The 251,749-nt window shown below is 48.8% G+C and overlaps 2 protein-coding genes across 8 annotated transcripts; both read left to right on the forward strand.

Moving 5' to 3' along the window:
• The first annotated feature begins 7,287 nt into the window (after window positions 1-7,287).
• On the forward strand, window positions 7,288-94,078 carry SFSWAP (splicing factor SWAP). Of its 5 annotated transcripts, XM_077308483.1 has the most exons (20): window positions 7,506-7,665; window positions 15,272-15,408; window positions 15,798-15,920; window positions 16,599-16,733; window positions 22,357-22,445; window positions 24,542-24,767; window positions 25,770-25,885; window positions 27,225-27,360; window positions 43,057-43,300; window positions 44,226-44,357; window positions 44,766-44,859; window positions 48,625-48,796; window positions 53,659-53,892; window positions 58,058-58,248; window positions 70,006-70,277; window positions 73,096-73,251; window positions 75,303-75,422; window positions 85,331-85,498; window positions 87,413-87,485; window positions 93,707-94,078. In XM_077308483.1, the coding sequence occupies exons 3-20, from the start codon at window positions 15,803-15,805 to the stop codon at window positions 93,770-93,772; spliced, it is 2,742 nt and encodes a 913-aa protein (XP_077164598.1). In that variant the 5' UTR covers window positions 7,506-7,665; window positions 15,272-15,408; window positions 15,798-15,802; the 3' UTR covers window positions 93,773-94,078. The 5 variants fall into 5 exon arrangements, with proteins under 5 accessions (XP_077164595.1, XP_077164594.1, XP_077164596.1 ...); XM_077308480.1 differs by lacking the exon at window positions 15,272-15,408 and having other exon boundaries at window positions 7,288-7,665; window positions 15,798-15,967; window positions 48,628-48,796; XM_077308479.1 differs by lacking the exon at window positions 15,272-15,408 and having other exon boundaries at window positions 7,289-7,665; window positions 15,798-15,967.
• A 31,049-nt stretch (window positions 94,079-125,127) lies between these two features.
• On the forward strand, window positions 125,128-241,067 carry MMP17 (matrix metallopeptidase 17). 3 transcript variants are annotated; one of them, XM_077308378.1, is made up of 11 exons: window positions 125,128-125,169; window positions 136,349-136,495; window positions 215,071-215,203; window positions 219,052-219,178; window positions 227,902-228,185; window positions 230,925-231,101; window positions 231,370-231,469; window positions 233,357-233,439; window positions 236,977-237,129; window positions 239,259-239,516; window positions 240,375-241,067. In XM_077308378.1, the coding sequence occupies exons 3-11, from the start codon at window positions 215,080-215,082 to the stop codon at window positions 240,683-240,685; spliced, it is 1,617 nt and encodes a 538-aa protein (XP_077164493.1). In that variant the 5' UTR covers window positions 125,128-125,169; window positions 136,349-136,495; window positions 215,071-215,079; the 3' UTR covers window positions 240,686-241,067. The 3 variants fall into 3 exon arrangements, with proteins under 3 accessions (XP_077164493.1, XP_077164492.1, XP_077164494.1); XM_077308377.1 differs by lacking the exons at window positions 125,128-125,169; window positions 136,349-136,495 and adding an exon at window positions 141,512-142,000; XM_077308379.1 differs by lacking the exons at window positions 125,128-125,169; window positions 136,349-136,495 and adding an exon at window positions 144,676-144,789.
• Window positions 241,068-251,749: the final 10,682 nt, after the last annotated feature.

Consider the following 251,749-nt stretch of genomic DNA (forward strand, 5'->3'; position numbering starts at 1 on the left):
GTATGGGCAGCAGAAGGCTGCTCTCGGAACTCCCGATGGCAGAATATACAGCTCTCTCCTGTGATGTTTTGATTGATTTCCCTGGCAGTATGCAACCTGTGGGTTTTGCCCCTTCAGCTTCCGAAGGGGCTAATAAAGACCTGCTTTTTCCTCCTGCTTCAAACTGGGCAGTGACTTCTACATCAGAGTACAAAATCTGTTCAAGAGATCTGCCCTGCCTGCGGTGGTCCAAGATAGCTCCAGGCAAATAGTTTTCAAAAATTCAAGTTCCAGGTGACTCTTCTGCACTGACTCCCCAACAGGGGATGAGCAAACATGCCCTGTTTTTTTGTTTGTTTGATGTTTCTTCATATTTTATTGGTGGTTCTGTTTCAGTGGAGTTCACTGTTGGTTTTTCTCTGTCACTGTGTACTTACACCGTACGGAATTTATACAGGCGTTTTGGCTTATGATGTCTGTCATTTTTAATATAGCTGCAATGATTAAAGTTCAAGAATTCACCCCAGTATTTCAGTCATTGTGATGAGCTGACCTGTCGTTTCAATGGGGCAAAAGAGCAGGACCAGAATGGAATTTGGGAGCAGCCCACCAAACTATTTTTCATCAGTCACAGGAAGAAGTTGATTCTTATACGCCACTTTTCTCTACCTGGAGTCTCAAAGCAGCTTACATTCACCTTCCCTTTCCTCTCCCCACAACAGACACCCTGAGAGGGAGGGGCTGAGAGAGCCCTGAGATTACAGAAGAAGAGTTGGTTCTTATATGCCACTTTTCTCTACCCGAACGAGTCTCAAAGTGGCTTACAGTCGCCCTCCCTTTCCTCTCCCCACAACAGCCCCCCTGTGAGGTGGATGAGGCTGAAAGAGCGCTGATATTACTGCTCAATCAGAACAGTTTTATCAGTGCTGTGGCGAGCCCAAGGTCACCCAGCTGACTGCATGTGGGGGAGCAGGAAATCAAACCCAGCTCACCAGATTAGAAGTCCGTGCTCCTAACCACTACAACCAAGCTGGTGAGCATTGTCCTTCCCAAGGAAATGTGATGGAGCGCCTTGAATTTTCCACAGCTGTAACTGAGTAGATTGAAAACTTAGATAGAAAACTTAGATATTTAGTGGTATTGGTGACTCTCTCTGTAAATCTGTTGAAACAACTTGGTTATGTATTTATATTATCATATATTCTCCCTATGCGTAATTCTGCCATTCAATCAATCATCTGTCTTCCCCTCTGGGTTTATATTGTGGCACTCACTAAATCCTCCCAGCTCATCTTAGTTCAAGAGAAGATGAGTCGCTGGGCACAAGCTATTTTTTTTCCTGTAAAGTTTTCCAGCTTGGCTGGTTTCCTTCCATCAGATACAGTTACAAGGAGCCTCTGGGGTTTTCTGGAACAAGCTTTGAAATTGCCAGTCTGGTCTCTTAATCACGTTTCTTAGGAACATAGCAATTAATAATCGCTCGTTGAGAACGGGCAGGCATAAAAAGTGCTGCAACATAATAGGATCCCCAAGCATTCTTAGGGACCAGGTTGCGTTTAGATTCTCTTAAATGGTCGCTTTTCCTTTGATTGCACTGGAAGGTGTTTTGCTAGATTGGGCATAGAATTCCTTTTAAAGATGGATTTTATTTATTCAGAATAAGAGATGACATGATAAAGAATACAGAAAGACACAAGCTTCGTTTACAGAACTATAAAGAGTCAGCTGACATGTCCCACGTGGGATGGGAGAAAAGGCCACTTCTTTTACAGCCACGAAAACTAGTGGATTGCTGAAGTAGGAGTTGGTGGTACTGGTGCAATGGTTGGTTTGTCTACATCAGGGGTAGTCAAACCGGCCCTCCAGATATCCATGGACTACAATTCCCATGAGCCCCCGCCAGCGAATGCTGGCAGGGGCTCATGGGAATTGTAGTCCATGGACATCTGGAGGGCCGCAGTTTGACTACCCCTGGTCTACAGAACCCCACTCAGCCACGGGGGAAGCCAGAGCTGAAAATTGCTTCTAACCCTCGTCAAAGAGGCGGATTCAGGTCCCCTGCCTATCCGTGGGATTCACGGGATGGCCCTGGGTTGATCATGATCCCCCAAATCTCTCAAGCTTGTAGGAGCATAAAATGGAGGAAAGGAACACCCCGACCGAGCTCTGTGGAAGAAGGGTGGGGTTAGAAGTGTGAGAAACAGTGTTATTTTATTACTATTAGAGTAATAGAATCAGAGCTGGAAGGGACCTCCAGGGACATCTAGTCCAACCCCCCGCAAAATGCTCTATTAATATTATTAAACTTGGACAAAGAATGCCGGCTGCATTATCCTGAAGGTACTAAGTGACCCCTCGGATCAAACTTATGTCCGAGTCAGATGTACACATTCACAGCTTGGATAGCGTGCATGACATCCCACTGAGATCCTTCCCAGACTCCAAGAGGGGCCTGGGGGATATTTACAACTAACCTCCAGACTGATCACTTCCATGAGGGAAAATGGGTGATTTGGAAGGTGGCCCTTGTGCCTTGCATCCCATTGAGGCCCTTCACAACCTTCACCCCCAAATCTCCAGAAGTTTCTGGATCTGACCTCCCTAACGAACCGTCATTAGGCATCGATTTCAATTAGCTTCTTCCCAACACTCGTTTGGAGATTCACTTTTCTTGCCATTAGTATTGTAATGAGATTCAAGCTGCGAACCTCGCCTTGGTCGTGGGAAATGCCGTTCTTCACTTGTCAACATCTCGCCCGCCACCCGGGCACCGTCCGAGAAATGTGTCTCCTCCTTTGATGGCTCCCAAGTCTGTTTCCATCCTCCAGTCTTGTCTCACGTCCCCCAGGCCTTACTTATTATTCTCCAAAGACCAGGAGGGAAACGGATGGTCTTTTGATAAAGCTACCCCTGCTTCGCGGCCTGCCAAACATTCATTTCCCGCTGTCATTCATTCTCCTGCCCTTTAATGAGAGAGTTACTGGCAATCATAATTATTCAGTCCGACCGTTGCAGTCGTCTTGGGATTTGGCAGGGAGGGGTGCAGGGGAGGAGGAGAGAAAGTTAGAAAGGTGGGAAGCAAAAGGAAAAGGGGTCCGACTGGGTTGCATGTGCAAGAGGAGGAGGTGGAGGGAAATCTGCCTTTACAGATTCCTTCCTCTTGTAAGTTCCCAGCCATTGCCTTATCTAGGTTAACATTTAAGAGACTGAGATTAGCAAATTGGCTGTTGAAAAGGAAGGCCATGCCAAAGCACCCCTGTTTAATCACAAAACCCTTTGAGGTTGCCATAAGTTGCCTGCACTTTACACAAACAAACACACACACACACACAGAGTTAAAGAGAAGTGTTCTTTCAAGGGATCCAAACGACCCACAAATGCAGACCACCAGTTTCCTAAACTGTAAATATTCTCGTCCCCTTCCGTTTTTAATTTCATCTGGTAAATCATTCATGGGCTGGGAGGTATATCGCAACCGGCAAGTCTCCGCTCCTGTACAGCCGGGCAAAAGGGCCTTTGCCAACCGGCAGAGTTGTATTATTGGGTCAGTTAATTAGGCAGATGAATAACTGCTCACAGCCCAACTCCCCAGAGGTGCGTCAGGCAATGCAGCATATGCCACAAATTCACTCGCGTGAACGAACAAAAGAGATTTGTTTCGTTGGCCAGAAGCTGTTATTCTGAATGGAGCTGTGGAATGCAAAATTGAGCATTAAATGAACGGGTTGGCGCAAGCAACAGAGTGCCTAGACGCTGGGGATGCGAGAGCACTCAAAGTGTGCATAGGTATCTCCTTGACTGTGATGCCTCTGCCTTTACCTGGGAGCAGCTCTCTGATCCCTCCTTTCCCCCTTGCTCTCTTGATCCTCTCCCTCACTGCCCTTGGCCGTCCATGGAGATACAGGTCTCTGCAGGTTTCTCTTGTAGATGCAGTGCCTTCATACTCCCACACATGTGGCGCTGGACCAGCTGGCCTTTTGTGATAGGGAAAGTCCTCTTAAGACTTATTTATTTATATTTATTATATTTGTATACCACCCAGAGGGGTTTTATGGGGGGGGAGGGTTTACGGACTGATTGTAACCTGCCATGAGCCAGTTCTGGGAGTGGCAGGTAATAAGTTAAAAAATAAATAAATAACAAATAGGGGGGCACCCAATCAATTAATTGATCATCTATCATTGGGGTTATTGTTATTGTACTGTTATTGCTGTGTTGCCTCATGTTATCTGTATCTGTTTCCTGTAAACCGCCCTGAGCCTTTGGGGAAGGGCTGTAAATAAATAAATAAATAAATAAATAAATAAATAAATAAATAAATAAATAAATAAATAGTTGCTTTGCTTCTGTGGGTGTGGGAGGAGCTAGTATGGTTGGATTCAGTCCTTGTTCGGTTCAGTCATTTCTCAAAAGAAGGTGTCAATCATGCCAAGGAGCTGCTTACGAGGATCTCCTGCCAAAAGTCCTGCACAGGAAGGACCCAGAAGAGCCTGCCCCCTTACCCGCCTGGTGGAGTGCCAGATTGCGACTCACAGCTAGAACAGGAGACGTCATGTGGGACGTAGAAAACACATACGACAAAACCGTTTGGGAAGAGAGTGGCAAAAATGCAAAAATGACGACAAAGGGCCCTTTGATCATATGCATTCACAAACCCAAGAGGGATCTGCATTTTGGCAGGGATTTCTGGCATCTCCATGGCAACCAGAGACCATGAAAACCAAAAGACAAAAGCCTAAATTGAAAATATTTAATTACAAAGTCAGTGCTTTGTGCTGGTGTTTGCAGGGAAACAAAAATACTCCTCTTGTGTACCATTATGACCGTAAAAAGAGAAAATCACAACAGAAGACAAAAAAAATAAATAACGGATCATGTGAACGGTCCCTCATCGGATCTTTTCAACCATAACTTCATTCCCCTCCTCTGTTTCTTTGCTTCTTCCCTTCCTCAACCAGCAAGGCTTCCGTGGCAGGGCGGGGATTCGAACCTGGGTCCAACAGAGATAATACAGCAAAGTGACAAATTCTGTGCATTCTTTGCATCTATGGAAAGAGACCTTGTAATAACTTACCCCAGACATATTGCCCGGGAAAGGGGCTGATGGCATACTTCCCAAGCATAAGGCACTAATTCTTCATCACATGACAAGAGAGGAATGGGGAGCACAGCAAGGACATAGCCAGATTTATTCTTCAGTAAACACACGCTCTGACAGATGTCCTTAATGCAAAGAGGCATCGGCTCCACTGCTCTTGGCCAATGTTTGCAAATCACCTAACCGCACAATCCTTAAACAAAGAACGGAGCCCTGTAGCAACAGTTCAAGGAGCGTGAACCCAGAGGGTATCCATTAACCCGAGGATACTTCAAGGTACCCATTAACCCGAGAGGTCTTCCACCCCTCCAACGATTCTAGAAGTTGGTTCTTATCTGCTGCTTTTCTCTACCTGAAGGAGTCTCAAAGCAGCTTACAATTGCCTTCCCTTTCCTCTCCCCACAACAGATACCCTGTGAGGGAGGAGAGGCTGAGAGAGCCCTGATATTACTCAAGAAGAAGAGTTGGTTCTTATATGCCGCTTTCCTCTGCCCAAAGGAGTCTCAAAGTGGCTCACACTCACCTTCCCTTTCCTCTCCCAACCACAGACATCCTGGGAGGGAGGGGAGGCTGAGAGAGCCCTGATATCACTGCTCAGTCAGAACAGCTTTATCAAGGCTGTGGCAAGCCCAAGGTCCCCCAGCTGGCTGCATGTGGAGGAAGAGCGGGGAATCAAACCTGGCTCGCCAGATTAGAAGCCACTGCTCGTAACCGCTACACCAAGCTGGCTCTCAGCCGGGGTTCTAGAATGAAATCAGATCTGGCTTCGGAAACTGCATGAGTGGCCTCTCCCCACCCAGTCGCCTAGGCAAATTTTGAATGAGATGCAGTATTTACTTCTCCCTCTCAGACTGTCTCGGTGTGGTGTACAGCATTGGACCTGTTCCATCACATTTCACATTTAAACAATAAAAGACATAGTATTCATTAAAATGTATTAATTACAGTTTACAAGTATCAGTAGCTGGTTCATATCAATTGTTTCTCTAAGGGAGAGGGCGATTAGCTTGAGAGGCTCAGCTAGATGTCTTAGAATTTGTTTTTCTGCTGGCTTCGACTATAAGCTTGCTAGAAGAGCTCCATTTTACAGGCCCTCATTCCCTTGACACCAGGGTTCCACGACTGGGCAAAACTCTGCTCTGTTAGCCAAATAATAATAAAATCTTTCTGTGGCTTGATATAGTGGTTAGGAGTGGTGGCTTCTAATCCTGTGAGCTGAGTTTGATTCCCTGGCTCCCCACATGCAGCCAGCTGCGTGACCTTGGGCTAGTCACAATCCTGTTAGAGCTGATTTCACAGATCAGTTCTTTCAGAGCTCTCTCAGCTTCACAGGGTGCCTGTTGTGGGGAGAGGAAGGGAAGCTACTTTGGGTCTCCTTCAAGTAAAGAAGTGAGGCATATTATAACTTTCTTGTTTTCCCTTTATTAAGAAAATAAAATTGTTTTCAAATTTGGCAGAACAATATTCCAATTACTGAGGATGCATCTCAGGGGGGAATCCCAGGAAAGGTGCTCCAACCCAGGGAATTCCCAACCAGGGAAGCCTCTACGACACCATATCCTGCCAAAGTGAGGCTCCACCCACAAATCTCCAGGAAGCTCCCAATCCAGGGTTGGCAAGCTTTCCTCTCAAAGCATTAGAATGGCTTGTCAGAAACGTTACAAGCTCATGCTTTTTTCTGTATGGCGTACCACGAATCTTCACTGTCAACTGCCCTGAGCCGCACGGGAAAGCAGCATATAAATGTAAAAAACAAAAATAATTAAAAAGACATTATCTTCAAGGCCTTATTATCGCTGTTGCCATTATAATCTGCAGCAGCAATAAGAAATACACAATGTTTCCATTGCACTTCTACATTAAACAGCTTTAAAGCACAGCCTCCCTGCAGGAACCCACTCAACTAAACTCAGGATTAAGCGGCCTCCGCAGGAATTCAGCTGAACCCGACAGACCACGAAAGCGACCTTGCTATTCCCTCTCGCACTTTCGCCGCCACCTTCTCCCATCCCTCCCCTTTGTCTTCCGCGCCCCCCTAAAATCCAACACTCTCCCTTCTTCCCCCTCGCCTCCGCCACCCCTATTTATCTTTCCCCCACCCGGCACTTCCCCTCCGCGCGCCGCCCACCCGTGACGAATCTGCCGCGACGAACTGCAGCCAGCTTCCGGCGAGCCCGACTTCCTCTCGGCGGCCGGAAGCGGCGCGTCCGCCATTTTGTCTCCTGGGCCATGGCGACGCGGAGGGGAGCGAAGCGGTGAGGGACGACGCGAGGCTCCGGGACCCTTCTCGCCTTCGCCTCCATGTACGGCGGTCGCGCGGCGGCGGAGGCCGGGTCGGCGACGCCGCCTCCGCCGCCGCGGATGATGCTGGCGGGCGGTGGCGGCGGTGGTGGCGGAGCGCTGCCGGCCGCGGCCTGCTCGTCGGCCCCGGGCGGGGGCTCGTCTGGCGGCGGCGGCGGCGGCCGCGTGGAGTTGCTGGTCTTCGGCTACGCCTGCAAGCTGTTCCGCGACGACGAGAAGGCGCTGCAGCAGGAGCAAGGCCGCCAACTCATCCCGTGGATGGGCGACGCCTCCATCCTGATCGATAGGTCGGTGCCGCCAAGCCCCCCCGCCCCCCTCGCGCTCCTCTCCGGTGGGGGGGGGGATTGGGGCTGGGAGGGGGGCCAACCGCCGCGGGGCGCGCGACCCTCTGCCAGGCAGGACCCGAGGAATGGGGGAGGGGCCGCCAAATATTTGTACGCATTCAAAAGTGGGGGTGGGGGGCATTCCCGGTGGGAGCATCGCGCGGGGTGGCTTGTTTTTTCCGCCCGCGAAGGCAGAGCATCCCGCGGGTGTTGGGCAAAGAGAAGCTGTCTGTTTTAGAAGGAGGAGAGGGGGCACTTATATGCCGCTTTTTCTCAACTTGAAGTGATGGACCCATTCTGCACCCACTGGATAATGCACTTTAGAAGTCGATTATCCTGTCCCGCGTTGGAAAATCCAGCTGCCAAATCACTTTGAAAGTGCATTGCCCTGTGTTGGCGGAATGGGCCATGGAGTGGGGGGGGGTACCAATTTCTCTACTGGTTGCTCAGTTAGTTAGTAGAACCTGGATAATTGGGCTTCCAGGGTTGCTTTCTAAGCCAGAAGGCCTGGTTTGTGGGATATATGCTCTGTCTGGCTTTTGGAATACCGAGGTTCAAGTGGGTAGCCGTGTTGGTCTGAAGGAGCGCAACAAAATTAAGATTCCAGTAGCACCTTTAAGACCAATAAAGATTGTTTCAAGGCGTGAGTGAGCTTTCAAGCACAGGCACTTTCCTCAGACTGTTTTGGATAGGCTTGCGGAAGGAGGATCTGTATAGTTAGTGTTGATGTTACAGTTATGTTGAGTTGACTTAATTTCAAGGCACACTAGGCAAGCAACCCTAGAAGGCCCTGGGCCATCAGAAGGAGTCTCAAAGTGGCTTACAGTCACCTTCCATTTCCTCTCCCCACCGCAGACATCCGGTGAGGCAGAGAGAGCTCTGGCAGAACTCCTCTGTGAGAACAGCTCTAGCAGTGCTGTGACGAGACCAAGGTTGCATGTGGAGGAGCAGGGAATCAACCCCGCCTCTCCAGGTTAGAAGCTGCTGCTCTTAACCGCTATATCAAGCTGGCTTTCACCAGCAGAAGCAGATTCAAGTGGGCTGCCGTGTTGGCCTGAATTAGCAGAACAAATTTAAAGTCCAGCAGTACCTTGAAGGCTGACCAAGTTTGATTAAAGGTTCACAAAATCTCACCTTAAAGGTAACGGCGGACACTAAATTTGTTATATTAGGAGCAGTCATGCCACATACTAGGCTAGAGTTGTGAAATATTCCCCAAACCACATTCAACATACTAGGCTATAGTTCTTCAGGTGCTCGGGTGTTGCAGATGTAGATAAGGAATGGCATCCAAATAATGACAGTACATAGAAGGGGTTGCCTACATTTGCAACACCCAAGTATTTTGTCAGAAGAACTCTGATGAGTCAACTGTTTTATTATAATTACGTTAAATGTGGCTTGGGGAATTTTTCACAACTCTAACGTATTATGTGGCAGAACAAATTGAGAGTTGGTGTTAAGTTTGGATTCTTTAAGTTTGTTCTGCTGCTTCAAACAGTGCAATGACACATTTGAATATTATGTGGCATGACTGCTCCTAATATAAATCGTTCATATTTGCCCATCACACATGCTGTTTTCTGCTTTTGTGCTTTGTTTCTCCCTCCTGGCACCGAGGAACAGTTTTATGTGTGTCGCTTGTACCTAGTCTGTCAAGCTGGTGCTTTCTTTCCCCTGGTTTTGTGCAAACAGTTGTCTTTATTATTGTGTGTTGCGCGCATTCAGAACAGAGGAGCCTGGCTCTGAGCATCAGATTCAGCAGAGACAATAAAACCCAAAATCATCCACCACGAGTCTCCAGTGGGAAGAATTAAAGGGAACCGCTGCGATACATCATAAATCAGAATAGTAATAGTTAATTGCTGTAAAGCTGTTATCGTGGAATGGTTGGGGAAGAACAGCCATTCAGCAGTGTTTATCAAACAAGAGCCTGAAATGGTTTCTTGACAAAAGTGAAAAGTGAATATAAAGACATACGTTGACTTTCACAGTATCCAAGCACACTGCTGTGCTGCAAAGCCTGAGTAGCATACACGGAAAGTCCTTGAAGGAACTCTTTCAAATCTCTGGATCTTACCGTCTCGTATATTCAAAGGCACAAAAGCAGAGAGAGAACGGATCTTGGATTTGTAGGATGCCAAAGATGTGCCCGCAGACCTCACAGATTTGGTTTGTCTGTTTCGGACTTTCTGAATCTCAAAAGTTTTCAGTAAGTCGGTCTTGATTCATAAACAGACTCTGGCCTCCCAGGAGGTGTTAACATTTCAGTTTGCACGTTTCCATTGGTCTGTGAATAATTCTTAAGTGACCAGGACATCGCTTGGGTGATGAAGTTCTCGGGGCAGTTGTTCTGGCCGCCCTAATGGGCACATTCATAAACCAGCACCATTTCATCTTCGAAGGCCATGAGGCTTCTGGCAACGTACTAAAAACTTCCTTTTTGTTTTGTTCTCTTGCATATGGGGTTCAGGCAGATGGGGCTCTCTCGCTCGCAGCTAATGGCACTGCCAAGCCTTCCCGTCTGCAAAAATTTGGTCAAGCTATCCGCTATTAAAGCTTTAACAAAAGATTTTACTAAGTCTTTTTATGGTGGACTGTAAGATCCCTGTGTGTATAAACCAAACATATTGGAATGCTGGAGGTTAACCTTATGTCCTAAGGCAGAAAGTAAAAAAAAATAATTCAATCAATCATTTTTTGGGCTTTTAGGCTGCCCTTCTCCAAACAGTCTCAGGACAGCTTACAACAATTAGACAGAAAGCCATACAATATATAACCTAGCTAAAACTTTAAGATTCATCCATTTTAAGAACAACAAAAACATGCTCCATCGAACTGCCTCCCTCTACTGTGCCTGGCACCATATTATTCAGTTTATTAACCTCCCCTCTCTGCATCCAGGCTTGGGGCTGTGTACAGCATATATTTCTACAATAGGGTTACAATTGGAATATAAATACTATAACAAATGATGGAAAGAAGTTCCCAGTGCTCCCTCTCAGTATATGTAGGTGGCATGCGGGTGTCACGGAGGGGGGTAGGCATACAGTTTGTGCATCCTGGCTCAGCTGTATGCCTGGTGGAATAGCAATGTTTTGCAGGCACTGCAAAACTGATAGTTCTGTCAGGGCCCACATCTCTGCCAGTAGAATATTCTACCACGCTGGAGCCAGGGCCGAAAAGGCCCTGGTTGAGACCAGTCACCCTTCTTCATGGCTGGGGACCACCAGCATATTTGCATGTGTAGGTTTTAGAGTTCGTCTTGGGGTATATTGGGAGAGGCAGTCCCTTTTAAAATATAATTGTTAAAGATTTGTAAATGTGGGTGTATATGTTCTTAGATGTATACTTACGTGTGTGTGTGTGTGTGTGTGTGTGTACACATGCATACATGTATTAGAATTTTCTGTGTGGATGGATGACTTAAAGTGCATGTGTGCATGTATATTCTTAAAATCAGTCATGTTTATAAAGCACAGGCATCTGTGAAGAACTAAACACATTTTGATGAGCGTGTGTGCATGTATACCTTCATTGACCTTCATAAGAGTTTGGAAGCTAAGCAAGGTCAGCCACTGGTAGCATTTGGGTGGGAGACCATGATGGAAGTCCAGGGTTAATAGGAAATGACCTCTACTCATCCCTTGCGTTGAAAACATGGGTGCATGGCTCTGGAGCTGTCAGGAAGCTTAAAATCACACAGTTGTTATTATTTATGTACGTGTGTATTACATACCTAAGTAGGAATGTATGTACATAATATATTTTAATATGTAGAGAAATTTGGGATGCGCTGTCACCTATATGCAGATTCTTTGAAACCTTGAATAGGTGTCTGGAGACTATTCTGGGATGGATGAGGGCTAACAAACTGAAACTTAGTTCTGCCGAAACACAGGTACTCCTGATGGAGGACAAGAATTGGAATATCTCCTGTGTTGGAAGGGGTTGCACTTCCCTCAAGGAGCAAGTTCCTAGCATGCTGCTGGATTTGAGCCTCCTGTTGGAAAAACAGGTGGCCAGGGGTGCTGTCTGCTATAGCCGAACCTGATGAACCAGCTGTTTTACACCTTCCTGGGCAAGGAAGAACTTGTTACCATGCCACAGTAACAAGTTAGATGATTGCCGCACGCTTTACGCAAGGCTGTTCTTGAAGCGCACCCGGAAGAATGTTGGGGCCTGAATGTTGGTTAAGTGGTTCCTATGGACCATATCACTCCAGTCTTATTTTGTATACCCCTGCTATGCTCCTGGGCCCAATTGGAGGTCCTGATGTTGAGTATTTTGGCTTTGGGACAAGATTGCCAACTCCCTTATGAACCTTTGTAGTCGCTTCAGACATGCTTGAGTGCCCCCGTTGCCTGAGGCTAGACAGGTATCAGCCCCAGGAAGGCCCTTCTCCATTGTGATCTCTCCCCAGTGAGATTTGTCTGTTTGTGTCTATCATTGCCCCCCACCAGAAGATGAAGACTACTTCGTTTTCCTTGTAATTTCTCCTCTTAACTGTAGTTGGCCCTCTTCCCTGGTCGTGGAGTTACGCGTGCAGTGTACTTCTATATTTTACTGCTGTCATTATAATGTTGAGATGCTTTGATGCTTGCCGCCTTGGAGACTCTGTTTTGGATGGAAAGAGTTTAGCTAAATAAATTTACACACTTTTGAGTGCGTACATATATTTATGCATATATATAAACAAAAGCGAATGAAATGGCCAAGTCCAAATTGTCATTGCAGCTTCTGTTTCAAAACAAGCTTGCTCTTGTGCCTCTTGCAGTAGCCTGTGGAGATGAACATGTTGAGCAGTGTAGTTCTTCCTTCGGTGAAGGAGGGGAGGGGACGGGAGATGTGAGAACTTCATGTTCCTCAAGTTCAGCATGCCAGGCTACTCTAAAGAGACATGAGCAAGGCCAATAGGATTAGCAACTTATGAAAATTAATACTTCTGTTCTTGTGCCTTTATCAGCAGCTTCAGGTACAAGCAGTTAAGCAGGGGAAGTTCTTCCTATCTTTGTTGCCCCCATTCCACAACAGAAAAGACACTCTCTCCCCCACCCTTAATTCCAATTAGTGACAGTACTGTCTTTTAGCAGCCCAGGAAGCTTTTTCCATGCATGGAGACAGAATGAAAACACCTTCCCTGCTCAATTTTGGCCTATTAGCTGCTGATAAAAACACAGGGGCAGAGCAGTTTGGATTTTAATAAAAATGCCACAGGATCTGAGACTTCTGACTTGTGGGACGCTAGCAGTCCCTTGGCTGATTAAAGAGCCTCTGGCCTCTCCCATCCTTTATTTCCTCTCTGGCAGAGGGTCACTGTGTTACTGGGCCCACCCCCCTTGCAGGTGGAGGCAATCTCCTTTTCAAACCAAACTCCGTCATGGCGTCTCTTAGTAAAAAGGAGGCTGACTTTGTGTGTATCTGTGGGAGATCAAAATGACGGGTTGTATTTTTCTGTGGAGGTTGTATAGATTTGTAAGTCGGTTGATCCTGGCTGGCATTGCTGTACTTGATACCCTTTGGTGCTACTTTCCCATGGCATATTCAGAATGTTTTGGGCACAGTCAGCCCTCCTTCGGCTTTTGGCAAGGCACGTTGACCTAGAAATCATGGGACCATGCTCCTTAACCATTGGTGGAGTTTCTCCTGCAAATTATTGAGCTTCATTCTCTCAACACCATATTTCAGTCGGACTTTCCCTTCAAGGCTGTCAGAGCGACGCGCACCATAACAAAGGCTCTGGGAGGCAGGGTCGGCTGTGACACAGCCGACCGCCGCAAAGCTTGTCCGGGAGTTAGTCGATTCTGGTGTCCCTGTGTCCCAGCCCACCATTTTTGATAACTTGACTGCGCTGGTAATTAACAATATGTCAGACATGGCAAAGACTAGCTAGGCGTACTTGTCAGCTAATCCTTGAGTGGCCGCAGTCGTTCCCAGCGTAATTTGTGGCCCGCATACCGTTGTGATGGATTGTAGGATTTTGTTATAAATTTGGAATCCATCCAGATTATTATTATTGACCCCCAAAATGGAGATCCTGTAATGGTTTGTGGCTTGGTGGCGATTACAGTTTAAATAAAACCACGTGGATACTTGTTGTCTCAAGCAGAACATTCCTCCCTATGTTTGCATAATTGTAGAGTTTGAAGCATTGACTCTCTGTAGTTCCGTGTCTGGTTGGGTAGGGAACCTATGCAAAGTGGGACCGGAAACCACCTTGATTTCAGTCTGTGTAAGGTGGAGGAGAGTCTGCAGGGCTTTGGTTTGAAAAGGAGCCCATTGTGGCATATTGTAGGTGTTTGCTCTTTCCATTTCTCTTCCACCCAAGTCTTGCCAGTTAGTGTTGATTTTGAGCTCTGAACTGGGGAGAACCTTAGATTTTATGATACTATAAAATAAAATGTTCTGTCATGGATATCACAAAACAGGCTGGACTTGCAAAGTGAGTGAGAATCATAGAATAATAGAGTTGGAAGGGACCTCATGGACCATCTAGACCAACTCTAAAGATTAGACCACCTTTAGAGATGCTGTACTATATATGAAAGAGGATTGGAACTAATAAATGCCTTATTTTTGCTGCTGGACCAGACTAAAGTTTGTTTTTTCCAGTTTCTAGTATTGGCGCTAAGTGGTAAATTGAAGATTGGTTTGGAGAATTGAGTTGCACAGGTGGAATTGAGTTGCACAGGCAGTTTAAGGGCCTTGTTTGGTTCTTCAGTCTCCATGGAAAAACATCAGTGGGAAGTTTATATATGTACTATAAACACATTTTTAAAAAACCTCAATTCTTTTCTGAAGAAAGAGTAAAAGCTAGTAAGGAATGTGCTTTTGATTGCCTGTAGCCATAGTCTAGAAGACTGTATTGGCTTGACAAATGGTGGGAGCAAACTGTACATATGCACATGGATCTTTAGATCAGTTAATCTACATTTGTAAATTAAGGAGGTTTGACGAGCGTGTCCTTTAGCCACAGTCCTGAATTGGTTTAATTTGCACACTTAAATTAGCAGGGGAATAAGAATCAGGCCCCTGAATACCATGGAGGCGTTTGAAAGCCTTTTCTCTCTCATCACCTATTCAGAAATCCACGCTAATATCTTGAACAACCCAGAAGAATTGTTCCTGGGTCTGCAGAAGTAAACTTGGAATGGAAAGATTCGCGGCAAAAAAAATTGTATGGGAAATGCTTTTCAGTTAGCGAGGCTCACCCGATTTCAAGGCAAATAACAAACTGCCGTAATTTTATTCAGCGAATTAAACCAGCCCTGCGGACGAGCCCGTCAGTGTTCCTTGAATGCTGGCCAACGCAGACATGAGGCACTTCTGCGGTTTCCGAGAATGTCCTTGCCTATTCACCTGCAGGTGTTTCCCACTTGCCCCAGGTGCCTAGCCGAGAGGTGGTTTGGAAGCCCGAACGAGACCATTTATACCTAGCCGCAAGGCGTTCGTACTGCCCCTGAGCAGTTTTTGTAACTTCGATGATGAACCTCCTTAAATTGCACATTTATGTTACTGTTCCTATGTATGTGTGTCTCTCTATCACATAACCCAGGACTTCTTTCCTCAGCCGTATGGCTAGGGGCCGAGCCTAGCCCTGATATTACCTCCAATGGACGCAAGTTTCTTTGGTGAAGATTTCTCCTGAGAGTTCGAGGCTAGCAGAAAGAAGCGAGGAAATTGCCACCGTTTGGTTCTTACGGATAGGTATTTATGTATTTGGGTTTGTGTAAATGTAAGCTATGTTGACTTTCCAGAAAAAGAAAAAAAAAACACAACAGCAACAGCTAGTCTTTTTGGCAAGGGAGTGTTGAGTGGTTGAACCATAAACGGTAAGAACTGTAAAAGGATTCGCTTCCTCTTTAAATTAAGTTACCTTGCCTTTAATCATACTAGTCCTTTAACGGGGAGCTATTTTAATTTAAAAAAACAAACAAACATTATAGCGGGCAAGAAGCGACTTAAGTCAGATTTAAACTAGTCCGAAGTTAACTGAATTAATTTTTCTTTTCAATTTTATGTGGTAAGTATTTGTGTAGTGGCCGAAAACCCCAGTCCAAGGTTTTCCCGTTGACCCTTTTTTTTTCACGTTGCAGGTACGATGGGCGGGGTCACCTCCATGACCTTTCTGAATACGATGCCGAGTATTCCACCTGGAACCGAGACTACCAGTTGTCCGAAGAGGAGGCTAGAATCGAAGCCCTCTGTGATGAAGAGAGGTATTTAGCCTTGCATACGGACTTGCTTGAGGAAGAGGCAAGGCAAGGTATTGCTCAAGGATAAACTCCGCAGTTAGAACACATTGAATTGAAAAAAATTTTTAAACAGCTTTTTTTGATTTAAAATAAGAAAAAAAAAATTAAACTTGTTCTCACTTGTTTTATACTCACTCTCTCTGATATTATTTTGACAGTACCCAGTGGATTCGAAAAACAGGCGTCTTTGCGTATCTGAGAGGACCTCAGGATAGTTTATATATAGAGCCACACAGAAATTGCCCACAGAAATTTGGGGGCAGGCTGAGAACTGAGACACTTTTAACTGTTCTTCTTTAACAGTATTGTATGACTGAAAGTTCACATCATGTCTTTGCCTATGCTTGAAATGAAATCTGATTAACTCTTAAGACACTTATCTCGGCAGGGGTGGGAGGGGGAGACGATGAACACCAAACATGCCTTCTGCCCCCTTTCCTTTTGGGTACTCAGTAACTTGTTGGCAGAAGTCTCAGTATCTACAGAGGACTCATGTGGTGAACATGTTTTAATGCTTATATTTGGATGTTTAGGAGTAAACCCGTAACAAACTTTCTGTTTGTTTGTTTGTTTTTTAAAAACTCAAAATTGTAGCTAAAATATGTCCCGTTTTCTAATTGAATGTTACGTTTTTGTTCCAAGAGGAAGAATACAAGAGGTTGAGCAAAGCTTTGGCGGAAGATGGTACCTACAATGCAGTGGGTTTCACTTACAGCAGTGATTATTACGATCCTTCTGAACCCACTGAGGAGGAAGAACAGCCTTCAAAAGCAAAACGTAAGAAACGGCATGGATTAAGGGGGCCATAAGCTATTCTTTGTTCAAAAATGGCACTTCCCAGCTCAGAATGTAGCTGGGGATTGGGGGGGGGGGGTGTTTTCCAATCTGTTCTGGCAGTTTTATGCTGAGATTTTATTGCATAATAGTGTCAAAGTGCGTCCAAAGAAGTGCGTTCGCCCAAAGAGGCCCCGAGGGAAAGGAATAAACTCCTTTCTAGCAAGGCAGAGTCAAAGAGAAGAAGCAGCAGTGTCTCCTTGGAGGGAGATGCCCTGTCCTGATTGCATTAAGGCTGATGTATGACTTTTTAGCAAGGCCTGGTGTGTTTATTTTGCTTTGGCCTTCTGTCGGTGCCCAAGACAGCTTACAACATTAAAAAGAAACAGACAAATGCACCATGAAGGTGATAGCTGGATGCTGGGAAAGGGCTTTTGATTGAATGCAAGCTAACAAGAAACCTTTTCAGAATTGCCAAAGCGTGTCCAGAGGATGTATTCTCTTCCATGTGTATTGCTACGTACAGTCCCCCCCCCCCCTTTAATGTGGCTCGTCATTCCATTCCGTACTTTGAATGGTGACTTCAGCAAGAGTAACTATTGCACATGTGGAATGGGTTGGCACTTGGATGGGAGACCAAGGAAATGTTGAGCTACTGTGCCAAGGAAGACAGTGGTAAACCGTCTCTGCTCATATGCTCCAAAAACCCCGCAGTCCTAACGTCGCCACAAGTCAATTGTGACTTGACAAGGAGGCACACAGCTATTGCTGTAAACCGCCCCCAAGCTCTTGAGAAGTTTTGGGAGTGAGCAGGGTTGGTTTGATTTGAATCTAGTTCTGGGGCAACCAGGTTGGTTTGTTTCGTGTTTCGAGCCGCTTTGAGAGTTTTTCTCCGAAGGGGCCGCCTGCTGTTTTTCAAAATCAAGTCAGAAAAAGGGGCCAAGAAATCCCAAGTGCTGCTCCGTTGGTTGCAAGCCAAACGGATGAGATTGGAGGACCCGCAAATGGGCAAAACCCAACAACTGCCTGCTCACACACCTTCTCTTTTGTGAACCCCGTCTGGCAGAATTGCCCGCCTGAGACGGTCAGGATGGCTCCCGCTCTCCTGGCTTTCCATGAACTATGCAAAACTGAATTATTCAAGAGGTTTTTTTTTTTTAAATGCAGGCAATAGATTTGCACGGTACTGAACGATTTGCAAAGTTACTTAAATAAATTATTACGGACCGTGGCCTCTATCGCTCTGTTCAGCTTGCTGAAACTAGGATCCTCCTGTATGATTTCTGCATCATTTAATACGGCATTTGAAGACTCGTGCTTTGCTCCAGTACTGGTTATAGATTCCTGACTGCTTCTACGCCTCTAATCCTTTTGTACCGTTTACTGGACACCCCGTCTTGTCGGTTGCATTGTGTAATCTGCCTTGAATCCACGTGAGAATAACGGACCATGAATGGCATAAATAAAATAAATAGACTACATTTTTACAAAAACCAACCAAAACCCGAGTACGATAGCATAGTCTTTCTGGAGCCTGGCAGTGCCTTCAGACTGGAAGTCAGCACGACCGTCATACAAGAGTGTATTTCATAAGAGCAGTACATGTCCCCCTGTGAAGGCAGGTGGCTTTTTTTCTGCTTCTGCATTCCTGCCTGTATGGCTCCTTCTGTCACTCAGAAAGCAAAGCACCAGTAGATTTCCCCAACCCCAGTAGGGGCTGACAGGAAGCCCAGAGCAATTAGGCACAGCTACCACTTCCTCCCGCAGAATGAGTATTTTGGGGCTCACGGGAGCCTGTGATTTGCCGCATCACGCTTCCAGTTCTCTCATAGCCCCTCGCTCTGTGCTCTGCCATACAGTTTTGAGAATGACTGGCTTGCAGGACTCAAAATATATAATTAGCAACGTTCTGGGAGGAATATCTCAAGCTCTGTCAGGGACTGTCATGAACAATTTGGAAAATACGCTGGGCTTTTTCTTAAAGTGTGCAAAAACTCTATGCTAAATAATATTTATTGCACGGGCATTTCAGGGAAAGTTCTGTTTTGCACATTCACTTTTAAAAGTCCAATTAGTTGTGTGCGCGCCTGGTGCTGATGGACGCATATTTCTGGATAACGTGATATGCGATGAGCCTCAAACAAACTGTTTTCCACCTTAGAAAAGGTTTGTTCTCAGGTCTTCCGGAGACGATCCTTATTTGCAAAGACTACCAATCAGTTGTTTTAAATATAATCTCTCCTAATTGATAGAAATATTTTGCCATTTTTGTTTCAGTACAGCGTAGAAGCAGAATATTCTTTAGCTTTTTTGCCAAAGGCGGCATGGAACCTTCCCTTTTGCACTCATTGTGAAGGTTAGGGGGAAAGTGACCCCGTAGTTTAAAAACCTGTATGTTTTGTTCCTTGTCAGACTGCGGCTGTGAAAGAATTGTAAGGGAATTGGGCGATGTTCTAAGTCAGGGGTAGTCAAACTGCGGCCCTCCAGATGTCCATGGACTACAATTCCCAGAAGCCCCTGCCAGCGAATGGGCTTCTGGGAATTGTAGTCCATGGACATCTGGAGGGCCGCAGTTTGACTACCCCTGTTCTAAGTGATTCAGGCTGTCCAAATCCAACTTGAGGGTAGCAAGTTGTAATTCCAAACATTGTTACAGTAAATGGTTCCTTGTCCATAGAGATGTGGAGCCCCGGGTAGAAAACTGTTTCCCCCCCCCTGAGAAGTTTCAAAGGAAGCAGTGAAAAAAATGAATGGAACATTTTTGCTTTTAGCCTGCATGAAATACTTTTGAAAAGTAATTTTTATTCAAAATAAGTTGTGCAGAGATGTTTTATGCAAGTTAATCTACAACATTAGAGATTCATAATTCCTAGTAGCCTGTGGACATATACGGTATGTTTAAAGATCTGACTTATTGCTTTTTAAAGATCTGGTTTATTGCTTGTACATGACTAATTTTGTTTTAGACACTATTAAAGAGGTCACTGCTTTCAATATCCAGATGCACTTCTGGTCCTGTTGTGGTTATATGATACCGTTTCTGGACAAGTAATGAGTTTATTTTAGTTTTGACAATATTTTTGCTTTCTGTTTACACCTTTTACTTCTCAAATGGCAAAAACTAAGTTAATACGGGTTGTGGCTGTTTGCAGAGCTCCCTGTAATTGGTTATATTTGCAATTTTTGGGAACGAGCACTTTCTATATTTTACGACTAGATTAACAGTAAACTAAGCAGATAGGCATTTAACTTCTGGAAGCTGTTCCCCCCCCTCCCTTCACCTCTCTGGCCTCAAAATTTCCAGAAAATGTGTATTTCTGCCCCCCCCTCCTCCCGCCATTCCTTTCAGCATTGGGTAATGACAGGGCACGCCGTTTTATCAGAGCTTGCAATGCATTTGCAGAGTTTTCAGCACCACTGGAGAGAAGCAGATGTGCTTCAGGCAGGTCATTAAAGCAGGGTCCCTGCAGTGAGCGCTCTTGTCTAGAAGGGTCTTGCGAAACACATTTTTTGGTGCCGCAGAAGCGGGTTGAAAGGCAGTTTTGCAGGGACACTTGAAAATATTGGGAAAGTGCACGAGGCAGCTGTTGTTAGCGCAGACAAAAGGATTTATCTTCTGCCGTCTGCAGAATTTGGGACAGCAAGGTGTCCGACCATTTCGCGGTTCTGTTGGCCTGTGTCCCAGCGGAATAGGATTTTGCCATTTAAGCAGCAGTGCTGTGCAGAGATTGCTTTCCGATATCAAAATAAATCTCACGGAATTCCTTGCTTAAGTCGGTTCCAGGTGATACTCGATAGCCTAATCATAGCAAGACTATTTCAACAGCATGGGGTTCTGTTTTTAGAGATGTGAGCTCTTTAGAAACATTGAACTCAAAAAGTCTCCATCGTCCTAAGAAGAAGAATTGGTTTTTATATGCCACTTTTCTTTACCAGGAGTCTCAAAGTGGCTTCCAATCGCCTTCCCTTTCCTCTCCCCACCACAGACACCCTGAGAGAGCCCTGATGTTACTGCTCAGTCAGAACAGCTTTCTCAGTGCTGTGGCGAGCCCAAGGTCACCCAGCTGGCTGCATGTGGGGGAGTGGGGAATCAAACCCAGCTCACCAGATTAGAAGTCTGTGTTTCTAACCACTACACCAAGCTGGCTGTGTGTGATTCATCAGGCTTAATTGATTTGTAATCAGGACAAAATTCTACTGACAAAATAACGACAAAATTCTACTGTGACAATTTCACATTCTCTGTAGATGTCTCACAAGTTTTATCCTCTGCCACTAGGAGGTGAGAGATTGTAGCATTGATAAGGAAAAGAGGTTGTAGTTTCTCAAAAAAAATGCGTGATAGGTTTTGATGCCGGATTCTGAAAGCTGCCAGTGGAGGAAACACAGATATGAGTTGGATCACTCTCCTCTCCTGCATCTGTTCTCCCCCCTGGAAAGCAGATCCCTACGTCTGGGGGACCTACATGGCTTAACAGCCACGCGGGTTGATAGGCTGCAGTGGGAAGTGAAGGAAGTTACATCTCACCTCCCGTTTTCCATTTGCAACTTCCTGTTGTCACCAAGGTCTCCTGGCCAAGACTGGCATTTCTGCAGTCAGTAGCGAGGCTCTAACCCGGCGGTGTGTTTAAAAAAGCCAATGAAAGCAAGCGTGGCATTCGAGAAAAAAATACAAAGCATGTGCAAATTCCACTGTCTACTCATTTTGCTGATGCAGTTGTGTTCATTGTTTTTGTAATGATATCTTCCAAATGCTTGACATTGGTCTCTGAAGGACTAATTACTGTTGTTCCTAAAAGCCTTAAACTAGATTTCTCATACCTATGAAAAGGATCATAAATGTAAAGGGAAATGCAGCAGCTGGGGGGGGGGGGGGAGAAGAAGTTTGTATCAGACTATTAGATGAGGGGCACGAACTCTCAAAAGGTTTCTCTCCAGCCAGCAGGAGATAAGACGGTTGCAACCTCAGCTATCTATTGATTTGGAGGGTGGTACGTGGGGGGTCTTTTACCGCACGCCCCTGGAATTGCTCTCATCCAGACTCGCAGCAGTGTGCTTTGAAGATAATTTTTTTCCCTTCTTGCTAATTGGATCTGATGAGAGAAATCCCACACGCTGGCATGTCACCTCATCAGAACTGGTAAAGAACGCTGGTGTAGAAAGTGCAGGCTTCGTTTGGTGGATTAATGGCTTTGAAATACAGGGGCATGTAATTGTTTTTTGTCGAGTTGTGTACTTCAGGTGGTCAGGTTGAGTGTTTAAATTAGTCAGAGCCACCATAAAGGACTAGGGCACACAGTAGGCAATCTGCTGCATTTATGCACCTGCCGGTTCGATCACGGCTGTAAGATGTCAAACAGTTTGGACATTTATGCCCTTACAAGACTTTGGATTGCTGTCACATAAACATCAGAGCTGGTTTTTGCTTTGGGGGGGAAGGGGAGCATTTTTAGGTAGAAGGAGGATAACCTTAGAAATAATATTTATAGTTATAACATTGCATGAAATTGTTAGGAGGCAAGCTTGCCTGACAAAAAGGTTAGGATCCCTGTTGGGGCTTTTTTGTGTCTCTACTGAGATTCCTCGGCCGTTTCTGTATTACAGCATTTCCTCTTGTGACTTACAGTTGCTGCCGCCACTATCGAGAACACCGAAGAAAACGAAGAACCTTTTATTGCCCCCTCAGGATTGAATGTACCCTCTGATGTAGAACTGGTACGTTTGTGTTTAATAATTCAATATGTTGTATCCGTGGTATGAAGAGAAACCAAACACTACTACCTGGAGTTCAGTTGTCCTTGTTGGTGAGTTGCATTGGCAGTGTTCAGCACAGAGGCGGCATGGTGGCCAGCAGTGGTCTGGCTGCAGTGTTTTTTTGGCTACTTGTAAACTGTTCTATAAAACTTCTGAAAGGCTCTGCACTCTGCCAATTCAAACAGGTTAGCGATCCCTGGCCCTTGAGAGGTACATTTGGCCTCAACTTAGGGCCAGGACCTTTGGGGTCCTAGCCCGCCCCTGGTGGAATGAGCTTCAGGGAGTCTCCAGGGCCCTTCAGGAGTTAGTTTCAAAGGGTCTGCAAGACAGAGCTTTTCCGCCAGGCGTTTTGCTTGGGGCCAATAACTATTTTTATGTATTTAATTTATATTACATACTGCTCTACCTAGCAAGTAGTAACCAATAGCATCTTCAAGTCGGCCCCCTTCTGCAACAGACTCCCCCCGCCTCCCCCCCTACCCGGAAATGAGGAATATTACTGGCAAGTGCTTTGATACTGCCTGGCAACAGAATTCTCGAGAATTGTTTTAACTGGTTTTTATGAATGTCATAATAATTGTTAATGCTTTACATGCGTTATTATTCGTTGTGGGGTGGGGAAGGCACATCACAAAATGTACTTAAGAGATTTTCAACCGCCACACCTGTCCTTGAGCTTTCTTTTTAGCTAATGGGTCACAATCTTGGTTTTGCTTAAACGCTGTCCCCCCAGTTGCTTTTGAAAATAACCGCACGATTGGCAAGATGGTGAGCTGTTACATCAGCAGCCCGTGAATTTGTGGAAACCCAAATCTGTGAGCTCTGTGTAGGAAAATTGACGCAACAGGCTCATTTCACGGTAGCAGTGAGTCTTTTGGTCCCACTCAGTTTCTTTTTTGAAAGAAAAAATACTTATAACTATTATGAAAATGCATTTGGCACAATTAAGGAAGCTAGAGCTGGCGAAGTGGAAAATTAAACAAAAGCCGTGAGCGGCATATTTCTGCAAAGCTAAACAATCACACTGGAGGCACTTCAGCTGTGAGGAAGCCAGGTTAGTTATAGTCAGCTGCCGCAGGCGGAAGCACGGTTGAGCTCTTTCCGCATTGTTCCAAAGAGGACCGAGTGTATCGCGTGCGGTACGTTTTCCGATCGTTGGCCTCCGTGTGCGGCGGTCCACTGTGAAAATGGATTTCCTTCGTAAATTCAGCCCGTCAAAAGCGAATAAACATAGCAGCCTTATCAGGTGCGGCTAGATAATAGCTGTTCCTTTATTGGGAAAAGAACCACAGCCCGACATTGTGGGGGGACACATTCCCGGATGCTTTGAATCGGAAAATGGATTTGAAAAAAGTGACGAGTGCAAACGACTTAATCTCCTCGAGCCTGTGGTGTTTGCAGCTTAATAGGTTTCCACAGCTATAGGTCGGGCGCATGAGCCAGAAATATTATCTAAATTGGAGCTGGACAAACTTGTCACCCCCTAGCTGTGGATTGTGACGTGCAAAGGGCTCGTTCCGCTTGGTGAGTCACCAGCTCTGAGTGAATCCTTGTATCCAGAGCCTGCAAGCCTAAATTTATTTATTTATTATATTTATATACCACCCTCCCCGGGGGCTCAGGGTAGTTTACCTAATAACATAAGAACAATACATGGAACAGTCTATAAAACATTTGATAAACGTGCAATAATATGTGATAATTGTAAACAGTATAGTAGTGTAACCAATAAACAAAACAACAGTGCAACAATACAAACAGGTCCAGAGTATATAAGTGGTGTTCTGAGAGGGGTGGTGGGGGGAGCAGGTGCCCTTTGGTCGCTGTTGGTTATGTCTGGTCTCAACCAAATGCCTGGCGGAAGAGCATGCTTTGGAGTTCTATGTTGTCGTGTGCCTGATATAGACTTTATAGTGGTTATTCCTCGTTTTGTGCCCTGTTATTGAGAGTCCTGCACAAGTGTAGATTCTTCCCTAGCTGAGTAAACTTGCAAGAGCAGGGGGATAAATTAAATTGACACATTATTAGTTTTTTTTCTTTTTTGCCCTTTCCTATAGCCACCCACAGCCAAAATGCACGCGATTATCGAACGGACAGCCAATTTTGTCTGCAAGCAGGGAGCCCAGTTTGAGATTATGCTGAAAGCAAAGCAGGCTCGGAACTCTCAGTTTGACTTTCTGCGGTTTGACCACTACCTCAACCCTTACTACAAATTTATTCAGAAAGCGATGAAGGAGGGACGATATGCGGCCGCATCGGAAAAGAAAAAAGAGGAGGAGAAGCGTGAGTACCTGTTTTTTCGTGACATCTGGTCCAGTCTTGTATTTTTCCATCTTCAGAATCTGACAGCTGACAGAGCTTTTCTGCAATTCTTTTTTTCCCAATCTGTGGGTGGTTACCAAGAGCTGCATAGGTTGCTTGACAGGTAATGGCAAGGAACTGAAATATATAAGAACAGTGGATTCCCAGTGCTTAGCCTAACTTCCAGCAATTAGCAGGGTTCCTCTTTGAATCTGTTTGAAATGACCTTAAAGTTACAATCACCGTCTTCCCTACTTTGATGTGGCTCCCCTCTAAGGTACACGAAGTCGTGCTTTGAGATGACCCTTCAGCTTGACTTTCTTGGCAGGGAACATCGATTGAAACATACCCTCCTTGTCCCTGAAACAATCCCTCACTAAGTTCCGTAAGAAAATTTGGGTGCATAGAATGAATATCATGCATTAGGGCTCTAGTGGGGAGGACGTTGGGGAACAGGAAGAGGAATTCGGTAGTTTATGTTGGCAGCTACAGTTGGATACTCCCCACGCTCCATCAGGATACAGATGCTGTCTGCCTTTGTGACATTATTTTTAGGGACGTACACATCCAGTTCTGCATACTAACGAAAAGTGTGCCGTCTGCTCGTCGTGTGGCCGAATGGGCTTTCTTCCTTGCATCTTAAATGGCAACAGGAATTGCATGTGCAGCTAAAGGCCTCTTTCATCTGAGACTGGGTTTTGCCTCTTCCGCTCCCCCTTCAACCAATAGCGCACCTATTGTAGTTTCTATTTTGCCCCTCTGTCCATTGTAGTGTCCTCTCCTCTGAATGCACTGATTTCCCTTTGACTGGCTGTTGCTTCAAGCCGCTGTGGATGTGTGCATTCTTTTTCTGAGGAAGTGCGTTCTGACTCACAGAAGCTGATCCCGGAATAAATTCCGTTCATTTCTACTGCGCCGCAGCACATCTGTTCTAACTCCTGTCCTAGATTCCCCCCAAACTTAAAATCTGTCGTTCTGAAACAGGAGCACAAGATGCTGCTGATGACGATGATGAAGATGATGATGATGACGGAGATAACTACCTTCACCCCAGCCTCTTTGCGTCTAAAAAGCGCAATCGCCTTGAGGAGCTCATGAAGGTATTTGGACCCATAAAACTGCCTGTCAGAGGTGTACCCAGCGGGAACTAGGGGGGAGGGCTTCATCGCGGTTCGGCCGCCTTGGCAATCACCGAAGCCTGAGGCGGCCAGCAATGCGGATGGGAAGGGCAGCAATAGCGACGGTGTGCCAGCAGGAGCAGAGCTCTTCACCTGCATGTGACGGCACACGGACACTGACCCTCTGCACCGCGGAGGCTGACTCAGCACTGGCTGACTCGGATTTCGGTGATTGCCGAGGCGGCCAAACCAGGCCGAAGCACTCACTTGTAGCGGGAGCCTTCCATGTTAATGGCAGATCATCTCAGTCGCTGTGATACGAAGCTGTTGTAAAGCTGTGCATGCCGATGGGATTCTCTAAACTCGTTGGTTTGTTTTGAATGACAAGCGCTAATACCGTATCACAGATGGCTTTCGAAACTCAAGCGCCGGTAAACTTGAAGGTCGTGTAGCTTGAATTTTGATGTTTTGTTGAAGTGTAGGTGGCGTGAAGATACTACAAAAGGGATTAATCCTACAATTATGCTTTTTCTGGGATCTATTATGTTTTTATTCCTCCTCTAAGGCAGAGGTAGTCAACCTGTGGTCTTCCAGATGTCCATGGACTACAATTCCCATGAGCCCCTGCCATTGTTTGCTGCCAGGGGGGGCTCGTGGGAATTGTAGTTCATGGACATCTGGAGGACCACAGGTTGACTCCCCCTGCTCTAAGGCAGCGTAAGTGATTGTCCCCCTCATCTAATTTATCCTCCTGCTAACTTTGAGAGATTAACACAGCAGAGAGTTTGCTGAGGTTTCTCACAGTGGCCTTCATGGCCGAGCGAGGATTTGAACCTGGACCTTCCTAACCTCAGAACAACACTGTACCCCACCAGCTCAATGCAGATTTCTGTTCAGTCAGGGAATCAGTTTACAACCTTCCTGTTTGTCATATAGACTTGATTCGTAATCTGCCTGAGGAGGCAGTGAGCCACCTCTGCCTTCACTGGCAGTCTTTAAGCAGCAGCCGGACGATACTTAAGATGGATGCGTTAGTCCGATCCCGCATTGAGTAGGGGGATGGACTAGATGGTCTGTATGGCCCCTTCCAACTCTATAATTCTATGCCTCCTACAGTGGACTGCATGGAATTCAAATGCCAGTTATTTAAAATCCTCTGTTAATGTAGAAAGTCACCTGTCTTGAAGATTATTTTCCAGTTCAGGGTCCTCTCTCTGAAGTCAGAGGCAACCATATCAAGTTAAACGCTCCTGCATTTGTTTTGGATTGCCGAGGTTTTGAGAAATCGGTTCTGAAAATCTCATGTCTCTTGCCCCCTCAGCCTCTAAAGGTGGTAGACCCTGACCACCCGCTGGCCGTGCTTGTTCGCAAGGCTCAAGCCGATAATAACTTGGCCGCTCCGCAGCCAGCGGAGGGAACGGCTGTTCAGCCATCGCAAGTAGAATATCCGTCCGATCGTAAGTACATTGCGATTACCGGATTAAGCACACGCAAAGCTATTTTATTAATGGGAGCTAGGAGAGGTGGTGGGGAAAAATCACTAAATATCATTTAATCGGCGGTCCTCTTCTCTGGTTTGTTCGGTTTGTTAGCTTGGCAGCTTTTCCTTACGCATTTAATCAAGCAGTTGGTGGGGCTGGTTAAAATTGGGGGAAAGAAAGTGAAATTTTTATCTTCATGTCCTTCACCAACGCTGCATTTCAAAGGCTTCTTTTGGTTTTCATCAGGGTCCTGAGTACCTAGTGCTAGTAAGATCAAATATCCCAGTACCTTATGTATTAATTTTTTTTTAAGCTTGCCTTGGGTATGTCTTTCGGCAAGGTTCAAAGCTGCGCAAGTGTTTGATCTGTAATAAAGCGGACACTCATTTTTGCAGACCCCGAAGACGAGCACAGTTAATGCTGCGGTCAGTGAAATACACAACGTCCCGTATAGCATTTGATGAAGTCAGGGGCTTATTTCAGAGGGGCTTAGTGGCCTGAAAAGTATTACCAGCTCGGACTGTTCCAAGTGTCTGTCTTGATCTGGTTTTCCATTTGGAGCTGCCCGCAAGGGTTAGCTAAGGGACCACTTTTCAAAAATTGTTTTGATATCTGGATCGTTGGGGTTTTGTGGATCGAAATTAGAGGGACTCTCGGTTCAGGGATAAGCATTTGCTTGGTTTATAGACAGGCGGCTGCCTTGCAGTTTGATCCTATCCCGTTAAACGCTGCTTTCTCTATGTACTTCTCTACGTACCAATCATTCAAAGCTAAGGAAACAGATGTGTGGGGGGGGAGTGGTGTAGCATTTCTTCATCCACATCAGCTGAAGCGTGCATTGCACTGAGCAACCAGATTCATCCTTAATCCTTCCCTAAGGAGAAGAAGGAGCTTCTTTTGGCGCAATGGTAAGCGGCAGAAATGCTGTCTGAAGCTGTCTGCCCATGAGGCTGGGAGTTCAATCCCAGCAGCCGGCTCAGGGTTGACTAAGCCTTCCATCCTCCCGAGGTCGGTAAAAGGAGTACCCAGCTCGCTGCTGGGAGGTAAACGATAATGACTGGGGAAGGCAATGGCAAACCACCCCATATTGAGTCTGCCATGAAAACGCTAGAGGGTGTCACCCCAAGGGTCAGACATGACTCGGTGCTTGCACAGGGGATACCTTTAAGGAGAAGAAGAGTCAGTTTTTATACTCTGCTTTTCACTATTTAAAGGAGTCTCAAAGCAGCTTACAGTCACCTTCGTTTTCCTCTCCCCACAGCAGACACCCAGTGAGGGAGGTGGGGCTGAGGGAACTCTGACATTACCGCTCTGTGAGAACAGCACTTACCAGGACTGCGACTAGCCCAAGGTCACCAACTAGCTGCACAAGGAAGAATGGCTGGATGAAACTTGGGTCACCAGATTAGGAGCTGCCACTCTTACCCAGGCCACCATCCTGGGCGATGTCAATGCTCATATGTTAGTAGCACATCAATGCCATGTGCTGCCCAATTCTGCAGGGTGTGGTGTGTTGGGTGTATCCCACATGGCACAGTTTTTCCAACAACACCCCCCCCCCCGCTGGTGCAGTGCGTATGTGAATGTAGGATTTGCTTAATCAAATAGACGCATGATATGCTTTGGTCATTGCCTTCTGTGCCCGTAAGTAGACAGGATCTGCAGAATAGGGCTCTTCCACCAGGCATTTGGTTAAGGCCAATTGAAGCAACAACAGCTACTTCCAGGGCCCCCTCAGATAGGCCCATCAGGCACACCATGGAGCTACCTGCATCCGGAAGCCTGTGGGGTTACAGTCATCACGTTAACAGTTCAGTTACAGTTGATGGGAGAGCGCTGATTAACAGGAACTTTGGAAGTTTCGTAAAGACCTGGGTCTCATTCGGCAGCTCATTTTACCAGGCCGGAGCCAGGTGCACCTCTTTGGGGCCTTAATAGTTCCCTCAAGATGTCGGCAATTGAGAGTTGGGGTGTTTTGTTTTGTAAAATGCTGGCAACTTGACCCCAAAAGTTTTTTTTTTTTTTTTAATGCTTCATCACAATAGCTGCAGTTGCCCGAAATGTTTTAGCACGGCAGATCTGGGACGACTTCCACGCAGATGATCCCAAGATTGCACACTCAGCAGATACGCTGCTTCTCCTAATTATGTAGTCCATACAGAAATAACCAGTGGCTGTAACAATCCTGTGCTTTGGTTGAACGGCATTCATATTATCGCTAAGGCCCGTGACTGCATTCACAGGCATCTTTAAAGCGCTGCTCAAGGTCAGCTGCAAGGAACCTGTGGGATGTACCCAGACTGCATAGAGGCACTGAGAGCAAACTGCTGTTCTGCACACCCAGACCCATTCCGGCTAGTTCATCATTGGTCGCTTTTGGGTCATGGCAGCAAGCATAAGGAGCCATTCAGCAAAGCCCAGTAGTCCAAGAGAACGTAGGAATTTTGTTTCTTGAATGATATTTCCCCATGCTGCATAGCGAACTGCTCTTTGAGTTCTCAGAGCAAATTTAATGCCATATCAGGATTTTTATTAAAATTTGGGAGGGGGGAATCATAATTAATGCGTTTATATCGCTCTTGAGAAAGGCTGCATTAAGCAGTGCATAAATTGTATAATAAGAACTTACCCATAGTAAGCTATACCCAAGTAAGTCTGAATGATGTTGGTAGTCTAGGCTCAGTTAAGCCTCTTGTGGCACAGGGTTGGTAAGGCAGCAGACATGCAGTCTGAAGCTCTGCCCATGACGCTGGGAGTTCAATCCCAGCAGCCGACTCAAGGTTGACTCAGCCTTCCATCCTTCCGAGGTTGGTAAAATGAGTGCCCAGCTTGGGTAATGACTGGGGAAGGCACTGGCAAACCACCCCATATTGAGTCTGCCAAGAAAACGCTAGAGGGCGTGACCCCAAGGGTCAGACATGACTCGGTGCTTGCACACGGATACCTTTACCTTAGGCTCAATGTTACTATCGATCCAGGTGACCAGATTTCTAGGTAAGGTGTCAGAGTGCTCAACTTCAGACAAGTAAACTTCTATTTCAGAAAGTCTCTTTATTCAGAAGTGTAGCCATCGAACAAAACCCTAGGTAGAACTGAAGTTACACACAAGGGTTTGCCTATATAAAACACAAGAACATTCCTTTCCCTTCCCTCCCTTGGGAAGGTGATGACTCGGGTTTCAATCCTACAATCTAAGTACAAAGCCCAGGGAGTCAGTGGGGGGAAGAGAGCTCAATGAAGCTTTGGTGTGAGAACCGAAAGGCATAAACTACACAATAAGGAATTCAGCCTTGAGGTGCAAAGCAGAAACGGGCTGGGAAGCATCACAGGCCTGGCAATATCAAGCAGCTCTAACAATCAATCACAATCAATATGACAGAATTCCCTGGATTCTGACATAAGAGTCCGTTGGCTGGGCTGGGCTGGGCTGGGCTGAGCTGCTAGAAAGTTATTTTTGGAGCTGCCTTCATCTTGCGCCTCCAGAAGGAGAAGTTGGAGCCAGTGTTTCCCTGGGGCTTTTAACCGAGGATCAGCTACACTCCATCAAAAGCAGGAACAAGGGTGGCCTTTCAAGACCTCCAACCTTCCCAACCAGCATTATCTTTTCAGGTAATTTGTTCACCTCTGTAAGTTTCTAAAGGCATTTAACAAGTGGTTTTTAAAGCACAAAAGTGCTGCATCTTTCTCAAACCCCCTCCCCATCTTCCCAAATCTGACATTTCCAGTGGTGCTACTATAAATTAGTTTTGCATACTCCGAGATTCATTGGGAGTAGCGGCATAACATTTGGGTAGATAATACTCCCAGGCAAGCTTGCCAAAGCTACAGCAGGGCAAGATAACCTTGGGAAATTGATAAATCAATTGAGGAAATGCTTGCAGCTGATGTTTCAAGACAAATGGGGCGGGGGATCAGTTTGAGTGAAAAACATCCTCCTTGTCTTCTCCTTTTTTTCATTTTTTTTAAAGCATCGGGCAGCATCTCTAGACCATTTACAAAATCACTGCTATTTTCAGTGAACGGTAAAATTCTCATTGGCGTCAAGGAGAACAGGACGGGCACTATTTATTTCTATTATAGGGAGCATGGGAGAGAATTTCTTGTGGCGGTAATTGCTGGTCCTCCGTCCCGTGTCCCTGCATATGTTGGGGTGACTTCTGTGTAAGGTAGCTTCAGCCACCACATACTGCAAACTGTGCTTTCCATGATACATGTTGGCCACTAGCGCTAGCGTCAGATATAGCCCCAACAGGAAATTAAGATACAAGTCCCAAGACACGAGAAGAGCTTGTTTATCCCTCCTTTGAAGCACTTTGTTTTGTTTTTGTCCTTCTGCTGTTTTTATATGGGAGATTTCAACAGATCCCGTATTCCGCTAGGTTGTGCCCATGTGGACAATGCTGTATAGCAGGGGTAGCCAATGTGTGGTCCTCCAGATGTCCATGGACTACAATTCCCATGAGCCCCTGCCAGCTGGCAGGGGCTCATGGGAATTGTAGTCCATGGACATCTGGAGGACCACAGGTTGTGACTACCCCTGCTGTATAGAATCAATCACACACGTTTTCTTCCACTGTCCATTTTATTCTTCGATCCGAGCTAAATTTCTTAACTCACTGCCGTGTAAAAGAGAACTGCATTCGGATGAACGAAAGACTCAAGTTTCTTTTGACATCCCAGAACCCTGATATAATTGAACCAGTTGCAAAGTTTTTATATATATCTTGCCATGAGGAATCGTGAATGTATTATGTCTAAAGCATGATCTTTGCCTTTGTTCTCACTAGCAGCGGAATCTTTTGCACTTTCCCTTCTTATATTTTACTTTTATATGCTATTAAAGGCTTGTTGTTATCTTGTTTTGTTTTTGTGACACCAGTTGGTCAAGTAGAACCAGGAGGGAATATACAGGGCCTTAAAGCGCTTCCACGTAGATTCCTATATGCAGAAAGCAACCCGACCTTTCCAATATAAATGGCAGCCACAGAACTGGTGTCGTCCGGCCAGCCCCCTTTGCATGAGCTTTACATTTCGAGGTTGAGCTTCAACAGCGCTGCTAAAGTAAAAGGCTTATTCAATTTTTGGTGAAGTTGTAAATGCTTATTTATAATTTAGTCCTGGGCTTTTGAAGTCCCATTTTCTCTTGTGTTGAACACAGTTTGTTCAGTTTTGTGTGAACTCCCAGGGCTTAGAATATCAGCTTTCCCACAAAGGGGGAGGCTTGGGTGTTGATTGGATATTGTTTAGGGTAGTGCTTTGGCCCTAAACTAATGGGGGAACTTGGAGGAGAGAACACTTAGCTCTACGCAGGGTAGATATGCTCAAGCACTTGGTGTATGAAACATACAAAGGTGGTTTGGGATATAGTTAGATATATATAGTTTGTAAATAATAGACCATAAGGTCCATGTTTAAAGATTAGAATTGACCAGTGATTAATGTATTCATGGACGGTTTTTATTTTATTTCGAGTCAACAGTTTGGCTTTCAAGGGAAAAGTGTCCTTTCACTGCGTTCTTTGTCCTCTTTTCCAATGTAGAGTTACTTGATTTGAGATAATAGAGGATCGTGGCCAGTTTCTTGTCTTTGTTTTGGGTTATTTTGGCCTTTATGGTTTTCTCAAAAGGAATGTTCAACTATTGGGAAACTGTTATTTCTCCCATTTCTGTAATACCAGACCGAAACCGAAAAGTGGCACGGTCGTTTATTGCACATTAATTATTCAAATGAGTTAAAAGACGGAGGAACGAAGGTCATAATGCTAATCGCCAAATAGCTGCCTTTAATAATTTATTCATCTGTAATTTTGCCTAAACCTAATTTTTGTAGTTATGCTAATACCTTACACTGTTTATAAAATGCCTGAAGAATGGGTAAATGGCGTTGATAGACAGCTTGGGAAAGATGTAACCTTGCCGTACAACATGTAGATCAGGGGTAGTCAACCTGTGGTCTTCCAGATGTTAATGGACTACAATTCCCATGAGCCTCTGCCAGCATTTGCTGGCAGGGGCTCATGGGAATTGTAGTCCATGAACATCTGGAGGACCACAGGTTGACTACCCCTGATGTAGATCATTATGCCACTCTGTGAGAAAGGGCATTTAAAACTGACTGGGTTGTGAAACATTTGTATGGGCTAGTGAAATTCTGGGGCTTTAAGACATTGGAATTCTGGGAATGACATGGAAGTTAGCCTGTTTGGACTGGTTGAGCGGTTATTGGAGAGAGACCATTGAAGTCTCTTGGGATGGAAACTCTGTTCCTTTTCTGGCTTTCGCATATTCACTTTCCACCTCCTTCTCCCCCACGCTTCCAAGAGTTATGCTGTGATTATAAGGAGCAGAATATATTTTTAAAGGACTTTTGCTTAAGTTCCCAAACTGCCGAATTCTACAGGTGATGCCAGTTTTGCTTACAATACCGACAAGCTCTTCCAAAGCTTCCTCAGGTGACATATGCATTGATTTTTGAGAGAACCTGCATGAAACAAGATAAAAGTCTGGAGCTGAACTTTCCCATATAGCTAAATTCCTCCTTGGTTGATAACCGCTTCCTTGGCTGAACCCTGTCAGGACTCTTGTTGCATAATTCAGTCCGCATCTCTCTGTCTCTCTCTCTCTCTCCACCCCCTTAAGATTAAACTAATCTAATTCACTCAGCATTGGAGGATAAATTAAACATGCAAATAGGATCTCGTGCCTTCTTAATTATTATGAGTATTACTATATTTATATTTATTGACTCTCAGCCTGGCCGGCTCGCGGTGATTTACATAAAAATACTAAAGCCACATAAAATCCCAGTACATAACCAATATTGGCGGTGAAAAAACTACTACAGCCATCTACCGCATCCCCCATGCCATCTCTTCCACCCCGCTACAGTCAGTCACCGTTGCCCCAGAGGATGCTCACTGGTGGTATCTGGCCTAAGGGGCTACAGAGGGAGGGACACGATCTTTCTAGCCCAGCCTCAATCAAACTCCTGGCGGAAAAGCTCCATCTTACAGGCCCTGCGGAACACTGATAGCTCTGTCAGGAGCTGATTGAGAAAAGATGTGTTTTTTTTTCACGGGATGAACATGTTCAGGATTTGCTCCCCAAATAAGCACAGTGTGATTCCCATTGAATCATATTTGTAATGTTCACATGGGAAGTCAAGTAGCTTTTCCCTCAATGTTTTTGTTTGTTTGTTTGTTTGTTACTTGGGAAAGCTGGCTTTGAGCGTATTTTCTAGAGTGCAATGAATTGAGTTTGATGGCAGAAACAAATTCTTTTTACGCTTTTTAAAAAGAGAGTTACAAGAACACAGGGCCCCGTAATAGTCCCCTTCCTCTCAAGATTATGGATTGTGGTGGCCCGGACTTTTTTTTTCTGTTTCTGGCCTGCCATTCTGGAATAGTCTCTCAGGAGGGGCTGCGGCCTTTAGCCTGGAGGCCTTACTGCAAGGCTCTGAGAATTATTTAATAGAGTTTATGGGGCATTGAATGGGTTCTAGTTCCTGGTGACATTTTAAACTACGTGTATTAATTAAACTAACATTACTGTGCTTTGTTAATTATATCTCCCCTGCCTTGGGCTCTCCGGACTGTTGAAATTGAAAGTATGGAAGTAACTAAACCAGGAATTCCCAACCATGAGTCCATGGACCCCTGGTTCTGTGGGAGCTCTTAAGTGGTGTGGTGGTATGGTGGGACTCCAAGCTGTCTTCTGAGCTCCTCCTCTTCTTTCTGGCCTGCACGAGGCAAAGGCCAGCATAGTAGTCATAAAGGCAGGGGGAGGAAGCAAAAGGGAGGGCTAAGGGTGCAGAGAGTGATGTCACTTCCAGGGGTGTGGTCAGCTGACATCATTTCCGGTTCTCCTCGAAGTCTAAAAGATTATTTCAGGGGCTCCTCTACGGGCAAAAGGTTGAAAAAGGCTGGTCTAAACAAATGCATCGGAATTAAATTGAAAATGATTTTGAAAAGCGAACTTCTCACCCACCCTTAGAACGCAGCTTCCGACACAGCAGTGGAAGGCTGGTGCCAACTGCCCAAAGGCACCTTAAAAGTTGCTGGCAGACCTGTGGTCAAACTGATGCATTCCCAACACAGAATTCATAGGCTACTTATTGAAATGTGTGCAAACTGGTTATAACTGATGAAATAACCCCAAAGCCGCCTTGAAGAGCTGTGCCTGCCATTCCAAAACCGTTCACTGAGGTCCCCGCTACGCCGAATACTCTTGATGCAAATGGGTCAATGACTGTTACCAGGCAGGTGGCCTTCAGCCTGTAAAGAGGCCCGTTTCCATCTCTCCTAAGGGAAGAAAGACCTCTGAAAGTGTCTGCCCATTATTAATGTGCTTTTAGTTCCTAAGCCCAACTTGCAGCCCGCCCCCTCAGCTTGCTTATTTTCTCTTTTGTCCTTGATTGAACACATGCATGAATCAGACCCTCGCTCCATCAAAGCCCATATTGTCTGCTCAGCTCTCCAGGATCTCATGTCTCCTGCGATCAGATCCTTTAACTGGAGATGCCAGGGACGGAACCTGTGGCCTTCTGCATGCCACCAGATGCACTTCCGCTGAGCCACAGCCCCTCCCCTAAATGGCCACTGTCTGTACTATGACTACAGGACATTAATGGGCTGACAGGGTCCTTCTCTTTTAATGGGTTGGCTACCCTAGGAGATTGAGTGGGCAGGCCTGTCCTTTAATTTTTACATTTCCTTGAGCTCCTGCTGGTTATTGTCGTCTCTGCAGCTTCTCCATTGTAGGTTGTAGCGCTGGCAAACAGCCTGCTAGTCCCAGCCAGGAAAGATTGACCTTTTTCCTGCTAATTAGATGCCCGCGTGTACATTATACCACTTGAGGAAGTTGTTATCACTTGATAAAACGGTCACTTGGCAAACGTCTCTGCAGCGATTGTCCTCGACTGCGTTCATGTCTCAGATTATTTGCATGGCCCCAGCCGTCTGTGTTTTCTCCCTTGCCACTTCCCTGCTTCCGCCAGTAGCGGTTCATTTACCTTGGAATAAGAAGCCAGGTGGAAGCAACTGTTCTTAAGGATGGTGGCTTGTTTATAGATTTGCACCATGGCCATCCAGTGAAAAGAGTGGCGATGCCAGCCTTTCTCGACTTTTTGATCCCTGAGGAACTCCTGAAACATTCTTCAGGCTTCAAGAAAAAACCCCTAAGTGGTGTGATTGTGCAGAATATGCTTGGGAAGCAGAGCTGTGTACATGCCCACCCGGGGTCCACCCCCCTCAGGCCCATCATTGAGTCTGGGGGGGGGCAATTCAACCTGACCCCATATGGTCAGGTTGTTGTTGTTGTTATTGTTAGGTGCGAAGTTGTGTCCAGCCCATCTCGACCCCATGGACAGTGATCCTCCAGGCCTTCCTGTCCTCTACCATTCCCTGGAGTCCATTTAAGGTCACACCAACTGCTTGCTTCTGTGACTCCATCCAGCCGCCTCATTCTCTGTCATCCCCTTCTTTTGCCCTCAATCGCTGCCAGCATTAGGCTCTAATATAACCTAAATAAATATAAATAATTTAAATATTTAAATAAATATAAAAATATGGATGGATGGATGGAGTATTTTGAGTTTCACCTTCAGGATCTGGCCTTCTAAGAAGCAGTCAGGGCTGATCTCCTCTAGGACTGACCGGTTTGTTCGTCTTGCAGTCCAAGGGACTCGCAAGAGTCTTCTCCAGCACCAGAATTCCATTTGACTGAATTTGGGAGCCAACGCAAGAGGGGGGGGGGGGACACAGGGCTACAGTCTACATTTCTGCTAATCTGGAGGTCCTCCAGGGAGCAGGATCGTTGATCAGGTGGATGGGGGTAAAGGAATGGCAGTTGGGCAAGTGCAGGGTATTAGGAGGGGGAGACACCAGGAGATAGAATAAGAAGGGGAGGGAGGTTTCTATTTCTTCCTTCCCCCCCCCCCCCACCCCAATGCATAAAGAACATCAGATTGCAGCAGGAATTTCAAATGTGTTTGGAAGAAAAAACAGCACTCAATAACAGAAGACAATGAACTAGCAATCTGTATAATTTACCGCATCTTAACTTTTTGTAGCATCTCTTCACTTGACTATACTTCAGAAAGATAAAAACAATCTCTAAGACGTCTATAAAAGACACTTGTAGAAAGGAGCTCAAAAATCTGCATTTTGTTCGGTTTTGAAGAGGCAATTAGGAGAGCTCTAAAAATAACAGAAGGGCAAAAACGTAAATGTAAATTTGACCAAGCCAGGGCGGTTGGGTAATTTTAACACCAGGAAAGGTTTAGAACTACAGCATTTTAAAATGGAAAGCAAATGGCTGTTTGGAGTAGGGTATTTTTTTACAAGAATCTTAGATCTCAGAATTTTAAGCATAAAATAAAAGGCATCTTGTTCCAGCAATTTTGCTCCCTACAGGGATCACTGGATGATTTTTCGCCCTTGAAAATAGTATTAATTGCGGCCAAGGCTGTGTAAGCCTTGTGAATTCACAGGAATGTTTTAAAGAGAAATGTCTGCTTGAAATACTGGAAGCCATAGGGGTGCTTCATAAAGTTTTGTGTGTGCGTATGTGTGTGTGGCAATTATAAATAGTAGATTACTTTCAGAAACAGTTTAGATGTGTCCAGTTTGCAGAGTTTATTCTGGTTGCAGAATTAAAAACATCGAACGCTTTATCTACTGTGCTAATATGAAAATATATTCTGTACTCAATCTAAGCAAGATGGTATATACCTAAGGACAGATTGCTTAAAATCTGGAACTTGAAAATATTTCGGGTTCCTGCATGCTGTCAAATTTCACAGCACAGCGCAGAAAACAAACCTTAGATTGCTACAGCTCAGATTTCCCCCCAGTTATAATCAGAAGTCTGGAAATCTCCCCACCTGTGAAAAGCATAATTGAAGTCTGTGCCTAGAGATGGGAACCGTTTTTTTCTTGAGGAAGGAAATTGCTGAATTTATCCCTGATCCCCCACTAAGCAACCTTGCTTTGGAAATGCTTTCATTACCTTTCATTAGATTAGGCTTCATAATTGCCGTGTTGTTATTAAAACCAACCCAGAAAATTAAGTTTAGTTAATATTTTATTATAGTTATAAATTAAAATGTGTTGTTTTCCTTCCCATAACCATTTAAAAGGTACCAACTGGGACCTGGGGACCAAAGCCTGTGAGGAGAGGCTGAGGGACTTGGGAATGTTCAGCCTGGAGAAGAGGAGGTTGAGAGGGGACAGGATGGCTCTCTTGAAGGATTTGAAAGGTTGTCACTTGGAGGAGGGCAGGGAACGGTTCCTGTTGGCAGCTGAAAATTGACCTACGATGATGGGTTTAAGCTATGTATAAAATGGTATGGCTAGATATTGGGGGGGGGGGGAATTTCACAGACAGAGCAGTTCAGCAGTGGAATTGACTGCCTAAGGAGGTGGGGAGCTCCCCTTCACTGGCGGTCTTCAAGCAGCAGCTGGACAGATCCTTCTCCTGGATGCTTGAGGCTGATCTTGCACTGAGGAGGGGGTTGGACTAGATGGCCTGGATGGCTCCTTCCAACTCTAGGATTCTCCGATTCTAAGTTGTGCATTTGCACAATCTTCATGGCGCCCTGTGTCCATTTATCTATTATTTATATTTGCTTATTTTTTTCAGTATTTTGCCCACAGGGTTAGGGATGCCATAGAGATATTCCTCATGAGAATTCTGTTTTTAAAGAATGCACCATTAGGTATCTCAGAGGTGTCACTGGAGTGGTCTTAACTGTATTTCTGTATCAATGTTGTCTTTAAACGTTTATCACCTAAAGCTTGCTTGTGTTAAAAGCATTAAAATATGCACTGTCTTTATTTGTTGTTCTGAGATCTTTGTATAATGATGAGATCCTTGTATAAAAATGTGTGTGTTTGTGATCACGTCACTTGTGACTTACGGTGACCCTATGAATTAATGTCCTCCAGAATATTCAATCACTAACAGCCTCGGTCAGGTCTTCCAGAAAGCTTGAATTGTAGAACCTCTTTTTTTCAGGGTGAGTTGCATACTTTCAAAGGAAAAAAATCCCCCCCCCCCCCCCCCGACACACACACACCTCTTAACTCCAGCATCTCATGAGTCAAACAGCTGAAAGCTGGTCTTTTGCTCATCTCACAAAAGTTAATTTCTAGATAATTCAATACCGGTGAATTCAGTTTGTTTAAAAGGCTGTGCCCAGATCTGTCTTGTTGACACCGTATCCTGCATTTTAAAGAGATGCGATGAGCTGGTGATTATCTTTGATAAAGAAGAAAAACCCAAAGTAGCAAAGAAGCTGTTCGGAGAATTAAATAGTTGTGATGAGAAACGTGTCAGATGGTATTAATGAAAGGCATTAAATTGCACACATAACGTTTTGGTACTGTGGGGTGTGATTTCTAATTAGCTCAGGTTAATTTCAACCAGGCGTCCTTTGTTACTAAAGCAAATGGAATTTTATAGAAATAATATATGCTTTGTACTGGTAGAACCAGTGCTTAAAATCAGCCTTTGTTTGGTCTGGCATGTTTACTTGGTTAACCCAAGTCGGATAAAAGAGGGCATTATTTACCTATTTATTTTTTATATTTTTATTCCTCCCTCCCTTGAAGCTCAGGGCTTTTCACTGGGAACATGAAAACCGATAAGACATATACAGTGTGAATTTAGTAACTGTATCAGTATCAACAAGAACAGTAACAATAACATCAATAGCATTGAACATGTAATATTTAATTTTCCGTGGTTTGCTTTTAATGCTGGAGAAATAGCCAGCTTGGTGCAGTGGTTAGGAGTGTGGACTTCTAATCTGGCGAACTGGGTTTGGTTCCCGGCTCATCCTCCACATGCAGCCAGCTGGGTGACCTTGGGCTCATCACAGCACTGATAAAGCTGTTCTGACTGAGCAGAAATATCAGGGCTCTCTCAGCTTCAACTCCCTCACAAGGGTGTCTGTTGTGAGGAAAGGAAGGGAAGGCGATTGGAAGCCACTTTGAGACTCCATTAGGTAGAGAAAAGTGGGGTACAAAACCAACTCTTCTTCTTGGAAATATACATTCTGAAATCTTGAAGGGGTATGGCCTTGGAAAAGAACTTGGGTTTACTGCAGCATGGGACAAGTTTTGTAAGTATATAGTTAAATCAACAAAGGTGACCCAAAGTTCTTTGTGTAGTAGTTAAAAACTCTCAGGATCCGTGGGGTTTGGCTGTGCTGAATTAGCATGGATGAGTACCATAGAGACTAAGATCATCCGTTTGTATTCAGAGCCTAGTAAAAGAGATTAACTCTGCTGCATTCCCAGTATGAAAATCCAATGGGATGTTAAAACAGACTTCTTTGTTACCACAAGTTTTGAAGTGGAAGATGCTACCGTTCGAAATTTCTGTCTATTCTTCCTTGTCTCTTATCAAATTATAGAATCCTAGAGTTGGAAGGGACCTCCTGGGTCATCGAGTCCAACCCCCTGCACTATGCAGGGCACTCCCAACCCTATCGCTCATCCACTGTCACCTGCCACCCCCTTGAACCTCCACAGAATCTGCCTGTCGGTCAGATGGCTACCCAGCTTCTGCTTAAAAATCTCCAAAGATGGAGAACCCACCCCTACCCGAAGAAGCCTGTTCCGAATTAATTCCATCCCATTGGTTCTGGTCTGTCCCTCCGGGGCAAGAGAATACAACTCTGCACATGTGTGGGCATGCAGACGGTTGGTGTGTGAATCTTGTTGCAAACGACTTTCATAAAGATGGCAATGCACAAACCAGCTATGTTCAGTCGTGCAACGAGGGTTCCTGATAGGTTTGATCTCTGAGCTCTTCATTCACAGAAAAGTCCCCTTTTGGCCTCAGTTAACATTTCCCCCCTCACAGATTTCTTGTTGTCCTTCAACCAGTTTCCCTTCTGTGATTGGTTTACCTTACAGCTCAGTTTAAAGTAATTTCGATTATACAAAGTATTACTTTTCTCCTCCCCGGTTTGGGGAGGCTAGCTGCCACAGACTGAAATTAAACTTGAAAAATTCAACCAATTGGCTAATAGAAAGATGTTTCTTTTTTTGTTTATAATTATTCCAATTTATTCTGTAAATATTGCCTTCATATCTGTGTTGTGCAAACATAAACCAGAACGGGTTCCGGATAAACAAACAAAAATGTCTTTTTCAATAGCCTGTTTGCAAATTTGCTTTCTTCCTCAGTGGTTTTTATCATATAAACAGTCCGTAAGGCTCAATTTGTCTTGGAGGTTTCTTTACTGCTCTATGCAAACCCCAATTTTTTTTTTATTAGCCAATTGGTTGGATTTTTCTAGTTTGGATTATCTCATTTGGCCAGCCCTCTTCTGTACAGACTGAAATTAAGGCAGCCAAATTCTTCTGTTTCCAGTGGCGCATTCAGCATGGAGTTTTCAGAAACGTGGGGTTTATACATGTATAATTAATAGAATAGCACATTAACAGCTGTGAACTTCAGACGTTTCTTGCCTGTGCCTGTTGAGTAACAGCCCCCACATAACTTTGGCTGCGCTTGTGGAACACATGAATTATGCAGACTTTTCCTAGCTCATGTCAGCAAGGTGAGTTTGTAAACAGCTGAGCTGTTTTGTAACGCATGTAATGGCGATCAAAAATGGAACACTTGCAAACACGATTATTATTCTTTTAGAATTCATTCACAAAAAAGTCTTAACAACGAGAGTGGTGTTTTCCAGCTTGGTTGCCTTTACACTCTTGTAATCGTCTTGTGTCTTCCGAGTTTGAATTCCTGCTCAGTCTTGAGGGCTAGAGATGTCAGTCTCCATCGTTCAACAGAGGAAATATAATACACGTATTTTCTTTTGGGCAGAAGAGTAGAGGTTTTACAGTGTCGTTTTCAAACAGTGTGTCTGGGAATCCTGGGGGCAGCAAAAAGCCAAGAAAGGAATCCAATAAATGTCTCTGTGTTTCCCAGACGTTTACCTGGGGCCACTTGATAGAAGCATCTGTAATGGCGAGCAAACCTCTCCGAAGGACCATGGCTGTGTTAAGGCAACACAGTACATTGTGGTTTGTTTCAACCCATTTGCCCCGGGCCTGGAGCAAACGGCTGCAAAACAGGCACAATTTTAGAACTACTCGATCTAAAGGAATCCTGTATATTTGCTTTGTTGTGTACCGTTGATGGAGCCAGCATGATTTGCCCCGCCGGAGTACAAAACTTAATGTTTTTGTTGCAGTCCTTTCAAAGAGTTTGCTAGCTTGAAAGCCCCTCAGTGCTGCTCCCTTTGGCTAAAACAGGAAGCCATAAAGCTATGGCACTTTTCCAGTCATAACGAGGCGAGCATAGTTTTAATTTACCTAAAAGGCCCACTAAAACGAATGAACTTTTGAAGAAAAATGGCGCGCCCGGGATTCCTTTTGTTGTTTTCACGTCCTCCTTCGCCATTGGTGCCATTTCTATTTGGCCCCGGTCCTGTCTGCCTCATTTAACACAAATGTGTTGACAGGAGCCCTGTCCCCCATTCTGCACGCAAGGAACAGCAAAGGACACATTAGCGAGTTTTGAAATTGGAATGAAAGCCACACTCGGATTCTTCGTTGTCACAGCACAAAGAAATAATTCTGATGGGTGGTTCGTTTCTCCTCCTCTCTCTTCCAAGCGGCCAGAAGCGTTTGATCACAAAACTTCTGTTTTACAGCCGCCATGGCAGCCATGTATTACAGCTACTACATGCTGCCGGACGGGACGTACTGCCTTGCCCCCCCGCCCCCTGGAATCGACGTCGCCACTTACTACAGCGCGTTGCCGGCCGGCGTGACCGTCTCCAGCACTACCGGAGTGGCCACGATAACGGCGCCTCCTCCTCCGGGCACGACACCGCCACCACCTTCAGAGGCGGCCGAGGATAGCGGCGGGGCCGTAGCTGCCACAACTTCTGTGAGGTACCGTATTTTTTACCTACTCCACTTCTACCCCGGTTGCCGTTCATTTATTTATAATTCTATTTTTATGCCGCCACTCCCGGACCTGCCAGCTTGCAGCAGTTCAGGAAAAGGTTAAAAACGTAATAAAATACATTAAAATCCCAGCCCCCAACCCCCTTGCAATCCTCACCATTCCAACCCCACCCCACTCCCGGATTGCCAGATCTTCAGGGAGTCTGATCCAGTTTGGCACTTGGAGAAGAGGAAAGATCTTCTTCTCAGCCTCAACCAAACACCTGAAGGAACATAGCTCTGAAGAACTTTGACAAGCTCCATCAGGGCCTTCAGCTCTCCGGGTGATATGAGCATATAAGGAATTTTTAATATACTTATTGGGTGCTATGACCGTATATGGAATTCGTTAAACATTTATGAGGTGATACATGATCTGGCGTCCTGCGAAGTTTCACACCTTGGTGCCAAAACTAAGGTGTCCTGGTCTGGTGCTGGAATGGAGATGAGTAGAGCTTCTTTTCACAGGCTGAGCATCTGATTTTTCTAAGGTGGCGCAAGTAGCTCTGCCTTACAAAAACTGGCTTTTCCAGCAAGAAAGAGATCATTAGTCACCGAGCTCTCCAATGTGAATTCCTCCCCAGACTTCACGTGGCCACACTTCACATGGCTGGGGTTGCGAGGTAGAATGTTGCCCCCCTGGGGGGTTCCGAAGCATACATCACCTCTTTCCTTTCTCTATTGCCTTGGTAGGTGGGGGTGGAATGGGATTGTGGCCGCCATGTTGGGGATTTTTAATGTCTTTTAAGGGGTTTTAACTGGGGTTTTAAGACTGCTGTTACCTGCCACGAGCCTAACCAGTGGCAGGAAATAAATGTAATAATAATAATAATAACAATAACAACAACAACAACATTTCCAATGTTTTCAGCACCATCCCTCCCGCGGTCGCCATCATCCCCCCGCCCCCGGACATCCAGCCTGTAATTGACAAGCTGGCCGAATACGTGGCGAGGAACGGGATTAAATTTGAGACCAGTGTTCGTGCCAAGAATGATCCAAGGTGAGCACAAGGGCCTTTTTCCTTAATTATTTCATTTGACGACACGGCAAAAGAGAGCAGCTTGCGCCTCTCTCCCTCTCCCTCTCCCTCTCTCTCTCTCTCATTGGCAGTCTGTTTAGCAAAGAGAGCTGTTCAAGTAACGTGTTGTAATTCCTCATATTAAAATTCAAGAGTCTTCTCAGAGTTAATGATAAAGCGCTATTGCCTAAGAATCTCGAAGCTGCCGCTTCTGAACGTATACATCTTCTGGGCATTTTAGTTATAAGTTATTATATTTCAGAACATCAAATAGCGTTTTGGCGCCTGGGGTGGAGGAATATTAAATGGCGGTGGGTGTTTTCCGTGTCAGGTTGTGCTGGGTTTTTTTCTTTTCTTTTCAAACAAATCACGTTCGTTCCTTTCTGACAGGTTTGAATTCCTCCAGCCGTGGCACCAATACAATCCTTACTATGAATTTAAGAAAAGATTCTTCCTCCAGAAAGAGGCCAGCGACAGCTCAAAAGTACGTTTCAGAAAAACGAGAAACGACAGTGTGCCTTTTGGTTCTCTGTCCTGTGCATGTTTTAGGTGTGCCTGAGATTAGGGAACCGCAAAGCCAGTCCTCATAAAGGACATTCAGAAACTCTGAGCGTGCAGTTTCATGCACCCAACCCCCAATTGGTATGGGCCACTAGCTCGTGACTCTCATGTAGTACACAGAATTAATAGAGTTTTGCAGAGCCCTACAAGACTGGGCACTTTCACGGGAATGACTATTGCATAGATCACTGTGGCTAGGTGTTCTGGGGCCAAGTAGGGCACTAATAGCTTGGCTTGGCAAAGGAGGTACAAGGCTAGCCGTTCTACTCTTGTGACCTGTGCTTCCATTGAGAAGGAAGTATCCAGGATCACGCCCAGGTTCCGGGCAGAGTGGGCCACTGCTAGTTGCGCCCCATCCAGGTTGGGCAAACGTGCTTCGCTTGGACCCAGCCACAGATCTGCCATCTTTGAAGGATTGAGCTTCAGACGACTCTGCTTGAGCCATCTCATCACTGCTTGTAGGCAGCTGGCTAACGTTTCTGATCTACGCGCCTCTCATAATCGCAAATCCTTCACCCCTTGAAAAATGGGCTACTCAGAGGCGATCAATCAACCTTTTTAAAAGAAAGGCACGTTAATTTTATTTAAAACGGTCTCCGTTTCATGTTCTACCCCTCTTAAGTCTTTGAAAGCCTCTTTTAAGTAACAGTCTGTGGTGGTGAAGTAGTTCGTAGTCACTTTATTTGCCCACCAATCTAGTTTGAAGCGACAAGGGAAGCACTCGTGCCTCGTAGAACAACGGCTTCCATCTGCGCCTCTCAAAACATCCGAGGTTCTGAAGGGTTCCCGAAAAAACTCGCCAATGAATCACATTAAGAGTCCCCATTTTATTGGTGAAGTATGTTCTTAATGATACCACGTGTGCCATTAGCATTGAGTGTCTCTCGCAGCCCCATCTTGATCAACAACCCTCAGAAGCGGAGACCGCTGTTTGCCGGTTGTGTGTGTAGTTCTTCCGAAGTCAGAAGAATCGAGAGGCATCCCCTCATCCCACCCTGTTGCTTTTGGGTCTGCCTGCTTCCCGAATGCGTCGGCCAAGCCATGTGACAATACTGGCTGACGGTTACAGGAGTGAGAGGCATTGTGATAATCTTGCTAGGCTCCTCAAGGTTGCTGTTGGACTACCTTGCAAGTTTATGACCGTCCCACAACTCTTCAGCCGTACTGTTGCCCTGCCTTTCCTTCGCGACACTTCTCACGCCCACCCAGGGGCCCTCCCCTTCCCACCTCCCTCCACACCCATCATTGGCCGTTTGGGGAGGGGAGGTGGGTCGACATGTTCACACGTGGTCGTATGGCCCAGTGAATGTTTTAACAAATGTTTACAGTATATTTTCAAATTAATTAACTCACAACCATTCGGGAGACCCTTCCAGGGGCTTCCAGAAACCCTGGCTCAGAAAGGCTGCACTAGATCTCGGGTTTTTCTTGATAAGAGTCCTCTTGTTCTTGAGCATAGAGTCCAAGAAATGTTCCCTGGAGCCAGGGGTGGAGCGTGTTGGGAAATCCGTGTAAGAGGAGGTAGTATTGATAACCTCTCCCCATGGTGACCTGAGGAGAGTCTTCCAAGTTGTTAGGACACCTCCTGTCACAGTGATGCAAAAACGTATGGGTTGGGATCCCTAAATACATGACCTTTCAAGGATGACTCACAAGGAGAGATTTTTTTTAGTTCAGTAGGAAGTGTTTTGCAAACAAAAGGTCTTTCCTTTCATCCCTAGTAGAAGCCTCCATCTGGGACCTCAGGGTTATTCATTCATTCATTCATTCATTCATTCATTCATTCATTCATTCATTCATTCATTCGATTTTTATACCGCCCTCCATTACAGCTCAGGGAGGTTTACATACAGCGTTATTGGGTAATGCATGAAACGACCTAAGTATAGAACACAGTCAAAAAGGACATCAACAATAATCCAACAGTGGTTTAAATTAACATGATATCAGTGAATTTGATCAACAATAATATAACAGGAACAAGAACTTAGAAAACTCCTTGGAGAGGTCAGGCTGGTGTAGGCCATGGAGGAGATGTCTGAGGGGGGACCTATAGATGTTATTGGGTTGGTCAGTCTCAGGGGAACGCCTTGAGAATGACCAATAATAACAAGGTTGCTTCTGGTCCAAATCAACAATTTTGTCCTGGGAAAGGGACTCATTCTGAACCAGCTTCCTCGAGCAAGCGTGGCCAAACTGGTTCTCCAGATGCCCATGGATTACAATGACCAGCAGGCAGGGGCTCATGGTAATTGTAGTCCGTGGACATCTGATGAGCCACAGTTTGGCCACCCCTGTCCTGTATCCTCTTTGTTTGATTACTTCCATTGCCTCTCTATCATAGATCGTACGTTCAGCTTTAATTTACACTTCTTGTTCCCTAAACAAACTCAGACATACATCTGTCCTCCATGAATAAATTAAGCCAATTAACTCTAGTTGCCCCCCTTTTCCTTGGAGGATAAATTCTTATTACTGAAGCTTTAGCATTACCCAATGTTTTAATCTCTCTCTCTCTCTCTTTTAATACTGCGGGTTACCGATGCTTAAAAGTGCGTGCCACAAACACCCTTAAATTTTATTGGTGTCATTAGCTGTAGCAGATAAGTGAAACTAAACTTTAAGATTGTTGCTTTAAAGAGTTCAGATTTTTAAAAAAAGACAAAACCTTTATACTCAGCCATTTCTTACATTAGAATTACTTTGTACATTCTTATTACGAAGCTGTTAGCACAGTGCTTTTTAATGACTCTCTGGAACGGCGGAACAGGGACAAAATAGCCGCGTCAGACGCCTTTGAATCATTGCAACTGTTTTCCGCAGAGCCGCTTCCTTTAAAATCTCTGAGCTCGTTAATAACAGGTAGACAAAATTAAAGTTCCGCGGCAAGTCAATAAGCTAGGCGGTTTTTCTCGTGTGTTGCGAAGAGCGGCCAAAGGCGGCGGTAATCCGTTAGAAAACTTACCGAGCTTTTTTCGGAGTTCCGGACTTGCAGGAGCTTAGAGAGCTTTTGTGTGGCCGTGAGTAGATTGCAGCCATCTTCAGCAGGTGATCGCGGCCCCACCCCACAGGAAAGAGATGGTTGCTGGCAGTGAAAGCATCCTGCAAAAAGCATGACCCTTTGAAGTCCCCTCATGCCAACTCAGCCTGCAGGTCCATCTAACTCAGTATAGTCTGGGTCAGGGGTAGTCAAACTGCGGCCCTCCAGATGTCCATGGACTCCAATTCCCAGGAGCCCCTGCCAGCATTCGCTGGCAGGGGCTCCTGGGAATTGTAGTCCATGGACATCTGGAGGGCCGCAGTTTGACTACCCCTGGTCTGGGTGGTCAAACTGTGGCTCTCCAGATGTCCATGGACTACAGTTCCCAGGAGCACTCGCCAGGATGGGGCTGGCACAAGGGCTTGTGGGAATTGTAGTCCGTAGACATCTGGAGAGCCATTGGAAAGCCCAGGTGTTTCCAACCTTCCTTGCCTTCCAATGGAAACCCCTCACATTTGAACGCACAAGCCACGCCCACATTCTTCTTGGGAGATTCCAAGTGGGGAGAACATGCGGGTGCCATAGTGCCCACGGAGGCCGTATTGGGGACCCCTGCTTTGCCGCATTAAGCATCAGCTGTCTTGAGAGCGTCACACACTTGGGTTTCAGTTGGACAACAACGCGTATCTTTGTGTTCTTGCCTCGAAGCTGGTAATGCCTTCGTCCGAGGAGGCTCCCGCCGATCCCGTCAACGCTGCGCCAGCAGAAGCTCAGTTTACTGCCGACTCACTCTCTGAGGATCCCGAATGCGCTGGCCAAGGGAACAATCTGAAGGATCTCATTGCCAGCAAAATCGCCAACGACGGCAAATTGATTAAAGGTACGTGGGTGCTCTCCGGAGAATCCAGATTTCTTTGCATTTTTTGTTTTAACAGGCTGTAACTAGCTGGTCTTGAGATATTTGCACTTAACAAGCGGTAAACCTCCGAAGCAAACCATTTGATTTATTTAAAGACGCCAGTGGGTCCGATACCTGTCGCTGAATGTTGGGTTTTCAGACTCCAGTGTCTTAAAGTATACAACGGAGTAATTTGGTAGTCTCTGAACATATATCGGAGCGCTCGAAGGAAAAGAGAAATGATCCCTTGCAATTTCACTCGTTCTCTGATTTCTGTTATTCACCTTTGGGCAAAAGAAGTGTAAGATTTCTTGAGAAAGAAGAAATGCCTGTTTCTGCGGTGAGCTTTATGCCTGTTCCCCCCCCCCCTTCCCAGTAAAGTGCAGATCAACATAAAGGCCTGTTTCTGCTCTTACATTTGTGGGCTTTCAGAAATAGTCCCACTCCCTGCCCCGGATTGTCCTCATTGCTCCCTTCTGCGTCCGCTTCATTCTGTCCATGTCCTTTTTGAAGCGAGGCCTCCAGAGCTGTAGACTGTACTCTAGGTGTGGCCTGACCAGCACTGTGTACAGCGAGCAAAAGGATCTTCCTGTTCGATCCGCCACTTTCCGCTACCGGATCTTTTCCTGTTCCGCTGTGGGAATAAGCTGTGCTAGTGCTTACGTCCTCGGGAGTGGAAAGATTGCCCAAGCATCATATGGCTGCTGAGGAAAGGCCCTGTAGCTCCGTAATAGCTTTGGGTGCAGCGAGCCCCAGGTCTGATCACTGGCATCTTGCATTTATAAAGCACTTGGGGGAGATGGAAGCTGTCCTCTCTGAAGGTTTTGTCAGAGCTCTCTCAGCCTCCCCTCCCTCGCAGGGTGTCTGTTGTGGAGAGAGGAAGGGACGGCGATGGTAAGCCACTTTGAGACTCCTTTCAGTAGTGAAGAGTAGGGGTAGTCAACCTGTGGTCCTCCAGATATCCATGGACTACAATTCCCATGAGCCCCTGTAAGCGTTTGCCCTGGTGTTTCCAGCGATGAGGAGGGAATTGTAGTCCATGGACATCTTGAGGACCACAGGTTGACTACCCCTGGTGAAGAGCAGAGCATAAAAACCATCCCTTCTTCGTCATCTGTTTTGACGGGCCTTTGGAACAAACGTTCAGCTAACCATTGGCACCCTTGGCAAGACTGCTTTGAAACATTGCACAAAGAGAGGAAGCATTTTGAAATGTAATTAATCCCCCCTAAGTAATTAATTTTCCCTTGGATTAGAAGAACTCTCCCAGTATTATTGTGTAAGCCTGGCAAAGTTATCTTGGTGAGCAAGCAATCAGATTCAGAGGGAAGGGTGAGGAAGCTGGGATTTAGAGTGAGGAAGTTGGATTTGGAAAGAGAAATCGGCTGTGAAGAAGAAAACATTGTGTTATTTGGTTTGTAGCTACGGCAAAGAAATGGGATTTATTCAGTCTTTGAAACCGAGTAACCGCAGAGATTATACTGTAGCAGAAGAGCGACTTTCACCTGGAAGATAGATGTGTGTGGCCTGAATTCAGGTTCCAGCCCAGCCCCTGGCTGAGTTCGCACATCGCATCAAACCACGGCATAGGAAGCTTATCAGCCTGCAGTCTGAATGGGCAAGCCATGGTTTGTGATCGGCCAGCAAGCCACAATCCAAAAGCCCAGGGTGAAATCCTGGTCTATGCAAACCGCGTTTCATTGTGATGTTTGAACTGGCGAACCGTCGGCATGGACATCCTTGCCCTTCCAGATGCTCTGCATCATCAAAACGCTGAATAAATGGAACCCCCCGGACCCCGCTATGTGCTGCTAAATTCTGTGCAGCCGCCATTAAGATGCACAAACATTTCACAGGAAAACTAAATTTTTGTGCCTTTTTTATAACAGTCTGGCAATGTTATGTAAATTACTGTTTAATGATTTTAGGATTCAGCGTTTTAAAGGCATTCGCCGTTTTACTTCGAACTTTAATATTACCAGCGTTTATTGTTCTGCTCTGAATGGCTGCCAGTAAGGTGTTTGTTTGAATCAATGGGAAATGAAAGCAAATAATTAGCTCTGCCTCATGATTTGGAAGCTCCAGCCACAATTTAGGTTCTAAAGGCAGCCGTGAGAGTTTGGCGAGAGAGCCCACCGACACAGTGGGGAGTTATTTGCATATATTTGGAGCCGGAGGTGGAGCGTTCTGAGCATGCACGGCTTCCAAGTTGTGCCAATAATCTCCCCAGTTTGGGAACATGAAACGGGAGAGGGCAGGAAGCCCCTCTTGCCTCCTTGCTGCAGCCCCAAGTTAGATCAGGATCTTGTGGGCTTCAAAGAGAAGCTGCGGCAGGACAAGCTAGCCGGAACCTGTCAGCCCAAACCCAGTCCGTTACTAAACATATTGAATCATTTGGCCCTGAGTTGACTGTGGAGGAGCCGCGGAGATAAATGTTCCAGCTTCAAGGATGCCCAGATGTGATGCCAGCTGGCCATGCCTCTCTGCCACACCCCTTGGAAGTGACATGTCACCAGAAGTGATGTCACCACCTGCACCTTTCGCCCTCTTTCACTCCCTCTCCCCATCTTTACTATTACGGCAGCTCTGCCTCTTGTAAGCTGGAAGGAAGGGCAGGAGCTGAGTAGACAGCCCAGATCCCCATACCATGCACAACCAACTCGCCCACTTTGATTGTTACAACCATGGCCTCCTTGCCAAGCCCTCTGGGCAAAGGGAGCCCATTCTGTGGCCTGTGGCCAAGTCCATTAAGGTAGGAGGGGAAAGGTCACGGACCTTCTCCATGGGAGCTACAGACCCCTGGTTTGGATTCCCTGCTGTATGTGACATTTTTTCAGAGGAACCTTGGTCCAGTGCTCTCAGGGATTCATAAAGGTAAAGGTATCCCCTGTGCAAGCACCGAGTCACGTCTGACCCTTGGGGTGACGCCCTCTAGCGTTTTCATGGCAGACTCAATACGGGGTGGTTTTGCCATTCCCTTTCCCAGTCATTACCATTTACCCCCCAGCAAGCTGGGTCCTCATTTTACCGACCTCGGAAGGATGGAAGGCTGAGTCAACCTTGAGCCGGCTGCTGGGATCAAACTCCCAGCCTCATGGGCTGAGCTTTCAGACTGCATGTCTGCTGCCTTACCACTCTGCGCCACAAGAGGCTCTTGTGGATTCATAATCCCCATTAAAAATCCCCCTCTTGCTCGTACCATCTTTATTTCCTCAAGGAGCCAAGGCCAGTTGCTTTGCAGCTCTCAACTTTCCTCCCGCCAAGATGGTCTCTGGGACTGTGTCCATTGACCCTCCAGCAGCCCAGATTATCCTGTGAGCTTTTTTAGGCTTGCGAATCTCACATCCCCCGCCTCAGCCCCTGACTGAGCTCCCCCCCCCGCCTCCATTTTAACAGCCGCCTGAGAGTTATTGCAAGGATGAACAAAGCCAAGATTTTAACAGGAGCTGCACTTCAGAAGCGCTATAGAAATGATAGATGAAAGCGTTAGCAATGTCCTCGGCACTTACCATTTTAGTAAAGTTTCCATTCTAAACACCTTTTATCAGTTCATAATTCTTTCTCCCGAGCCTGGAGGCGGGCACGCGTAAAGCCACACATACTTGTTACGTATAAGGCATGCGAGTGACATTATCTTGCAAAAAACGAGCTTAATTCTACGGGAAGGGCTGTTTACAAATAGGGACAATGCCAGCAGTTGACACATCCCTTGTCTGATTCTCTTTTTACAAACTGAGCATGCCTTTCTCGACGTCTTTACCCTTGCAAAACCCCTGACACATTCTTCAGACTTCGAGAAACCCTAGAAGTGGCGCGATCGAGCAGAATACGGTTGGGAAGCAGAGCTGTGGATGTACCTCCCCACCCCCCTCCAGGCCCATCATTGGCTATTTTGGGAGGGGAGGGGGCTCGACATGACCACATGTGGTCCTATCACCCAATAAATGTGTAAGAAATGTATTAAAAAACAATTAACTCGCACCCATTCAAAAAACCCTTCCAGGGGCCCTCAAGAAAGCCCAGGGTTTCACGAAACCTCAGTTGAGAAAGCCTGACCTGAACTTTTGCGTTACTTGGATCAGATTGTGTTGCATTTCAAGTGCTGTATGCACACCCACAAATGGCACCTTTTTCTTTGCATTGTCATGGCATTGCCTCTCCGCTTCTTGAATTGGCATGGGTTGTAGGGCTATTGAAAGCCTGTACTCTCATTCGAGATTTTTATGAAGATTACGTACAGGGAAAGATCTGGCCCCAGTTGAGATCAAACGTGCTTCCTTGGGGCCAGGGATCACCAGCTGGTTGGAGGGGGCAGAGCGTAAAGCTCTTTGTGGCGTATATACAAAGCGGTCGAAGGACCAAGAGTCCCGAGATTCAGAGCAGCGCCGAATTCGCAGGGCATGCTGGGAGGTTCTTTGCGGGAGGTGTCACTCTTTTGATTGACCATTCAAACTTAGTGAAGAGTAAGACGTGCCAGTGCTTGTTCCTTCCTGCCGGAAGTCGTTTCCCTTTTGAAAGAACAGGTGCTGCTAGTAGAGCCCTCCACCTTCAGGAGATGAAGAGAGAAGGAACGTGGGGATGCTGTAAAGACGGGAATGGGTGAAAGCAAGCACCGTTGGCAGCTTTTTACGTTAATCACTTCCCCCCCCCCTTATTAATTTCTCAGCGTTAAGACCGTCGCTTTAAGAGACAATAGGAGATCAGTGCTAATTCCTGATTACAAGAGCCTCTCCCCGTTACCCAATTCTTTAGCCACGCAGCAATCAGTTAAAGTGTGTCCTGTTAACAATATCATGGCTCAGGCCTTACCTTTTTTTTTATCTCTCTCTCTTTTTTTTTAACAGCATCATTTGCACCGATCAGCTTTGCAATCAGAGCCAAAGAAAACGACCTGCTTCCCTTGGAGAAAAACCGGGTGAAGCTTGACGACGACAGCGACGAGGAGGGGGAAGAGGGCAAGGAAGGCCACGAAAATGCTCACGGCGCGTCCAACAGCAGCACGGCGTTCGCCCTGTCCAGTAACGCCGCTGAAGAGAAGAAGCCGCAGCTTACGCAGGAGGAGCTGGAAGCCAAACAAGGTAACGGAAAAAGAGGTCCTTCTGGAATGTATACCTGGATCGTGTCCAGTCCTGCAGAAGGCTTACCAGCCTGAGCTTTGGAAAGCTGGCTTTATTGAGGTGCGTGGCTCCATGATTCAATGCAAACTTTGCTTGCAGAAGATCCTACAGAAGCGTTTCTCACCTTTTTTTTTTTTTTTTACAATGGAAGGCGTTCTTCAGGCTTCGAGAAACCCCAGGATTGGAACGATTGTGCAGAATTTGGTTGGGAAGTCTAGCTGTGTATCATAGCCTCATAGAGTTGGAAGGGAAGGGACTTCCAGGGCCATCTAGTCCAACCCCCCTGCACAGTGCAGGAACTCACTACTACCTGCCTACAAAGACCTCTCGTTTGAAGTTTTGTTGCCAAACACTGAATTATAAAGATGCTGATCATCCAAGCAGGCGCCTGGCTGCGGTCCTAGTGCTGGCGCCCATGCTTCTGCCAACTAAGCGCGCCGAAAAATTGGTCTGGAAGCTCCTATTCCACCATCGGGTACATGCATGTTGTGGCCTTATTATAATTAACAAATGGAAATTTAATTGGCACTTCCCTGCTAGGCTCCGAGAAAATTCATTAGCACCACCCCCGCTTTTGCAGTCTGTCCTCTGGGCATCTACCTTAATAATAGCTGTCAGGGCCTGCGTGAAAGATGCTGACTTCAGATTCCCGCAATGTCTCGAAATGATGCGAGGGAATGCCAGCAGGAGGAAAAGAGGGACGCCCATCAGGAGACGAATGGAACTCTGTAAGGGAAGCCGTGGCTCTCGCTTTGCAAGACCAGAGCAGGAATGTTAACTATCATCATCATCATCGTCATCCTGCCCTCCCAGTGTGTCTCAGGGCAGTGTACAAAATGGGTTAAGATTAACAGTCAAAAAACCAACGCAGTGCATCAGTATTAAAAAAATAAGACAGAATAAAATCATAGAGTTGGAATAATGCAGTTCTCAGGGAGTAATCTTAGCTACTTTAGGTATAAGAAGAAGAAGAGTTGGTTCTTAGATGATGCCTTTCTCTACCCAAAGGAGTCTCAAAGCGACTTACAGTCGCCTTCCCATTCCTCTCCCCACAACAGACACCATGTGAGGAGTGTCAGGTTGAGAGCCCTGAGATTACTGAAGAACAACTGGTTCTTATATGCCGCTTTTCTCTACTCGAAGGAGTCTCAAAGTGGCTTACAGTCGCCTTCCCTTTCCTCTCCCCACAACAGGCACCCTTTGAGGTAGGCGAGGCCGAGAGAGCCCTGATATTACTGCAGTGCTGTGACAAGCCTAAGGCCACCCAGCTGGCTGCATGTGGGGGAGCGGGGAATCAAACCCGGTTTGCCAGATTAGAAGTCTGAAATCCTAACCGTTACACCACGCTGGCAACTGGACCTAAATCGAACCACCCTTCAGGCAGGGAAAAGCAGCATATAAGAACCAACTCTTCGTCTTCTGAGAAAGACTGAGCTTAAATGCATTTTGGTTTGCATACTTGACAGAGCTCTTCCTACCTGATGGTTTGTAGCATGCTTAAGGTTAGTCGTGAGTAGAATGCCATGCTGCCTTGTAACATAGGCAGAAAAAGACAAGTCCCCACCCCATGGACCTTATACCATCCTAACTCTGTTTTTTTTTTTTAAGTTTGCTGGGGGTACTTAGTGAAGCAAGTTCCCCTAAACCTTCAATAATTGATATCTTGAAGATCAAATAAGTTGTAGCCAGCAGCGTCTCGTAACATTAGTTTTCCTTCATCGACAGGTTTCTCGAAATCCTGAGCCGTGTTTAATCTGCTTGCACGTGTACAATTCAGTAATATAAATAAATATATAAAATAATTTGATGAATTTGTAACGGTGCTGCAGAGGGTATATTTTAGTTCCAGCAAGCGGGTCTCTCCATAAGATGCAAAAGAGATTAATAAGAACTCATGAAGCAATTTCCAAATGGAATTATTTATTAAAAACTCTCCTGCAGGATGTATCTTTCGGAGTGTCAGGCTTCCCTGTATCTAATAGTTAGCTCTGAATATATTATTCCATGTCTGCAGGTAACAAAAAGTTGCTGAACATCCCATTCCAGGGGGAATTACTCATTCTCTCATTCCGACAGTGGATGTATAGGGTTTTCTTCTTTTAGTATATTGTTAACCTTGTTGATAAAAAATTGCATTTTAAAGAGACAAATGAAACAAAGATTTGTAACGGTGTCAGTTAGAGTTAAGTCTTTGTGTAATTTCAACTGCTCGGAGATTAGTAGTTTGAATTGCTTGTATTAATTACATTTCAAGTGTGTTCTAAACCCAGACGGCACGAGCCAAAATAGAAATGAGAAAATTGAAACAGGCACACCTGATTGCAAGGGAGCATTATAAAATCAAAATGCATGAAATGCTTTTGAAGAACTGCATAGGGAAGAATTACTTTTTAAATCAACATTGTTTTACTTGTGGGCTCCAACAATCTACAAATAGAGGTTGGATTCTACCATTGGAAATGTTCTACTATTTCCGTGCTCAGCTTTTGGGCATAGCCAGCCTCTCACTTGTAAAAATGAATAGTAGTAATGCGGGCACAACGGGAATATTTTCTTAACACAACTGCACTCATGAAACTATCTCCTTTCCTTCCAGTTCAAATGTCACCTTTTTTTTTTGTTTGGGGGGGGGGGGGAACATTGACTTATTTGGGTGTTAAGTTAAACTCAATAACATCCAAAACACTGAATAATGTATGATGAAACACATAGTATGGTGTTGCCAACGTTATTCAAATTTTGAACAGTAACTGCATCCTCGGAACAGGCTGTATGTATCCGCCATATGCATAAGAAGATTGATTGCCTTCAGATAGCTTGCATATAAATGTTCGTGCGTCATGTTTTGAATGAGTTCAACCCTGTCTTAAAAGCATTCTGTTCGCTCCAAGAGAAGAACTGGTTTATAAAGAGTTTTACATTCGTCGTCCCCCCCCCCCCCCCTGGTGGAAATATTCATTCATTCATTCATTCATTCATTCATTCATTCATTCATTCATTCCATTTTTATGCCGCCACACCCAACACTCATGGCAGTTTACACTCGATAAAACATAACAACGAAATCAGGGTCCAGTAGCACCTTTAAAACCAACAAAGATTTATTCAAGGTGTGAGCTTTCGAGTGCAAGCACTCTTCCTCAGACTTCCTTGCACTCGAAAGCTCATGCCTTGAATAAATCTTAGTTGGTCTTAAATCTTCGTTGGTCTTAAAGTTGCTACTGGACTCTGATATTGTTGTGCTACTTCAGACCAACACGGCGACCCATTTGAATCTAAAACATAACATATTTATTTATTTATTTATTCGACTTATTGCCCGCCACTCCCATAACTGGCTCATGGCGGGTTACAATTGTCTGTGTTAAAAGCCCCATTAAAACCCCACTAAAACACTTCTGGACATTCATCCAAATACAGAACAGACTCCTAAACATTAAAAAAACCATGGCGGTCTACAACCCACTAACCCCCCAAAAATCTAGTGCAGGAGTGGGAGGAGGGAGCGTAGATAACATAGCAAATGCTTAAGCTCTTAACACTGGGGGGCCCATTAGATCTTCCTCACCACACCGGCCTCAACCATAGACTTGGTGGAAGAGCTCTGTTTTGCAGGCTCATAAAATATTTAAAAGGTGCTCATTAAAAAAATTGTATTTTCCAGGCCTTCCCATTTCTAAAGTGGTCCATTCAGCTTTGTTTTTTCCCTGTTGGTGTTTAACAAACTTGCTTATCCAAAAGAATTGATCAGAGGCAAGGCCAAGCCTGTCTCGGGTGTGGGGAGTTATTTAAGCAAGTGTTTACGCATCTGCCTAGCACAGCCTTTCTCCACATTTTGTACCATTGAGAAGCCCCTGAAACAGTCTTCGGGGTTTGAGGAGCCGCAGAAGTGGTGCGATGGCGCAGGAAACATTTGGGAAGCAGAGTTGTGGCCATGCCCACCTGGGGCCCCTCCCCTTGCCACCCCCTCCAGGCCCATCATTGACCATTTGAGGAGGAGGGACAGGTCTGAAGAAGTGGGCCCTCCCTTAAGACAGTCTGCTTCTCCCCACTCCCCCCCCCATTCACACACACCAAAAAACTTTCAAAGCTCACCCCATTGGTTTTCCCCCTTTTGTTTCCCCAGCCAAGCAGAAACTAGAGGACAGGCTGGCAGCTGCGGCAAGGGAAAAGCTAGCCCAGGCCTCCAAGGAATCGAAAGAGAAGCAGCTCCAGGCAGAACGGAAAAGGAAGGCAGCCCTGTTCTTGCAGAACCTGAAGAATCCCCTGGCCGAAGCCGAGGTGGAGAAAATCGAGGAGAGCGCCTTTAATCTCGAGGTGAGAAAGGGAGAAACCTCGATATGTCGGTTCAAGACCTTCCCAGGTGGTGTGTGTGTGTGGGGGGGGGGGGGGATTTTATGTTTGCTCATGTTGCTGTTTTCAGGATTGAAGGAGAACTCTGGGGGTGGAGCTGAATTTAATAGTGCATTTGCTGTTAGTTTTCATGACGGTGCTAAAAGGAACCTCTCAAGCTTTAGCAGTGCGCTCACACATGGTCTATTCCAGCACTGAAATGGGAACTTGGGTGTGTAAGGCTGATAGAAGCCCTCCCTTGGGTCTCGAGACTCTCATTTTAGCCTTCGAGTGGTTTGCTTTTGTGGGAGTATCCCATATTTTTTGCCTCCTGTGTGAAACTTTTCCTTTTGCATCTGGGGTGTTTTCTCTGTATGTGGTTTGTACAGCTGAATCTGTCTGCCACAGACAGGTTTGGCTTTAATTTTACGTCTACATCCCAGCCGTGACTCAAGGGGGCCATGGCTCAGTGGTGGTAGAGCATCTGCTTGACACGCACAAGTTCAGTCCTCATCATCTCCAGCTAAGAGGTGCAGGCAGTAGGTTATGTGGAAGACGTCAGCCTTGGAGAACTGCTGCTGGTCTGAGCAGACAGGTTCAGCTGGGTAGCTGTGTTGGGCTGAAGCAGTGGAGTCCAGTAGCAGCATGAAGGTTAATGAAGTTTTCTTCGAGGTGTAAGCTTTTGTGTGCGTGCACACAAGATCTTATCCTTTGAGCATAACTTCTGTTGGCCTTAAAGGTGCCACCGGACTCAACCTTCATTCTGAGCCAGCTTGGTGTAGTGGTTAGGAGTGCAGGCTTCTAATCTGGTGAGCCGGGTTTGATTCCACGCTCCCCCACGTGCAGCCAGCTGGGTGACCTTGGGCTCGCCACAGCACTGATAAAGCTGTTCTGACTGAGCAGTAATGTCATGGCTCTCTCAGCCTCACCCACCTCACAGGGTGTCTGTTGTGGGGACAGGAAAGGGAAGGCAAATGTAAGCTGCTTTGAAGACTCCTTTGGGTAGAGAAAAAGTGGCATATAAGTAGCAACTCTTCTTCTGAACAGGCAGTACTGTTGTGGAGGGGTCAGTGGCCTGATTTAGTTTAAGGCGGATTCATGCATCTGTAGCAGTCAACTTTGGATTATGAGACGGAGACAGATCTAGGCTCTTTCTGGAGGTCTGCAGGGATTTGAACCCAGGGCTCCCAAACCAGCACTCATGCTTTAACCCCTCTGTAAGACTGCTGTCGGGATGATACAAAACCACAGTCAGTTCTTGTTGAATCCAGGATTCAGAATGTCTAATGCTGCAATTTAAAAAGAGGTTCCTTAAAGAAGACATGCAGCACTAAGTGCAAATAATTATTGCTTTAAAAAAAGGAAAAAGTCCAAAGATCATTGAGGCCCCAAGAGGCTTTTGCCCTCCTCGTATTAACTGAATATTGTATGTGAATCTCCTCCTCAAAACTATGAGGAAATCTTCTTCTCTACCCGCCCCCCCTCACCCCCGCATACACACGCAGGATGCCCTTAAACACAGCATCAGGAAGTGCTTTTATCTGAGGCCAGGCATTTAGAGCATAATGTAGAATGAGCGTGGGGTTTGAGCTCGTATCTCCGAATCAGTAAGCGCACAATAACCCTCAGGCGCAGAGAGCGAAACGAGGGTGTTCGAGTCACTCAGGGGTGCCGTCACTCTGCCATTTTGCACATCACTTGATTTCAATAGCAGCTGCGCATTCAAAACCAATGTGCTCATCAGTTTTTTAAAATCATTTTTGGTTTAGCAGCCAGTACCCCCCTCCAGCATTTGAGACCGAGGCAGGGGCTCTTAAGCCTGTAAGGTTGCTAAGAGCAACCCCGGAACTTTGATTCTGAAATCATTCATGCCTGGGGACTCAAGGAGCTGGGCTGGTTGATGGGAGCGGAGAGTATGCGGCATACAAATAAAGCAAATTTGTAAGGATTTCTGCATTTTGCCCTGGTCTTGTAGTTGGTTGAGGGGGAAGTCTGCGTTGACCATCTCAGTGCCAGCGTTCGAAAAAGAAGAGAATTGAGAACACTGGAAATATTTCCAGTTCAAAAACACTCCCAGCCAAAACTAAACTGGCAAGGCTCGAATCCCTCCTCCGCTTAAAAAAATTAGTTACATTCTGATTTTCACAGGTTATATGGGAAACACATACTTGCCCCGGGGCTCCCTTGCCTTGCCTTTGCCCCAACTGGACTCCTTCATCCCAGCCTGCTAGCCAGAGAAGGAGTATGGGGTGCTTTGCCTCGGGCAGAAGCTGGGTGCAGGGAGAGCCTTGGCCAGTCGCCGCCACTGCCACCTGTCTTCCACCCTGCTCGGTCCTCTGATGCCACCACCTCAGTTACCCGTAGTTGGCTCCCTTCACATCTACTGGCGTGCACTCCCTCTTTCCCCTGCCTATCTGTCATGGGTGAGGGCAGGACAAATGAACGTCACATCCGCTATCATTTCTGTTACAGGGAGCAAGGCAGCAGATGTGTTTCCACATCAAAAATGCCTGCTATTCAAATTCCTTCAATAATCCTGGCAAACTGGCAGGCCTTAAAGTTCCTCCTGAAGATCTCCAAAGGGGAGGGAGCTCTTGAGAAAGCCCTGTCCACAAGGCCAGAGCCATAATAGAAAAAGCACAGGCTCCAGTCACTGTGAGACAGGCCACCCTAAGTGGTGGGATAGCCAACGGATGAGCGTTTGATGGCCATTGCTGACACACAGGGACATATGGAAAGAGAGAGACACGTGGAAGGAGATGGCTCTTCTGATATGTAGGTAATGAAGGGCTTTAAAGTTCACAAAGGAAATATTGGAGTACAGGTATATAGCTTGAGTTCGGGAGGGGGGGTCAGAACAAGGTACAAATGTTCACGAAACCCTGTTTGAGAAAGGCTGATTTTTCAGATGATGGTCATTAATGCCTTAGTCCAGAGGAAAGTTCAGCCTGGAGAAAAGGAGGTTGAGAGGGGACATGATAGCCCTCTTTAAGTATCTGAAAGGTTGTCACTTGGAGGAGGGCAGGATGCTGTTTCCATTGGCTGCAGAGGAAAGGACGTGCAGTAATGGGTTTAAACTACAAGTACAATGATATAGGCTAGATATCAGGAAAAAAAATTTCACAGTCAGAGTAGTTCAGCAGTGGAATAAGGAGGTGGTGAGCTCCCCCTCACTGGTAGTCTTCAAGCAAAGGTTGGATACACACTTTTCTTGGATGCTTTAGGATGCTTTGGGCTGATCCTGCGTTGAGTAGGGGGTCTGTTGTGGGGAGAGTAAAGGAAAGGCGACTGTAAGCTGCTTTGAGACTCCTTTGGGTAGAAAAAAGCAGGACTTAAAAACAAGCTCTTTTTCTAAACCCCAGTATCATCCAGCAGTATACTAAATTCTTGTTCCAGGTAAGGCCGAAATCTCCCGAAATCCAGTTATTTTCATTTGGGGGGCAGGGATATTCTGTATTCTGAATGTCTCATCTATGTTGACCAAGAAGTTGAAAATTAGCAGTTTTTTTGTTTCATACCAAGCAATTCTAGATCAGTGTAGCCCCAGGAAATTAAGGGTAATTGTCTTTTATTGCTGGCCACAAATATCAGAACTATCACACTGATTAAAGCTGGTTCATTAAACAATTATTTTTTCCCCCAGCAGACACCCCGGCCAGCTGTCTTATGACTAGTGGACCGACCTGAAACAATTTCATGCTGATCAATACTAGTGAAGCATTTGCCATCCCCCAGTGGTGGTCCAATTTTGAGTCCTGGTTCCTGTTGTTGTAAAACTACAAATGAGACCTTTTTAAATAGATACCCCGGCCACAAGGAGAATAGCTTAATAACACCTGTGTCGCCAGGTGTGTTCTGTCTGGCCGAATCCTTTGTTTACTGCCTCGAATCAATAGAACAATTTTCTTTCAAAACAAACCCAAAAGAGCAGTTTTCTTAAAAGCCGATCCAAATTATTCCAATTGCACCATCGTATTTTTAGCTGGCACCTTTTGAAATAGCTACCATATATTTAATGTAGGTTTTGGTCTCTTATTCATTCCCGTGAAATACCAATTACATACACGATGTTCTCAAAACCTTTCTGTGGCCTGTGGCTGTGCATTTTGTAGTGTCTTCTGCCACCCCCGGTCAGACACTGTTGGATATTCCAAGTCCTGTTACCTTTTCCGCCAGTTCCACTGATGTAAGAAATGGCAAGCTTTCCAAGTCACCCCCGGATTGGACTTCCGTAACTCACTCTACACAGTCCCACCCTGGTCCTTGATCCAGAGACTGCAGCTGGTGCAAAATGCAGCTGCTGGGGTCCTCACAGGTACATCTTGGGGAGCCCATATCCAGCCTGCGCTGGGGCAGCTGCATTGGTTGCCGGTTGCGGCCCAGATCAAGTTGAAGGTTTTGGTATTAACCTTCAAGGCCATCCATGGTCAGGGCCCCACTTATCTGAGGGAACATTTGCATGCTTATGCCCCCTGCAGAGCTCTTCGCTCTGCCGGGGCAAATTTACTGCATATTCCTGCCCTCGACCTGAGCCAGGGCCTTTTCAGTCCTGGCCCCAACCTGGTGGAATGAACTTCCAGGAGAGCTGAGGGCTTGGATGGAACTTGCTCAGTTCTGCAGGGCCTGTAAGACTACTTGGCTGTCCAGTGAGGAGGAGCTCACCACCTCCTTAGGCAACTGGTTCCACTGCCAAACTACCCTGACTCCCCCAAAAGTTTTTCCCTGATATTTCGCTGGTACAGTTCTATGCTAAAGCCATGACTGTATGTCCTGTCCTCTTCTGCCTACAGGAACTGTTCCCTGAACTCCTCCAAGTGCCACCCTTTCACATACTTAAAGGTTGTCCCCCTCTCAACCTCCTCTTCTCCTGGCTGAAATTCCTATTGAAGTTCCTAGATATTTTTATTTTCCTTGACTTATACCCTCACTCTCTCCCCAGCGGGTTCTAGAATCATCCTCCTGGACAGCTTTCGGCCAACCTACTTCCGGACTCAAAACAGCTTAAGCGTTTAACAGGCAGGGATTCTTTGAAACTGACTTCTGTTGAAGTAAGGGATTGGTGTTAGATAATATAGGGTATTACTTCTTGTTCCTAACCTATCGTTCCATAAGGTCCCCTGTTCTTCAGCGTTCCTTTGTCTTTGTTCCCTGTGGCAAGATGAAAAAGGATCTCTACCGGGCCAGAAAGTCCTGCAGATTTCTTTGCTGAGAAAAGGGGGACAGTATGACTATTATCCAGCCTTCATTGTTCTTGGAGTTTTGATTTCTTTTTAAATTCATTATTGTGGAAATCAGTTATTATTGCAATTTGCACTTATTTTTTTAGGGGGGTGATCTAGTGCCTCTTCAAAAGGGCTGAGCTTACGGGCTGTTTTCAGGGATTCTGGGAGACCATCCAGCAATAACAGTTCCCTCATTCTAAAAACACAGAATAAGTGTGGAAGCTGCTTCCAGAATGAGTTGGGGGGGGGGGGGGGCAGGGGTGTATGGCACAGTAGTGCATTGTCCAAGTAGAACTTCCCAGGACAATTTCTGAAATGTATGAGAACATAACCCAGCCTTCCTCAACATTTTTACCACTGAGAAACACCTGAAACATTCTCCAGGCTTCAGGAAACCCCAGAAGTGGTGCGATCGTGCAGAATATGGTTGGGAAGCAGAGCTGTGGACAACCCCACCCATGACCCCTTCCCTTCCCACCCCCTACAGGCCCCTCGTGGGCCATTTTGGGAGGGGGGCAGGTCGACATGACCATGGATAGTCAAATCATCCAATAAATTTAAGATATATTCAAATTGAATTAACTCCCACCCATTCAGGAAATCTTTGCAGGGCTTTCAAGAAGCCCCAGGGATTCACAGAACCCTGGTTGAGAAAGCCTGACAATACTGAGTTGAATTCTGCGAATGCGAATAAACTGGCCCTCCAGGATATCCGATGGAGGTCTTTAGCTAACTGATCCTCTTAATATTGCCCATGCTGGGCGTGGGGATCTCCTAGGGATGCTCTGTTACTGAGCAGTAGCCCTGGCCAAGGGGCTGTTCCTGGCTCTCTGAGAAGGAGTTCCTAAGAACGAGTTTTATGGGGTGGGGGTGAAGGCAGAAAATTCCCAAGAATAGTCCTGAGATGAAGACAGAGGATATGCCGTGACACCAGTTGACATAGGCATGCCCATGTCGATGGAGCCAGGGTTGGTCCTTCCAGACGAGACGGAAAGGCATCCCAAGTCAGCCTTCCACAGATACCTTAAAACATTCAGCCCCCTTTCTAGGTCCCCGTGCATCACGGCTTCAGACACGTTCCTTGTATGTGCTAAAACTAAGTGGGACGTATGTAAATGGGGCTTCTTTTATTTTACATCTTTTTTTCCAATCGCTCTTGTGTGTGCGTCTTAATAGCACGGTTCATGGTTATTAATGAGCGTGCGGAAATGCAAATTTAACGTCAGACAATGAATATCTATAATTGCTCCTGAACGACAATAGTCGTAATTAAATTGGCTGCTGTGAATGGCATGGTAAATGGCATATTATTAGCCACCAACTAATTTTGAGACCCCCCCCCCCTCCCCGACTTTTTTCTTTGCTCTGAAGTCGCTTGAGAGCTCATTCCTCGATCGCCCTATCCAGCTCAGCCGGTGGTTTGGATCTTTACCCTTCTTTTCTGCGGAACGGTGCGCAAAGTGGCCGGCTTGGCCGAGAAATCACAAAGAAGCAAAGCCGCGTCTTGACGAAGGCTTGAGTGAGCTTGCATTTATGAAGGTGTCATGTCCACCTTGCTCTTGACCATTGGTTCTCGCAACAGCGGCAAACCAAAGGAGGTTGTAGGGTTGCACACGTGCTGGCGAACATGGAAGGCCGAGGCGGCCAGTTCCCCGGCGTGGAGGGGTGGCTCGGTCAGTGCTGGCTGCCTTGGCCTTCCATGATCACCAGCGCGCACGCAACCCTACAACCTCCTTTGGAGCGCCGCCATTTCCGCCGCCAGCGGTTCTCAACCCCTCCCCCTTTGGGTCGCCGAGGCCGCCGCTACAATGGTGGCAGCCTCTGCGACCCCCATGAAAGGGTGGATCGATCCTCTTGGGCAGGGGTAGTCAAACTGCGGCCCTCCAGATGTCCATGGACTACAATTCTCAGGGGGCTCATGGGAATTGTAGTCCATGGACATCTGGACGGCCGCAGTTTGACTACCCCTGCTCTTGGGGGTTGGGACCCCCAGGCTGAGAACCGCTGCTCTTGAGGGTGAGAACAGCTTTGAAAATTGAGATGAAGCAGGGAGCTTTCACCTTAGCAGAGACGGAAATGCAAAGTCGGGCTACTATTACCGTTTTTTAGGTATGAAGCCACGATGCCAGGCAGGCCGTTCAAAGCAGATGTGACCCAGCTCACCAGATTAGAAGTCCGCACTCCTAATCACTACACCAAGCCCAGGGTTTCTTGAATAGGTTTTAACAGATTTGAAATGTGTTAACAGATTTTTAAAAAATATATACAATTATTGGGTGACATGGCCCATATATCAGGGGTGGTCAACCTGTGGTCCTCCAGATGTCCGTGAACTACAATTCCCATGAGCCCCATGAGGAGGAGGAGGGGCTCATGGGAATTGTAGTCCATGGACATCTGGAGGACCACAGGTTGACTACCAATACCATATATGGTTATGTTCCCCCCCACCCTTCCACAGTGGCCAATGTTGGTCCTGGAGGGGGTGGGAAGGAAGGAGCCCCAGGTGAGCATGTCCACAGGCTCTGCTTCCCAACCCTAATTTGCACCATCACGCCACTTCTGGGGTTTCTCGAAGTCTGTAGAATGCTTCAGAGGCAGGCTGTGTTGGGGGGCTGGATCACGGCCTACACCGGCAGGACGGCATTTCCGAACCAGCAAACTCCTTTCCTCCCAACAGATGTTTACCCTGCCTGCCAGCAACAAGGGAGCCACTGTTTATGACACCTGAGCTGCTGCAGGTTGTACGTTGTCAACTTGCTCCCGGCATTTTCTAACACAGTAATGGCCTGTCACGATCCGCCTGATTTGCTAGGGTTTTATGAATATTGTTAAGCACTTACCCAGCTTCTCACGGGGGGCTCCAGCTTGTACTTTTTCAAGCACGCACATCAGCCAGGTATGTCAATAACAAGAGCCCGGTAAATGGCTTCTGCCCGTAATAGGAATCGGAGCCAAGCTTATGTTCTTCATAAAGAGAAAATAATTGATATTCAGAGGGAGAAGGATTGATTAAATAAGTGCCTCCAAGAGCTTGAGAAATGCGTATCCCAAGGCTTTCCGTTCACGTACCACTTAGAACAGGGGTCTTTGGGGTTGACATATGGGGCAGCCTCGGAACTTTCCCCAGAGGGATTACAGAACTCAACAATGGCCGGCTTTATTTCATTCCACCTCTTGTGTTAACCTTTCTCAGACAGCCTTACTTTCATTTCAACACCGGCATGCCTATTGTCCACCATCCATTAACACCTTCGGTTGCTTTGCTAGATGTGCTTACCTAGATTTGTTAGAGAGAGAGAGAGAGAGAGGAAGTCTATAATGGCCAAGAGTTGGCATTTCTTCCACCAATTCCACCCTAAACTGACTTTTTCCTATTAAGACATCAATTGATATTGGATGCTTTTGCTGGGTCACAGTATAAATTGAACTCAGCTTATGCAAATATAACACGTTCCTCGAGGGGACTTGTCTAAGCAACCAGCAGCTCCGCATTAATTCCTGGAAATCACATTGCGGATTTATTGGTTTTTATTGGTGATTGCACTCCTTATAGCCGGCCTTTCGTCTAGCCCAAGGGTGCTTGCAAATTCACATTTAGCCTGCTCTTCTCCCCCCCCCCCTTCAAAAATGCCAGCAGCCTGTGGCCATAGAAGATGATGGCCTTGGCAATGCCTCCTCACCTCTTTAGGCAGCCATTTCCATAGGGTGGGAGCGGTGATGGGGGGAAGAACAGGCTGCAGTTGATGGCCACGTGGGCTACCCTAAATGGAGGAACAGCTAGGAAGGGAACCTGAAACCCACAACGTGCACATGGGAAGATATGGTCCTTTGGATATGCAGGTCCTAGGGTGCGTTGAACACACAGGCATCAACACAACCAGCCACCGGAATCTGTCTTTTAGGAAGAAGTAAATATTGAGAAGAAGAAGTTGGTTCTTATATGCTGCTTTTCTCTCCCTGAAGGAGTCTCCAAGCGGCTTAGAGTCACCTTCCCTTCCTCTCCCTACACCAGACACCCTGTGAGGTGGGTGAGGCTGAGAGAGCTTCTGACAGGACTGCTCTGTGAGAACAGCTCTATCAGTGCTGTGATGAGCATGTGGGGGGGGGGGAGCAGGGAATCCAACCCGGATCTCCATATTCTAGGCTGCCTCTCTTAACCTCTACACCAGTGTTCTCCAACAACCAGGCCATGAAGGCCTCAGTACCAGGCCGCGGCAGGGGGGGGGGACGCAGAATTCCCATAGTTGTTCAATTGGCTCATTCTGTTATATGGCTAGTATAAAAGCAAAACGGGGGGCGTGGAGATTACATGGCCTGGGGCGCTTGGGATTTCTCCGCTGCCGGGAGATTATTTATTTAGATTTTTATACCGCCCTTCCATACGGGGGCGTCGGGGGGGGGACCACACCACCAGTGGATGTTGTTGGGTCGGTCAGCCTCAAGCACATGCCCTTTTGCCGCCCCTGTAGAATTGTGGGAGTTCGGACAGGCCCCTGATCTCTTAATGGGAGCTCGTTCCACCAGGTGGGGGCCCAAGCAGAGAAGGCTCTGGCCCCTGTTGATGCCTGACGAGCCTCTTTGAGGCCAGGGATCACCAGCCAGTTGGAGGGGGCAGAACATAGGGCTCTTTTGGTTCATAGGCCGAGATCTCAGCACAGGTGAAGGCTTCCCAGCGAGAGGGTTCATCGGTGGGGCTTGACCGGAGCAAGGTACAAAGCGCCAGCTCGCTTGACCCGTGCTCGTGTTTCATGAACAGCTGCTTTGCATTTACATTTTAAAGAGGACTGCTGAAAATTCAAAGGGGACAAAAGCACATTTCATCATACAGGCTTGGCAAAAAGCCCCGATTGGGTTCAGCTCCCCGTCGAACGTAAAACTCCTTGGGAAATGGAAACTGGCTGCCAAATAATGTGTGAAATGGCCCTTAAACTTCAAATGAACCGCTCCCCCCCCCTTCCTTTTATGCTTCTCTATTCTTAGGAATAATCACTTGTTTAGGGGAAGCAGGCCTGTTGCATACCTAATGTGCGTGGGTGCTGTTTATGCCAACCCAGCTCTTTCCATTGGGTTGATTGCTGTGGCAGCCCTAAAGTGGTGCCACATCTCGCTCATCTCGTGGCGCTAAACACCAGCATAGAGAGAGGGACAGTCTTTTCAACAGGGCGCTAGCAACAGCTCCGTGGCGATCTTCAACAAAGCCGTGAAACCCGGGCAAACGTTTTATCATGGACGTTTTCATCCGCATCACAGCATTTCCCTCCCCCGCCAAAATGAGATTTTGCACCAGGCTCCATTTTAAGCTTCTGTACCAGTGTTTCCAGGTCCTGCCCCCCCCTCCAAGACATAAGTGGGGGGGGGTGGGACTATAGAGTTGTCAGATTCAGTTATGGAAACTCCTGGACATTTGGAGGTGGGGCCTGGGAAGGACAGGGTCCTCCGTGGGGCGCGCAATGCCATAGAGCAGGGGTGGCCAATCTGTGGCTCTTCAGATGCCCATGGACTACAATTCCCATGAGTGTCTGCCAAGAGATCATGCTAGCAAGGAGATTTGTGGGAATTGTAGTCCATGGGCATCTGGAGAGCCACAGTTTGGCTGCCTTAAAGTCCATCCTCAAAAGCATCCATTTCTTTCAGGAGAACTGAGGATCTCTTGAGTTGCTGTGCAGAGGCAGGCAATGGCAAACCCCGAAAACCCTTTGAGGTCTCCAAAATTCAGCCGCAATTTCAAGGCACTTTCCATTTTCCGGTTACTTTTACACATTTCAAATTCTGTGCTCACCCCTGTTAGTTCTCCAAGCAATCCAAGGAGAGTCGGAGAACCGTAGTGCCTTCTCAAACAGAGTTTTGTGGGGTTTCTTGACGCCCTTGGAGGGTTTGCTGAACAGGTGGGAGTTAATTAATTTTGTATTTATTTTTTTTAAATTTGTTGAGTATATGTCGGGTGATCTGACAATATATGGTCATGTTGACCCGCCCTCCCCCCAAAATGGCCAATGATGGGCCTGGAGGGGGTGGGAAGGGGAGGAGCCGCAGGTAGGCGTGTTTGCAGTGCTGCTTCCGAACCATATTCTGCATGATCAAGCTACTTCTGGGGGGGTTTTGAAGCCTGAAGAATGTTTCAGGGGTTGGGGAAATGTTGGAAAATGCTGGCAGGGGCTCATGGGAATTGTAGTCCATGGACATCTGGAGGGCCGCAGTTTGACTACCCCTGGTTTAGAGTGTCAAACGGAACAAGAGCTGAGTTCAGGTGCCTGTTGCACAGTGGAGCTCACTGGGTGACCTAGGAACAACTGAGCTGCTTGGAGGAAAGGTGGGATTAAAAAATGGGCTAGAGAGAGAAGAGGGCATTGATATTTCCGTTGTACAGATGGGAAGCAGGCTACTGTTAACATGTCAGCATCTACCCGAGCGAGTGCACGGGCGCTGCTGAGCTTTTGACCCGAGCTTCCTGGGAAGCGTTTAAACACACTCCGTAGCCATGAATGACAGTCGTAACACCCGGCCATTTCCCTTTCAGACTGTCAGCAGCATGCCGTGCGCTCTGTTGACCAGCGTCAGGACGTTGCCCACCTTGGAAATGAAGGCTTCAGAGAGGCCTTCGAGCAGAAGCCGAGATCTTCCCCGGGAGGAAGAAAAGGAAAAGAAGAAAAAGAAGCACAAGAAAAGATCTCGGACGAGATCCCGGTCGCCCCCTTCCAAGTATCATTCGTCTTCAAAGTCCAGGTCTAGATCCCACGCGAAAGCCAAGCACTCACTTCCCACCGCGTACAGAACGGTCCGGCATTCCAGGTGAGCCCAGCGTCGAACCAAAAAGTTCTTTCCTTCCCAAATTCCCCCATTTAGCAGGTTTGCATTGGAGACCCACAGAATGTACCTGCTCAAATAGTAGCATTTAAAGCAAGCATGGACTTCAGTTTGGCTATACCAGGCTGCAGCTGTGCGCAGTATTTCCCTTTCATTTACGATTAAATGCTGCCAAGGCATCCCTCAGAGATACTATCCGTCCTATAGGAGTGCAGGTTTTTCCCCCTCTCAGACTTACAGTGTAATATTAAACGTTAAGTCTGTGCCAAAGAGTTGTCTTTGAGTCTGGAGACGCTGTCAAAATACTTCCAGAATGCCGTGTGGAAATATCCTCAGCTTCACAGCTCAACACAAGGACTCCAAGGCGAGCTTGGTGTCGAATTGTTCAAGGCTGCGACTGTCTCAACAGCCCTTGTCTGGGGGACGAAAAGGTTGAGGCCAGGCGAACGTCCTGGAGAATCTAGAACAGGGGTAGTCAAACTGCGGCCCCCAGATGTCCATGGACTACCATTCCCAGGAGCCCCTGCCAGCGAATGCTGGCAGGGGCTTCTGGGAATGGTAGTCCATGGACATCTGGAGGGCTGCAGTTTGACTACCCCTGATCTAGAAGGTGGAGGTTCTCCTGAGTCCCCGTGCCTAGTTGCCACTGATAGACTTATCCTCCATGAATCCATCTAATCCAGGGGTAGTCAAACTGCGGCCCTCCAGATGTCCATGGGCTACAATTCCCAGGAGACCCTGCCAGCATTCGCTGGCAGGGGCTCCTGGGAATTGCAGTTCATGGACATCTGGAGGACCGTAGTTTGACTACCCCTCATCTAATCCCTTTGCAATGATCTTTACTCCTGGGACCAGTCCCACACCGTATCACTCATTTTCGTCCCTCCCGAATCCTAGCCGTCACGGTGTCTGGGCCTTGTAGAAGAAGAAGAAGAGTTGGTTCTTATATGCCGCTTTTCTCTACCCGAAGGAGTCTCAAAGTGGCTTACAGTCACCTTCCCATTCCTCTCCCCACAACAGACACCCTGTGACGTGGGTGAGGCAGAGAGAGCCCTGATATCACTGCTCAGTCAGAACAGTTTTATCACTGCCATGTTGAGCCCAAGGTCACCCAGCTGGCTGCATGTGGGGGAGTGCAGAATCGAACCCGTTATGCCAGATTAAAAGTCCACACTCCTACCCACTACACCAAACTGGCAAAGTGGAAGTCCATTGCCATTTCCCTGCAGATAAGAGACGTTCGCTTCACAGCAAAATGGCTTCTGGCTTGCAAATCTCATTTCTCATTGCCAGCATGAGCTTTAGAGGACAGGAGCTGTAAGTACAGAGACATGTTCTGCAGGCTGATGGTTGTAGCAATGACCCACAGTAGGGGAAAAATCTCAGTGCATTTCTTTCAGCCTCTCCCTACACTTGTCCTTCCTTACTTTTGTGCTGGAATTAAGAGGAGCTGTTGAACTGTGTGCAATTGGGGGCGGGCAGATATCAGGCCTCTTTGGTTGTACTTCCAGCTCCTGATTTCTTGTTTCCCCAATCGGCTGCAAAAGGCCCACATTAAACGTGGCGCACATAAAGAGACTTTCCACCGAGCACTAGCCTTGGAGGGCTCCGTGTGTGTCGTTCTAGTTGAGACGTTTCAAATTTCACAGTCCCGTATCAGTAAATACCAATCAGGACCGAACTAATTGGGACGCCTGCGTTCTCTTTATTGCCTGTGGAGTAATATTTCGGGAGCGGGGGGGGGGGGGGCGTGGGGACGGTGGTGCAAGTTAAAAACGGGCCGGAGACGCCGTTGCCAAAAAGAAGTCATTACACAGTCAGCGATTTAATGATTTTGCTTCAAAATCCGTGCCACTGAAATCCGCCCGTTCAGAAAGTCCCATTTCATTAAGGCCACCTTGAGCGAAGCGCGCATGAATTTGGGCTGCTTCATAAGAAAGGAGGGGAGGGGAAGGAGAGAGAGAAAACAGCAGCCGCAAGTTTGCTTTCCAGCGGAGCCGGGAACTTCATTTCACATTAATCGTTATTTCCCCCCCCCCTTTCTCCACTTCAATAATAGATTACTCGCTAAGCCACCTACTCTGTTTACCCAGCTAACGAACTGTGTGTAGTAATTAGCAAGAGAGAGGCATCATTAAAGGATTAGTTTCTTAAGATGAGCCGATTGTCGCAGGTAAACTTGGGGCACTGGGTGCGTCTGTTCCAAATTAGCAGCGGAGCTGGGCTCGGTCGTGGGTGTCCCCCCTCCACCCCCCCTCCAATCCCTCCCCATGTTCGGTTGGCAAAAAAACAGGCAGTTTGGCAGAATCTCTTCCGTATCCCTGGAGGCCATCTCCCCGCGCACAGCTTCAGCTCCAAAAGATGCCGTGTGACGCACCGAGCCTTTCGACATAATAGGACTTTTAACAAGGGCCTGGTTGAACAAGATGGTTGGTATTAACTTCACTTAATGGAGTCAGAGAGGCCTTATGAATATCTCATGCGGTCGGCTCCTGTAATAACCCACCAGCTTTATTGCGCCAAGGTAGGGGGGGGGGCGGCTTTTATCACCGGCAAACTAATAGCAGCCCCTCCCCCTTTTAAGGCAGCGGGAAAAGATAACACAGCCGAAGCCGCCCTATAAAAATATAGGCAGAATGCTCGTAAATAGTTTAAACCGGTGCCTGTTCTCCTCCGGAACGCCCGGGCCCCTCTCGTAAGCAGAAACGGGGGCGGCGCATGCTTCCTCCGTATCCCGGCGGACGCCGCCAAACGTCAAAGCCCGTTTTGTTCTGAATGTGAAGTGTGTGCCTCCGTATCGCAGACTCCCAGAATCCACAGGGACATTGAGCACGGAGCCGTGGCTGAGCAGCCCACCCATGGGAGCAGCAGCAGAGCGCGGGAGTTCCCAGGCAGCCTCGACGGCACAAAGATATGACTGCCGGAACTCATTTGAGGGAAATCCTGGTAAAACGCCAAGGTGTTCGACTTCTGTCCAATGTTTGCTTTATCTTATTGTTGTCACCCTCTCCCCCCCTCTCCCCTCGGCCCTTCGTCCTGCTGGGAAAGACCAGATTTCTAAGGGGAGCTGCAGTTTTCTCTGTGGTGCAATGGGCCTGCAACATGTTATGTCTGTGACAGAGCCCTCCCCACACACACTCACCCTTTTCATGTCGCTTAGGGTTCCCCCCCCCCCCCCAAGGCCAGTCTAGGTGTGAGTTGGGCAAAATAATACGCACAGCAGTTTGCAGAAAAGCACTCCTCTCAAGACCCCTCCCTCCAGAGAATAGGGGGCCGCTTCTTGCGTCACTTGTGAAGGATGCTGCCCGTAGGCTTTTGCAATTGCCCTTGTGCCTAAAGGGTCACTCGACCGGAGTTTCTCAAGCAGGGTTTCGGGAAACCCCGGGGTTTCTTGACGGCCCTGGAAGCGGTTCCTGAATGGGTGGGGGTTAGTTAATTTTTTATTTATATTTTAAATTTGCTAGACATTGGGTGATACACCATATCTGGTTATGTCAGCCCGCACACACCCCTCCCAAAATGGCCAATGATGGGTCTGGAGGGGGTGGGGAGGGGAGGGGCCCCAGGTGGGCGTGTCCACAGCTCTGCTTCCCAGCCATACCCTACACCAGGGGTAGTCAAACTGCGGCCCTCCAGATGTCCATGGACTACAATTCCCAGGAGCCCCCTGCCAGCATTTGCTGGCAGGGGCTCCTGGGAATTGTAGTCCATGGACATCTGGAGGGCCGCAGTTTGACTACCCCTGCCCTGCACGATGGTGCCACTTCTGGGGTTTCTCGAAGCCTGAAGAAGATCTCAGGGCTTTCTCAACAGTTAAAAGGTTGAGAAAGGCTGCACTAGACCCTAGTATCAAAACTAGTTCAAATCCCTGCCTTCTTAGTTTTTAGGCACTGACTCCAGAGCTTGAGTGGGTTTTTGTCTAAATTCAAGGACGTGTTTACCTCAAGTTCTGAAGTATTGCCAGGATCATAGCTCCAGCTTTATTCCCGCTCCCCTCTCCAGTGGGAACCTATAGCAACTTGCCTCCTTCGCCTCTCTTCCGTTTTTTCCCTCCCAACAACCCTGTGAGGTAGGGATTAGAGAAAGAGCAAGGATTTTTATTTGTTTTTGAATAGACTTGGTTCGTCCCAACACCCGCACACACAGAAGAAAAGATTCTCTGCTCTCTCCTTTCCCCCAGGGAGTATATTTCATGGTGAAGAACCCTCCTGATTATCTCTGATTTTTAACAGGACACAGGTTTTCACTGACAGTCTCTTGGTAGGCTGAAGGATTCTGGTCACGGCTTCTAGTTAATTGGAGCAGGTTGCAAGGGCAAGCCCAAACAGCCACCCCCTCCTGCTTGGTGCACAAATCTTTGAGTGTTGTCAGCTTCTTGAGGGACCCTGAGTTTTCCAGCACCTTAGCTAAGGTGATGATTCTTCCCTTCTCTCCTCCTTCTCCTCTTCACCGTTTCTCCCCATCTGTCAAAGCCAGCTTGGTCGTGTACTAAATAACTTATAAAATTGGGCCTCCTTGAAAGACGAGTTCCCTTATCAGCAGCACCGATTCAAGGAATCCCCTGGCTCTCGAGACTGGGAACGTCTCCCCTGCAAGAGAAAATGCCTCTGTTAGCAAAACAGATTCGCAGGATCCAGTTCCCTGGCTTTAGTCTCTAAAAGATTTGCGTGCACACGGACCTGCCCATTGCATTAGCATGCGGATTCTCTTAAACCACTAATATCTGAAGGAACCACAGAATCTAAAAAGCATGCTGCTTTGGAACCAAGGGAATTGGGAACTCGAGTGTTTGTATGCAGTCAAAAACGAAACCCACTAGAAGCTGACAATATCTCAAAAAGAAGTACATTTTTGCTTGTTAAGGGAGAAAAAATTGGCTGTGGTGTATTGGGTCCCACCTGTCAATGGGGCTTGGAGAGCACAAGAATTCTCTGAAATTCCTGAAAGAAATGCCAGACGGTTCCACCCTGAAGAGAGCTAAAGTTTTCCCCCTCCCCTCCTCCTATTCAGATCTCGCTCAAGATCTCCCCGGAGAAGGGCCCACACACCTGAACGGCACAGAGAAGAAAGGTGCGTCCCAACAGCCTACCGTGTTAGCAACAGTCCGGGAATGAGCAGGAGGCGCTCCAGGTATGGACTCAAACGTGGGGGAACCATTCCACGTATTTTCAGAGGGCCTTGCTGGGTTCTTGGTTTTTCTTCAGAATTACGATATGCAAATTCAGAAAACTTGCTATCTTTTTTGGGTTGGTGGTACAACACTGAGGCCTAGTTCAGACCATTAGAAACACACTAAAGGTAAAGGTTAAAGTATCCCCTGTGCAAGCACCAGGTCATGTCTGACCCTTGGGGTGACGCCCTCTAGCATTTTCATGGTAGACTAAATATGGGGTGGTTTGCCAGTGCCTTCCCCAGTCATTACCGTTTACCCCCCAGCAAGCTGGGTACTCATTTTACCGACCTCGGAGGGATGGGAGGCTGAGTCAACCTTGAGCTAGCTGCTGGGGTCGAACTCCCAGCCCCATGGTCAGAACTTTCAGACAGCATGTCGGCTGCCTTACCACCCTGCGCCACAAGAGGCTCTTAGAAGCGCACTACAGTTATACAAATTGAGCAAAAACCCCAGCGGAAAGAGTTCATCCAAGTCTCCACTTGACTTCTGTGTCGTCAGTAGGCATGAGCTATTCCACAGACTCCTTCGTAGAGCCTGTGGTGTGAACTGGAGTCCCCCTTAAGTTGGCGGGAGCCATGCAGTGTGGGTTTCTGTAGTTCATCTCAAGAAAATTCCAGGCAGATGGGATAAATCCCAAGCCTGGCCACATAGCGTTCCCTTCGCCATGTCTGCGTTACAGCTACCTCCACAATGTGATGCCTTCTGTTTCGTTTCTCTCGAACGCTCCCGAGTCTCCGAAGACAAGCTTATTGCAACTTAATAAAATTCACAGAAACTCCCATTAGCCTCTGTGCCACGAGGTTCGCTTAGGCTTTCCTGTAGCCTGCTAACACGGCTCCCCCTGTGCATACCCCAACGTGTTGTTCTTCTTAAAGAATTGCATTTAAATATTTACATTTTAAAAAGTCTCCTAATGCAGCCCACCGGGAACTTTTGCGTCTGCCTGACTGAAACAAGCCAAGACATAACCTCGTTTTTCTCCCTTTCCCTTCCCTTCCTCAATGCCTGGGTTGTGCTCTTTGATCAAAGGATGAGAGGGGGTAGTCATTGTACTGCGATCAAGGTACTCTGATTGGTTCAAGTGGGCATTGGCTGCACTTTTTGACGCATGGCTCCACGCTTAGTGTGGATGCCAGTATGTTCACAACTACAAACGCGAGCCAAGATGGCAACAGTTCTTTTGGCACAAGTGTGGGGATGTGCCCATGGCATCAGACGCGAGGATTGAGACTTGGAGGGGGGGGAGCAGTAATATCAGGGCTCTCTCAGCCTCACCCACCCCACTGGGTGTCTGTTGTGGGGAGAGGAAAGGGAAGGCAACTGTAAGCCGCTTTGAGCCTCCTTTGAGTAGGGAAAAGTGGCATATAAGAACCAACTCTTCTACTTCTTCTTCTTCTAATCTACAACTGTGAGATATTTTTCCCCCTCCTGCCAAAGGGAAGTGGTAAGTGCCAAGAGCTTTTTGAGCACGCAGCATACCTAGGGTCCTACCGCCAGCTGCCCTTGCTCACACGTCCTCTACAGCGTGCGGCTGATCCGTCTGGCCCCACACACACCCTACCTTTCCTGCAACCAGAACAAGCCCCGTGAACTCAGCCACCATGTCAGCTTCAGGAGAGCCTTCTGTTCACACGCAATCTATCTTTGTGTCGTCAACCGGTTTTGCAACAGCTCAGTCCTCTCCCTGGGATGTTTTCAAGCAGGCAGAAAGTCAGAAGGCTCATGTTGGAGATCTTCATTGCTTGCTCCCTCCAAACGCCCCTGATTCTTCAAAGGCAGCTCTGTCTAACATGGTCACACAATATGAAGACTCCGAGAGAGCGCTGGGGAAACTCTGCCGCCTAAGAGCTGTTTTTTTGCCGCGGAGAGTTCAGAGTACCGAAACAGATGCTGACGTGTGTTTTCATCCCACGCAGCGTTTCCATTTATTCTTGGATGGCTGGGCGCAAAACAGGCTTTGAATGTAAGACTACACTCTCCCTATCCTCCACCCGTCCTTTCCGGAGTGATTTGTCTGCAGGGAAACTCGCGCGTGGTGGAGAGAACATGCGGGGGCATGTCTTTGGGTGCCGTGGGCCACTGGTTGTTGGTGCAAAGAGCCATCAAGCTCCAGTGGACTTGCGGTGTTTTCAAAGCAAGAGCTGTCCAGAGGTGGGTTGTCGTTACCTGCTTTTCTGTAGCGACTCTGGACTTCCTGTCGAAGCAGTGACCAGTCCGTCTTTCTTAGCTTCCGAGACGCAACAAGATCAGACTAGCTCCAAGACCATCCAGGTCAGTGGTTCTCAACCTGGGGGTCGGGACCCCTTTGGGGGGTCGATCAGGGGTCATGGCACGGCAGGCAGCTTGGCTGGGGTGGCACCATCCACGCAACAGCCTTGGGGGGTAGATCGAGATAGAGCGTTCGTCTGTCTGGAGCAGCGGAAAAGAGCGAGATCGGCATGGTGGGACAAGAGGCAGAACCGAACTGAGAAACCCCAGAAAAAAAAACAATTTATATACAATTATGAACCATGGATCGTCCCGCCATTGGTCAGTTTTGGTTTAATTTCTGTGGAAGAACCCTTGCATAATTTTAGGGTTAGGGATCACCACAACAGGAGGAAGTGGATTAAAGGGTCGTGGCATTAGGAAGGTTGAGAACGTCTGATCCAGGTGAAGGCAAGCCACTGGTCAGGGATGCAGGGGTAGTCAACCTGTGGTCCTCCAGATGTCCACGGACTACAATTCCCATGAGCCCCTGCCAGCATTTGCTGGCAGGGGCTCATGGGAATTGTAGTCCGTGGACATCTGGAGGACCACCCGTTGACTACCCCTGCTTTATCCCACCCTTTCTCAGCTTTTTTACCCTTGAGAAACCCCTGCAACATTCTTCAGGCTTCGAGAAGCCCCAGAAGTGGCACTCTCTTCCCCAAACACGCATGCCTGGTTTTGGCTAGTTAGGGCCCTTATCGAAATAGAAAATGTGTTTGGTTTTTTTCTTTTTTTTCCCTGTCCCTTTTTTCATCCCTGTTAGATTGGCAACCGCGCCTTTCGGTGCGGAATGACCTCTCCTTCCGTGCAAGCAGGGAAGAAATGTACTGTGGAAATGAAACCCCAGCAGCAGAGACGGGAGAGCTCTGCAGAGTCCAACAGAAGAGGAGAAAAGCCTCATTAACATGCTTAATTTAAAGGGGGGGGGGCTGGTTTCCGTAGTTGTCTCGTTCATACAGCCCGTTACCCAGTCAGACGGCTTGTGAACCGAATATATGGAAATACGAGGGACAGTTTGAGAGTGAAGCGCTTTCCATGTATGTAAGGAGGCGGCGAGATCTGGAAAGGAAGAGTTTCCCCAAAGTTGCTCTCTGCTGCTTTCCAAACTGTTAATTTTTATTTCCGTTGGAGACATCTGCTGCCAACAGCTTTTTATCCATGCAGCTTTGCTAACGGTGCTAGATCCCGGCTGCTCAATGGGATCTGTGATCGCCGGCGGTAAAAATAACCTCTAGTCCAAAGGTAGTCAAACAGTGGCCCTCCAGATGTCCATGAACTGCAATTCCCATGAGCCCCTGCCAGCGAATGCTGGCAGGGGCTCATGGGAATTGCAGTTCATGGACATCTGGAGGGCCTCAGTTTGACTACCCCTACTCTAGCCTTTAGCCTCCATCGGATGCAGGAGACATGCCCAGAGGCAATCTAATGAGTCTTTCAGAGCTGGAGAGAAACTGCTGGCCGTGAAGTAAAACTGGCCTCCACCAGGACCAGGTCCTTTTCAGCCTTGGCCCTGGCCTGGTAGATCGTCCTGCCAGGTGAGAACCAGGCCCTCCAGGATCATAAAGCATTCCAGAGGGCCTGTTAGACAGCAGGCGTCCGGCCAGGCCTACGGTTGAAGCCAGGAAACGACCATCAATAAAATGCTGTCCCCTCTCCCTCCATGCGGTCTGCCAGGTGTCGTTCTGATATGCTCACCTGAGAAGCGGAACCACTCAAGACAGTGCCGAAAGAAAAGCTCCACCAACACCCCACAAAAACACTTGCCATTATGGGTAAACCTTTTCAATTCAAACTCTAGTTTCTCACAATTGTATATCCCTTTCTCAGCTTTTTGGCCCTTGAGAAGCCCCTGAAATATTCGTCAGGCTTTGAGAAACCCCAGAAGTGGCACGATCGTGCAGAATATGGCTGGGAAGCAAGAGCTGTGGACACACCCACTCAGGGCCCCGCCCCTTCCCACCCCATCTAGGCCAATGATTGGCCGTTTTGGGAGGGGGAGGTTGACACGACCATCCATGGTCATATATCCCCTTGGAAAAACGTAACAATGTATTTATTTTATATATACCACCCATTCAAGAAACCCCAAGGTTTCATGAAACCGTTGTCGGGAAGGCCTGGTATATCTAATTGTAAAATTAAGTCCTCCTTTTAAATCCTCCTGATAGTCATGTCTGTTATCTTTCACCCCATGGATTCCCAAGGGGGTCACCTTTTTGGTCCGTTTGATCTCACGCAGCAGATGTTCTTCCGCACCCCCAAGTTCTCCCAGCAGCCCTTGATCCCCTTTCCTCTTTGAGTCCAGTCGGGAGCAGGGGGAAGATGTCAAGGAGACCGCAACACAAGCGGCTTTGTGCAGCACTTTTCCGAGAGGAACAGGGAAGGTCAGGCGCTCGTAAGCCCCGGGCTGGCTTCTCCTCTCCTTTTGTGTGCAAAAAAAAAGAAAAAAATGTTCTTGCGAGAGAGGACACACACTAATGGGTTATTCACGGTGTTCTGCAACAACAGCACACGAAAAGAGAAAAGAAAACCCTTTACTGTGGATGGAAGAAAGCATTTGTTAGCAAGCATATACTATTGAAATTGAATTCGCTATAAAAGCAATTAATCTTCGACCGACTCAACATTTCTCTGTGAATTGCAGATCATTTTCCCCGCATAAGACTTGCTTGCATGCCTAGCACTCTGCTTCTGCTGTGGTGCCCCTGTGGCTTTCTGTCTCCATCCGTTGTATGCGATTTTCGAAATCTGTTTTTTGGATACTTTGTTTGAGGCACAAATTAACTCTGTTTGAGTAGGGCTAATGCTTTCTTTGGAGCCTGGTTCTCCTCCCTAAATAATGAGTATCTATGAAGAATCTTAATGGCCCACACCAGTGACCTGTCTGGTCCAGTATCCTGTCTCACGCAGGACCAGGAAGTGATGTCAGCTGGCCACGCCCCTGGGAAGAGAGACACGCTCTGGCAGCAGAGGTTTAAATGTCCAGGGCCCCTCCCCTTCCCAACCACCTCCAAAACCCATCATTGGCCACTTTGGGAGGGGGAAGGTCAAGCTGTCCAAATAAGGGTAGAATTGTACTTTTACTTTCACAGGGTGGGAGGGCCATAGTTTTGAAACTCCCTCACTCCCCACAATACCATTGAGGGTCTTTCGTGGCATCATATGGTTCCTCAAAACCATAGTTGGGAAAGCCAAGCTTAGATGAATTAATAGCTGAAATCTCACCCCCCCCCCCAAAAAAAAACAGGAAATACCTTGGGGGGTTCCCCCCTCCCCTGCAGCTTCAGTATTTCTGGGTATCTCTGCCATACCTCTTTAGTGATATATTTTTCTAAACTGTACAGCCTTGGGCGCTTAGCGTTTCCTCTCAGGAAAGGGGCTCTGCATCCAAGATGCATTGCGATATTGGCCGTTTTATGTTCCATCCTTTCTCTTGCAGTACCCTGTATGTGGTTTGCCTTCTTCCCCGCTGCAGAGTCCACATTTTACTTTGACTCGTCCAAGACGAGTCACAAAAATCTCCCTGGATCATAACCGGTTGAGATGGCATCAGCATACGTCTAAGCATCGGGCATCCTGTTCCAGCCTGTCTCACCTTTCATTTAGCTGCACTGGAACATCATTGGCCGCGTAATTGCCCGCTGGCCTAATTTCGAGATGAGTTTTTCAGTCTGCCTTGACTTTCCCCACCCTGAACAATTTGCAGCAATCCACAAACGCCGCCACTCTACGGCCAACCCGCAAATCCAAATCATTTATGAAAAAATTAAGTGGCTCCATTACCCACACTGATCCTCGTCGGTATTCCACTGCTCCCAGCTTGGTTAAGAGAGGTGGCTTCCAATCTGGTGAGCCGGGTTTGATTCCCCACTCCTCCACATGCAGCCAGCTGGGTGGCCTTGGGCTTGTCACAGTCCTGATAGTGCTGTTCTGAGTGAGCAGTAACATCGGGGCTCTCTCAGCCTCACAGGGTGTCTGTGGTGGGGAAAGGAAAGGGAAGGCGACTATGCCGCTTTGAGACTCCTTCGGGTAGTCAAAAGCCGGATATAACAACCAACTCTTCTTCTTCCCCTTGAGACCTATTCGTTTTTCCCTTCTTTCTGCTTCCTGTCAATTAGTTTTTAATCCACACTCTGTACCTTACAAGTAATCACGGTACAGAGAACGTACAGAAAACTGTGTGCTCAGAGACTTGCAAGTGGTTCTTTTTCAGTTGAACCCGGGGATAAACCTAACCTTAGAAAAGAATATATTCTGGCTGTTCAAAAAAAAAAAACATCGAGCAGCCTTTTATTAAGTCAATTTGGCCATTTCCTCCTGTATTTCTCACGCTGCGAGGTTCGGGCGGTTGCAGACATTCAGCGCTTTTCTTCTAAATGTCCGAGGCGTCAAGGGTCGCCATTCCCCATATTCTTGTGATAACACCGTCCCGGGTTGTAATATAGAATGTAAACGAGGAGGGTGACCTCAATTGACATTCGCTCTCCTTGTAGTAAGATGAAGCAGCCTGAGCTTCGGAATATTTACATTTTAAACGAGCGGCAAAGATAACTTTGGAGGATGATTGTTGAGTCAGTTATGAAGCTCCTCGGTATCCAGCCTCCCTTTTCTGTGGTCTCGTTTCGGGCGGGAATCCATGTCGGTCTGCAGTAGGGCAACAAGATCTGTGTACAAGGGCCACCTTAAAGCCCACCAAGATCTCCCTGGGGCTTCCCGATGGCCCTGCAAGGGTGCCGCGAAAGTTGGGAGTTGATTTTTTATGTTATGTTTAAATTTGTTAAACGTTTATCGGGTGCTATGACCATATGTGGTCATGTCAACCCAGCTGCCCCGCCCTCCCCCCAAAATGGCCAACGATGGGCCTGGAGAGGGTGGAAGTGGGAGGGCCCTGGGTGTTCATGTCCACAGCTTTCCTTCCCAACCGTATTCTGGACGATTGCGCCATTTGTTGGGTTTCTCAAAGCCTGAAGAATGTTTCAGGGGATTCTCAACAGTAAAAAGTCGAGAAAGGCTTAATTTTAAGCCTTTTAATTTTATCCTCCTTCCCCACCCCACCCCCCCCACCCCGACCGGCTGCCCTTCTGATGTCTTCTTTCTATGGACGTTATTTATTTATGTTTCGATTTTAATGCTCCTATATGGGAAAGGGGGGACACTTAACATAACCCCCACCGAGGAGTACAGCCAGGTGGCTAAAGGCGTCGTCAGCAGCTAGATGCTACTGTAGGCCTCGGCCACAAGCCCAGTAGAACAGCTGTGCCTTACAGACCCTAAAATACTTGACCATCAGTTTGGTGGCATGGTTACTAGAGTAGGCAGGTTGCTAGAGTACTTGAAGGAAGCGCGCATCAATCTCACTCCGGCATTATGACTTTTCCGGGGTTTTAATAGGGGCACCACTCATGCGTCTGCCTCCAGCATACTTGAGAAAAGGGCTCGCAATTTTTACAGTCAGCTGCTCAAAAGGGGCTTTATGTGCCGCTTTTAAAAGGGAGAGAGAGAGCAAGACACCTTGGGTCTGTAGCACATGTTGCCGGCCTTTAACACAGCGTACAAAACAGCACTCAGCGAGAGACGCCAGCATGTTGGGTTACTGCTAGAAGGTTGATTTGGCGACAGCCGTTTGAAGGGGTTTTCAGGCTGCCAAGCTAAACGTCCAGTTGTTCGCAGCAGTCAGAGAAATCTGTGTAACTCTCACCTGATCCCGTCAGACAGGGCACTGCAGGAAAACCACCTGAAGGCTCTGCAGCTGCTGACCATGAACAAGATTAAGGTTTCTCTTTTCTTCCCCACCCTGCCCCAGTGTTACTGTTCCACAAATGCTATTTCTCAAAGCGGCATGCTTAATCCTGGCCCATGATGGCAGCTGTAGGTGGCCATGTTGGATCAGGCCAGTGGCCCTTCCAGCCCGACACTCTTGTGTCCCACAGTGGCCGAAATCCAGGTGCCATCAGAAGGCCCGCCAGCAGGGCCAGAACTCCAGAAGCCCTTCCACTGTGGCCCCCCAAGCACCATGAAGACAGAGCATCACTGCCCCAGACATAAGAACCTAAGTGAAGCCATATTGGATCAGGCCAATGGCCCGTCCAGTCCAACACTCTGTGTCACAGAATGGCTGAAATCCAAGTGCCCACCAGCAGGGCCAGAACTCCAGAAGCCCTCCCACTGTGGCTCCCCCAAGCACCATAAAGACGAAGCATCAGTTTCCTAGACAGAGCGTTCCATCTGTGCCTTGTGGTTAATAGGTCATTTCATCAACAGTGAATGGAGATGGTTGAGGAGGTGTGGCAGGGTACTTACTGGTATTGGCCGTGGTTTTATCGATACTGCCTCTTGCTGTTTTTGTTGACGTTTTAGTTGTAATCTGCCCCAGTCCATAGGGACAGCATATCAACCCCAAGAAGGGGCTGTTCCTCAGAAGGAAACGTGATCCGCAAAGCTACAGGCTATGGGGGGTGGCAGTCGTGAAAGTCTGCCAGATATTTGTGTTGTTCCCTTGTTATGCCTACAATAAAAAGGATTTTACGTCCCCATAAAACCTCTTCCTCTTACGATAGCAATTGACGGTTATGTCTGCTAGGCAGTGTTACCGAATCAGAAGGATCGCACGCTCACTATTGCAGACAAGTAAAATTGGTATCGCTGTCTTAGGGCCAAATCCACCCATTACCCGGGACGTCCGTAATTGGATTTCCAGCCTTCTTTAAGAGATTTCAAATTAGTTGCTGGGGGGGCTCAGTTTAATTCAGGCTGGCAGTGGTCGGGATCACGCTTTGGCCCATGGGCTTCACACACATGCGCACACAACCCTCTGCTTTGAAGGAAAAAAGGTGGAGAAATCCAGTCAAGCAATGAAGCAACATTTGACTGTCATTTGCCCTGTTCCGCAGTTTCTGTCACAGTTCCGCAGGGCCTGTAAGACAGAGCTCTTCCACCAGGCGTTTGGTTCAGGCCAGGTGGCGGAACATCGACTGCATCCCTCCTCTGAAACATCCCACCCAGAGGTGGGAGATGGAGGATGTGGTTACCGAGCTAGCAGGGAGGGGGAAGGGTGGGGGCTTGGTGGGTTGGGTATTTTAACTGCCGTGTTATGTTGTTGTAAACCGCCTCAAGCCGGCGGGGAGGAGCAGTAAATAAATATAAAATAAATATTGTTGACGTTTGTCCAAGTGTGATCGATCGAGTTCTCAAAGGAGCCATTTTACAGACAAGACATTGAGTGCGTTTTTCAGCAGTCGCCTGCCTTGAGCTTCCTCATCAGTCGTTTGATTTCTTCCTTCGCCTTAGCAACACCAGATATTTTCAAAGCACAAGTGTGACGATTGCTATTTGATCATTCTGCAAGAAAGAGGGCAAACCAGGGTCAGCCAGTTTTTCAAGGCTAACTCCCACAATCTGTCTTCCCCGGCAAATGGCGGACGTAGAAATTTTCAAAAGAGATTCTGACTTTTGTGCTACTGATGCAAGAACGGCGTTGCTGTCTTGAGGGCTGGGAAGACTTATTGTTAACTGTGTCCTTCCTACCCCACCCACCCCTTTGCAGCTAACCCATGTAGCTTGGCGGTGAAGTAATGCACTTTTGTCTTGTTCGTTTTGTTTTGCTTCTCGGTCCCAGAAGTCCTCAAGAAAAGAAGAAGAGAAGATTTCACTCCCACACCAAGTCCAAGGCGCGATCTCATTCGCCCTCCGTCTCGCCAGGCAAGCAGTCGGCACCGAAGAATGCGACCCATTCCGCCAGCGTCTCTCCTGTGGAGAGCAGAGGATCCAGCCAAGAGCGGTCCAGGTAATGGGCTCTTTGAAGGCCCGCAGGTGGTGGGATCCGGGCCAGGGAGTTCCGAATGGGAGTCTAGACGGAAGGAAGCTTCGCAGGCCTGCCAACAAAACCAGCACTTAGATCGCCGACTCTCTCTACAGCTAGAACAAACAGAGAGGGTCACGTACCTAATCTATCTACATGACTGCTTAGCGGTAATTTCGGTGTATTAATGCCGTTTTTCAGCCCAAAGCTTACTGCGGGGGGGGGGGGGGGGGGAGATAACCAAAACCCATTTTAACAACGTCACAAGCATTGAAAACTAAAAAGTGCAGTTTGTAAAGAAAATGAACACATTGAGAGCCAGTCCCGGTCCACCAGGCAGGTTCTTCCGGGCTAAGGGCCGGAAATCCTTTCTCGCCCAGGGGTTTGACCTGTGGCTGTGCCCAGGCTTAAGTGCCCGCAAGCAGAGGAGAAACTTATTCAGGCCAGATGTTATTCGGCAGCTGTTGGCAAGTCAAGCAGGCTTCCCTCCACTTCCTTCTCCGGTCATCTGCCTTGTTGCGTCAAATTGAAATGACCCAAAGGGAAATCACATAGGATGGTGCAGTAATCAAAAAAGGAAAAGGAAACCGTGTGGCTCAATACCAGGGTTAGTCAAACTGCAGCCCTCCAGATTTCCATGGACTACAGTTCCCATGAGCCCCTGCCAGCAAATGCTGGCAGGGGCTCATGGGAATTGTAGTCCATGGACATCTGAAAGGCCGCAGTTTTTACTACCCCTGCTCAATACTGTTGGCTTCACCCTCACTAAATGTATTTTTGTCTTTCATGTAATCTGGATGAAACAGTATATCATTGCATCATAAGGGGGAGGAAGATGAAATATCTTCACTCTAATCTCATAGTACATAGAGTGAGGAAGAGAACTAGCACCCCGGATGTGAGCAAGTTTCGCAAGTCTTCCTCAGCTCTTTCCTCATGGAGCCAGCTTGGTGCAGTGGTTAATAACGACAACTTCGACCTCCGCACACAGCCAGCTGGGAGACTTAGAGCTGTCCTCTCTCAGCCCCACCTCCCTCACAGGGTGTCTGTTGTGGGGAGAGGAAGGGAAAGCGATTGGAAGCCACTTTGAGACTCCTTGTAGAGAAAAGCATCATATATGAAACCCACTCTTCTTCATAAACTGCACACAACGAGCCAAATTGAGCAGATGGCCTCTTAGACCCTTCCTTGCTGCCTTAGAGACCCTGTGCCCAGTTTGATTTTCTCAGAACTGGCTCCTGTCCAGAGTGCTGGTTCTCTTACTCACTCTGTTCAGTGACGTTAAAGGAGAGATATTTTTCATCGTACTCTCCTTCATGACGTTTCATCCAGATTAAACAAAATGCTGAAATGCTGAAGTCAACTTTGTTGGGACATGGATGGGTGGGGGGGGGGTGGCTGTTGAAGCCACACCTTTCTTTATTACACCCAAAGGCCAGGAGAACTTGACCCGATTTCTCAGTCTGATTAGAAATCGGGAGGGAAGAGGGTGAAGTTCTACTCGTCGCACGGCAGGACAACATTGGACCACTTTTCCGTGGCAGACAGGAGAAGAGAACTTGGCTTCCAAGATCAGGCCAGACTGGGCCATCCTTCCAGTGTCTATTTTTTTAAATCGTTCTTCGTTTTCTTATAGTATTGGGGGGGGGTGCGTTTCCAGTGTTCAGTCTGCTGCATATTAATCTCTGTAATAAACCTAGGCCAGTCTTATTAACCCTGCAATGAAGGGGTGTTGAGTCTGTCTAAGGGAGGGATGTGATCGGCTCATGGGACTCTATTGGTGGCTGCTACTCTCTGCCTGTTCTGTTTCTCGGTGGGCGTGGCAGCCAGCTTCCGTGATGTCCAGATTCACGTGCTGATAACGGAATGCTGACCCGCGTCCCCTTTTTGTCTTTTCAGGGGCGTCTCTTTGGAGAAAGACGGCCAGATCTCTTCCGCCATCGTGTCGTCAGTACAGAGTAAAATCACTCAGGTACAGTATCAAACGTCCACTCTGCCAGCCTCACACGTAAAGAACGAACCGTTTTGTAATTGCATTTTAATTGCAGGCTCAGAAACCTTGGCTCTGAAAGGGTTATTGCAACTGGTCTGTAATTGTTGCCCTTCCCAAATTATGTCTGTCCGGTTTAGAAGATATGAGTTTCTTTATTTGCCTTTATTTTCAACCTTTTGACTGTGGAGAAGCCCAAAATAAATGTTCAGGCTTCGAGGACCCATGAAAGTTAGGTCAACTTGGACCTCCTTTTGCTCCCTCCCCCCACCTCTGGGTGGAGTCAGCTACTTCCCTAGCTTGTGGCCAAGTTCATAAAGGTAGGAGTGAAAAGGCCACGGACCCCCTCCGGAGTTCCCGCAGACAGAGTGAGGAGGAAAACTGGCACCCAGGATACGAGCCGGTTTCGCGAGTCTTCCTCAGCTCTTTCCGCAGGGAGCCAGTTTGATGTAGTGGTTAAGAGTGGTGACTTCTACCTCCATACTCAGCCAGCTGGGAGACCTTGGGCTAATCACAGTCCTTATAGAAGACAAAGACAGAAGACAAAAAGCACTTAAAAGAAAATTGTACTGTGCTCTTAACTCCGATGGCAAAAGAAAACCCCATATAGTTGGGGACAGGGAGTCGTCAGGTTTGTTTTGGTGGTTAACCTCAGGCCGTAATAGAAATGTCCGTCAGCCAGCTGTTGCCTGTCCTCGTGTCGCTGCAACAGCTCCAAGGGCTTTGCATCTGGCCTTTGACACGCTGAATGGAGCGCAGCTATAAACCTGCCTGTTTTCAGTATCTTTCATGCCATGCAGTAAAGGGGGGGGGGCAACCTCTGATAGCCCCAGTCGGTTGTCGCTCTTTTCAAACATGCACGCCCCCGTCTCGCTCCCTGCATATTTTAATTTTGACTCGGCTGGGTGGTTTCCACGCAGGGATTTGAATTTCTCTAATGTTCCGGGAGGCTGGGTCTCGCGGCTTCTCTCCTGCCGGAAAAGGGGAGAACCATCCCTTTGGAATACCAAAAACTGAGACCCGGGCAGGTAAACATCGTGTGGGATGGCAACTGCAGTGAGGAGTAAAATCCGGGAAGATTAAGCAGGAAAGCTGGCAGGATCTGACACACAGACCCCATTTGGAAGCTTGCACTTTACATGGGGTGCTCTCCCCCACCGCCCGCCAGTCCAAAAAAAATTACAATTCTTTAGCTGTTGTCTTCTAGTCAGTGGCAAAGCATCTGTCCAGTGGCCGGATAGAATTCCCCGTGCTGTGGCTCAGTGGCAGAGCATCTGTTTAGAATGCAGAAGGTCCCAGGTTCAATCCCTGGCACCTCCAGCCAAGCGGACCAGGTAGTCGGTGATGTGAGAGTCCTTTCCCTGCCTGAGACCTTGGCGGGCTGCTGCCAGTCTGAGCAGGCAGTACTGATGTCGATGAACCAGTGGTCCGTTTCGGCAGAAGCCTTGCACTTTCTGGAGCTCACGACCAACAGAACCTGGAGGGGACCAGCTCCTAAAGGTGGTAAGCACAATACAGTGACCTTGGAGGCTCAAGGAGCTGAGGGGTACACCGAGTAGGGCTGAGGTGACCTCAGGGTGGTCCAGCGGCTGAGCATGTCAGCTTTTAATCTTTGTTTTGTGGGTAAACGGCAGGGATCATTTCTTCTGTAATTTCAACTCACATGAGATCTTAGAGTGAACGACAGATCGTTCTGGAATTTTAACTGTGTTGTGATCGGCCCCAAGTCAACCAGCGGCAGGGTGGAATAGAAATTTTAATCAACCATGATAATTAGGGGCTTGTGTGTGTAGGAGGGCCACCTCCTCTGCCCAGACAGTTAGGCCAGTCAGTCAGCATATGGCTCCAGCCAGCCAAGGCAGTGGACGGTCTCTGCTCTCACGCACTCCCAAACACAGTTCCCTGTCCACCGTAACACGGGCGCTGCAGCTGAGAGCACCGGCCGCTGCACTCCATCCTCAGCCCTTGTTATCCGGCGGTAAATTGAGGATTGATAAAAAGAGAGCACTTCTTTGCCCAGCGGATAATTCACAGGAACTGACGGCTGTGAGAGGTGGCCGTAAAATCAACTCGTTCAGACATGAGTTGATTTTACAAAGAGGAGAGGTGGGTTTTATACCCTGCTTTTCACTGCCTGAGGAAACGGCTTCCAGCCGCCTTCCCTCTCGCTCCCCTACAACATGTGCTCTGTGAAGGAGTTGGGGCTGAGAGAATTCAGTGAGAACTGCTCTGTGACCAGAAGAAGAAGAGTTGGTTTTTATGCCCCGCTTTTCACTCCCCAAAGGAGTCCCCAAATTGGCTTCCAATCGCCTTCCCTTCCTCTCCCCACAACAGACACCCTGTGAGGCAGGTGGGGCTGAGAGAGCTCAGGTGGAACTGCTATGAGAGCAGCTCTAGCAGGACAGTGACTAGCCCAAGGTCATGCAGCCGGCAGCGTGTGGAGGAGCGGGGAACCAAACCAGGCTGTCCAGATTCAAAGCCGCCGCACTTAACTCAAGATCGGGATCTCATCTACTAGTTGGGACAGTTCAGCGGGATCCCCACTGCAGAATACCTCTGCAGAGCCTAATCGATGGGAGGCCATCCCCTTCAGCAGAGATAGTCAACCTGTGGTCCTCCAGATGTTCATGGACTACAATTCCCATGAGCCCCTGCCAGCAAATGCTGGCAGGGGCTCATAGGAATTGTAGTCCATGAGCATCTGGAGGACCACAGGTTGAGTGCCTCTGCACTTCAGGGTCCGCACGTGCCGTGCCCAAAGGCATCTGGCTAGCCACCGAGCCTGAACTAAAAAGGGACTTTCGTCTGAGTTGCCAGCAAGGAAACCTGTGTGTTTTTATCAGCATCTCTAAGTAATCTTTCAAAGGGAGATTGGTCTGAAGATCTCGCGTTTATTTTTAACGGGGAAGAAAGGCAGCTTCTGTTTCCCCCCCTTTGCCTTGCAGTCAGCCGGCTCCTGCTCTCTTGACACAATGGACTGGCACTGTGAGCCATTGGATTCAGGCCGCACGGGGCTATGGCGAACACGGGGCCGCATCAGAAGCCATCGGGCTCCGTTCGCCACAAAGGAGGCATGTGGCTCTGGGCTGGGCCTGCGGGCATGGCGAGCAGGGTTTCCGCTGGGCGCCTTTTGACTTCATTTCCTCACTGAGGAATCCAGTTCCATCTGCAAATGTCTCTTGCAGCAAGGGCCGCGTTCCCAGGGAGCTGTTGCTTTTCATCCGTCTGCAGTTTGACTACCCCTGGGTTAGATGGTCTTTGGGGTTACGTCCAGCTCTGTGTTTCCTACATTGCGCCTTTGTAGTGATGAAGGGAGCTTAACTAAGTTCAAACATCCAGTTCCCCGGTCTACGAATCATGGTTCCAGGGGGCAGGAATGGGCCTGCCTAGTCTTGCGTCCTTTCTAAAGAAGAGCTGCCTCCCACAACTCTTCCCCAACAGACATGCTGTGAGGTAGGTGAGGCTGAGAGAGCTCTGAGAGAACTTCTTTGTCAGCGCAGCCCCAAGAGAACTGGGACTGCCCCAAGGTCACCCAGCTAGCTTCATGTGAAGTTGACGTGGGGGCATCAAACCCAGTTCTCCAGATTAGAGTCCGCCACTCTCCCTTTGTTCAGATTCTCCTTGCCATGGTTGGCCATCGCATCTGAATTTTTTTTAACTGAGGGGGGGGGTTCCATCTTCCTTAGCTGTGTTTGGAATCCACTCCTCACCCAGGACGTCTTTTATGAATATCATTTGAGGCCGATGGATGTTTTTATGGCTTGTTTTTATGGCTTGTTTTATTATTGATAATTCTTCCGTCACGGTTTGTGATTTTATTGTGTTTCTGAGCCACCTTGAGCAGCCTCTGCACAGGCATCATATACATCTCTAAATAATAAAACGGCAAGCACTCATTGCCACTAACCAGTAGTTGCTTCCAGACTGGGATTTGCCATTCCCCTTCAAAACCGGGCGTTCAGTCACGATTTTTGCCGTTTCGGATGAAGGCAGCTCTGATTCTCAAAAGCTCATACCCTGAATCTCTCAACGGTCTCCTATTTGCCTCTGAACTCAGGTCTAAATTTTCTCAATGCACATGCAGTGGTTAGAGCACCTTCCTCAGCTCTTTGACTGTTAAGAATCCCCTGAAACATTCTTCAAGCTTTGAGAAACTCCAAAAATGGCACAATGCTGCAGGATATGGTTGGGAAGCAGAGCTGTGGACACGCCCACCCAGGATCCCTCCCCTTCCCATCCCCACCAGACCCATCATTGGCCATTTTGGGGGGTCAACATGGCCATGTATGGTCATACCTGTTCCACTTAATATTTCTGGTAAAGACTAGGAGGAGGAGCTGGTCTCATGCCTTAAGTGCCACTCAGCTCTTAACACCCACTCAGGGCGGCTGTCCCGCCCCTGAGTGCCTCCTCCTCCTCCAACCGGCTTGCCTGTCTGTCCAGCGACCAGCCAATCACCTTCCACCCCCCACCCCTGACCACCCCCTCCTCCTTCCACTTCCCTCAGAAGCTGCAGATCCCTGCCAGTGAGTTCCCTGCCCAGGGGCCTCCAGCCTGCAGCCTTTCCAGGTCCTGGGGGAAGGGAGAGGCCATCCACAGAGTTCTTCTACCCCCACCCCAATCTAGCACCCGTTGTATTCCTGTATGCAACGGGCTTTGTCCCTAGTCACCCAAGAAATGTCTAATTATATAATTAATTAATTGACTCCCACCCATTCTGGAAACCCGAGAAAACCCTAGGGTTTCACAAAACCCTGTCTGAGAAAGCCTGGGTCAGACCAAGCTGAGAAAGGGGGCGTATGGTACATTCCATATCTCCAAATTAAGGCTTGGAGATCAGAAAATGGCAATATCTGATAACATGGAAGAGAAAACACACTCCCATTTTGTGTCTTGCTGGCGCCTAGAAGATTCTAGTCTCCCACCTTCCTCAAGGCCAGGTTTGAAACTGTCCAGGAGACAAAAAGCAAGTGGCAATGATGTGCCACGCTTAATCCCTCGAGCGTCGGAGTCATGACTTTTTAGTTGTGCCTTGGAGGGCAAGATGCCACGGCACAGTAGACACGAGGACAGGGCCAGAACGTTCTCCATACCGATGCACTGGCTATTGTACTGCAGAGATATGCATGCATGCATGCCGCCTCTCTTGGATTTACGGTCTCAGGGCGGTGACCAACATACTAAATAACTAAGTAACAAAAACAATAATTTTGATGGACAGTAGGACAGAACAATGCACTTTAAAAGAACAAGAAACAATAAGATTGCAATCAGCAAGACGGTAATTACTGAGCTTAATTAGCCAGCTGTGGTGTTGGCTGAGGAGGGGCAGGGAGGTGGGGAGGGACGGGAAGGGGGCCAGAACTTTAGGGATACATCTTCCTAACTGGCCTCAACCACAGGCCTGGCGGAAGAGCTCCGTCTTGCAGATCCAGCGGAACCTGCCAAGTTCCATCAGGGTCCTGATCTTCCCAGGGAGCTCATTCCACCAGGCAGGAGCAAGGGCTGAGAAAGACCTGGCTCTGTTCAAGGCCAGATGTATTGCTTTCGGGCCAGGGATCCTTTACTGATTGGTGTTACTAGGTCGTACTGCTCTCTGGGGCATATATTCAGAAAGGCAATCCCTCAGATATTTGGGGAACCCTGGGGTTACTAGTATTGACTGCTTTGTACGGTTAATGAGCGCATGCTGTAAGCCAAGTGGACCCCCTTGCCATTAAGGGCCACTTTCAGGAAAGGGCACCGTATTCTAAGAGGAAGCCTCCACCATCGGCACAAAGACACCCAGCCCCCTTGCTGCTTCTTTTACTTGGCTGATTCTTGGTGTAAGTCAGGGGTCTCCAATGTGGTGCCCGTGGATGCCATGACACCTGCCAACACTTTCCTTTGTGCCCGCCGAGCATTTTTAGAAAGCGGGTGGATCCCGGATTAGGCTTCTGCCCAGCAGTGCCTTGGAGATTCAACTGGCCATGCAGACTCTTCATGACGCGGCCAGAGGCGTTTTGTCGCCACCATTTTGTCTCCGGCTCCGCCTCCTTTGGCCGCCATGTTGTGGTTGCACTTACTTCAACATCTCAGAATTCCAAGGGTGTCCACAGGCTCCGAAAGTCTGGGGGTCCCAGGTGTAAGCGATCTGTACGCATATGAACCAACTTCAGAGTGAATGCAGCGCACGCTCACTTGTTCCCCTTTCTTCATTACAGGATCTCATGGCCAAAGTGAGGGCTATGCTTGCAGCTTCCAAAAACATCCCCACCGGTGCCTCCTGAAACCCAACTCTCCCGTAGACCTTCCGCAGCCGAAAGCTACGTTCAGCGGGCTCCCGGCATCTTTCTTTTTTCTTCCAAACGTGGATTCACATGTACAGAAGTGGGGTCTCCTCGGAACTTTGATACATTTTCCACGCAGAGCGTCCCAACGAAAAGGAGCCGGGAGGGGCAGGGGGGATTGTAAATGACGTTTTGGACCGGTTCTCGAGTTACATTTTTGCAACGCCAAGGGGGTCTGTACATTTGTAAATAACAATGTTTCCGTGAGTGTAACTCAATAAAAATGCAGAGGAACCCTTTTTATTAGCTAAATGCTTCCGAGAAGCTGTTTTCCCTTCCTCTTTCTTAGCCGCTTGAAATGGTTTCGCTCGAAACTTTTCGCTCTGGACATCTGTTGTTGTTTTGAAACACGGCAGGCCCCCAAAAGAAAAAATGCTTTCAGCATCCCACGGGCAAACAGCCCTTGATTGCATTTATTTTAAACATTTCTTCCCACTTTTCTCCACAAATGGACTCAAATACTTAATACATAACCCTGAGTGTAGCAGAACGGGCTTTTAGTACACATTAATTTTCTTTGGCACATTCTTACTTATTTGCTTTATTGTTTTTTTAAAAAAAATAAGAAAATAACCCTTCAGAGCTGTTTTTCCAAAGGTCCAGTGCCAAACCTATAAATCACCAAGGAGTAACAAATGCACCCCAGTCTTCACAAATGCCACAAATTAACCGGATGCTGACGGAAGAGTGATATCCTGCACAGAGCACCATCACTTGCGGCCACACGAAATGGACTTCGTAGGCCACCGCACTTCCAAAGGATGGGAGGTCCCCAGGAGGACCCTGTGCTTGCCACCACAATCCATCATTTTAGTATGGTCTAGGACCAGAAGAATAAGACATGCATTAGGAGAACAGCCTTTCAAACACCCGAGTCGGGCAGGGATTCCCAACCAGGGCTCTGCAGACTCCCAGGAGTCCATGGGAGCTCCAGAGGAGGTCTGTGACATTTCCCCTCCCACCTTAATGGAATCCACCGCAACTTAAGGAACAGGTTTTTCCATTGCTCTCCCTCCCAAAAGTGAGTCCTCTTGGGCCTGTCAGGGGGCAAAACCTGCATGCTTACTCTGGCCTTATACAGCATCCTGAATTGGCAACCTGGGAACCACGAGAAAATGAGGACACCACCTTAACCCCACACGAGATGAGCAGCCCGTATCCGGCACTGGACGTCGCTTCCAAGGGCAGCCCCGCATGCAGAACATTTGCAGTCTCGTTTACCAAAATGTTACCGTTCTCCACTCCAGAGATCCTGGCCTGTCCTCATTTAACTTTTTCAGGGCTTCAGAGGCAAAACAAGCCTGGAAAGTCAGCAAAGATGCTATCTGGCCTTTTATAAATGGCTCGCGGCAAATCCTAATTATATGCTGAATCTTGTCCCCGTCCCGTAATTATAAATTCATCTATCATACAGGCAGGAGTTCAGCGAAGTAACTTGGAACGGGGCTCAAAATGCAGACGGCCGAGGCCTTTGGAAAAAGCCCAAGCTGGAAAGATAAAACGTTGATCGATGGCCTCTTGCAGCCGTTTACAGTTGAGTAATCCGGCTCCACAAATAACACAGCATGGTGGAACCCTTCACTGACTTACCCTAGAATAAGACCACCGTTTCTTCAGGCAGAGTCACAGCTGTCAGAAGGATGAGCTTGAGGATACTGAATTTATGCACCCCCCCTGAGGCCTTGGGGAAGAGCAGCATAGAATTTTTTTTTTAATTGTTATATTAATAGGCCACTACTCTTGGGCCAGCCCATTCGCGACAGCTAATGATGAATATTAATTTCAAAGTTAAAATTACAAAACCTACGTCTTATCATATTACTAAAACAATTGCCACCCATGCCCTGTACAATCCCCTATCTGTTCCGCTATATATTTCTGGTAAGGCCTTGGAGGAGGAGCTGGTCTCATGCCTTAAGTGCCACTCAGCGCTTAACACCCACTCAGGGTGGCTGTCCCGCCCCTGAAGGCCTCCTCCTCCAACCAGCTTGCCTCTCTGTCCAGCAGCCAATCAATCGCTTTCCATCCCCCTCCCCTGACCACCCCCTCCTCCTTCCACTTCCCTCTGAGGCTTAGAGGCTGCAGATCCCAGCCACGTGAGAGCTGCCCCTGCCGGTGAGTTCCCTAAAAGCTCCCTGCACCATTTCCAGGTCCTGGGGGGAGGGGGAGGCCGTCCGCAGAGTTCTTCCACTCCCACCCCAATCTAGTGCCCAATGTATTCCTGAATGCAACAGACTTGGCCCCCAGTATACAATAAATAACTGGAGAATGTTGGAGGAGGTGCCCAAGACTTTCCCTAACCCTGACTGAATGAATTCAAAGGTTGAATATCTGTGTATTTTCATCTGATAGTACAACTGGCATTTTCCGGAAAGGCCGTGCATTCAAAACGTCCAATGATCCACCTACCCTCCGATGACTGCAGTCGGGGCACCGATGGGACACAGTTTTCCAAATCGAAACCTGCCGTCCTTGACACTCGATAGCCCCGCTTGGGAAGGCAGCCGGGGGGGGGGGGTCAATGTGTGAGTCAGCCAATCAAGCGATAGCTGCGGGGAGTGCACGGGGACGCCAAGGGACAAATGTTTCCAATGCCGTGATGCCTCTCCCTTTTCCCAGGTGCTCAGAAAGGAAAGCACTTTGCTTAATCATCCTGGTAAAGCCAACGACGTGTTTGTTCTTTGATCGTAACGCACAACCGCGGAATTGGATGGCGGTGGGTGCACAGCTTCAGCATCCTGCACACTGAGTGGTTTAGGTAATGGATTTTTTCCCCCTTTTCTTTTCCTCTTAAAGAGAAACCTGCAGGAGATTAACTAATAAGCAGTTCTCCCTAGCCTTAGACACAACCAGCTCCCGATTTTTAAGAGCTACGGCCTAGGGGGCGTTCGATGGTAGGGAGGAGAACCCTGTCAATTTCCTCATCTTGCTTGAGAGCCAGGAGGGTATAGTGGGCAAGAGTAGTGGCCCCTAATCTGGAGAACCAGCAGATTGTTTTCAAGGCTGGAGAGAAGTAGAGTTGACTGGCCATGGCCTTCCTCTGCAGAGCCTTCCTTGGTGGTCTCTCTCCTAAGAACCAGCCCTGCTTACGGCTTCCAAGGCAAGTGAGAAGCAGAGGTGGTTCACCATGGCCCTCCTCTGCAGAGACTTCCTTGTTATTCTCCAACCCCACTTGCAGCAACCCCAGCAAGGGGCTTTCTAGGCAAGTGAGAAGCAGAGGTGGTCAGCCATTGGCCTTCCTCTGCACAGTCTTCCTAGGTGGGGCCCCATTCAAGTTATCAGCCCGACTTAATTTCCAAGCCACCTTGCCGCCTTCCCTTGAAAATCAGCTTCTATGCATTGTTTTGAGTCATCTGCCCAAGTGAAGCATTATGTTTCTCAGCGGTGCAATCTCTGAATTGCCCGCAGGAGGTCCTGGTTTTGATTTCCAGCATCTCCGGTCAAAAACAAGAAACAGGTAGTGCTGAAGGGGAAAGAACCCTACCCAAGCTCTCAGACACCCTTCAGTCCTTGGAGAATCCCTCTGGGGTGAAATGGACCAGTCGTTGGCTCCGTACCCAGCAGCATTTGACTGTAGAGGACTGGGTTAGAATCCCGGGACATTCCACAGTTAACCCCTTAGAAACCCCATCATAATCAGAGGCTTTGATCCACTCAAACTTATCCCCCGTTTCTCCCGGGGCCAGCAAAGCATTTCGATCTGGTCTCTGTGAACTCTGTGGCCGCCCAAAACACACTCATTAAATTCTTTCCTGCTGGGCTTCTTTCTGTCTCGGCCTCCCATCATTTGAAAATAAACAGCGGTGGTGAGTCAGGGGGGGAGGGGGCACTTTGGAGAAAAGAAATGCCCAGTCTCCAAAAACTCCAGGGTCTTTTTTCCCCCCAGCGAGGTCAAAAGTGTAAGAAACTGATCTAATTAGGAGGCTCGAAAGAGTTCAGCAGGTTTTTCTGGGTCTCTCAACACAGGCAGTATACAGAAGGAATTAGTCAGGAGGTTAATTCGGTGGCAGGGAAGGTCCGTTCGATCGTTGTCTCCCTGGAGCGGGAGAACTAAATGGAGCCTCCCCCTCCCCCTGCCCTCTCGTAGGGTTGCCTGGCCATAAGCGGAGCCTGGAGGTCTCTGAATATTCCAGTTGCTCCCCAGACTCCAGTGGTCAGTAGGGAGACTCAAGACTGAATAGTGTATCAGCCAAGGAAGTTTGCTAAAAAGGGTTGCCAGAAGATTTCTAGGAATTGGTTGAGGCCGGGTAGGATTACCCCGGGGTATAAGACCTGGTCCCCCCCATCCCGAGTTCGGATGCAGCATTAGAGCTGTACCCCCAATTGCCACTCTGGTTTTTGACCATCAGCCACTGGTCACTCTCTGGACCGATGCCGGAGGGCCGAAGCACGGGAGGAGTTCTTATCTTGAATTGGATACCGTCGTTTTTATGCGAGAGATCTTGGAGGGTGTTAATATTGGGGTGTTTTTATGGGTGATTTGTTTTTATGTTTTTATATTAATTCTGAGAACCGTTGCGAAGCTAGCTTGCTTGGGAGCAGCGGTCTATAAATCTAACAAATAAATACAAAATAATTACAACTGATATCCAGACTTGGAGGTCAGTTTCTCTGGAGAAAATGACCGCATTTTGGGGGGTGGACTCTAGGGCAGGGGGGTGGCCAAACAGTGGCTCCCCAGAGGTCAGTGGACTACAATTCCCATGAGCCCCTGCCAGTGCAGGCAGGCAGGGACTCATGGGAATTGTAGTCCATGGACATCCAGGGGGGTACCGTTTGGCCACTCCTGCTCTAGGGCATTCTGTTCTGCTGATGCCCCTCCCCAATCTGCATCCCCAAATCTCCAAGGAATTTCCCAATCTAGAGCTCGCAACTGCCCTGTACATCTGAATATCTGCTGCTGGCTGGAAGGGCCGCCACAGGAGGACACCTTGGTATCTGCAACCAACAGAAGCCATTGGATCGGCTTGCAAGGCCTCCAGCCCGGTAGGGTTGCCTCAACTTCATCTTTCCCTCCGGTTCAATTGCACAATTTTGGCGCAGTTCCATTTATCACAACGGCCCCCGAGCAACGGCATCGTGGCTTCCGAAACTGTATTGTTGTGTTTTTTTTCCTTGTGTGTGACTCACGCCTGTTTTTTCAAGCCCCCCTCCGGGTACATCTTTAGCAAAACGAGCTGGAATATTAGCTTGGAGATAATGTCACATTTAGCGGCATTTTCGCACTGCGTTCTGCAGGCCTGACGGAAGGCTGGCTTGAGGAGTTTGTGTTCCCAGTGGACGTTTCTCTCCCCCCCTTTTATTTCTTTGCGTTCCCCCACCTTCTTAAGAGCCTCGCTTTGAAGAGTCTAAAAGCTATCTTTAATGGCGTCCTTTCTTGAGAAGCTTTCCTGTTTAGGGGAAAGCGGGGAAAAGAAGGTGCCGGAGATGTCAATATTATTTTTTTTCCCCTACTTTCTCTGCAGACGTTTCACTGCATTTGACAAGTACTAAATGCTTAGGAGTCAAATAAGAGGGGGAGAGTACGACTTTGCCTCCGGGGTTTGAGAGCTGATTTCTGAGTTCTCGTTAATAGGAGTTCGCTTCTGGAAACACTGCAGGGAAACGTCTCTTCCTCGAGGCGTGCATGGGATATGGATCCCTACCTATCGCAAACCCTGCCAGGTCAAACTATCCAGAAGGGTCTGAAATAAGGTAGCCAACCTTCAAACTTCATCACCCAAAGAGTAAGGAATTTGTGAGATTCACTGCAGCAAGAAGTGGAGGCGGATCCAAGCATGAGCAGATTCAAGAGGGGATTGGATAAATTTATGGAGCAGAGGTCCATGAATAGCTATTGGCCACAAGGTATAGATGGAACACTGCCTGGACCAGTGATGCAACACTGAGAGGGCTTCTGGAGTTCTAGCCCAGCTGGTGGACCTCCTGATGGCATGTTGGTTTTGGCCACTCTGTGACGTAGTCTGGATGGGCTATTGGCCTGATCCAATATGGCTTCTCTGTATTCTTGGGGGACAACAGAGAGGTCTTCTGGAGTTCTGGCCCTGCTGGTGGCTCTCCTGATGGCACCTGGGTTTTGACCACTGTGTGTTGGACTGGATGGCCCACTGAGTTGATCCAAGAGGGCTTCTCTTATGTTCTTGTGTCTGGGGCAGTGATGCTCTGCCTTGGTGTAGTGGTTAGGAGCTCTGACTTCTAATCTGGCGAGCTAGGTTTGATTCCCTGCTCCCCCACATGCAGCCACCTGGGTGATCTTGGACTTGCCACAGTACTGATAAAGCTGTTCTGACAGAGCAGAAATATCAGTGCTCTCTCAGGCTCACCCACCTCACAGGGTGTCTGTTGTGGGGAGAGGAAAGGGAAGGCGATTGTAAGCCACTTTGAGACTCCTTTGGGTACAGAAAAGTGGCATATAAGAACCAACTCTTCTTCTTCGTCTTCTTCGTCTTCGTCTTCATCGTCGTCTTCTTTTTTTTGGGGGGGGGGGAAGTGGGAAGGCTTCTGGAGTTCTGTCCCTGCTGGTGATCCCCCTCCATTTGTGGCAGGAGGTCCCCAGCCTCCTCCAGCTATGCAGGCAGCACCCCGGTGACTTTGTGGGTGGCGGGCCAGCCCCTGGCGGCTTCATGGGCAACGCCTCAGGCTCTGCTGGCTTCTTGGCCCCCTCCCTGTGTCCCCTGCCGGGCTCCCTGGGGCAGGACCACGTACATCATGTCTGTACCATTTCCCTCGCAGGGGGCACGCCAGAAGATGTGTTCCACATCAAAACTGATTTGCTCCGAACACCACCCCGTTAGAACGGTGTTATAAATGCCTCCTGCAGCATTTTTTCACGCAGAGCTGTTTCCAAAAACACATCCACAGTGCCGTAGGAGGCACTGTGGCTAATAAAATGCATTCTGTGTTTGAACGTTGTATCAGTCCTGTATGCAACGTAAAGCAATCTACAAAACCAATCGCAAGTACTGAGGAACCAAACCGGGTGACAACACTGTTCACCAACAGAGAAAGGAAACCAGCCAGAAATTTTTGCTCATCCCTAACGGGAAAAAGCCCATCTTCATTGGACCAATAATGCTCACCGCCTGAGCCTCCCCAAACTTCCCCGGCTTGACATTTGCAATTTGCCCCAAATTCTCTCCAGCTTAAGCATGACTGACGGTGTGGTGGGGAGACTGAGATTAAAAATATTCTTCAGACAGATGTGACCCACTCGGTTTTCATCTTTCTGTTGAAAAGTACCTTCTGCTAGCCCACGGAGCTAAAGGAAACCGACGGGGACTGGCGGCAAATCGAGGGACTTGTCAGCGAAAGAGAAAATTGAGTCTGCGCTTGCAAGCCGTAAGCACAGGAGCACCCGGGTTTCTCTGCGTTATTTTCTAGTGAAAATAATGCCAGCCTTTGTTTTGTGTCGGCCACCGGCGATACATAAAAAGGACAAACAGAGGCAGGAGGAAAACAGGCTGAAGGCGCAGTAAAAAAATTAACCACTCACCTCCTCCATGAGCCGTGGAAATATCTGAGGCATCTGGGAGGGTTCGTTAGGGAGATGGTAAGGATAATGGGATGAAGTCACGTTGGGTGGGATGTCCCAATCCGGTGAAGACAGCAATAAAGTATCCTCCAATCATCCATTTAAAAATATACAATATGCCCTGCTCGATAATGCCAGTGGCCCATCTAGTCCAGCATCCCATCTCACACAGAAGTCAGTGAGTGGAGGGTATCAAGGCCTTCCTACGAACATCAGAAGAGCCCTGCTGGTTCAGACCAGTGGTTCATCTAGTCCAGCATCCTGTCTTACAGAGTGGCCAACCAGTTCCTCTGGAAGGCCAACAACAGGGCAGAGAGGCCGAGGCCTTCATAAGAACATCAGAAGAGCCCTGCTGGATCAGACCAGTGGTCCATCCAGTCCAGCATCCCATCTCACACCATAATCAGCCAGTTTAAATTTTGCCAGTTGACAATTAGTTCCACAACGGACTTCCATTGCATTTTTCGTTGCATATCTTAAAGTCTTTCCCTATGGCTGTTTTCACATCAAAAATCTGCTCTGTAAGAGAGCCTCAGACATCTGGCACAAGTGGAAGTTTCCCACAAAGTCTTCAAAGGCAGCCCTACATAGAGCGTGCTACAGTAGTCTAGCCTGGCTGGTACCAAGGAACAGATGACAGTGGCCAGATCTGCTTTCTCCAGAAACAATCACAGCAGGCAAACCAGTCTGAGCCAGTCAACCCCAAACGCTTCATCATCACCCTTTTGAAATCACTGGAATGAAACATCACAATGGAAAGAAATGCTGCTTCTTTGCAGGTGTCAAAACAGAATTACAGATCCCCATTGAATGACAGCTTTTCTTTTCCTCTGTTGGCCACCAATGGAAGAAAACCAAAAGTTGCTGAAGGACCATTGGTCAGGGCGCCGAACGTGAACTGCAAAGAAACCAAAATATCTGCCGATTGAGTTGTTAACAGCATGTCCAAAATCTAGTTAGAATCAGCTGGAAGGCAAATGATGGATGGATACACGGCTCATGTATAAAGAGCCAGCTTGCCTTTTCCTACATGCAAAAGAGGATCGCGCTTCAACTGTAAAATATTGTCCTCTCGGTTTGTGACGCTGCCATTCATGGGAAAGAGTGGCGATCATGAAACTCCAATGAAGGCGGTTATTACTATAAGGAAGGGAAAGGGAAAGAAATTCATGCATCGGTCACATTTATGCATGTCAGAATGCTACAGCGACAAAGACCAGCGTGTGTGTATGTGGGGGGAGGGGGGGATGACTTTCTTGCAGACTTCTGGAAGTTTCCATAAGACAGCCAAATGCAACAACCCGAATGGGTCTTTCATGCAGCACATACAAAGGAGTTTACCTATTGAACTTGTGGGTGTTTAGAACCAGGTCAAAGAAACTGCATCTTCAAAGTCCCCAGGGATCTCTTTCTGGATATTTGATAGATTTAAATTCCAAAGTCAATGCCAAACCCCTCATCATTAAATTAATGCTTTCAGAAAAGGACCCCATTAATACTTGCCAGGGTAGCCAAAGCGCTTGGAAGCATGTTCCAAATAAATAATTTATGTTTGCAAGAGCGGGAACGTAACATTGTTTAATCTGTTTTGTTTCCTTGGATTGCATTTGTGTATGCCAATAAAAGTTTTCTGAGACTGAGTCTGGATTTCAAAACTCCTGGGCAGCAGTTCATAGAGGGTAAACCCGGCAGTTCCTTGCAAGCCTGGCCCTACAAGCAATTTGCTGAGCAGTTTTGTGTGCCACGGAATGCTCACAAACATACAATTCCCCATCGACCCCCAGTCTGCCATGGCAAGCCATACAGGCCACCGTCATGTAATTCTGCTGCATGAATGGGATTAGATCTAAGGCGAGCCAGCGTCTGGTGGTGGCAAAGAGTGGCAGCTTCCAATCTGGAGAGCTGGGCTTGATCCCCCACTCCTCCACATGCAGCCAGCTGGGTGACCCGGGGCCAGTCACAGTCCTGATACAGCTGTTCCCACAGAGCTCTCTCAGCCCCAACTACCTCTCAGGGTGTCTGTTGTGGGGAGAAGAAGGGAAGGCGATTGGAAGCTGCTTTGAGTCTGCTTCAGGTAACGAAAAGCGGGCTATAAAAACCCACTCTTCTTCTTTCTCGCCGTTAACCCTTCGTTTTTTTAAAAATTGCCGTCAAGTTCCAACTGACTTGGTGCCGTTCAGGGGTAATCTGCCACTGCCTGCCACTGTGTTGCCCCTCTAGTATTTCTTTGCGGTCTCCCATCGAAGTGCCAACCGGGGCTGACCCCGCTCATCTTCCGAGATGTGCTTAAATCAAGATCAACCTTCGCAGAATCGGGTAACAGTCTTCCCTCCCTCTGCCTCTTTAGCAGCGCCGTACACTCCATCTTGCATTTCAAGTGGCTTCTCAGAAACCGTGGCAATTGTTTGACCTTGCTCTCGGGAAGAGAAAGCCGCCAGGGAACAGAATTATGAGAGGGGGGGGGTCCCTCTTGCAAATGCCCAGTGCTCTCGGATTTATTTTATTTATTTCGCTTGCCCTCTGGCTTCAGAAGGATTAGAGACTTGAGCCTCCCTGACTGGGTTAATATGAAGCATTGGAGGTCGGGGGGGGGGGGGGAGGGGGTAGATAAAACGAATTTGGTGTCCGAGGAGGAAGAGGGGAGCGCGTGACATCAGCCACCCGGATCATTTCATACGAGACCTGAAAATGATATACGGTGAGAGACCTGCCCGCGTTTTCTTTTCCAGCTGTGTCAGGGTATCCAATTCTGTTTTCTGCTGTTGCCTAGCTTTTTGGAAATTACAACGACCCCAAACGCGATAAAATGTATCGCTAATTTTAAAGCGACGAGCGCCAAAGCAAAAGTTATTACGCAACCGTTGTGATCGTACCCCACTGTTTTTAGTGTGAGTGTCCATGCCAGTCCTGCACAAACTGGCAAACCCACAGCCTGGTCCTATTAGGTGATGAGTGAAAAGGCAGGGACTGAAATGGCATCTTTCAAGGCCACGATGTCCCTTCCAGTGGCATAATCAGGACTGACATCACCACGCTGCAGGATGTGCTAGGATCCTCCCTCCCAACTCTATGGTTTGGACCATATGGTTTCATGGAAATCCTAGAGTGTCCTGTGATGCAGCGATGTCACTTCCAGTTTGGCAGCCATCCGAGATGTCGTAGCTTCAAGGGATGTGAACCTCCACCCCACTCCCTGTCTCCCAGGGGTCGCCATTGGCTGGCAGCCCGATATCCCTTGGGGGGTGACCGTTATAGGAGATTCTGGATAATTCCACCGCCATCCATCATTTCCTTCCTCCCTCTTATGGCTGTTTAAAAAACCCTGGCCTGGCCTGACCCAGGCGCCTGCTTGGACCACGCCAGAAATAAGCAGTTGCGCCAATGTTTCATCGTTACAGACAAACCATCTGCTTATCACACAGTTTCATTTACCAGCAATTTTTGTTTTCTGCATTGACAGCATGAGTAATGTTGTGTGTTCTTAACAAAATTAAATTGCTGCAAATTGAGGATAATCGTCCTGCCCGATGCCCCGAGGATGGCGATGGTATTTGTATCAGCACAGAGGAGGAAACGCAACACCCGGCGCGTGGAAAGACTCTTTCTGGTAATGTATCTGTTTACCCTGACTCTATTTCCTTCTCGAGAGTTTGCGGGTGGCTCTTTTCCTGTCCCAAAGACACACACCTCAACATAGTCCTCCTGGGAACCAAAAAGAATCTGAAAGATCCCCCCTTGACAAAGCTGCCCATGAAACGCATCAAGATTGTTAAAGATTCCATTTCCCTTTGCACCAATTTGTTTCTTTGCCTTGGTGCAGCCTCCTTTTTCTTCTCTTACCTTATGTGCCCCATAACCCTGTTAACAGATACCATAGCACAGGGGTGACAAAACTGACTCTCCAGATGTCCATGGACTAGATGAAGAAGAGTTAGTACTTATATGCTGCTTTTCTCTACCAGGAATCTCAAAGCGGCTTACAGTCACCTTACCTTTCCTCTCCCCACAACAGACACCCTGTGAGGTGGGTGAGGCTGAGAGAGCCCTGAGATTACTGAAGAAGAAGAAGAGTTGGTTCTTATATGCTGCTTTTCTCTACCTGAAGGAGGCTCAAAGCGGTTTACATTCACCTTCCCTTTCCTCCCCCCACAACAGACACCCTGTGAGGTGGGTGAGGCTGAGAGAGCCCTGAGATTACTGAAGAAGAAGAAGAGTTGGTTCTTATATGCCGCTTTTCTCTACCCGAAGGAGTCTCAAAGAGGCTGAGAGAGCCCTGATATTCCTGCTCGGTCAGAACAGCTTTATCAGTGCTGTGTCAAGCCCAAGGTCACCCAGATGGCTGCATGTAGGGGAGCGGGGAATCAAACCCGGCTCACCAAATTAGAAGTCCACACTCCTAACCACTACACCAAGCTGGCTTCCAGTTCCAACCATTTCAACTACAACTCAACTATAATTCCAACAATTTGTCGGTTGAGGGATTTTACGGATATCGCCCGGGTTTTATTGTATTCTATTTTAAATTCTTGTAAACCGCCACAAGTTGGTTAGACCAAGAGCATCGGTGAACAAATATAATAAAGACAAAAAAATCAAGATACGCCTTGGTGCTTCGCCCCTCTTTGCCTGTTTAAACTCTCCCAACCGGCGCTGCTTCTGCTACTCCAGGATCCAACCCCGTGTTATATGTGAACTTCTTAAAAAATACGGCACACCCAGTCCAGAACTGACCATCATCTGAAAGCAACAAGCAAGGACTCCGACTTGTTCGCTTCAAGCGGCTGGTGCTGCTTGTAGACCAAACGGACTTCTCCACCTCTCTCAGTCTTTCTGGGGCAAGATCAAGCGTCATGTTGCTTTTTTAGTTCTTCTGGGAATCTCTGGAACAAATCAAGGATGAGAGCTTGAGTGAGCACATCTCCTCTTCGCAGGTCATGGCGGTCTGATTATTTTTAAAACGAGAACACCCTCCCCCCTCCCCCCAGCACGAAGGAGGCACTCAGCACCTCGGAGATGAGGGATGAGCAGCCGCTGCCTTGAATTCCTGTCCGTATGTAATATTAATCACCACTTAGCTTGATCTTTAAATTTTGCGATATGAACCCCGTCATAATTGAAGCAGCCCTGGCTGTTTCCCGGTCGAATCGGCCGTGCCTTCTTCAAAAAACCGCTCGTTCCCGGACTGCCGGGAGGCAAATCTTACCGCCGTTCAAAAAAGAACAGGTGAGGTAGAGCTGGAGTGTGTTTGGTCCTCGTTGAGAGACCAACCCTGAACTTCGTCAAAGGACTTCTCAGGTCTGGCCGCTTCCAAAAGTTTACTTCACAAAGAGGATCAGCTGACTGGAAAGAGCTTGGGATTGGTCGCTTACTGGTGTGGTACTTCCTGTTAGCTACTTGCTGAACCTCATTGGAGCATAATGCTACAGAGATCCCCCTCCACAGCAACCATTTTCTCCAGGGGAACGGATCTCTGATGGCTGGAGATGAGCTGTAAAACTGGGGGATCCCCACTCAGGCTGCAGACCCCAAATCTCTAGGGATTTCCAAACCTGGAGGTAGCAAACTGACAGGGGAAGGATGCTGTTGTCATGAACCCCTAGTTCCTGACCAGTGGTTTTTTGTCCCCTTTAAGGGTTCGGTTCATTTCTTGTGTTCCCGGATCTCCCGCTGAGTTATGGCACCTCCCTAGGTCCTCCAGCCAGTGCCCCTCCCATCTCCTCCTTACATTTCAAAGGCTCAACGCCACGTCACCTTTCTTATCTCTTTGTCCAAGGCTGGCCTGGCCAGGAACTCAGTCTAAACAACAGATGGCCGGATGGGCTGTTTTGACACCCTGTAGACCAGAGAACGTTATTGCCTTTTTCTGCATGAAGTCATGTTCCAGCCGAAAGCTACCTCTATGCCCCCCTTCTTTCACCAAAGTATATATTCTATCCAACCCCCTTCCCCAGTGTCTCTGTCAAGATTCTCGACTCTTCTGCGATGTGCTGATCTTTGTCCTGATTCTCCAAATAAAGACTTTTCCTTAAATCCCAACCTGTCTGGGTTCATCCAACAGAGAAGTCAAGTGTAAATCACTCTGAAATCTGTCTAGCCCCTCGCTTGAAGTCCAGTGTGCACAATACAAACCTCCGCCAATCGTATGCTTGTTATTTAAATGCTTTCATTCCAGAGCAATTACCCGAGTCAGAAGGTGGTCTTTCATCTGCCGGCGGCTGAACAGTCTCTCGATTTCTGCAAGGAAGATCTGACATAATTGGCCCAAATGAACCCAGAATGACTCTCCCTTTTTCCTCCGGCCTCATTAATAATTGTTACAATTTCTTGCAATCGATTAGAACGGAGCCCTTCTTTCCGCTGTAGGCCTCACCTGCCGGGAACGGCAGGTGGTTAATTCGGTGCAGGATCAAACATTGCATTTGCTTTGGCCTGGCAAAGTTGAAGTCGGTGATGCAGCACGCCTGGACATTGGAGGGGGCTGGATCCCTCAGAGAGTGATTAGGTCAGAACAGCACTATCAGGGCTGTGACTGGCCCAAGGTCACCCAGCTGGCTGTACATGGAGAAGCAAGGAATCAAACCCAACCAAGATCAGTTCCCCTGGAGTGTTTTCATCCATTTCTGCATTAAAATGTGCTTGTTCAGGAGCAGTCCTGATTTGCCTCCCCCCAACTTTCTCCACAGCAAAGGAATTCCCAGGAAACGGGATTTCATCTTTTCAAGCGTGGTCTTATTCGGGGCAAGTTTGAGTTGCTTCATAACTCCCTTTCCTCGTTGCCATCCTTCCTTCCTCCCTCCCCCTCCCTCCCACTATTCTAAAAAATCTGCCTTTTTTAGAAAAGGGGGGGAGGGGTGATGGCATTACAACGTGATTTCTACGTTTTTTTTTAAAAAGCAGCCTTGCGATCTTGCACAGCAGTGCTATAATGTTATAACATTAACGTTGTAACAGATTAAAAAAAATACATTCAGGACACTTTGGGGGGAGGCAATCAGGGGCACAGAATGGTGGGGTTAAAGGGTGCTTTTGTTTAAAAAGAACCCACATATTTTGAAAAGAGGAAGGGAGCAAAGCATGATGGGCAGCTGCCTTCGTCCGACTCAACGCATGTCACGAATTTCATTCTGGGAAACGAGGGGAGGAACGCTCGACTCGCAGCATCCAACGGAAATCCCAAGTGAGGTATGTCTCCTAATGCGGAAACGGTGTCAGTCTGTGGTTTGGGTGCCGTTTCCCAGCCAGATCTGGGGCTCTGAGATGTATCCCAGGACCTCCGGTTTGAAGCTGTGATTCTGGAGCACTGGGCACATGGTTGTCAGGAATCAGGCTGAGCCCAGCCGGTGGAGTCCCAAGTGAAAGCGCATCAAGAATCCAACAGTCGGTTGCAAATTCTAAAGCAGAGCTTTATTAGGCAAAGTCCACAGTTAGCTAAGCATGCCAAGATCTTCCTAAGCAAAGATCTTGATAATAACAAAGTACAAGCGAAACGGGTGGGGCAGATATAGGGTCCACCAAATAAAGGAGGGGTGCTCAGAGGGTTTGGCGGGAGAGTGGGTAGGAATGACAAAAGGGGTCCTGTTCCCAGGCTACCAGATGGCCAGGCTACCAGGTGCCTTATCGGGGAGATGGCACATTGTTGAGACTTAGCTGTCTCCGCAAGGACACTTACAGTGAGATTGATACAGTTGTTGGGGCTCCTCGCCCGCTGGGAAAGGAAGGGAGGAAACTTCTCAGAGGACAGGTTTATTGCTTTATGGCCTTGGGCTGCCTCGGCCGGAGGAAGCCTGAGAAAGTGGGAATATGCAGGAACAGTGGGGAACAGGATGGCATGAGCCAGGGGGGTCATGACAATGGTTATGCTGAGCGGCTGGAGGGTTGCAAGAGAGGAGTGTTTGATTGTGCTATCCCATAATAAGCTCTGTCTCGTACAAAAGAGAGAGTAGGACTCCCCCCCCCCATGTTTCAAAATGCGCCATGGTTCATCCTTTCGAACAAGCATGCTTGTCCGCTGGGAACGAAGGTTTTGGCTGGTCGAGAGCCGGAAAAGTGTTCCCAGGAGAGCTGGGAATTACTGGGCAGTTTCCACTGGCCTGGGGGTCAAGATTTCCGAAAAGATTCACTGCCGTTTTGGTGCCACTTGCCCTTGAAAAGCCGAGGTTTCCCATTGGATGGGAGGGGGGGGGGAAGACCCACAATGCCTGGGGTGTACAGCAAATTCCTTTCCGCCTCTCGGGAGGCAGGTTAACTCGAAACAGCCCGGGAAATGGTCTATCCCCGAAAACGGAGCAGCTTTTCATTCTGCCTAAGTGCGCGGAGGTGGCATAAATGCAGCTGTTTGCGGCATCCAATAAAATAAAATGGAACTGGGTTTTTGTTGCTGGATGTTAGAACAGTATTTTCAGAGCTTATGGAAAATTCATGGAATTACTTGACAATCGTTTTAGAATTACAGTGATTTCTCACGCGGGAAAGACAGGGTACATTTTCCGTTTTATTTTGCTTTTAAAGAATCGTCGGCAAAGTTCTCGCTTTTCTCAGATTGCTGCTGGATTGTTCCAAAACGAGGAGATGAGATACTAATTAAACACCACCCTGAAATCGAAATTCGGGGGACCGGAATTATTTGGGTGCCCCTACTAAGTAGCTAAGAGCCTCTTGTGGCGCAGAGTGGTAAGGCAGCCCCCCCCCCCCCCAATCTAACACCTGTTGTATTCCTGTATGCAACGGCTTGGCCCCTAATAAATTAAAATCCTGCAATATCATGCTGTAGGACCCCATGCACCTCTATGATTCTTAACATAGAGTTGAGAGGGGGGGTTATAGCATCTCTAGCTTTGCCAAGCTCCAGGTGGAATCTGGAGGTCTCCTGGAATTACTTCTGCTCTCCAGACTACAGTTCCCCTGTAGAAGAAGAGTTAGTTTTTGTACCCCCCTTTTCACTACCCAAAGGACGCTCAAAGCAGCTTACAATTGCCTTTCCTGTGAGGTAGATGGGGCTGAGAGAGTTCTGAGAGAACTGTGATCAGCTCAAGATCACCCAACTGACCGCATGTGGATGAGTGGGGAGTCAAACTGGGTGCTCTCGATTATAGTCCACCGCTCTTAACCATGACACCACGCTGGCTGAGGCCTTCAGAAGAGCCCTGCTGGATCAGTCCAGGGGTCCATCTCATCCAACATCCTGCCTCACACAGTGGCCAACCAGTTCCTCTGGAGGGCCAACAACAGGGTGCAGAGGCGGAGACCTGCCCCTGATCTTGCCTCCTGGCTCTGGAACGCAAAGATTTTTTGAAAACATTGTTTCGACAGCAGCTGCCACCACGCCTTCATTATGCGGCTGGAGGGAAGCCGAGGCAGCCATTTTGTGTCTGGCTTTCCTTCCCGCAGCAGCTATTTTGGGCCAGCACCCACCAAAGTGTGTCAGGATTCCCAAGGTGCCTCCAAACTGGGGACTCCCATCCTACAGGCTCACTCCCCGTGCTCAACAACAAGCAGGAACAAGTAGATTCCAAAATAGATCCAAGACGCCGGGCTCTGTTTCCCGGATTCACATGCCCAGCTTCTCCTCCTTCCTCCCCCTTCCTGTGCTCATTGCCGGATGCTTGGTAAATGTATTCAACACATCCAGCAAGGCGGCCTCCTCGGGTTTTACCACAATGGGGGAAAGCAATTATCCGTGTTAAGAGCAAACAGGAGGCAACAGATTTCTACATGGTTTACTGGGCGGAAAGAACAGCGTTGTGGCTGGGAGATTCATTTGTTTTGGGGCACGGAGGAGGCACCAGACAGATACAGCCAGGGAGGTAAATTCCACTCCGTTGTTTTAAACCATAGCAACTTCATCCATCCATCCATCCATCCATCCATCCATCCATCCATCCATCCATCCATCCATCCATCCATCCATCCATCCATCCATCCATTCATTCATTCATTCATTCATTCATCAGTGTTTTAGCCCGCCCTTCCCTGAAGAATGATGTAGAGTAGGCGTAGTCAAACTGCGGCCCTCCAGATGTCCATGGACTACAATTCCCATGAGCCCCTGCCAGCATTTGCTGGCAGGGGCTCATGGGAATTGTAGTCCATGGACATCTGGAGGGCCGCAGTTTGACTACCCCTGATGTAGAGTGAGTGGTCTCAGCTAATGCCTGTCCTTCTTGTAGAAGACGGTAGACTTCTTGGGAGAAGACCCCAGTGTAAGCTTTTGGGTCTCTCTGCGCTTCTATGATATTAAGGTGGAGGTGGTCGGGAATGAGCAGACATCCCGTCGTTGGCCTATAAATTCCAATCACTCAATCTATATAAATCCTTTTAATTAAAATTATAGCCTGAGTGAATGGGGCTTGTCCATGGCAGCTATCATCTTCATAGCCATGATTAGGGAAGCCTTAAAAACAAATTGGCTTCTTGGAGATTCTGCCGGTCACGTCAGACATTTCGAAAAGGGAGAGTTTTTGCTTCTTTCCACAGCAAGCGGCCTCAGCCCCTCGGATAAAGTAGCGGCTGATGTTTTGTTTTTATTCATCTGTTTTGATTTGATTTTGATGTGTTAGATTTATAGCCCACCAGTCCCGGAACAGCTTTCGATGGGTTACAACAATTCATTAAAAATCCCCAATAAAACCCCACATAAAACCAGCATCCGATACAAAATGGCCGACGACCAATATTACTTACTTGTTTACTTACTTACTTATCTGATTTCTAGCCTGCCGCTCTCGGAGACCAGCTCGTTACAGAAAAAATTCAGTAATACGATAAAAGCCCATTAAAAACCCAATAACAATTCAGTAATTCCAGATGGCGAGAATCCTTATTCCTAGCACAATACTTTCAGAGGCAGCATGGGGGAACCAGATGTTCGGTGCTGAGATGTAGATGCGACCTGGTGGAAGAGCTCCATTTTGCAGGCCCTCTGGAAAGCGGAAAGCTCTCTGAGGGCTTGCAGCTCCTCCAGGAGCTCATTCCACCAGGTAGGGGCCAGGACCGAAAAGGCCCTGGCCCTGGTCAAGGCCAGGCAAGCCTCCCTAGGGCCAGGGATAGTCAATAAGTTGGAACCGGTCGAGCGCAAGGCCCTGCCAGGGACATAAGGCGCAAGGCGGTCCCTCTAATATTAACCCTCCCCCTCTTTTTATTGTATTGATTAGATTTTTAGGCTGCCCCTCTCCGACAGCAGTCTCGGGGCAGCTAACATCATTTGAAATGACAGACAAATTTGCTAAAACCGTTTACCATTGATATAAAATCTCCTGGCAGATAGAAAAGCTCCTTCACAAGCTCCCCATGAACCTGGAGCCAAGTAGGCTCAAACTGGTTTCAACCATACGCCTGGTGAAAGAGCACCGTCTTGCTGGCCCTTAGGGACTTCAGAAGCTCCCAAAGGGCCCAGACCTCTTCTGGCACCTCATTTCACCAGGCTGGTTGGGGCTGGGGGACCCCTAGCAAGTTCTCCTTCCCCCGAGACCCTTTTCACACCCTCAGTGGCCGTCTTCATACTCCATGGAATTACAAACATTCTACACAAAAATCTTGCGATTCAGGTGCGGCTCAAAATGCTCTTCCTGTTTGCTGCGCGGTTTGGAAATGCTGCTAAAATGGGTATCTCCCCTCCCCCCCCCCCCATCCCCTGAACGTGGAAGCTTCCACCTGTCATGAACCCTGGGTTCCAGGCTCCAATTGCTAAATGTGTGTGTTTATTTTCCCAATAGTTCCCGGATCTCCCGCCTGGGTCTGGCATCTCGGCTGGGATCAGGAGCACCCCCCCCACCTCCTTTTGCTCCTTGCTTGCATTTCAAAGATCTTATCCTACTTCCACAACGCCTTGCTATCTCCCTTCAAGGCTGGCAGGGGCTCATGGGAATTGTAGTCCATGGACAACTGGAGGGCCGCAGTTTGACTACCCCTGAACTAGACCAATGAACTGGCCCTTGTGCTCCAGAGATCAACTCTAAATCTGGGAGATCACCAGGTCCCACTGAGAAGTTAGGCACACCCTCCTGAATCCAACAGCTGCCAGTAGCCCCCCCTCCACCTGCCGGTGACCGAGAGAGGTCCGGGGCACGGCCTTGCGTTCCGACACATCACGTATCCACTGAGCGGATCGATCTCGTAAAAGCCATATGATTAATCAACCCACAAAATTCGTAAGCGTTCTGACAGCCCTTGTCTGAAGTGAGTTACGAGCTTGGCTTTTATAGCTGTTTTCCTCAGCAGGCGAGGGATGTTCTGCTAAGTGCTCCCGGCTGGGAAGCCGCAAGACTCCAATGAGGTGGTTGCCTCTTAATAGCGTCTCGGCGTAGGGATCTGCTCATCTGTCTGTCTCCCGTACTTAGCAAAGCTTCCAAATGGCTTAACGTGACGCAGGCATGAGCATAATGACATTGAACCCAGAGTTATTTCTGTCTAGCTGGTTCTGGCAATCGGTGGCAAGTGATGGCTCGTGGGACTCCATGGGGCCATCACTGATCGAATGCCGTAGAAAAGAATTTCTTTGGCTTGTGCTCCCCTGAGCTCTTTCCGACTTCTGCATTCCAAGCGCGTGTTCTGACATTCGCTGGAAAGTGATGGCTGGTGTGACTGAATGGGCCATCACTGATCAAGCACCACAAAAAAAGGAATTTCTTTTGCTTGTGCGCCTGTGAGCTCTTAACTACTTCTGCATTCCAAACACATGTTCTTACATTTGGTGGCAAGTGATAGCTGAATGAGCCATCGCTGATTAAGCACTGTGAAAAGAAATTTCTTCAGCTTGTGCCCCTCTGAGCTCCTCCCTACTTCTGCATTCCAAGCACATGTTCTGACATTCGGTAGCAAGTGATGGCTGTCATGGCTGAATGAGCCATCGCTGATTAAGCACTGTGAAAAGAAATTTCTTCAGCTTGTGGCCCTCTGAGCTCCTCCCTACTTCTGCATTCCAAGCACATGGTTCTGACATTCGGTAGCAAGTGATGGCTGTCATGGCTGAATGAGCCATCGCTGATTAAGCACTGTGAAAAGAAATTTCTTCAGCTTGTGCCCCTCTGAGCTCTCCCTACTTCTGCATTCCAAGCACATGTTCTGACATTCGGTAGCAAGTGATGGCTGTCATGGCTGAATGAGCCATCGCTGATTAAGCACTGTGAAAAGAAATTTCTTCAGCTTGTGCTCTGAGCTCCTCCCTACTTCTGCATTCCAAGCATGTGTTCTGCCAGTGAGCTGTGGCCCCTCCCACTGTTCCCAGCCACAGCCAATCAAAGCTGATCCAGAAATGAAAAGGGTTCTTTTCCGCTCTCCTCCTGTACGTTTCAGAGCGAGCCCATGTTCCTCCTCTCTCCTTCTGTCTTGTCTTAGACTAAGCCTTCTTCCAAACACGATGCAAATACTTTGCTATCGATTTTGGGCTTTTCCCCTGGCTGCCCTATTTTTTTGCATTGATCATGTGGTGTGCGCGCTCACTTTAGATTGATCCAGATTTTATGGCAATTAAGAATTATTTCCTGCCAGATAAAAGCAAGATACCTTTCAAAATGAACAGGGAGGAAATGTCTCCTTCATTTGCCCCGTGAGCTTTAAAGCAGTGGATGCAAAGATAACCACAAAAGGAACTGAATACCAGAGGAAAAAGGGGGATGGGAGCAGATATACTTAACTGTGTATATCCCAAACATTAGTCTGTATAGGGTATACTGTGCAGTGAAAACAGGCCATATATACAGTGCATGATCCAATGTGGTTATGACAAGGTGTAACAGTTCAGTGCATGATAGTGTAAAGTATAAACAATTGACAGCTGATTAAGACACCTCCCCTTTCACATTACCATCCTAGTCCAAGTCTCATTCCACTTCAGCAGCTGGATTTGCCTGTGCGAAACTGGAAAATCTGCTGACAGCAAACCCCAGCAAGGGGCTTCCAAGGCAATCGAAAAAGCTGAGGTGGTTTCCCATGGCCTTTCTCCTCCTGCTTTAATGGACTTAGCCACAGACTAGGGAAGCAGCTGCTTCCTTTGCCTCCTCTCCCCACTCTGAGCATGTGTGAATTCTCTTGTAGTTTCTGCACCCTGGAGGGGGTGGAGCATGCATGCCTACTCCCGCCTTAATCCACTTCTTGTCTCTCTCCCTACCTGTCCTCCTTGAGCCTACCTGTTAACACAGGAAGTGATGTCACATCTGGTGACGTGTCACTTCCAGGGGGCGTGGCCAGCTGACATAACTTACGGGGTTCCTCTAAGCTTGGGAAATTATTTCAGGGTCTCTTCCATGGTCAAAAAGTTGAACATAGCTGGATTCCACAAAGATTTTAAAGTTTTGAGCTGATTGAAGAGGAACCCACCTCCTTTGCCAGGGTGGGGTGGGTTGGGGGAGCTTTTAAACACCTCTCTGCCCTATAAGCCAAATTTTATCCACGCTCTGCCTCTCTCGACTCTGCCCTCCTCATGTGAGGATCCCTCCCTCCCCAGACCTTCACCCTTTTAACATTTCACATGCCTGAATTAGCAGTGGCCAAGATCACTGAGAGGGAAGGAACAGTTATAAGTCTTGAGCACTTGGGTCAATGGGGAAATGATTCTTACAAGGAAAGGGCATTTAAAAATACAGCAAACGAAAGCTCCTCCCGTACATTTGTCAACAGAAGTGCTCACTCGGCGTTATGTTTGGTCTAAGCCATGGCCCAGATCTGCCTCGAATGTGTTAATGGTCCCCATGTGGGATGTGCTTTCCTGTTTACATCAATAGATCCTGGGGGGGAAAATCTGTTTTGTGAAGATTTGGTTTATCAGCTTGGGGTCTCTTGCCCATCCCTTAACAAAAAGCACAGGTCAACTGCAATGAAGAAGGTTCACCTAAAAAGATCAGCAGTGGGTGACAAACCAAACTATTTTTTTGGAACTATCAGAACAGAGCTTTGTAGGGCTGTCTTTGTGAATCCTGGTTTTGTTTTTCTGACTTTGTATTGAGGAGTCTACAGTTCTTACATCTGAGCATGGCGGCTAGCAGGAGGGCTGGGGGGCACAGATGGGGGAGGGACACACAATGTCACTGACATCACTATGTCACTTCCAGATTTTACCAGGAAGTGGCAAACAGTAGCTCTAGCAATTGCTGGAAAATCTACAGTGAAAGCACAGCATTTCTGACAATTCCCTATGTCAATTGGGGGGTGACATCAGTGATGCATTTGTGTTTTTTTTCCCCTCGTGTGCCAATGTCCAATGTGGGACACGAACGGAGATTCCAGAAATAGACAGAACTTTATTGTAATGAAGCGCACCTCGGTATAAAGACCTGAGAATTCTGTTAGCCATATCCCATTTATACAATGTGACAAACAACTTTTTAGACATGCGCAGAGATCTTTTGGTTTCTGCATGCATACCTTTTTCTTATCTATGTAAGCACATTTGGTCAAGTTCTGCAGCATGAGCAAACACAATCTTAGCAGAAAGCTTTTTTTCAACCAGGGTTTCATGAAACCCAGGGGCTTCTTGGCAGCCCTGGAAGGGTTTCCTTAATGGGTGGGAGTTGATAAATTTTTAATGTTTTTTTTAATTTTGTTAACCATTTGTTGGGTGGTATGACCCACCCTCGAACCACCCACCCTCTCCCCCAAACGGCCAATGATGGGAGTGGGTTGGGAGGGGCCTTGGGTGGGTGTGTCCACAGCTCTGCTTCCCAACCATATCTTGCAGGATCGCACCACTTCTGGGGTTGCTGAAGAATGTCTCAGGGGTTTCTCAGTGGTCAAAAAGTTGAGAAAGGCTGCCCTAGACATCCTCAGACATCTTTCTAGACACCTGACTGTCTTTTCCTGCTTCACACCAGAACATTTGTGCCAAAATAACTGAAATCCGCTAAAGCCAGCTTGCTGGGAAGGGCGATCTAAAAATCTAATAAATAAAGTAAAAGTTGGCCTACAAGTTCAAATGACGCACGCTTAAAATGGCATTAGCCTTGTTAATTTTGCTGCAGACCTGCCTATCTCTTTTCCTTTCCACCGCAGGATACACCCAGAATATACGGCTGCCTTTGTCCAGCTCGGATATTGCTTCTTGTCTGTGAGCACCCCCTTGACTGTCAGTGTTTCTGTTTATAATCCATTTCCATGGAAATGGAAGTACACAGAGGCATTGAAAGCCAGCACAGTACAGTGGTTTAGAAGAGTGTCTGTCTGGGAGGGGGCAAGATGTTTTTGTGCTTGGAGAACGACCCCCCCCCCTTCTTGACGGATCATCTATGCAGAATGTGGCCCAAGTATGGGAACCCGAATCAAAAGCAGCGACTTCGGCTCCCGGAGCCCTAAAAGAAAGCGAGATGCGTCTGGAATGGCAACCGCGTCCTACCCTTCCCGTCCTGTCAAGAGGACCCTTCCTCTTTCCCTCCCAGCTCACATCTTTCTGTATCTGTTGGATGGATCGGATTGCATTAAACGGAAGATTGAAATTAGGTTCGCTGCCATAATCGCATTACTCTTTTAACATCTCTCTGCTTCAAAAAGAGAGAGAGAGAGAGGACGATCCACGTCTCTGAGGCCCAAATTTCGTTGGCACGCACGGCTGCATCACGGAGAGGGGATTCAGAGTCGACTTCAGAAGAAATGCCGTTGTCTCGGGGACGAGCCTAATTTCATTAGCCTGGTGTCATTCAATTGCCGTTCAAACAAAGGAGACATGTGAAACTCCGGTTTCCTTTGGGGGCAGAGGGGATTTCTGTACAACGGTAATGAAACACATCAGCTGGGAAGGGGGGGGGGTGTACATGTTGTAGCAGCTATCAGGTGAGAAATGGGCGGGGAAGGCTCTGAAGCAACTGTCTTCCGATTCTGGCTATTCTTGTAGATTCTTTATACCCCCAACCACCCAAAAGAAAAGGGAGAGCACAAGCTTTAAACTAATGATTTGTCGCATGTAAGCCAGGGGTAGTCAAACTGCGGCCCTCCAGATGTCCATGGACTACAATTCCCAGGAGCCCCTGCCAGCATTCGCTGGCAGGGGCTCCTGGGAATTGTAGTCCATGGACATCTGGAGGGCCGCAGTTTGACTACCCCTGATGTAAGCAATGTGCTCCCTAATGACCTCATTCGGAAACCTGCTAGACTAAGATTGTACTCATATGTGGGGTAAAGTTACCTTCTTAGATAACTTTGAATTGACAACGCTCAGATGGAGATGGACAACAAAGGTTTACTGAAGAGGACATAAAAGTATGTAATATGACAAATATGATGTGTGAATAACTTCTTAGGATTACCAGATGTCCTCTTTGTAGAGGACACATCCTCTTTTTTTTGATGTACATCCTCTTTTGGGCTCTTCTCAAAAACTGATGAAAATCTCTTTTCGGGCTGGAAGATTAGCAATACTCCTCGTTCGTAGCAATAATCACAGGTTAAATAGGGGGATTTTAATATGAGATTTCAGAATCACGCAGAGCTGGAAGAGACCACAAAGGGCCATCTAGTCCAGCCCTACCTTTCAGTCCTCAAGGACTGAAAAACCACACACTCCTGATAGGTGCTCGTCCTATTTCCTCCAAAAATCTTCCAACAAAGGAAACCCCTCCACCCTCCGAGGCAGCATCTTCCATCTATGTACAGCCCTTGCTGTCAGAAAATGCTTTATAACATCTAAGCAGAACCCCCTTTCCCGTAATTTCCCGTAATTTGAATCTTTTCCTCCCAGTCTTTGTCTCCTAGTTCTTTGCCGTAGCGATCACTTGTTTGAAGTAGTCAGTCAGGGAGAATGTCCTCCATTTTGCTTTTCAAACCATGATAACCTAAACTTTTAGATATACGAAGTAGAGCTGACTCTCAAATAAAATTAATTGGTCCTGAGGGGAGATTTTTACCCCCTCTTTTTCTCTGGGCAGGTAACCTCAGGAGGTTCCAGGTTGCTCTTTTCTCTCACGGATTCCTTTTCCACAGGACCTACACAAAACAGTCAGGAATTCTGGGCCTGTAAGACCTGAACATGGTTCTTTGAAGGAAGTTTGCCATCTAGCTATTTACATTCTTTTTTGTTCTCCTCTGTTATTGACCTCTGCTGGGTCTAATTTGCTTCCATTCGTCCGTTTAAAATGTTTATGTCCTGTCTCGTCTCCATAGGTTCAAGGCAGCTAACAAAGGAATGAAATGTGAAAGGCCAATGAAACACAACGACCCCCTGACAAAGTTTCCGGAGCTTTCAAAGGCAGCCCTATCAGTTTGCGCCCCCACCAATCGTCTTCTGGCATAAAACCATCTTACGCATCTTCTCAAATGTGCCACGGAAAAGTGCCTGTTTCACCTGCTCAGGTATGTTACTGGGATTAGAATGTGGATGGGGGACATCGTAGATTCTACGAGGGGAAGGACGGACGGAATTTACATATTGATTGGAGGTGGACAAACTGGAGAGGGGGCAGAGGAGAGCGACGAGGATGATCCAGGGCCTGGGGACCAAGCCCTGGGAGGAAAGGCTGAGGGACTTGGGAATGTTCAGCCTGGAGAAGAGGAGGCGGAGAGAGGACAGGATGGCTCTTGTGAAATACTTGGAAATTTGTCACTTGGAGGAGGGCAGGGAGCGGTTCCTGTTGGCAGCAGAGGGTAAGTCCCCCAGTAATGGGTTTAAATTATGTGTAGAATGGTACTGGCTAGATATCAGGGGGAAAATTTTCATATTCTGAGTAGTTCAGCAGTGGAATTGACTGCCTAAGGAGGTGGTGAGCTCCCCATCACTGGCAGTCTTTAAGCAGCAGCTGGACAGATCCGTGTCCTGGATGCTTGAGGCTGATCTTGTCTTGAGCAGGGGGTGGGACTAGATGGCCTGGATGGCCCCTCCCACTCTAGGATCCTTTGAGTCTAGTTCAGTCATGGAATGGGCTGTCTAAGAAGAAGAAGAAGAAGAGTTGGTTCTTATATGCCGCTTTTCCCTACCCGAAGGAGGCTCAAAGCGGCTTACAGTCGCCTTCCCATTCCTCTCCCCACAACAGACACCCTGTGAGGTGGATGAGGCTGAGAAAGCCCTGATAAGGACATAGTGAGCTCCCCCTCACTGTCCATCTTCAAGCAGTGGCTGGACAGAGATTTCTCCTGGATGCTTGAAGCTGATCCTGCATTGAGCAGGGGGTTGGGATTAGATGGCCTGGATGGCCCCTTCCCACTCTAGGATTCTATAATTCTATCAAGCTATCACAACAGTCAATGTGATCCTTTAATGTCATGTAGCACCTAGGTGTTCATGGACTGCTTGCCTACAGTTTATTAGTCTGCAGTTTATCTCGGAAGCTTTTCGCAGTGTCACCTGGCTAAGCCTTCCTTCTGTTTGTCTAGAGTTTATTACAGAAGCTGTTCTGCAGTATCACGAGGCTAGGAGGACTTAACTAAATTTACATTACCAGATCACATCGACTGTTGCAATATCCTTATTATCCTTCTCATGAATGTGCGAGGACCATGTGTAATGTAATTGTATATTTATTATAAAACACAGTCACCATTCATATTCATAGTGGTTATTTCTGGTTCTGGTCGTGTACTCTGTGAGCCTGGCTTCTTTCTCCATCTTCGAGCACTGATCCTTTCCAAACTCTCTTTCCCCCATCTTGGCATGTCCTAAGGAGCTCTTTCATCCACAAAACGAACCCCGAACTCTTTCATTCTACACCGATCAGTCTACTAAACAGATTACTCCCTGGAGAGCTTGCTCATCAGCATATTTGGTGTTTCCTGGTGAGATCATAGCTTTGTCCTTGCCCCCAACGTCTTCTTCTCCATGGCAAAATTCCAAACTTCTTTTGTTGACTTAATTGAATCACACAAGACATCTGTCCCCGCGGGTTTTCTAGATGCTTCCCTTCCCCCCAGATACTCTTTTACGTGTTGCTCAGACAACAAAGATGGCATGGCTCATAATGCCCAACAAGAGAGCAAGCCCCCAAGATGCTCAAGCAAAACTAGCTAAGCCCTCTTTTTCTCATTGGTGGGACACTGTAAACATAGAATCATAGAGTTGGAAGGTACCTCCTGGTCATCTAGTCCAACCCCCTGCACTGTGCAGGACACTCACAGCCCTATCGCTCATCCCCTGTAACCTGCCACCCCCTTGAACCTTCACAGAATCAGCCTCTCTGCCAGATGGCTATCCAGCCTCTGTTTAAAAATTTCCAAAGTTGGAGGACCCACCATCTCCAGAGGAAGCCTTCTCCTCAGCAGAGGGTTTTACATTCATTCTGTACTAGTCATTCCAGGAATATCTGAAGAGGTCAGCCTGAGTTTCCCAGCATGGAAGATGGAAACCCTCCGGAGGGCAGGTGGCAACTAGGGTTCCCAGTTTGGGGTTGGGAAATCCCTGGAGACTTTGAGGGTGGAGCTAGGAGTGGGCGGGATTTGGAGGCAGGGAGGGCCCTCAGTGGAGTAGAACATTCAGTCAAATTTATTTGTGCAGCCAAAGGGCATTACAAAATATTAAAACTGTCCAAGTTGTAAAGATGAAATGGTACAATGACACAAGTTTGGAAAAAGGAAAGGAAATTATAAATGCAAAATAACCATTCCTAAACAGTTGGTCAACCGTCACTATACTGACGCTATATTACCTATCCCTGAGCTTTCTAAGTAATTGCTCTCTTTCAGACCTCCTCGCTCTAATTCTCCTGGCTGCCAAAGCAAACAAGGCCATTCTTTGAGTTACAAAAGAGTCAGTGTCTGATAATAAGTAAATTAATTTTTCAGAAACAGAATTAAAGTTTAAACCATTTAGCAATCCTTTAAGAAATTTGGTCCAGAGGACATACTAAGATGTAAGGAATTAAACCCAGTGTTGTTTAATGTGTCGAAATCCACCCTCCAAATCAGCCATTTTGTCCAGGAGAATGGATCCCTTTTGCCTGGAGATGAGCTACAATTCCAGGGGATCCCCAGGTCCCACCTGGAGGATGGCATCCCTAGGGTACCCAGTTCTGGGTTGGGAAATACCTGGTGACATTGGGGGTGGAGTCAGTAGTGGGGAGAATTTTGAGGGAGGAACTTCAGTAGAGTATTATGCTATGGAGTTTACCCTCCAAAATGGCTATTTTCTCCAGGGGAACAGATCCCTTTAGCCTGGAGATTGGCTATAATTCCAGGGGATGCCCAGGTCCCAGCTGAGAACTGGCATTGGAAGGTTCCCAGCTCTGGATTGGGAAATACCTGGAAATTTTGAGGACAGAGCCAGGAGTGGGCAGGATCTGGGACGGGAAGGGACCTCAGTGGAGTATAATGCTGTGGAGTCCCCCCCTCCAAAGCTGCCCTTTTCTCCAGGGGAATTGATCCCTTTAGCCTGGAGATGAACCCTTTAGCCTGGAGATGAATTCCAGGGGATCGCCTATGCAACTCTACCTGACATGGAGGAGAACATGTGATAATGGAGGGAGTTCCCAGTGTCAGTTTCAGAAATGACCTCCAACAGCTGCTTTGGAAGGGGGACTCTAGGGCCATGCTGCTGGCAGGGGCCCATGGTAACTGTAGTCCATGGACATCCGGAGAGCCACGGTTTGACCCACCCTATATCCCCTGAATAAAACCTTGTTGGTCTTAGAGGGGTTCCAGGCCTCAAACATTGTTCTGCTGCTTCAGTCCAGCACGGCGACCCACCTGCATCTATCAGTCTGCGGAAAGACGGTTGCCACTTGATCCCGGAAGCACTCACGTCGGGGTCGGAACACCTGCAGTCTAGCCCTGATATTATGGTTTCTTCCAGGATTCCGCTCCACAGCAAGCTTCCCCCAATCCCGCCCAGTTACATTTCAAGAGAGTTTCGTCCTTCATGAAAGCTGCCTAGGCCTCCGAAGTTGACTGACCTTTTGCGGAGATTTTGTTTTATAAAAGACAGACAGAGACAGAACTTGGTAGGCTTGATAAGAGAACATCTCTGCCTTTAAAACCTCTGGCGAGCAGTCACTGAGAAGGTCGTCGAAGGGTAGAAAGGGCAGAGGAAATGACCTTTTGGAGTGAGATGAAAAAGACTCCCTTAATTAGCACCCTTCCTGTCACTTGGATACAGTCCAGCGAAGGGAGGGGGGGCAGGCCTGGTCATGCCAGTCTTAAGTATTTCATGTTCTTGGCGCCCCACATTGTGTTTCGTATCTGGAGTGACTCTAGATTCCGAAGGTCAGCGATGTAACTCCTCTTTCGTCTTCGGAGAGGGGAGCCCGGAGATCGATGCGTAGCATGAAAGCTGAATGCCATTTGCAGAGATGCAGGGAGCTCTAGCCACAGGTTACCTCTGTGAGGCATAGGGTTGCCAGCCTCCAGGTGGGGCCTGGAGATCCACTGGAATCACAGCTCGTCTCCAGGCGACAGAGATCAGTTCCCCTGGAGAAAATGGCAGCTGAGGTCTCTTATCCTGCGCCATCCCTCCCTCCAACCAGTAGACAGAGGTACACTGCCCCTGAACATGGAGGTTCTTTGGTTTAGCTGTTACAGTTAGTAGCCCTGTGTCTAAACCCCAAAGCAGTGGGTGGTGGCTCGGTGGTAGAGCCCCAACGTGGCCTGCAGAAGGTTCCAGGTTCAATCCCCAGCATCTCCAGCTGGTAAGTGAAAGACTCTGGAAAGTCACTGTTAGTCTAAATAGGCAATCTTATTGTCATTATTGCTATTTTAAAAAAATACTGTCCTTCCGTACTGGCTCAGGGTGGCGCACACCGATAGGAGTAACCATCATATGACTTAATTAACATTAAAAACCTTTAAAATTACATCTCCGGATCTGAATTCCCTTTGGCGGTGTCACCGGTGTAGTCATTAATTATCTCCGATGTAGAATCATATTTGATGTTCTCTGTGGAGATTTTCTGTTGTAGGGGAGAGGGAGGCAGTTTCGTGTGGCTGAATCAGTGGCCCCAACCGAAAGCTTCGTGGCAGAGCTCCATCTTGCAAGCCCCGAGGAATTGCGTCGGTTCCGACAGGGCCCAGATCTCCTCCGGGAGCTCATTCCACCAAGTAGGGGCCAGGACTGAGAATGTCCTGGTTCTGATTGAGAACAGAAGTACTTCCTTGAGGACAGGGACTACCAGCCTGTTGGTATTAGCTGAGTGTAGCACTCATTGGAGCACATAGGCAGAGAGCTGGGTCCTTGGGTACTCTGGGCCCAGGCTGCAAACGGCCTTAAAGGTCAGGACCAACACTTTAAACTTGATCCGGAATTCAGAGCCAGCACAGCCCAGCTGCTGGAGGATAGACCGAATGCAGGCCCTCCAGGGAGTTCATGTAAGGCCCCAGTGGTTGCATTCTGGACTAGTTGCAGTTTCCGGGTTAAAGAGAAGGGCATGGCAACAAGCAAGTTGCAGAAGTGAAGCCTAGCGGTAGCCATTGTGTAGATGGACCTTGATGGACCAAGGGCCTGATTCATTGTACGGTAGCATCCTGTGCTTTCATTCGCTCTCTTGCCTTGTGGCAGTGAGTTCCTCACAACCTGTGCTGGTGGGTGGAGTGATTAGGGCAGAGTCTGCACTTGCTTTCTTTATTCCATTGTCAATCCTGTTGAATTCAGATCGCTTTGAACTCGATTCTTCCTCCCCCCCCCCTCCCCATTGAAACAGGAAAGTCTTCTGCACGTGGTTAGGAAGGCTCAGAAGGTGGGGGGGAGGCTCTTTCTTTCTTTTCTTGGAGGGGAGGGGGAGAGGATCGAAAAAGGCAGAGGAGGGAGGAAAAATCCAGGACCCACAGAAGTTGAGAGAAGTTAGGGGCTTCTCCTTTAAGGCAAGCGTGTCACATGACCAGGTGTAGCCTATCAGAGGTTCTCTACCACAGAGTTTTCTTTCCCAAATGAATATTGAGGATTTCCAGCACTCCAAGATATCCCACAATAAAGGTAGGGTCAATCCTTCTTGCTGCAGAAGGAAAATTAAAATCGCCCCAAATCCAAACGGAAATCGCATTCTGTGTAGAGGGCAGGGACTGAATCGATCTGGGGCTGGAATAAAAGCTCCGTGCAGTTTACACCCAGGAGTGTGGACGTCTAATCTGGCCAGCTGGGTTTGATTCCCCGCTCCTCCTCCACATGCAACCAGCTTGGGTGACCTTGGGATAGTCACAGCACTGATAAAGCTGTTCTGACTGAGCAGAAATATCAGGGCTCTCTCAGCCTCATCCACCCCACAGGGTGTCTGTTGTGGGGAGAGGAAAGGGAAGGCGAATGGAAGCCGCTTTGAGACTCCTTCGGATAGAGAAAAGTGGCATATAAGAGCCAACTCTTCTTCTTCATACCAGGACCAGCTGTGGATTGCAGTCCAATGGACAGACCTGTGTACCCTCTGAAATGACCCTGGAGCAGGAAGAATCTCTTGGCCCCCACAAATCTAAAATATCCCACCTGGGGAAGCAGCTGTTCTTTGGGAACTTCCCCGTGGCAGACTCAAAGGTCATGAGAGAGAGAGAGTAATGAGAGAGCCAAAGTCAACCGATTTGTGCCCCTTTCCAAGGAAGGGGGAAACTGGGCAAATACCTGTGCCCCATGCTCATGTTCAAGCTGTAACCGATATCATTCATCATTTCCCCTTTATTTTGTGGACCAGGGGGATTCGTTCTTCCTAATTCAGCATCTTCTGTTATCCTGCTTTTGTTCTGCATTTCACTATAATTAGGCCAGCCTTTGAGCAAGCTCTGGGGATTTAGCGGCTTAAATTGGGTGTTTTCTGTGTAATGAAAACCAGATATTCAGCATTGCCTGTCTGGTTTATGTCCTTCTCCCCCCCCCCCTCCCATCCCTTTTAATTCTCTTTCTTCTCTTCTGTTTGAGATGTGGGGGGGGGGGGAGAGAATATTGCCTTGCTGGGTGGCCAAACTGCGGCTCTCCCAATGTCTGTGTACTACAACTAACATGAGTCCCTCCCAGCCCCGTGCTGGCTGGGGCTCATGGTAATTGTAGTCCACGGACATCTGGACAGCCACAGTTCAGCCTGCTGTGAAGCATGATGCGTGTTCATGGAGGTCAGCCTTCATTGGCTGTCACTGTCCTCAATCAAAAGAGCTTTGGCCAATCAGAGTGGACGATGCTCAGAAGGCTGGACCCCCAAAACTGACCATCTTAAGGTAGCTTCATAACTGTGTATCTTCTGGCTTAGTAGAATACCCCCCCCTCCATCCCTTCAGACTCTTTTGTTGTCTTTCTGGCAATTCGGTTCTTTCTGTTCCATTACTTTTGATGGTTACTTGGCTTTTATTACACCTCCCAGCAGTTCTTTCCTGCTAAACTATCCAAGGCTGAATGTTTTGCAGATTGTTGTAGGGTTACCAATGCTGGGGTGGGGGTTTCCTGGAGATTTGGGGATGGGGGAGCTTGGGAAAGGTGCAATCTGGGGAGGGAAAGGAATCCACCCTCCAACGCAGCCCTTTTCTCCAGGGGAACTGATCTTTGGCACCTGGAGTGCAGTTAAAATGCCAAGAGATATCCAGGCCCCTCTGTGCAAGCAGACTTGGGGCAGCTTAAGTGTGGAAGTATCCACGGCTAAAGGAGGAGGACAAGATGGGAGTCACGGGACTGTCTGCTCCTTCGGAAAGCCAGGGGTCAGCTCCTGGGAAGCCTTCTCAAGCTGAAAGGTCATCTCCCAGCGTGGCTGGGTCTTTGGTAATGACCTATCTGACCGGGGTCCTGCCTTTCCTCCTTGGCCAGGTGGTGCTGCAATGCGCAGGGTGGATACCTCAGTGGGAGGTGGTGATTCTGGCCAGCTTCTTCTGCCTCTTGGCCAGTTCAAGGTCTCAGCCCAGTGCAGTGTCCTGTGCTGGCTTCTAGACAGGCAGATGGGCTTCAGTGAGATCCCCCGGAGGGTGAACAGGTGACTTGTTGCCTCTCAAGAGCCAGAGTGGTGTTGTGGTTAAGAGCGGCAGCTTCTAATCTGGAGAATCCGGTTTGATTCCCCCACTCCTCCTCTCCATGCAGCCGGCTGGGTGGCCTTGGGCTTACCACAGAGCTGTTCTTACAGAGCAGTTTCTCTCAGAGGGTTGGACTAGATGGCCGGCATGATCTAAACCAGGGGTAGTCAAACTGTGGCCCTCCAGATGTCCATGGGCTACAATTCCCATGAGCCCCTGGCAGGGGCTCATGGGAATTGTAGTCCATGGACATCTGGAGGGCCACAGTTTGACTACCCCTGATCTAAACCTTCGTCTCTATTCGAAGTTATCATTTGAGAGGAGTTGCTGTGACATCAGGAATGGACAGTCCTGTAGAGCCTTCAAGACGGTCACATTTTGATGCTAGGAAAAGATTCCGTAGGCATGAATTGACTCTATCAGGGGCCTCTGACCACGTGGGCTACAGTCTACCAAAGCATGTGCTAGAATAAAATACTTGTTGCACCACGAAGGTTCCTGTTTATATCAGGAATAACACTCTCATTAACATTAAAAAAGAATCATGTTGGAAAATCGAATGTATTAAAATGGCATCTTATAAAATAGCTATAAAAAGCAGAAGAGGGGGGGGGCTCCCTTTTTGTCTTTGGCCATGATGAATTGCACCTTTAGATCATGTTCATCGGTTTTATCTTTGGTGATTCTGCAGTGATCTTTGACGTTCAATGCAGTGGACATGCAACAGAAATGCATATGTCTTTTGGTCATAAAGAAAAAGCGGTTTGCTCTTCAGGATCAACAGAGGAAAATATCGTGATTTCCTATCCAACCTCGCCACCCAACTCTGGTTCCCCAAAGTAGCCAGCATCCAAACTTTGCAGCTAAATAACACTGAAATATATAAATGTAATATTCACACAACAATTAAATACAGCCCATAAACAGATAAAAAAGCACACTGGGGTTATTTGTTTCTTTGTTTTTTGTATGCCGTCCCTCTTGGGTGAACTGTCTTGGGGTGGTCTACACGGTCTAAAAACTCATTAAAACCAATAAAATTAACAAATATAAAATTTAAGAAATTTAAGAGCCACAATCTGGGCTGGGAAATACCTGGGGAGTGGGTGGGATTTGGAGCAGGAAGGGACTTCAGCGGAGTAGAATCAGAGCTGGTGAGAGAACATCCAAAAAAACAAAAGGGTCTTCTTTATCCACCAGCTGATCACGGAGGGAGACAGTTTCTTCTGGGGAGGGCATGCTGATGTTTTGGTGCCACGAGCTGCCCAGGTGGCCAGCTGTCTAGCCTAAGGGGGCAGGAGGCCTCAGTCATCTGATGGTTTTGAGCTTAATGTTGGAATATGCAACACCTGTAGTGTGCATGATTCAAGAGCATATGAGGAATATCCTGCAGTGGGCATCAGAGGAGATGTGTATTTAGCATAGTTAGAACAGGAACTTCCTGATGATTTTTTAAAAAATCTCCTCCAGCATCTTGATTGGCTCATTTGGAGACTTCCTGCTCCTTTGAGAATTTTTCCTCCCTGCTTGTCTCAGAAACAGGTACAAGAAGACATCAGAATAATTAGACAACACACACTCTCTCTGTCTCTCTCTTCCTCCCTCCCTCACTCTGTGTCTCTTCTCTCTCTCTCTCTCTCTCGTTCTCTCTGTCTCTCTCTTTTATTTTTTTGCAATACTTTATTTGGTATTTTCCTTAGAGCCGTGAATTGTTGGTTCCACGCCTGTATTAAAAATACCCTCCAAACAAATCCATTCAAGTCTGTGATGATAATTTTGCAAGCTATCATTTCATGTAGACACGCCGCTCTGGCCAGATCTCATTTCAATAACAGCCATAAAATCTTAGGTTACATAACCAGCAGAAGGATGCAAGATCAGGGGAGATGCAAATTGAGGATAGCATTTCCTCCCCTCTGGCAGGGAAGCCGGCCTACAGGAACTCCGCTGGGAGGGAGGGTCCACCTGATGCCAAGGGAGGAGATGATTCAGCTACCTCCGAGGAGTTTTCGGCAAGCCCTTGATGGAGTGTGCCGTCGTCTCATCCTCTGAATATTGTGATAAACAGAAACATTTGTGAGCGGCTTCAAGTGTGGAACTTTATGAGGGTGGGGCAAAATGGCAGACCATTAGGACAGCTGAAAAGGCTCCCTCTGATGCCGGGTGGGGGCCGATCATCTTCATTGCCTGGCAGGAGAGGGGCAATCGTGATAGTTCCCCTCATACCTACCCTGACAGCCCCTTAGGGAGCATCGGGGGCCAAAATACCGATCCGTGGAGGCAGGACAGCGTCTCAGAATCATTCCCCCAATTGTTCAGGCCAAGGTGACACCTACCCATGATCTCTCTCTTTCTGGCTCCCCTCCGATCTCTTTTATCTTCTCCACAGTATTTTCGCATCGTCTCAAGCTTACTTCGACATCTATGCTATTGGTGATTCAGGTCAAGTCTCAGCGAGGAGAGGTCAAGTCACTGACTGGCCGTAGGGCGAAATGGCTACAAGCCAACAAAACTGCAATGAAACCTTGGAAACACAGAGGCCTCGTTGGTCGGGAAGGGAGATCTTGGGACCAGTCATGCTTTGCTTCAGTTCTCTGTGTTATTATTCATTATCATATGGCAGGCTTCCACCCAGGAAGCAGGTAGCCCAGTAGGTACAGTGGCTATGCAGACAGATTGGGCAATCCCTCTAAATAATAATAATAATAATAATAATTATTATTATTATTATTATTTATACCGCCATTTCCTTAGGCTCATGGTGGTTTACAAGATAAAATTTACAATAAAACCCATAGTTAAAACCATTAAAACCATAAAAATGCAAATATCTAAGTTTTCTATCCACTCAATCGCAGCTGGGGGAGTACAACACGCTCTGTTACATCTCCCTGGAAAGCATGATGTTCGTACTCCTGTAACAGATGGGAAATAGTTCGGCAGGCTACACCACAATCTCATTTTGGACCTGTGATTTTGCCGCCTTTAAACATGGCATTTGCCCAGCTGCCCAAGCCTGTTTGTATTCTATTAGTTGTCTTCCATATTTGATGTGGCAAGTCAAATTCTAAGTGGCCATTCTCTCTAGGAGAACTAAACTCTGCTGCCTGGAGGTTTAATTCCAGGGGATCCCCCAGGTCTCACTTGGAAGCTGGCATCCCCCAAAATACCTGGAGATTTGGAGGGGCGGAGCCTGGTGGAGGCAGGTTTTGGGGAGAAACTCGTGGGATATAAGGCCATCGTGGGATATATATAACTCGTGGGATATAAGGCCATCGATTCCACCTTCCGAAGAAGCTAGTTCCTTCAGGCAAACGGATTTCTCTTGGCCTTAATCCCAGGAGATTTCCAGCCATGACCTGGAGCTTGGCACAATGGCAGGACAGTCAAACATCTTAATGGGTTTGGTTTCCTGCAGCAAACCCGAGGGGGAGAAATCTGTGAGAGCGGCCCTATTAAAAAGCAAATCAGGAGCCAAAACCCCAAGGAACTTGCTGGTTATTAATACAGTGAGAATGGCTGTTTTTAATTCCCCCTCTGAATGAATCTGGTGTGTGCATGATTTCCGTACCGGCCCTAGACGTGGGTCCCTTGTCCTTCGCGTGAAGGAACTCACGTCCTCTGAACACGGCACCTCAAGAATGCATTTCCTATCAATGGGGGAGGAGGGGGGGAGACAGCAACATGCATTACACAGAGATGGAGAGAGAGAGAGAGAGAGAGAGCCAATTTAATTGTCAGATCTACCAGGTCGTGGCATGGAAATGACAGCCACATTCCAGCGGCTTGTTCATTGGCAGGAAGCATCGTGCCAGTATGCTGAAGGGAACATATTCACCTTTGAAGACATCTCTTTAAGCATTTCTTCCACTGACTCTCTGAGGGGCATCTTTTGTCCTGGGCACATTAACGTTGAACATACGGAGCCGTTCCGTTTTGCATCACACCACTGGCCGGTCAAGCTCTGTTTGGTCTCTTCTGGCAGGCAGCAGATCTCCAAGGATCTTTCCTGTCAACCGGAGGTCTTGGAACTAGAGACGCCAGGAGTTGAACTGGAGGCCTTCTGTAAATAGTCCATATGCTGTATCCGTGATCAAAACTGCATACACAGAGTCAGACCATTGGTCCATCTAGTTTTGCATTGTTTGATCTGCAGTGTCTCTCCAGCTGTTTGGTTTAAGCCAGCTTGTTGTAGTGGTTAGGAGTGCGGACTTCTAATCTGGTGAGCTGGGTTTGGTTCCCCGCTCCCCTACATGCAGCCAGCTGGGTGACCTTGGGCTCATCACAGCCCTGATAGAGCTGCCCTGACCGAGCAGTAATATCAGGGCTCTCTCAGCCTCACCTCCCTCACAAGGGTGTCTGTTGTGGGGGGAGGAAAGGGAGGCGAGTGTAAGCCGCTTTGAGAGAAAAGCGGCATATAAGAACCAACGCCTTCTTCTAAATGGCTTGGAGCCATTTCACCTTCCTTTCTGCTCCTCACAGAGTGAAATGGCCCCAAGCCATTTAAACCCCTGCTGTTTGCTCTCCTCGAAAAGCGGTGGGGAGTGGAAAGCAGGGTCACGAACCGATACGAAGCAAGTCCACGAGCTGATAACTTGCACTAGCCACTGTCCTGTGAGAGCAGTTCTTATATAGCAGTACTGTCAGAGCTCTCTCAGCTAAACCTACCTCACAGGGTGCCTGTTGTGGGGGAGAGTAAAGGAAAGGGGTTTGAAAGCTGCCTTGAGACTCCTTCAGGTACTGAAAAGCAGGGTGTAAAGACCAACTCTTCTTCCTTTGTTGCTTCTTCTCCTTCTTCTTCTTCTCCTTCTCCTTCTTCTTCTTCTTCTCCTCCTCCTCCTTCTCCTTCTTCTTTCTCCTTCTTCTTGTTCTTGTTCTTCTTGTTCTTGTTCTTCTTTCTTTCTTTCTTTCTTTCTTTCTTTCTTTCTTTCTTTCTTTCTTTCTTTCTTTCTTTCTTTCTTTCTTTCTTTCTTTCTTTCTTTCTTTCTTTCTTTCTTTCTTTCTCCTTCTTCTCCTTCTCCTTCTTTTCCTTCTTTTCCTTCTTCTTTCTCCTTCTCCTCCTCCTCCTTCTTCCTGGCTGTTGCTAGGCCTCTGCTCTCCTGCAGGCTGATTTCAACCACTGAGGGTGGGGAGGGAAATGCAGGCGAGGGAGGAGAAGGTTCGCTCTGCTTGATGGAGGAGCTGATTAGACCCATCAGCGAGGGAAAAACAGGAGGGGAGTGATCACAGAGCAGCCGCCGGAAAAAGCAGAGCTGCCTACTTAATACAACAAATATGTCCGAGGCGTGGACCTAATTGGAAAATTAAATTGTCCGGCTATTAGGGCGTCTGTTAAACCTGCCGACGGCACCAGAGGGGAACTTCTGCATCCCTCGAGCGGATGCTATGCCCGAAAGGCAGTTAGGATGCTTTGCATCCGCGGCTCCAGTTTTCCGTTTCCCAAAATGCGGCGTCTTTTTGAGCAGCGGCGTTCCAAAGCATGTGTAGAAAGCAGATAGATCGTGGCCAATTGGTGTCGGTGGCGGTCATGAGCCGAGTGTCTTCTGAAACAAGTAACATTTTTGCTTGCTTTTCAGGGAGAGGACTAGGGTCCCTGTGGAATCGTCTCGCCCTGTATGGGCCATTATGGTCAAGCCAGCAAAATTTAGTTAGGGTCCCCCTGCAGGGATCATTGGCCTCAGTGAGAACCAGGGCCTTTTCGGTCCTGGCCCCTGCCTGATGAAACACTCTCCTGAAGGATATCAGAGACCCTGGGGGACCTTAATGGTTCTGCGGGGCTTGTAAAGCACAGCTGTTCCGCCACGCTTATGGTTGAGGCCTAAAAGATCAGAGTTGAGCCGGACTCACTATCAAAGCCCCAACTGGGACCGGTAAGACTCCTCTGCCCCCTTTCTCCTTCCTGGTCACTGAAAGTCAGAATAGGCAATTATTTAGGTTTTTGATTGTTCATGGTTGGCATTTATATGTTTTATTATTCTGCAGGTTTTTATCCTGATGTACGCCGCCCTGATTCCGAAGAGAAAGAGCAGGTCTTCAATCCAATTGTTATTGTTGCTGTTGTTGTTGTTATTAATGATGATGATGATAAATCGGGGACCTAAGGCAGGGGTAGTCTAAGGCAGGGGTAGTCAACCGGTTGTCCTCCATATGTTCATGGACTACATAATCATAATATTAGCCATGGAGAAAATGGCAAATTCCTTCTTAGACAAGGGTACATTTTATAGTTCCAACTTTTAAAATTTTACCTGTGTGTTTCATTGAAGTGTTGTGGCAAGCCATCATCCCTTTGCTTTTTTTAAAACACACACGCAGTTTTCTTACATAAAACCTTCATGCAGTTTTAAGGGGGAAAAGAAATTCTGAAATTGGTCTCGGTGGAATGTCAGCATCTGCCCTCTAGTGGTCACCTGGCTAACAGACTTGTCAAGTGGAGTTGAGCACAGAAACCCAGAACAGGTGGCAAGGTGTGAGGTTCTCAGGATAGCTGGCACCTGTTCCAAAGTGCTTGCATGTGTGAGGACTGTGGAGTTGGAACTCTTCTTCTTCAGTAATCTCAGGGCTCTCTCAGCCTCACCTCCCTCACAGGGTGTCTGTTATGGGGAGAAGAAAGGGAAGGCGAATGTAAGCCGCTTTGAGACTCCTTCGGGTAGAGAAAAGCGGCATAGAAGAACCAACTCTTCTTCTTCTTCATTGCAATCTTCTGGGGATCTGTACAACACCCCCTGCAAGGTAGGCCAGAATGATTATCACCATATATGTAGACAACAGGCTATTACACGGACTCATGCAAATGAAGGATTTTAATTCACCCTATCATAGGCTGTCTTGGCAAGGGGCTTATGGACCAATGGGAACCGTCGATTAAGGACCAATCAGGGCTCTTTGAGGGCTGGTTTATAAGTTTGCCTTGTTCGATGTTCTCGTAGGTATTTGGACTGATAAAGAGCGATTGGTTTTCCGAAGAGTTGTGTCTGGTTGTGTCTACCGAACCCGCAGACTTAATAATTATTACCCTTCTCTCGTAAACTTGCTGATAGCTTCGTCCAGGTCTAGTTATTCTTATACTTTATTATTATTTACAGTGCCGTCAGCCATCCCAGGACGCAAGTGAGGGGCGGCATCAAAACTGAGTAATAAATAACTAAATAAAAGGAGGAGCCTTCCTGTCCACAATTCCACTTCTGTCCCCTAGACCAGGAGAAGTCAACCTGTGGTCCTCCATAGGTTCATGGACTACAATTCCCATGAGCCCCTGCCAGCGTTTGCTGGCAGGGGCTCATGGGAATTGTAGTCCATGAACCTATGGAGGACCACAGGTTGACTACCCCTGCCTTAGACCACCCTTGCTAAGTCAACACATTTCAAGAGGCAGCAATTTGCACTAGAAAGAAGTGCTCTTTGCCCCTTCCCCCAGCGATTTCTCTCTCAATGGCCTGCATTTTGGTGAGCACATCAGGTCCCTTTTGAACCAGACCAGGGCACAGTCATTCATACTATACCTGAAGAAGTGTGCGTGCCCACGAAAGCTCATACCTTGAATGAAAATGGGTTGGTCTTAAAGGTGCCCCGGACTCTAAATTTGTTGTTGGAAGCGTTCATCATTTCTCATCCCCGCCGTGGCCGATTTTCGCCCGTGCCTATTTCTGCTTGACTCCACACACACAAACCCCCTGGCCGGATAATTTTTGATCTGCCTAGAGTCATGTCAACCGCCAAGTGATGTGACTCTTAATAAGAGATTCTGAAGCGACTTAGTTGAAAAATCACCCTGCACGGTGTTGCTAAGCAATGCCACCCTGGCGCGGACGGCTCTGGGAGAATACTTTTCGTGCAATTGGAACGCGGCAGGGTGTGTGTGTGTGTGTGTATGTGTGTGTGTATGTGGGGGGGGGGAATTGCAGGCCTTTTGGATGGATCGATGGGTTTGTTAGTTGGTTGGTTTAGCGAATGGTGGGGGGCGGGGAGAAGGAGCGGGTGGGCCGATTATGACCATGGATTGCTATTATGGAAAGGAGGGACGCCATCTCTAAAGAAGAGAAATGAGGGCTGGCTGCCAGAGAAGAAGAATTGGGAGCGTTAAAAAAGTGAAAAAGAGAGGCAAACACCGGTAGGGTAGGGGGGAAGTGGAGTGGGAGAACTGTGTTGGAGAAGGCTGTGAAAAGAAGAAGAGTTGGATGTTAAACCAGGCCTTTCACTGGCCTAAGGAGTCTCAATGGACTCCGGGGGATGGTAAAGGACAGGAAGGCCTGGAGGATTATTGTCCATGGGGCCCAATGGGTCGGACACGACTTCGCACCTAACAACAACAACAAGGAGTCTCAAAGCAGCTTCCAATCACCTTCCCTTCTTCTCCCCACAACGGAGGTAAGTGTCAGAGAGCTCTGACAGGACTGCTCGGTCAGAATAGTCCTATCAGGGCTGTGACTAGCCCAAGGTCCCCCAGCTGGCTGCACGTGGAGGGGCGGGGGATCGAACCCGGCTTGCCCTTAACCACTACACCAAGCTGTCTCTCTGAGAAGGATCAGGGCGAGTCATTAATGCAAGAGAATGTTTTGGACATACATCCAAAATAGTAATTAAGAGCCTAGAAGGAGGAAACATCATAACTCGAGGACCGAACGCCAAAATGCTTCTCTGTTTGAGGAGACGGTGCTACTTCCGGAGGCAGAAGGCCCAGGTTGACCCGTGGCATCTTTAATCAAAGGGGCAATCACAGACAGGCTGGGATCTGTAGGGAAGCTTTGAGGAAGGGTCGGCCAGAGCATGGAGCAGGAAAGGTACTGGACCTGATTCAGTATGGCTGTTCTTACCTCCTAGGCCAAAGGGTTTGGGAACCCATAAGATGCTCAGGACAAGCGTTCCCCTCCCCTGTCGTCTCGAAGGCCATTTTCTTTGTCTGGAGGCAATTTGGGTTGTTTACCTTTTTAAACCCCTTTTTTTTGTGCTTTTCAAAGGTTTTTTAAACGTTGTTTTGGAAAGCGCGTTGGGCATGTTTTGTAGGAAACCTTTCCGTAAGTCTGCTAACTCACGCTAACTTAAATTACTCCGGCCCCTGGAGGGCTGCTAATGCAGAAGATATTCTTGTTCCTTAGCCGTAGAATGCATTTGCTTTTAATGCATATCCCCGAATCTTCCGAGCGCTCTCTCTAAAAAATGCCTCCCTTGCTTTGCCCTAGGAGGACGCCTCCAGCACCAACGCTGCCTCCCCGGAATGTCCTGATGACTGACAACCGGAGCCCGATGTAACGTCATCTTGAAAATTATGTTCTCCACGTCCGACGTGATTCTGTCTGACTTCCACACGCCGCCTCCCGTCTCCCAAGGTACGTTCATGAGTTAAGTAACGCGGTTATAATGAAAGATTAATAGAGGAAGAAGAGACAGAGATTGAGAGAGCTACTAAGCTGGAAATGGCCACGAACCAAACGCAGCATGTTTGAGAGAGAGGAAATTAGTGGAAGCCAGAGGACACTGGGTACCACTTCACAGCCGAAAAAGAGGGAGGAAGGCGGCTGGTCAACCTCTGCAGGTCTTTCCCCCCCCCCTTTCTCGAAAGCTTGTGAATCTTCTTTGCGATCCCCTCAGAAAAATCCATAAGGCAATGTGACCCTCAGGGAAGAAAACCAGGAGCGGAAAAAGCTTTTATTCGTAGTGCCAAATTAGAAAAAAAAACATGCATTAGGGGAGCACAACTGTAATTCAGGAAGCATGAGCCCTGGATTTGAGCAAACTTGGTGTGGTGGTGAAGAGAGAAAGTCTTTAATATGGAGAGCCGGGTTTGAATCTCAACTCCTCAGCTGGGTGACCTTGGGCTGGTCACAGTCCTGTTAGAGCTGTTCTCACCGAGCAGTACTGTCAGAGCTCTCTCAGCCCCACCTATCTCACAGGGTATTGAGGAAGAGGAAAGCGATTGGACACCACTTTGAGATTCCTTCGGGGAGAGAAAAGTGGCACATAAGAACCAACTCTTCTTCTTCAGTGATATCAGCGCTCTCTCAGCCTCACCTCCCTCACAGGGTGTCTGTTGTGGGGAGAGGAAAGGGAAGGCAACTGTAAGCCACTTTGAGACTCCTTTGGGTAGAGAAAGGTGGCATCTAAGAACCAACTCTTCTTCTTCTTCTTCTTCAGTGATAATGGGCTCTCTCAGCCTCACCTCCCTCACAGGGTGTCTGTTGTGGGGAGAGGAATGAGAAAGCAAATGTAAGCCACTTTGAAACTCCTTTGGGTAGAGAAAGGTGGCATATAAGAACCAACTCTTCTTCTTCTGTAATCTCAGGGCTGGCAGGGGCTCATGGGAATTGTAGTCCATGGACATCTGGAGGGCCGCAGTTTGACTACCCCTGCTCTAACCACTAGACCAGGGTGCCTCAAACTGTCAGAGCCTGCAGGCAGCATTGGTGGTCATGGCTGCCACGGAAATGTTATTGTAATTTGCACAACCACTAAAACCACTGAGAAAAGTTCTTGGGGAGGGGAGGGTCAATAGCCTAGGGAGCCAGTTAGACCCCCCCCCCCAATATCTTTGTGCAAAATGGGTGGGATCTATGAGCTGGTAATACTCTCCCCCCCCCCTGGCAAAATACAGGGGGTGCAAGCTGGACAGAAGTCCCCAAGAGCCTGCTCCTTCTGTGCCCCTGTCAGGGAGGAAAGGCATTGTTTGCTTCCCAGGCTCCCCTTGCCCCAGCATAGCCTCACAACAACCCTGTGAGGTAGGCCAGTTGGAAAGAGGGCGAGCGCCTGTGTGTGCAAGAGGTTGCAGCCGCAAAGCATGCTGTGCGGCAGAGCAAGGATTTGAAACCACGTCTCATTCATTGTCGTTGGGAGCTTTCTGTTTTTAGTGGGCCTCCTCAAAAGGTGGGTGGAATGCCCCTGCTGAATTAGGGATGCCCTGGAATGCCCCTAGGGAATTCGGCATCCCTGCAGGTCAAACCATCCCCAAAGGACTTCCGGATCCCCTTGCATCCCTGCCAAGGTGATGTTTTTCCTCTGTGCCCGTCCCCGGATTCCCCGGCGGCTCGTGAAACCTTGAGTCATCTCAGGAGTAATTGAGTGATAACCGCAGATGTGTGAATCACAGATTACCAGCCGGCAGCAATGCGCTTTCAGGCGGCAAGAGCCAGATAACAGGAGATGCCACGGCACCGTTAGAGCTTCGCGGTTCTATCCTCGCCTGGGGAGTTCGGCCGGCAGCGGCAGCAATCTTAGCCGCCCGTGTTGGACTCTCTCCGTTTCGGGGCCTTGCTCATCTCCCAGGTGCCCACGCGCCTTTTCATGCTCCTGGCGCCCCGCTCCTATCACAAACCTGGCAGAGGTCCTCCCGTGCCGGTCTCCAGAACTCATTAGACGCGCCGAAGAACTCCCGCTTGGATGCCGCCAGAGTCAAGGTTTATGCAGGCCAGGGATTCCGACTGGTCGTTGCAGCGGGCTCCACGGGGCTGTCAGCTTGTCTTCCTTGGCCAGAACGAAGGCCCTGGACGCCCAGAAGCCAGAAGACACAAGAGCTTGGCTTTGAGACAGCCACGGCGAGTTTAGCCTGTGGCTGATGTCTCTTGCCCTGGAAGTATTTGAATTATTCAAGCACATGTGCTTTGGCTCAGTGGAAACAAGCGTCGTCTGTTTTCCCTCCATGGAGACAAAGTAAATACTTCAACGGAGAGGGAATGCGTGCGCTGCCTTTTTACAGCGGTGCTGCTTTTCCAAGAAGACAGGCCTCGGGCCTTTTTGCCACCTAAGAGAAGAGATCCCTAATCTCTTTGGGGTGGTGGCAGGAGGAAATGCATCTTGGGTTTTGTAGTCTCCAGACTGCGCGACCTTAGCCTTGCGCATTAAATACATGAAGCTTGGCTGTGCCACCGTGTATGCAGTTGTTCAACCTCTGGATCCTTAATCTTTTGGGGTGGTGGCAGGAGGAAATGCATCTTGGGTTTTGTAGTCTTCGGGCTGCATGACCTTAGCCTTGTGCATGAAATACATGAAGCTCAGCTGCTCCACCACATATGCCGTTAGTCAGCCTCTGGATCCCTAATCTCTTTGGGGTGGTGGCAGGGGGAAATGCATCTTGGGTTTTGTAGTCTTCAGGCTGCATGACCTTAGCCTTGTGCATGAAATACATGAAGCTCAGCTGCTCCACCACATATGCCGTTAGTCAGCCTCTGGATCCCTAATCTCTTTGGGGTGGTGGCAGGGGGAAATGCATCTTGGGTTTTGTAGTCTTCAGGCTGCATGACCTTAGCCTTGTGCATGAAATACATGAAGCTTGGCTGCCCACCACATATGTGACCTAAGCCTCGCGTGTCAAATACACAAAGCTGCCTTATGCAGAATTGGACCCTTGGTCCGGCAAAGATATTACTATCAACTCAGACTGCCAGCAGCTCTCCAGGGGCTCAGATGGAGGTCTTTCCCATCAACCGCTGCCTGATCTTTCTAAACTGGAGGTGCCAGGGATTGAACCGGGGACCTTCTGCATGCCAAGCAGCTGGAGAGCCAGTGAGGGGTGGCGGTTAAAGACTGGTGGCCTCTAATCTGGAGAGCCGGGTTTGATTCCCGACTCGTCCTCCACGTGCAGCCAGCGGTCTTGGAAATGAAAGCAGAAGTCTTCCTGAAAGTTTTATACACGGCTAGCTACCCTTGCTGTCTTCTTCCTATCTCTTGGGGCTCGATGGAAATCATCTTTGCTCAGAAGTCAGAGGCCCTAGCCTTCCTATTGGCTGATGGCTCAGTTATTATCCCGGTTTAATTAACTTCTCCGATATGATGGTTGAGTTTAATGAACTTCTCTCCTCCAGAACTGATAGAGAGCTAACATAGGCGATAAGGCCGAACCGGAATACTTTGTTCCTAACAAGATTGTTTTCCTCTTGGCTGCAGAAAGCACCTTAGAGTCTTTGAGCCAACTTTGGGCAACCCTGTAGGGCAGGGGAAGTCAAACTGCGGCCCTCCAGATGTCCATGGACTACAATTCCCAGGAGCCCCCTGCCAGCATTCGCTTGCAGGGGCTCCTGGGAATTGTAGTCCACAGACATCTGGAGGGCCGCAGTTTGACTACCCCTGCTGTAGGGTTTTTGAGGTGAGATGAAAAAGGTGGTTGGCTGTGGCCTGGCTCCATGTAGCAAGCCAGGTTTTCCTTGGTGGTACTCGCCAAAAGCGGCCCTTCTTAGCTTCCTAATTTTGTTGAGATCAAATTAGCTTAGGGAATAAGCTCACCAGGCTTCAGCTGAGATAACAAGGTAAAAAATACACATGGAAGGATGGCACAAAGAAGGAATAAATCCATGTTGCTCTATGAATCTTGTAAGTTTCCAAGGAATTCATTTCAACTGCAATAATCATAGAAGCATCTTCTAGGAGAGGGGAAGTCAACCTGTGGTCCTCCAGATGTCCATGGACTACAATTCCCATGAGCCCCTGCCAGCATTTGTGGTGAACCTGTAAGGTTAGATCTTTGTGGGTTCGGAGAGCAGGACACTGGGAGGCCATTGCAGCTCTGCATTGTGAAGAAACCCACAATCATCCCCGACTTATGTACCAAAGCTACACAATAGATCTTCTGGCCAGGACCTGCTATTGGTCAGTTTTGCTTGAAACTGACCAGATCCGGCTGAGGGGATCAAGGTGCGCATTGGTCAATTACAGCGCAGGCTTACAATCCTGTCTCGGTCCTTGGCAGAACTGCAGGCCCAGCAGCCAGATGTTGGAAAAAAAGGGGCTATACCTGCACTTTCTTAAAGGGACAGACCCATTAATTTGGATCTGGCTTCTGTTTGTGGGTGCAATTTAATCCATTTGGCTCGCTGTATCCAGTGTTTTTTGCTAGTTGGCTGTGCACTCTTTGCCCTGTGGAACACCCCCGACCTCATATTGGTTTTGCCCCTCTGTAACCTCCAGGTGGTGGCTGGAGGTCTCCCGGCGTTTCCTTTGGCCTCCAGGCGACAGGGGGGAAAAAGACTGTAAGGCATTCCGTCTTAGTGAGGCCCCTCTCCGCCCAAACCCCGCCCCCCTCCGGCTTAAACCCACCCCCCAGGCTGGACTGCAGCACGGCACGGGGTTGAAAGACCCACGCGATCTCCAGGCCTCCCCTGGAGGTTGGCCACCCTCTTCAGAGCCGGAGCTGAGCAGCCCCGATTGGCCCGTCTCGGTATCCTCGCGGCTCCTGGGCGAGCAGCAGCAGGAGGGGCCGGGCGGGCAGGTCTTGCCGCGGCTGCGGAGGAGCCTCCCGAGGGCAGCCGAACGGTCTCCGTCCGCCCGCCGCTCCCGCCTCGGCTCTGGCCCCGCCTTGGCTCCGCCTCGTGCGAGGCTTCCCGGGCTGGCGCGGCGCGGCGGGCAGAGTCGGCGGAGGCTGCTGCGGGCGCCGGATCGCGGCTCTGGCACCGGGATCGGGACCGGCCTCCGCGGAGGCGCCCGTCGGGCTTGGGATCGCCGCGCGCAAAAGTTGCGCAAAACGGATTGCCTTCTTCGGGGCCGGGGGCGTCGTGGATCGGGGCCCGGGGTCTCCTCGGAGCCGGGCGAGGATGTGAGCCTCGCCCGCTGGATGCCCGCCGTTGGGGGCGCAGGCGGCGGCGGCGGGGAGGAGGAGGAGGGCTGCGGGGGCTCCGCCAGCGGCCGCCGGAGGAGGAGGCGGCGGAGGCGGCGGCGGCGCTGCTCGGGGGGAATCTGATGCCGCCCTCGGCCGCGCTGCCCGAGCCGGAGGGATGCGCCGGAGCGGGGCCCCGCGGCTGACTTCGCCTCCTCGCCGGGAGATGCTGCTGCTGCTCGCCGCCTTCTGCTGCGCTTCCTCGCAGACCTCGGCGGCGCCCGTGCCCACCGCCCAAGACCTGACGCTGGGAGTCGTAAGTGCACGCCGCCTCGGGGCTCCTCTCCCCCTGGGGGGGGGGCAAAGGCGGGCCGAGCCGAAGAAAGAGGGACATTCAACCCCCCCCCCCTCCTCCTCCTCCTCCTCTACGGGCTTCCTTTCTTTTTTGGGGGGGAGATGCCCCCCTGCAGATGGGGGCTGGCCCCCTCCCCGCCCCTTCTTCCCTGTTGGGGTCTTTTCTTGGCGGGGAGGGGGTCACACGTTAGAGCAAGCCCCCTCCCTGTTCCTGGGAGCGGGCATGGATCGGGGCGAGGGAGAGTTGCTTGGTTTATTTATTAATTTTCGCAGAGATCTGTTGATCGCCTTGGGGGACCCCGAGCGAGGCTCCGGAGCAGGTGGCAGCGGCAGGAGGAACCGAGGGGCGGGGGGGGGGGGTCCCTTTTGGGTCAGGGCCAGGAGGCGAAAGGAGGGCACTGCCCTGGGGGAGAGGCGCCCACCCTGTCGCCGGCAACCTCAACTTTCTCCGGGCGTTCGACCCCCCTGCACGGAAAGGACGGGCGGTGGGCGCCCTTGGGCTCGAACCCTGCGACTTTTCGTCCCTCAGTTTCTTCCCCCACCGCCAACCCCCCCCCCCTTGGTAAAGCTCAGGAAGGTTTTGCTGCCGGCTTTGAGGATCCGGGGAAATGGCGCCACAAGCCCCCCTGCTGATGTGACCGAGGACCCTGCGGCCAAGATGGCCCTTCAGAGCCACCGAGGATCCGGCAGTGCTCCGTCCATGTTTGGGCAGTTGTCACCAGCTTCTGCCCCCCACCCACCCCTCCCTCCCTCCCTCCCCCCCTCCCCCTGTGCAGAGAAACCTATTTCACCCTGGCCGGAGGGTGGCCCTTGGCCAGAGACGTGGCACCGTGCGGACACCCCTTCTGGAGAGGAAGAGGGGAGGACGGCGTCTCTCTCTGGTCCCGACGCTGCCCACTGCTGCATCCTCAAAGACTGCTTTGTTTGCCGGCGGCTCGCTCAGAGGCAGGGGGAGGGGGATGCGCTGGCCTTTCCCGGGGTGGTCGCCCTCCGGTGTGGACGCCCCGTGGCCGGGCGGTGGGGCCAGCTCTGGAGGTTGTGGAACAGAGCCCGCCTGGATGTTGAAACCTAGCCTGGGTCTAAACTTTTGCAAAGAAGGATCAGTACCGCTCCGGTGGTGTTTCCGCCCTGCCGGGGTACCCCGTGGCCCCTTGAGAGGGCTGCCTAGCCTTCTACGCCACCCCTTGCCCGTCCTGGCTCTGTAGGGAAGCAGCAGCTGCTCTCTGGAGTAGGGCAACTCTGGCTAGCAGCTCACCTGCTACCTGGGGGGAAAGGTATTCTTAGGAAGGGGAGAAGCTCTGAGTTTCTGAGAACGGGGTGAGACCAGCGAGGGGTAAACCCCTCTGCTCTGCATCTGGCCGATGTTTTTGCTGGTTGCTTGTTCGGGGATTAGATGGTGTTGTGGAGGAGACGTCCCTTGGTGTACCTTCTGAAGAGCAGTGCTGCGGGAGGGCTTCGGCCTCTGGGGCACGCTCAGGGGCTTTCGGGGGTCCTCCGGGTGGCCGCTGTGTACAATGGGATGTGATTCATTATTGTATGGCCCGTGTGTCATGTCGCCAGAGGACCCCCAGGTTCTGGGGGTCACGCAAGATGTGTTTGCCATTGCCAGCTCCCGCCTCGCGACCCCTCGTGTTCCTGGCAGATCTCCCACCCAAATATTAGCCAAGGTCGACCTTGCTCCGCTTCTGAGATCTTGCTTGGATTGTCCAGGTCCGGCGCACCCCCGCATCCACCAGAGCTAGAAAACTGGTGTCCTTCCGAAATAAGAACATCCTTCCCTGGTGGAATTGCTGCTGTTTATTTTCTTCACCGTACGGCAGGTGTGCCAGGTAGCCGGGAGATCCTGAGATGCTCTGGCAGCCAGGCAAGAGATGTTCGGAGGTGGTTTGACATTGCCGGTCTGCGTGACCCTTGTATTCCTCAGAGGTCAAGCTCTGGGTCTTGACAGGTCCTCCGTAAGACCCAGTAGTTCCTCTTGCTTTCCCTTGGCTTCTTCTCCATCTTGTGGCCACTAGGAAATAGGACAGTGACCCGGCAGCTGCACTGTGGAATTCAGTGGTTTCCGACCACCTTTTTTATGGCTACCTGTGTGATTGTTCTTTGAGAGAGAAAGAGGGACCCTCGACCGACTTGCTTAGGCCAATCCGTGCTTTGGAGGCTAAGGGTCATAGATTCGATGCGGCTAAGCTGGCAGAGACTTCCACCGGAGACACATAAGGGTTGCTGCTCAGGTTGCCAACGTTCAGCCCGAGCCTGGAGCTCTCTAGGAATTGCAGCAGATCTCCAAATCTGTCCCCCTGGAGAACAAGTCAGCTTGGGCAGGTGGATTCTCCGGCATTATACTCTGCTGAAGTCCCTCCCCCCCAAAAAAACCTCCTTCTTTAAGCTCCACCTCCTAACCTCCAGGAACGATCCAGCCTGGAGTTGGCAACCTAGTTGTAGCTGCAGCTGGCCCGGTCTGTTTCCCAGCTCCATATAAGGAAGCGTTTGCTGGTTCAATGTTGTACGTTGCTCGGTGGGGAAGCGAATGTTTCTGTCGCTGGGCTCAGCCCAGGCGTAGCAGGTCTGGCTTCCGCTGTTTCCTTGTGTGGGAGGCATCTAGCTGGAGCAAACTCGGATTTCTTCGGCATTCCCTGGCAAGGGTCTCCTTTAACCGGCGCTGGAACGAAGGGAGGCCGCAGATTGCACTGCACTTCCTCCACAACTGTTGTGAAAGGGCCCATCCCTCGCCGGATCGAAACGGGAGAAGAGGTCCTCTTTGCTTTTGGGATTCTCGGGCTGGGGGAAGGACGGGCAACGGCCGTGCGTGTGTTTTGCACCCTGAAGGTCTCCGGGTCAATCTCCGGGGCCCGGGAGACCTGTGGCCCAGTTGAGTAAACGATGCAGGGCCTAGGGGAGCTGGAGGTCTGATTGGGCCTGAACGACTTTTTAAGGGGCGGGCCTCGCCGCGTGGGAGAACACGGGTGTCTCAGGAGCAGTGGTGATCCTTGGGAGCTGCAGCTTTCTAGAGAGTGGCAGGAAAGGGCGCCCTGAACGGCCCAGGCTAGTCCCCAGGCTTTTAAGGGGATGGGGAAGCTAAGCAGGGTCGGTCCTGGTTTGTGTTTGGAGGGGAGACGGCCAAGAAGTCCAGCGCTGCTCCACGGAGGGCCGTGGGAGATGGCCTCTTCTCTTTCCATTGAAGACGCTGTGGAGTCATCACGAGGGAGCCAGTGTGGTGTGGTGGTTAAGGGCAGTGGCCTGTAATCTGGAGAAGCAGGTTTGATTCCCCACTCCTTCACATGCAGCCAGGCTGGGTGACCTTGGGCCAATGACAGTTCTCTCAGAGCTCTCTCAGCCCAACCTGCCTCACCGGGTGTCTTTTGTGGGGAGGGGAAGGTGATTGTAAGTCAGTTTGGGATAAATGAGGACTGCTGGGTGATATTGGACCCATTCAGTTCTCTCAGAGCTGTCCCAGTCTCACCTACCTCACAGGGGTTTTGTTATGGAGAGAGGGGGGGAAGGCGATTGTAAGCCACTTTGGGTTACATGAGGACTTCTGGATAACCATGGGCAAGTCCCAGTTCTCTCAGAGCTCTCTCAGTGATTGTAAGCTAGGCACATGAGGCCTACTGGGTGAGTCATTCACAGCTCTCTCAGAGCTCTCTCACCCTCACCTCCCTCACAGGGTGTCTTTTGTGGGGAGAGGAAGGGGAAGTGATTGTCAGCCACTTTGAAACTCATGTGGCCTACTCAGTGCCCTTGGCCTAGACAGTTCTCTCAGAGCTCACCCTCATCACCATCTCAGCATGTCTGTTGTGGGGAGAGGAAGGAAAGGCGATTGTGATTTGCTTTGCGATTCCTTCGGGTAGTAAAAAGTGGGGTATAAAACCCAACTCTTCTTGCGACTTGATGGATTTTTCCATCGCCGTGTGAGACGGCATCCTGCAGATCTACCTCTCCGGGTGATTGTAAAGACTGCGGAGACTCTGTCCGTGGTGCCCCTCAGAGCCCCATCCAAATGCGCACGCTCCTCGTCAGGACTGCAGGCCGTCGTGCGAAAAGTCTGGTTACCAAGCAACTCTTTTACGCTCCAAATGGGATGAGGCGCTTTGATTATTAGTTTTTCTTGCCTTCTCTGTCTTTCCTGGAGAAACAAGCCAGAATGCACATTAAGGTGCGCAAGAAATTGGACAGGCGCGTTAAAGATGGTCTCCTCCAAAAGAATGGAGCAGCAATGCGCAGCGATTTGGGTATTCCCATGCTGCATCCCAAAGCCAGCGACCCTCTTGCAACGGGCCAAACAATTAGGAAGCCTGTGACAACCCCCGAAAACTGACTAACCTTCCAGGAAAGGCCACGGGCAGGAGGAGGTGGAAGAGGTTTTTAATTTTTACACCCCACTTTTTACTACCCAAAGGATTCCCAAAGCGGCTTACAATTACCTTCCCTTCCTCTCCCCACAGCAGACACCCTAAGAGATAGGTGGGCCTGAGTGAGCTCACAGAGAGCTGCTCAGAGAGAATAGCTCTAAGAGAACTGTGACAAGGTCACCCAGCTGGCAGCACATGGAGGAGTGGGGAATCAAACCTGGTTCTCCAGGATAGAGTTCGCCGCTCTTAAACCACTACACCATGCTGGCAAACATAAGACAGGTTCTTCTTTGTCCCCATCCTGAGGGTGCAACCATGGTTTTCTTTTCCTCATTGGATCCTCACAACAACCCTTTGAGGTGAGTTAGTTGAAGAGATTGGACCTTGGTTTAGTGTGCGGTCAGAGAGAGAGACAAATGTGATGCAATAGTGAGAATGTGGTATGGAATTGGGAAGATCTGGGTCTGAATTGCCACTCTGCTCTGGAAGCTGGCTGAGTGACCTGTAATCTCTGCCTCACCTACCTTGCAGGGTTGTTGTGAGGATAAACAGAGGCGAGGAGAACAAGGCAAACCGCTTTGGGTCCCCATTGGGAAGAAGGGACAGAGAAGTCAATAGTAAACCAACAGATACAATAAATCATCTTTTTACCGTTTGTTCAGACGTCTGGGAATTGGGCTGCCAACCCTGGTTTGGAAAATATCTGGTGATTTGGGGGGGGGGGGGCTGAGGAGGGAAGGATTTGGGGAGGGGACTTCAGTGGGCTATAATGGCCTTCAGCCGACCTTCCCAACTAGCCATTTCCTCTGGGGGAACGGATACCAGTCACCCGGAGTTCAGTTCGGAATCAGAATCAGACCTTTAATGGCATGCAGAAAGAGAAAGCAGGAAAAATGCACGATAAGGCCTTAATTGGCTAATACTGGCTAAAGCATTAATTGCTCTCCAGTTGCAAAACTCCATCGCAGGCTGTAGAAACTTGGCAGAGGGTTTGATTACCGGAGAGCTTTTGTTTGCTAGTAAGAACATGACCTCGGTCATTTAGAAAGGAGGGGGTTGAATAATAGTGTCCAATAGAAAGGAGTGGCCAATAGAAAAATACACCTAAGATCAGGGGTAGTCAAACTGCGGCCCTCCAGATGTCCATGGACTACAATTCCCAGGAGCCCCTGCCAGCAAATGCTGGCAGGGGCTCCTGGGAATTGTAGTCCATGGACATCTGGAGGGCCGCAGTTTGACTATCCCTGCCTAAGATGGTTTTGACCAGCCAGAATTGCTGGGATATATTTTTTCAGAACAGGGAATTTTCAAGAATCTCCCTAGAGGAGTCAGAGATCAGTTGTAATCCCAAGAGATCTCCGACTACGATTAAGAGTCTGACAATCTTCTCTGGGAATCTAAACATGGAGAGTCATGTGGGATTTGATGAACATTGTGACACAAATGGGTCAGGATCTACCCCCATCAGGTGTGTGGTATTCCTGCACTGGACATTGCGATCTCAGTCTCCTTGCTGCGTTTTAAGGCACCATAGGATATCCTGCTGTTCGAATGTATGATTTCCTTTTCCCAGCTCAAGCGAGACGTCTCTGTGTGTGTCTTTTCTCTCTGTTATTGTCAGTATTTATTTCTCGTGTGGCGGGTAGTCCGGAGATCTGAGGATTGCCCAGAAGCTAGGCAAGGGACATTTGGAGATGGTTTGCTATTGCCTGTGTCCGCATAATGACCCCTGGTGTTCCCTGGAGGAACTCCCACCCCAGTCCTAGGAGGTCCCCCATCCAAATACTAGGCAGGGAAGTTCGGAGGTGGTTGGCCATTGCCTGTGTCCGCATAATGACCCCTGGTGTTCCTTGGAGGAGCTCTCACCAGTATCCTTGGAGGTCTCCCATCCAAATATTAGGCAGGAATGTTCAGAGGTCATTGCCTGTCTCTGCATAATGCCCCCTAGTGTCCCTTGGGGGAACTCCACCCAAATCCTTGGCAGTCTCCCATCCAAATATTAGGCAGGGATATTTAGAGGTGGTTGGCCATTGCCTGTCTCTGCATAATGACCCCTGATGCTCCTTGGAGGAACTCCCACCCATATTCTTGGAAGTCTCCGATCCAAATACTAGCCAGGGATGTTCAGTAATTGTTTGCTTTTGCCTGCCTCCAGGTCCTGACCCCTAGTGTTCTTGCAAGGATCTCCCACCCCAATCCTTGGAGGTCTTCCATACAAATACTAGCCAGAGTCAGAGTCCTGTGGCACCTCCTCTTTTCCCCCTACCTCTTTGTAAACTGCACAATATATATTTTAAAACTTGTTGGCGGATCTTGAATAGAGTTTTTTGGATTCCCACCCCATCGATTTCTGCATCCACAAGACTGCTTGGAATCCCTCTAATCCCCCCCAGTCCTGCTTAATCCCTTTTCTCCTGCACTCCCCTAGAGCAAGAACAAACCTGTTTTCCACGGCACTTCTGATACAGGATCGATGACAACCCTTAATCTGGATTCAGCCGGCGCCGGATCATCGATTAATCAATCCGGATTGATCGATCCTCTATGAGCAGTGAGGTTGGAGCGGCTCTAAATTAAAATCCCTACAGCTATTTTATCTGCAAGATTAGCCAAGGCTCACATGCATGTAAACACTTAAACTGAATTTGGCCTGCAGTTCTGGGATGGAGCATGTCACTCGCAGTCTCTGGTTTGTCATGGGGAAGACATGAGCATCTACTGATGCTGTTGAATGCCCTTTAAATGAACCTTTTGTGAAAACTCGTATTTTTTTTCCAAATCAGTGGTGTGAATTTTTTCCCCCCCTAGAAACGGCTCGGAACGGGCAGACTCATCTAGAATTGACTGCCTTTGAGCTAATGCAGCCTTGCTGACTTCTCGGAGTAAGGGCTGTACCACAATAAGTTGAAGATAATAAAAAGGTAAAGGTATCCCCTGTGCAAGCACCGAGTCATGTCTGACCCTTGGGGTGACGCCCTCCAGCGTTTTCATGGCAGACTCAGTACAGGGTGTTTTGCCAGTGCCTTCCCCAGTCATTACCGTTTACCCCCCAGCAAGCTGGGTACTCATTTTACCGACCTCGGGAGGATGGAAGGCTGAGTCAACCTTGAGCCGGCTGCTGGGATAGAACTCCCAACCTCATGGGCAGACAGCTTCAGACAGCATGTTGCTGCCTTACCACTCTGCACCACAAGAGGCTCTTGAAGTTGAAGACAGAGTTCTCATTTTGGACTGCCACCCCCACCATGGGGAAATGTCCCTTTGGACGGCCTTCTCATTGCCGTGTAAACTTTCCATTTGCTCCCACCATGCGAGATGCTATAGTCCTTTCCTGTGCCCTGCGAGTAAACCTATGCTCAAGTTGGATCGGAGAGTGTAGCAGCCAACCGCGTCTTGCTTCTTGCGGCAGCAGCCGATGGGGTTGAGGCTGTGGCTCAGGGACGGGGTGCCTACTTTGCGTGCCGAAGGTCCCCTGGTTCAATCCCCGGCATTTCTTGTGAAAAAGGAATCGAGCAATAGACAATGCAGAATGAGGGTGAGACCCTAGACAGCGTCTGCTAGCCAGAGTGGGCAATTCTGCCTTTGACAGACCAACTGTCTAACTTGGCTTAAGGCAGTTTCGTACGTTCACACCAAAAATAACTGGGGACGGCCCTTCCCTGTGCGCCTCTGCCAGATGTGCATGTCTCCCAGGGACAACGCTTGCCTAACATCTGCTCAGCCGCACCTACCTCACAGGGTGTCCGTTGTGGGGAGAGGAAGGGAAGGCGATTAGAAGCTGCTCTGAGACACATGAGGCCTGCTGGTGGACTTTGGGCCAGCCACAGTTCTCTCAGAGCTCTCTCAGCTTCACCTCCCTTAGGGTGTCTGTTGTAGAGAAGAAGAAGAAGAAGAGTTGGTTCTTCTATGCCACTTTTCTCTACCTGAAGGAGTCTCAAAGTGGCTTACATTCGATTGTAAGTTGATTCGGGGCACCTTTTGGTAGTGAAATGTGGAGCCAATGGCAGGGGCTCATGGTAATTGTAGTTCATGAAATCTGGAGAGCCAGCCTAAAGCATCCGGGATAAGACTCTGTCCAGCTGCTGCTTGGAGCCTGCCAGTGAAGGGGACTCCACCCCCTCCTTAGGCAGCCCATTACTCTGTTCCACTGAAACGGTGCCCTAAACCTGCTCATGAGTGAAGTCGGACGTAACCCTCATCCCGTCATTCAAACCACGTGCAATTAATTAGAGGGAAGCGCGAGGACGCCCACTGACCCCGCTTTCTAAGCCAAGATGCTTGCACCATTTGTTTGCACACCTGGATGCCTCGGCAAATTGTCCAAAAACCGCTGCTTGATCCTCGTTCGGAATCCCAGCTTGAGCGTGAGGCCGGAACATCTCCGCTGTGGTTGAGGCGCCACCGTTCAGACAGCCCGACAAATTGAGGTCGGACCAGGGGTCCTCCACCTTTCGGAGCCTGCAAGCACCTTTTGGAATGCTGCCATTGCGGGGTGGGCACGGCTGCAGCATGGTTGCTGGGGGGGGGGGGGAGGATCTGGCTGCGAAACGGTTGTCCCGGCTTACCCTTCCCTGACACCGTGAAGAATGGGATGCTGCGGTGACAGCTGCTGTTAAAGCAACATTTTGACAAAATCTCTGCAGCCAATCAAATTTCCAGTGACCGATTAACGAACTTGCTGGGCAAAAGCCCTGCTTGGCCTTGCCTGATTCCTAAAATCACTTGGCATGCACCACGTAAGGGACCCCTGGGTTACAAAGACTTTCCAGGCCTGGAAGAATTCATTCTGGGCTCTGCATATGGAGGGAAGGGAGAGGGGGAATTTGAGCCTGATGGTCAATTGGTTTTGAGTTAAGCAAGCCAGAGGGTCAAGACCCTATTCAAATGTTACCTGTTCCCATGGTCCCTTTCCTACCTTGACAAAATGACCTTCCTCAGCTTCCATGTTACTATGCTTGTATTGCTCAGTGTTTTTCCATAGACCAGAGACTCCGGGGGGAAAGGTAGGCCTCTGCCTTTATTGCTTTGACCGTGCATAAACCTAATATTACTGCTTGGCCACAGCAGTTTTCTCAGCGCTCTGGCGAACCCAAGGTCACCCAGCTGGCTGCATGTGGGCGAGTGCAGAATTGAACCTGGCTTGCCAGATTAGAAGTCCTCACTCCTAACTGCTAAATCAAGCAGTGAGCCATAGGGCTGACTCACCCTCTTCACAGGGTGTCTGTTGTGGGGAAAGGGGAGGGTAGGCGAATGTAACCCACTTTGAGTCTCATTCAGGTAGTGAAAAGAGGCGTCTAAGATCCAACTCTTCTTCTTCTTCTTCTTCTTCTTCTTCTTCTTCTTCTTCTTCTTCTTCTTCTTCTTCTTCTTCTTCTTCTTCTTCTTCTTCTTCTTCTTCTTCTTCTTCTTCAGTAATCTCAGGGCTCTTTCAGCCTCATCCACCTCACAGGGTGTCTGTTGTGGGGAGAGGAAAGGGAAGGCAACTGGAAGCCGCTTTGAGACTCCTTCGGGTAGAAAAAAGCGGCATAAAAGAACCAACTCTTCTTCTTCTCCCTTTTGGAAGAGTCCTTGTTCGGCCCCAGGCTTTCGATTCAATGACCGATAAGGACATCAGCTTTGACGAACCAGAGTCCATCCAGTGCTTGACCTCTCTAAGCCAGCACATGTGCACACATGCGGAGGAAAATATAGCCTGGCTATGCTAATTTAACATCTGTAGTACAAAATGAACCATAATTCTCACTGCCCCCTAATTGGAAAGCATCGAGAAATCCAGCTCAGCCATGTCTCATCGGGGTCCTTCTCTTGGCCAGCCTTTGTCAACCAGAGTTTTGTGAAATCCTGAAGTTTCTTGACCGGTTTCCAAAAGGCTGGGAGTTAATTATTAATATATTTTAATCTGTTAAATATTTATCAGGTGATATGACCATATAAGGTCATGTTGACCCATCACACACAGTGGCCAATGATGGGCCTGAAGGAGGTGGAAAGGGGAGGGGCCTGGGTGGGCGTGTCCACAGCTCTGCTTTCCAGCTTTATTCTGCACAATTGCGCCACTTCTGGGGTTTCTCGAAGCCCGAAGAATGTTTCAGGGTGTTCTCAAGGGCCGTCCTAAATCAGCAGCCACACGACAGCTAACTGGGCCGCGATTTATGGTTAGAAAGATACACTGCATTGGCTTAGGGTGCTCCTCTAATGGCGAAGTAAAATGTTTAAAATAACATAAGTTATTCCAAATGGAAAATTGGGACAAAGCCATCCGGAAAGAGAGAAACGTAAATACCGCCGAGAAATATCTCCGCGAGAGAGGAAAAGCCGGTCTATAAAACGTTCTATGGTAATAAACTGTCTTGGAAACTTCGGCTGTGCATTTCGGCCGTTCCTGCTGGGTGCTCCGAGCTCCGCTTGCCGACATGCAGGGCCGGGATTTAAAGTCTTGTTTGGAGCCAAATTACAATGCAGGCTAAATCAGGTTGACAAAGGTTTGGCCAGGAGCTTTTCAGACAGGCCTTGGTTCTGTGAAAGGGTTTTAATCCCGCATTTAGAGGGGCAGGGAGGGGGACAGAGCTCCGTCTGGTTTAGGATGGCCAAGATCTTTTGAGCAGGGAGAATGGCAGCCCCTGGGACAGGAGACTGCAAGGGTATTGAGAGCCTGGCCTTTGGAATTTCCAAGGGTAGTTAAGCTAACTCACCCAGGATAATGGAGCTTTTTCTTTCAGCCAGCTTTCTGAAACAGTGAGGATGGGAATTTGCAAGGAGGGGTGAGATTTCTCATGAAAAGCATCCCCCCCTCCCCCCAAAACACAAAAGACCGTATTTTCACACGGGCAAGGATCTGGTGCATCTTGGGGCCATCCGGTGTCTTGAATGTAAGCGTGGTCTCACGCAACTTCTAATCTGGTGAGCTGGGTTTGATTTCCCACTCTTCCGCATGCAGCCAGTGGGGTGACCGTGGGCTAATCACAGTCCTGTTAGAATGTTCCCTCAGAGCAGTTCTCTCAGAGCTCTCTCAGCCTCCCCTACCTCACAGGGTGTCTGTTGTGGTGAGAGGAAAGGGAAGGTGATTGTAAGCCGCTTTGAGACTCCTTCGGGCAGAGAAAAGCGGCATATAAGAACCAACTCTTCTTCTTCCTTTTTGGGTGTGGCAGGGAAGCGTGACCAGCCGACATCACTTCTGGCCCAGTTCCGGGACTCCTCAAAGCCTGAAAAATATCCCCGGGGCTCCTCCACAGCCCAAAGGTCGGAGAAGGCAAGAAACGTTCAGAGGTGGCCTGTCATTCCCTGCCTTTGTGCCACCACTGCAGCCTTCCTTGGGGGTCTCCTGTCTAAATCGTAGCCAGGCCTGTCCCCGCTTGGCTTCCAAGAACGGACGAGATCCAGATTGCCTGGGCTGTCACAGTCAGGATACACAGGCCTCTGGGACTCTGCAAAATCTCTCTCTTGGGCAGCATTGAGGTGTCCATGGGCAAAAGCAACCACCATAGAATTGACCCCTGTGTGGCCTGGTCTTTGGGGAGTTGGCTTTGGCAGCAACGTGACGCAGGATTAAAGTGCAGGGGTGATGCGAAGATAAATCCACAGCAGAGCTGGAGGTGCCAGTCCCTGTTTGTATAATGCCAGGGGGTGGCAGGTTACAGGGGATGAGCGATAGGGTGGTGAGTGTCCTGCACAGTGCAGGGGGCTGGACTAGATGACCCGGGAGGCCCTTTCCAGTTCTATGAGTCTAGGTGATCTGGGGGCTGGCTCCCTGCGAAGGGTGGCATTTGGGGAACGGAGGGACCTTGGTGAGGCACGATGGATTCGAATCCACCTTCCAAAGCAGCCATCTTCTCCAGGAGAACTGATCTCTATCGCCTGGCCATCTGTTGTAATAGCGGGAGGTCTCCAGCCGCCCTCTGGAGTTTGGCAACCACAAGCACAGCGGCCGGCAAGCCGCAGCAGTCGGTTAGGTAGAGCCGTACCTAGAGAGTTAAATCCACCCATACCTGTGCTTCGTTTTTCCTGTCGGGGCTTAAGGAAGCCTAGGGGGCATTTTCAATCAGGGAAACAGCGTGGGCAGGAGAGGCGAATGCAATCCCTTCCTGAGCTCAGCAGCTGTGGGACTTGTCAGCATCACTACACAGCTGGTGCTTTAAAGGCAAGCAAAGTGTCTGGAGCTCCCAATTGCTATGGCAGCCAGAGCGGTGGCTCAGTGGCAGAGCCTCTGTTTTGCAGGCAAAAGATCCCCGGTTCAATCCCCGCCATCTCCTGTAAAAAGGATCAGGGAGCAAGTCGACTCAAGGCCGTGGAGATTTATTTGTTTTGTATTTATCGTCATGGTGTGTGTGTGTTGTGGAACCAGGGGGTGTGAGGATTTTCTGGAAGCCAGGCAAGAGATGTTGGGAGGTGGGTTGGCCATTGGCTGTCTCCATGTCACCACCCCTCGTGTTCCTTGGAGGAAGGATCACCCAAATCTTTGGAGTTTCCCATCCAAAGGCTGGGCAGGGACGTTCAGAGGTGGTTGGCCATTGCCAGCCTTTGTGACATGACCCCTCGTGTTCCTGGGAGGAACTCCCACCCAAATCCCTGGGGAGCTCTCCCGGAGACGCAGGACTCCAGGGACCCCCAGTTGGGATCCTTGCCCTGAGCAATCAGTCGTGAAGGAAAGTCTGCCGGGGACTGGAGCAAAATGTGCTTTCCTGATTCCCGTCACTTCGAGTGGAGTCTCACTCCAGACTCTCCCCTCCTTTGGCTGCAGAACTTTGGAATCTGCCACTTCCTCCTCCTTGGCGAGAGATGCTTGTTCTTGGAAACCCGATTTGCTGACTCCAGTGTCTGGGATGGGGCCGTGTTCTGCTGAGTCCAAAAGAGAGAGCAAAGCCACGCTGAGCACGCCGTGATTCCTTGGTCAGCAGAAGCGCCCACCAGGGTTTCGTGAAATACGCACCTGTGCAAATCCAAAGTTCATCCAGGCCATCTGTGGTCGTGGGTTGGCCGCCCTTGTGGATTTTCTTTCCGGACCTGGTGTGAGCAGAAAGGTCAGGCTTTAAGAAGAACTATCTCTCCACCGACGGGAGATGAAGTTTTGGAGAGTTCTGCTACTTCAGCCTGTTCCCTGCAGCTGGAAAACTAGTCCAGAATGTGAGAGCTCTGAGAGAACTGTGACTGGCCCAAGAACACCCAGTAGGCTGCATGTGTCTCAAAGTGGCTTACAATGGCCTTCCCTTCCTATCCCCATAGCTGACACCTTGTGAGGTAGGTAAGACTGAGAGAGCTCTGAGAGAACTGTGACTGACCCAAGGTCACCCAGCTGGCTGCATGTGGAGGATGAGCAGGGAATCAAAGCGCAATCGTGCAGAATATGGTTGGGAAGCACAGCTGTGGACACGCCTACCCGGGGCCCTTCCCCTTCCCATCCCCATCCAGGCCCATCACTGGCCATATTGGGAGGTGGGTCAACCTGACCATATACGGTAATATAACAAATTTAAAAAAATATATTAAAAATTAACTAACACCTGCCCATCCAGGAAACCTTTCCAGGGCCGTCAAGAAACCCCAGGGTTTTCTGAAGGCCTCGTCTAGGTATTAGCTTTTGTGTGCACGCACGCTTGCTCAGCTAAGAATCTTACACAGGTCCCTGAAGAGGTGTGCATGCCCATGAAAGCTTTTACCTTGAATAAACCTGGCTGGTCTTCAAACTGCCGCTGGATTGTTCTGTTATTCTCAACTGCGGGCATGGCTCATCCCAGCCGTGCTTTTAGGGGCGCAGATTGTAGAAACATGACAAACCAGGCCTTTTAACCCATCGCTCTCCGATTTCCCCCCCACTTTCCTTCCATCTTCTGCTCTGCGTATCGAAATCCTGCCTAATTGAGAATTTGCATCAGCGGGTCCAAAGGCGGGCGTCTCCGGTGCATTTTGCGACGATAAATTCGCCGGCCTTTGAAGTTCCCCGGAATACTCTCCCCCCCCCCCTTGTTTTATTGCTTAGATCTTGAGCCATAACAAGTGTGGTAGCGCTAATGAGAACGGTTTTTGATACCACAGCACTGCCCTTCTGTAGTGTTTCATTACTGACTCTCAGAGCAGCGGCGTTTCCAGGGATTTCGAGACAGACCTCTGGGGCATCCGGCAAGTGGGAGAAACAGCTGAGACGGACTGAAAGGATTTTGCGTCCTCCAGGACTTTGGAAATTCGAGGGCTGTGGGCCTCTAAAGAGAGGGTTAGGGGATGATCCTGCTGCAGCCTGCATTCGAGTTTGCCTTCATCGGGGTTATGTACTAGGAGGACGCTTGAATTCTGAGTGCATCAGCTTGTACCTGGACCTTAAGAGAGCCAGTTTGGTGTAGTGGTTAGGAGTGCGGACATCTAATCTGGCATGCCGGGTTCGATTCTGTGCTCCCCCACATGCAGCCAGGTGGGTGACCTTGGGCTCGGCACGGCACTGATAAAACCGTTCTGACCGAGCAGGAATATCAGCGTTCTCTCAGCCTCATCCACCTCACAGGGTGTCTGTTGTGGGGAGAGGAAGGGAAGGCGACTGTAAGCCGCTTTGAGCCTCCTTCGGGTAGGGAAAAGCGGCATATAAGAACCAACTCTTCTTCTAAGTCTCAACTGGAATTCTGTGAAGGCCTGGGGTTTCTTGACGGCCCTGGAAGGGTTTCCCGAACAAGTGGGAGTTAATTCATTTTTCTATATATTTTTAAAATTTGTGAAGCATTTATCGGGTGATACGACCGCATAAGGTCAGTTCGGTTCAGTTTAGTCATTTATTTACTTTAAACAACGCAGAATAACATTACAGTAGCCCTACCTGAGTGATCAGAGGCATGACGTAACCACGCTGGATGACTTTGCCCCCATGGAAGAGAAGAAACCTTCAGGTGAGTCCGATGTTTCGTTCTGACCTAGCAGTTCTCACAGGGCTCTCTCCGTCTCACCTACCTCACAGGGTGTCTTGTGGGGAGAGGAAAGGGAAGGTGAATGTAAGCCGCTTTGAGGCTCCTTCAGGTAGAAAAAAATGGCATATGAGGACCAACTCTTCTTCTTCATCATCTTCCATGGCCTGGGTGGGAATTCGAACTCAGATCTCTCAGCCTTACACTCTTAACCACTACATCACACTGGCTCTTGCTTGGTGTCAGATGCCTGGTGGCAATTCTGCAGGCCCTGCGGAACTGTTCAAAATCTATGCAAACTGAATCCACAAAGGAAAATAGGTTATGGAAGAGATTCTTATACAGACATGTCCTTGCGCACCATTTTTTTTCTTTCTGCTTGTGGGGGCTTTCCTCTTGGTGCATGCTGGACAGACAAATTGTCGCCCGACGCCATGCTGCCATATGCGAGCATCAAGATGTGTCCCGAATGCCGAGGATTTGGAGCGGCGGAAGATAAACCAAGATGCAGCAGAGGCAGTTGGTCTGCAAAGGTTTCCTTTTAATCACAATCGTTTTAAATAGGCAGATTGGGGAATTTCGGAGACTCTTGCAGCTGCGCGCAGTGGGGGTCGAACTTGTCCCAGATTTTTGTGAGATTGTCTGTGATTTCTGGGTCATCGAATTAAAAGATTTAATGTTATGTAAAAAACAACAAAACGACAACCCAACAACACCGCCTCTGACTTATAGACTTGTAAACCTTTTGTTTCTACCTAAAGCAGGGTGAATTTTTAACACACGGGGGGGGGGGGGGGGAGAGAAATGTATTTGGACCAAACAGCTTTTCTTGGAATTTTAGATGGAATATACTTGAAAAATACCTGTGATTTTCACGTTGATGAAGAAGAAACAGGGAATAGATGACAAAACCATAGATGCTAAAGTTCACCAAGGTCTAGGGTCTGCAAAGGAAGAGGCTGACGCTCTGATTAACTTTAATAATATAGTAAAATGAATGGCTTGTCTTACCTGAAATTTTCCTGGAATGCAACGGGAGGGGGGGACCACAGGTGTGTATGTTAACACAGATGTTGGATCTCTTCCCCTGTTATTAAGTTATTAAGTAGGAATACAGGTATGCTGTGATCCTGCACAGGAATTCTGGTAGCAGGTGGAGAGTCTGGCATTCTTTAACAGCAAATAGCAGGTTTCTAGTCCTTATTGTTATTAAGCAATTAAGAGGGATCCGGAGATGCTATGATTCTGCAAAAGGATTCTAGTAATAGATGGAGGATCTGGCAAAATAATACTTATGCGTGTTATGTCTTGCTGAGTTGCTTCTGACTTCTGAGTTGATGACCTTCAGGACATCTTATGTTCAGGCCTTGCAAACCGAAGACCTCCTATGTTAAGTCAATCACCCTGATCTTGTTTTGCTGCTGCTTTCCCCTTTTCCTAGTATTACAGTCTATCCCAGTGATTCATGTCTTCTCCTAACGCACCCAAAGTATGATAGCTTCAATTTCGTCTTTTCAATTTCTAGGGATAATGCGGGCTTGATTTGATTCACCGTCCGCACCTTGTCTGTTTGGGCAGGATGTTCATAATAACCCAAAGCATCCAATTTTCAAGACAGGTTGTTTTCTCTGATGAAGAGAGAAATTTCTGCATTAAGTACACATCAAAACTATAGTTCTGCTTTTGGAAGCGAGGCTGGACTCCCCAGCTTATGGCCTTTGAAAAGATTAGTCTAGGTTGAGTCAAAAGGCCCGACTTTGAGCCAGCATGGGGGAGTGGTTAAGAGCGGCGGCATCTAATCTGGTGAGCTGCGTTTGAGTCCCTGCTTCTCCACATGCAGCCAGCTGGGTGACCTTGGGCTAGTCACAGTCTTGATAGAGTTGTTCTCACAGAGCAGTCCTGTCAGAGCTCTCTCACCTACCTCACAGCGTGTCTGTTGTGGGAGGAGGAAGGGAAGCTGATTGTAAGCTGCTTTGGCGGAGAAAAGCAGGGTATAAAAAGAACTTTTCTTCTTCTTGATTGGAGGAGGAGTGGATAACCGGGCCCATCACCCAGGGATGGCATTGCATACCTTAAGGTGGAGCAACTGTTTGGACCCTGTACTTTTGGTGGGGCCTATTGCTGTTTACCCCTCCCCCCCCCCCCCACACATCTTCCCTGCCATCTTTCTGTCCCCATGCTCCCAGCTCCCCAGAGAGATTGAGGAAGGTCATACAGTTGCCATGGCAGCATCACTCCCTACTGCAGGCTCTGGTCAGTACTGTTGGAGAAATGGTGTGCAGGCACTAAAGACAACTCAGCATGGATGCTAAGAGGGCGTGCAAATGGAAGAAGTTTGAGGGTGAAAAGTTTGAGGGTGAAAAGAAGGACAGTGGCCCTTGTGGTGGGGAGAAAAGGGCCTTGAGTGCTGCCTGCTGAGGATCCCCAAAACGGCAGCCGGCCTTGCCATTTCCTCATACGTGGAAAGTAAATGACTGGGAATACCCGGATTAATAGTTTGTTAGCCATTTTGGAAGACACATTCTTGGTTTTTGTGCTGCTGAGGTGATATTGTTGAACGCAGGAAGTTGCCTTCTGCTGAGCCCTGGCCTATCAAGGTTGATGTTGGTCTTTTCTCTACCAAGGTTGATGTTGGTCTGTCAGGGCGGGTGGGCCATGATGTTGGTCTTCAAGGTCTCTCAAGGTCAATGTTGTCTACTGTGGTTGTGTTGATCCCTTCATTTCTCAAAGTTGATAGTGTCTATGCTGGGTCTGTCTACTCACTGATCCTTCTAACTGGAACTGCTGGGGACTGAGGGTCAGTTTCTTCGTGCACAGCAGATGTCGTACCACTGAACAATGATAATATATCTCAATAAAGCCTGTTGAGTCCAAATTGGGGAAGAAAAATGGTGCAAAGCTTTTAAAAAGATTCTTTTGATTTTCCTCTGCTTCCTCCCCCTCCACACACACACACACACACACACACCAAAATCTTGCTTGAAAATGAGAATCAAAAGTCTTGGAAGGGGAGCCATGATCCCCGTCGTTCTGCGTCTCTTGCTGTGACCTTGGAAAAACCATAAGAAAGGCACATGGGAGGATTTACTCCTAGGTTTTCGGTGAAGGATTGCTGTAAAAAGCAATCTTGCTGGTGTCACAGGTCCCGCCGGAAGGTGATGGACTCGTCTGGAGATGTCAACTTGTGGTGTGACAAACCAGCAGTGATGATTTCCCGGTGTGTGGCCTGTATCAGCTGAGGTTCATCTGACAGGCCGTGAAGCTTGTGGTCCATCTGCTGTTGACGTTTTTTTCCAAGACTCCTTTTGAGTGGTGGAGCTAGAAAGAGCAGTAGGATTGTGAGCTCCAGGTTGAGAGATGCCTGGAGATTTGGGGGATGAAGCTTGGGGAGGGACCTCAGCAGGGTAAAGTGCCAGAGACTCCATCCTTCAACGTCGCCATTTTTTCCCTAATCTGGAGCACTGGGTCTGATTCCCTGCTCCTCCACATCCAGCCAGCTGGGGGACCTTGGGCCAGTCGCAGTCCTGCCAGAGCTCACAGAGCAGTTCTTCCAGAGCTCTCAGAGCAGTTCTGTCAGAGCTCTCTCAGTCTCCCAAGGGTGTCTGTTGTGGGGAGAGGAAGGGAAGGTGATCGTAAGCCACTTTGGGACTCCTTTGGGTGGTGAAAAGTGAGGCATAAGAACCAGCTCTTAGTCTCCTTAGAATCTCTCTTGTTGTTTCGGTAGCTGCTGATCAGCTAGGAATGCCAGCCTCCAGGTAGGACCCTAGAATCGCCCAGAATTACAGCCCATCTCCAAATTATCAAAATCAGTTCCCCTTGGAGGAGACAGATGCTTTGGATTTTGGCCTCTACCTTGATGTACCTTGCCTGAAGTCCATGTCCTTCCCAGGGCGGCATCCTCAAATCTCCCAAGAGTTTCTCAACCTGGATCCGGAGACCCTACCCCTCATCCACCTACTGGTGGCAGTACGGCAGGGGAGGCCAAAATGCGGTTCTTCAGATGTCCGTGGACTACAATTCCCAGGAGCCCCTGCCAGCGCTGACAGGGGCTCATGGGAATAGTAGTCCATGGACGTCTAGAGGGCCCTAGTTTGTCCACCCCTGTCAGCCCTAACCCGGAACCAGCAACCCCTGGAATCTGTTTAATGGAACCCATGAATACAATACGGTCCATTCAAAGTAGCAATTGGGTGGCTCTTTTATGTTCTCAAGGACATGCAAAGTCCACGTTGATGTGACGGCTATGGTGGGGTGCGAGGCACAGAGAGATGTGCGCACTCCGAGGAGCGATGCCTCTCCAAACCCTCCTTTCCAGCCACCCTTAAAAACTCTCCTTTTTCTCGAAACCTCGCTCTGTATGCTCAGCAGTTGTTGTGATAATTTACTGCAAATGGCCGAAAGCCGTTACAATCTTAGGCAAAGCTGAGCATACATAAAATGCAGAGTTCGGTAGGAAAGCAGCAATAAAAAGAGGTTAGATAAAAACTGGCCAAGCAAAACAGAGGTAACATTTCCGATCCTCCCCCTGAAAACAGAAGGAACAACTCCCACAAATTTAAACAACAGTCATTCGGGCCTCTACCTCGACTTCCCTCCGCAGCCAAAAACATGCCGTGAAATCTTGCGAGTGACGCGAGGATCGACATTGGCGCGAAGGAACATAATTTTCTCCACTACCGCATGGACGTTTCTGAATTAATTCTTCGTTTGAAATTCAAACACGATCTTTTATTTGGCAAATTCCGCTCGGCTGGACGTGGAATTGACTTGGTGTTTGCGAACGCGGTTTGTTTGGGAAAAGATAATCTCCCCCCCCCCCCCGGATTCTGTTCCCGCTGTTGTTGCTTCTCAGGCTTATCTTGGGCTCCCTCGGCAGACGAGATAGCAAGAAGAACTGGATAGATCTAAGTGGGTCGCCATGTTGGTCTGAAGTCGCACAACAAAAATAGAGTCCAGTAGCACCGTAAATAAATCTTTGTGGGTCTTAACGGTGCTAGTAAAGGTAAAGGTATCCCGTGTGCAAGCACCGGGTCATATCTGACCCTTGGGGTGACACCCTCTAGCGTTTTCATGACAGACTCAATACGGGGTGGTTTGCCAGTGCCTTCCCCAGTCATGACCGTTTACCCCCGAGCAGCAAGCTGGGTACTCATTTTACCCACCTCGGAAGGATGGAAGGCTGAGTCAACCTTGAGACGGCTGCTGGGATTGAACTCCCAGCTTCATGGGCAGAGCTTTCAGACAACATTTCTGCTGCCTTACCACTCTGCGCCACAAGAGGCTATTTTAACGGTGCTACTGGGCTCTATTTTTGTTGTGCTCCATTCGAAAAGGTTGTATTTTTATGAAAAGAGTCCAACGTTGATTGCTTTTTGTAGTTGGCTTTACATTTCGAGTAGACCAGCCCTGGGGCTGTCCTCTTTTTTCTTGCCCCAGGATCTGACCCCATTCTAATTTCAAGAGTTTAGCAAACTAAGAGGTGGAATTAAAAAAAAAAAACAACCAGCCTTTTTGGTAATAGCTTTCCAAAAGATTCATCACTGTTGTGTTTTCTCCTCTTTTCCCGGCCTCCCTGGAGACTTTCTCCAGTGGAGTCCCCATCTATCTTCACTTTGCCTGTCCCGCTGCCTTCCTGGCCGTGTAAAAATTAAGCTCATTGGAAGGGTTTACTGGGAATTCTTGCAGGAAATCCACAAACACACACACAAACCCTGCAGTGGTAACGTCCAGGCTTGCTTGGTAGCTTGCTGTCAAAGGCATGGCGTGATTTAGGTCCTGAAAGCTTTTGAGCCAAAGAGGTTTGGATTGCAACTCCCATAAATCTTGAAAGGTTTTTGGCATGGGTGTGGAAAGCCAGGAAGGGACAAAAACAGCATTCTGTTAGGGACCTGCAGAGTAGCTTTTTGCATTGTGTTGTGGTGCCCCCCTGTGGAAGCTGAGGAAGGTCATCTTGCAGGCCAGTGCCTGTTTTGCAGCTGTGTATTTTGTAAAGGGCACTTCCACTCATACTAAATCATGCACTTTCGATCTGCATCGAATAATGCACTTTCGATCCATTATGCACTTTGGATCAACACCAAAGAATGCACTTTCAATACATAGTGCACTTTGGATCAACACAAAAAAATGCACTTTCAATCTGCACCAAATAATGCACTTTTCAATCCATTATGCACTTTAGATCAACATCAAGTAATGCACTTTCAATGCATAATGCACTTTCCATCCACACCGATTAATGCACTTTCAATCTATAGTGCACTTTCAGTCCGCTTTGCCGCTGAATTCGGCTGCGTGAAATGGCAATATCTACTTTCAAATGGTGACTGGAGTTGATTGAAGCTGCTTAATGTAGCGTGTGTGAAAATGCCCTTTAAAGTGCTGGCACCTGCAAACCCGAGTCCTCTGGAGAGCCAGGATGGAGGCTGCAGGATGGGAGGTCTTCTCAGCTCCTGCTCTTCTTTCAGGCCTACAGGAGGCAATGCTACCATAGTAGTAGTAAAGATGGGAGGAGGGGGCAGAAGGAGAGCTAAAGGTGTGGGTAGTGATGTCACTTCTGGGGGTGTGGACAGCTGACATCACTTCCGGGGCCCCTCAAAGTCTGAAAAAATATTTCAGAGGCTCCTCCACAGCCAAAAGGTGGAAAAAGGCTCTTCTTGGCAGAGGCAGAATATCCAGTTTTGATTTTGATGGATGATTAATTTTAAACACCGTCACCATGTATCTGAAGATCTCCTCCACAAAATTTGGTCATTTATTAGGCAGTTTACCAAATAATGTTCTTAGCTCCCATAGGGACTTTAAATTTTGATATGTTCTGCATTTTCTCATTTTTTTACTTATTTACAAGTTCACTACATATATAAATTTAAAAAAATTCCACCTGTGTATCGGGATATCCAGCATTTTGCTGTGCGGTTCTTGCCTGCTTTCTCTATGTCCTTTGGGGTTCTGTACCATCTAAAAGTGTTTTCTACCAATTTTCTCTTAATGTCTGGCTGGCTGTAAATTTGATTTCTTTCCCCCCTAAATGTTCCCACATCTGGGTGATTCTTGCATTCTTGCATTGTTAAAGATGAAGAGAGCAATGTCAGTCAGCAGGAGCAGAGGAGGATGGAGGAGCTGAGGAGCAGGAAGAAGAGCTGGGTTTTATACCCCACTTTTCACTGCCAAAGGAGTCCTAAAGCAGCTTACAAGTACCTTTCCCTTTCTCTCCCCACAACAGACACTCCCCACAACAGACACAGAAACAAATTTTCACAGTCAGAGTAGTTCAGCAGTGGAATGGGCTGCCTAAGGAGGCGGGGAGCTCCCCCTCCCTGGTGGTCTACAAGCAGCGGCTGGATAGATCCTTATCCTGGATGCTGGAGGCTGATCCTGCACTGAGCACGGGGTGGGGCTAGGTGTCCTAGAATCATAGAGTTGGAAGGGACCTCCTGGGCCATCTAGCCCAACTCCACGCACAAGGCAGGACACACACAACCCTATCGCTCATCCCGTCACCTGCCACCCCCTTGAACTTTCACAGAATCAGCCTCTCCGTCAGATGGCTATCCAGCCTCTGTTTAAAAATTTCCTGTGTGGCCCCTTCCCACTCTAGGATTCAATGGTTTCTCTTCCAAGTATCAACCACAGCTGATCCTGCTTGGCTTCTGAGACTTAATGAGATCCGGTGAGCCAGGTCAAGGTGTCTAATTAATTGCTATTAATTCATAATCTTACTGTGATGAACCCGGAAGATTTTCAAGGCAAAAGACACGCAGAGGCAGTTTGCCATTGCCTGGATCTGTGTAGCGAGCCAGGACTTCCTTGGTGCACACGAGCCATGACCGACTGCTCTTAGCTTCCAAGATCTGACAAGAGTGGGCTAGCCTGAGCTATTCGGCAACTCTCCCGAGAGGCGCACAAAACTTTTCCGAATGCAGTAAGAATGGATGCTTCTCTTAGGCGGGCTGTCTCTCCAGCTGCTGTTTCCGTTTCCCTGCCCAGGGTCACGTCACGTCAAAGCTGGCTTTCCCCTTTTGTTCCCGCAAATATCATCCAAGGCAGCACGTCCTCCGCGGAGAGCCGCTCCGAATTTCGTCATCCTTCCCACCCACTGTAACCCATGACAGCGTGTCCTTCTGTTGATCTGTCTTGCTAGCAGCTGTCCTGGCCGTCCTCCGAGTGAACTGTCAGGAAGGGAAATCGCCCAGGCTTCGGGATCGGGTCCCAGCCGCGCCTTCTCTAAGTCGGAAGCATGGAGGAAGTGGTCTTCTCCTGCATCGGAACCCTGGCCAGCGTTTTCTGCGCCTTGCAGGAATCTTCTAGCTGCTCCCGGTTGGAGTCTTTTAATTTGGGACTGGAAACCAGGGTTTCCTGTATGCAGAGGAGGAGACTGAGCATTGAGCCTTTTGGGGTCGAACGTAAATGCACCTTGCGCAGTGTTGACGCACCGATCCTCTTTGATCGGCCTTTCTGCTCTTGTGTCGGGGCTTGGCTCTTGTGGCCCTTTCTTGCATGCCCAGGGAGATGCCGATCACCACTTTGGGATTGGGAAGCAAATCAGTTCCAGGCCAAACTGGCCGGAGAATCTGGTTATTTGTTGTGTGTGTGCGTGTGTGTGTGGGGGGGGTCATCATCTGGTTATGGAATCGGGGTAACTGTAGGTGGGCAGAGAGTTGTGGATTTCCTACATTCTGCAGGGCCCCCTTCCAACTCTGTGATTCTGAGGCTGGTGCCCTACGATCTTTGAACTGGGGATGTGAGGGATTGAACTAGAGGCCTTGTGTCTGCAAAGAGCCAGTGTGGTGTAGTGGTGAAGAGCGGCAGCCACTAATCTGAAGAACCGGGTTTGATTCCCTGCTCTTCCACATGCAGCCAGCTGGATGGGTCTTCCCCATCAACCTCTACCTGAGTATTTCACAAGAACGCGGGGAGCTGGACTAGATGACCCTTGGTGGTCTCTTCCAGCGCATGTGATTCCGGTTCTATGTGATACTATCGTGCAGTCTCAGTCATTATCTCCTACACATCTTCTTTCTGCCTATATGCAATGTTTGAGGGTATCTGTGTCACTGAATCGAATGATGTGTGGTACACACAAAATTAAACTTTAGATACAGGTGGGAAGCCATGTTGGTCTGAAGCAGCAGAACAAAATTTAAGTCCAAAGGAGCCTTTAAAACCAAGGAAGTTTGATTCAAGGTTACATGTGCATGCACACTTCCTCAGATTCCAGTGACACCTTTCAGGCAAACGAAGTTTAATTCTGAGGAAGTGTGCATGCACCCGAAAGCTCACACCTTGAATCGAATTTTGTTGGTCTTAAAGGCTCAAAAATTAAACTTCGTGAGTCTTCAAGGTGGCCCTGAATTCCCACATAGTTCTGTCGCTCCAGACCGTAATGTCGACCCCCCTGAATCAAGTTTGCTGAAGTTCGGGGCAGAGTTTAGACGTGAATTTTCGCCCTGAATTTTTCTGGCCAAGTTGAGGGCGGCTCCAACACCAGATGGGGACAAACTTCTCTCTTGAGGCTGATGTTTTGAGAGGGAAGGGCGGCAAATGCAAGGAAGAGATCCATCCTCTCCCTCTGCCTGCTGGTGTTCGCCTCCAAAAAGAAAACAAATTTTTCAGCCAACGGACAGAGGAAGGCTGGAAGCTTCGCCGTTGCCAGATGCCACCCCCTCCTGCCGAGAGGGCCAGAGAGTCACCTCCAGACTGGCGTGCCATCTGCGTACAGTCGAGAAGGCCAACTCGTCATCTCTGGGTGATGCTCTGTCTTCCGGGCTCCCACACCAGTTGAGGGACCCAGTGCGCATCAAGAGAACCATTCCGGAGAGGAGGGGAGGGAGATCTGCGAGGTTGGCAGGAATCGGATGGCAACCGTCTCTGATCGAGAGGCGTGACCATCTGCCTGAACGAGCCTGTACTTTCAGTCCCATTAATAGAGGAGGAAAGGCAGGAGGAGGAGACCCGTGCCAGCAGCTGGCTTGAACGCTTTCTGGGGGACGGATGACTCAGATGGCGAGGAGATGGGGGCCCGGGTTTATTTGACTAATGCAGTAATTGCGGCCTTGCTGAAAGGCTGCTGTCTCTTCTCCTTCTGTCCTTGTCGATCGTTGCGGGAAGGATGGGGCCTCTGGGTAGGCTTCCCGTTCCCGAAATCAGAACTTGGCGGCTGAGCGTGGCTCTTTCCAGAGACTTCCCCCAAAGGCACCCGTAGTATGTTAAGTCCTTTTTACTCCCGGCTGGTTGAAAACCGCATAGTGTTAACGGAAATGGAGGGATTTGGAAGGGCGCCAAACTATAGATTCTCTGAAAGCATCAGCGACTGGGTTCGGCCGGAAGATAACAATAGGAAGCCACAATGGGCTCGGATAAGTTTAGAAAAGGTGATGGGTGCTCGGAATCAAATTTAAGCGTGTAATAGGTTTTCCCGCCTCCTTTCTTGAGAACAGAATAAATATAAAAGGAACATAGAGGAGGGAAGGCCGGTGGTGTGATTTTCATTTTAGACTTGGTGAATACTCTAGTCCTACAAATACACTCAATAAAGGATGTGGCCACTAGCCATTCTGGCTGCAAACCCCCTCTCCCCCCCCCCCCCGTTAGCCTTCTACTCACAGCTGAGCTGTTCAAACGATGTCAGGGCTGTTCCACTTCCCGCTGCAAACAAGACTAGTGCGTTGAGTGCTTCTCTAGATCAAAATAACTCACGGCACCTGGAAAGCTAGCATGTTGGACAGGAAGATTCTTTCCTTGTCTTTTTCTTTTTCAATCAGGCCCACCTGCAGCTTTCAGTGGTACAATCCAGGCATGTATTCACCTCCATTATCTGCCCTTTGTGAGACACAGGCCTAATACAGGGAATCGGAAAAAAACAAAACACTACAGTTATATAATAGATTTTTACTTTGGTCATCTAGACAAGCCATTCTTTGGGCCAGGGCCCTTTTAGGAGTTCTTCTCAGGTTCCAGCGCCCCCTGCAGTAGGCTGGCTGCTTGCGCAGTGAGCTAGGCTAAAAAAGGCCTAGGTTAAGAGTGAGAGAACTATACTTGATGTGCCTGGTCTGATATGTACGGCAAACAGATTTCTAGAACATTCAGTCAAGATTGTGCATTCATTTTTTCCCTTGGATGCATTAATTCAAGCATGCATAAAGGAACAGGTTACATGGTTTCTTTTTCTTTCCCTTGACAAAGGTAGAACTTCCTAGCTGACAGCCAGTGGAGTGGACTGGTTAAGATCAGTGGCTTCTAATCTGGTGAGCTGGGTTTGATTCCCCGCTCCACCACATACAGCCAGCTGGGTGACCTTGGGCTTGCCACACTGATAGTGCTGTTCTGACCAAGCAGTCTTGTCAGAGCTCCCTCCGCCTCACCTCCCTGACAGGGTGTCTGGTGTGGGGAGAGGAAAGGGAAGGCGATTTTAAGCCGCTTTGAGACTCCATTGGGCAGTGAAAAGCAGGGCATAAAACCAACTTGTCTTCTTCAATTAATGATGCCATACAGTAAGAAAGCAGATTTCATTGGTTCAGTTACCGAGGTCCCCCCTAAACCCTTTTGGGCTCCCCTTCTCACATTTTTGAGTCTGTGGCTCCCTTCAAATGTGCCACCCCCCCCAATAAAAAACGGGAGGCATATGGCCCCCATTGACAATGACTGGTCCAGAGTTGATGCTTACTCAACATAGGTGAGCAGGTGAATTTTAGTGCACAAGCCTAGCTAATATTGCACTAAACAGGTGAAAATCTGAAACAGTGGAAGAAGGATCTACGTGGGAGGTTTTTACTCAGTATAAATTGGTGACCTTGCAGTAAGCACCTTGTACATGTGTCGAGAATAACACCTGGCTTTCGGCTCGTCTAAAAACCCTTAAAATTAGCGCCGAGGGTTTGCGTGCGGGCGTAAGTATATATAGCAGTCCAAAGTCACGTAACCAAAAGCACAATGACCTCCGTTTGCAAGCCGCTCCCTGAATCCCCACGACTGTTCATCACACATCCTTTTTAGTTTCTAGGGCGGTTGACGGCACACTCGTCATCTGCTCCGGCGGGAGTCTAATGCGGGGCGCTGGTGGGTTCATGGGGATGGTGTCTTTGAAGCGCGTCTGCAGAGTCTAAAAATGGATCGCTGCCTGCCGCAGAAGAGGACGCCGGCTTCGACGGGCTTCTTGCCAGGTTCGGTCGTGCCTCCTTCGGTCTCGGGCAGAGGAGTCGCAGAGTTTGTTTGGGGCTTTCTAACGCGGCAGACTTCTAAATATGGTGCCCGAGAGCTTTTCCGCTGGGCCGCTGTTGTTCTCCAAGCAGCTGCCTGCGGGTGTGAGATTAGATCTTGGTTTTCTGGGAATGTCCCCAGCTGTAGCTAGTTGTGATGCTAGTACAGCTATAAGCTTCATAGGATAAGTAGGTAGGTGAGTGGATGGATGGGTGAATCTCACTTGACCTACCACAAATTAGGGGCTGTTGAGCTTGATTCCTTCCCTACCCCTGCCCCTACCCCTACCCCCATCCAATCATATCATAGTGCACATCCTCGGCATTTATGGCCCACAGGATTTCTCAGAAGTCATCCCTGTCGCCTTTCCTGGCAGGTGGACCAATGGTTCAGGTGGCCCATCCAGGAAACCAGCCTCTTCTCAGCCTGAAATCGAGGAGCTTCTGGCTTCATGCCCAGGAAAGAGGGTGACCTATCTGGGGGACGTTGCCCCTTATGTGATAATCCAGGTATCCTACATTCCGTTATCCCCATGCCAACGCTCTGATGTCCTCTTAAACAACCACCCTGGCAGCTGCGCCTGGTAAATCAGCAAATTAATCCAGGATTGTCACTGTTATTTGAGAGTTTTGGCTGTAATTTCCTCTCTGGCACACACGGATTGCATTTTCAGTAGGCTAGAACTCAAGCACCTTCTGGTCTCTTGAGCGGTGGGTGGGATGGCTGCCTTCTTTTCTTGGCAGGGGTCTGCTTCCGTCCCATGGGAGGGACTGCAGACAAGGCAAGAGAAAGACCGGGGTGGTAATCGCTTTTTTGGTTGTCATAATCATAGAATCATAGAGTTGGAAGGGGCCATACAGGCCATCTAGTCCAACCCCCTGCTCAACGCAGGATCAGCCCTAAGCATCCTAAAGGAAACCACCCGAGGCAGGGATGATACAGTAGCTTGCATCGAGGATTGTTGAAACCCACGCTAGATGAGATGGATCTTGGATCTCCCCACTGTAGGTGTGTGTGTGACCCAAACTACACAAAGAGATTGCTATTATTAATGGCAATAATTAATGGTCCATGCTATTATTAATGGCACTCAAAACCTGCCAAAGGTCCCGGGCCCCACTGAATTAAAGTAGACCTCAACGAGAGCCAGTGCTTTCTTGGCCCTTACTCTGGCCTGGCGGCACACTCTTCCAAGTGAGGTCAGGGCCCGGCGGAACTTCAAGCAGTTCCGCCAGGCCTGCATGACAGAGTTCCACCAGGTTTACGGTTGAGGCCCATAGGCCACCGATGAAACTGGCCTCCCTGCATATGCACACATAAGCGGATACATGCAGTAATGCCAAGGGGCCACAAAAATATCCTGTTCTAGCAGACTTCTAATCTGGCGAGCTGGATTTGATTCCACGCTCCAACCAGCTGGGTGACCTTGGGCTCCCCATAGCACTGATAAAGCTGTTCTAACAGCAGGGCTCTCTCAGCCTCACCTCCCTCGCAGGGTGTCCATTGTGGGGAGAGGAAGGGAAGGTGAATGGAAGCCGCTTTGAGACTCCTTTGGGTAGATTAAAGGGGCATATAAGAACCAACTCTTAGCCTTCTTCTTCTGACTAAACTGGATCTTTTGGCTTCATCCATGCAGGCAAGAAAGAACAGCATAATAATATCTGGTTCAGGCAAGAGCCCAGACCGTAGGCCTAGCCAGGCCCTGTTTCGATGATCCAGGAGCCTATCCTAGTGATGGAATTAGCCAGGAAGCTTCATTGCTTCCCCACAATCTGTGTGTGCCACACAACCGGAGTCTCTTGGTAGCCACTCTAAATTGCTACAGATGGTGGCTGCCCTTTCCCAGTGAGATGATTATGTGCAGCGGCTAATTGGGAGGATTGGGTGGTTTTTCCTTTGCACCTGCTGCCTGCACCGAACGGTCTGAGGGACAACCAAAATGTCCAATCCAGGCAGCGAGATGCTGTGCCCTCAACAGCTTCCTGCTGGGAGTTGTTTCCTAGGTTGAACGCATGAAACGGTCTTAGACCCTTGGTCCATCGAGGACAGTTGTGTAGATTCACAGAATCATAGAGTTGTAAGAGACCGTTTGCTGGCAGGGGCTCATGGGAATTGTAATCCATGAACCTCTGGAGGGCCACAGGTTGACTACCCCTGCCGTAGGGACATGCGTATTGGGCGTCAGATGCCACGATAGCACTCGCTCCTGTTCTGAGCTCATTGCTCCTTGGGAAGGATACTGGTTGAATTCATGAGCCATCTATTCTTTTTTTTTTTCCTTCCTCAACTTCAGAGGCAAGCCATGCTCCTCTGTCTGTCGCACCGGGCAGGGCCCTCTTATTCTGCGCCACTGGCTAATTGGTTCTTCGCCGTTGAGCAGCTCCGTCTCTCCTTTCTGTCCTTAATGCGAAAGGACAGCCTCCCCTCCCCTTGGGGATTTCTGTTACTCTCAAAAAGAAGATTGCCCTTCAGTGAGACTTTTGATAGCCCGGGCAGATTGGCAGCTTCCCCGGTTCTCTTTCTTCCTTCCCAGCTCCTCCAGACATTTTGCTAGTGCGTTTTCGCACACAAAGTGACCCACACTCCGTCAGTCGGAGAGGGTGGTTTTAAGAAACCCTGGAAGCCTTTTAAAGCTTTGTTTGGGGGGGGGGGGCAGGTTCTGGCACGGTTTGGGAGGCCGGACCGGCAAGTGCTGGAGCGGAAGCACAACGTCAGGATGCTCGGAACGGTTCGGAATTCCAGGGAGAGCTGGTTGCTCTGGGGGTGTCCACAACAATGCCAGACTGCAGGGTTCTTTTCATCCCTATCTCATGTGCCATAGTAATTTACCTTGGATCTCGTGAACCGTGATTGGGTTATAACCCGTCGTCAGATCACGCCCTACTGTCTAAAGTTGCCAGTGTACTTTGTTCAATGTTAAAATTTGATTTTTTTTGTGCTGGTGAAAATGCTAGACTGTGTATCAGGTTTTAGTGTATGCCACCTATGTTGCCCTGAGTTCTGGCCATCCGTATCTACTGGCATTTTTATACCATAGAAGTGCAAGAGCCTCCAGGGTCATCTAGTCCAACCCCCTGCAGAAGGCAGGAAATTCACAACTATCAATACCATTAAAGGTAATCTATGTCCACATCTAACCCGTGCTCACCGCGCTTGCCGATTTTAACCCCTCTTCTGTGATTCCGAATGAGCAAATCCAGATTTCCATCATGTACTCCTGTGTCAGAGCTCCGGATCAGGTGTGAGGTTCTCGAATCCTCCCTTATATCCCTCACAACTGGCCTCATTGCACGGCATAATGGGGATTTGAACCTGGGTCTCCCCAATTCTCATCACTGCTTCACCTCCTGCTCTGCATTAGCTCTCCCACTTCCAGTAATGGCGGATTTGAGCCCTCATCCCTTCTGGCCTTCCCTCCCTCAGCTCCTGGTGTGTTCTAGTCACGATGCCTACCAGCCGTGTCCTTATATCACAATGCCCATCCACACACTTTTCTTGGATGCTTTAGGATGCTTAGGGCTGATCCTGCGTTGAGCAGGGGGTTGGACTAGATGGCCTGTATGGCCCCTTCCAACTCTATGATTCTAGGATTCTAGGATTCTATGATGCTGTCCTTCCTAGTATTAAAAGGGAGTCTCAGTTTTTGACCATGGTTTTTCTTGGGCCAAACCTGGGCTTGTTAATATCTTAAAAGTCCAGCTTCAATTCCCGACAAAAGACCACAACAAGATCCTCCAGCGCAGCCGCTGTTTCCCCCCCCCCCCCTCCTTCCCATTTCTGCGAAAGTGAGGACTTCATTTGTACGGTTGGCCGGGCATTGATTTAAAGTGAACCCGTGTGTGAAAACACTCAGCAAAAGGCCGAAGTGGAGTAAACTAGAGGCCGAGCCAATGACCGCGGCCTGCGCGAGGAGAAGGCAAGAGGGGAACGCTGAGCGGATGAAGAGGTTGGCATTGTGACCGTTCTCTCCCCGTGCCCTTTCACTCGAGTGTCTCCATCCGCCTAATTGGAGGGGAAAACTGGCCACCGCTGGGAATCTGGTCGTGATCTATGAACGGAGAGGAGAGCGGCCCCGGACTTCAAAAGGGCAGAGAGAGCGTGATTGTGAAGAAGCCATTTCTCTCTTTCTGCGGCTTCCCCCCCCCCCCGAGCGTTCCCTCTGGTGAGGTGATAGCTTCTTCCCTCCAAATGGAGACTTTACTAGTGGGGGGCCGGGACTATGAGTCGAGCTAATTGTAAGAAATGGTGCTTGTTGGTCAGAGCCGCGGAAGAGAGAGTGCACTCTCGAAGAGAAGCCCTGGAGATAATGTTCTTTTATGCGACGCGCAAGCCCCTGCCAAGCGCTAGTCTGCCGTCTTCTCTCTTCCGTGTCCATTTCTCCCAATGTTTCGGTAATTTGACAAACCCAAGGGTGTCCTCCTCATCACTCGATGAACCGGCCTAGTGGAGTGGTTAAGAGCAGCAGCTTCGAATCTGGAGAACTGGGCTTGGGGACCTGCTCCTCTACATGCAGCCGGCTGGGTGACCTTGGGCCTGTCTCAGTTCTCTTAGAGCTCTCTCAGCCCCACCTGCCTCACTATGTGTCTGTTGTGGAGAGAGGGAAAGTGATTGTAAGCCACTTTGAGACACATGAGGCCTGCCGGGTGACCTCGGGCCAGTCATAGTTCCCTCACGCTCAGCCTCACCGAAACACTTTTGAACCGGATGCCTTCTAATCTTCACAGCCAATCAGAAACCCTGCTTATCTAGTCCCACCCATTTTCTCAAAGCTGTGATTGGTTGTTAGGAAAGTTGCTGGTGAGCGCCATGTAAGGGATCCCATCTTGAGACGAGAAATTTGCCACTTCAGAAATGATGACAGCTGTTGCCTCATTAAAGAAATCTTAATAAATCATGCATACCTTAACTGAAGGATTAGTTTATGGTTAGTTTATCCTGTCTTCAGAAACTCAGGGCAGATTGCAGTGATAACAAATGCTTATCAATATAACTACAAAATAAACTTTAAGCACTGAAACATTAAAACTCCAGATTAAATATTAAGTATCAGTAATTAAGATTGCCTCTAGCGCTTTATCTCTCGTACGGGATGTTGGAGGGGGTCATGTAGATGAATGCTTAGGAGCATGCTGGCCCAGCGGAGTCGGACAGGGAGTCCAGTGGTTTCTGATGTTACTTCTCACCTCAACATTATGTCTGGTGGAAGAACTCTGTCTTGCTAGCCCTGTGAATCTGTTGAAGGTTCTGCAGGGGCCTGATCTCATTTGGCAGAGTGTCCCAAGGCCGGAAAATGTAGAATTCTAGGACGGCAGACCATCTCCAGACCTTGCGTTGAACTATCTCAGGAAAGGCATCTAGTGATTTCAGAAGCTATCTGAACTTCTAGGAAGGATCGCGGAATCCCCTTGCATAACCCCAGGGTTCCCCGGAACTTTGGTAGGGAACCCCTTATTTAGACGATATCTGCTTGGGTCACAATGGGGCCCAGCTCGGAAGAAGTCCTCCCACCTTTGTGTGACAAAATTGGATTAGAAGTACTGCAGTTTTAAAAAATAAATTAGCACAGGTACCGTTTTAATCACTCAAAAGAGCTTTAATCGATGAACTAAATCCATTAATTGACTGAACCTTGCAGCCCTTTTAATAGGGCCTAATGTTCAACAGAACGCTTCCTGTCTATTAGCTCGGAAGCGCTTGCAGCAACCTGGCACAGCCCTTAATTTCTAGCCCGATTGCTCGTTGTCCCCATTTGTCACCTATTGGGGCTTCTTCCACCCCCTACAAGCGTACAGCATGAATTCCAAGACATGTCCTTCACCAAGGTAAAGCTGCCTTCCCCAGGGTCCCTGGAAGTGAAATATCAGGCGTGCAGAGCTGATGCATCTCCTCCTGTGTCGTCACCGCCTGAGCAGGAGTGCCAGGGCACCCCTGCTGCGCTCAGCCTGCCGACGCTCCCTCTCCAGCTGCTGGAGTCTATTTTGAACTCTCCAAAGCATATTGTAGGACGGTTGCGGCGGAGTTTCAAATATATCTTTAGCCCAACAAAACAACGCCATCCTCTGCCTTGAAACTGGGAGGAGGTAAGTGATGGCGAAGTTAATGCACATGGTATAGACTATTTCCGCACTAGCGATATCATTCGGATTTGTATTTTTAAAGGGTCGGCTTTTTCATCCGTTTCCCCATGGAAATCTGCTTCTTCAGGCACAAAACAGAATTTCCCCCTCACTTGCCTCGCAGCAATGGAATCCCCAGCAAATTGATTTTAGTCTTTCAAACGGGGTCTAATTCAGGGGTGTTCAGTGTCAAAATGTCTCCCCCTCCCTCCCCCCAAAATCTGCTTTTTTTTTTTCAAGGGTGATAACATTACAACGCTGTTTCTAAGTTTCTTTTTTTAAAGCAGTCTTGCACAGTAGTGCTATAACGTTATAACGTGTTTTTTCTTTTAAAAAACATTCAGGATGCTTTTCATGAAAACCTTTGTTGAGAACGCCTGGATTAAATGCATGTCTGTTTTCTGTGCTGCCAAGCAAGTGGATTTCACATGGTGATATTATTGGTTAAACTTGCTGTCCTGGTTGGGACCGGTTGGGACCCCTGTGGCTCTCCCTAGGCCTATTAACAAACAACATAAAGGGCATCAATTGCCTCAGTAAGTTGAGCAATTATTGTGTAGCATGTTGTATGAGGATCTGGCAGAACCAGGTTTGACCCCCTCACTCTACCGTTGAAGCTTGCTGGATGATCTAGGGCAGTGGTCCTCAACCTTCCTAATGCCGCAACCCTTTAATGTAGGTGCTCATGTTGTGGTGACCCCCAACCATAAAATTCTGCAAGTGTTCTTTCACAGAAATTAAACCAAAATTGACTAATGGCGTGAAGATCCATTGTTCATGATTGGATATAAATTGTTTTTTTTCCTGGGGTTTCTCCATTCAGTTCTACCTCTTGTCCCACCATGCCGATCTCACTGCCAATGATGGGTCTGGAAGGGGTGGGAAGGGGAGGGTCCCCAGGTGAGCATGTCCACAGCTTTGCTTCCCAACCATGTTCTGCGCTATCGTGCTACTTGTGGGGTTTCCCGAAGCCTGAAGAGGCTTTCAGGAGTTTCTCAACAGTAAAGTTGAGAGAGGCTGGTCTAAATGGTCTAAATGAAGGGAAGAAAGTTTTTGTGGGGGTGGGGGGCACCCTTGCCACAGCTGTAAAGCTTTCATCCTGGGCGGAATAGGATTGTTCCTACTCACAAGCCAGTTTCTCGAGATTGCTTTCCCAGATAATATCCAGCAATCGACCGCACAGTCTGAGCTTGTGCGCATTGGATTGTACACGCGTAGAAAACCCACTGACATCTCTGCTCCCAACCATGCATAACCGAGCATCCAGGGACCTTGCTGCCTAATCTGGCTGTTCTGATTAGGCATCAAGGAGCCTTTAAAAAAAAAACTCCAAATCTGTTCAATAGTTTGATGTTCCCATTTCCGCAAACACTTTTTCTGGTTTCGGTCAAACGGTTCCTGGGTTTAATAATTTACCAAATAGCTGTTGTTTTGCCTCGCCAAACATAAGGAACGATGGGTCTTGACGAGGGAGACGGGACGTGCAATTTATTTCTGGGGCCTGCAAGGAGTCGAGGAAATTGAGTAGACGGTGCTCCCTGGAGCTGGTTTGCCTTGCAAAATTGTGCAGTTGGTTCTCCCAGCCACGACCTTCTCTGTGCTCGTAGGAGATAGTTTAAGGCTGGCTTTCTCAACCACATTCCAGGTTTCCTGAGGGCCCAGACAGCCTTGGAAGGATTTCCCAAATGGGTGGGAGTTAATTAATTAATATATATACTAGGGACAAAGCCCGTTACATTCAGGAATACAATGGCCCCTAGTTGGGGTGGGTGGGCGGGGAGAACTCTTCAGATGACCTCTCCCTCCTCCCGGGATCTGGAAAGGCTGCAGGCTGGAGGCCCCTGAGCAGGGAATTCACCGGCAGGGGCAGCTCTCAGCAGGGATCTGCAGCCTCCAAGCCTCAGAGGGAAACGGAAGGAGGAGGGTGTGGTCAGGGGTGGGGGACGAAAGGTGATTGGCTGGTTGCTGGACAAACAGGCAAGCTGGTTGGAGGAGGAGGCACTCAGGGGCGGGACAACTGCCCTGAGTGGGTGTTAAGTGCTGAGTGGCGCTTAAGCCATGAAATCAGCTCATCCTCCTAGGCCTTACCAGAAATATTGTGGAACATATGTATGTATATGTATGTGTATATGTATGTATATATGTGTATGTGTGTGTGTGTGTATAATACAAATTTGTGAAATATTTATCAGGTGATAGGACCATATATGGTCACGTCAACCCACCTCCCTCCCAAAATGGCCAATGATGGGTCTGGAGGGGGTGGGGCCCCAGGTGGGCTTGTCTACAGCTCTGCTGCTTAACCACATTCTATGCAATTGCACCACTTCTGGAGTTTCTCAAAAGCTGAAGAATGTTCCAGGGGTTTCTCAATGGTAATAAAGTCGAGAAAGACTGCTGCAGGGAATTTCCACATTCTGAGGCTCCTCTGGGACCAACATCCGGGCAGTCCTTGGCTTCCGTGACCCGCTTGTTGGCCTTTTGGGGCTGCCGGATGGCCAGTCTGTGGGCTAGATGGCACAGTGGTCTGTTCTACTAGGGCTGTCCTTAAGGGACTGGTCCAAGGTCATCCCCTGGAGTTTGCATGCAACCCTTCCCTGTATCACAGCAGCTCTCCAGGGGGCCTCATGGGATCCAGCCTGCTTTCAAGGACCACGGCGAAATCACTTCGAGTCATGCTGCTCCCCGGCCAGGCCTCCAACAGATGAAGATTGATCTCACGGTGTGATTTACATTCCGTACGTTTCTCCCTCCGCGGCTGCCTAATATGTAAACAGATTAACTCCTCACCTTTTTCCCTGTCTCTCCCCGTATCAGCGAGGGCACCCCTGCGCAAACACATTGGTACATCTTGTCGCTGCTGTCTCTTCCCGTTATCCCTTTGTCCTCTCCTTCCCGGCTGGGCGCCACTTGCTGTTACCGTGTTTGGCGAGGTTTTGAGTGCTGGCTTTCTGCTGCCATTCACTCGAGCTCAGTGGTAAAACGTCCTGCTTTTGTGCACAGAAGGTCCCGGGTTCAATCCTTGGCATCTCCGTTGAAAAGAGGCCAAATGGGAGCTGCTGGGATATGATCTTTTGTTGCTGGAGACCCTAGAGAAACACTGGGAGCGAGAATAGGTGGAACCCAGCCAGCGGGATTGTTGATCTTTCGGAATGCATCTGTTTCATGGGGGCCATGTACGTGCTGGTAGGGAGGGTCTGTGGCTCAGTGGGATATGCTCTGTTTGGCACGCAGAAGGTCCCAGGTTCAATCCCCAGCATCTCCAGTTTTAAAAAGGGCCAGGTAGTAGGTGATATGAAAGACCTCTGCTTTAGATACCCTGGAGAACTAATGCTGATCTGAGTAGGCAGCACTGACCTTGATAGATCAAGGATCTGATTCAGTAGAAGACAGCTCCATGCGTGCATCAGGTGCCAGGTTCGATCCCGGATACTTTCCGTTAAAGGATCTCTTTTACGAAAGGCTTTTCTCTGCCTAAGATCCTGGAGAATTGGGGCCAGCCAGCTTTACTGAGCTAGATGGACCAGTGGCTCTGCTAGATGGACCAGCTAGATGGCTCAGTATAAGACAGCTTACCCTCTTTGGGTTTGACCGCCTGGAGTCCTGGGGGCAGTCCTGGAGGCCTCGCTTCGAAAAGGAGGCGGACAAAATGGAGAGGGTGCAGAGGAGAGCGACGGGGATGATCCGGGGCCTCTGAAGAAAGGCTGAAGGACTTGGGAATGTTCAGCCTGGAGAAGAGTAGGTTGAGAGGGGACAGCATGGCTGCCTCGAAGTATCTGAAAGGTCGTCCCTGGGAGGAGGGCAGGGAAAGGTTCCCATTGGCTGCAGAGGAGAGGACATGCAATAATGGTTTTATACAACTCCGAAGTCTGAGTGGAAGGGGCTGCCTTCAAGTCGTGGCTAGAGCTCCCCCTCACTGGCGGTCTTCAAGCAGTGGCTGGACAGATCCTAATCCTGGATGCTTGAGGCTGATCCTACATTGAGCAGGGGGTGGGACTAGATGGCCTGGATGGCCCCTTCCTACTCTAGGATTCTATGTTTCTGTACCTAGGGATGCCAGAAGACCAGTCAACAAGGGACAAGGCCAATTTCTCAGTCTGTTTTTAAATTTTGGGTTTTTTTTAATTTAAGAGGGTTTTAGTTTAGTTTTAGTTTTGTGCATTTCAGTATGGTTAGAGGAGTGGCTCTGGCCCCACGTCAGGAGAGTTGGCATATAAGAACCAACTCCTCTTCTCCTTCTCCTTCTCCTTCTCCTTCTCCTCCTCCTCCTCCTCCTCCTCCTCCTTTTTCTCCTCCTCCTCCTCCTCCTCCTCCTCCTTCTTCTCCTTCTCCTCCTTCTCCTTCTCCTTCTCCTTCTTGTTATGGAGCATAAGGAGACGAGGAACAAAAACGGGTGCCAGGGCGAGAGAGACAGAGCCCGTTACCCCCGCTGAAGGATCCGGGTGACCTTTGAAGCGCTGTTAAGCACAAATGTCTCCTCTTTTTGCCAAGCCGTCCGCGCTCGGCCCCCGCGGAAGAGCTTGCCGCACCAATCTCCCCACGCAGGACGAAAAACGTTATGCAACAGTTCTGAAGAACAAGAACTTTGAAAAGGGCTGTTCTGAAAGCCGTTCGAGTTTCCTTCTAAAGCGTCCTTCCCTTCCCTTTGCGGTCACTCAATCAAGGGCTATTCTGGAATAGATGAAAGGCCATGGGATATCTGAGTCTCCTGAACCTCATTTCTCTCTCTCTCTCTCTCTCTTTCTTCCTCTCTCTTTTGTGCCTCACTTGAAGAGACGGCTGGCTGCCAGGTGTATAAGTGGGGGGCGGGGGGGGCGGACCCATATCTTCCTCTTTTAATGACAGCTGTCTGAGCTTTGCTCTAAGCCTTCAGTTGCTCCTGGAAGACAGGCTGTTTCTTTTCTCTCCCCCCCTCCCCACCCTCCCCGGAGAGCCCCATTCAATTTTAATCACCTCTCCTTCATGAAAAATGTAGAGGTCTATTAAAAACACATAAATACAGAGAAGGCAAAAGTGTTCGGCGTCCGTCTTCCTCGGGGCACACGCCTGACGGAGGAGGAGGAGGAGGAGGAGGAGGAGGAGGCAAGTAGGGGTTGATGCCTACAGATATTCCTCTAGTTAAGGTGTTTTCCAACTGCGCTCGGAGCAAGCATTTCATTTGCGTTTATTGATTCATATTCCGCTTCTCTTTCAAGTTTGGAATGCAGAGTCGCTTAGAACAGGGGTAGTCAACCTGTGGTCCTCCAGATGTCCCTGGACTACAATTCCCATGAGCCCAGGTGTCCCTGGACTGCAATTCCCATGAGGCCCTGCCAGCGTTTGCTGGCAGGGGCTCATGGGAATTGTACTCCATGGACATCTGGAGGACCACAGATTGATTACCCCTGGCTTAGAACAGAGGAGGGTGATATATAATGGATGGATGGATGGATGGATGGATGGATGGGTGCCATCATTCTCCTCTCACAACAACCCTGCAAGGTAGGCAAGGGCTAAAGTTTACAACGGAACCAAGGTCACAGAAGGAGCTTTCAGTGGAGAAGGGGGGATTTGTACCCAGAACGTTTAAGGAAGAAGAAGGTTTTTTTTATACCCTGATTTTCACTACATGAAGCAGTCCCCAGCTGGCTTACAAACACCGTTCCCTTCCTCTCCCCAGAACAGAACCCTGTGAGGTAGGTGGGGCTGAGAGAGCTCTCAGAGAACTGCTCTGAGAAAACAGCCCTAACAGGACTGTGACTAACCCAAGGTCCCCCAGCTGGCTGCATGTGGACGAGTGGGGGATCAAACCTGGTTCTCCAGAATATCCACCGCCCTTAACCACGACACCCCGCTGGCTGTTGCCTCGTACAGCAGTCTCTCCACTATGCCACACCCGTTCTCTTGCATCACAGAAAGGCTCCTTGTGCGAAAGGAATGTAACTTCATGAGTGGAATAGTTCTATGGGCTCCAGTGCCTAAGGTGGGGACCCAGCATAGCCCCAACACCGTGTCTCAGTGGGAAAAGGAACAAGGCTCCTGTAGCTCACGTGGCAGGGGCTTCAGTTTCAAATTCTACCACTTTGGCACATTGTGTGCAGAAATCCCTGCAGGACAGTCTCCCATCAGCATCTGGCAACAGCTCTCCTGGTGCAGTCAAGCATACGAAGTGTCCCTCTGACATGTGGAATCATCGGTCTGTCTGCACTGGGGGGACGATGTCCTGCCTCTTGAGATCTCTCCGCCGGAACTACTTCAGTCAGAACCTGGGACCTCCTGCATGCTGATTGCGCGCTGCGCCGCTGCGGCATTGCGCGACATCGTCTCTCTTTATTCGCCATCGAGTCACAGCTGACTTAGGGCTCTGGTGAGGCCTGGTGATTTCAGCAGGCATCGGAACTTATTCAAGGCGTGCGCTTTCGCGTACATGCACCTTTAAGGCCAACAAAGGTTTATTCAACGTGTGAGCTTTTGTGTGCATGCACCTTTAAGGCCAACAAAGCAATAGCACCTTTAAGACCAAAAAAATATTTATTCAAGGTGTGAGCTTTTGAGTGCATGCGCTCGAAAGCTCACGGCTTGAATAAATCTTTGTTGGTCTCAAAGGTGCTCTTGGACCTGATTTTTGTCATCTTCATTTCCTAGAGACTCTTCCATGGCATTCGACTCCCCTCTTTTTTCCTGCAGGTGAACTTTCAGGAAAGGGGCTCAGTTGTGAATGCAAATCGTGACTTTGTCCTCCCCCAGCGTTTAGTCCCTCCTTGGGCATCTCGTGAAATCTCCGAGCATGAGTCAGATTCTCAAGCATGCATCCACGTCAATGCATGTATATCGTGGAAGTCCCCGGAACATATTGTTGGATGTTTTCTTGGGGGTTGTTTTTTTTCTCCCGCCTCTTTAACGAAAAGAACGAACGGCGCCTTCGCTTTTAAGTCTGCGTTACGGGGGTGACGGCGGAGGGATGAATGTAGCAGGCAGTGAAGAGTCTTCGGCAACTGTGTGGTGGCATGCAGGATGAATGGAAGTGAGTGGCGGAGGGTCCAATACACAAGAGTGTGCTTGTTGTCTGGGAAATAGTGGAAAATACAGAGCCAGAGGCTCTGCGACAAACTAAGATTCATGCCAGAAGAACCACAACTGACACTTAAAAAAAAAAAGAACAGCAGCACCTCTGTGGGTTGTAGCTGCAGCACATGGGTGGGGGGGACACGACCTATGCCCAAATGAAAAGGAAGATCCGAAAGAACCGTAAAAAGATGCCTATTCTTAAAAGCCTGCGGTATTTGTCTTTAAGCTTTTGTTGCCATTTTACTGGCCTCCAAAGGGAGGGGGGGGCAAACGGTGGCTCTCCAGGTTTCATGGACTATAATTCCCATGAGCCCCTGCCAGCAGGGACTCATGGTTATTGAGTGGTGACTTCTAATCTGGAGAGCTGAGTTTGATTTCCCTGCTCCTCCATGCACAGCCAGCTGGGTGACCTTGGGCTAGTCACAGTCTGATGTGGAAATGTTAAGTTCCGTCCATAAATTCTATCACCAGTGGAAGGGGTCTCGGATCCCGTTCTCTGCCGTGACACCTCGCGATGGGCAACGTGTTCTGTCGTCCATTGAAATGAGAGAGTTGTTGATCATTTGAATTGCTTGAAGCTAAGAGGGTCCGGAACAGCGGCCAGCTGGGGAATTCGTTTCATAAGCCTTTGTGCTGCTGCTGAAATGTTCTGTCGACTAAATACGGATCGGATTTTGGAATCCCTTGATAAAGCGCTGTTTAGCGAAACACGTCGGGAATCGTTAAAGAGTACTTCTTAAGAAAGAAGTTGTGGTTTTGAAGATTTGAAGACTCTTTGCAAACCGGTTCTGCACTGGAGGCTTCGTGCCGGGCTGCAGGCTGGAGTTTGAGCCGGGGCAGGTTGCCCTGCCTCTTCCTGCTCCCGCACAGGGGAGCACTTGGCCCGGTGCACCTTATCCGCCCCGGCAGCAAAGGTCCCAGTGCAGAAACGGCCCTTGTGTGTTTACGTCCTATGCTGTATTTAGTGATGTTGTGTTACCATGTCGGTGTCCCAGTGTCCTCTGGTTTGCTTGAAGTTAAGAGGGAGCAGAAGGGAAGCTGGCTTGGGGAAAGATGATTAACAGGATAAATAATGATTTTTTTTTTTTTAAGCAGTGTTGCTTTCCTTTTTATTGGGAAAGAGAGCCTCGTTCCCCAGGATCTGGCTCTGGGTTTCCAGCCAATGGCTCAGCTGTCACTTTTAATCGAGTTCAATCCATTGGCAAATGCACTACGACAGGCTATTTATTTTCCGCAGGAGTGCTTGGGAAGCTAATTCTCTGGGTAACTGCTGTTCTGCAAATTGGGGCCGGCTTCCTTAATCAAGCCACGGAGACGCGCGGCCTGGTGAAGGAAAGTCCGAGCCGGGGCCGTGCTTTAGCACCCTGCTGCTGCTAGAGGGGCATTTCCCCCCCCTTTTATTAGGGCCAAAGGCCGTTGCAGCAGTCCAAGCTGGAGCTGGAGAGCCAGCAGGGTGTCGTGGTTAAGAGCGTTGGCTTCTAATCCGGAGAGCCAGATTGGATTTTCCGCTCCTCCTCCATATGCAGTCAGTTGGGGGGCCCTTGGGCTAGTCACAGTTCTCGCAGAGCTCTCTCAGCCCCACCTACCTCACGGGGTGCCTGCTGTGGAGAAAGGAAGGGGAGGCAATTGTCAGCCGCTTTGAGGTACATGAGGCCTGCTTGTTGTCCTTGGGTCAGTATCAGTTCTCTCAGAGCTCTCTCAGCCCCACCTTCCTCACAGGGTGCCTGTTGCGGGTAGAGAAGAGGGGAAGGTGATTGGCAGCTGCTTTGAGACACATGAGGTCTGTTGGGTGACCTTGGGCTAGTCTCAGTTCTCTCAGAGCTCTCTCAGGCCTACTTCCCTCACAAGGTGCCTGTTGTGGGGAGAGGAAGGGCAGGCAATTGGAAGCTAATTTGAGACACCTTCAGGTAATAAAAAGTGGGGTAAGAAAAAACAGCTAATCTTTTCAAATTGATCATGGCCAGTTGATTCGGTTTCCATGAACATACATCAAACCACCTCTCTCAGCTCATCAATGAGCATTCATCTTTGGCGCTCATTGTCTGCTCAGGCTGGCAGCTGCTCTCTAGAATCTCAGTCGGAGGCCTTTCACCTTCCCTGTTGCCTGGCCCTTTAACCGGAGATGCTGGGAATTGAACCTGGAACTTTCTTTGTCTTTCTTGTATCCCTTCTTTTGCTCTTGTGCAATGCACCAAAAACATTGTAGTTGAGTTGGATGACAGTGTGGTTGAGCGGTCGCACTAGGAGCTAGGAGAAATGCGTTCAAACCCCTGCTCACCTTAAGCCAGTCCTCTCTTTCCACCTAGCCTGCCCTGCTGGGTCGTTGTGAGGACTAAATTGGGAACGGAGAGCCTTGTATACTGCCAAGAGGTCACTGGGGAAGAAAAACCTGGGGAAATACTCTCCTAGATATATAAACGACACGTAGAAATGGTTCAAATAAATGAATCCATTTGTGGGTACTTTGTAATTTAACACACAACCAATACGGAGTTTGGTTCTGAGCAGCCTTGAGCAGAGGGTTGGACTAGATGGCCCAGGAGGTCCCTTCCAACTCTAGGATTCTAGGATTCTATGGGTCTACTCCAAAATCAAGAGCAGCCCCAAGTCCGGCTGCCTGATCAGAGAACCATTTTTTGGCTGTGTGAAAATGCAACCCAGAGTGAGAGATGAATACGGCCCAGCAGGTGTTTCCTGAATATTTCAGAAGCCAAAGACAGAAATGCAGGCAGCCCGTTTTTGGCAGAAACCTCTGCGGATTCACCCCACCCGACATCTTAAAACAAAGCAGAAGTTATCTCCTGTACACAGATGTGTGTGCTGAGATACATACATAAATTGGCATTCATCTTTGGCAGTCCATGACCATATATATTGTAAAAGCCTGGGAACTGGAGGGGCGGAATTGGTGGTTACTTACTAGGAAGAGAGAAGCAGAATTCCCCATCAATATTTCAGAGGAAGCAAAAGGTGAAGCTGCAGGAGAGGGGAGGAAGGGCTGCGTTGTACGGACTTTCCCAGTGAAACTGGGGAAGGCTTGGATAGACAACGGATTGATTCCTAGAGTTGGAGGGGGCCACACAGGCCATCTAGTCCCACCCCCTGCTCAAAGCAGGCTCAGCCTCAAGCATCCAGGATAAGGATCTGTCCAGCCGCTGCTTGAAGGCCACCAGTGAGGGGGAGCTCCCCACCTCCTTAGGCAGCCCATTGAGCCTGCAGTTCTCACCACAAATACCCTGATGTCTCACTTATCCACAATGCTCCCCAGAAGTGCATCTCCCCTCCGGTAGGCCTGCCTCTCATCTTTGTGACCCAGATGTAGAACTCTGCACTTCTCCTTATTGAATTTCATCGTGTTCTCATTTGCCCACTTTTCCTGCATGTTCAGTTCTCATTGAACTCTATCTTAGAATCATAGAGTTGGAAGGGACCTCCTGGGTCATCTAGTCCAACCCCCGGCACTGTGCAGGACACTCACAATCCTATCGCTCATCCACTGTCACCTGCCACCTCCTTGAACCTTCACAGAATCAGCCTTTTCTTGAGGGTGTTCGCTACTCCTCCTAATTCTGTGTGACACCCCATTGCTCACCTCTCTCCAACCTGATGGTATACCGTTATTAGTATACCTTTTTAAAGAGAGAAAATAGAGGGTGTGTTTGGGAGGGGGGATGATACTTCCAGAGGGTGTGGCCAGCTGACATCACTTCCTGACATCTCAAAGCCTGAAAAATATTTCAGGGATCCTTCCATGGTCAGAAGGTTGGAAAAGGCTGGTCTGCTGGGTGTTTTCAACCAGAGATGCTAAGGATTGAACCTGGGACCTTCTGCATGTCGAGCAGATGCTCCAGCCACCGAGCCACTCACCCCTCCAAACGCAGCCCAGATGCTGCCGTATTCCTCTCCGGCCTCTCACCCATAGCTCCGTCTCCTTGGCGGATTTTCTTGGTCCCAACCGTGCACGGCGCCCTCCACAGAATTCGCTCGCCTCCAGCCAGGAACGGAGCGCTCAAGGAAAGCCTCCAGTCCTCGGCCGCGTTCCCGTCACAGTCTGCCGAGCCAGCTGCAAGCCCACTGCGAGGAAAACAGCTTGTGCGTCGCCGACGTGGTACCAACCTTGTTGCACATATTACCCGAAAAGACCATGACTGTTCCCAGGGAGGCTGGCGTGTTATTCCGGCCCATCTCACCTTCCGAGAAGTAACCTGCTTGGTCACACGGTGAACATTAGTGTTGGTGTCCCGATAAGTGCAACCCCTCGCACCGGCCCGATCCCCTGCCTTGAGGAGAGATTGGGGACGGCGCATTATTTGGGAGCATGGCGGTGCTTGGGAGCTATTACCGGAAGACACCACAGCAGCTTTTTTGCAGAGAACGAGAGGGAGAGGAACATGCAGCGCATCAGCCAAAAATTAGCCGCGCTCAGCATAATGCCGAAAAATGCCCTGGTGACGGCCGGACGGAGGCAGAAGACGCGGTGTGAGAGATGGCCATTTGGAGCTCTTCTGTGGAAATAATGGCCCATTATGCGCAATCTGCCATTGATAACCACTCCCTCCCTGCACAAACAGCAAATGTAGAGATAAAATTAGGAATGGCGCAAGGGAGGGGAGGATAGAGGCAGCTCTCCCGGGCTGTGCTCTCACTGACTGACTGCGATACTTTGTTTTGTAAAGTTCGGCCAAGAGGCTGAGGTATCTTCTGTACACAAGGTTCACGCAGAGGGGTAGATTCTCCGGAGACTCTTCGCAAGAGAGGCTTGCGTTCAGTGGTTTTCCTTCTTTGTTTCTGTGCTGTTCTGTTGAATCCCACCGAGAAAATCGTTCCTGGCTGTGGATGCTTGCGGTTTGTTTGTTGTACCTCCTTTTACTGCAGATTTTTTAATTGCTTGGCGTTTAGGAATTTGGAAGGCATCTAGAGAGGCTTTACAAAAATTAACAAAGTTGAATAGATGTATTTCACAACAAAGTGACCTTGGAGCTCCGTGGCAAAGTCCCTTCAGCTCCCTTTTCAGAACTGGGCTTGAAGGGAACACCAGCTGGGTGGCCCATTAGTGGTCAATATGGACCCTTTCCCTGGCAATTTGAAAACCCCTTTGCTAAAAAATGGCCCATAAGTATTATAATTTTTTGTCTGCAGGCAATGATTGACAAACTTTTAGAACTATGACCTGGATTGCCCAGGCTAGCTGGATTTCTGCAAGAACAGGAAGAAGAGTTGGTTTGTATACCCTGCTTCTCTCTCAAAGCTGCTTACAATCCCCTTCCCTTCCGCTCCCCACAACAGACACCTGGTGAGGTAGGTGGGGCTGAGAGAGTTCTGATAGAACTGCTCTGTAAGAACAGTTCTGACTGGACTGTGGCTAGCCCCAGGTCACCCAGCTGGCTGCATGCGGGGAATCAAACCCGGCTACCCAGATTTGAGGCCACTGCTCTAAACCACGCTGGTTCTCAGATTTCAGAAGCTAAGCAGGGTCAACTCTGGTTAGTCCTTGGACGGGAGACCAAAATGACGTCCAGGGTTGCTCCACAAAGACAGGCAATAGGAAACCATGCTATCTGTTTTATCTGGCTGCAGTGCTGTATTAAAATAAATTTGAATTTGAATAGGAAACCACTTCTGCATCTCTGTGACATGACAGCACCCCCCCAAGTCTCCCGAGACCCAGGTTCAGATTCTGCCTTGAAGCTCACTGCATGGCATTTGGCTAGTCCCTGTATCATTTTGCACGGCCAGCCGCACAAGGTGGTGGTGAAGTGATGCCTAGATGCTGCCCTGAGCTTTTTGGAAGAAGGGAAGAAGGCCAAACAACATGTAACAGTCAGATCTCTCAGTGAGACCCTGACAAGCAATTGCAGAATCACCTGGCCTCGCCCAAAGGAATCCTGGAGAAAGTATCTCAAGTTGACACAAGATAACTAGAACGGCAACACCAGATGTGCGTTCTGGGGGCAGGCAGCTCAGGGGGAGCCTTCCGCCTGTGGCAGGAGCAGTGCATCTCTGGCCTGCACAAGGAAAGGTGCGCATGAATGAAGCCATATGGGAACACAGGGGAAATGCCCTTTTTCTTCCCTTTCCCACACAAGTTTATCTTGCCGTCGGCTATTTGAGAGTTCGCCCACCTGCTGCAGGTTACCTGCAGCACTCTTCCTGGCCGAGTATCTCTTTGTTCCCCACCCCCTTTCCAAAAAAAGACTGAGGCAGGTTTCGCGAGCAGCTAGGCAAAGCGCCGGTGGAGCCAACCGTCTTTTCAGGAGCACGGCGGTGTGAAATTGGGCCGTATGGCGCAAATTTGTTTCCGGCTCAGATTTGCCGCTCCGATAACAGATGTCACGCTCCGTTACGTTTTTCTGCTCAGGAGCCGTTCGCAGCTGCGTGGGTTTGGGGCGTGGGGGTGGGGGTGGAGGGGTTTTGGTGCCGCTCTCCAAAATCGTATTTGCTGTCGGGGAATCAATCGTTCTGGTTTGCATCCTTGGCGGCCTTGGGCTTGTCACAGCCCTGATAGCGCTGTTCTCACAGAGCAGTAACATCAAGGCTCTCTCCTACCTCAAAGGGTGCCTGTTGGGGGGAGAGGAAAGGGAAGTGATTGTAAGCCGCTTTGCAGCTCCTTCTGGTAGAGAAAAGCGGGGTATAAAATCCAACTCTTCTTTTAAAGCAGTGGGTGCTGGGAGCGGGCATGGGGTCTGTGTGACATCATCATGTCAGAGGACCCATGGCCTTATGCTGCTTCCCCCACACATCTGTAGGCTCCCCCGGCCAAGTGGGGCTTGCTTTGGGTAGCGATGGTTGAGCCAGGTCAGGGGAAGCAGTTAAAGCTGCCACCAAGCAGCTGAGATTCCGGATCAGCTGCTTGGTGGCATCTTCCTTCCCCTGCACAGCAGCCAATAAAAGCTCCAGAGTAAGAGCTGTAAAGCATCAGAGTCACTTAATGAAAGAAGAAGTCTATCTTCTAGTTGTTAGCTCTCTTCCAAAGGCTGCCTCAAATTTTCAATGGTGTGTTTCCTTATTAGCGCATGCGTACAATAAAAAGAATGTAATTTTACTAATAATAAAGACATTCAACCTTTTTAGCTCCGAACTGTTACCTTTTGGGGGGGGTTTGGTTCCCCTTCCCCTTGGGGGGGGGGTTTCTTCCCCTTCTCGGTCAAGGCCAAAAGGGAAAAAATATGCAAATCCCTTATAAAAATTAATTTTGTTTTCCCATCCTGGTGCTGGGGGGAAGAGTTGTGATTCTTGAAACATTCCAGCGTTTGGACCAGGGGTAGTCAAACTGCGGCCCTCCAGATGTCCATGGACTACTATTCCCAGGAGCCCCTGCCAGCGTTCGCTGGCAGGGGCTCCTGGGAATTGTAGTCCATGGACATCTGGAGGGCCGCAGTTTGACCACCTCTGAAACTTTGGACGGTTAACTCTCCATTAGCCTCCAATGTCAGCCGTGGCCAGGTGCCCTCACAGTTTTCCCTTTGCAGGCCAACCGAAAGCTCTTTTGGCCCCAAGTGTAAACCCCGATGGCCAGCCAAGGGTCTATCTCAGAAATTAATCCCAGAAATGCCTTACTAAGAGATTTGTAAAAAGGGCGTGGAAGGGCAAGTGCCATTTCTCAGTTGTCCAGGCAAGGGGGAATGGTTCTTCAGATAACAAATTGTTACATCAGTCATTTTTGACTGCTGGTGGGAGAGGTTAGGACAAATGGATTCATCAGAATTTTTCACCTCACGCTGAAGGCCTCCTCCAAGGCGGGTTTCTCTCTCGAGATCAGAAATCCGTTGTTGTTCCTTTTTCAACCTTTGCTTTTATCTTCGCTTATTCAGGACGCTTCCCTTTCGGTGTTTCTTTCCTTCGTTCTGTTCATGTCAGCATCGATGTGTCTTTCTCCGGACAGATCTTCCCTGGGAGCTAGTTTGGCGTAGTGGTGAAGAGCGGCAGCCTCTGTGCTGGAGAAGCGGGTTAGAATCCCCACTACTCTACTTGCAGTCAGCTGGGGGGACTTTGGGCCTGTCACAGTTCTCTCAAAGCTCTCTCAGCCCCACCTCCCTCACAGGGTGTCTGTTGTGGGGAGAGGAAGGGAAGGAGATTGTAAGCTGCTTTGAGACCCATGAGGCCTGCTGTGTGATTTTGGATCAGTCCCAGATCTCTCAGAGTTCTCTCAGCCCCACCATCCCTCTTAAGAAGGGGACTGTAAGCTGCTTTGAGACCCATGAAGCCTTGGACCAGTCCCAGAGCTCTCTTAGCCCCATCTCCCTTACGGGGTGTCTGTTGTGGGGAGAGGAAGGGAAGGAGATTGTAAGTTGCTTTGAGACACATGAGGCCTACTAGGTGACCTTGGGCTAGTCACAGTTCTTTCAGAGCTCTCTCAGCCCCACCCGCCTCACAGAGTGCCTGTTGTGGGGAGAGTAAAGGCAGGTGATTGTCAGATGCTTCGAGGCTCCTTCGGGTAATAAAAAGCAGGCTGCAAAAAAAAAACAGCTCTTATTTATTCCTCATGCGTGGACCCTCTTTGGTTCCTCATTAATTCTGGACTTTCTTGAGTGAGCTGCCTGTGGCACTCCTTACTGGCAGAGCGGAAGCCACCGCTAGCAATCTCTCCCCCCCCCCTCCCCAACCCCACCGCCGCCAGCTTGAGAGGTCTTGAAAAGATCGCTTGATGGAACTTGCCCCAAGCAATGCCTACTGGGACTAGCCCGAGGGAGGCCGGCGTGCCGGCCGCTTCAAAACCCGGAGAGGCTGCAGCTATCTTTTCCAATCTATTTCTCAAGACTAAAAACATCCCTTCTTCCCCCCCCCCACAACAAAGTAACTCAACACAGACCAAGAGATCCATTAAGATGCGTCCCGCTGAGCTAAGTGGGCCTGCTTTGCCACAGTCCTCCTTCCCGCTGGGGTCCCTTTTTGTATTTTTATTGCTTTTAGTCAGATTAAATTGTACCGAAAACAATGTGAATACATTTTGTTCCTTTGGCTTCCCCTAAACGCACATCCATCAGGGACCCAAGCGGTTCGCGATGTGCTTGTATCAGGTGGCTTGCTCCTTCCTCCGAATTAGGTCCGGCACCCACATCCATAATCCGGTAACGCGACGATCCGCTTAGGGTCCGAATGAGCCAGATAAAACTCCCTGGTTATCCACGTTAGGGGAAAGGGGGCCACTGGCATAGGGCTTGCTTGGCATGCGGAAGGTCTCAATTTTGGGATTGCCGGTTAAAGAATCTTCCGCAGCCAATACTGAACGGTGAACGTGAATTTCAGTTTTGGAACAACTACACTGGTGGCTTCTCTTTGGCTCCCAAGCAACACTCAAAGTACTATTTTTGACCCTTATTGGATCTTCTGAATGGCACCTTTGGGTGGCATTGCAATAGAGGGTACATGGGTCAGATTTGCAGTTGACACTAAATTGGGTGGGGTGGCCCCTACCCCAGGGCAGGCTCTCAGATTCCAAATGTACATGCATAGTCATCAAGATTGGAGATCCCTACCCTAAATAGTAGGGGAACCAATGGACCTAAAGCAAGGGAGGGGTCTGCAACTTGGAGCTAGTGAACATACATGGTTCTTTCCCCAAATTATGGTGATCCCATAGGTTGTTCAAGGTAAGAGATGAACAGAGGTGGTTTGCTACTGTGCCTGCCTCTGCATAGCAATCCTTGGTGGTCTCCCATCCATCCCAAGAAGGGTCAGCCCAGCTTAGCTTCTGAGATCTGATGAGGTTGGTCTAGCTTGAACCCAGCAACCATTGACTTCTTTGGTGGTCTCCCATCCAAATCCTAACCAGGGTCAACCCAGCTTAGTTTCTGAATCTGATAAGATTGGTCAAGCTTGAACTCCCCTGGTGGTCTCCCATCCAGGTAATAACTAGAACTGACCCAGCTTAGCTACTGAGATCCAATGAGATTGGTCTAGCTTGAACCTAGCAACCAAAGACTTCCTTGATGGTCTCCCATCCAAATCGTAACCAACCCTGCTTAGCTTCTGAGATGTGATGAGGTTGGTCTAGCTTGAACCCAGCAAATTTGGACTTTCACAGTGGTCTCCTGTCCAGGTCCTAACCAGGGCCCACCCAGCTTAGCTTCTGAAATGTGATGAGAAAGATCTAGCCTGGGCTATCGTGGTACTCCTAGTTAAATAATCCCACAAACCAGCTATTTAGCAAGACGCGTTTCTATCCCACACCTTCAAATCTAGCACCCAGTATGTACCATCGTCTGGCTTGGGATAAGCCACCTCCGTAGGCTCCTGATGCAGTCCATTGGGAGTTAAACATTTCGGGTTCACTGCTCAAAGGCAGCTGCAAAATGCAAAACACGGTTATCAAGCACCTGGCAGGTCATAACAGATGGCCGGCGAGATGCGTTCGTCTTTGGGTGGGTTGAAGTCCTGGGCAGATTTACTCGGTAAGGACCAATCAATTTAGCCCTTGCCAACAGGACCGGCTTGTGCCAGAACTCCTCAGGGTGATCTCTCTGAACCGAGCGATTGATTTATCTAGTTACTTATTTATAGGTAATATTTATTGGTTGCCTTTCTAGCCAAGATAGGGATGTACGGCTGCTGTTTCAGAGTGAGGCTGTCAAAGTATTGATGCCCATCCACCCCCCTTACCCAGTGCAGAAGGTGAGTTCTTTCCTTGTGCCGCAGTCTTAAAAGCCAAGATCGGAGTCTTTCTCTGCACGGAAGGTGCAGGGCGTAGGGGTCCCCGCGACGTGGCCCAAGCATGCCAAGGTCATCTTAATAAAGCTATAACAGGTAACAGAGCAACTGTAAACCAAGGCCTGTCTTTCCTAAACTCACTGATTTCTGTGATCTAGGGCCTGAACTGGACTTTTCTCTCACGGGGGTCCTGGTTGGTAGTTCCAGTCCGGAGGCAGCTGTCTCTTGACTGCAGAAATGCGGTTATTGGAGATCACCTGCTGACTGCGTTGGCCTTTGACAGACAGAAGACCGATGGGCCAACTCCGTCTTCCTAGTGCCTGCTGAATGTGGGAAATTCTCACTGCGTCAGCAGTGGCATAGCAATTGGGAGGTGCTGGCTTAACTTTCCGAGCAGATGGGCCATCATCCTGAGTGGGTAACCGAGTCCTCGCTTTCCAAACTGGGAACCATCCGAACGACAGATGTTAGCTCCACGGTGCTTTCCCCTGAGTCTGAAGAAAATGACGCAGAGAGTTGGTCCGTTGAGCTAGAGGGCTGAGCTGCCTGCTTTTCGCTACCTGAAGGAGACCCAGCTTGGTGTCGTTGTTAGGCGTGCGGACTACTAATATGGCGAGCCGGGTTTGATTCCCCGCTCCTCCTCCACATGCAGCCAGCTGGGTGACCTTGGGCTCCCCACAGCACTAATAAAGCTCTTCTGACCAAGCAGTGTTATCACGGAGGAGAAACTTTATTGATAAATGCAAGGAAATAATATCGACCACCGAACACTGCCTTACTTTCGGGCTGGAGCGGAAGAGGATGTTTCTGTAGAAGCGGTAGAAATATTATTGCTGATAATATTACTGCTACTAATAACCAAATAGGTAACGTTATTGTTTAACTTTTTAAAAAGCCACGAGTAGTCCTGTTCTAATTGGGATCCTGACTTAATTGATTCCGTGAGCATTTACGATGTGAATGGGTTTCAACCGCTGTTGTGGTTTTTTTTAAAAAAGAAAAGAATTTGGTTGAATAGATTCTGGGAATGGTGATATGACAGGAGTTATTCACTATATCCTGGGCAAAATAGAGGCTGAAGGACATTGAGGGGAGGGGGAATGAGAGACTTTGCCATCAGCAGCTCACACAATGTAAAGTTGACTTTTGTGTGTGTTATAGAATCAAAGAATGAGCCTCTTGTAGTGCAGAGTGGTAAGGCAGCAGACATGCAGTCTGAAAGCTCTGACCATGAGGCTGGGAGTTCGATCCCAGCTCAAGGTTGACTCAGCCTTCCATCCTTCTGAGGTCAGTAAAATGAGTACCCAGCTTGCTGGGGGGTAAACGGCAATGACTGGGGAAGGCCATACAGGACAACCCCCTGCTCAATGCAGGATCAGCCAAAAGCAGCTATTAGAAGTATATGTCTAGCTGCTGCTTGAAGACCGCCAGTGTGGGGGAGCTCCCCACCTCCTTAGGCAGCCCCTTCCACTGCTGAACTAGACTCATGGAATCTTGGAGTGGAGAAGGGCCATAACATTATAACAGTGCTGTGTAAGACTGCAGGACTGGGTTTTTTTTAAAACTTAGAAACAGCATTAAAATACTATACTCCCCTCTCTTTTTTTAAAAAAAGGCAGATTTTTTTGTAAAAGAGGGAAGGGGAGGGAAGAAGGGGGCAGGGAGGAGGGCAACAAGGTGAGGGACGAAACGACTAAAAATGCTGGGCATCCGGAAAAGCCCAATTGCATGCATTTCTGCATTGGGCAGCCCCCAATTAGACCCCATTAGCCCCTCACTTGAAAATATTAAATTTGGTTGTCTGGGGCAAGTGAGGGGAAATTTTGGAACTGCGGCCGAAGCAGCAAATTTGAGTGTGGAAACGGACGAAGAAGTCGACCCGTTAAAAATGCAAATCTGGACAACATCGCCAGTGCGGAAACCATCGTGGTCAGAATCTCAAGCTGTCCTCACCCCTCTGGCCCCTCTCTGTGCATCCACAAGGAGAAGCCGCTTATCCAGCGGCTATAATATCCAGTCGATGGGTTTTATTGGGTGAGCGAAGTCAGGGGAGGAAATAGAATGCGGCCGGGCTTGCTTCGGCGAGAGGGCAGGGCGGAGAACGGCGGCCTTGCCAAACGCCCATTCGTCTAAGTGCTCGGCTAAATGCATTGCTAGCCGCATAAATTCGCCCTGTCTTAATTGTGCCGAGTCCGATCCACTGTAAATCCATTTGCTATTCAGAGCAGCGCCAAGCTCTCGCAGCTTCCCCTTCCATTCCCTTAATGCAGTTGGGAGTTAATGGACGGAATGACACGCAAGGCATTTTTTTTTTTTTAAGTAGAGAAGTACAACAAAGTCCAGGAAGTATCCATCATTCTGCCTCTTGGCTTTAAGGCAGAGATGAAAGCCCTTCACACAAAGAGGCTTCTTCTGCCCACCAGCCTGAAGTTTGTCTCTTTCTGCTTTCTTGGTGGCCACCTGCGTGGTTGCACCCGCTGTTACGCCGCTGCCGGCACCGCCCTCCCCCCACCCCCGCGGCGCGGCATGGCACAGCACAGCGCTGGCTGTGCCCAGAGGGAACGGCCGCCGAAGCAGCCGAATCGCACCAGCCTATTCGTGATGACCTTGGGAGGGTTTACCAAATGGGTGGGAGTTAATTTTTTAAAAAAATATCTTTTTATTCTGTAAGAATATACAGAAAGAAAAATAAAGAAGTTTCCAACACAATATTCCCCCTTCCCTTTGCCCCCTTGCCATCCCAGCCTTTTTCTTTCTTATCTCATGCCTCATTTAGTAAGGTAGTCCAAATAGAAGCTCCACTGCTCCCGAAATTCTTCATCTGGCTTTCCGTTTACCATAGGTGTAAGTTTTGCCATTTTTTGCCAACTCAGCAAGTTTGTCTGGCCAAGAGTGAACCGTCGTTTTTTCTTGGGATTTCCGATTCTTGGCTAATACTAGACTTGCTGCCATTGGAGTGTAGAAAAATAGATTCCTGGCATGAGGGGGGAAACATACTTAACAGCATGGATTCAGGTTTCAATGGAAACTTATGATTAAACATTTCTTCTAAGATTTCATGTATTTTTGCCCAAAATCTGTACACAATACCACATATTACAGTTCCTGTTCCTGTTATATTGTTGTTGTTTGGGATCATTGAAGTTGTGTTGTTTAGAACTACTGTTGGATTGTTGTTGTTGTTTTTGTTGTAGTTGACTATGTTGTATATTGATTCGTTCCATGTACCCCCCCCCCCGTGATGTTGTATGTAAACCACCCAGAGCCATATGGAAGGGTGGTATAGAAATCAGATGGATGGATGGATATTAAAAAAGGAACCCACTTTTTCATGACATTTCCAATACGTATTATCACATCCTTTTGACATTTTTGCTCTTTTGTTGTTATATACCATCTATGGTAGGAGTTAATTTTTAATATATATATATATTTTAAAAAATTGTTAAACATTGATCAGGTGACATGAATGTATATGATCATATCGACCCACCCACCACCTCCCCAAATGACCAATGATGGGCTTGGAGGGAGTGGGAAGGGGAGGGGCTCCGGGTAGGTGTGTCCACAGCTCTACTTCCCAACCCCATTCTGTACCATTGCACCACTTCTGGGGTTTTTCGAAGCCTGACAAATGTTCCAGGGAGTTCTTGACATTTAAAAAAATCAAGAAAGGCTGGTTCAGAGCAAGACACGGTGTGATCCGGACTGTGAACAGCTCTCTCCAGGGCCGAGGAGGCTCAAGGCCCATCTGGTAAGTGGGAGAGCAGTCGCCGTATCATGACACATTCATAAACTTCCTTCACTTCATGGGGAGAGGAACCATCAGCCACCGAACTGTCATCTTTCCAAATCCTCCGCTGTCTCCGACTCATCCCACCCACCTCTGACCACCGGCCGTGCTTTCCCTCCTACTCGCATCCAGTCATTGATTACATTCCTATTAGACTCCTGCCCTGTAACTCCATGACAGCATGCGATTTCCCCACTCCCACCACACCCTACCCCGTATGCCATGAAAAGATCCCAACAGCTCTCCTCTGACTAATCCAACCCAAACATTCTTTTTGTGGCATATATGCAAACGCCAAGAAGGCAGGGAAAGAGAGAGAGAGAGAGAAAGAGAAGGAGAGAGAGAGAGCGCATCGGTGACAAGAGTTCACCTGCAAGGATTTAATTGACAGGCGATTCGTGAGGCTAACGAGCTAATAAAAAGGGATAAATGAGCAGAGGTTGGTAACTAGCAGCGGGCAGTGGGAGATATTGGATTTCCGGAATGTAAAAACGCTTCGCGCTTGGCTTGTTTTGCAGTGCTCCAAGACCAGTGGCTTCCCCTGCAGCTAATATTGGCTCTTTGGTAATACCTCCGTTTGTTTGCTGTGCCGCCCGAAATGAAATAAACCCCTTCTTGACCTATGATAGATAAAGAAGAGGTCCTTTGGTCGCTTGCAGGTCCATTCGAAAGGGAATTAGCTGGTAAACGCTCCGTGACGGAGGACGCCTTTGCAGGAAGGAGAGGAAACAGTGCAGGGTATTTCAGCTGCTTGGAAACGAGTCTGTAAAGAGCATCAGTTGTTATTTCCTTTCACCCGGCTGGATCCAGTTGCCAAATTGCTACCCAAAAATCTGCTGGCCCTTTAAATCTGGTGCCGAAACATCTCTACTTGCTTCTGGGTTGCGCTTACAGGGCTGCAGGCGAGGGAAAGCAGTGTGATATCACCTGTAAGGAAGATTTGATCTTGGAAGGAAGACTCAGCAGAGGAAGGCCATGGAAGACCACCTATACTTCTCTTGCCTTGAAAACCCCTGGCTGTGGTTGCTTTCAGTTGACTGGGTCTTGATGGCACTTAGAGATGACCCAAAGGGGGGGGGGGGTCTAGCTAGGGATTATGTCATTTGCAGTATTCCATCCCTAGGAGGGAAGGTGGTGTGGCATAAACTCATCTCAGAAACAAAGCAGAATCTGTACTTGGATGGAGGACCACCAGGGAAGGCTCTGCAGAGGGAGGCCATGGCCAGCCAACCACCTCTGCTTCCCACTTTCCTAGAAATCCCCTTGCTGGGGTCCAAATCAGCTAGTTGTGCCTTGACAACAATTATGCATGACAGAGGGACTTCATGTCTCCACGCCAGCCCCTGCTCTATGACACTCCTCCGACGCGTCTCTCTTCAGAGCCAGTTTGCTGTAGTGGTTAGGAGTGCGGATTTCTAATCTGGCATGTCAGGTTCGATTCTGCGCTCCCCCACATGCAGCCAGCTGGGTGACCTTGGGCTCGCCATGGCACTGTTGAAGCTGTTCTGACCTGGCAGTGATATCAGGGCTCTTGCAGCCTCACCCACCTCACAGGGTGTCTGTTGTGGTGAGAGGAAAGGGAAGGCGACTGTAAGCCGCTTTGAGCCTCCTTCGGGCATATAAGAACCAACTCTTCTTCTTCTTCTCCTTCTTCTTGCTGTCACCTTATAGATTTGTGGGGCTCTCCTCTGCTCAAGCCAGGGCGTTCAGGGGCATTGGAGGAACTCTTGAGAGTTCCATCATTGCATGCTGATATTGGGGGTCATAAATCTGTCTCCAGAGCAAGCCTTGATTTGGGAATTCCCGTGTTTGGATATGGTCTTTTGGGCAACAGTTGGCTGCAAAGGATTCTGCCGCTCTGGCTGTGTGCTGGTGGGGAAGTTCTCAATCTGGCTAGTTGGGATTTTGTAGTGTCTTTGGCATTTTGTGAACTACCTAGAGTCCTCGGAGAAAAGCGGGCTGAACTCTCTATCCTGGTAAGTAAGAACGAAAAATGTCCCCATTATTTAGTACTCTTTTTCTCTTTCCATCTATTCGTCGATCCATCACCTCTTCCTTCTCTTCCCCCTCCCCTTTCCCGTAGTAATGAAATTGACCGCACTGGAATAGGCTTGCTCTGATTTCTAGTCAATTTCACGACCCCACATGCTTATATAGGGTGCTGAAACGAGAGTTATTGCGGACTTCTGAGGGTTGACATCCGGGGATTTTCTACCCCGAGTCATTCCAAAGTTTCTGGGAGATGTTTCTTTGACCTGGAAAGATTGTTTGAAACTGTGGAGACATTTGTAAGGTGAGAGGTCTCTTTTGGGGGCATTTCAAATCAAATTTATTTAATACAGCACTGTGGCCAGATAATCTTTTGGGGGCACTCAGACACATTCCTATTTCTGTGAGTCCACCAAAGACAGTTTGGCGAAACGCGGGTTTACCGAATCTTCGTCTGGATGACAAGGTGATATTTGGAATTAGAAATGTCATCGCCATTTTGTAAACCTTGTCTGTATCTGTTCTAAGAAACTGGATTTAACATTTTTTGGGGGAAATATTTTGTTGGTGCAGTTGGGTTTAACCTACAGGGCTTTTTGTTGTTGTTGTTTTGCACTGTGATTTCTGGTTCGTTGCGAGGTTTTAGAAGGGTGGCGGATCCTTCTGGCGCTTGGATTTATGCGGTGTAAACTTCTTGCAAGGCAGGACACAAAGCGGTGACCGAACAGAAGTTAACACGCTTCGCCCACCCTGTTAGCCACACCTCCCCCCCATTCTGCATGTTTTTTTAATGCAAGGCAGGGTAAACATTCCACTCAGATGGCCCCTTTTGCTGGGAACAGGAGTGGGTGCCCATAGGAAACTGTTACGAATCCATAAAGCCGAATTACTGCCCTGAAGAATCCTCAAAGGGAGCTTCTCGTTAAGACTGCTAACACTTCACTTCCTCACCAGTCTTCCGCCCTCTGAAGTATGATCATTGGAGCAGACTTTCTGCAAAAATTCCTTTATCTTGACACGTTTGATATAGACCAAGGAGAGAGAGAGAGAGAGAGAGAGAGAGAGAAACAGCCCCAATAGCACCCTCCCCCTTCCCTCCTCTTAATCAAGATTGATCTTCGGGAGCTGAAATCATGTAGAAGCTCATTAATCAAACACGTTTTTTTTTTTAAAGCCAGCATGGTGTATGTTCTCACCACCCTGTCTCACATTTCGCTTTAACCTGATTCCACCCTCTATCCAATTTCCTGTAAGGTGCTAGCGGCCTACCTTTTTTCAGATCAGCATTGCAAATGAGGGTCAGGTCAGGGATGGCTGAACAGCCTTGATCTCTAGGCTGCCGTTAAGAGAAGAGTTATGCCCTTCTAAGTGCACCGAAGTTATGGGGCTTCCAAGGGCGTCTCCCTTCTTAGGATGGCCCCGGAAGAGGAGACAAGCTCATACAGCCCTGTGCTGAGAATATCCCCGCCCCTCAACTGGGCAGCGTTGACAAACTGATAATTGGAAACTGCATGTATAGACAGTAAAGAGCTGCCTGCCAGCTGAGGGCAAATTCCCATGTGTTGGGGAAACAACCAATGACTGGCAAGTTATTTGTCCTTTCCTGCCTGCATCATCTCAAGATGCGAGAAAGTTATCTTTGTGGATAATGATAAAGTTATCGTTGTGGACTCTCACAATGAAAGTTATCTTTGTGGACTCTCATACGTGCGAGTCGACAGATAATAAAGGGATTTTTTTTTTGCAAAGCATTGACCCAAAACATCATGTCCTCTTGCATCACCTCAAGCATGCACGCATTCATGGAATCATAGAGTCAGAAGGGGCCATGCAAGCCATCTAGTCCACCCCCTGCTCTACGCAGGGTCAATCTAAAGCATCCCTGACAGGTGTTCATCCAGCTGCTTCTTGAAGACTGCCAGTGAGGGAGAGCTCACCACTTCCCCAGGCAGCCCATTCCACTACTGAACTACTCTGATTTTGACTTTCCCCCTTAATATCCAGCCAGTATCTTTCCACCCCTTATTGCATATGCACTAGGGAAGACTTTAGAGCAGGGGTAGTCAAACTGCGGCCCTCCAGATGTCCATGAACTACAATTCCCATGAGCCCCCTGCCAGCAAATGCTGGCAGGGGGCTCCTGGGAATTGTAGTCCATGGACATCTGGAGGGCCGTAGTTTGACTACCCCTGCTTTAGAGGAAGGCAATGGAGACACCAAGAAGGATGCTGCCCTCCTCTAAGTGACAACCTTTCAAATACTTCCAGAGAGCAAGCATGCCCTCTTCTCAACCTCCTCTTCTCCAGATGGAGCATTCCCAAGTCTCTCTGCCTTTCCTTGTAGGCCTCGGTCTTCAGGTCCTGATTCATTCTCATTGCTCTCGTCCGTGCCCACTCGATTCTATCCATAGCCTTTTTGCAGTGAGGCCTTTGTCAGCTAACGATCCAGATGTGTATCATACATCCTCCAGTAATCAATTCTGGGGGTAATAATCTGATATACAGTTTTAGGTTTGTAGCCATGTCAGTCTGCAGTAGAAGACTGCTATGGACGTCCAGTAGCATCTTAAAAACCAAAAAGACTTCCAGGCTATAAACTTTCAGGTTAATGCTCTCTTCTCCAGGTATGGAGAAATCTCTATGTTTGTCTTCCACCCTTTTCCAAGGAACGGAGGGTGGTGATATACATGGATCTCCAGCCCACTTCCCTATTTTGTCCTCTCCGGAATCCTGTAGAGTAGATTCAGGTGGGTAGCCATCTTGGCCTGAAGCAATAGATCAGATTTCGTGTCCCCTGGCACCTATAATAATAATATTATAAAAAATATAAAATAATGAGGAGGAGGAGGTGGTGGTGGTGGAGGCCATCCAAGTTTAATTCGTGGTATAAACTGTCTCCAGGTAATTGTAGTTCATGGAAATCTTGAGAACCAACTATTGGCCACCCATGCCTAGCGAAAGGGGAGACCTTATCCAGAAAGTCCTTATGCCTGTAAACCAGCCTTTCTCAACATTTTTACCATTGAGGTACCCCTAAAACCTTCTTCAGACTTCGAGAAACCCCAGAAGTGGAGCTATTGTGTTGAATATGGTTGGGAAACACATGCCTGCCCAGGGCCCCTTACCACCCCACCCCCTCCAGCCCCATCATTGGCCATTGGGGGGGGGGAGGCTGGTCAACATGACCATATATGGTCCTATCATCTGATAAATGTTTAACAAATTTAAGAAAATCAATTTCAAAATAATTAACTCCCACCCATTCGGGAAACCCGTCCAAGGCTAGCAAGAAACCCCAGGTTTTCACAAAACCTCCCTGGAGAAAGCCTGATCTAAGCTTCAGTACCTCAAGGGAACATAAAGGGGACCACTTCACCCCTTCTTTGTAGCACATTCTGATCTTCTCTGCTGGCCAAGGAAATCTTTTCCAGCCCAGACTGAAGGACAGTGTCAGAGATCTTACCCTTCCGGTTTCACCCAGAATGCCCGCCTCTCCATTTTGACCTTGTCTCCCCTATGCACGTTGAACCTTATGATTCTTCTGTAGTGCATGCTTTGGGCCACTTTGCACGTCAGTATATTGGAATTAGGTGTTGCATGTACGCTCCGCGTACAAGGGTACATGGGCCATATTAATCGAATATTAAGCCTGCAGGATGCACACGGACAATACCAATGGATCTAGGAAAGCAATTGCAAATTGCAGTTTGTTCACTTTGGGTCTCATTTCTTTTCGCTGCAGAACAAATGAAAATAAAAGAAGGAGGCGGCTTTTGGAGCCGGTTTCATCTTTTGTTTGGAAACGAACGCACCGGCCTAATCAATGAAAAGCAATATCCTGAGTCTCTTAACCGCGGTTAAGAGATTTGCGGCCCAAGAACCCGTCCCAATCTCAATCCATCAAAGTTATTAGCCCGGAAAAACTCTGCTCGCCAAAGAAGCCCTCGACTCGTTGCCAATTTACAAACTCTCCCCCGCCTAATCACCTGTAGGACCTTCTCGCTCGCCGGTGGAAACCAAGCGAACAGCTTTATTTACGAGCCTGCTGTGGGTGATCATCAAAAGGAGCTTTGCTGTTAATAGCAGAAGTGGTTTTGCAGAAGAATCCTTTTGGGACAGCACTTCTGTTTGCCAGAGTAAAGGGTCGCACTTACCGGCTTGTAAATCTGAGCGATAAAAGCCCTGAGATTTTTGTAGGCTACCGTCTGAACACAAGCGGGATTGGATTTGTTCTGTTCTCGGTCTGAAGGTGTTGACCTCCACAATGCTGGTGGAAAAGTACATCCCATCGCATTGAGGTTGGTGGTCCCAGGGCCAAAAAAAATGGTGTTGGTCCACAACACCAAGCTGGCTCCTACGGAGAGGATCTTCCTATGCAAAACCAGATCCTTGGCCCCATTCACTTGGTGTTGATCGCTCTGACCGGCAGCTCACCTTCAGAGTGGGAGGCGGCAGAGAGAGGTCAACACCCGTGACACCCGAACAGCTCCATCTTTTCTCCATGTGTAAAGCCAGTGAGTTGCAGACAGCGAGGCCTACCCCCTGGAAAAGGCGGTTGCAGTCTTAACGCCTTTGCGACGCCAGCTTCTAAAATCTGCGCACGTGTCCCGCCTGCAGGCAAAGACCCGTCTTGATTCAGTCCTTCCTAACCGTGAGATCTCTTGAGTCTCACGTCGATTTCTGCCTGTCTCAAACCGGAGAGCAAAGGAGATAATTTCTCTCTCTTTTCCCCTGCTGCTTCGAATTCTGCCCGAGGCTCAGTTGTCAGCAAGAGGTATTTAATTGACTTGACTTATAAAAGGGTGAACTTGCACTTAGAACCTTTACAAACAAAAACAAAAAAAATTAAGCTTCCCTTGCAAATTGTGGGATGCAAAGATGTGGGATGCAAATTGTGACATGCAAAGATGTGGGATGCAAATTGTGGGATGCAAATTGTGACATGCAAAGAACGATGCCATGGCTTCTGGATTCCTTTCCTCGAGCGCATTTAAAACAGCGTCAAAACGTTTGCGATAGTTGGAGCGCCCCAGTCATCTTTGTTACGGCACGCCGAGCCGCTTCCTTGCTGGAGCAACGGGAGTAGTTCCTTCACCTTTCTTGGCTGCGTCTGGGCTTTGCCCAGGGCTCGCTTGTCAGCAAAAATGGGATTAATTGGAGAAGAGAATATTGGTTTCAATGGTGACATCCGAGCCTTTGTGACAGAAGAGGCAGAAAGACACACAAAAGAGGCTCGATTTCAAGGGACATGGTTAGCTTGCACGGATGCCATCTGGGGTCAACCAGATGTTTTGGTGAACTGGCCTTTTGAAACCATGTTTATGAGAAGGAGGAGGAGGAGGAGGAGGAGGAGGAGGAGAAGAGTTGGTTCTTATATCTCGCTTTTCTCTACCTGAAGGAGTCTCAAAGCGGCTTACAGTCGCCTTCCCCTTCCTCTCCCCACAACAGACACCCTGTGAGGGAGGTGAGGCTGAGGGAGCCCTGAGATTACTGAAGAAGAAGAAGAGTTGGTTCTTATATGCCGCTTTCCCCTACACAAAGGAGTCTCAAAGTGGCTTACAGTCACCTTCCCTTCCTCTCCCCACAACAGACACCCTATGAGGGAGGTGAGGCTGAGAGAGCCCTGATATTCCTGCTCTGTCAGAACAGCTCTATCACTGCTGTGGTGAGTCCAAGATCACCCAGCTGGCTGCATGTAAGAGAGCACGAAATCAAACCCAGCTCGCCAGATTAGAACTGTGCATTCCAAACCACTACACCAGGAGTAGTCAAACTGCGGCCCTCCAGATGTCCATGGACAACAATTTCCAGGAGCCCCTGCTGGCAGGGGCTCCTGGGAATTGTAGTCCATGGACATCTGGAGGGCCACAGTTTGACTACCCCTGCACTACACCATAGGTTCCATTTCCCCCTTCCTGGCTGCTCTGTCATGCTGAGTTTCCCTTCTTCTAGTACCCTTTTTTGACCTTTTGACCATGGAGGTACCACTGGAATATTTTTCAGGCTTTCCATCCCAGGGCCTTTACCGATCGAGTATTACAAACAGAACATTGGCATGATGGGCAGCTTTTCCCAATCCAGAACACTCATTTCCTGCTGTTCTGCAGCTGCTGAAGTCTCTGCCCATTATAAAAAAAAACCTAAAACCTGGCAGCTCTCCGATAATGCAACACATTTTAGAGAGATTCCCAGTCTCCGGTGCTGTCTTCTCCCGAGGAGTCTCACCCGGCCAAGGCTGTCGGAAACATCCTATCATTAGAGCCAGAAGGGGCGAGAAGCAATGTCTTCGCACGTAGCCCAAATCTGCACAGGTGGGCTCCGTGGCAACCTTTTGGCCAAGGAAAAATTAATAAGCACTATAGAAACCGCTGCGGCATCTGGCGAGGGGGAGGGAAGCTGGCAGATTAGCGGCCATCCAGATGGAGAGATACCTGTGGGCACACAGAAAGGTTTCGGAGCCAGGACGGTGCCAAGTCACGGCCTACACGTCTCACTCTTGCGGTTCCGGGGTTTGTGAAATGAGTTGTCACCTGGAAATAAAACCACAGTGATGTGTCTCTTTCAACGGCTCAGGGTGACCCATTACTTCCAGAACAGACCGAATAGATGCAGAACAACAGTTAGACAGTTCGCTAGTTCGTTCTCTCTCTCTCTCTCTCTCTCCAAAATGGTTTCCCCTCTTCACAGAACTCGTTTATTCTTTGAAGCAGCCCTGTGCTCTACACTCTTGGGGGTTCAAACTCTGCCGACAAAAGCAACCTTGATCTCTTTAAGAGCACCGAGCCAGGCTGTGGGTACACGAGTCCCCAGAACGCACACCTCTTAGAAACCAAGCTAGCAGATTCCACCCACGCCTGCTGACTAATGAGCAAGCGGTGCTCCGGGGGGGGGGGTCTGTTGTACCCCCCATCGGCAAGTTCTTTGGGGAGACCTCTGTGCCCGCTTTGACGGCATCAAAGGTTGCTCTCTCTGGCGCATCAGGGACCGGAGGGGGGCATAGTAGCACCCTTGTACATCTCTGCTGTTGTTCCTTCTAACTGAACCGTTTGAATGGGAGAGAAAAGATCTGGGGGGGGGGTGGTGCAATGTTCATTAGCAGCAATATCTCTATCAAGACCATAAGCCCGCTTCCCGCGTGGGTTCTCCTCCAATGTAAAAAGCCGGGCGGTTTCCAGAGAGCTCTTTTGGTTCGAGACTAATGAAGCTATCCCTTTGGTGCAGGCGACCACAACCTGGGCCTCTTCCAAACTTTCCAGCATCTCTGCCTGATGAATTAATCAGCCGTGGATCCGCCGACGGTTGCTCATTAGGGAGGCGGGCAACCTCGGGAGTGAAACGGCTGCTGCCTTCCCCCCTCCCCCAAATGGGCAGGGGGGGACCCCACTGGGAGGAGCATGTTTCTTCGAGGAGAATGGCTCCATATGCGATCTTCTAATTAACAGGCATTCTTCCTCTCCCGGTTTGGAAATAATGGCAGGAACGTGGCGAAGGAAGGAAAGTTGCCAGAATAACAGAAAAGGCTGCTGTTGTTGTTGTTTTGTGGAACGGTGACTTGCTTGGAGTTCTCTTTCTGATAATACCGGCTGGGAAGTTCTGCTGACATGGATGTCGGTCAGCCTCGGAGCTAGCAGGAAAGGTTGCCCATGCTAGTGTTCAAAGGGACTGCTGGCTTGGGAACAGGGCTTCTGAGCATGTGCAGAGTATTGTTTTCTTTGGCAATAGTCCCCTGTTTTCCCCTTACAGCTAAGCAGAGTTTCTCCTCCTCTTCCTTAGAAGGTTTCACCTCACACATTGGTGTGCCAAATGACTGCCTTAGCTGGCCAGACACTGTGTGGATTAGCTCTAACAATCAAAAACCCAATACTCTTGCAAGAATAAGCTTTCTCAACCAGGGTTTCGTGAAACCCTGGGGTTTCTTGATGGCCCTGGAAGGGTTTCCTGAATGGGTGGGAGTGAATTAATTTTTAGCCTATTTTTAAAATCTGTTAAACATTTATTAGGTGATATGACCATGTATGGTCATATAAACCCACTCCCCCTCCTCCCAAAATGGCCAGTGATGGGCCTGGAGGGGGTGGGAAGGGGAGGGGCTCCAATTGGGCGTGTCCACAGCTCTGCTTCCCAACCGAATTCTGCAAGATCACACCATTTCTGGGGTTTCTTGAATCCTGAAGAATGTCTCAGGGGTTTCTCAAGGGGGGAAAAGTTGAGAAAGACGGTACTAGAGTTTCTCAGCTAAGGATTTCTCAGACAACCCTCTGAGCCAGGATATCAACTCCCCCTCAGTTGTGGCTGGCCAATCACAGGGCTCAGAATCAACATTTTGACCATTGAGGAACCCCTGAGATGTTTTTTCAGGCTTCAGGCAGCAGAGGAGGGGGGGAATAAATCCAAGAGGCAAATTTCTGCTGAGAGAAGTTAGGGCCTTTCAAAAAGGAACCAGGAAGTCTTTGAACTGACGCCCTGGCCAATCAGGGAAGACTGCTTTGCTGAGAGGCATAGAGAAGAGGGTTAATTTGAAAAAAGTGAAAATCTGTACACTTATTGATGGTGTTTTTTTTCAAATATTGCGGGTTATATCCACTACTGGATATTGCAGGGGAAAGGTAGGGTCACTCCAGATCAATCATGCATGTTGCAGAGGGAAAATTTAAAGCGTCCAAAATCAAAATGGAAATTGAATTCAGTGTAGATGGGAGGGATTCATTCGAATTGGGAGTGTGTAAAAAGCCCTGTGCAGACTACACCCAGGTTTCCCCATTTCCTGCTGTATGCAAACACGTACTCCCCAAGTGAGCAAAGAGGAAGGGCCTCTCCCCTCCCTGGGTAGGCTGCATGCACTCAAAGCGGCAGCCAAAATCACAGAAACACCCGCGTTAGTAAAACGAGCGGCTTTAACGCTGACGCCAGGTTGGGAGCAGGGAGCAGACTCAGGGCTGCTTTTGAAGCCAGAGCCCCGATCGAAAGCCATCCCTTTAAAATGTCTTTTGTATCCGTCGCCAAGCTCAGCGGGCGACGGAGAAGCAAAACACATTCAATCAAGCCATTTAAAAATTATAGCTTTCGAATGCCCGCTCCTGCCTCCTGCAACGGCGTGAAGCCCAGGGCGATCCGAGGGCTTTATTAAATGGCGCCCCAGTAGGAAATTATATTTTTTAAAAAGACATTCTTCTTGAATTGAAAAACTAAGCCAGACTGGTAATGAACTGCTGGATTGGCCAGGGTTGGAGGCGGGGGGGGGAGGGATGGGGGGGTGGAGAGGAATCCGAGGATCTTTCACCTTCCAGTGAGCAATGCCTGCCAAATGGTGAAGGGGAAGGTTGGGATAATTATGCTTATCTTAGTTAACTGGATGCTGTTAAATTGATCTTGGAATACAAAGAGCATTGCTGTGGTCTGTGCAGGGAATGTGTTGGGAAATCAAACTTGCTTTGCTGCCCCTGACCTGGGTAGCCCCGGTAAGTCAAATCTCAGAAGATAAACAGGGCTGACCCTGCCTAGTATTTGGATGGGAGACCTCCAAGGGTTTGGGTGGAAGTTCCTCCAAGGAACACTAGGGGGCATGATGCAGAGGCAGGGAATGGCCAACCGCCTCTGAACGTCCCTGCCTAGTAGTTGGATGGGAGACCTCCAAGGATTTAGGTGAGAGTTCCTCCAAGGGACACTAGAAGAAAAGTTGGTTCTTATATGCCGCTTTTTCCTACCTGAAGGAGGCTCAAAGCGGCTTACAGTTGCCTTCCCATTCCTCTCCCCACAGCAGACACCCTGTGGGGTGGGTGAGGCTGAGAGAGCGCTGATATCACTGCCTGGTCAGAACAGTTTTATCAGTGCCGTGGCAAGCCCAAGGTCACCCAGCTGGTTGCATGTGGGGGAGTGCAGAATCAAACCCAGCATGCCAGATTAGAAGTCCGCGCTCCTAACCACTACACCAAACTGGCTCTCAAACTGGCTAGGGGTCATTATGCAGAGACAGGCAATGGCCAACCACTTCCAAATCTAGTCCAGCCTCCTGTCTCACACAGTGGCCAGTCAATTTCTCTGGAGGGCCCTCATAAGAACATCAGAAGAACCCTGCTGGATCAGACCCCTTCTCCACACCCCCTTCTCACACAGTGGACAGCTCGTTCCTCTGGATCGCCAGCAGGGCACAGAGGCCTTAGATCAGTTACAGTTCTCTCAGAGCTTTCTCTGCCTCGCCTGCCTCACGGAGTGTCTGTTGTGGAGAGAGGAAGGGTAGGCGACAATCAGCCACCCCTGTTGGGTGGCCTTGGGCCAGTCCCCGTTCTCTCAGAGCTCTCTCGGCTTCACCTGCCTCGTGCGGTGTCTGTTGTGGGGAGAGGAAGGGTAGGCGATGGTAGGCCTCTTTGAGGCTTCTTTGGGTAGTGAAAAGCAGGGTAGAAAAACCCCAGCTGTGTCGATGGCAGGCGGCAGCACAAAGAAGCCTTCGAGATTTTCCTTCCCCCTTCCTCTTTCTGTCTGAACGTTTCTGCCGTAGCAGCACTTCTGACTTTAACCTCCCCACCCCCCAAAAAAATATTCTTTACCAAGCGTGAGAGCAATGACAGAATGTTTTGCAAACTTCTCAGCATTCAGCAAGAATTCTGGAACATCTGACTTTCTTTTTTTTAAGGGTTTTTTGTTGTTGCATTTGGGAGGAAGTTTTCAAAGGGGAAGAAAAACATTGTGCGTTTCAAGTATTGTGCAGGGTTTGCCAAAATAGACACTCTTGCAGCAATGTGCAGGGTGAACTCGAGGGCTTTGGGGTCTGTGCAGCTCTTGCAGCCCCCTGGATCGAGGACTAGATGTAGAGCAGGAAGACACGGCTGGCTGGGAGGTACCTGTTCCTCCCTGTGGCACATGGGCCATGTTATTTCTTCGCCATCTAACCCACCTTGCAGGGCTGTTGTGTGCACTAGGCAGCTTCATTCATTCGTGTATATTCAGGAATTACCGATAGGATGGATAAAGCAACGATGGAAAATTCCGGAGAATCACACCCAATGTATGGTGACACTGCAGGGTTTTCAAGACAGGAAGCCAATGGAGATGGTTTTCCAATGCCTGCCCCTAGATAGCAAAAAGGGTTTTCCACAGTGGTCTTCCATCCGAGTATTAACAGACCCTGGTTACCTTCCTAGAAGGAGAAAAAGAAGAGCTGTTTTTTTAATACCTCAGTTTTCACTTCCTGAAGGAGTCCCCAAGTGGCTTACAGGCACCTCTTCCTTCTGACGCCCTGTGAGGTAGGTGGGGCCGGGAGAGCTCTAAGAGAACTGTCTTGTGAGGTGACTGTGACTAGCTCAGAGCGGGCTTTACATGGAGGAGTGGGGAATCAAATCTGGCTCTCCTCATTAGAAGCTGTCGCTCTTCACCACGACACCATGCTAGAGGGGACGAGCATCCAGGTCAGGGCAGCGACATACAGAGGTTATTTGACATTGCCTGCCTCTTCATAGCAGTTTTCGATGGTGACGTCCCAAACTAGGGCCGACCCCGCTTAGCTTCCAGGACATCCCACGATGGGGCTAGCCGTAGGCCTGACTTAAACACTAAGTGGTATTTCATTGCAGATTTCTTTTTGAAAAGCCGGGAGCCGACGTTTTCTTCCCGCAATTGCTACAAATGGAGTCCGATTAGTAAGTTCTGCGGTGTAGCCAAGATGCTCCCGCAATTAGCGGATAAATGACACCAGTGGAGGAAACCAAATTATGCTCCAAAAGGCTCTGGGCAATCAATGCGCCGGCATTGGTTGGTGTGTCAGAGATGATTTCTCATGAAGCATCAGGCACAAATTGTATATCTAATTTCTGTCACAAAGGTTTGGGGGGTTTTTTTTGGCACGGCAAAAGTGACAAATAATTGGAGCCCGGGAAGAGACGTCGATGAGCATCGAGCTCAGCTTGAAGGCCACACCCAAAGAAGGTGCCTCGCTGGGTGATTGATGCGTCCTCAGCTGCGTGGTTGATGTTGGGATGAAGGAGGAGGAGGAGGAAGAGGTGGGCGGAAGGAAGCTTGTTTGGAAGGTGAAGGCGGGAGTGATGGAGAGATGGAAGGATCACTTTGATGGGGCAAGAAAGGATGGTGGCTGGAAGGGAAAGACGGAAGGAAATGGTGACTTGGAGAGGGAAAGGCGTCACAGAGTGCAAGGGGCCTTGGAATTCTGACAGGCTATTTTAAGTGCAGCCACAAAATGGCTGCTGCAGGAGGCAGAGCCTGGCACAAAATGGCTGCCATGGCTTCTCAGTCAGAACAGGGAAGATCCTTGGACTCTGGTGCCAGCTGTTGCCAGTTGTTCGTAGAAATCCGCACAGCCAATCAAATCTCTGGAAGCCTTGCTGGACAAGAGGCCCGCCTGGCCCCACCCGTTTCCTCAAAACGCTTGGTGGGCACCAGGAAAGGTGCTGGGGACCCCTGATGGGGTGGATAGAAAGAAAGAAAGAATGGGAAGGGGAGTTGGAAGGCAGAGAGGAATTTTGGAAACGGTGAATGCAGGGAAGAGTGGGTGGATGGATGGATGGATGGATGGATGGGGGGGGCGGGCGGACGGACGGACGGACGGACGGACAGGCGGGCGGGTGGGTGGGTGGATGAATGGATGTTCATCCATCATTGGCAATGAAGTGAATGGAAGGTGCCCATCTTCAGCGTACACATTGCCATCTCATGTTACAGGCAACATTGCCAACTTTGGACTCTCAATGTACTACTGACCCCTCCCCATCTAGACCAAATTGAGCCCACCACCACTACCGCGGCTGAGCTGCTGTTTATAGCACCTCTTTCTAACAGCAGGTATTCCTCCATATTTGGAAGCAGTACCTCCCCCAAGGAGGTGGCCACTCGCTTCTTCCATTCTTAGACATAAGGGCCAGGTGGAGCCTCCATGTTCCAAGGCAGTGGATTGCACCTTTCCGCCAGGCCTATGGTTGAGGCTAGATCAGCTGAGATCCAACTATGGGCCTCCCCCTGCCTTACTCATTCATGTGCCCTCCCTCCCTGTTCCCTCTCTCTCCCCCCCATGCCTGCAGCATTCCCACCCATCACTGGCAGTCTTCAAGCAAAGGTTGGAAACACACTTTTCTTGGATGCTTTAGGATGCTTTGGGCTGATCCTGCGTTGAGCAGGGGGTTGGACTGGATGGCCTCTATGGCCCCTTCCAACTCTATGATTCTATGATTCTATTTGGGAGACCCTTCCAAGGCTGTTAGGAAATACCAGGGTTCCATGAAACCCTGGTTGAGAATGCCTTCTCCCCTGCTTTACAACGGCCATGGCGAGATTTAGGGCAGAGGCCGGAATACTAATCAAGGAACACAGATTGTTAGGGTGGGGTGGGGTGAGGAGGCCGGTACATACTGCTGCTGTAGGCGCAGAGCTCAGGAGTTATCCACCGTCCCTTTCCCAGAGCTCCCCTCCCCCTTTCCCGGTGTGCTGTGGTGCGACAAAGCAGTCGAATCTAACCTGACACGGACACTCAACATGAATCTTTCCAAGAAAGAAGTTAATGGGGTATTGACCGAGTTAAGAGCCCAGATCGATGCGGACCCTTAGCAACTCAATAATTCGATACGCCTCGGATACCGAGAAAGCAAACGGCAGTTTTCGGGTGACATTGCGAGCCAGCCGCAAGCTTTTTCTTTAGGCAGAGAAGAAGAGGCAGGAGCTGGGAGCTCTGCAGAGGAAGAGCTTCCTTGGTTATAGGGTTCCTTGCATAGCAACTGTTGGGCCTTTCTCCAAAAGCTGGATTACTCCAGGACCGTTTCTGCATTAGGAGACATACCTTGTTTTGGCCTCAGTTCGGATTTCTTTTGTGTGCTGCAAGTCGACTCCAGGCTTTTTGCATTTGGCCTTTCCTCCCCTTGTTTCTGAGGCTGGAATTCACCTTATTCTTTCTGCATCTAACGGAGGCAGCCTCCCATCCTGCTTTGCTCCCTTCCCCTTTTCAATTATTTTTCACAAAATGGTGTCTGCTTGCACCTTTCTTTTCAATGCATCCCTTAATTCCACCATTCTGCAACCTCAATCACCTTCTCTTTTCCCCCAAAGTGTACTCAATGTATGTTTAATAATAAAAAAGCCTGCATGTTTATTGTGTTATAACGCTGCTGGGCAAGACTGCTTTTTAATACTTAAAAACAGCGTTGTAACGCAATCACATACACCCCTTTTTTAAAAAGGGCAAATTTTTCAGAACAAAGGGAAGAAGGGATTGGGAGGAAGGGAGGAGGTTAGGTGGACGGTGATGAGGAAAGGGGCATGCTCAAATATCTCCAAATGGCGGGCATGGGGGGAAAAACCCAAATGCATGCATTTCTCCATTGGGCAGCCACAAATTATATTCTGCCTTGACAGATGAAATCGCTGTAACCAGGAATTTCCAAAATGTGTGGTAAATCAGAGTGCTCCTGGAAAGGTGGGATTCAATGTGGAAACAGACAGAAAAGTTGGCCCTTTAAAAATGCAAATCTGAACAATATCAGTAGTGCGGAAACAGTGCAGGAGCAGCTTTTGTCGCCTCCTAAGGAAGAGAACCCATTCCCAGAGTCAACAGCCATTTATCAAGAAGTTTTCACATGGAGTTCAATAGCAAGTCCATTAGGAAATGTTTTTCCTATGTCTGGGCGGTATTCATTAGAAAGTCCATTAGTCAAAGTCTTGCCTGTCTTATCCGATGAATCATTGTGAGATTACTTTAGTGCCCCTTTTTTTATTCTGGTAGGGTTTTTTAGGGCTGCTAGCCAGGTTTTGTTGATTTCCAGTCTCATCTTTTTGCTGAAGCTATATCGGTGTTTGTGAATGTCAACGGGTTCTTTCTATCGTCTTAACGCTGCTGTTAGTGTCGTTCAGTATTTCTGTGTCTTCAGATAGAAATCTGTGCCCAGATTAGTTTAGATCAGGGGTGGCCAAACTGCAGCTCTCCAGATGATCATGGACTACAATTACCATGAGTGCCTGCCAGTGTGGCCAGTTGGCAGGGGCTCATGGTAAGTATAGTCCATGGACATCTGGGGAATCACAGTTTGCCCACTCCTGGTTTAGAGTATGTTCAGCTATTATTACAGTTATGCATGATCTCTTTCCTTAACCTTTTGTGGTCAGCTCTGCAGCCATTCCGTAGCACTGCCCCACATACTGTGTCAGAATTCCATCAGGGCCCACAAGCTCAAAAAGGCTGGAGAATCTTTTCTTTTAGCTTTTCAAGTTTCTTTTAGCTTTTCTTTATTTCTCTACTTGGAGATCATTGGCCAAGCTCCTTCTCCCTTCCCCAGAATTCCCAAACAATCCCTGGATTCCAAAGCAAAGCAAGACTCCAGTCCACAGGATGTGAACCGGCTCTTGCAATGTTTACACACATCCTGCCTAAAGCCTGCTCAGTAGGAGACTTATGATAGACTGTGCTGACCCTGGATGCTCATCTGCATTCGAGACAAACACTGTGTCACTATCGGGGACACTCTGCCCACAATCAGACGAAAAAGACTGGAGGAATTTGAAAATAAATATTGTAAAGAATCCCCCCCTTCCCCCCCCCCGCATGTTACCATTGTACTTTCTGGTTTCTTTAATCTATTATTCCTTTCTTGCTCTACGGAGCATTTACTGTTTTCTGGATAAACCTGTTATTTGGGGAAAGGGAACAGCCAGGATCCGCATCTGTATAAGCTCCACCAGCCTCCCTGCAAAGGAGTCTACTCCAGTGAGTGTCAGAAAATCAAAGATGGAGGGGACCCCTCGGGTGTTATATAAATGCTGTCACTGTAATCAGAGGTGCTTTTGTGGCTGGTTGGGAAAATTAAACATCAGCACCGGGGTGCATGAAGGTCATTGGATTCCATTACTTAAAAGTAATGTACACAGATCTATTCTGACACATTTATTTGTTAACACATGCTGTGCTACAGAATGGGGAAAGGGGGGGGGAGGTAAGATGTAAATGAAAGTGACCACTGGAGGAGGGGCTGGAAGAACCCTTTGCTCCGCAGAATAATTTACACTTGTCTTTCCCTCTTTTTACAGGATTGGCTGATGAGATTTGGCTACCTGCCCCCTCCGGATCCCATCACGGGACAGCTGCAGACGCAAGAAGAGCTCACCAAAGCCATCATGGCCATGCAGCAGTTTGGGGGCCTCGAAGCAACGGGTATTCTAGGTCAGTGAGAAAGTGAAGAGATGTCTGTTGGAGATACCTGCTCAGCTGTTTAGAGCCCAGATCTAAACAGCTGAGTGGTCGGGAACAGGCTGCTCCCACGGCTCAGCTGTTTTAGTGACTTCCACTGGGGAGTTTGCTCCCTTGGAACCTCCATGAACTGTCTTAAAAGTCCACGTAGGCTCATAACTGGGTTGCAGATTGCAAACCGACCCAAACGGATCATGATCACATATTTGCAAGCCAGTTCTCACAGGTGTCTGTGCTAGCAAAATGCTCACTCTTAAAGGCCTCTCTGCCACTGTTCAGAGCAATTGAGACTCTTGTCAAAATACTTCCGTAGGCCCTGTCGGTTGGCATTGCAGATGCATCTGACTGGCCACTGTGGGAAACAGGATTTGGGGTGGATTAATGAGACAGAGGGATGAACCAGATCCTATGGGATGAAATTAATGCAAAAGAAATTCCGTCTAAACCTCCGGAAGAAGTTCCTGACAGAGCGGTTTCTCAGTGGAACAAGCTTCCTTGGGAGGTGGTGGGTTCTCCATCTTTGGAGATTTTAAAACAAAGGCTGGAGAGCCATCTGACGGAGAGGGTGATGACATAGAGGGTTGGACTAGATGACCCAGGAGGTCCCTTCCAACTCTATGATTCTATGCCAGGTGTTTATAGCCCACACAATGATTTTACTTTTTTTGCCATTCTTCCACGGAGGACAGAGCGAGAGTTCAATTGTCTTCCGTTCTCCCATTTCATAGCCTCCACAGCTGTGGGAGGTGGGTTTGGTTGAAGGGCCAGTGGTCCCAAAGGTTTTCAACCTGGGTCTCCCCAGTCCTTTTCCGCCGTTCAAGCCACCATCCCAAATTAGGTGTCGGTATGGGGCAGCTTCACATGTTCCACCTCCTGCCAGCTCTGGGGAACATCGCACAACCTCTGTGGCTGTTTGTGCAGTGGAGGGCTTCTTGCAGCTGTCTTTGGGAGAGCCAGGGGTGTTTCTGCACCAAAAAAAACCCCTGTATCCGGTCCCAATTGCAGTTCCGAGGAAGCAATTACATGGCTCAGGTGTTTTGCCACCCTGCGTGTTGGACAACCCGAGGCGGGCAATTATTTCCCCAGCTTTGCTCGCTTCTAGGGGTGCCGCGGTGTCTCGGGAGAGCTTTGCTCTCCCCTCCCTCTGTGAGACCAACCGTCGAGACAGCTGCTGTGTTTTCTGCTTTCTGTATTTTTTCCCCTCTTTCCTCTTTCCCCCTACCCTACTTTAATTACTTGACAAAACTAAGGGAAACAGCTTTTTCTTTATACTAATAGCTCGAGCAAAGCTGGCCTTATGCAGAGCTTAAATATTGCTTCATGTTGATTAAGTTTTCCGGTTGTTGAGCTTAGGGGTGCAAAAAACCGAGGGGAGTTATTTTAAAAAGACCCCTTTGGGAAAGCCAACTGAAATACAACTTTCTCAGAATATTGGCGAGGTTTTTACGCCTGTCTGTAAATACATATCTCCGTACCCTGTTCCATTTTCTCCTTCGGGTCTCTCCTATTTGTTGATTTCCCGCTCCTCCACATGCAGCCAGATGGGTGAACTTGGCCGGTCACAGTTCTCTCAGAGCTCTCTCATCTCCACTTCCCTCCCAGGGTGTCTGTTGTGAAGAGAGGAGTGGAAGGTGATTGGAAGCTGCTTTGAGACTCCTTTGGGAAGTAAAAAGATAGGATTGAAAGGCCTTTCTTATCATTATTTTTTTCCTTTCTTTAATTTTTGGTCCGCCTGTTAAGTTCTGGGGTTTAGAATCTAATCAGACTAGACACAGGAAACAAACATATTATTACTACTATTATTTATTTCATTTATTTGCTGCCCTTCCCAACGGCTCAGTGCGGCTCACAAGACTTGAAATACATATACAGGTAAAATAGAATGTGAGATTTAATTAAAATTACCATTAAACTGTGCTGCAGGAGAATCTGGCCCAGGATCTGCATGCTGTTTGGAGATCTCTCCCCACTGCATGCAGACCCGGATGGAAGCTCTCAGCTCCAGCTGCCCAAGCCAGTCCTGGGCTACCTCCTCTTGCAGCTCAGTTTAAACCAAGCAGGGTGAAGAACCAGCTCCAGGTGAGGCAGTGCAGAGCTCCTAGCTCCCGCCAACCCAGCTGATCTTTGGTATAGCTTAATATACCCGAATAAAAGCTAGGAAAAAAATTGGTTTCATTTCGGCTCAGCTATATCGGTAGCCAGTTAGATTCTCTGGCCTGTATTTGGCTTAATTCAGCCTTTCTCAACTTTTCTACCCTTGAGAAACCCCTGAAACCTTCTTCAGGATTCGAGAAACACCACAAGTGGCACAATCGTGCAGAATATGGCTGGGAAGCACAGCTGTGGACACGCCCACCCAGGCCCCTCCCCTTCCCACCCCCTCCAGGCCCATAATTGGCCATTTTGGGAGAGGGGGAGTCAACATGATTATATATAGTCATATCAGCTTATAAATGTTCAACAGATTTAAAATATATATGTATAAATTCATTAACTCCCAGGCATTCAGGAAACCCTTCCAGGGCCATCAAGAAACCCCAGGGTTTCATGAAACCCTGGTTGAGAAAGTCTGCTTTAATAATACCCGGGAAATACTGGTAAGGTGTTTTCTGGTGTTTTTTTCCGGCTTGGTTTACGCCGAATGCACACCTCTCGTCTTAATGCAAATTATGGCCCAGTGCGTTTGCTATTGACTTTTTTTAAGTGCCGGGAGTCTCTTAGTGTCTTGTCCAGCTAGACCCTTGTGAAGAAGGTTAAACAACATTCAATTCACCGGACTGACTTACACACAGGCAAATATATAGATCGGGAGAGGGAGAGAAAGCCAGAGTGATAAGCCAGAAGTTCTAACAGCAGACTTACATCTGAGACCCTCTAATGCACTAAAAACAGTGGCAAACTTGTACAGGGCAGATGTAATACATTTATTTATCAAATTTATATGCCGTTCCGTGACCGTCTACCCCAATCAGGACTCAGGGTGGCTAACCGTATTGAAAACACAACATTAAAGACAGTACAAACGATTGAAAACCCTTCCCCATTAAAAATCCCCCTATCTCAAATTTATGACATATTTTTATTAATGTTTTATTACTGTTTCATTGCTGTTAAACTACTGTAGTTTACCACCCTGAGCCACTAGGGAAAGTAGTATACAAATTTATTATTTATTTATTATATTTATATGCTGCCATGCCCAGAGGCTCAGGGCAGTTTACACAATCAAATTGATTGATTGATTGATTGATTGATTGATCGATCGATCGATCGATCGATCGATCGATCGATCGAACAAACAAGCAAACAAACAAGCAAACAAACCTAGCCACCCTCAAACAGGACAGGCTAGATATCCATCTGACAGAGAGGCTGATTCTGTGAAGGCAAACGGGTGGCAGGTTACAGTAGATGAGCCATAGGGATGTGAGTGTCCTGCATAGTGCAGGGGGTTGGACTAGATGACCCAGGAGGTCCCTTCCAACTCTTCTATGATTCTATAATTCTAGGACATGGGTGATTTTCAAACAGCGGTTGGACAAATACTTATCCGAGATGCTTGAGGCTGATCCTGCATTGAGTAGGGGGTTGGTCTAGATGGCCTCTATGACCCTCTAGGATTCTATTCTACGATTGTATTTCCAACAATCTCATCGGTCACTAGGATGCTATTGGGCTCAAATCTAGCCTTTCTACTGCAGTCCAGCACTGCTACCCACTAAATGTAGTTTCTAAGTCAGGGAGGCTCCCATTGATAACATTTTGGGTCTCTTGTGTCCTTCCAAGACAACAGCTCACCTTCCTTTTTTTTTGATATATAGATGAAGCCACATTGAAGTTAATGAGGACGCCTCGGTGCTCTTTACCCGACCTTTCCGAATCGGAGGCGAGGAGAAAGCGGCATGTGCAGGTGGTGACCAAGTGGAGTAAAAGGAATCTGTCTTGGAGGTAGGCATGTGGCTCAGTACACTTTAGGGGCTTTGTCAGGGCCCGTTCTCACCTGCAGGCTCATCCTGTTGCAGATTTGCATGTGTGTGTTTGTTCTCCCCGTAGAATTTTCCAGCCTGGAATCAAAAAGGGAACAGAGCTATTCGAACAGCGGAGACTGGTCGCTCGAGCGAATAAGAGATTTTAACTATTTCAAATGCTTTAAATGCTTCAATGTTATTCGTTTTTTCTGCCTAGTGGTATCTGGAATTGTGGTACACTGCCCCGAGATGGCTGTCCAAGAGGGGCGGTTAAAAATCGAATCAACCAGTCAATATGCAAGGAGGGTAGGGGCACCAAGCTGTTTTGAAACCTTGTATTAAGACGAGAAACCAACTTTGTGAGGAGGAGAGAGAGAGAGAGAGACAGTCCTAACTGTCTAACTGCTCTTCTGCATTAATTCCATCTGTTCTGGAGGCAAGCCAGGAGGAAGTGTGCTCACCAGAGCAGGAAGTCTCCAACTGAACCAATCAGAATTCTGGAGGAGACTGAAAAAATACACGTGTGTGCCTGTTGTTACTCACCGGGAGCCAACCGGGAAGGCCAGGCTATAAAAATAAAATTATTATTATTATTATTCCATGGTGGTCAGACCTCTTTAAGTATTTGAAAGGTTGTCACTTGGAGGAGGGCAGGATGCTGTTTCTGTTGGCTGCAGAGGAGAGGACACACAGTAATGGGTTTAAACTTCAACGATACAGGCTAGATATCAGGAAACAAATTTTCACAGTCAGAGCAGTTCAGCAGTGGAATAGGCTGCCTAAGGAGGTGGTGAGCTCCCCCTCACTGGCAGTCTTCAAGCAAAGGTTGGATACACACTTTTCTTGGATGCTTTAGGATGCTTTGCGCTGATCCTGAGTTGAGCAGGGGGTTGGACTAGATGGCCTTCCAACTCTATGGTTCTGTGATTCTTAGTCTGACAAAGAGCGCTTGCACTCGAAAGCTCACGCCTTGAATAAATCTTTGTTGGTCTTAAAGGAGCTACTGGCCTCTGGTTTTATCATGGCAGAGAACTGTGTTTCCTTCCCTAGCCTGAGCTCAGTCGCTCTCCTCTCCAAGCCTCACCTTCTTCCCTCCCCTCTTACGCTTTCAAGGATTTATTCAAGAAACCCGCTCTGAATATTTCGAGCACACGGGAACGTTCGACCCGACATCAGCTTCAAACAGCATTGTTTATGCCCGGCATAAAACAAAACAAGGCCTGGCCTCTCGGAGGTGGCTGGAGAATTTACTCCAGTTCGGCTGTCTGCAGTGGGGTGATAAAGGATGCCGGTCAGGCAAAGCAGATTGACCTCGCCAATCAGGAAAAGAGAGATCGGGAGGCCAAGCAGAGAGCTGTTAGAAGGGCACCAGCTGCTGTGACTGAAGCGTTTTTTTGTGCTGGGACGTGCTGAATGGGCTGCAAAGTGGGCTTTAATCGGCATGCTGAGTTGGGCCGCCATCTTGGTTGCATCTGCCATTCTGTCCCTTTCTTATGTGGCAGGAGAGAAGAGAGCTTTAAGGAAACACGGTACAAGAGATGATGTTTTAAGCATGTTTGTATTTTGAGTAAAGATTAGCATTGTTAATTGAATTTAATAGAATCATAGAATAATAGCGTTGGAAGGGACCTTATGGGTCATGTAGTCCAATTTGCCTGTGTCCTTAATGAAGTTTCTCTCAACTGGCATTGCATGTTATGGCATGCATGGCCCAGCCTGACATTAGTATCAGAGCTGGCCCTCGTAACAAATGAGCTTGACACTTCTGGATTAATATATAAGGCCTTAGGGACTTCCTTTCCTACTAGTATCTGATGAAGAGAGCATCGCCTCACAAAAGCTTATACCCCGGAAATTTGCTTGGCCCGCTGGACTTAAGGTACAGCTGGACTTAAATCTAGCCCTTCCCACTGCAGCCCAGCATAGTTCCCCTCTGAAACGATCATCTTGGCCGTCAGAGTGGCCAAGCGAAAAGCACAGGGTGGGGTACCGAGTCCCAATTTTAAACGGAATGACGTCAGCCAGGGGGGGAAAGGCTTGAGTCATAGCGCTCAGTACGAGGTGGGGAGGTGTCAAGAGGCTCCCTATTTTTGTCTGCTTGACGTCGGAGGCGACCGCCTAATTCGTTGCCAGCCGAACTTTTAAAGCTATCTTTAGCGGCCTTCCCGTGCAGAAGAATAGAGTCAGCAAAGAGCGTGTCCGGTTGCACCGAAATCGAGGGCCAAAGAGAAGCATCCGGGGTTTGCAGTGGATTGATTCTGTTTTGTGGACTTCCAAGAACGGTGTTCGTTGGAGCTTTCTTTCCCGGGGGATCAGCTCTGCCAGAACTCTGGGAGCCGGGCCGGCACGTCTCTGCTTGTTGAGAGTGGCAACAGTGCCCTCTGCAGCAGCTTGCAAAACAGGATTGGTGTGAACCCAGAGCAGGGTGGGAACTTGTGACTCACAAAGGCATGTCCTACTATTGCTCTCCCTTTTTGCTAACAGAGAGGCTGATCCCTCGTTTTCCTTCTATCCTTGCGAGAGAGCTGTGCTGCGAGTCCTGATTCGTGCCAGGAGGGGATCTGAGTAATTTCTGGCTTTTCCAAGGACGAGCAGATTCCACCCCCCTTTTCCCATCTCAGTCGCTTTTGAGGGACCTGGGACTCTGTCTTGCATCCTGCACCGTCTGATTTAAGGCTTCCCGCTTGGGGTGTTTACGAACTGCAAACTCCGTGCCCTGAAATGGCTTCTCCCCCTCCCTCCTTGCTGGCTTTTTCGGTTCTGAACATCCCCACCCAGTGGAAAATTCGGGAGGGGGCTGTTCGCAAGCTTGTTCGGAATTTTGCAGAAATTAGCCAGGCCCTCTTGAGACAGTCATGACGGATCTAATATTTGCTTGCGTTCTTCTTCCACTTGCCTGCCTAAATCTAGAGTCCACAGCCTTTTTGAGCCGGTGGGCACCTTAAGGATTTAAAACAGGGCAACAGACATAGCTACAAAAATGGTCACAGAGGTCCTGGCTCTGGTTGAGGCCTGGCAGATGTCGTTGGGGACAGGGACTCCCAGTAAGTGTGAACTAGATGACCAAGGCGCTGTCTGGGGACATACTGGGAGAGGCGGTCCCGCAGATAAACTGATCCCAGGCCACATAGGGCTCTGGAGGTCGGTACCAACACCTCAAACCTGATCTGAAATTCTGCTGAAAGGCAGCATAGCTGCTGGAGGATCAGTTAAATATGTGCCCTCCATGTTGTCCTTATCAGGACTTGGACAGCCACATTATGTACCAGCTGTAATTTCTAGCCCAGGCTCAAGGGCAACCTCAGGTTTGTAGACCCCTTAGCAATCACAGTTGTGACCGTTCAGCACCACAGGGACCCTGGAACTGCAGGGGTAGGCAAATGCTGGCAGGGGCTCATGGGAATTGTAGTCCATGGCCATCTGGAGGACCACAGGTTGACTACCCCTGCTCTAGCACATGTTACGTCTGCAATTAGGACAAGGGTGGCCAAACTGTGACTCTCTGGATGTCCACGGACTACAATTACCATGAACCCCTGCTGGCAGGGGCTCATGGTCATTGTAGTCCGTGGACATCTGGAAAAGCTACGGATTGGCCGTCTCTGTATTAGGCTCAACCGCTCCTGCCCTCCCGCCTATTTCCTCTCATAAACACAGAGAAACGAGGGGGGGACAGTGTGGGCCCAGCCTACAGACTGACTCAGCGCTTTCCTCTAGAAGCCAGCACGCCTCCCCCTTCCCGGAGACTCACCCCCGGGTGCCGTCAGTCTGTTTAAAAGGACCCGTCCCGGCCTCTGAATCATCATAATTCGCACAGGCCTTTGAAGCCAAAACAGCTCCTCCGGTAGGGAGGACTCCCAGCTTGCTGGAAAATGTCAGCTGGACCGTCAGGGAAGCTGGAGGAACGCATCACAGCGAGAGGCAGCAAACAGCCCCCCCATGGCGAACGTAAATTAGAGGCCAACAAAAATTCTCCGGGAAGAACCCCTTACTCTGCCTTCGCGTTCTCAGGCAGGAATGAACGGAACCAATCCTGCTGTCGTTCCCCAGTGTGGTTGCACTGCGGTGTTTCAGAAAGCTATCAAATCCCACTCCACACACCATGTGCAGAATGAACACGCCTGCCACCAGCACATGGAACCGTGCACATGTCGTTTTCCCCACACGGCTGTATGTGGCAGAAAAATTCCTAAAAAGGGGTGTATTTTGGCCTTTGGCCCCATTGTTTCCGGTGGGGTTTGACAGTTTGAGCCCTCGTCTGTGTAATCGAGATAACTGGCATGCTGGCTAAAATCTTCTCCTGTCTGTGTTGGTTTTGTATGTGGCAGTAGAACATTTTGCAGATAGAGCTCTCTCAGCCCCACCTCCCTCACAGGGTGTCTGTTGTGGGGAGAGGAAAGGAAGGCGATTGGAAGCCACTTTGAGACACGTGAAGCCTGCTGGGTAACCTTGGGTTGGTCACAGTTCTCTCAGAGCTCTCTCAGCCCCACCTCCCTCACAGGGTGTCTGTTGTGAGGAGAGGAAAGGAAGGCGATTGGAAGCCACTTTGAGACACATGAGGCCTGCCGGGTGACCTTGGGTTGGTCACAGTTCTCTCAGAGCTCTCTCAGCTTCACCTCCCTCACAGGGTGTCTGTTGTGGTGAGAGAAAAGGAAGGCAATTGGAAGCCACTTTGAGACACGTGAGGCCTGCCGGGTGACCTTGGGTTGGTCACAGTTCTCTCAGAGCTCTCTCAGCTTCACCTCCCTCACAGGGTGTCTGTTGTGGTGAGAGAAAAGGAAGGCAATTGGAAGCCACTTTGAGACACGTGAGGCCTGCTGGGTAACCTTGGGTTGGTCACAGTTCTCTCAGAGCTCTCTCAGCCCCACCTCCCTCACAGGGTGACTGTTGTGGGGAGAGGAAAGGAAGGCGATTGGAAGCCACTTTGAGACACGTGAAGCCTGCTGGGTAACCTTGGGTTGGTCACAGTTCTCTCAGAGCTCTCTCAGCCCCACCTCCCTCACAGGGTGTCTGTTGTGAGGAGAGGAAAGGAAGGCGATTGGAAGCCACTTTGAGACACGTGAGGCCTGCCGGGTGACCTTGGGTTGGTCACAGTTCTCTCTCAGCCCCACTTGCCTCAAAGGATGTCTGTTGTGGGGAGACCAAGGGAAGGCGATTGCCAGACATTTTGAAACATATGGGCCCTGCTGGGGGACCTCTGGAGTCCCGGGACTCTTTGCAGGGAGATGGATTGGTGGATCCAGCTTATCCTCCACCTGCCATCTGCCAGCGAGCCACAAAATGCTTCTCTGCTCTGCGACTAGTCTGGGAACGAAAACAAGCCGAGGGATTTGCAGCAGCAGCTATAGCAGAAGCCACAAGTGCTGGGCCCTTTCAAGTGCTTGCTGGTGCTGCACTCCGGGGCCAAGCCTCCATCTGCAGCTCTGCCCCCTTGTTGCTTTGCTCCCCTCTCTGACCATCCGGCAGGCAATTAAGCCGGTCACCTTTAATTACCCATCAGCAGGGCCCTCGTGTCTTCCAACCTTTTAAATAAACAACAAAAAAAACAAAGCTTAATTGGGGGAACGAAGTTAGCTCTGGTTTGACATGCCAAGAAAAGCTGGATCAGGCAGCCGATATAAATTTATGTAAATCGAGACGACTGGCAGCGTTTCCCATTTCCTGTCTGATGGGTTCTGCTTTGCCCGTTGCAACTCTGGAAGAAGGTTTGCTCAGAGCTCTGAATCATTCAGAGGCTTGGTGGGCAGCCTCCTTGGAGAGCAAGCAGTGTCACTGTGGTTGTGCATGTGGTCTTCTGATTCCATGGGCACACAGGCTTCTGTCGCTCCCATTGCAGCCTCATTAGCAGTTTCCATTCCCAGGGGAAACACAATGGGAGGAAGCATACCAAGAGCAGTGACTCAGACAGAGGCACAGCTGCAACCCTCTCTTGTGTGGGAAGCGTTGTGGGCTCCTGTGAGAACCTTGGTGTGATTTAATCAATTAAGTCAGCCTTTCTCAACGTTTTTTACGTTGAGAACCCCCTGAAACATTCTTCAGGCTTCGAGAAACCCCATCCACCTTCCCCCCCTCTCTCTGTCTCTCTCTCTCTCTCCATCCATCCATCCATTGCCTGCATCAATCGTGACAAAATAAAAAATAGGCCAAGGCCAATTGTGCAAATAAACATCGTACCTACGGTATATAAATAAGCCACAGCCAGCGGTATAAACAAGCGTTACATTATATTGTGTGCATCTTAAGAGCCATCAAGCGGCTTCGGACTTAACAGCGGCCCTGTATGTTTTGTACTCATCTGAAAATTCCCCAAACATTTCGTCAACAGACTGATTCCTGAGAGTCTATTAAGCTTCCGAAAGGCCAACAGATTCCTCAGAAGAAGCCTGTCGGTGAAACGGGTGGGGAATTTTCAGCTGAGCATTAAAATATTATTTTAGCTTTACTCGCACCATGGGCCTTGGCCTGCTTTGTTGCTTTGTTTTTAAACATATCTATTTGACAGCGGAAGCCACCAGCAAGGGGAGGGAAGGAAGCCATGTTTCCTTCCCTCACTGACGTCTTATGGGTAAAACCAGTGGGAGGAAGGTTTAGGATGGTTAGGGCTGATCCTGCGGTGAGCAGGGGGTTGGACTAGATGGCCTGCGTGGCCCCTTCCAACTCTATGATTCTAAGGGGCAACTGTGATCACCCCGAAACAATTGCAAGGTTAAAGGGGGAAGGAATCTCCCACCTCCTACAATCTTGTCTCCAGTTTCACAATAAAAAAGCTGCATCAGGGATTTTCCTCAAGAGTTCGGCTTCAGACATCTGGTGACTTTCCTTGACGAGTCCAAGGGATGGTCTGCTGAGCCCAGCGGGGGAGAACGAAGGGCCACGTGTGCGGAATGGGGAGGCCCCAGCCTCACCTGCACTTAGAGATAAACAGGCTTTTATTACCCTTCTGCAGCTCTGGAGGGAATTCATTAATTAATGCTCCAGCTAATGGCTTTTCTCGATTGGACCCTCGAGCTTTGTGCAAGCTGACTATTAACCAGCCTCTGACCTGCGGCGTCAAAAGATAACCGGATCGGGCCGGACTCTGCCACGCAAGCCGAACAAAAAGGAACTGGTTTCCAGAACAGGTCGCTGGCTTGATTGCTTTGAGCCTAAATCAGCAGCGTTGATCAGTATGGGGGGGGGGGTTTGGGGGGGGAGGGGGGTAATTGCTGATTTCGGCAGCCGGCAGCTCCTGTTTGTTCCTGGGGTGCCTGCTTCCCCCCCCCCCCCCAGAGTGGAGTGTTTCTGCTTGGCTCGCTCCTTCCACCACAAATACCACCGGTCCCTTGCTCCCTGCTTCTAATCAGAGGGCTCAGCATGAAACTGTTCCTGGTAGATAACTGGCAAAGACACAGAGAGAAAGAGAGAGAGGAGGAGGAGATGGAGAAAAACCTGAATTTCCAGCAGCCAAAGATGCTTCTTTGGACCCAAACCTGAATTTCCAGCAGCCAAAGATGCTTCTTTGATGACACATGATGATCTTCATGTTTTTTTCTTGCCTTTGGAAGCTAGCAAGCAAGGAAAGAAGAAACGCAGCCTTGGAAGTGACCAGATGTAACCTGAGTAGTGGCAGAGGGGAGAAGACCATAGAGGGCATGTCGGGAGGGGGGGTCTCAGAAGTCATCTAGTCCAACCCCATCCTCTGAGCACTGCTGGAGGAAACACCTATAACGTCTTCAGCAGAGACGTCAAGATCTCTAGTGAATAGAGTTGCCATGCCGGACGTCAGCTGTCCCTTTCTGTGTATTACACCTTTGATAAGGGGGCAGCTGCGTTCCAAAGGTCTGGAGCAAACAGGTGAGCTCCTGAAAATGCTGCTGAAAATCCAGTATCCAGGAGAGGAATAGGAAATATTTGCTGGCTGAGGATCCTGCCAGTATTAATATTTTGCAGGAAATATTTGCTGGCTGAGGATTCCGTCTATACGAATATATTGCAGGATCCGAACCAGCCATATCAGAAATTCCCTCCCCCGTTGTCAATTGAAAAAAAATGTTATTTATAAAGGTGTGTATCTACAAAATGACCTCTGAGGAAGCTAAGTATGATCGAAGTGCGTTAGGTCTGAACAGGTTTGCAGGGTACACACTGAGACGTTTCATGTGTGCCTGATAGAGAAGATATTCTTTTATGGTTTTTTAAACACTTTTGAGCTCTAAGAAGAAATTGTTTCTATCTTTCTGTGTCTGGCTTTATCCCTAACCCTCGTGGTTCTCACCTGTTTTCCAGGTTGGGTTTTTATTTCCCTTTATGTCCCTTGTTGAGCTCCTGAAACTGCCTTCTTGGTCGAGCAATGTCAATTTTGCCTTTTATTTATTGTACTAGGCGCCAAGCCCGTTGCATTCAGGAATACAATGGGTGCTAGATTAGGGGGGTGGAGTGGAAGGACTCTGTGGGGTTCTCGAGGGCCCAACAGGTATGGTCAATTTTCTGATCAGCAGCAGCTCTCCAGGGTCCCTGAGGTCTTTCACATCACCTACTACTGGGTCCTTTTAGCTGTGGATGTTGGGTGTCTCAGTGCTGGGGCACAGCTGCTTCCCAAAGGTCAAAGGGGGAAGGTCCTGTTCATGAATGTTGACGCCGATTCCGCTTACTTCTTAAACGAACGGCGTTTTATTTGAACCATTTTCCTCCACTCAGAGAATTCGCTTCCTCCTTCCGTTCCAGAGTCCGCACGTTTCCCAAGGAATCTCACCTGGGCCATGACACCGTCCGGGCTCTCATGTACTACGCCTTGAAGGTGTGGAGTGACATCACGCCGCTGAATTTCCACGAAGTGGCGGGTAACAATGCCGACATCCAGATAGACTTCACCAAGTCGGATCACAGTGACGGGTACCCCTTTGACGGCCCGGGGGGCACCGTGGCTCACGCTTTCTTCCCCGGGGAACACCACACGGCTGGAGACACTCATTTTGACGATGACGAATATTGGATTTTCCGATCAGCAGGTACGTCCGGGTAAGAGAGCAGCTGAGAAGCCAGAGGGTACTAGAAGGAGAGCCAGTTTGGTGTTGTGGTTTAGAGCAGCGGTTTCTTATCTGGAGAACTGGGTGACCTTGGGCTCTCCACAGTTCTCTCAGCCCCTCCTACCTCACAGGGTGTCTGTTGTGGGGAGAGGAAGGGGAAGCCACACTGAGACTCCTTTGGGTAGTAGAAAGATACTGTGGGTGGTATTGAAGATGAAAGGGAGCAGAAGGGTAGACTGGCCTCCATCAAACTCAGGGGTTTTCATAAACATCTTGGTTTATTTTGGGAGTTTTCTTGACACAGGGTTTTCTAGAATGTTGCATAAGGTGGTGGTATCGCTTTCAGTCCTTTAGCTACAAATGACTAGCAGGGTCTTGGGTCTTTGACTAGCAGGGTCTTGGAGAATTGAGATTCTCTGCTGTGCTCAAATCTTATAAAGTCTTGCATTGCTCCAGTTTGGGCCAGAACCTGCCATGGCACTAGGAATAACATCTCTGCCACATTTTGCATCCTAGTTGAGGTTTTAATTCACTTCTTTAGCTATTTGCAACCCGTTTTTCTCGTCAATGAGACCCCAGTGCAGTGTATATCAGGGGTAGTCAACCTGTGGTCCTCCAGATGTTCATGGACTACAATTCCCATGAGCGAATGCTGGCTGGGGCTCATGGGAATTGTAGTCCATGAACATCTGGAGGACCACAGGTTGACTACCCCAGGTATATATCATTCTCTCTCTCCCAATTTGTCCTCATAGAAACAACTAGGTGAGGTTGCCTTGCATTGTCAACATTGCCGCGTTTGCGGCTGTCAGCTTTGAGCCGTCCTCACCCGGATTTTAGCAGCTGCGAATAAAGCTGCTGTCGTAATGCCGTCCCCCACTGAACTGAGTGGTAGAAAGAGGCCTTTCGTTCCGTTTTTGACAGCTCTGTACTCCGGGACGGCCCTTGACTGAGTCTTCTGGTCTGCTGAACGAGATGAATTGCTGGTCAAGCTCCGAGTCGCATTTTTTATCCCAGCTGTCTTCGAAGGGGTTTGCAGTGTCCCCAGCGTGCTTTCCCTTCCTCCGTCTAATCCTGACCACGACCATATGCCCTAGGTTAATCTGAGCCTGGCCCAGGCTTTCAATCTCACATTATGAGCCAGAAGAAAGACATGTTGCTGAGTCAGGGAAGTAGGAATTTCATCGGCACCCCCACTCGTCTGAATACCAGCTGGACAGGCGCATTGAACATGCCTATTGGCAGCAAAACTTCTCAGGGAAACAGTGCTCAATTCAGGGATCCAGCTTGGTATAGTGGTTAGGAGGGTGGGCTTCTAATCTGGCAAACTGGGTTTGATTCCCTGCTCCCCCACATGCAGCCTGCTGGGTGACCTTGGGCTCACCATGGCGCTGATAAAGCTGTTCTGGCTGAACAGGAATATCAGGGCTCTCTCAGCCTTACCCACCTCACAGGGTGTCTGTTGTGGGGAGAGGAAAGAGAAGACAATTGTAAGCCGCTTTGAGACTCCTTCAGGTAGAGAAAAGCAGCATATAAGAGCCAACTTCTTCAGTAATATCAGGGCTCTCTCAGCCTTACCCACCTCACAGGGTGTCTGTTGTGGGGAGAGGAAAGGGAAGGCAGATGTAAGCCACTTTGAGACTCCTTCAGGTAGAGAAAAGAGGCCTGTAAGGACCAACTCTTCTTCAATTCGTAATACAACCCAGCCGTTACGATGTAGACTGATCTGGCAATCCAGAAAAAGTATCCTGTGGATACTGGGAATTATGGATTTTGATGGTGTCCCTAGTTATGTGTCGCTGGGTTGACAAAGACATAGAAAGTGCCAGGCAAGGCGGGACACAGCCCCATAACCCAAATCAGGCGCTGTCTCCGTCCTTATCTTTGATTGATTCTCTTCTCCCTGGGCTCTGCAGGTGGCATAAAAATATCTGCCAGGTTGTCAGTTCGGCATTAAGATATCTGGAATCGTGCCTCTGATTCAGTCATTCTTCGAGGCCAAGCGGTTCCAGGCAATTTTTTAAAATAAAACTCTTTAGGAAAGGTGCAAATGAACTGTCATAAACAAAAGATGGAGGTTCACAAAGGGGAATAAGAATTATCTGGATACCTAAGAATGGTGGAAAGCTAACTTGATGTTTCACGATCCGAGAAGTTCCCCTCGCTTGTTGAATAAACTTCCTCGACAGCTTTAGATAAGCCCTCCCATCTTCCCAAATTAGGGATGAGAAATTCTGGCTTACTTTTCCATAAGCTGGTTGTGACTTGGTGGCACTCCCCACCAAGGTGACCTTGTAGTAGCTAATTGGATGAGCTGTGATCTGGGAAGTTACCCTCAATCCTTGGTGGATTTAGATGGTCCTTCCCATCCTCCACAATATAGGGATGAGACATTCTGGCTTTCTACGTAGGGCCGATGTTGTTGTTGTTATGTGCGAAGTCGTGTCCGACCCATCGCGACCCCATGGACAATGATCCTCCAGGCCTTCCTGTCCTCTACCATTCCCCGGAGTCCATTTAAGTTTGCACCGACTGCTTCAGTGACTCCATCCAGCCACCTCATTCTCTGTCGTCCCCTTCTTCTTTTGCCCTCGATCGCTCCCAGCATTAGGCTCTTCTCCAGGGAATCCTTCCTTCTCATAGGGCCGATACAGGACCGATAACCTGGCGAGGCAGGTTGAACATTGAAAGCCGCTCAGTGTTACACCCCATGCTTTTCAGATACCAACGGAATGGACCTGTTTGCTGTGGCAGTCCACGAATTCGGCCACGCCATCGGCTTAAGCCACATCTCTGCCCTAGAGTCTATCATGAGGCCATATTACCAGGGCCCCGTAGGGGATCCCTTGAAATACGATCTGCCTTATGAAGACAAGGTCCGCATCTGGCAGCTGTACGGTGAGTTGATGGTGCTGGGTTCTGCCTGGGGTCGGGTGCGGAGCTGGGTGGGAATCCTGCCACACTTGTCTAATTCACTACCATGGGGGCCAAGCTGGGTTTACTCAGATGCAAGTTCCGGGAGGGGCCTGGAGCAGACAGGCAGGCGGATTGACTAATTGTTGCCTGCCAGTTATTCTGTATCAGAAAGTGGACGGGAAGGGCTTGCCACCCAAAGGGCAAAGGAGGTGCCCATCATGCCTGAATTGCTCCTTGTCTTTGTGCTCAGGGGTCAGGGAGTCCGTGTCCCCCACAGCCAAGCCTGACGCAACGAACGAGGATGACCACCCCTTCCTGCCTGATTTGCCGGAAAACCGTTCCTCCACCCTGTAAGTCAGTGGTCCTCAACCTTTTTATCACCGGGGACCACTCAACGCTTGACAATTTTACTGAGGCCCGGTGGGGGGGGGGGTAGTTTACTCCTCTACTCTCAACCACTGCCCTAACGCTCTCTGATCGCTATGGTAATGTCTAAACATCCCTTCAGAATAAGATGCAGACACGCCACAACAATGAACATAAGGAACATTTTATTTTCATGGAAATTTTAACTCATGACAATGACAAATCCATGGGAACCCTGAGCTTGTTTCTCTGCAACGAGATAGTCCCATCTGGGAGGGATGGGAGACAATGACACCCGAAGTGTGTTGTAAAGGGCCAGGGGGGGGAACGAAGTAAAGGGCCGGGGGGGGGGGGAGAAGGCGTCCTTCGCGGCCCACCTCCAATTAGTCAACGGACCACATGTGGTCTGCGGCCCACAGGTTGGGGATCGCTACTGTAAGTGACATTCAGACATAACAAAATGATAGGCATCGTGTGATGGAAAGTGGGGCAGAAATCATATCCTGCACAATCGCACCGCTTCTGGGGTTTCTAAAAGCCTGAAGAGTGTCTCCGGGGTTTCTCAAGTGTAGAAAAGTCGAGAAAGGCTGTTCTAGAAGGACCTTTGTTCTGATCCAGGTGGGCTCTTCTGGAGGCCCACTTCTGTATTCAACAGGGCCCAGCCATGTTCGGGCACTGCTCTGGAAGGAAGAAGAAAGTCTATTTTGCCACCTGCCCGTTTCCCCCTGCTTCCTGGCTGCTCCTTCCAGCGGGAAGGAACGTGTTTGCAATAGCTAAGCAGCGAAATCAGCCTCTAGCAGGTTTGCCAGGAAATTCGTCCTTGAAGGGGCATCCTAGAAGTTCAGCGTCCTCCCTTTGCCCTGGAGCCCCCTTGCTTCGTGGCCGCGGCAGGGAAGGTCTCCTGCTTTGTCCCCCTCAGGCACACTCGGCGGCCATGAATTTTTCATCACGCCTGTTCCGTCCTCCCCGGCAACTGCACGATCTGTCGCTCCCCGTTTGCCACGGCTGCTCCGGAGGCTACCGGTTTTTCTCCTGCAATTTTCAAGGGCAAACGTTTACACCTAGTTCGAAAGGCCCAAATCCACACGGGGTTGGATCGCCTTCCCCAGAATTCCCGTGGTTTGTTCTAGCCCTAAGGGGGAGTGGCGGAGGAGGAGGAGGAGTGATATGGGCTGAGGAAGAAAAGGTTTTATACCCCACTTTGCACTATCTGAAGGATCATAGCATCAGACACTTGGAAGGGGCCTCTAGGGTCATCTAGTCCAACCCCCTGCAGAATGCAGGAAAGTCACAACTGCCTGCCCACCCACAGTGACCCCAATTCCATGCCCCCCCCCCCAAGAAGCCCAGAGTCCCTGGCCAGTCTGGCCTGGAAGAAATCTGCCTCCTGCCCCCAAAGTGGCGATTGGCATTTCCCTGGGCATGCAAGAAAGGGCCACAGGAGCCAAGCACCAACAAAACACGGTCCCTTCTGCCTCCCACTCACAGTCTGTTCACAGAACCAGCAAAGACCCAAAGCAGCTTACAATCACCTTTCCCTTCCTCTGCCCCCAACAGACACCTGGGGAGGTAGGTGAAGCTGAGAGAGCTCTGAGAGAACTGTGACCGGCCCAAGGTCACCAAGCCAGCTGCATGTGGGGGAGGATCAGGGAATCAAACTACAGAGTAGTGGCCACAGTTCTTTCATTCTTACACCTGCTGTTTGATAGCAGGTGGAAAGCTGATGGAAGAATACCTAGCTGCTCCTTCCTCTACCTTTGGTCTCTGCTGCAGCTTTTGGTCCCAGGAAGGTTTGGGAGACTCTTCCTTGCTGGGGAGAGCCAACAACAAGAGTTGTGATGAGCAACGCCATTTGGTTTTCTTCCCACTAGGCTCCGGAGAGATGTGCCCAACCGATGCACCACGCATTTTGACGCCGTGGCTCAAATCCGAGGAGAGGCCTTCTTTTTCAAAGGTGAGCATGGGCCCCTCCCTCCCTCCCTCCCTCCCTCCCTCCCTTCTTTCTTTCTTTCTTTCTTTCTTTCTTTCTTTCTTTCTTTCTTTCTTTCTTTCTTTCTTTCTTTCTTTCTTTCTTTCTTTCTTTCTTCCTTCCTTCCTTCCTTCCTTCCTTCCTTCCTTCCTTCCTTCCTTCCTTCCTTCCTTCCTTCCTTCCTTCCGGAGCAGAAATGGCTGTCTCTTGGAATTTTTTCTTTGCTGTAAAGAAAAGGCAAGAAGAAGAAGAAGACAAAGAAGAAGATGTCGTTGTCGTTGTGTTGGTTCTTATATGCTGTTTTTCTCTACCCGAAGGAGTCTCAAAGCAGCTTCCCTTTCCTCTCCCCACAGCAGACACCCTGTGAGGGAGGTGAGGTTGAGAGAGCCCTGATATCACTGCTCACTCAGAACAGCTTTATCAGTGCCGTGGCGAGCCCAAGGTCACCCATCTGCATGTGGGGGAGCGGGGCATCAAACTTTGCCTGCCAGATTAGAAGCCGCCGCTCTTAACCACGACACCCAGCTGGCTCTTGACGCAGGGATGCCATTTTCAGTAGTATCCCTGCGGGGTTCCCAAGAAGCAAACACTTTGTTCCACCAAATGCCAAGGCTCTGAAATTACTGACAAGATATCCACCCTTCGGAACTTTGAAAATATCAAATTGTGACCACCTGTGGCTAGCCTACAATTGAATGCTTCCATTTAGCGGTGGTTTTTTTGGTGTGGCTCCACATTGACCCACAAAATGGTCCCTGAAGTCCCTCAAACGCACAGTTTCTGGCTGACAACCTGCTCCTTTTGAACACTTTCCCCAAGGCAACCATCTGTACGAGTCCTCTCGTTCCAAATGTCACGAGCGTGCACCTTCATTATAAAGCCCATCTGTCTCCCCACTTCCTGAGCATCTGCTGGCAGTACTTCTCCTGGAACAAAAGCACTGCCGCAAAGAACCCTTGCGTTACCTCAAGAAGGAGAGCCACGTTGATCTGTAGCAATAGGAAAAAATCTAGAGTCCAGGAGCGCCTTGAAGACGAACGTAATTTGTTGCACGGGGGAACTTTCATGAGTCACTGGCTCACTTCTTCAGATACCTCTAGAATGAGAGTCTATCTGTCCTTATATCTTGGAGAATGGGGTGAGTTCAGATGCCGAAATACAGAAGCAGGGCAGAGAGATCATAGATGTGGGGAAATCTGCATTGGCGATGAAACGGGAAACCTAGGTCTCAATTCAGTCCCGCTCAAGCGCAAGACAATGCAGCCACCTGGACTGAATCGAGACGTTGGTTTGCTGTCTCATTGCCAGTCCTGATTTCCCCACATCTCCTACCCCTCTGCATATCACACTTAATCCAAATATACGTGCTATTGTCATTCAGCATCCCTTCCTCTCCCCACAACAGACACCCTGTGAGGCAGATGGACTCACATGCAGTGACTTTCAACCCTGCCATGAAGTTTTTCTGTCTTTAAGGTGCTCCTGGGATTTTGCTCTTTTTTACTACTTCAGTACTCTTGTTCTAGGCCTGGCTTTCTCAACCAGGGTTCCTTCTTGGCTTCTTGTAACCTCCTATGATAACGATTTGTTCCCCCTCCCATTCCAATCTCTCCAAAGGATCTGAAGATAACTTTTTCCCCCCTCTCCAAATTGTCCAAAACCAGATTCTGGCTTTCATTCCTATATTATTTTATTGAGGATATTCACTCATGCCCCACCTTTCTTCCCTCTGGGGATCAAACATTTTATAGCCTACTTTTCACCCCTATGGGGACCCAAAAGAGCTTACATAATTCTCTTCTCTCATTTATGTTCACCCAAGAGTGTACGATTGGCCCAAAGTCACCTATCAAGACTCCTATGGTGCGAGTGGGAATTTGAACCCGGCTCCTAGCTCGACACTTTAACCACTACAGCATGCCGGCTCTCAAAAGTGGCTTCTGTCATTTCCCACTTCCCCATGTTAGCCCCACAACCACCCTGCGAGGCGGGTTAGGCAGAGAATGTGCAACTGGCCCAAGGACGCCTGGCTCACTTCCAAGGGAGAGTAGGGATTTGAACCCAGATCTGACACTTTTGTGCATCGTTACTGCTCCTGCCCCAGATGCCCATAAACCGAAGAGAGGACAAATTCAGCCTCACTGTCGGGCCTCGGCAGGCAGGCAGGGGGCTGAAGGACCCCCTTTGACCCAGAGGGACTCATGCATGTGCAAATGAACCATTGGCTCCCCCCCAAAAACCAAGCAAAACACCAAAATGTCCCCATTTCTGCCTACGAAGTCAAAAAAGCTTTGGGGTGTGTTTTGCCTCGGGAGGGGGAAGCCGCCCAGATGCAGCCGAATGAGGGTTTCTTCCTGAAAAGTCAGGCAGGCCCTTGCCCCTTCCAAGCACTGGCCTCGTTAGGGATGCAAAGGATCGCTGCATTTAATTGCGCGCTTCCCCCCTAAATATGCCGAGGTCTCTTTTTGCCGAAGCCTTTTGAAAAACCGTTTGTCAAGGAAGCCGTAATCGCCGCCCCGCACGCCCCCCTCCCCATGCCCCCGCATGTATTATTCATGCCTCGGTAGAGAGCAAATGTGCAAAGTGGGGCATAATTACCAGTGTATGATATAAATCCTTATAATTGTGATTTTAAAAAGAAAAGAGGGGAGGGAGGGAGGGAGAGAGAGCCAAGTTGTCCCACAAGGGCGGAAGGGCCAGAGGTTCTGCCTCCTGCATTATTAGGCTAAGATCCAATTTACAGAAAACCTGAAAAGACAATCTGGCCAGTTGGTCAAGATGCCAAAGAAAAGAGAGCGGCTGTCTCCAACCCAAATCTTGCAGGGGGACTCTTCCCTTCGCCAGTTGAGATTTCTCCTGTGCATAAAGAAAGGAAGGAGAGGGGCTTGGTGATAGAGCATCTGCGTGGCAGGTGGAAGGCCCCAGGTTCAATCCCAGCCATCCACACAAAAAGGGAACAAATCTGAACCCAACCAAGAGTCCAGGAACAAACAAAGAAAAAGTTATGAAAAAGAGAAATGTCTGCAGGGTATTTCTAAAATAAAAAAAACATACATTGTTGGTCTCTAAGACAGCCAGCTTGGTGTCGTGGTTCAAGAACACTAATCTGGAGAACTGGGTTTGATTCCCTGCTCCTCCTGCACATGCAGCCAGCCGGGTGACCTTGGTCTGGTCACAGTTCTCTCAGAGCTCTCTCGGCCCCACCTACCTTACAGGGGAGAGGAAGGGAAGACGGTTGTCAGCCACTTTGAGACACATGAGGCCTGCTGGGTGACCTTGGGCCAGTCCCAGTTCCCATACGGCAGGCCACTTGTGAGTTAGGTGGGGCTGAGAGAGCCCTGAGAGAACTGTCATTGACCCAAGGTCGCCCAGCTGGCTGCATGCAGAGGAGTGGGGAATCGAACCCGGTTCTCAGGTTAGAGGCTGCCACTTGTCACCACTACATCAAGCCAGATCTCAAGGGGGCCTTAACCCATGCTTCTTTTTGCGTGCCCCTGCCTTAACCCATGCTTCTTTCTGCAGGCACATATTTCTGGAGGCTGACCCGCAATAAGCATTTGGTCTCTCTCCAGCCGGCCCAGATCCACCGTTTCTGGAGGGGCTTGCCTCTCAACCTGGACAGCGTGGACGCTGTGTACGAGAGGACCCACGACCACAAGATCGTCTTCTTCAAGGGTAAGACAACATCGGTGGTGGCAAGACCTGGTCTCCTCCTTGCAAGTCAAGAACTCTTTGTTATCTTGCCTGTTAAAGCAGGAGGAGAAACATTAAAACATAGAGCTGTAAGGGTCACCAAGGGTCATCTAGTCCAACCCCGCACAATGGGAGAAATTCACAGCTGCCCCCTCTCCCCCCATGACCCCTGCTCTGTGCGCAGAGGACAGCCAACCCCGCCCCCCCCCTCCAGATGCCTCGGCAAATCTGGCTTGGAGGAAAATTCCTTTCTGGCCCAAAGGTTTTGACCAGCATTACTCTGGGCTGATAAGAAAGAAGAAAAGTTGGTTTTAATCCCCCACTTTGCCCTACCAGAAGGAGTCTCAAAGCGGCTTACAATTACCTTCCCTTCCTCTCCCCACAACAGACACCCTGTGAGGGAGGTAAGACTGAGAGAGCTCTGACAGCTCTGTGAGAACAGCACTATCAGGACTGTGACTAGCCAAAGTCACCCATTGTAGGCTGGGCGGGAGGGGGGGAATAACAGAAGCAGTTTTTAGAACTAGTCAGCAACTTTTTGGAGGGGGGCTGGCTTGGTGGTCCGTGGGATGTCCGGGGGGGGGGGGAGTGGAGACCCCAGGTTATTGCCTTGACCCATAAGGGCCTCACCTTTCCCCGCCTCCAGTAGGAAGTTATTTAATCTCCTGTAATTGTATGGTTCTCTGCACAGGTTCTTTTGGGATCCATCCCACCGGTGTCATTTCTGTTCTTCTGCAGTAGAATAAAAATCATAAAAGGTTTTCCAGCCTAGTGGTCATTCTATTTGCGCATTGCACACCAGGCACGCAACCCTAAAAGGTCCAGATAAGGTCCTGAGCCATCTTTAGGAAAACATTATTCCCAGGAGCATTTGGCTGTACGGGGAACTTGGCTTCATGTATCCTGCAGCTGTCAGAAAGGCTCAGAATTTTTCATTGACTGAGCAGCATCGCCCTCTGCTGGCTCGCTCCAGAAGGACACCCACCGTCCGCCTTTGCTGACACAATCTTGCTCCTTAACTGCCCTGATCCGGTCAACTCAGGAGCAAGACGAAGGCTCTGCCCATCAGGGGGAAAGTAGCCGAGGGCAGGAGCAGGGCCAGGAGCACAACTGCCGAACCAGCAAGGAAGGGGACCTCAAGGGCATGCTGGTGGCTTGCACACTGATTGTTTATTTCGGCCAGGATCCTCTTGGGAAACAAGGTGTGGGGTTTTTTTCCTGTTTCTAGGCAACGGGTTTCCACCCATCCTTCCTGTGATCCTTCTCCAACAGGCTTGGTGTTATGGGAAGGATCTCGGCGAAGGCAGGGTGGCGCCCATCTGGACAGGAAAGTCTGGATGCTTTTACAGTCCCATATTCCATATTCCCTGCTCCACACCCCGTTGCACCCAATCCTGCAACCCTCCAGCCTCCAGAGAGTTTTTTCTTTAAAAAAAAAAATCAATAATGGGCATAGAGCGTCTTAATAATGTCCCTGGTTCTTTGAACTCCCAGTTTTGTATTTGAAAAAATTCTCCAGCCCTTTTCGTTGCAGAGGCATTAGGGGAAAGGCTTAGCGCTGCAATAAAAATGTTTTTCTTTTTAAAAATGAAAACAAGGAATTGAGAGAACCTGGTCAGCAGATGGCAATTTAACAATTTAACGCAATTTAATGCTACCACAGGGATTAGTCCACAACTCTGCTTTCCCAACCGTATTCAGCACGATCACACCACTTTTGGGGTCTCTTGAAGCCTGAAGAATGTTTCACGGGGTTCTTGACTGCAAAAAAGCTGAGAAAAGCCACCATAGAGCCAGTTTCTAACCACTGCCCAACATGGTGTCTCTTTGAGCCAAGGAGAGGGAAATTCTATGGCATTGCCCTTTCAAAGAGCACAGGAGTATGGGAGTTAGACGCTTCAGAGAACCTAGGGTCCTTTAGCAGAGCATTTCTCTCTGTGCCTTTCTTCCTGGAATGTGGAATGTGCCCATGAAAGCCACTTCCCCAGTGATTTGTGACAGCTTCTCATCCCTCTCCGATTGGGGGGTTGCCACAGCGGCTGGCAGCAAGGTATCACCTTGACCGTGCGGGAATGACCTTGCTACCCACCTGCCGATTTTTTTCTCCCCAGGAGATAGATACTGGGTGTTCAAAGACAATAACGTGGAGGAAGGCTACCCTCGGCCGATCTCGGATTTCGGCTTGCCGCTGGGAGGCATCGACGCCGCGTTCTCCTGGGCCCCCAACGACAAGGCCTATTTCTTTAAGGACAACCTCTACTGGAGCTACAACGACCGGGAGCGGAGGATGGACTCCGGATACCCTTCGGACGACCTCCTGTGGAAGGGGGTCCCCAGCCACCTGGATGACGCCACCCGGTGGTCGGACGGTGAGTGAGCCGGTTTGAGGAGGTCGGTGCAACTGAGTGGTTTGGAGTATTTCTTTCATATTTGCCGTATTTCTTTCATATTTGCTGTATGGATTGGGACCTGTGGGTCAGTTCTGCTAGCCGTTGTCAGGGGAATGCTCCCCTTGCCGAGGGACAGGGCCAACACTGACCAAATAGATCCCTGGGATCTGACCCTTGAGACAGTCCCTGCTTATCCCCTAACCTCCCTCACAGGGCTGTTGTGAAGATAAAAAGGAGACGTGAGATCCGTCACTACTCCCCAAGCTCCTCGGAGGAAGGAAAGGATATCATCTCAGAAGAGGCATTCCTGTCTGTTTAAGGCAATTCCCCTGTGTAGACAGGGAATGCCACTTCTGAGATGGAGAAGAGGCATTCCTGCATCTTTGAGACAGGAGAGGTGCTCCCTGTATACAAGAGAAGAGGAATGCCTCTTCTGCTATGGAGCTTTGGAAAACGGCATTCCTGTCTGAGACACGAGATTCTTTCTCTCCTGTCTGAGATGGGGAATGCCTCTTCTGAGACGGACCCCCAAGAAGAGGCATTCCTGGTGGAGACAGGATAGGCATTCCTTCCATTTTACAAGGGAAGGGGAATGCCTCTTTCAAGACAACATAAGCTCTTGATCTCCAAGCTAAGTAGGCTTTTTTATCGTTCTTCCCCTCGCGTTTTCTTCCTAGGCCAATGCATCCTGATAGACGTGCCTCGATGAAAACCGATAAAGCTAGCTTGACTCGGTTTTCTTTAATCCGTCGGCAGCCCTTCCCGCAGACATCCTAGCAGGGCCAGTGCTCGTCCTCTCCCATGCTCCGTCTGAGCGCTTTGCTTTCCCCCCCACAGGCGCCACCTACTTCTTCAAGGGCAAAGAATACTGGAAAATACCAGACAGCAGCTTGGAGGCCGAGCCCGGCTACCCACAATCCATCGCGAGAGACTGGCTGGTGTGCGGGGACATGCAGTCGGACGCGCCCGACCCGGCCGAGAGCACCAGGACTGGGGTGCGGTCCAAGCAGGGACACCACGACGAGAGCCGGTCCCAGAGCGAGGTCTGCTCGTGCACCTCGTCCTCCTCCGGCCCGCTCTGCTCGCTCTCCCTAGGCCTCGTCTTGGCTAGCGTTTGGACAACGGCTTGGGCTGCCGGGCCGCTATGACAGCTGCCGGATCAGGACCGGACGATGCTGCAGCAATTCAGGGATGCAAAGAGGGCCGGGGGGGGGGGGAGGGGGGGGACGGAAGAAATTCACAGGATGCCGCACTGTTAAAAGAAGCCACACACAACATTCCTAGGAACGTGATGGGAACAGTACAGATTCTCCATGAGAAGCGAACTTCGTTTCGGTTTGATTTGGGGGGAGGGGGGGGTCGTCTTTGGTTCCCGTTTTGTTCTTTTGCTTTCCTTTATTTTATTTTTAATTTAACGAGCTTGGACAGCAGACTCCGGGGGTCCTCACTTTCTCGTCTCCCCACTCCCTCGCCCCAGACGGTGGAAAGAATAAAGGCCCTGGCTCGTCTTTGAGCCAGGGGCATTGCCTAGCCCGTATCATGCTGTGGGTTTTGGGGTGGGGAGGGAGTAAACAGCCCCGCGATCGAAAGAGAACATGGGAGGAGAATTTGCACGCCTGGTAATCGTGCAGTGGCTTCATGGCAATTCAGGTTTCGGCTATCTGGGTTAGGGGTTTCTGCATTACCCCCTCCCCCCCAAAAGACCCCTGTTATTAGGAGCAAAGCAGACAAAAAGCCGAAATCTCTAGCCATTTTTTTGTGAAGAACTCTGGGTGGTGTTGGAGGTTAGCAAAGCTCCTTTCCCTGGTATAGTCCTGGCCGGGGTGGTAGAGGCCTGTGAGAAACACAGCCTTATAAGGCATTGAAGCCTATTTCTGCGACCAGCTACAATTCAATTCCCTACCCTGCGTCAACGTTTCACTCTAAGGCTTTTGTGTGCATCCGTGACTCAGAATCCAACTTGGTGGGCCTTAGAGGTGCCCCCCGCATTCAGACTTTGCTCTGCTGCTTCCGACCAGCCCAGAATCCCCCCTGAATCTAAGCACCAGAGATAAGGAGGTGGTTTGTGTCAAGTTTGGAACAAAATTTCACCTGCGGCCAGAGGGGGGCAGCATTCAGCTGCATTCGGCCAGAAGAGAGCTTCTCTCTTAACAAATGTTCAAATGCACAGTGGTGGTTTTAGACGGTAATGGAGCAGAGCTGCCGGGAAGGTTTTCGTCTGTGTCTGTATAGCAGGGGTAGTCAAACTGCGGCCCTCCAGATGTCCATGGACTACAATTCCCAGGAGCCCCTGCCAGCATTCGCTGGCAGGGGCTCCTGGGAATTGTAGTCCATGGACATCTGGAGGGCCGCAGTTTGACTACCCCTGCTGTATAGTATAGCCGTACAGGGCAGGATCCTGCATTGAATGGAAGAATCTTCATCCTCTGGGAACTGAGCTCAGGCAGATTGTGAGGGGAGGTGGGGCAGAAGGGATTGTGTTGTGCTTGTGGCCCTTTCTGGCTCTCGTAGCTCTTTCTGGCATGCCCAGGGAAATGCCGATCTCCATTTTGGGGTCAGCAAATTTCCTCCAAGCCAGACTGGCCAGGGATTCTGGTTTGGGGGGGGGGGACGGCAATCTGGACATGGAATTGGGGTCCCTGTGGAAGGGCAGGTCGTTGTGAATTTCCTGCATTCTGCAGGGGGTTGGACTAGATGGCCCTGGAGGTCCCTTTCAACTCTAGGATTCTGTTTCATCCATCTGTCAATTTTTACCCTCCATGTTGCTCAGGACAGTTTATGTGAGTTTCCTCTACCCCATTTAATCCAGGCTAACAGAGAGTCTGTCTGTCTGTCTGTCTGTCTGTCTGTCTCTCTCTCTCTCTCTCTCTGCTGGCATGTTGCATGTGACTTACAGCAAACCTGTGATGTTTTCAAGCCAAGATGTGGATGGAGGTGGTTGGCCATTGCCCGCCTCTGTTTTTGCCATTGCCTGCCTCTCCCATCGAAAGAATGATCGGGGCCAGCCCTGCGTAGCTTCCAAGATCTGACGAGATCAGGCATTAGAGAATTCCTGAGCCCAATTTAGGGAAGTTGAACTCAAGGCTTCTCACAGCGCCGGCTTCCTCTCCGGTCGAGTGTCCGATCTGCTCAGCATTTAAAGCAAGCAGCATTTCGACTGTATCTGCATCTGAAGAGTTGGCCAGACTTGTTACGGACTTGGCAGCCAGCCAGTAGCCGCCTTTGGCCCCTGCTCAGAACTTAATGGATTGTTGGGGCCAAAGGTGAGAGCAATGCTCTTGGTTTTCCCACTCCGCTTCTGACACCACTCGAAAACTGCATTTCCCATCAGCCTTAACAGGAAACAATGCTCGGCAAAGTCGAGAATAGAGAAGAGCTGTTTTTTTTTTATACCCCGCTTTTGACTACCCGCAGCTCTGCTTCCCAACCACGTTCTGCACCATTGTATTACTTCTGGTGTTTCTCGAAGACCGAAGAATGTTTCAGGGGTCTCTCAACCATAAAAAAAGTTGAGAACAGCTGCTACAAAGACCCTTACCAGCATGTTCTCGGTCCATGGTCATGCATATTCGTAAGTTCCCATTGATGGAGATCCTTTTAGGGCAGTGGTCCCCAACCTTTTTATCACCGGGGACCACTCAACGCTTGACAATTTTACTGAGGCCCACTGGCCCTAACGCTCTCTGACTCTGGTCGCTATGGTAATGTTTAAACATCCCTTCAAAATAAGATACAGACATGCCACAACAATGAACATAAGGAACATTTTATTTTCATGGAGATTTTAACTCACGACAATGACAAATCAGTGGGAACCCTGAGCTTGTTTCTCTTCAACGAGATAGTCCCATCTGGGAGTGATGGGAGAGAAGGACACCCGAAGTGTGTTGTAAAGAGCCAGGGGGGATGAAGTAAAGGGCCGGGGTGGGGGGAGAAGGCGTCCTTTGCGGCCCACCTCCAATTAGTCAACGGACCACATGTGGTCCGCAGCCCACAGGTTGGGGATCGCTATTTTAGGGTGCCTCTGGTCACCACTGCTGGTTGAGGACGGCGAGACTGGCCATGAGCAATTCCCTTGGGCCAAGCCAGCTTTGCAAGGAATCGGCGAGCTCAACTTTACAAACTGAAACCAACGAAGAGAAAGGAAGAGCCAGCCATCCATGTGCTTGGAGAGCGATGTTGAGAAATTCAGGACCGGGCTGCGTTGCTAGCATGGGCCAAGTTCTCGGGGCATGACCTCACGCTAGTTCCATGTCCTTCCTGATCCCAGCTCACGCGCCCGTCTTGGCCATGCTAAGTCATGCTCTGTTCGGGACACACTTTTACTCATGAGTTACACAAGGCAGGCACATTCCAAGGCTGCCTAAAAAGCACCGGAGCCGGCCAGGAGGGAACAAAGGGCCTTCGATGATGACAGACTTTTTGGATCGAGCCCAACTTCTCCCGTGGTGACACATCGAAAAGCCGCCTTGACAAAGTCGTGCCTCCTTGCGTGAGAATCGGAAAGAATGACGTGGCGGCTCGTGCAGAACTGCAGATTTGGCCCGCGGGGTGCCGTTTTAACTCCGGAAAAGGGCAGAATGCGGTGGAACAGAACGGCCCGTTTCTTTTTGACATGGCTACTTAATACTTTCTTGTGCCATTGTGATTATTATTTACTGGATTTCGGCTCAGGGCGGCGTGCGTAACGGAACTGGCAATTAACGCTTGATTCAAATCAACAGGGACCGTGTCAAAACATAACAGACCAGCAGCACTTGGAATCCAACGGGATCAGGTGGATCCCCTAGCTGGGCCTGGGAGCTAGCGTTTGAAATAGGGATGACAGAGGACCGTCCTAAAGGGAAGGGTTTAAATGCAATAAACAAGGGGGGGGGTGGAAATTATGGAATTTCTTTTCACATCAGCCCTTCCCTGCTTTCACAGGGGAACATCTGGCCTATCTCTACCCTGTAGTGTTGTCCAGATCTGAAGGGGGGGCTGCTGGCTAGAAAACTGGACGCTTGTGGGGGGGGGACTCTCAGCCGCCGTTTCATTTGTTTACTTGTGGACAGAATTGAGACCCCAACTTTCTCTCCAATGGGGGACCCCTCAGTGTATCCTCACCACAGCACTTGGGTGACCCTCCAAGGACCACTAGGGTTGTGACAGGGGGCAGGCAATGGCAAATCACGGCCGAACGTCTCTTGGCTGGCTGCCAGACAGTCCTGGGATCTGCTGGTTAAATCACACACATGTCGTATGATAAATAGAAGTCAGCTGTGATTTGACAGCCCACACCCTGTACAGAATCCTCAATCGCACGCTGCCTTTCCATCCTCGCTCCACCACGACCCTCATGATGCGTTCCACAGGTGCCTCGTAACATAAAATATCTACTGAGGATGCCACTCCCGTGATGTCCTGCCTCGGCTGGCAAGTCGCTTGGCGTCCCTCCTTCTGAAGTCTGTGTGACGTCATTGCACCGAGGGAAAAGTAGTCGATCTTGCTCGGGAGTCGAGGCAGCTCCCTTGAACCTCTGCATCACCCCTGGAGGATGTAAACAACCGGAGGCTGGGATCACTTGAGCGCCTCGGAGGCCGTGGGTGACCTTTGCGCTGGGCACCAGACTGAACTAGGGGAGAGCCTGGGAGATCGGACAGCCGATCTTCCCAGGATTGTGAAAAAGGAAGTAGCCCCTGGTGGTGGGGCGGACATCAGCTCCCTAGGGCCGGGTGAGGTTGGAAATGGTATGGGGGGTACCTAAACCCCATCTCCCTCCTCACCATAATTCCCCCTGGGCCTGGGAATTCGGCTAACAGAAGGCTACTTGGAGGTGGTGGACTGGGGATTTCGCACTTTGGACCCTCTCCCGCTGTTTTCAGGCTCTCGGAAACTGGGGGAACTTACTGGGCATGGGAGAGAGAAGAAACATGAAGGAAATGTGACATGCTGACGTCCAATGCAGGCATGTTGTGTGTATGTGTATGTGGGGGGGACGCTCTGGTTTGTGGGCAAAACTCTATGGTGAGAAGCTAATTCTACCATAGAGTTTTTGTTCAAGCGCCAGAACGTCCCCCTTTCCCCAATCTTGCTGACACGCCAGCATCATTTGCTCATGACATCGGCATGTCATGTTAATTTTCAGCACTCCTGGAATGTGCACCCCACCATCCTACCTCTGTGGTTGTGGCCTACATATATACCACCGAGAAGCTGGTCTCCCTACTTAAAGGAAGGACGCCCTGGACACAGTTGCAAACAACTGAATATGCGCGCTCCGTGCATCATAAAACTTTTATTGGCATTCCATCAGAGAAGGAAAAGATTTCAGCTAAAATGACATATCCACCCAATATACCAGAGAGCCTTGGCTGGAATGAGCTTGATAGACCAGCGAGTTTCACAGATCAAGTTGTCTCATGCTCTATCACGTTTTCATTTTGTGGTTCTCTAAGGCTCACTCATTGCTACCCGATGGCTTGAGGGTTTCCCAGTAGTAATACAGAGTGAGCCAACAAAAGAAAGCCTTCTCAAACTAGCCTTCTGTGGCCAAGAGGAGAAGGGAGAAGCTGGGCCCTCAGCCAGAGACATCTTCTGCCACATGCGTGAACTCTTGCTTCAGTGAACACCAAAGGCTCTTTCCAGAAGAACATAAGAGAAGCCAGGTTGGATCAGGCCAACGGCTCATCTAAAAAATCCACTGGCCAAACCCCAGGGGGGGCATTAGGAGATTCACCCAGAACTCCAGAAGACCACCCATGGTTGCCCCCCAAGCAACAAGAATGTCGGCCCTTTTATTTAATTATTTTTGTGCTTGGGTGCTGCTCTTCCCCAGAGGCTCATGGTGGCCCACAACAATGTTACAGCCTAAAAACCTTCCAAGTCCACAGACATTCAATAAAGACAGCCAAATCTTTGTCACCTGCCCAATAAAAGAGCATAAACAATACATGTCTTTCTGAAAACCAGATTCCCCCAAACTAGGGGCCACGAACAGGGTCCACATCTTTAAGAAGAGCTAGCTTGGAGTAGTGGTTAGGAGCAGCGGTTTCTAAACTGGAGTGCCGGGTTTGATTCCACCCCACCTCTCCACCTGCAGCCAGCTGGGTGACCTTGAGCTCATCACGGTACTCTTACGAGTGTTCTCAGTACAGTTCTCTCAGAGCTCTCTCAGCCTCTCCTACCTCCCAGGGTGTCTGTTCTGGGGAGAGGAAGGGAAGGAGATTGTAAGCCACTTTGAGACTCAGGTAGTGAAAAGCAGGTAAGAAAACCAACACTTCTTCTAATAAGTGATTTTTTCCACAAGAGGCAACTACCAAGGAGGGTCTGTTTTCTCCTTTTCTTGCTTTCTTTCAGAAGACAGTCCAAAAGAGTTTTGAAGAAGCCTTTTGATGAAAGGAGACGACCCTTCATCCCAAGATGTGGTATTACTTGTACATAATACTTATCCAATAATACTTATCCATCTCCAGATTGGACTAGATGACCTTTGAGGGACCTTCCAGTTCTATGCTTCTACATTTCCCTGGATCTTCACTTGCTTGTGTCTCGGCCTGTAATTCACCTTTTCCCTTCCGGATCTTAGGATTGCTGGTCTCGAACACCACGAACACCCAGCTCCACCTCTGGAAGCGTACCTGTCGCACATGATACCTTCCAGAATTCCCCAGATCAAAGCCTTCTCCAGGTAGATACGCGACCCATTACTCTAACTGGCTCACCCATTCACAAGGCTGCTTACGAAGCCTGTGAGTCACGGACAACAACTTTTCCCAACTTGTGTTCCAGCGTGACCCGTCAGCAGCCTTGTGGTTGATGTACGTGGAACCTGGCTGTGAATCACGCCACACTTGGATAAACTTGACTCATCCCTCAGCACTGTCCTGGACTCATCCTGCCAGTCCTGGAGAACTGGAAAGAGCTGGAGATGAGATCTGTTCACTCGGTTGCGTCAGACAAGGGCAGATGTATCGTCCCCGCCCTCCCCCAGTCAACAAACACAAAGTCCCACACTGGGAAAGGTTGAGGTGAAAGCCACACAGAGAGCCAAGCCGCAGGAAGAAGAGTTGTGACATGCGGGTCTGGTTGTGTTCAAAGCAGTTAATTTTGTAGAAAGTGGCAGCCTTTGCTAGTTAATCGACTGGGTCAATCCATCAGCCTTCCTGGCTGGCCTGGGTGTAGTCTGCACGGGCTTTTTTACCCACTCCTAAATCGACTAAATCCCTCCCGTCTACATTGAATTCGATTTCCATTTTGATTGTGGGCACTTTACATTTTCCCTCTGCAGTATGTATGATTGATTCGTGGTGACCCTACCTTTTCCCCGTGGTATCCTGGGGTGGATATAAGCTTCAGTATTTCAAAAACCACGAGTAAATGTGCAGATTTCTGATTTTTGTGAATTAACTTCCTTCTCCATGCCTCAAAGCAAAGCAGTCTTCCCTGATTGGCCAGGGCATCAGTTCAAAGACTTCCTGGTTCCCGGTTGCAAGGCTTGTCTTAAAGTGACTGTGCTCCAGAAGCCCTAACTTCTCTCAGCAGAGATTTGCCTCTTGGATTTATTCTCCCCTCCTCTGCTGTCTCCATCCTCTCTCCCCCTCCCCCGTTCAAGAAAAGAGACTCCTGCTGTGCTTAGCTTCCCTCCCCGCTCTGAGCTTCCCCAATCAAATGCAATCAAATGGGGGGAATAGAAGAAGACCTGAGTTCAAATCAATCTGAATTTAGCAGGATCCACAATGGAAAAAAGTAAGTGAAGAATCAGCCCTGCAGAATCCAGGCTGGCCACGTTTCATCGGATTTCAGAAGCTAAGCAGGGTCGGCCTTGGTTAGGGTTAGATCCGTGGGTTCAAGATTTGGGAGTTCATTTCAGCTCTTGGTTGTGACCCAAGCAGGACGGGGCAAAAGTCAACCACAGAACCAAGGGAACCCACAACCAATCCAATTTATATACAAACCCCGCACAATAGATCTTCCCACCAGTGCTTGCCATTGGTCAGTTTCACTTGAAACTGACTGGATTCCTCAGACAGGATCTAGCTGCACATTGGTCAATTTCAGCCCAGGCTCAGATCCTGCCTCAGACCTCCAGCTCAGTCCTTGGGAGCTCTGCAGACACAACAGTATTTAGAGGGGAGAACACCGAGGGTGCTTACGCAGAGGCAGAGAAAGGCACACCACCTCTGTGCGTCTTTTGCCTCCAAGACCCCACGATGACTCCTCCAGCCAGTTGTGGCTTGATGGTCAAAGAAAACCAAGCCAATGAAACAGATGGATCAGGTTAAATCCTTGGCTCATTTCAGAAGATAAGGCCCCAGTTAGACAGGTTATAGGGTAACCTGAAGGTCAAAGTGTTGGGAAATGCTCCTGAGCAAATAAACAGATGGATCAATCGAAAGCCTTTAATCTCTTTAAAAGATGCCACCCCCAATTAGTCAGTTTGTAGGGTATTTTGGAGGCTTAAGCATCGTGTCTGAGTGTGTGGATTAAGTGCAATCAAGGCCCTTCTGAATCCTAGCAGCTCAATGAATGAATGATTTCCTCAAACTGTTTTTTAATAGCTCTGCAAATTCAGGGCTAGAAAGAAGAACTGGATTTTTATACCCGGCTGTTGACTACCCAAAGGAGTCCCAAAGTGGCTTACAAACAGGTTTCTCTTCCCCTCCCCACAACAGGCAACCTGTGAGGTAAGTGAGGATGAGAGAGCTCGAAGAGAACAGATGAGAAAGAACTGTGATTAGTCCAATGTTGCCCACCTGGCTGTATGTGGAGGAGTCGGGGAATCAAACCCAGTTCTCCAGATTAGAGTCTGCTGCTCTTAACCACACTGGCTCTCTTGGGTGACAGGGAAATTCTTAGAAGAGGAATCCTCTCCTCCCGTGCACAAAGAAGCATTCCCACACACACACAGTGTTGCCTGTTATGTTAAAATGGGCACATCACCTGAAAACATAGCGTAAATATCCCCCCTTTCTTTCTGACTCTGGAAGGAATGGCTCTTCTGAAATTCTGCATCATCCAATCCCAATCTGAAAAAAGGAAACGTCAAAGACTGCAGCAACTCTTGGACCATCACTCAAATTTTTCACACAAGTAAGGCAATGCTTGAAATCTTACAACAGAGATTGTAAGATATAAAAATGAAATTGCTGAAATGGTTATATTATTATTTACATCTCACCTAAGAGCAAAACCCAAACACGATCTCGAAAGAGGCATTCCTCCCTTCTCCTACATGCCAGAATGGAATGTGTCTTCTGAGACCCTGCCGGTCATGTCACAATGAACATCTCACCTAAGAGCAATGCCCATAAACTGTCTTGGAAGATCCTGTGTTCTCTTACATACCATAACAGAATATTTCTTCGGAGGTGCTGCTCAGTATGACACATGTGTCGATCACCTGAAACCCGAAGAGGACTCTTCTCTTTAAACCAGCAGCATGATGATTGGAGTCACCGGCAAAGTTATGCAGATTAAACAGATTAATTTTTCTCATGTGCCCGCTTGGCATCGTGGTTAAGAGTGGCGATTGCTGGCAGGGGCTCATGGGAATTGTAGTCCATGGACATCTGGAGGACCACAGGTTGACTACCCCTGCTTTACACCATGCTGGACTTGCAGTGGTGTTAGAGGCATGCCCAGGGACAAACGGGTGAAGGGCATCATCCAGTGCCCCCCTTGAGCAAACCAGGAAGGTAGCGCCCAGCAGAGCATCTGAACTGGTCCCGGAGACAGCAGCAATAACGTTCCGTACACGCAGGACTTGAGCGATCCACTGCGATCACAGCCGGAACAAAACACGCCTCGGGCTGTTTTCCATTAAGGAAAGCTTTCTCCCTCTCGCTGGGCCTGACTGGGTTTAAACATTCCAGACAAGTCTTGAAAATTCAAAGAGAAACTTTTGCGCCCCCTCGGGGAATCGTGGTTGCATCATAAGGCAATTGTGCCGTGGGAACGGCCACCGCAGCCGGAAACTCCTGGGGGGGCTTAACCGGGAACTATTTATTGACCCAAAAAGAAGGGGGAAACATCGGAAAGCCTGCAAAATTCCTGCAGAATAAAAACACCTTTAACCCAAAGGGGAGCGACCTTAGAATACCATAGAGAGAGTCCGCCCTCCGAAGCAGCCATGTTCTCCGGGAGAATTCATCTCCATGGCCTGAGAGCAGCTGTCATTCTGGGAGATCTCCAGGCCCTGTCTGGAGGATGGCAACCACATGTGGTGCTGTGAATTTGCTGTAGAGCTTTTTTGGAGGGGGAAGGACAAAACACCCCAAACGCCATTCTCTTCCTCATTTTCTGAAATTTTGCCAAAGAGCTTGGACTGCGAGAATCTCAGTCTGCACTAAGTGCAGGGTTATATTTTTGCCTTCTTTTTCTTTGTTCCATCCTTTCTGGGTTTGAAAGAAAGCGAGTTTGAATCCCAGCGTCACCCGGGATGTAAAGGTTGCATCCATGAACTGTGCAAACTGAACCAACTAGCACGGTTGCTTTTGTTTTGCATTTTTAATTCGAGACGGTTTGCTCATTTGTATATCGCATGACGCTTCTCCTAATCGTAGGGAGAAGCCAGGGACTTAGATGGGTCAATCAAGCCACACCCCCTGGAATCCTGGAACTCTGTTGTGTGTTCACATAAAAACCTATACCCCAAATTAAATTTCTTGGCCTTGAGGGTGCCTTGGGACTCAAACTTTCTTCTGGGTACTAGTTATGAGAGGCAGCCTCTAATCTGAGGAGAGGAGTTTGTTTCCCCATTTCTCCGCAGGCAGGCAGTCACAGTTCTCTCAGAGCTCTCTCAACCCTACCTACCTCACAAGGTGTCTGTTGTGGAGAGAAGAAGGGAAGGTGATAGTAAGTCTCTTTGAGATACCTAAATTCTTGGGCCACTCACCATTCTCTTAGAAATCTCTCAGCCCCATCCTCACGGGGTGGCCTTGGAACAGTCACAGTTCTCTCAGAGTGCCCAGTTCTCTCAGAGATTTCTCGGCTCCACCTACATCACAGGGTGTCTGCTGTGGGGAGAGGAACGGAAGGTGATCATAAGCTGCTTTGAGATTCCTTCAGATAGTAAAAAGCAGGGTACAGAAAAAACAGTTCTTCTTCTTCTAGATCTTTGGTAACTGATTTTACCTTGGCATTCCTCCCTGAGAAATGGACACAAAACAGCTGGATCTTATAAAAATAGAGGGTGGTCCTTCCAGGTTTTTCCCCACCCAGAGCTGGCAAGC

This window comes from Paroedura picta, chromosome 13, assembly GCF_049243985.1.
Source record: "Paroedura picta isolate Pp20150507F chromosome 13, Ppicta_v3.0, whole genome shotgun sequence".
In the NCBI taxonomy this organism is placed as follows: domain Eukaryota; kingdom Metazoa; phylum Chordata; class Lepidosauria; order Squamata; family Gekkonidae; genus Paroedura; species Paroedura picta.

What these genes read in the sequence shown, in the direction of transcription:
- MMP17 (XM_077308377.1), top strand. Translation starts at nt 141,863, where the DNA reads ATGCGCCGGAGCGGGGCCCCGCGGCTGACTTCGCCTCCTCGCCGGGAG. An exon ending in CGAAGCAACGGGTATTCTAG is followed by an intron (nt 215,204 to 219,051) that starts GTCAGTGAGAAA and finishes TTTGATATATAG; the next exon opens with ATGAAGCCACATTGAAGTTA. An exon ending in TTGGATTTTCCGATCAGCAG is followed by an intron (nt 228,186 to 230,924) that starts GTACGTCCGGGT and finishes CATGCTTTTCAG; the next exon opens with ATACCAACGGAATGGACCTG.
- SFSWAP (XM_077308479.1), top strand. Translation starts at nt 7,379, where the DNA reads ATGTACGGCGGTCGCGCGGCGGCGGAGGCCGGGTCGGCGACGCCGCCT. An exon ending in AGGCCAGCGACAGCTCAAAA is followed by an intron (nt 44,860 to 48,624) that starts GTACGTTTCAGA and finishes CTTGCCTCGAAG; the next exon opens with CTGGTAATGCCTTCGTCCGA. An exon ending in AGAGCGCCTTTAATCTCGAG is followed by an intron (nt 58,249 to 70,005) that starts GTGAGAAAGGGA and finishes TTTCCCTTTCAG; the next exon opens with ACTGTCAGCAGCATGCCGTG.